This window comes from Mus caroli, unplaced genomic scaffold (genome assembly GCF_978045245.1).
Source record: "Mus caroli unplaced genomic scaffold, Mus_caroli_1 scaffold_15, whole genome shotgun sequence".
Taxonomy (NCBI): Eukaryota; Metazoa; Chordata; class Mammalia; order Rodentia; family Muridae; genus Mus; species Mus caroli.
This window is the reverse complement of record NW_028227270.1, coordinates 86,207,227-86,495,584: the sequence shown is the minus strand read 5'-3', so window position 1 is coordinate 86,495,584 and position 288,358 is coordinate 86,207,227. Positions and strand designations below refer to the sequence as shown.

At 42.1% G+C, this 288,358-nt stretch overlaps 7 protein-coding genes and 2 long non-coding RNA genes across 40 annotated transcripts; 4 read left to right on the top strand and 5 right to left on the bottom strand.

Moving 5' to 3' along the window:
• Positions 1-88,843: 88,843 nt before the first annotated feature.
• LOC110308491 (small ribosomal subunit protein eS4, X isoform-like) lies at positions 88,844-89,488 on the bottom strand. The gene has a single exon (XM_085830759.1). The coding sequence runs from the start codon at positions 89,418-89,420 to the stop codon at positions 88,899-88,901; it is 522 nt and encodes a 173-aa protein (XP_085686885.1). The 5' UTR covers positions 89,421-89,488; the 3' UTR covers positions 88,844-88,898.
• A 16,771-nt stretch (positions 89,489-106,259) lies between these two features.
• Prp4k (pre-mRNA processing factor kinase PRP4K) lies at positions 106,260-136,774 on the top strand. 17 transcript variants are annotated; one of them, XR_015045450.1, is made up of 19 exons: positions 106,262-106,484; positions 114,009-115,205; positions 117,080-117,253; positions 118,512-118,667; positions 120,116-120,197; positions 121,122-121,332; positions 122,749-122,822; positions 124,419-124,509; positions 125,083-125,230; positions 125,982-126,119; positions 126,671-126,824; positions 129,777-129,891; positions 130,499-130,650; positions 131,053-131,139; positions 132,092-132,830; positions 133,330-133,375; positions 133,884-133,970; positions 134,737-134,782; positions 136,593-136,774. XR_015045450.1 is itself a non-coding variant. In XM_029468277.2 (16 exons), the coding sequence occupies exons 3-16, from the start codon at positions 114,010-114,012 to the stop codon at positions 132,293-132,295; spliced, it is 2,982 nt and encodes a 993-aa protein (XP_029324137.1). In that variant the 5' UTR covers positions 106,262-106,484; positions 111,884-111,979; position 114,009; the 3' UTR covers positions 132,296-136,774. The 17 variants fall into 17 exon arrangements, 3 of the variants coding, with proteins under 3 accessions (XP_029324138.1, XP_029324137.1, XP_029324136.1); XR_015045448.1 differs by having other exon boundaries at positions 134,737-136,774; XR_015045449.1 differs by having other exon boundaries at positions 134,228-136,774.
• A 3,889-nt stretch (positions 136,775-140,663) lies between these two features.
• Positions 140,664-155,059, bottom strand: Fam217a (family with sequence similarity 217 member A). Of its 10 annotated transcripts, none has more exons than XM_085831177.1 (9): positions 154,802-155,059; positions 150,358-150,593; positions 147,379-147,525; positions 146,215-146,398; positions 145,224-145,308; positions 145,094-145,107; positions 144,068-144,142; positions 143,914-143,984; positions 140,664-142,171 (listed from the first exon to the last, which is right to left on the bottom strand). In XM_085831177.1, exons 1-9 carry the CDS (start codon positions 154,817-154,819, stop codon positions 140,941-140,943), a joined length of 2,061 nt encoding a protein of 686 aa, XP_085687303.1. In that variant the 5' UTR covers positions 154,820-155,059; the 3' UTR covers positions 140,664-140,940. The 10 variants fall into 10 exon arrangements, with proteins under 10 accessions (XP_085687303.1, XP_085687305.1, XP_085687304.1 ...); XM_085831179.1 differs by having other exon boundaries at positions 146,239-146,398; XM_085831178.1 differs by having other exon boundaries at positions 143,914-143,981; positions 154,802-155,058.
• Positions 155,060-155,216: 157 nt separating this feature from the next.
• LOC110307921 (testis expressed protein 56) lies at positions 155,217-185,178 on the top strand. Its single transcript, XM_021180199.2, has 5 exons — positions 155,217-155,489; positions 163,927-164,125; positions 175,580-175,802; positions 183,690-183,750; positions 185,115-185,178. The coding sequence occupies exons 1-5, from the start codon at positions 155,315-155,317 to the stop codon at positions 185,138-185,140; spliced, it is 684 nt and encodes a 227-aa protein (XP_021035858.1). The 5' UTR covers positions 155,217-155,314; the 3' UTR covers positions 185,141-185,178.
• LOC110307920 (enoyl-CoA delta isomerase 3, peroxisomal) lies at positions 173,816-194,758 on the bottom strand. The gene is made up of 9 exons (XM_021180198.3): positions 194,628-194,758; positions 191,608-191,709; positions 191,071-191,259; positions 188,974-189,043; positions 186,253-186,352; positions 185,157-185,277; positions 180,519-180,608; positions 179,190-179,333; positions 173,816-178,224 (listed from the first exon to the last, which is right to left on the bottom strand). The coding sequence occupies exons 2-9, from the start codon at positions 191,686-191,688 to the stop codon at positions 178,063-178,065; spliced, it is 957 nt and encodes a 318-aa protein (XP_021035857.1). The 5' UTR covers positions 191,689-191,709; positions 194,628-194,758; the 3' UTR covers positions 173,816-178,062.
• LOC147001024 (uncharacterized) lies at positions 194,727-235,769 on the top strand. The gene is made up of 4 exons (XR_015045446.1): positions 194,727-194,806; positions 195,615-195,701; positions 228,880-228,954; positions 235,503-235,769. It is a non-coding gene; the product is annotated as an uncharacterized LOC147001024 (long non-coding RNA).
• On the bottom strand, positions 223,543-239,859 carry LOC110308239 (enoyl-CoA delta isomerase 2). Of its 4 annotated transcripts, none has more exons than XM_021180664.2 (10): positions 239,556-239,859; positions 238,783-238,945; positions 236,251-236,349; positions 235,719-235,907; positions 233,834-233,903; positions 233,020-233,119; positions 231,612-231,732; positions 226,071-226,160; positions 224,465-224,608; positions 223,543-223,861 (listed from the first exon to the last, which is right to left on the bottom strand). In XM_021180664.2, exons 2-10 carry the CDS (start codon positions 238,888-238,890, stop codon positions 223,706-223,708), a joined length of 1,077 nt encoding a protein of 358 aa, XP_021036323.2. In that variant the 5' UTR covers positions 238,891-238,945; positions 239,556-239,859; the 3' UTR covers positions 223,543-223,705. The 4 variants fall into 4 exon arrangements, with proteins under 4 accessions (XP_021036323.2, XP_085687302.1, XP_021036321.2 ...); XM_085831176.1 differs by having other exon boundaries at positions 238,783-238,935; positions 239,556-239,850; XM_021180662.2 differs by having other exon boundaries at positions 239,740-239,848.
• A 3,439-nt stretch (positions 239,860-243,298) lies between these two features.
• LOC147001023 (uncharacterized) lies at positions 243,299-273,386 on the bottom strand. 4 transcript variants are annotated; one of them, XR_015045443.1, is made up of 5 exons: positions 273,182-273,386; positions 268,306-269,406; positions 256,661-256,806; positions 255,772-256,057; positions 250,608-255,415 (listed from the first exon to the last, which is right to left on the bottom strand). It is a non-coding gene; the product is annotated as an uncharacterized LOC147001023 (long non-coding RNA). The 4 variants fall into 4 exon arrangements; XR_015045442.1 differs by lacking the exon at positions 256,661-256,806; XR_015045445.1 differs by lacking the exons at positions 250,608-255,415; positions 255,772-256,057; positions 256,661-256,806 and adding an exon at positions 243,299-243,395.
• On the top strand, positions 266,431-266,768 carry LOC110308563 (translation machinery-associated protein 7). The gene has a single exon (XM_021180992.3). The coding sequence runs from the start codon at positions 266,484-266,486 to the stop codon at positions 266,676-266,678; it is 195 nt and encodes a 64-aa protein (XP_021036651.1). The 5' UTR covers positions 266,431-266,483; the 3' UTR covers positions 266,679-266,768.
• Positions 273,387-288,358: the final 14,972 nt, after the last annotated feature.

The following is a 288,358-nucleotide window of genomic DNA, read 5'->3' as shown; positions in this document are numbered from 1 at the left end:
GTATGGAGAAAGTGGACAGCCTTGTCTAGTCCCTGATTTTAGAGGGATTGCTTCAAGCTTCTCACCATTTACTTTGATGTTGGCTACTGGTTTGCTGTAGATTGCTTTTATCATGTTTAGGTATGGGCCTTGAATTCCAGATCTTTCCAAGACTTTTATCATGAATGGGTGTTGGATCTTGTCAAATGCTTTTTCCGCATCTAACGAGATGACCATGTGGTTTTTGTCTTTGAGTTTGTTTATATACTGGATTACGTTGATGGATTTCCGTATATTGAACCATCCCTGCATCCCTGGGATGAAACCTACTTGGTCAGGATGGATGATTGTTTTGATGTGTTCTTGGATTCGGTTAGCAAGAACTTTATTGAGGATTTTTGCATCAATATTCATAAGGGATATTGGTCTGAAGTTTTCTATCTTTGTTGGGTCTTTTTCTGGTTTAGGTATCAGAGTAATTGTGGCTTCATAGAATGAGTTGGGTAGAGTACCTTCTGTTTCTATTTTGTGGAATAGTTTGTGAAGAACTGGGATTAGATCTTTTGAAGGTCTGATAGAACTCTGCACTAAACCCATCTGGTCCTGGGCTTTTTTTGGTTGGGAGACTATTAATGACTGCTTCTATTTCTTTGGGGGATATAGGGCTGTTTAGATCATTAACCTGATCTTGGTTCAACTTTGGTACCTGGTATCTGTCTAGGAACTTCTCCATTTCATCCAGGTTCTCCAGTTTTGTTGAGTATAGCCTTTGGTAGAAGGATCTGATGGTGTTTTGGATGTCTTCAGGATCTGTTGTTATGTCTCCTTTTTCATTTCTGATTTTGTTAATTAGGATGCTTTCCCTGTGCCCTCTAGTGAGTCTGGCTAAGGGTTTATCTATCTTGTTGATTTTCTCAAAGAACCAGCTCCTTGATTGGTTGATTCTTTGAATAGTTCTTCTTGTTTCCACTTGATTGATTTCACCCCTGAGTTTGATTATTTCCTGCCGTCTACTCCTCTTGGGTGAATTTGCTTCCTTTTGTTCTAGTGCTTTTAGGTGTGTTGTCAAGCTGCTAATGTGTGCTCTTTCTAGTTTCTTTTTGGAGGCACTCAGATCTATGAGTTTTCCTCTTAGAAATGCTTTCATTGCGTCCCATAAGTTTGGGTATGTTGTGGCTTCATTTTCATTGAACTCTAAAAAGTCCTTAATTTCCTTCTTTATTCCTTCCTTGACCAAGGTATCATTGAGAAGAGTGTTGTTCAGTTTCCACGTGAATGTTGGCTTTCTATCATTTATTTTGTTATTGAAGATCAGCCTTAGTCCATGGTGATCTGATAGGATGCATGGGACAATTTCAATATTTTTGTATCTGTTGAGTCCTGTTTTGTGCCCAATTACGTGGTCAATTTAGGAGAAGGTACCATGAGGTGCTGAGAAGAAGGTATATCCTTTTGTTTTAGGGTAAAATGTTCTGTAGATATCTGCCAGATCCATTTGATCCATAACTTCTGTTAGTTTCACTGTGTCCCTGTTTAGTTTCTGTTTCCATGATCTGTCCATTGGTGAAAGTGGTGTGTTGAAGTCTCCCACTATTATTGTATGAGGTGCAATGTGTGCTTTGAGATTTACTAAAGTTTCTTTAATGAATGAGGCTGCCTTTGTATTTGGAGCATAGATATTCAGGATTGATAGTTCCTCTTGGAGGATTTTACCTTTGATGAGTATGAAGTGCCCCTCCCTGTCTTTTTTGATGACTTTGGGTTGGAAGTCAATCTTATCAGATATTAGAATGGCTACTCCAGCTTGTTTCTTCATACCATTTGCTTGGAAAATTGTTTTCCAGCCTTTCATTCTGAGGTAGTGTCTATGTTTTTCTCTGAGGTGAGTTTCCTGTAAGCAGCAAAATGTTGGGTCTTGTTTGTGTAGCCAGTTTGTTAGTCTATGTCTTTTTATCGGGGAGTTGAGTCCATTGATATTAAGAGATATTAAGGAAAAGTAATTGTTGTTTCCTGTTATTTTTGTTGTTAAAGTTGGCATTCTGTTCTTGTGGCTGTCTTCTTTTAGGTTTGTTGAGGGATTACCTTCTTGTTATTTCTAGGGCGTGGTTCCTGTCCTTGTATTGGTTTTTTTCTGTTATTATCCTTTGAAGGGCTGGATTCGTGGAGAGATAATGTGTGAATTTGGTTTTGTCGTGGAATACTTTGGTTTCTCCATCTATGTTAATTGAGAGTTTGACTGGGTATAGTAGCCTGGGCTGGAGTTTGTGTTCTTACTAAAAGAACACAAACTTAGTGTCTGTATAACATCCGTCCAGGATCTTCTGGCTTTCATAGTCTCTGGTGAGAAATCTGGTGTAATTCTGATAGGCTTGCCTTTATATGTTACTTGGCCTTTTTCTCTTACTGCTTTTAGTATTCTATCTTTATTTAGTGCATTTGTTGTTCTGATTATTATGTGTCGGGAGGTATTTCTTTTCTGGTCCAGCCTATTTGGAGTTCTGTAGGCTTCTTGTATGTTCATGGGCATCTCTTTCTTTAGATTTGGGAAGTTTTCTTCTATAATTTTGTTGAAGATGTTTGCTGGTCCTTTGAGTTGAAAATCTTCATTCTCATCCACTCCTATTATCCGTAGGTTTGGTCTTCTCATTGTGTCCTGTATTTCCTGGATGTTTTGAGTTAGGATCTTTTTGCATTTTACATTTTCCTTGATTGTTGTGCCGATGTTCTCTATGGAATCTTCTGCACCTGAGATTCTCTCTTCCATCTCTTGTATTCTGTTGCTGATGCTGGTATCTATGGTTCCAGATTTCTTTCCTAGGGTTTCTATCTCCAGTGTTGCCTCATTTTGGGTTTTCTTTATTGTGTCTACTTCCCTTTTTAGGTCTAGTATGGTTTTGTTCATTTCCATCATCTGATTGGATGTGTTTTCCTGTTTCTCTTTAAGGACTTCTACCAGTTTGGTTGTGTTTTCCTGTTTTTCTTTAAGGACTTGTAACTCTTTAGCCATGTTTTCCTGTAGTTCTTTAAAGTCCTTCTTGATGTCCTCTACCATCATCATGAGATATGCTTTTAAATCCAGGTCTAGCTTTTCAGGTGTGTTGGGGTGCCCTGGACTGGGCGAAGTGGGAGTGCTGGGTCCTGATGATGGTGAGTGGTCTTGGTTTCTGTTAGTAAGATTCTTACCTTTACCTCTCGCCATCTGGTAATCTCTGGAGTTGTTATAGTTGTCTCTGTTCAGAGGTTGTTCTTCTGGTGATTCTGAGTATCGTCTGTCAGCAGACCTGGGAGACAGGCTCTCTCCTCTGAGTTTCAGTGGTTAGAGCACTCCCTGCTGACAAGCTTTCCTCTTAAAGGGAAGGTGTACAGATATCTGGCGTTTGGACCTCCTCCTGGCCGAAGAAGAAGGCTGAAAACAGGACCTTTCCCAGATGCTGTGTTGCTTTGGCAGGTCACAGAATCTGTCAGCTTCTGTGGTGCACACTCTCAGCTGTGCAGACTAAGTTCCTAAGTTCAGTGGAGTCCTGGATCCAAGATGTGCTCCCTGCTCCTGAGGCAGAGGGCTCCTGTGCAGGGCAGACCACTGTCTTCCAGCTGGGAGGGTGCCGGATGTCTGCGGCCCCAAAAGGGTGCTGCCTCAGCGGCTCTGTGGCTCCCGCCTGTCCCAGAAGCTGTCTGCCTCTGTGGTCCTCACTCTCACCTGTGCAGACTAAATTCGGTGGAGTCCCGGAGCCAAGATGGTGCTCCCTGCAGGGCGGATCACTGTCCTCCGGCTGGGAGGGTGCCGGATGTCTGTGGCCCCAAAAGGGTGCTGCCTCAGCAGCTCTGTGGCTCCCGCCTGTCCCAGAAGCTGTCTGCCTCTAGGCCATAACTTAATATAACCCATTTATCCTGATATACATTCTGCCACGTGGCCCAGGTACCATGCATCCATCTCATCACATCTTCCCCAGGATAAAATCCCCCATGCCTTGTTCTATCCCAGAATTCTTTTTTGCTTCCTGGATGTCTGACCTTCTGTTCTACCCTTTCCTTAAAAGCCATAGTACTTTTAATTGACAAGTGATGCACCCATATAATATACAACATAATCTGTCTACCGCAGATGCCTCTGTTAGATGCTCTCTGAAGAGTCTGATTGCATCTTAAGTCTTCAGGGGTGAAGTTTCTCATTCCCCTACACTATTCTTAGCTAAGCAGTGAGGCAAACCCCATCTCATGGGGTGTTCTGAGTCAGTAGTAGATGTGACCACTAGTGGCACATCACATCTACAGATGTGACTCTGTATAAATGAATGCTGTCTCATTGTCCTTCCTCCTTTGCTGACCCTACTGTGGCTTGCAGTACACCTTGAAAATTACCTAGACTTTCACCTAGCGAGATTTCATCCATTAAAAAATGTTCCACCCGAAACAGCACCTTTATTCTGAGACAAGCACCAGTTGACTCAAGTTCCAGTGCTGAGCAATGTCACCACAGTGTCCCAGTGCTGAGAAATGTCATCACAGTATCATCCTGCGTCCCTCAAGTGTGTCTCAAGTGTCTCTCTATAATAAAAATGTCTTCCTGTTCCTTGGGCTTTTATCTACTTTGTGTAACTGACACATTTAACAAATACGCTAAAGGAACGATCAAATTCTGTCGTCCCATAATCAGCCTTGGGTTAGGAGAGATGGCTTAGCTCTTGCAGATGACCTGAGCTTGTTCATCTATATCAGCCAGTTCACAACTGCCTGTAACCCCATCTCCAGGGAAATCTAATGGCTCTAGCCTCCTTGGGTACCAGCATTCAGATGCATATAACCAAATACACACACACAATCACATAATTTAAAAAAATAATAATAAAAAGAAATATTTGAAGTTATTCAGTGCCCCATAGTTAGGCATGTATCAGCGGTTACCTTAACAATCAGTCCACACTGTGAGGTTCCTAAGAGATTAGTTTTATCTTTCTTGGAGGCAAGCTCAAGATGTTTTAAGAGAATAAATAAGCCGTTACATTTTTCTTATAGTGCCACTGTTACTCAGTTTTCCATCAGCGGAGTGAAGTGCCTTCGATAATTAACTTATGAGAGAGTGAGCTTATCTTGTGTTCACAGGCCTCCCTCCTCAGTTCACTGTTTCTTCATGGGCAAATTCAACAACCTTCAGACTGAAAAGACATTTTTTTAAAAAAGTGTCTGTCTTGAGCATGTATAGACTGGTTTTCTTGCCATTATCCCCCTCAACAATACAGTATAACAACTGCTTGTTTATTGTACTGTACCCTATCAAGTCTGATGATGACTTCAGATATGAGGGAGGTGTATATAGAGTCTGTGCAAATGCTACCCTAGACAGACTTGGTGGCACACACTTGTTCTCCAGCACAGAGGAGGCTGAGGCAGGAAGAATATTAGTTTGAATGCAATCTGAGCTATAGAGTGAACCTTGATTCAAAAACCAAACCAAACCAAAACGCCAAAATAATAAAGACTAAAAAAAAAAAATCCCAACCAAACATGTTTTTTGGGTTTTTGTTTTAATCATCTGCTTGAATAGACAGAAGTAGCAACAGGTTGCTGGGATTAAGTTTGGTTGTAATAGCAAGATAGAAGTATCTAGGCTGGCTTTAACGCTACAAGAATTAAAGTCTAAAATCAAACAACAGAAAGGTAATTCTGTAGTTTTTCTTGGAAATGTTCCTACCCACAATCCTGTTGTTACTTACCAGAGTAGTAAACATGGCTCTGACTCCAAGTGACGCAGTAGATTTAAAGACTCGCCTCTCACTGTCTGGGAGCCTTGGGCACAGCTGTGAACAAAACATAAGGGAATTTAGTTCTCTTTATTTGGGTTTGCCTGGGTGTTGTTTTGGGGCACTGAAGATTTCCACGGTTTTGTTCTCACTGAATAATTCTTTCCAGAAAAGATACTGGCTCAGATGACTGCCACGTTCCTCTTGTGGTTTTTGAGTTTTGAGAACAGCAAAACTCAGCGTTCCCTAGCCTTCTGTGCACCCTGGTAACGTGGCAAAGAGAAATTGTAACTGGCAAGAAGTCCCTTTAAAATCTATGACAACGTATTTCCAGAACAAAATACTTGCTCTGATTCCAAACCCACATGTGTGCAGACTGTAATTTTCTGTATGGACAGCAGCTCTCTTCTACAAAGAGAATTGGGGGGCAGGGTGGGGAGGATCACATTGAAGATGGTGGGAGTTCATGTTAAAACCAAAAGAATAGAGGGTCACACTGAAGGAAAATAAACAGAATAGGAGCAGAGGGGTCATGTTGAAGGTTTCTGTCTTTGGAATAGTCCATGTTAGAGTCAAGCCTGCCTTGATTGACCATTCAGTGGCCTGTCTATGTGCCAGGACCTGCAGCCGACTGTGCAGTACAGAGCATGCACCTTTGACAGTGATTAAATGAAAGACCACAGCAGTGTGTTTCTGTGTTTCCAACTTTGCAGGAGAGAGTTGGGGGGCTCCCAGATTCTTTGGGAGCCATAGATTCAGCCGCAGGCTAGAATAACCTGTGGAATTTTGAAGAACCTGATTATACCCCGGAGATTTGGTTCTAAACTGCAAAGAGAAATTCAAGAGACCTATTGCTTTAAAACTGAAAAGAAATGAAGCTTGCTTGTGTTTCCACATCAATATTTTGCAAGTACTCAGAGCAATAGAAAATGCCATGAAAATAGGAACTCAGAACTATAGACACCTAAAGGTTTGCTTGCAGCTCTTCAGTGTGAGATTCTTATTTCATGGTGTCACTGCTCAACCAGGTCTTTCTGATGACATGGCTATCCCATGGGCCTATGCTTTGTTTGTGCACTTTTCTTCTGTGTATACCCTAGAGCAAATAAGGATAACAAAGAGGTCATACTCAGTAAACTGTGCCTGACTGACCCAGTGAGTGAGTAAGCACACTCATGAACACACACACACGCTTGTGCACAGACACACATGCATACACGAGAGAGAGAGAAAGAGAGAGAGAGAGAGAGAGAGAGAGAGAGAGAGAGATCTCACACTAGCTGGCTACCCTTCCCTGTCTACATTTGAGCCTCCTGGTTACCTTCCTGGATGCACTGTTTGGGGAAAACATTCAAGCTTCCACAGTATTTAGTGCAGAATTACCTCAGCTCCTTACTTTGCCACTTTTGTTTGCCTTTGTGAGTTCTGGGGTTCCTTAGCTTGTCAAAGTGTCCAGGAGGTGTTGTTAGAGAAGCCCACTTTCCACTTCACTCTCGGCATCTCTTTGATCTTGGCTGCTGCAGATGGATTTATCTCCAGTCTGAGGTCTGAGCTTTGCTATTGCGTAGTGCTTCATCTCCTCAGAATGAAGGGTGCCATCATCTATCCACTTGGTCTGCCTCTGACTATTTCAGACGAGAGGTCTTCTTCCACAGGCCATTGTCTTCCATGCAAGCCAGATCTCATCCTTGGCCTGACTTCAAATCTGATCAGAGTCAGACAAACCTGGAATCCAATCTAACATCATTTCAGCAAATAAATTCCAGCTGCAACAGTTCTGTAGAATTTGAAAAGAATTTAGGATAGCATTAAGCCAGAAATAGCATTGTGAAATCTGGCCATGTGACATAATTCTGGCAAGCTTACAGACATGTCTAAGTGCACAGAAGTAGGTGACCCACAGCTAAACACAGGGAGGTCAAGATTGTGAGCCAGTTTTTTTTTGTTTTGGTTTTTTTTTTTTTGTTTTTTTTTTTTTTTTGGCAAGACAAGGACTTAGCAAGTGCAAACTCAAGGAAATACACCAGAATATCTCTGTCTCTAGCTCATGTGTCTTGGATAACATCCCTGTGACTAAGCCAACCTTAGACTCCCAGTTAATAGTCCTTGACCGCTTCACATTTGCTCACGATGGTATAATTGTTTCTCTAGTGGACAATTGACCTGTTGTGATGGTTGTTGCCTCTTGTCAACTTGACAGGATATAGAACCACCTTGGAAATAGCCCTTTGGCCACGATTATGGGGGGTTATCTTGATTGTGCTAACTTTGATAGGAAGACCTGTCCACTCTGTGTGGCTCTATTCCCTAGGCAGGGGATCCTTGACTGTAAAGTGGAAAAAAGTGAGCTCAACATAACTATGCATTCATGTTCTCTGCTTTCTGATTGTGGCCACTTTGTGACCTGACACATCAATCTCCACTTTGATTTCTCCACCATGATGGACTGCATCCTTATACTATGAGCTAAAATAAACCCTTTAACCCTAAGTTCATTTTGTCAAGGTATTTTATCACAGCACAAGAAAAGGAAACTGGTACCCAAAAGTGCGGATATTGCTAAAATAAATTCAACTATATGTTCATTGATATGATCAAGCTAACCATATCTTGGGCCTTTGGAACTGGGTTGTGGGAGAAATGTGGAAGAGTTTGTAACTTTGGTCAAGAAAAGCCCTCAAGAACTGTAAGCACACCTTAGTCAAGCCATTCTGATGGAAGCTTGGAAGGCAAGAATCTTAGGGAAGAACCATTCATGTGGTGCTTTTATCATTCTGCCCCTGTTCTGAGAATTTGAATGCAGTTGAATTTACATATAATGGACTACTTTGTTTGGTGGAGGAAAGGTATATGAGGAGCATGAGGTTTTAAACCGGAAGTGTAAAGACAACGACCTAGATACAATTGTGGAGGAGATTAGTGCCATTAAAGAGAAACACGGCATTTGGCATTGGAGTAGTAGGAAAGGGGCCTTGGAGGCAAAGGACCCACTTACAACTTGAGAAAATGAAAGCTTACACGAAATGAGAGAATCCAAACTGAGAGTGTACTGGGAGCCCGTTAGAGCACAGCCAGTTTCATCACTAGCAGAAACTGAGCTGTAGGGGTTGATTTTTGTCCTGCTGAGTTTTGCTCTTTCTTTGGTCTCATCATTCCTTGCTACACCTGGACTCTTCTCTTTTAGAATAAGCATACCTATGTTGTGCTTTTACACGTTTAAGATCTATTTATTTATTTTATTTCTATGAGTACACTGTAGCTGTCTTCAGACACACCAGAAGAGGGCATCGGATCCCATTACAGATGGTTGTGAGCCACCACATGGTTGCTGGGAATTGAACTCAAGACCTCTGGAAGAGTAGTCAGTGCTCCTAACCTCTGAGCCATCTCTCCAACCCCTTACACTCTGCTTGTGACTGAAATGATACCAGCCTCTTCAAGCTCCAACCTCCTTGACTTTCCCTTGAATTTCGAGCTTCAGTTGCTTTTGCCAAAGTACTTAATCACAGCAATGGGAAAAGAAACTAAGAAACTTGCAATCTCAAAAGATGCTGAACTAAGTGTTAAAAGAAAAGTAAATAAGGTATGTGAAGGGGTGTGTATGTGTGTGTGTGTGTGTGTGTGTGTATGTGTTTCTATCTGTGTCGATGTTTGTGCCAGGGTTAGACAGTAACTTATGGATATTTAATCTTTTTCTTGTGATTGCTATGTTTAAGTGGACTTGGTGGGGAAGGATACTGGAAAGGGATGCTAGCATGTCAGGTCAAACATGTAAATTTAAAAAGTACGAATGAATAGTTAAATATTTGGACATTTAGGACAGGGACCTAACATTGACATTTTAGGAAAATGTATCATACCCCTAGACTTTTAAATCACATTTCAGGAAGTCTTTGGGAAGATTTATTTGTTAATCAGACAGTTTAAAAAATCAAATGATTATATTTATAAAAGCTACTGTAAATGTTTATTATGGAATGATTTTATTTTGTTAATAAAACAAAAGAATAATCAAAGGCCTCCCTTAAAAAGTATTAAACATTATTAGATGGTTGTGTGGGTTAACACATTTAGTATGCGAGCGTAGCACAAGAGTCCAGGTTCTGATTTGATCTAGCACCTGCAGAGCAGGCTGTCATAAGCCACGTGCCTGTAGACTGGAGAGAGAGGTCAGCGCAGACAGCAGTATTTCCCAGGGGTATATCAGGCCTGACCCCTAGCAGGCCTTTGCATGGCTTTCTCCTCTGCTTCAAGCTCTTCCTCCATAAGTATGCATGACTCAATCCCCATGTTCATACCTCCATTCAAATGCAGCCCTAGCATCTGTTTAAAGCTATACCTCATCTCTAGAGCAACACTATGAGGAAGCGCAGCCCTGATGTGAAAGGGAATTAACCACTGGGACGTCGCAGAAGGATTCTCCTGGGTCGGTCAACTCTAAAGTACTCACCACACGCTCAAGCGCTGAAGATCCTTCTTCTGTATGTTGATATTATTAAGCACAGTAGACCAGACATGTTTCCATACTCAGGTTGGTGTGATGGGGGACCATGGCAGCTATAGTAATACATTTACCATTCTTCATCCATGCAGAAATGGCCCTAACTGCTCTTGAAACATCAGGCAGTTTTAAGTCCTGCACATGCTATTTTGTCTCCTGTTGTACACAGCTGCAATCAAGCTTAGTTTATAAGCCAGACAAAGATCCAGGGTTACCAATAACATCTAATGGCAGAACAATCTTAATAAATAGATTGTCACTAAAAAATTTCTATGGAATTTGTTCTCTCTGGGATTTTCCTTCACTGTTTTCTGTGTACTGTGGATTTTACATAACTTATACCAAGGCAGGTAAAACCTTAGGGAGGGGAGCAAGCATCACTGTATGAAATAATGACTTCCACCACATAAGCAGAAGCTGCAGCACCAGTCAGGCAAGCCTCTCGAGCCCCTGGTGCCCGCCTTCCTACTTTCTTTACCCTAAGATCTCACAACCTTTTGAAACACCATTTCACCCCACACGTGCCTGTTTCCATTTCCCACTGGACTGTAAGCATCATGAGGGTGAAGCTTTGGTAGATGCTGTTTGCTGCTGTGTTCCTAATATCCAGGGCAGGGCCTGGCACCCAGAACTAGCAAAGGACACAAGGGAGACTCTCACAGAGGCTTTAATACCAGCCTGAGACATACTGGCCTAGTGACTTTGTAATAAATCACTGCCTTCTCAAATCTTCATTTTTCTCTCCAGAACGGGCACAAGAGGGCTGTCAGCAGGACTAACTTGGGTGGAAGTACACACTTACTGTCCAGCGCTGCAGACACATAACAGATTCATGTCATTTAGTGGCAACATTTGAAAATATTTCAAACCACTTAAAACTGCTTACTTTGAACTTTGGGATCATCTCCTCTGTAGGCATTATAGGAAATGAAAGTGCTCCCTCAAGAAAACGAGCCGTGTCCAGCCTCTGAGGACCTAGTCTTGTGGTATGAAAGGAGGAAGTGGGGAGACTGCCCACTGCATGTTTTCTCAAAGCTGGTGAGAACTGAGGTGACCCAAAGATTCCAGAGATCTGTCAATGGTCCAAATTAACATCCTTGGGGTTTTCCTCATGTGCTATAATCGAGTGTGGAAGCACATTGGGAGATCGTACTGAAGGAAACTGATTTCTGATAACACCACCAGTCCAAGAGAAAGTGCACCAGCCTGTAAGCAATCAAAGGGAAGGGAAAAACCATAAAAGATTATTCAAGGATTCTCCTCATGGCTCACATGGGACACTTGTCTGGAGTTTTCTTGTTTGTTTTATTTTTTAACTTTTTTTTTTTTTTTTACAAATTTCATAGACCAAAAATCTTTCCTCTGTAAATTTCCTCTCTTCAGCACAAAACTCATGTTTACAGAGACCAGGTCAGGGTGTCAATGGACCACTGCAGGAACTGATCAGTCCTACTGCCAAGGCCAAAATATGCAACAGATCAAGCTACTCAAACCAGTCACCCTTGTCACTGTCCTAAGCACGTATGCCAGGACCGACTTAGGAAGATGTGTGTCACATCCCCTCTACAGGCTCACCAGACTCCAATGTCAAAGGTGTCTAGCCTCACCAGGTCCCTGTCCCCAGGGAAACAAAGTAGTCACATCTCTAAGACAGGCTCAGAACTTACAAATTGGGTTCAAGGAAGTCAACACCCTAGTTGTTCTGGAGTGATTTTGAAGTGACAGCTTTTTTTTTTTTTTTTTTTTTTTTTTTTTTTTTTTTAAATGGCAGGAACCAAGAGGTGAGTGCCACCTGGTGGAGAGGCTATTTCTCAGTGGCAGTAGGGCACCCCCCCCCCCAAACATCCCTTCTCAAACTTACTTGAATCCAAGCAACACATTGAGAAAGAATAATTCTCAACATTCTTTTGGTGCTTAAACAACAACAAAAATTTAAGAGCCCAATGTCACACCATTTATTTACAAAATAGCACATTCATTTTTGATTGTATGTTTCTCTCTACCTTGGCACTGGAGATGCTGAAATGAGCAGTCTTGCTTATGCTTTGAAGTCCTGAGTCGTAAGGAGTCAGAGACAGCTATGGAGCTGAGTAAGTATTGTGATTTCAAACACGCAGCAACAAGAACAAAAATGTTGGAGGTTTAGAGAGAAGGTCTGGGTTCTATAGAACAGCTATTGCCACCATGTATGAAAGTCCCTGGAGCCTCTGGGACCAAATGTCCAAACCCCTCAAAGCCTTCCCAGGCTCCTTATGAGTTCCAGCTAGAGCCACACTGTGGCTGCGTTGACAAAGCCAGTTCTGGAAGGGCCCTCTGCTCTCCTTGGCTGGGCTGGCTTGGGTGTGGACACATGGCTTTTCCTCTTACTTCATCTGAGACAGATTGGAATTTTCCAATAGGAATGTTTACAGGGCAACTCAGGGAACAACAAGAGCACAAAATGAAACACGAAATTATATAAGGACCTGCTTGATGAACAAAGGTGACAGAAACTCCAGCACAAATTTGCTAGACAGGAAGAGGCTGGTGCACACATCTAGGGGTACGAGGTCAGGTCACAGATGAGTCTACGTGGGGTTAATTAGAGAGCCCTGCAGACCATCCTTCAAACTCTTTCCTGGATTCTGTCCTGGGATGGGCTCATAAACTCCATGTTCCTCGCTTACATGGTTGGTCTTCCTGCCTGGCCCTGAAACCAGAATCTCGGATGGTTTCGTTGTTGTGTATAAGGATAACCGATGTTCTGTACTACATCTGAAAGTAAGGACTTTGGTAGAATCTGTCTTCTGACTTATTGTTTCAATGTTATCTTAAGAAGAGAAAGAATAAAATACCTCTCCTTTAAGGCAGTGTTATTTGGGTCTAAGATAGGTAGTCTGGCCAACGGAGACCATGAGGAGGCAGTGCTGAATTCCAGAAGTTAACTCTCAGGAATGTAGCCACCCAGTGAAGATGCCGAGCAGTGCTGTGGCAACTCTGCCTGCAGTGCTGGGTGCGAGTGTCAGCAAGCTATAAGCAGGTGTCCTCTGGGTACCTGGGTTTTGGGGAACTGGGTTTTTGAATCCCTGCTCTGCCTCATTAGCCGCACTTTCCTTGGGCAAGGTTCTGTCTAGGTGAGGATTTGAGCCAGGCATCTTGTGGCAGCTTCTAATACCAGAGACTTCGTTCTCTTGCTTCTGGAGAGTGGAGAAGAGCAGCAGAGATGACCAGCACTGCTGGCTTCTCACTGTATCTTTGCATATGAAAAAAAGGGCTGTAGAACCCTTTGGGGCCTCACCCTCAAGACCTGCGTACTCCTTAAGGCCTCATCTCCTAGCCACTACCTTAATGGCTTCAGTTAAATATTAAATGGAGGCATCCTTACCCATGAAATGACATAGACCACACAAATTTTAATATAAGATATAAGATGGGTTGATTACAGTACCTGGTAACATAAGTTCACAATAATTGGTGGTAAGTTTCGCTGCTGTTACTTCCCTGAACCTAATACACAGGCAGTGGACGTTTAAGGGAGACATTGTGCTTTATCCTGAAGCAGACCTGGGGAAGGGTAAATTATAGAGGCCAAGTACTACCACATTCAAAAGAAGTCTATGGATTGACAAAATCCTTTTAAACTACTTTTCTAGCAGTGAAATATAAAAACAAACAAACAAAAAACAAACAAACAGCCTCAAAATCGTAACTACTCAGCTCAGGAAGTCACCACAATGTACAAACAACTTGAAATTAGAGGTAAGGCTGTAGAACCACAGCCCTGCTGGAGCTCCTCCCAATCCTTAGTCTACAGGCATTTCTGGAAGGAAGTAGCCCTCTCTCTGTTTCCTCTTCCTGTCCCACCAAGGCCCTCTGTGCTGCCTGACGTCACTCATGGCTATAATTTTTAATATCTTTAGTTCATGTTTCTTAGGCTATTAGGATATTATGACAGAAATGACCTAGGTACCTTTACCAGGATCCCAAAGTCAAGGCCTCAGCTGCCTTGGAAGAGACCTCTTCCTGAACGTCCTCTCATAGCATGTAATTGACAGAGCTGTGACACACCATCATCAAAGGTATGGCTAGAAGCTATAACTTCTAGTCCCTCAGAATGAGACTGCTTTAGAGATAGGGGCTTTAAAGAGGTTGTTGGTTTGGGTCACTAAAAAGGTAGGTTGATTGAAGTCATTAAGGTGACTGGATCCTTATAAGATGAGAAGACCAGGACACAGACACACTAGGAGGGAAGTCATGTGACTGTATGGGGAGGTCGAGCCACATTAAAAGTAATCTCCAAAGGAGAAAGGTGGCATGGGGGAGGTGGATTGTGAGTGCACGGCCATGAGGGTCGGCCTGTTGGAGGAATGGGAGTGGCCCAGGTGGAACATGGCAAATGATATCTCAGGGTGACTGACAGGAAAGTAGACAAATTAGCAAAGAGGGTTGGTATCTGTCTTTTATTCAGAAGCCAAATGATCTAAGGTAGGGTAGAAACTCCCAAATAATATTTACTGCAACAAAGGTCTTTCCAAAATTCTCCAAGGAGACAAACCTTGGGACAAGTCGCCCTTTCTACACCTTGACCTTGAGTGGCCAGTCCCCAGGAGGACTGGGAAGTGAAGACCTAATGTTTGAGGTTCCCAGTCTGTGATGTTCCGTCCTGACCCCAGACACACTGATACTGAGGGGGAACAACAAAACAGCACACTTTCAGTTCGGATAGTTCTGCTAGTGTGTTGAAAAAATGAAGAAACTAGAATGATCAAGAACTGTATTCTGGGTATTTGTGTCCCTCTGAAACTCATGCTAAAAATCTCTGATGGGACAATATTGAGAGGTCAGGCATCCAGCAAGAAATTAGACTATGGGGACTGGGGGCTGTGGACAGGATTTATTAAAGGGCTAGAGGCAGGGAGTTCACCCCCTACCTTGTCTTATTCTTCTGTGCCTTCTCTCACAAGAGGACACAGGGTTTGCCCTTTGCAGAGCATGGGTAAGTATGTACAACCTTGGAAGCGCAGAATAACTTTCATCAGGCACCAAACCTATCAGTGCCCTGAACTTGGGCTTCCCAGCCTCCTGAACTCTGAGAAGAACTTTAATATCATTTGCAAATGACTCAATCTCTAGTGTTCTGGTACCCCAGCACTAATGGATTAAAGGTCCAAACTTAGAGCACAAGGTTGCTCTAGAGTGTGCTTTCTGCGTTGCCCAGGGTAAACCACTAGGGCTTCTGAGGGAGACAGGATCTCCAGGTCCCATTCCAGAATCACTGAGCCAGAATGACAGGAACCACCCCAACCTACACCCCACCTTGACACACAACTATGGAGAGCTGCATTTTGAAGGAGTAGTGGGTGGATTTTTATCTGCACCAAAGTTGAAGGATACAGGTTTCAGAGAGAAGGCAACAATTTTACAACTTGGGAGTTCTAAGCCCTGCATGGCTTGAAACTGTAACCCTAGGAAGTCACAAGCAGATCGCTTACCTAGTGAACTATTCTGAAGATAAAAATTCAGCTACCAGTAAAGCCTCAGATGTGGCCAACTGCTTATCAAAATATTCAGAAGAAGCTAGTCATATCTCAGAAGATTGCTGAACTGGTAAAGCGAGTGCCACGTAAGCCCAAGAATCCTCCATAACCACACAAAGAGACAGATGGAGTTGTTCGTGCCTGTGCTCTCAGTAGTGGGGAGGCAGGCAGAAGCATCTTTGCTGGCCAGTTAGCCTTGCTGAATCAGTGACCTTTGGATTCAGAGAGGCCTTGTATTAAAAAAAGAAATGGAGAGAGATCAAGGAAGATACTTGACATTGGCCTTTGACCTCCACATGCATATGTGTACAAATAGACGTTCTCTCTCTCTCTCTCTCTCTCTCTCTCTCTCTCTCTCTCTCTCTCTCTCTCTCTGTCTATCCCCGCCCCCAGCAAATTTGTCTGCTCCCATTAGTCCTTGAATTATGCTTTGTATCAGATATTATAAGGCACCTAGAACTCATTTAAAATGTATAGAATCGGCTGGGAAGATGGCTCAGTCTGTAAAGTGTTCGCTGCTCATGCATGAGGAGATAAATTCAGAGTCCCAGCTACCACTGAAATAGATGGGCATGGCATCCTGCTGGCATTCTGCCAGCGTTGAAGAGATCAACACAGGAGGATACCTGAGGCTTGCTGGCCAAAGCAGTGAACTAATGTGGAAAGACTGGTAAGATGCCTCAGTTAGCAGAAAGCCACCAAGCCTGACAACTTTAGTTCAATCCACTTGACCCACATGGAGGAAATGGAGAACCAACACCTCTGCCCTCTATGTATGTGCAATGTCACACACACACACACACACCCCAAGTGTAAAACAGTAATGACAGCAACATAGACAACAACTGAGGATTAACACTTATTCACACAAAGTAGGGACTTGGGACTCAACTCTCCCAGAGACACCAAGGGACAACCGTACTGTAAATTAATAGCTGGAAGAATTCCTTCAAAACACTGTGAATCTGCACATAGCCATGCATGCTAATTATGTAAATAGCTGTGAGATGGAAACATCCGGCTTGAGGAGACCATGCTGCCTGAGCAAGGAGGAGAAAGGCTGGAGAGAGTGAGTACTCTGCCCCTAACCACAGTGTCCCCCTCCCTGTGTGATCTCACACGACCCAATGTCAGGCTTGATGTCAATAAAACTTTCTCTAAAAGAATTTTGTCTTTTAAGTTCACATACGACGTTAGAAGTTTTACTGTGACTCTTCAGGCATACTTTGTGTGGCTGGCCCTTCCTCCCTTGTTCCTCTTACCTAACCCTTTGTCCCTAGAACCTTTGAATTTCTGTTGTCTCTTTCTGTTCCCACTTTGAGGTCATATGTACTGTACTTTCCCTTCTGCCTTTGTTAAAACACTCTTCCCCTCTTCAAGGTCCCTTTCCAGTTTGATGGCCTACATTCAAACTCACCCACTTAAGTACACATACATGAAAATTAAAAGCTAGGATTCATATGAGAGAAGCCTGTGGTTTCTGAGTTTGGTTTACCCCACTTAACGTAATAGTTTCCAGATCCACTCATTTTCCTACAAATACCATAATTTAATTTTCCTTCATGGTAAAATAAAATTCCATGAGTCCATGTACCACATTTTCATTATCTGCCCCTCTGTTGATAAATATAAAAGCCAATTCCATTTTCTTGCTATTGTTAGTAGAACAGCAATAAATATGGTTGTCAGATATCTCTGTGGCAGGATATAGAGTCCTTCTTTGGGTAAATGTACAGGAGTAAGCTAGATAATATAATAGCTTTTTTTACATTAAAGAAGATGACCAAGAAATAAGTTGGAGAGGAAAGGGTTAATTTGCCTTACACTTCTAATCATAATTCATCATTGGAGGAAGTCAGAGCAGGAACTCAGTCAGGGCTGGAACCTGGAGGCAGGAGCTGATGCAGAGGCCAAGGTGGGTTGCTGCTTACTGGCTTGCTCCCTGTGGCTTGCTCAGCCTGCCTTCTTATAGAACCCAGGACCACCAGCCCAGAAATGGCACCACCCACAAAAATGGGCTGGGCCCTCCCCTATTGATCTCTAATTGAGAAAATGTCCTACAGCTGGATCTCTTGGAGGCATTTCCTTCATCAAGGCCCCTTCCTCTGTGATGACTCAAGCTTGTGTCAAACAAAAACAGCCAGAACACTCTATAATGTACTTTGAAATAAGGTATTATAACATTTCAAGCAGTGTCTTTCTACTTAGGAGTTCTTTGGCAATTCATGATCTATTGTGGCTCTATATGGCTTTTGTTATTTTTTTTTTAATTCTGTGAGAAATGCTTTTGAAACTTTGAGAGGAGTGCATTAAATCTGTACATTACTTTTGGCAATATAGACATTTTCACAATATTAATTATGCAGTGCAGGGTCATAGAAGTTCTTTTCAACATGCAATGTCTTCTTTAATTTCTTTTCTCAGTGTCTTAAATTTTTCATTGCTGAAGTATTACACTCCTTGGTGAATCTTTCAAAATTAGTTAGTCCTTGGGATATGACTTTCAAGCATTAGCTGGGCTTCCAGGGCCCAGTTGCTACCACTGATGATGTTTTTCCTACAGGGAGGAACTGTACGAATGCCTCCTCTATCAACACTTCCTCCATCAAAAGTTAGGATGAACAAGAAAGGGCCCAGATAATGGTCTTTACCAAATTCCATAGCCTGCCCTCTTCTGAGGTTCAAGCCAGGGTCTGGTCTGAGATCTCAGAATCTGTCTGTATAAACTTCCCCATGTCAACGACTTTTTTTTAAAATAAAAAAAGAGAATGCATTATTATTATTGTTGTTGTTATTTTTATTATTATGGCAGGCTTCTTGATAGCCCATGAAGGCCAGGACTCTGTGTTTGGTTATTTTAATTCTGTCCCATATTAGAGACCTATCTGTGGCTGTAAAGCTGCCATGCTTACAAATTAGACATTTATAGTCTCTTCATGTTTCATCTGAAAGGAAAATAATGATATTCATTGCTTCCTAACCCCATGGAGCCCACTGAGCAGCTCTTCCAGAGCAGAGCGGCCCAGCTCTGGTTACAGCTCTAGGATCTTCCATTACCACCCTCAATCAATTTTGTGAATAGAAGCTAAGTTAACATGAGAAAGAGAGATTCATTCTTGTTTTCCTCTGAGTCCCCAGCTGGGAACAGAGAGTCATCACATTGTCTTAGTCAGCTGTGGCTCCCGCCTTCCTTTTTTGAAAAGAACTAAATCCTTGCCTGCTTAGTTAGGCTCATTGTTCGGGAAAATCATATCTATTTTCCCCAGCGGTTGCTGGTGTGAAATGTATGGGTGTTGCGTGCTGCCTGATGCGTTGAAAATCCAGCTACTGAGCCAAGCCTGAGCTTTGCTTAGGCTCTATTGTGCCTTACAGTCACTACAGAGCTTCTGATTGTGCACTCCTATTAATCGTTCTGATATGCTTTCATTCTGCAGCTACTTGTCATTCTGTGATGCCTTCCAACACAACCCAGTTAGGGACAATTTCCTTTAGGCTGACATTACAGACACCAGAGTTGCTTCTGCATCTTACAGCGTACACTTCAGTTCATCTGTCTACCTGCTATGCAATCTAGAGGTTGGATCCCTTCACTCACACTCTCTGGTTGTCACCCTTGTGCTAGGTGCTAGGCCCAAAGGCTTGCAGGAACTCCTCACCTGGTAAGGGGAGGAGGTCAAGGAGTGTATCCTCATGCATACCCCCTCCCAGTCCCAGAGCAGGGACATTCCCTCTTCAAATGAGATGTCAGGAGCAGAGGCTCTCCAGGGCTCACTGATCTCAAGGTTCATCAAGTTCAGAGGGCCATACAGGACTGGGCATTTTCTTCTCCCTGCTTCTCCACCCTCACAGTCTATCTCTGTCCTTGTTCTCATGAGGCAGCTGCAGCAAGGGACACATCCAGACATTACTTCCCAGCAGCAAGGGAGTGTATCTCACTAACAGTGAAAAAATATTTCTGAAGACATGACTCCTGTCTGTCCCCTGAGTCTTACTGGACAAAATGCATCATGTGTTCATATTTAAATCAATCCCTAGCTAAGACCACAGGGTTGCTGTGACTGCCTCTGAACCATCTGAGACTTAGGGTTGGAGGTAGCAATCTCCTTTAGATAAGTAACTTCAGGAATGGTAGATCAGCTAGACAAAGTTATGAGTCTATTAAGAAGCAGAAAAGAGCTGGGCACTGGCCCTGCCTCAAAAAGAAGAAGAAGGAGAAGAAGAAGAAGAAGAAGAAGAAGAAGAAGAAGAAGAAGAAGAAGAAGAAGAAGAAGAAGAAGAAGAGGAAGAGGAAGAGGAAGAGGAAGAGGAAGAGGAAGAGGAAGAGGAAGAGGAAGAGGAAGAGGAGGAAGAAGAAGAGGAAGAGGAGGAAGAGGAGGAAGAAGAGGAAGAAGAGGTAAAGGAGGAGGAGGAAGAGGAGGAGAAGAAGGAAAAAGAAGAAGAAGAAGAGAAGAAGAATAAGGAAGAAGAAGAAGAAGAAGAAGAAGAAGAAGAAGAAGAAGAAGAAGAAGAAGAAGAAGAAGAAGAAGAAGAAGAAGAAGAAGAAGAAGAAGAAGAAGAAGAAGAAGAAGAAAAGGAGGTGAGCTCTGTGGTCTGGTTGTTTATATCTCCCTAAAAGTCTTACATTTGAAACACAGGACCTACTACAATAGTCATAAGAAGTGAGGCCTTTTGAACATGTTTAGCAGGGTCTTTCATGAAGAAGAGGCTGCTTGCCTCTGTCACTGGTAGCTCTCATCAGACCCACATCTGCTGGAACTGAATTTTGTTTTCCTAGGCTTCGTGAGTCATGCATTTTTGCTGTGCCTTATTTTTCCAGCCCTAGGCGTTTTATTATAGTATCCAAACAGACCTCAATGGAGAGAACGGATGTCAAGGTAGAATCAATGGAATCCATTGTAATCACTTTCCATCAAAGTGAAATTTAATGTCTTCCAGACAAATGACAAAAAGAATTCACAAATCTGTGGATTTTTACATTTTTATTAAAATATTATATCTAGTTATTTTATTTCCATAAACTTAAAATCTATTCCTACTGTTTACAAATTAAGCATGAAATGACCAAACTAATGAGAGTAAAATTCTCAATAGTAAAAGTGACAAATGTCCTCATTTTGCCAAAGACCAATGGCTACTCTGGAAGCAGAGAGGTGCCACAAGAGTAGGTATTGCAGAAATCCAAATGGCTATCTACCCCTAATTCATATCCTGTCCTGTGCTGCTTTCTTCACCCTTAAATTGATATCAGGAACTAAAGCCACATCTGTCCCTTTCTGCCTCAGCCAGCAGTAGTGACACAGTATTATTTGACGCCTACTGACTGCATTTTAAGAAATAGTGATTTAGGTGGCTTTATGCCTCATATTTTACCTGCAGTCAGTATGGACATATTATCAAAGATAAATAAAAGATGAAGAGAGGAAGGGAAAATGGAAGCAGAGAGGTAGGAATAGAGCTGTGCATTATGATCAGATAATACACCAAAAAGGTGTTGTAGTTTTGCCCTACAGATGGTCCCATAGCTATGTACTCACTCAGTTTATTCCAGGTGCGATAGAAATGACCAATTTCCAGGGTTATAGACTGCAGAGGGTACAAAGAGAGAAGGGGCAATATCAGAACAGGAAGGATTCAATGGAATGGGGGGTGGGGGAGATAGAATGTGGAGAGATAACTAAAAATACAGACCTTTGTGAAGGACATTTGGAAAGTACTACTTGTAGAAACTTTGCAAAAATAGGCATTAACATATATAAATAGAGTTTAAACAGAGTTACCTAACAGAAGGAGGGAAATGACTCTTCATACTGAAGAGGTCAGCTCAGGAACCTTGGAAAATTCCACCAGACCCCTCCCCTCCTGGGAGAGAAAGATCATAGAGCACATAGGTACCCCTCCCCTCTGGAAGGGGGAGGCTGATTACATTCTCCAGACCACAGTGGGGACCAACCGTTAGCCACCTGAAGATAAGAGAACCCCTTGTTACCTCATTCCCTAAGGACCAGTCAGTTTAAAGTCACACTGTTCTGCCAGTGACATTGTTCCTGGTGGCTATTGCTCTATTCTACTCCTGAAAACTGTATAAAAACCAGCTGAACGAGCTACCTAGGGTTGCCACCTCTCTCCTTTAGGTGCAGGATGACCCCAAGGTGCTGGAACAATAAATTCCTCTTGCTTTTGCATCGATCCCTAGCTCCTAGTTGTTCACTCGGGGTGGGGGGTGGGGGGAGCAGTGGTTCCAGTAAGCAAAGACTCATTAGAGTCTTACAATATATCATATACTACAGAAAGCCCAGTGCTAAGTATGGCTCTTCTTCTCTTCTCTTCTCTTCTCTTCTCTTCTCTTCTCTTCTCTTCTCTTCTCTTCTCTTCTCTTCTCTTCTCTTCTCTTCCTTCCTGTCTTTCCTTCTCTCTTTCTTGACTTATAGAATAGTGGTCACATAGACCTTCCCAAATTTTGCAGGCTATTGCCACTGTTCTTGGTTGCCCTCTAGAACTTTATATGGCAAGATCTATTGCTAGGAATACTGTCTTAGGGTATCTATTACTCTAAAGAGATACCTAGACCAAGGCATGCATATGTGGAGGTCAAAGGTCAGGTCTGGGTATCTTCCTCATTCTCCACCTCATATGATGAGACAGGATCTCTCACTTAACCTAGAACTCACCAATTCCACTAGACTGCCTGGTCAGTGAGCCCAGTAGACCCTCCTGTCTCCACCTTCCCAGCACTGGAATTTACAAGCACATATCTCTGTGTCCAGCTTCTTACATGGGGTCTGGGGGATCATGGCTTTATGTTTACATGATAAGTATGCACTAACTGAGCCAACTCCTCAGCAGAACACTTGGAGTATCCCAGTTTTTAACTCTTGCTCTCTCAGGTGAATCACCAGATGATGCCAGACGTCTTTAGAGATCGAAGCACTGGATGAATCTCTGCAGAAAGGAGAACTGGGACTCGTGGAGAATAGAATGGTGCTGAGGCTGGTACTCAATAGTTATCATTCATGGTGAAACTGATCTCTTTTTTCTTTGTGGAGACAAACTCTCACTGTGTATAGTTCAGGTTAGCCTGGGACTTTGTAGACCGGGCTTGTCTCAAGCTCAGAGAGCTGACTTCCTTTGCCTCTGCTTGATCAGAATAAACCATTTAAAAAATTCATGAGCCGGGCGGTGGTGGCACACGCCTTTAATCCCAGCACTCGGGAGGCAGAGGCAGGCGGATTTCTGAGTTCGAGGCCAGCCTGGTCTACAAAGTGAGTTCCAGGACAGCCAGGGCTATAGAGAGAAACTCTGTCTCGAAAAACCAAAATAAATAAATAAATAAATAAATAAATAAATAAAATAAAAAATTCATGAGACTGCAAAATTTGAAAATAAACAACAAATGTTATTATTTGGTAATAAGTATAATTTTGGTATTGTGGTTTTTGAGTTTCGCTATTTTAGGACGTTACACGATAATACTAATAGGTGTAATGATATGACACCTAGAATTTGCTTCAAAATAGTACAAAAAAAAAACTGTAGATGAACAAAATTTGAGCACATATTGGCCCTGCTAGACAGAGATGTGGACTAACGAGGGCTACACTGAATTGCTTCAATTCTCAATATTTATGGAAATGTAATGAGTTTTCATAATGGATTTATTGCCAAAAGCTTTCTGTCTCTAGGCTCATTAGTTGATATATTCTACTCAGTAAACAATGATCCACCAGCTCCTGCTAGGGCTGACTTGGCCAATTTCCACAAAATAAGAAGAATTCAATCGCCACACTATCCATCCTGAACCATCCATAAAGAGTGGATTTTATGTTGTTCTTGGGTTTTATCTGTTTGTTTTTGTTTGTTTGTTTTACCACGAGTATCTCAGCATTCAGGTCTTGGGCAGTGGAAGGCAGTACAACCATTATACTGTTCCACGTAATGTCAAATGATTTCACATGAGACCAAATAGAGGCCATCTCTGTCATTTGAGGTGACACACCCAAGTTCTAAGTGCTCTTCTGAACAAATGGATCATCTTCCCTCTCAACCCCTGCCCCTTTCTAGCTAGTCAATTTTGGTAGCAAGCTTGTCTTTGGTTAAATAAATAAATAATTTATTAATTAAAAGTTATTCTGATTATTCTAGATTTCTGAGACATGAAAGGGTAGGAGAACTCATACAAAAAAAAATAAGACAGTGAAAATTGGATGGAGACAGATCATGAAATGAAGCAGGGGTCAAGATTCTACAGCAGACTCCCCCACACACTTACCCACGAGGGACTCATCCTGTGACCCCAGGGATGCTGAACTATAAGCAGCACTGAATCTAATGTATCCTATGTTCTTCCTGACTACACGTAAGTGTGATGAAGTTTAACTTATAAGCAGGCACACTAAGCAGCAACAAGAATAACAATGGTAAATAGAACATCTATAACCACAGGATGTACTGAAAAGTTGTTCAAAGCTTCTGAATTGATTGTTTCTAAATTTTCCATCTAATATTCTCAGACAGTAGCTGACCAAAAGTCACTTAAACCATGGAAAGTGATAGGGCAGACAGCAAGCAGGTCACTAAAGAGCTGCAGAGGTTATTCCAGGCACAAGCAGAACAAAGGGACATGCAACAGAGCCCTGAGTATAAGGGTTAAATTATGTCCATTGTTAGGGGTTTAAGGGTTCTGTGACATTGTCATCTCTTGCATCCCTATCCTCGAGGTGAGAGATATTTTCCGCAGTGGGGTGACTGGGAAATACTTCCAGGAGAAGCAGCTAGAGATGGTGGGGGACTCTTAAAAGAGCTCTATCCTTCCTGGAAATCCCCAAAGGATGCTGGTTTCCTGAAGCTTTTAGGACCTTTCTTTATATTTCAGAGCCTCCAATGTCCTCAGCAGGCAACAGACAATTGGATGCACCTTAGTGTAGGCCCAGGACCTAATGTAACAAAATCTGTGTTGAATTAGCATGGCCACTATAAAGATGCTGGCTTAAAGTAGGCAACGGTCAAATCTGAATAAAGAACCTAAATAAAACTTGGTCTGTTCCTTTCCAGCCTGGAGGCTAGCTGGCCAATACAAGCTTTTTTTCACTTGGGACAAATGATGCATTCAGACGATTCTATCAACTGGCTCCTGCGGAAATACTGGTGTCAGTGTAGGTAACAGTGTGCTCACTGTCTGACAGGAGACTGGCGTGGAGCCCGCTAGCACTCTGCCCTGAGGGTTTTATTAATCATACTTCACAAAGGCCTCCCTATTTGCCAAGAGGCCGATGCAAACACACAGGCCTCAGGAACTCTGTCATCGAGGGCATTGGTTTCTCTTTCTCGTATTATTACCTTTAAAAGAAATTTAAATCTGTACTTTTTTCCTTTATAAAAATGACATCGTCACGAAATGCAGAAAAGCGAGGAAGAGAAAAGCACTCACTCCTCCCTTGCTGGCAAAGCAACAAGAGATGTTTTGATACATCTCTTCACTGCTTTCAGTTGGGTGTTTGGTGGTTGTTGTTGTTGGATGTTTTGATACATCTCTTCACTGCTTTCAGTTGGGTGTTTGGTGGTTGTTGTTGTTGGATGTTTTGATACATCTCTTCACTGCTTTCAGTTGGGTGTTTGGTTGTTGTTGTTGTTGGATGTTTTGATACATCTCTTCACTGCTTTCAGTTGGGTGTTTGGTGGTTGTTGTTGTTGGATGTTTTGATACATCTCTTCACTGCTTTCAGTTGGGTGTTTGGTTGTTGTTGTTGTTGGATGTTTTGATACATCTCTTCACTGCTTTCAGTTGGGTGTTTGGTTGTTGTTGTTGTTGGATGTTTTGATACATCTCTTCACTGCTTTCAGTTGGGTGTTTGGTGGTTGTTGTTGTTGGATGTTTTGATACATCTCTTCACTGCTTTCCAGTTGGGTGTTTGGTTGTTGTTGTTGTTGGATGTTTTGATACATCTCTTCACTGCTTTCAGTTGGGTGTTTGGTTGTTGTTGTTGTTGGATGTTTTGATACATCTCTTCACTGCTTTCAGTTGGGTGTTTGGTGGTTGTTGTTGTTGGATGTTTTGATACATCTCTTCACTGCTTTCAGTTGGGTGTTTGGTGGTTGTTGTTGTTGTTGTTGTTTTGATACATCTCTTCACTGCTTTCAGTTGGGTGTTTGGTGGTTGTTGTTGTTGGATGTTTTGATACATCTCTTCACTGCTTTTCAGTTGGGTGTTTGGTTGTGGTTGTTGTTGTTGTTTTTGAGAAATTATACAAGTTCTCTTTGTGATCCATAAAATGTGTCAAATATACAAAAAGTAACATAACTGATGTCTATATACTACACTTAATTATATCTCCCCACTACAATAAAAGTATCACCATTTCACTGTACCACTGCAATGTTCACTCTTTTAAACGTGGGACCTGGGTGGAGCTGAATAGAAACTCTCACGCACAAGGCACTGGGTGCCATTTCCAGCCTCAGAATAATAAACAAAACCAGATACAGCAAAAGCACCCACCGGGGCTGCCCATCCCCAGCCAGCAAGCAAAGATGCCAATTGTGCCATTCAGCGTGTCTCAGTGTCAGGTCTCTTTTTACTGCACGGTGCATATATCCAGCCTCTACTACTACTTCAACCATGTCTGCGATGCACATAAATGATAACCCACTGTACTTTCTCCTCTCAATGTCATGTTACTCAGACATGGTTGAGAGTTTCCCAGCTTGAAAACCTTCAGTCTAACTGCTGCACTGAGTGTAAAAACCAGCTTATTCTCCCCAAGGAGGGTTAGGTTGCTGCTACTTTGTTGTTACATTTTGCACAAACCCTTTCTGTGGTGTCTTTTGTATGAACTCACTGCACCCTAATGTTTATTCTGCCTTCTGTGCCACATCCTCACTGCAACCAACTGCAGACAAAATATGCTGTCTGTATGGAGTTCGTCAAGTATTTTTTTTCCTTGCAATTATCCCCTAAACAAAGTAGTACAGTAACTATTCATGTAGTTGCTATTTTCAAACACTTACATTGAATTAAGAATTAAGGGTAATCTGGAGATGATTCAAGAATAGGGGAGGGTGTGATGTGTATCTTACACTGTTCTGCATAAGGCCTGTGAGCATCCCCAGATGTTCTTGTTCAGAGAGAGTCCAGGACCAACTTCTCCACAGATGCAGAGGAGCAACAGTATATGCATCTTTGCTCTTAACTGAAAGTGGCAGGCCGATTGCTCTTTAGAGCATTTGCATAATGTACACTCCAGTGTTTGAAAGTTCTGTTTTCCCTAAGGGAAGGTGTGCTGTATAACTTCATGTTACAACAAAACGCCTACACCGCGAGCAAATAAAATACATTTGCAGTGGTGTGAATATTGGAGTCCTTGTAATTCTTGTGCTGGGACGTAATTACAACATGGTAGAATTAAGATGTGGAGCATTTAGGAGGTAGTTAGGTAATGAGGGCACACAAATGGGATTAGTGCAAAGTGGAAATTTCTGGTTTCTTTGGACACTCAGGTCATAATGATGTTTTGTTGGAGCAGACAGGTGAAAGGATGTTTTGCTGTAGCAGATGCATGAAAGAATGTTTGCTGAAGTAGACACAGGTGAGAGGATGTCTTGCGGAAGCAGACCTGTGAAAGGATACACGATGTTTAGAAAGACTATAAATATAACCCCACAGATGCTGGGACAAGGCTAGCATTGGTTTGCTTTGCTCTGCCTCGCTTTGCTAGTCTTTGCTGACAATGCTCATGTACTGGTTGGCCTTGCATGATGTTCACTCTGCATTGCAAGATCTTCGCTTGATCTACTACACAGAGAGTGATTCACCAAAGAACTCCTGATATTCTGCTGGCTTCTTTATGTTTCCAAGGACGTGCATGGAGGTTTATTATGGATCAAGCGGCTGCTGCTGATTTTGTGTGTGGTGTCTGCCGAGTGGGCTGGATTGCAGGTGCTGATTTATGTTTGGTGGTTTGCTAGTAGACTGAACTGGCAACAAAGTAGATTCCCTCTAGTAGATATCCTGACAACAAAGATTGGAGTCTCCCCAAAGAGCTATTTCTAAAGAGGTCCATCTCCCCTATATCTTTTCTACTACTTCTGGTGGGTGATGGGCTAAAGGTGAAGTTAATGTATTTAAGAACCCTTATTAAAGTAGGTTTTGAAAAATAAAGGCCTACGTTAGTGCCTCCCCTATCCCCACTGCTGGGACTTGTCCCCAGGTATGACCCCCATAGACTCATGTGTTTGAATGCTTGGCCCATAGGGAGTGGCACTATTAGGAAGTGTGCCTGGTTGGACTAGGTGTGATCTTGTTGTAAAAAGTGTGTGTCATGGTGGGGGCAGGATTTGAGGTCTCTTATTCTCAAGCTATGCCCAGTGTGGACATTGTCTCCTTCTGCTGCCTTTGGATCAAGATGTAGAATTCTCAGCTACTCTAGCACCATGCCTGCCTGTTCTGTCATGTTTCCTGCCATGATGATAATGGACTAAACCTCCAAAACTGTAAGCCAGCTCCAATTAAGTGTGTTTCTTTATAAGAGTGGCTGTGATCATAGTGTCTCTTCACAGCAATGAAACTATAAATACAACACCAGGACATTGTATATGCTGGGGAAGCAGTCTACCACTGACCTATACCTGGGCACTGAAATTAGCACCCTCATAAAAGAGGCCATTACCAGTCATTACATTTGTAACTTCCTTGACCTTACACTCCCTTGTACTTCCGAACTGAGTGACAAATTTATGTTGTGTATAACTTACCCAGATGAAGGTATTTTGTCATAGTAGCACAAACAGACCATAACAAAAGCCAAGGTACCTGGTAGACTATCCATACAAAGGTAAGCCATTAAAGCTATTTCTGTGTAAGGGATGCAGGAAACAGCCCTACTATGATGAGGAAACAACTTTACTATGTTGAGAAATCAGCCTTACTGTGATGAAACATCATAAGGAAAAGCTGCCCGCCTCCATCGTGGCACATGGAGGAGAGAAGAAAACTCCTTCAAGAATCTGAATTACTGAGATGCCTGGATGGACACTGAATTAACACTGCTGAGCATAGTCTGGTTGGTGGTTGGTTGTACCAGGGACTTCTAGAAGACTCAAATGCTGATTCTCATTCATTCATTCACTCATTCATTGAGACAGGGTCTCTCTATGTAGCTATGGCTGTCCTGCAACTTGTAGACCAGGTTGATCTCTGCCTTCCAAGTGCTAGGATTAAAGGCATTTGCCACCACATGTGGCCCTCTGATGGTGGTTCTTTATGAAAATTTGTGGTAGACATTGAAAGGGAAAACAGGGCTAGTACAGAATGACTTCAGTTATAGCTGCTCCTGAGCCATGAGTTCCTCCATCCACGCTGTATTTGTGAGGTTTCCCCCAAGCCACTCCAGTTCCTGTTCTAGCATCCTTACTCTAATAACTGACCACCTTGAGCTGGGGTTTTGTAATACAAGCATTGTTCCCTAAGCATCTACACACCAATGGTTTGTTTCCCAGTGTGGCTGTCTGGGAGATGCTGTGGCTTTTTACAGGGTGGGGCCTGTTGGGAGGCCTTTGGGCTACTGGGAGTATACCCTCAAAGGGAACTGTGGACCCTTTCACTACTAGCTGCTGGCTCTGGCATACCCTTGCCATCTTGTACCCTCCACCAGAGACCAAGTAAGCCATCTAGTCCAATTTATACCTCCAAATTGTAAGCTAGATAACCCTTTCCCCTTTATAAGTTAATCACCTCAGACATTTAAACATGGTCTTCAGTTGGCGGCACTGTTTGGGAAGGTTTAGGAGATGTACCCTTGTTGGAAGAAGTATGTCACTGGAGGCTGGATGTTTGACAGTTTAACATCTCTGTGCCTTGTGCTTATGGTTCAACATGTAAGCTCTTCACTTCCTTGTCCAAACTCCAGGTCTACCAGTTGCCATTCTTCCCTGCTGTGCCAGTGCTGGTAATAGACCCTTAACCTCATTGAACCATAAGCCAAATATCGCTGCTGTTGTTTTTTTTTTTTTTTCAGCAACAGAAAATAACTAGCACAGAAGTATCTGTCTGCTTTTTTTTTTTTGTAGGAAACTTGAGCTATATTGTCACTATGAGTTAAGAAAAAACAATGTGAACCAAAAGTGCCCAGAACATGTAACTGAAGTATTAAATGTTCATCACACCCATGTTAGTCAACTTTACATTGCTGTAACAAAAACCTCTGAGCCTAGTCATTCTAAAAGAGAAAAGGTTATTTCAGCTCAATATTTTGGTCACAGTCAGTGGGTCCAATTGCTTCAGGTTTCTGGTGAAGCAGTCATGTCTAGCTGTGAAAAGAGAGTGAAAGAGGAAAATCCCATAGTCCCCTTCATAGTACTTTCTATGACTAAAGTTTTCTCACTAGACCCTACCTCTTAAAGGTTCCATGTCTCTTGCTAGTGCCAAGACAAGAAAGAAGCCTTTAACACATGGGCCTCTGGTAATACTCACCTAACCACAGCAATTCCCAGGGAAGAGAGGATCTATCAGGAAAAGAAGTGAATGAGAGACAGATTAGAGATGAGGTGATTTAAACCCAGGCTTGGAGATGCAGGCGACATGGACTCTTTCCTGCGGACAGCCTCACTGTGGCTTTCTTTGTTTCAGGCTCCTGTTAACCCTAGCTTGATAACAGAGCCCTTGAGACGCTGCTAAATGTTATACCAGCAAAGACATGCAGGAAATAATGCAAAAACTTAGTTCTTGCCTCTAGGGGAAGAGCAGTTTACTCTGAAGCCAAAAGTAAGTGACCAGCCCCAGGAACAGAGATCCAAATTTCCCCCAAATACCACCTTCCACCACGAAAGTGGCTACATGATGATGCTCTATGACTTACAGAATACACTGGTAGAGGCCACAGGTGTGCTACAGCAAAGCAAGTCAATGCCCACTACAGGTTTCAGATGCTATTTGGTCATAGTTTTAGCTTTTGGATTGGTAGAAACTAATGGTCAGCTAAGAATATATTCTAAGATTTTGGTATGCCACACCCACTCCAGTGAAGTCTGCCTGGTGAGTCCAAAAGCTTAGCCTCAGGCAGTCCTGAGGCAAAACGCTTCACAGAAACTTGTCTCCTGGAGAGTCTCTGGTATCCCATAACCAGATTTGTCCCTGCAATAGTGTGGAGGGTCTTGCATGTTTTCTGGCAGTATTTTACTGGATAGGAGCTAGAAATCTCAGGGCTAGTTCAAAATAGTAAACTTAGAATTCTCATTGCAGACATGAATGGCAGCCTACATTACATAATAGTAGAAAGAAGTGGGTTGTGGTTTAAGAAGGAACTGGAGTATTTTATTATTCATGAAAGGATTACTTCCATTAGTAGAATGGAACTTCTCTGGTGCATGTTTTTCACTAGTGTGGAGCTCCGCTATCTCGTAAACATCCTGTGCTGAGTCATTTCCTCAATAACAACTCGTAAACATCCTGTGCTGGAAATCCCCGCCCCGGGCAGCTCCGCCTCAGGGATGGGGCAATCAGTGTTGAGCCAATCATGGCTTGCCACGTCCGAGGCAGGGAGAATTTCTTATAAAAAGGAGGGGCTCGGATTGCCTGGGGTCTCCGGTTGTGAAGCTTATGCTCTCCCTCTCAAGACGCATAAAGCTTGCTGCAGAAGAACCCTATTGTGTGTGGTGTCCTTATTCGCGGGCGAATTAGAGAACACTCACATCTGGTGCCGAAAACCCGGGAAAACAAAGAACATCGTGAGCACCGTCGGAGATCCCTCGGTGACGGGGAGGGTCCAGAACTGCAGGAACTACGTCTCGGAAAGGTATGCCTGAATTTTACCTGACCCTTTCGCACTCCCTTCAACTAACTGGGCCGTGGGAGGGATTGCCCGAGGCTTTAATTATCGTCTTCGTGGCTTTGGTTGTATGGTTCCTAGCCCGAAAGAAAGGGCAAAAGGTTTTAGAAGCTATGCAGGTTTTAGAAGTATGTCAGAATCCGAGCGTAGTGAGAGGATGGGTGTGCGCACAAAAACCGTAAAAAAGGCAAAAAAGGGAAGTGAAAAAGGACCTCCCGGGAGAAATAGAAAGGGAGAGAAGGGGAGCAGCAGGCCCGGGTTATATCCGACCCGAGAACTGGCTGCCCTCCACCTAAGAGATACCTCGGATTCTTCTGAAACCGAGGATAGTAAACTGACCTCGGAGGAAGAGGGCGAGTTAGAAGAAGAAGCAGTTAGATATAAAGGAGAAAGGTATCACCCAGATGAAGGCGGGCGACCTGAGTCAAGTAAGCCCGCGTCCGGTGTCTTCTCTAAGGATAGGAGATTGTTGGCTGCCGCCATTCCCTCCGCTCCCCCACCTTATGAGGCCCGGTCATCCACAACTTCCTTTTTTCCCCAAAGGATCCTCCGCAAGCTACACTTAGCGTTTCCTGTTTATGAACAGGAAGGGGGGAGAATCTACGCTCCTGTAGACTATAGTCAGATAAAAGATCTTGCAGAATCAGTAAGAAAATATGGTCCCAATGCTAATTTTACTATTATGATTCTTGAAAGAATGGCACAAACTGCCATGACACCTAGTGATTGGCAAATGGTGGTTAAGGCCGCCTTGCCTACCATGGGACAATACATAGAATGGAAAGCCTTGTGGCATGAGGCAGCCCAGTCCCAGGCCAGGGCCAACGCAATAGCCCTTACGCAAGAGCAGCGGGATTGGACATTTGACCTTTTAACAGGCCAAGGCCCGTGGGCCGCAGATCAAATTAATTACCATTGGGGGGCGTACGCCCAGATTTCCAGCACAGCCATACGGGCCTGGAAGTCACTTAATCACAAGGGAGAAACCACCAATCAGCTTACAAAAATTGTTCAAGGGCCCCAGGAGCCCTTTGCCGACTTCGTCGCACGCATGGTGGAGGCGGCAGGAAAAATCTTTGGGGACCCAGAGGGGATAGGACCCTTTATTGAGCAACTGATTTTTGAACAAGCCACCCAGGAATGCAGGAATGCCATTGCTCCTAGAAAATCAAAAGGGTTGCAAGAATGGCTAAGAGTGTGTAGAGAGCTTGGAGGTCCACTTAGCAATACTGGCCTCGCGGCCGCCATCATGTTAGCACAAAAGCATCCTCCACAAAAGAAGACCGGTGAACGGACCTGTTTTAATTGTGGTAAGCCTGGACATTTCAAAAGAGATTGCAAAGCCCCAGACAAGAAAGGGGGGGTCTTGACCCTCTGCACGAGGTGTGGTAAAGGGTACCACAGAGCAGATCAATGTCGCTCAGTGCGAGATATACAGGGAAGGCTTTTGCCTCCATTAAATGTTCCTGCTCCCAATGTGTCAAAAAACGGGTCACTGGGCCCACGGTCCCAGGGCCCTCAAAGATATGGGAACCGGTTTGTCAGAACATCCGGGATGGCGGAAGAAGCGACCCAGGAAGACCCACAAGGGTGGACCTGCGCGCCGCCTCCGACCTCCTACTAATGCCCCAAATGAGTATCCAACCAGTACCTATAGAGCCAATGTCACCTTTGCCCCCTGGGACCATGGGCCTTATCCTCGGACGAGGATCACTCACCTTACGGGGCCTAGTGGTCCATCCTGGGGTTGTTGACCATCTACACTCCCCCGAAATACAGGTCTTATGTTCCAGCCCCAGGGGTGTGTTTTCCATCAGTGCAGGAGATAGGATAGCTCAATTGCTGCTCCTCCCCGACACCCTCTGGGAGGACTCCCCAGGCCCCAGTCCCAAAACGATGGGGTCGTCAGGAACTGATTCAGCCTACCTTGTTGTATCCCTGAATGAAAGGCCCAAACTCTGCCTCGAAGTAAATGGAAAAAGGTTTGAAGGTATTCTTGATACCGGGGCAGACAAAAGCATTATATCCACGCACTGGTGGCCAAAAGCTTGGCCCACTACAAAATCGTCCCACTCTCTACAAGGTCTGGGATATCATTCATGCCCTGCCATAAGCTCAATGAGTTTGACCTGGAAGGCTCCTGAGGGACAAAAGGGTAAATTCGAACCTTATGTGCTCCCGCTCCCAGTAAACCTTTGGGGGAGAGACATTATGCAACATTTGGGCCTAACCCTGTCCAATGAAAAAATCGTGTCGGAGGAAGGGTTGAACAAGGCAAAAAACATGATGCTATAATTTCACATATGCCGCTAATCTTTCTAAGAGTTTGTCCCAACAGCTGCTATATAATTGGACGTCTGATTTTGATCAAACCCTCCAGAAACTTAGATTGGCCATCGTCCAAATCAATTCCACCAGACTTGACCTCTCCTTGACCGAAGGCTTTTCGTCATGGATTTCTTCTGCTGTTTCTTATTTTAAGGAATGGGTGGGGGTGGGTTTGTTTGGAATTCTCCTTTGCTTCGGATCGGTATCTAGCTTATGGTTAATTTGCAAATTATATAAGAAAAATAATAGAGACAAAATCATGATATCCCAGGCGCTTGCTGCCTTGGAGCAGGGGCAATCTGCACAGGTATGGTTGGCGGCGCTTAAACAAAATTGATTTGCACCACTGGTCGCTGGCTGCCCGCGCTTTAGCGGGTGAGCTTCAGCAGCCCTAGAGGATTGTAGAGCAATGCATCGCACAGGTGGTCCCCCCGTCCCACCTGGGGAATATGCCGTCTAGTGGGGGTTTCCTGCCCTAGTCTTCCCCTCCTCGAAAAAATGGCAGAGGGACAGGTCGGAGCAACTTCGGGTCCCACTCAAGCCTAGTTGTTGCTTGCGGACATAGTTCTTACATCTCTGAGTAAGAGGATTCGGCCAATGTTCCCGTCCTCTCATACTGGGTGTCCAGTTGGTTTTATTAGACAAAAAAGGGGGAGATGTGGAGCGCCGCTATCTCGTAAACATCCTGTGCTGAGTCATTTCCTCAGTACTATCTCGTAAACATCCTGTGCTGAGTCATTTCCTCAATAACAACTCGTAAACATCCTGTGCTGGAAATCCCCGCCCCGGGCAGCTCCGCCTCAGGGATGGGGCAATCAGTGTTGAGCCAATCATGGCTTGCCACGTCCGAGGCAGGGAGAATTTCTTATAAAAAGGAGGGGCTCGGATTGCCTGGGGTCTCCGGTTGTGAAGCTTATGCTCTCCCTCTCAAGACGCATAAAGCTTGCTGCAGAAGAACCCTATTGTGTGTGGTGTCCTTATTCGCGGGCGAATTAGAGAACACTCACACACTAGGCCCAGAGGAATAGCATAATTAAGTATTTACTAAGAGACCCCTGGTGGTGGGTTTAACAATAGACCAGAATTGCACCTGGGCGTATTAGCCCTTTCACCTGGCTCCCGTGAATAGATGATTTTAGGTAGGGCTGATCTTATTTCAGTTGGAAACACTGCCTGGCTCCTGTTAGCTTTTATGTATGCATTTTCTCTGTTTTGTATAAAGAGCCATTTTGCATCCTGATGTACCTTGGCTGATGTATCGCCTAACTTCCTTGTTTTTCTTCTATGTTACAAGTCTGATGCTCCCTTTGAGAAATTACATTCAGATACAGCACTCTCTGTGTGTCAGTGTCTGTCATTTTTCTGCCATCTCCTTGCCCACCTGAGTACCGGGACCCTGAATTCCCCCACGGGTTGAGAAACCCACTGAGTCCAGTCTGCAGCATTGGTAGTCCTTAGGATGTTAGATCAGACAGAGGTGTGGGCAATGAATGGGTTTCAAAGGAAACTAAAGCTAGCCTGAGATAATTTGGCTTTAGTCAAAAACATTTTACATCTTTATAATCTTGAACTTTACTTATTTGGCCAAGTCAGCTCAGTCAGTCAACAGGTTCTCCAGCACAAGAGTGAGAATTAAAGAGAAAACAGACAATTAGACAACATTGTAGCCTGACCCCAGCCAGTTCTGAGGTTGAGGCAGGTTTATTTTTTCCTAATCTGCTTTTATAACATTTTAGTTAAATGCAAGTAATAAGGGCAAAGAAACACAAATAGTCAAGGAACAAGCAAGGCAATAAGCAAAGTCCCATGATCACTGTTTCAGAGGGCATATCAGGATGACCAAGATATCTGAGCCGCCTACTTCCCTGTCCTAGTCCAAAGTCATATTCATGCCTGAAGTCTACTTCTTTTGCTCCACCCTAAAATTAAGATTCCTGCCTAAACTTACTTCTTGTCCTTGGTCAATGTCAGATTCCTGCCAAGCAGCCCCCAAAGCTCTCCACATTTATTTGGCCTTACTAGGTGTTCTCTCTCTCTTTCTCCCTTCCACACCCCCACCTCTCTCTCTCTCTCTCTCTCTCTCTCTCTCTCTCTCTCTCTCTCTCTCTCTCTCTCTCTCTCACACACACACACACACACACACACACACACTATAGTGTGTGTTTCTTTCTTCTGGGAATTTCACAGAGGTAATGGGGAAAAAAAAAAAGCCTGATAATTTCCAAAGATAGCTGGTGACTTTTCTCCTGACTTCTGGGTTTTGCCTAGGTATAGGATGAGATAACAACCCAGATATCTGGTTTCCACTGACTGTGGAGATATCTGTGAGTCTCAGCTGAGCAGCCAAGAGGGGACCTGGGCAGCCATCTAGATGCAAGGAATCATTCTTGGATTCACTCAAAGATTTTATGGGCCAAGCTTTCTCATCAAAAGAGCAGCTGCCCGGTGGCACTATGGCAATGTTATCAGGATCTCCAGACATCAGGAGACACCTCAGACTGTCAGAGTAGCTAAGTTTCTAGAAGGAGCTGTCAGCAATTTCTGGCAAAAGTCCACATGGCTGGGCAAACTCACCAGCTTTCTAGATTAGCTTGCAGAGTGTTCAGGGCTGGGTGCAACCACACATCAAACTCCCTACCTGGTTCCCAGGGATGAAGGCAATGTCTTCTTTGGCACATTCCTCTTTCCATTTACAAAGAGCCCACGTACAGGGAGGGAATGAACGTGGAGATCTGTGGATTTGCACTGGGACCAGGGCAGGGGGAGGGGAGCCTAATCCCAGGACCAGCTGCCGCTGAAAGGCTGTTTGCAGTGCTGGGGAGCATGCAGACGTCTTTGTTGGCCAGGCAAGGCTGGGAAAATGATTTGATTGAGCCCCATTGCTGAAGGCTCCGGGAGAAAGATGGCATTCTTTTTCCTGTTTCCAGGGGAAGGGGGAACAAATCCATTAAGCAAATGATGCAAGGTTCAGCTCCCACACACTGACTAAACAGTCATAGGACAGTGGTTTAGAAGCGGCCTTAGGCTTGGCTCCCGAGCCACTTTAACTCCTCATTAATTGGCATTGCCCAAGTGTGGACAAACAGTTCCATAAATAACACACGGATAGCCAGTAGCTAACGGCTACCCTGTCTGTTGTATGTCTCTACTCCATCCCTCCCTCCCTCCAGCTTTCAGGAAATGACTTCTTGTCATTCTGACTGGTCTCTTTTCAAGCAGACTGAGGCCAAGATGTGAAGCCCATCATTTTCAGCATACATCCCACCGAGCAACAGTAGGAAGCTGTTGCTTTGGGGAATGAGGCAGAATACGTCCCACCAGAGCCCAATGAGCAGGCCTCTGGGCCCTGGCCATACTGTTTTTTCATTCAAAGCCAGAGGCTTCTGAGAGTCTTGACTCAGAAGATCAGGGAGCAACATGTGAGCTGGGTGTTTTCTCTTTGTGTGAGGGAGGCCTCGGAGGCTGCCGCTGACACTGTCTTGGAGATGTGGCCTCTTGAACAAGGCTGTGCAGGTGAACACAAAGCAGCTGCTCCTCAGGATAGTATCCTTTTTTTTTTTTTTTTTTTTTTTTTCTGGGAAGCATGAGGCATAGCCCTGCCCAACAGTCCTTGAATCTCCATGGATCCCTGTAAGACCCTCGGGCTGTGAAGATGTTGGGCCTAAGCACATACTTTACTTCCTGGAATAGGAAAACAACTTCTTTTATCTCTTTTTCCTCTACCACAGGTATTTGACAAGTTCAAAAGTCACTATCTTGGCCATTTGTGTGTGTGTGTGTGTGTGTGTGTGTGTGTAATTTGTATAATAACCACATCCAGGAGCCTTGGGTGCACAGCTCTCGCCACACTGTGCACAAGCTGAGTCCTCCGAGCCATTGTCTCCATATCTGTAATGTGAGAGACCTGAAACTCATAACTCAGAGAGAGCAACAGAAAAAAAAAAAAAAAAGTGTTTCTAAACAGCATGAAGTTGAGCATGGTGGGATGGAGCTGCTGACTTAGAGTCCTCTCTGTTTCTGTAAGTAACCCTTATAAACGCATTGCTTCCCCCAAGGGTGAGCTTGCTGGTATTGCTGTTTTAGGCTGGTGTAGACTTCCCAATTACTGTCATCACTGTGCTCTGGTCAGTATTTGGAGGTGCCTTCCGCTCTGCTCCCAGTCTCTCTTCTTCCTTCCTTCACAATGCCCTAAGTGTCTTCTACTCCTCTAATCGGCTGAGAGCATCCTGGATCCATAACCAGGCTGGTACTGACTATGGTCTTTACAGTCTATCCTCAGGGCAGAGCATCAGGGGTAGGAGTTAAGGAAGTTTTCCTGCTGTGCAGAAAGGTCTAGTAGTAAGCTTCTAGATACTGTGCCACCAGGTCCTATACCAAGGCTCTAATGGCTAGGGACAAAGGAGGGGAAGAGAAAGCCAACCTCACCTTACACTTTAAATATTTTTGTGTGACTATAGCATCAAATGCTGTCCCACCGGGGCACTTTGGCAGCAAAATCTCTTTTCTGCTGTTTGTAAATTCTAAGACAGAGATGCTACTGAATTCATTTCCCCTCCTTTAACAGCTCATGGCCAAGGAGAAATAGTAATTTTTTTTTTGGCATCTTAAAAATAGAGTAGGGGTCAAAGGAAGGTTAAATGACCTCTGCAGGGCCCCGCCAGGCTCAGGAAGTTCTGATGCTCAGAAGTGTTGGTCTCCAAAGACCTGGGAGCTCGACACAATGGGGCCCTTTCTAACATCTGCTGCTGCAGGCTGATGAGCTAAATCAATCCCTGTTCCTCAAAAATCAATGAAGGCAGTGACCAGCTGTCAGCAGAGACTATAAACTGGTTCATTTTATGCAGGAAGATGCCCTGTGATAGGCCGTCTGCTAAATAAATGCTTTCTTCGATGTGACTTGAAACAGCAAGTCGGGAGTGACAATATACAAATGGAAGGAGACGGAGCAATGATCAGGCCATCTCCTCAGTTGCATGAGACCATCACAGCAGTTACCAGGAGCTAAACTTTGAGGTAGATAGTCAAGAACAGCATCTTTACAGTGACACCGAACATCTACAGAGCAACTATACTCCAGGCTCCAGACAAAGGGTATAGCTTGCCTTTTTCTTTTCTTTTTTTTTTTTTTTCCCAGCTACCTTTCAAGTATGCCAAGCATGAATGCTTGCTATTGATACCTGTCAGGGCACAGCAAACTCCAGACCAAAAGAGCCAAGCTTGGAAGCATGGAAGCATGGGACACTACAAGACAAGTTTCAAAACACAAGTGCAACTCAAGAGTGGTCCAAACCACCTCGATTCAAAACTAGTGTTTTGGGGGAAAGCCTGCCCTTCCCCTCCATTGTGATGGGGCTTCTGACAATTATTATGGAGCCTCTGATATAGCCACAATGGACGTTACTACAGCCTGTTAAACTTTTTGTCAAGTTTTGTCAACTTTTTTAATGAGAAAGGTAAGACAGATTGGTGGGAGGTGAGTATTGATATCCCTTAACAGCAAATAAAGGCAGAGGCAACTTGGAGTTGCAATCACAGATGTAGTATTAATACTATAAATATTTAACCTTACTACTAGTGTTGTTACTTTGGTTTTTGAAATAGCATCACACTCTGTAGCCCAGGCTAGCCTGAAATTCACTGTGTATTCTAGACAGGCCTGGAACTTGCAGTAGTCTTCCTGACATAGCTTCCCACCTTAGATATTTGTTTATTTGGGGTTTTGGTCAAGTTTATTACCTTTGCCTTTTTCTTCTGATTTTGTTTGTAGAACTGTGCCTTAAAGAAAACTGCTGTCTGATTCTACCTGGAAGGTAAGGGTGTTCTCTGGATATCCTAAGAGTATAGAACTTCTACTCTTTGCAGGAGATCACTAAAACTTAATGAAGATGCAGAACAACACATTAAAGTCTCTATAATGAGTTATTAACTACAAAGAAGTGAGAAATAACATCCTTCAAATATAAGGAAGGGAGATGAGGACTTTTTTTCAAGTTAGCGTAAGTTATATAAGTTGACCAAAGGGATCTGAATAAAAATAAATTAAGATCTGGATAAGACTGACACTGACTCACGAGCACCAGCATTTGAAAGATTCCAGCTTGAGGCTAGAATCCCTCCCAATTAAAGCTGCTATGGGACACTCCTCATGGATAGGAAGCTTCTACTGTGACCTTGAAGAAGAGGCAGCACTGTGGACTCTGAGAGTGATGTATGTGCCTCCGTTTTTATTAAAGGTGTCTATAACTTGAAGGGGGATGAGGTGTCCTGGCAAGACCTTGTACTATGACCTTAACAGAGAGATTTCTCATGTAGGGAGTGCATGGAGCAAGAGATTCTCAGAGCCTCTCTGCCTGGGGTTAGGGATGGGGTAGAGTGATAGGAAATTCTTGGCCAATAGCCCAAATTTGTAATAAACATAAGGGAGAGCCACTTATTGAGCAACACCTCAAGTATCAACTGCTTGAGCTGTTCCATCCTTCATCAGTGCTGACTTTCTGCCAACCTTTGCAGATCTTGTCTGCAGGACCAGAGATCCGAGGACCCGATGGAATGGGGCAGACTGCAGTCTGGTGCTGTAGACAATCTTACTTCAATCTCGGTGTACATTTATGCATGAATGTAAGAAAGAAAGCAATGATCCAAGGGAGGCTGGTTGAGTTCAGAAAATCATGTAAATAACACCAGTAAGTACATACTAAATATTAACAGAGCAGTCATGAATTTTCCAGGACTTCCCCAGTACACCACAATTTAAACACAATTGCCTGGTGTGTATTGTAGATTTTATCTGGGTAAGCATGAAAGCAAGGTACAAGGCCGTATCCAAATTCAGAGTGCAATGAGCACACTGGGTTCGATAGCTACGTTCTGGCAACTAACAAAAATAAGCATGTCCTAAAAGCTGAACGGAAACGCTTGTCACAGGAGGCATTAAAAGCATGCCTGAGAACAATCCAGGGAACAAAATGCACCTCAGGTCAAAGGCCCTTCTTCCCCTGGTTCTCTCACAGCTCCTCAAGGCCCTGTTCACTATGCATCCCTTTTTTGACCCCGTGCTGACCATCAGGAGCATCCTGATCTGGGAATACCTCTTTTTTCTTTTTTTTCCCATGTTCCCAAAGAAGTTCTCTCATTTATCCACAAGGGAGTCCTTAGGTGGCTAGCAATCTTGGGAAAGGAACTTCTTCTGGCACTGTAGCATCTGGCAAAACAAACAAACAAACAAACAAACAAACAAAACAAAACCACCAAAAACCAAAAACAAACAAACAAACAAAAAACAAAAAAACCCTGAAGATAGGTGAGACCCCTCCTGAGGGTAGAATATGCAAGAGGGGCTAGTAGACTTCCATCCTGTCTTACAGAAGATGAACATTAGGGTTATCTCTATCCCTTAAAGTGCCATGGAGAGAGAGAGAGATGGATGGTCACAGGCTCAGGGTCTGGGAGAGTATTTTCAAGACAGTGTTATCTGTGGCCAGCTGCATCACTTAAGTAGTGTAGAACACAGGGCTGAGAGAAGTCATAGCTTGTATCAGAAGGCAGAGTAACTTGTGGCCATGGAGGATATGGTCTGGGAGGGACTTTGGGAGCCATAAGAAGAGAGTGCCGGGTCCTGCTCAGGGAGGCTAATCCCAATGCCTGCTCATTTTTAATTATTAAATTGTATTTGATTATTTTTGAGTTAGTTTGTGTAGCCTAAGCTGGGCTAGAGATCTACCTGAGGATGGCCTTGAACTTCGGATCCTTCTGATTCGTCCTTGAACTTCGGATCCTTCTGATTCGTCCCCACTGAGTGCTGGAACTAAAGGCAGGAAACACCAAACTCTCCAGGGTTTCCTGCACGGTAGGTGTGACAGTTAGGTTAGTTTTTGTTGACTTGACACAAACTAGAATCCTCTGGGAGGAAGGACCTTCAACTGAGAAGTAGTCTCCATCAGATTGGCATGTAGGCATGTCTGAGGGGCATTTTCTTGATTGATAATTGATGTGGGAGGGTCCAGCCCATTGTGGATATTGCTGCCCCTGAATTAGGTAGTCCTGGGCTAGCGAAGAAAACAGATGGAACAAACCATAAAAAGAAAGCCATTAAAAGCAGCATTCATTTCTCTGTAGTGTCTGCATCAATTCTTGCCTCCTGGTTCCTGCTCTTAGTTACTGCTTGGACTTCCCTTGATAATGCACTATAAGCTATAAGATGAAGTAAACCCTTTTCTCCTCCAACTGGTTTTGGCAAGCACTCTCCCAATTGAGCCATATCTGCGCCCCCACCTCTTTTAAAAATGTGGACAGATTTTAGAATCTTTTGTGGGAGATGCCCCCATTTAAGGCAACTGTTTTATGAGTAGCCACAAACACTTAGATTCATGGATAATTTGTGGATGGTGAATATGTTACCACTAAAATCTGGAGAAGACTCACTGGGGACTTGTTTTTCCTTAACGAGTTTGTTAAACCAGTCAGAAAACCTTGGCAGGATGTATTATTAATATAAAGCCACCCCTGTGCTCCTAGATGAAGCGGGGTGTGGCTAAGCTATTGCACAGTAGCAAAGCTAGTGAGATCCCCGTGGTATTCTGTGTGCCTCCAGAGAAGACAAACTGTGCCAGAGTGCCACTGCAGGAGGCTGTGTACAGAGCACACTGGCCAAGTCTATAAATAACCACGTGGGGCTGAGGGTGGGATAGGGTAAATAATTTTAATAGTTCTGGGTACTGAAGACCTCAGTAGAAGGAACCACAGTTTTAAGAATGCAAGGAGCCCTCAGGAGTTCCCATTTATCTTTTTCTAGGTTCAAGACCTAGCAGAATAAAAATTGGGGCTACTAAACAGATAAGCAGTGGGGTAAGTGTCTCTTTTTAATTAGATATTAGGGAATAAGCTTTAATTATTAAAGGTCATTTTAATTAACATTGGGCAGTATTAGCTATTTTAACTGAGAGTTTGAGGGCCTATTTATCAAATTAATTTGTAGTTGCCAATGGCTTAATTTAATTTTAATTAATCACTCATTGTCTTACAGTTTCTGAGCCCAATATAGGCTATTTTAGGTCTCTGGGTACTATAAAAGGCTATAAGAAAACTGTAATTAAAGTTGGCATACTTATTTCCCCCTTTTCATATTTACTTTTGAAGACTACAGGGGACTCGATGCCTACATTTGGTAGAATCCTCGGGTATAACTACTATGAGTCCTAATATTAAGTCTATGACATTTTGCCAATCAAGTCTCTCCTTTTTCCTTTTGTGTTAAGCCTTCTGCCATTGGGCTCTAAGCTCGGGATCCCTGTACCCACATTGATGCCATGGCAGGAGCCATTCTGAAGCTCATTCTCCCTCTCCCCACTGGGGCAGGTCAGCCACTCTAATCCACCACTGGTCAGTACTGCCTGGCTGATTTTGGTAGTTCACTCTTCTGTAGCTAGAGCAAAACACCAGACCCTGGGAAATTTATAAACTATACAAGTATATCTGGCAGGAAGTTGAAAAGCTTGCCTTTGGCATGCCTTAAAATAATTCACAGCAACAAAAAAGAGTAGTTGGTTGGCTTTGGGGCCAAATTAACAATAGCTTTGGCTAAAAACAGCCAACTAATGAAATATCATGGTCTTTGTTGGCTTACAGGCAATTCTGCTAGCCTCCTTCCAACACTTGCTGCCATTACTACCTGCACAGCTGCCAGGTGCGGATGGCCTGGCAGCATATAAACAGACTGCTCGCTACCCCAGTGGTCCCCTTCTCTCTCATTTTCTCTCTCATTTTCTCTCTCATTTTCTCTCTCATTTTCTCTCTCATTTTCTCTCTCATTTTCTCTCTCATTTTCTCTCTCTCTCTCTCTCTCTCTCTCTCTCTCTCTCTCTCTCTCTCTCTCTCTCCTCTCTCTTTCTCTTCCCACATGTTCCTGGCTGGCCTCTCTTTCTCTCTTTGTCCTTCTCTGTTACCCCTCTCTCTCCCCTTCTCCACCTCTACCCGTTCCCACATCTCTGCTCCCCTCCCTTCCCCTACAATAAACTTATGTCTTCCTTATATTGGATCTGTTGCATGGCATGATTTCTCAGGGGGACACCTTGCATGGGCCCTCTAGGTACCCCTTATTCCACGGCTGCCACACTGTATTTCATAACAGTGTTAATACTATGGCTCAAACTATAGGGCATTCTTTCCGGGTTATAACATGGCAGAGAACCTGTATTAGGTGATATAAATCTGGATGATTCTCATTCTCTCACTGTTCTTGAGGCTTCACAGCATGATGCTGGAGCATCAGCTGGGATCTGGTGAAGACCTTACAGTAAGTTGCATCATGGTGGCAGCTGGATTCAACGGGACAGATCAGATAGCGAGACAGGAATCCAGAGAGTCATTGGAATTCTGAGAGATTTATGTTCCAAGGACAGTTTTCCTAATGACCATCTGTTTGGCTCTTTTCCAAGGTTCCATCACCTCTTAATTTTGACCTGCTGAGGAGGAAGATCCCCACACATGTCATTTTGGAGGCTACACTTAGACCATATCCAATCACTGCAGCATCATGTTGTGAGTTAGAGAAACTTTGAAAGCCACTAAATCCCATCCTGGGGGTACCTTCCTGAAACTTCATCTAATCCTGATTCAGGCATTTCAGCTCCAAATACGTTAGCATGACAATTGAAGATCTGAGTTGCAGACTAAGTCTTGATACAGACAAACCCTGAAACCATAGTACTGACCCAGAATGTCCTACATATTTGGAGAGGAGTCATAATTTGCTAATCAATAATCATTGTTTAGGTCTTGCTTAGGTGGCCATATTGTTAGGATTTCCTAGAACAACATCCTGTTAACTATCCTAGAAGGCACTATCTGGAAGCAGGCAATCCTCTGGAATTTTACAATCTTTCTGGCCCTCTTATAGGACTTTCCCTGAGACTTAAGTGTAGGGTTTGTGTTGTTGATATAGAAATTGGGGCTGGGCACACTGCAATCACATATTCTCTATATTTTGATAAGTTGTGCATATCTGTAGTAGCCTCTAGCTACTGCTAGCTTTGTGTGGAACCAGAGAAAGCTCTTCAACAGGTCCAGGCTGCTGTGCAGACAGCTGTACCACTTCTTTGCATGCCCTTCAGTCCTGGGTCATCAACTGCAGTTAAGACTGCACCTTTACCAATGGCTTTCCCTGGCCTCTCACAGTGCCAAGCCTCAACTGCTTTCCATGACCCCTTCACACCTTCAAAACCAATATTACCTGGGTGATTCTTACACATTACCAAGTCCAACTAAGCATAAGGTACAACCTTGGCTATCTCTGGAACACAGTTCTTTGGGCTCTAAGAAAACACTCCCTGGAATTCACCTTAGTGATGCTGCTCTCTTCTTAATCACCACTAACTTCTTAGCTCCAGCTAACCAGCATCAACTGTCCCAGTAGTCCCTTCTAGTTTTGACTCTAAAGTCAGAGGCACATAGCCAAAGCTGCTGAGGTGCTTGCTGGCGCTGGAACATGAACCCCTTATACTATTACTAGCTTTCTGTTTTCTAACTCCCTCACTGCCTAAGCTTGGCTATCCTGGAACTTGCTCTGTTGGTTGACCTTGAACTCAGAGATCTGCATGACTCTGTCTCCTAAATGCTGGGATCAACAGAAGTGTACCACCACACCTGGACTTAAGTTTTTCTCTCTCTGTAACTTGCTCTATACCAGGCTGTCCTTGAGCTCAGAGATCTGTTTGCCTCTGTCTCCTGGGTCACCACCCTCTTAATCTGTTTATCTCCTTGAACACAGGATTTAGCTCCATTTCACTTGCTGGCACTCCTTTATAACATGAATCATACATTTTATATTTTTCCTCTCGCAGGTTGCTCCTTTTCATTAAGACAGTCTTCACAAGACTAAACCAGAGAACAAAGTCTCTGCTGGGCTTTTCCTTTGTCAATGATATTAATAGACATCTCTTGACCTTAGCCTCAGGTAGACTCCAGACAAGGAGCCACATTCTTCATCAAAATACCACACAAACAGTCTTTAGGGAACATACTGAAATTCTTCTCTAATAAAACCTCTTGGGCCAGTTCTGCACAATTCAAATCACTCTCAGTAACAAAGTCTTCCATATTCCTACTAGGATGGTCCATTAAGCCCCACTTAAGGCATTCCACTGCTTTCCAAATACAGAGTCTCAAAATTCACATTCCTCCAAATAAACACATGGTCAGGCCTATCACAGCAATACTCCAGTGAATAGACACTGGAGTATTTACTTCTGTGAATTTACTTCTGTGAATAGACACCATGATCAAGGCAACTCTTATAAGGACAACACTTAATTGGGGCTGGCTTACAGGTTCAGAGGTTCAATACATTATCATCAAGGTAGGAGAACCACAGCATCCAGGCAAGCATGGTGTAGGAATTCTAGGCCAGACACAACCACATAGCATGAGACCCTATAATCAAAAGCAAACAATGAAAAAAAATGTACAGATACACACACTACTATCTTGGTGACACTACTATCTTGGAGGCAACCAGCTATCTAATTGGACTTCAGTCCCACCCAATAAAAGGAATTCATTCAGTGGTATCTTGCGGTCACTGGTGGCACCAGTTAGCAAGCCAAGATCTACCTGATGGTGTAGTATGTCAGTTTGAAGTCAAAATATATCCTGCTCACTGTGTCAGTTGATCAACTTAGTCAGTCTTAAAATATAGGGGTTTTTCTCTTTCTAACTTTTTTTCTGAAAATGTGAGGTGTAATAAGGTCAGTAAGTCAGGAAGCAACAGGTAAGTTACCTAGAATCTGTAGCTTGTTTCAGTTCCTAGGAATGGGAAGTCATCAGAGAGGACACATTGAGATGCGAACAGCAACATGGGAGAAACTGGGCAAAGCCTTGTGTACTGTGCTTATGTGTATGTGCACACACATATAAGTCACTGCCAAGTGTCTTTCCCATTGTTGTACACCTTAGTTTTGGGGACACATCTCTAAATGAACCTGGCACTAATCATTTGGGTTAGACTGGATGACTAAAGAGGCCCCGAGACCTCTTTATTTCTGTCCCCACAATGCTGGGGTTACAAGCACATGCTGCCACACTTAGATTTTATGTGGGAGCTGAGGATGCAAACCCAGGTCCTCAGCTTTCACAGCAAACATTTTAAAGGCTGAGCCACATACTTAACTCTGTGGACAAGGATCTTTATTGGAGGCTCTATGGAAGATAAAATCCTGGCTCTTCTTTTTTAATTGTATAAAGTAAAAGTCACCTTTTTTGGATGTGGTACTCTGGGTGTTGGCAAAGTTTACAGAGTCATGTATCCACCATCAGTTTCTCCACCGCAAGTATCCTCTGGTGCAGCCTTTGTAGCATCCTTAACAATCACTGACCATTTTCCATCCTGTTTAATTTTGCCTTTTCTCAAATGTCATATGAATGAGCTGTGTAAGAAAAGTAGCCGAGCAAGCCAAGGGGAACAGCCCAGTAAGTGGTCATAGTACTCCAAGGACTCTGCTTCAGTTCCTGCTTTTAGGTTCCTGCCTTGACTCCATGCCCTGACTTCCCATCATAATGGACCCTTTTCTCCCCAAGTGGCTTTTGGGCATAATATTTATCATAGTAACAGAAAGCAAACTAGGGCAGATAAAGAACCAGCCTGCCTCCATCTTAGAAACCTAAACCTTTGTCTTATAAGAAAGACAAACTGGCTTCATTCCTGTTTATGATTAAACCTCTGTTTATCAAGCACTGGGCTATGCCCCACCTATAGCCTTAACTGTGAATGCTTCTGTACTGCCTGTTTCAGGAATGGCAATCATGTCTTTCAAATATTTGTTTATAACCATCTTGCAATGCTACCTTTGTTTCAAAAGGTTATATGACAACCTATGACTACCTTGTATGACTACCTGTTTGTTGTTATGACTACCTTGTTAGGCCCACCCTGCAACCAGGTCTTAACTTCAGGAGGTCATTAGGGGTAATTTGTTATGATGTTCTGCTCCTCTAACCCCACCTATTTTGTCTGCTAAATCCCCTATTTGGAAACCCTGTACCCATGAGCTATAAAAGTGTTGTCTTCCTCACATCAAATGCTGACCCCTCAAACCTCACCTTAGAGAGAGGCAGCCTGTGTACATGAATAGCAAAGCTTGCTTTAATTAATTTGGCTATGATGATTTGGGTTGATGGTTTTTTTCTTCCCATCTTTGGTATTAACATAGACTTTTCTGTTCTTATTCCAGGTGTCACAGTTAGGGTTGTTTTTGTTTTGTTTTGTTTCTTTGTTTTGCTGTGAAGAGACACCATGACCTCTTATAAGGACAACATTTCATTGGGGCTGGCTTACAGGTTCAGAGGTTCAGTCCGTTATCATCAAGCAGGGGCATGGCAACTTCAAGGAAGGCAATGGTGCAGGAGGAACTGAGAGTACTGCATTTTGATATGCCTGCAGTCAGGAGAAAACTGACTCTTCTGCACGGGGCAGAGCTTCAGAGCCCACCCCCACAGTGACACACTTCCTCCAACAAGGCCACACCTCCTAACTGTACCACTCCCTATGGGCCAAGCACATTCAAACCACCACACCAGGACAATGGTAAGCAAGAAGAAGAGAGGAAAGGAGAAAAGAGCATCTCAGAGCTGGGCGTATAGTTATACCTGCAGTCCCCAAGGGAAACCTTCACACCATCTGCAATGAACACTTCTCCACGTGTTCCCAGTAGCCACCAATCAGATAGCATTCTTATGAAATGATGGTGTAAATATACCATAAAATACATAAAAATACAGCCATACAATGAAAGATGGTAAGTAAATGACTTTCCACTACAGCCCTCATGGAAGTCAGAGGATACGTTTCATCCTTCCTCCACTGGTCCCAGGAATAGAACTCAGGTCCTTACACTTGCACAGCCCACTTTTCACCCACTAAGCTATCTTGCTGGCCCTCCTTTTCCCTTCTTTGGGACTGAAGGGTGGGGAATCACTATGCTGTTACAAGGGAACATGTTTTCCTGGAATTTGTTAATTGGGATACCACTGCAGCACAGCTGAGGGTGTAGCTCAATGGGTGGACTATTTACTTACCTGCCTATCATTCATGAGACCCTTAGTGAGAGACAGAGAGACAGACAGAGACAGAGAGCTCATTTTAGTGTAAGGCAACAGGGCTGAAAAACAGCTACTGCCAGCTGCATTTGTGAATGGCTGAAGCTGATTTGCGATTCCATGCTTATGGCTTGACAAATCTATTCAGAATTTCATGTGTGCAGAGCTCTCTGTGCTGGGTTGGGCTGCAACTGGTTAGCTGCACTAATTAGCTGAATTCATAGAAGAATATTTGAAGTTGATTAAGAGAGGTTGGTATGTAAATTAATGTAAAATCTATGTAAATAGATTTTCTAGTTCCCAGAGCTAACACCCATCCCCTACTCCCCACCCCCACCTCCTTTTTGAACTCATGGGCTCAAACAACTCTCTTGTCTCAGCTTCCAGACTCCCTAGACCCACTGGCACATTACCAGCAGGCCTTGCTCAGCTGATGCCCTTAGGCAGTCAGATGTATGCAACCCTGGAGGCCACAGACAGCCTCCCTCCTTCCCCATCAGCTTTAGACCCCACCTCCCACTTCACTGGTAACACTGGGACTATCACAAGTGTCCCTCCTTAGGATTTAGAATATCTTACAAGGAGGAGGGTAGGGTATCAGGACTTTGGTAAGCATTAGTGATGGAAAACTACTTTCTCCAGCTCAAAAAAAATGAGCTCCGAGTTCTATCTCTGACTCTGGGTGGAGACTTACTTTATAATGACCTGTTTAAAGGAATGGGAGGGGACTGGAGAGAAAGCTCTGTGGATAAAAGTGTTTTTTGCTGAAGAAGGAGAACCTGAGTTCAGATTCCCTGTGTCCATTACTGTGGTGGGAAGGGGAAGACTGGAAGATTCTGGGGCGTATCCAATCAGCCAGTCCAGCGGAATAGGTATCAATAAGGAACACTGTCTCATAAAAGAAGGTAGAGAGCAACTGAGAAAGACATCAATTGTCAACCAACAGCTTCCACACACATGTACCTACTTGCATATACCACATGCGCATGGGCACACACATCCGTGAGAGGGCAAACATATGCACAAAGGAGGAGGCTCTGTGAAAGAAAGAACATCTGAAAAGATAACAGTCTCTACTTGATGTTGAAGGTGGTGTGTGCTTTGTGGGAGAGCCTGATAAGACTGACTTGCTTACACACAAAGCCCTGCCCTTCTTATCTGACACCGTGGTCATCTCCTTCCCAGGTGCAAGCCATTTTATTTCTGACTAATAGAGTTTCCAACCTTGCTGCCTTAATCTTAGCATGCCTTTTAACCTTCAGGTCTGTTTTTACAGCAACTCGAAGAAACACGTTTCCTGGTGGTACTTGATAACAAACTCTTTGCTGCAAGGTGAATAGTATCACTGTCTCGGGACAGAGGGAGGTGACTCAGAGTGCATCTGGCCTGTTCCTAGTAGAAAACTGTTCCCCCTCAAGGCCACCTCATATACAGTCTTAGTGCTCAGCCTCCAAGAACAGTGTGCCTTGCTTTTTGGGGGGTGGGGGGTGGTCTTTAGTCAAACTGGGAAAGCCAAGGAATTCAGTCTGATGCACCAAACTGTGGGACTGAACAGCACACTCAACCCATGCTGGTAAATGAAAGCTATTTAACAAAGCAACTGCCTTTCCGCTGACATATTCAAAGCCCCTTCAAGAAGCAGACCAAAAGCTGAGAAAAGGAAGAAATGACCTGAGGCGTCTAGAAGACAACACACTGTGGTAGCCATCTCTAAAAGAAGCAGTGATTGTTGTAAGGGAGAAGGAGGGAATTGATTATAAATGACCCGGTAAGCAAGTTGTTGCACTAAGGGGAGGTGATGTTGGTAGCTGGGAGCACGGAGCCTTAGTGTAATCTCACAGCAGAGCAGCACTGGAAGCAGAGAGGGCTGTGCAGCCTAAGTTAACTCATACCTTCTCTTCTCCCTCCTGCTCTGTCTTCTTGGTCACTGATAAGTTATTTCCCTGATGAAATGAGCCAATTTAAGCCAGATTTATATCGCAGGTTTATTGGGAAACTGCTCTCGGGCCAGGTGAGTTCAGCCTAGACTGTGTTATCTCAAGACCCCTAGACTGTATCAGCAGCTGTTGCCCTGAATCTTTTTCAAGTTTCCTATTGGCCAAAAGAATGGATAGGTGACGGTTAGGTTTTAGACTCAGGACAAGGGACTGAGGTGCATATTTTATATACCAAAGCAGACCTGGTCTCTAGGTTCTCCTGGCATTACCTCAGTCACTCCCTGCCATAACCCAACCCTGAACTTTCCAAACCAGTGGCTGATCTGCCCTTCCCTGGGAGACTCTGTGCTATATAACAGACATTTTGGTTCCTCCCTCTCTCCTCCCCTCCCCCTCCCCTTCCTCCTCCCCCTTCCCCTCCTCCCTCCTCCTCCCCTTCCTCCTCCTCCTCCTCCTCCTCGTCCTCCTCCTCTCTTCGGTCTACATGTGCTCCTTCTCTTTCTATCTCCCCTCCCCTCTGTCTTCTTCCCCATGGCAACTTCCCTGGCTTCATTCCTTCAGACCAGTGAGCTTGCCTGTCCTAGAGCAGTTTGTCTGTGTAGCACATATGCATGTGTACATGCGTGCATTCAAGTACAGACACACACATACATATTCCATAATCTTAACTATGATTCCAGCTATTCTGCTATCTGACTCACAGTCAGGGGAATCCAATGAGGCCTAATGTAGGCTCGCACACACATAGCAGCTTCAGTTCAACAGAATTGCCTCCCTTTAAGTCCCAGGGAGTGTTTAACACAGGTAGATTATACATCATAAAGAAAGAGGCTTTCTTGGGAGGTAAAAATGTATATATTAAAAGAAAAGCTAGCATTTCCACATCTTACAACAAATAAATTGTGTGCTTTCTTCTATCCTTCTGGGTATATCATCATCCATAATAAATACTTTTCAAGTCTAAGCTTGTAATTTTCCAGTTGACTTAAAAAAAAAATTGAATCCAAATCTTAGAAGCCAATCAAGGTAGGAGAGGAAGTGGACATATTGTTGATTCAGGGTACTAGTGACTGGTCCATCTTCAGGACTGCTGAACCAAAATGAGTTAGCAGAAGTATTGGGGAGCTACAGAACATCAAAGAAAGGGAACAGGAGAAAACGGAAGGAATCATATCTGGTCTGGGGTGAAAGGGATGAAAGTCCCTTTTAGCCAGAGTTTCTCCACCCCGTCTAAAAGGTCCTTTTTGCAGATGTATGAGAGACAGATGGGGCTGTTGTAGGGTGAGATCCATTGGAAGAGTCTGTGTGGAACATTTTGTTAGGGTTACAGGATGAAGTTTACTAAGCAAACACATAAAAGACAGACTGAAAACAAAAATATGAAGATAAAAAAACGAGAAAAAAAGTGAGCAAGGGGCAGAGTCAGAGTGGGAGCAAACCGGAAGTAATTTTAGTCTGGTTCCTATGTTTTGAGGTTTCCATTTCAAACCAGTTGGAAACCTGTTGGCGTAGAAGCAGAATGATTCAAGGAAGGAACAGGTCCACCCTTAGCAGTAGTCAGTTCTAATTCTTTTAATCTTGCCATATTACAACTGTGAAGGAGTCAGGCTGGTCCTGAAGGGTTTTAAGATGATCTGATAAGACAGAAAGGCTAATTGATGCAAAGAAGGCTTCACTCCAGCTATTTTCATTCTGAGTCCCAAAACCAATGTCCAGAGTGGCAGGAAGGGGGATGTATTGGATGGCTAAAGGTCACCCCAACTGCCTTTAGGGATTTGGGGTATTATTCTCAGGATCACTGCCTCAAGGCTGATAAAAAGACAATGAGGGGAGCTGCAGTTAGAATGTCTCAAAGAGGGTCCACCCAAGGAGCCATGATAAAACTTAGCAGTTCACAAAGACCCAGAACATGTCAGCAGGTGATAACGGTGCAACTTTGTTGGGGAACATTAAGAGATGAAGTTACATAAGGAAAACTTTTACATCAGCATTAACAGGAGTTAAACTCAACTGTACAGTTGGCTGGACCAAGTACCAGAGCTCTGTAGCAGGGTAACTGTAATCATCTCGTTGTCTGCATCAAACTCCTGCGTGAGAAACAAGCACCTGGACGCTTTGCAAACCAAGTCATTAGAGTCAGCATTCAAAGATTTAATCTGAGCAGCAAGTGTCTAAGTGATGATATTCCTTGTGACCACACATGATAAACTTGGTATATTCATTTCAAATATTAATAGCACCAGCTGCTATTTAATGAACAAAATAGAGCATCTCAAGTAAAACACAATTTTTAAATAGAAACAATTTGGTAAGGTAAAATTTTAAAAGTTGGGACTATTACCTTAAGTGACCATATATAATGTTGAAAACATAACAATACATATTTTTATTAACATAAAATCCTTATACTTATATTTCAAGATATTAGTAATTATCAAGCTGCATGAAGAGGCAATTAATTCTAAGTTGATTCCCCCCAAAAGAAATTATTTTAAAGTTTCAAATTAAGAGGCATATACTCCCAGAGATCGCACCTATCCTGAGAAGAGTAAATGATTAGTTTTACAAAGTTTTCTAAAACTAACCCTGTTAACAGAATCTTTACAAAATCTCCATATTTTTATCCCACACATTCAACCAACAGATGAGAGATAAAAGCAGTTAGTCATGTCAAATGTGTAAGAAATAATTTACATGAAACGTAGACTGACTTGACGAAGAAGTCTAAAGCTGACTCTTTACTCTTTTTGACACAGGCAAATCTCTAGGTCAACATATTCTGATAGTGGGGAGCATAGATCTTAATAGCATTCTATTTAAAAATAGACTGGTAGTCTAGAGGCATGATTTGCAAATGAAGATAAGCAAATTAAGTGAGTTTTAACAAAGCCTGGCCTTTAGAATGTCATAGAAAACACCCACAAGCATTGCTGCCAAGGCCTGTGTACTCCTTGTAGGCTTCAAGGAGAGAACACAGACGCTGGCCCTTCAGCTCTCTGTCTGGGTAAAATCTAGATTATAGTCTCAAAGCACCACAGGTGAGAGAGTCTCCTTCATGTAAGTTCTTTCCTCCTGAAGGGTCTGAGGGTCTGGGATATCACTTAATACTCTGCAGATACAAAACCAACTGTCAAAGACACTACTTGGATATTCTGAACAACCTTCCAAAGCTGTGAGTTTGATGACAGAGTGTCTGCTGGCATGCTTCTTTAACGATGGAGCATGGGCAGTTAGGGTATGGACCCTGTCATTAGATTTGGCTAAGAGGAAGTCTTGAAGACCAGAGTAAGGAGCATGACCAATTGAACTACCATGCAGGTCCCATACTTGTCTGGTGATAGGCTTAGGTACAAGGTCATCTTTTGATTACTTTTACAAGATGTCAGTGTTTTATATGACTGAGTTTCAAAACATCCTGGAAGCCTGGCGGTTTCCTCCTTAGTCTAATAAAAGGGGCATAAAATGATAAGCAGAGGACTCAATGGGTCTGGCTGTCCTATGGGTATTGTCTCTCTCTCTCTTCTTAACCTTAGTTAAAGATGGTAGCTGAGTCACAGGGCTGCCAAGATGGAGGTAAGCTATATGGTTATTAGTTACTACAAGGTGGCCTAGTTCATCAGTCAAGGTGAGCCACGTGTCACTCCAAGGCGAGCCCATCCGCATATACCCTTTTCCTAAACAAGAGTTGAATTCAAGTTACACATGTAGTATGTTATAGCAAATTTAGGGTATTTACATTCTTTTTGTTTGTTTTGGGGTTGTTTTGTTTTTTTCGAGACAGGGTTTCTCTGTATAGTCCTGCTGGCTGTCCTGGAACTCACTTTGTAGACCAGGCTGGTCTCGAACTCAGAATTCCGCCTGCCTCTGCCTCCCAAGTGCTGGGATTAAAGGCGTGCGCCACCACCTCCTGGCCATTCTTTGTAAATCACACCCAAAGAACTTACAAATCCTAAACTACAGAAAGTTAAAGCTCCAACAAAAAAAGTTAAGATAGTAAATAAAACCAAGAAAAAAAAGGTGGGGAGAATTCAGAGTTAAACACCTCTCCCATTGTAATCTCAATTTTTTTATATCTTAATTGTTTATCTTCCTTTTTCTTTTCTTTTTGTTGTTTATTTTCTTAGTCGTTTATTAGTTTGTTCCTTTAGTTGTTTATTTCTTAGTTGTTCTCAAGTCCAAAGTGTCTTTTTCTAGGCTTTTCTGTTTTTCTCTTTTTCCCTATCAGAATCAGGACAGAGACTTTGGAGGAAACTTTTAAACAAACATCCTTGGGTCTAGGGCAAATGGACCAAAATCCAACTCCAGAGCCAGCCTTCTCAGAATAGAGCAGCATGAAATGGTTTTTCAGTGTTATCTGTACCCCAAAGACATTTGAATCTCTGTAAGACTGACAGTGATCTACATATTCATAATCAGCTTGTGTGTGTGTGTGTGTGTGTGTGTGCGTGAGCGCACGCCTGTAGATGGAGCAGACAACCTGAAATGTTTTTTTTTTTTTTTTTAATATTTTTATTACATAATTTCCTCAATTACATTTCCAATACTATCCCAAAAGTCCCCCATAGCGCCCCCCACTTCCCTACCCACCCATTCCCATTCTTTTGGCCCTGGCATTCCCCTATATTGGGGCATATAAAGTTTGCAAGTCCAATGGGCCTCTCTTTCCATTGATGGCCGACTAGGCCATCTTTCGATACATATGCAGCTAGAGACAAGAGCTCCAGGGTTCCGGTTAGTACATCATGTTGTTCCAACAATAGGGTTGCAGATCCCTTTAGCTCCTTGGGTACTTTCTCTAGCTTCTCCATTGGGAGCCCTGTGATACATCCAATAGCTGACTGTGAACATCCACTCCTGTGTTTGCTAGGCCCCGGCATCGTCTCACAAGAGACAGCTATATTTGGGTCCTTTCAGCAAGATCATGCTAGTGTATGCAATGGTGTCAGCGTTTAGAAGCTGATTATGGGACGGATCCCTGGATACAGCAGTCTCTAAATGGTCCATCCTTTCATCACAGCTACGAACTTTGTCTCTGTAGCTCCTTCCCTGGGTGTTTTGTTCCCAATTCTAAGAAGGTGCACAGTGTCCACACTTTGGTCTTCATTCTTCTTGAGTTTCATGCGTTTAGCAAATTGTATCTTATATCTTGGGTATCCTAAGTTTTGGGCTAATATCCACTTATCAATGAATACATATTGTGTGAGTTCTTTTGTGATTGTGTTACTTCACTCAAGATGATGCCCTCCAGGTCCATCCATTTGGCTAGGAATTTCATAAATTCATTCTTTTTAATAGCTGAGTAGTACTCCATTGTGTAAATGTACCATAATTTCTGTATCCATTCCTCTGTTGAGGGACATCTGGGTTCTTTCCAGCTTCTGGCTATTATAAATAGGGCTGCTATGAACATAGTGGAGCATGTGTCCTTTTTACCAGTTGGGACATCTTCTGGATATATGCCCAGGAGAGGTATTGCTGGATCCTCCGGTAGTACTATGTCCAATTTTCTGAGGAACCGCCAGACTGATTTCCAGAGTGGTTGTACAAGCTTGCAATCCCACCAACAATGGAGGAGTGTTCCTCTTTCTCCACATCCTCGCCAGCATCTGCTGTCACCTGAATTTTTGATCTTAGCCATTCTGACTGGTGTGAGGTGGAATCTCAGGGTTGTTTTGATTTGCATTTCCCTGATGATTAAGGATGTTGAACATTTTTTCAGGTGCTTCTCTGCCATTCGGTATTCCTCAGGTGAGAATTCTTTGTTCAGTTCTGAGCCCCATTTTTTAATGGGGTTATTTGACTTTCTGGAGTCCACCTTCTTGAGTTCTTTATATATATTGGATATTAGTCCTTTATCTGATTTAGGATAGGTGAAGATCCTTTCCCAATCTGTTGGTGGTTTTTTTGTCTTATTGATGGTGTCTTTAGCCTTGCAGAAGCTTTGTAGTTTCATGAGGTCCCACTTGTCAATTCTCGATCTTACAACACAAGCCATTACTGTTCTATTCAGGAATTTTTCCCCTGTGCCCATATCTTCAAGGCTTTTCCCCACTTTCTCCTCTATAAGTTTCAGTGTCTCTGGTTTTATGTGAAGTTCCTTGATCCACTTAGACTTGACCTTAGTACAAGGAGATAGGAATGGATCGATTCGCATTCTTCTACATGTTAACAACCAGTTGTGCCAGCACCATTTGTTGAAAATGCTGTCTTTCTTCCACTGGATGTTTTTAGCTCCCTTGTCGAAGATCAAGTGACCATAGGTGTGTGGGTTCATTTCTGGGTCTTCAATTCTGTTCCATTGGTCTATTTGTCTGTCACTATACCAGTACCATGCAGTTTTTATCACAATTGCTCTGTAGTAGAGCTTTAGGTCCGGCATGGTGATTCCACCAGAGGTTCTTTTATCCTTGAGAAGAGTTTTTGCTATCCTAGGTTTTTTGTTATTCCAGATGAATTTGCAGATTGCACTTTCTAATTCGTTGAAGAATTGAGTTGGAATTTTGATGGGGATTGCATTGAATCTGTAGATTGCTTTTGGCAAGATAGCCATTTTTACAATGTTGATCCTGCCAATCCATGAGCATGGGAGATCTTTCCATCTTCTGAGATCTTCTATAATTTCTTTCTTCAGAGACTTGAAGTTTTTATTATACAGATCTTTCACTTCCTTAGTTAGAGTCACGCCAAGATATTTAATATTATTTGTGACTATTGAGAAGGGTGTTGTTTCCCTAATTTCTTTCTCAGCCTGTTTATTCTTTGTGTAGAGAAAGGCCATTGATTTGTTTGAGTTAATTTTATATCCAGCTACTTCACCGAAGCTGTTTATCAGGCTTAGGAGTTCTCTGGTGGAATTTTTAGGGTCACTTATATATACTATCATATCATCTGCAAAAAGTGATATTTTGACTTCATCTTTTCCAATTTGTATCCCTTTGATCTCCTTTTGTTGTCGAATTGCTCTGGCTAGGACTTCAAGTACAATGTTGAATAGGTATGGAGAAAGTGGACAGCCTTGTCTAGTCCCTGATTTTAGAGGGATTGCTTCAAGCTTCTCACCATTTACTTTGATGTTGGCTACTGGTTTGCTGTAGATTGCTTTTATCATGTTTAGGTATGGGCCTTGAATTCCTGATCTTTCCAAGACTTTTATCATGAATGGGTGTTGGATCTTGTCAAATGCTTTTTCCGCATCTAAGGAGATGACCATGTGGTTTTTGTCTTTGAGTTTGTTTATATACTGGATTACGTTGATGGATTTCCGTATATTGAACCATCCCTGCATCCCTGGGATGAAACCTACTTGGTCAGGATGGATGATTGTTTTGATGTGTTCTTGGATTCGGTTAGCAAGAACTTTATTGAGGATTTTTGCATCAATATTCATAAGGGATATCGGTCTGAAGTTTTCTATCTTTGTTGGGTCTTTTTGTGGTTTAGGTATCAGAGTAATTGTGGCTTCATAGAATGAGTTGGGTAGAGTACCTTCTGTTTCTATTTTGTGGAATAGTTTGTGAAGAACTGGGATTAGATCTTCTTTGAAGGTCTGATAGAACTCTGCACTAAACCCATCTGGTCCTGGGCTTTTTTTAGTTGGGAGACTATTAATGACTGCTTCTATTTCTTTGGGGGATATAGGGCTGTTTAGATCATTAACCTGATCTTGATTCAACTTTGGTACCTGGTATCTGTCTAGGAACTTGTCCATTTCATCCAGGTTCTCCAGTTTTGTTGAGTATAGCCTTTGGTAGAAGGATCTGATGGTGTTTTGGATGTCTTCAGGATCTGTTGTTATGTCTCCTTTTTCATTTCTGATTTTGTTAATTAGGATGCTTTCCCTGTGCCCTCTAGTGAGTCTGGCTAAGGGTTTATCTATCTTGTTGATTTTCTCAAAGAACCAGCTCCTTGATTGGTTGATTCTTTGAATAGTTTTTCTTGTTTCCACTTGGTTGATTTCACCCCTGAGTTTGATTATTTCCTGCCGTCTACTCCTCTTGAGTGAATTTGCTTCCTTTTGTTCTAGTGCTTTTAGGTGTGTTGTCAAGCTGCTAATGTGTGCTCTCTCTAGTTTCCTTTTGGAGGCACTCAGAGCTATGAGTTTTCCTCTTAATAATGCTTTCATTGCGTCCCATAAGTTTGGGTATGTTGTGGCTTCATTTTCATTGAACTCTAAAAAGTCCTTAATTTCTTTCTTTATTCCTTCCTTGACCAAGGTATCATTGAGAAGAGTGTTGTTCAGTTTCCACGTGAAGGTTGGCTTTCTATTATTTATTTTGTTATTGAAGATCAGCCTTAGTCCATGGTGATCTGATAGGATGCATGGGACAATTTCAATATTTTTATATCTGTTGAGGCCTGTTTTGTGACCAATTATGTGGTCAATTTTGGAGAAGGTACCATGAGGTGCTGAGAAGAAGGTATATCCTTTTGTTTTAGGATAGAATGTTCTGTAGATATCTGCCAGATCCATTTGATTCATAATTTCTCTTAGTTTCACTGTGTCCCTGTTTAGTTTCTGTTTCCATGATCTGTCCATTGGTGAAAGTGGTGTGTTGAAGTCTCCCACTATTATTGTATGAGGTGCAATGTGTGTTTTGAGATTTACTAAAGTTTCTTTAATGAATGTGGCTGCCTTTGTATTTGGAGCATAGATATTCAGGATTGATAGTTCCTCTTGGAGGATTTTACCTTTGATGAGTATGAAGTGTCCCTCCCTGTCTTTTTTAATGACTTTGGGTTGGAAGTCAATCTTATCAGATATTAGAATGGCTACTCCAGCTTGTTTCTTCATGCCATTTGCTTGGAGAATTGTTTTCCAGCCTTTCATTCTGAGGTAGTGTCTATCCTTTTCTCTGAGATGAGTTTCCTGTAAGCAGCAAAATGTTGGGTCTTGTTTGTGTAGCCAGTTTGTTAGTCTATGTCTTTTTATCGGGGAGTTGAGTCCATTGATATTAAGAGATATTAAGGAAAAGAAATTGGTGTTTCCTGTTATTTTTGATGTTAAAGTTGGCATTTTGTTCTTGTGGCTGTCTTCTTTTAGGTTTGTTGAGGGATTACCTTCTTGTTGTTTCTAGGGCGTGGTTCCTGTCCTTGTATTGGTTTTTTTCTGTTATTATCCTTTGAAGGGCTGGATTCGTGGAGAGATAATGTGTGAATTTGGTTTTGTCATGGAATACTTTGGTTTCTCCATCTATGTTAATTGAGAGTTTGGCTGGGTATAGTAGCCTGGGCTGGAATTTGTGTTCTTTTAGTGTCTGTATAACATCTGTCCAGGATCTTCTGGCTTTCATAGTCTCTGCTGAAAAATCTGGTGTAATTCTGATAGGCTTGCCTTTATATGTTACTTGGCCTTTTTCTCTTACTGCTTTTAGTATTCTATCTTTATTTAGTGCATTTGTTGCTCTGATTATTATGTGTCGGGAGGTATTTCTTTTCTGATCCAGTCTATTTGGAGTTCTGTAGGCTTCTTGTATGTTCATGGGCATCTCTTTCTTTAGATTTGGGAAGTTTTCTTCTATAATTTTGTTGAAGATGTTTGCTGGTCCTTTGAGTTGAAAATCTTCATTCTCATCCACTCCTATTATCCGTAGGTTTGGTCTTCTCATTATGTCCTGTATTTCTTGGATGTTTTGAGTTAGGATCTTTTTGCATTTTCCATTTTCCTTGATTGTTGTGCCGATGTTCTCTATGGAATCTTCTGCACCTGAGATTCTCTCTTCCATCTCTTGTATTCTGTTGCTGATGCTCGTATCTATGGTTCCAGATTTCTTTCCTAGGGTTTCTATCTCCAGTGTTGCCTCATTTTGGGTTTTCTTTATTGTGTCTACTTCCCTTTTTAGGTCTAGTATGGTTTTGTTCATTTCCATCATCTGTTTGGATGTGTTTTCCTGTTTTTCTGTAAGGACTTCTACCTGTTTGATTATGTTATCATGTTTTTCTTTAAGGATTTGTAACTCTTTAGCAGTGTTCTCCTGCAATTCTTTAAGGGATTTTTGTGCTTCCTCTTTATTGTCTTCTTCCTTTTTAGCAGTGTTCTCCTGCATTTCTTTAAGTGTGTTATTAACGTCCTTCTTGAAGTCCTCTATCATCATCAGGAGATATGCTTTTAAATCCGTGTCTAGCTTTTCCGGTGTGTTGGGGTGCCCTGGACTGGGTGAAGTGGGGGTGCTGGGTTCTGATGATGGTGAGTGGTCTTGGTTTCTGTTAGTAAGATTATTACGTTTACCTTTCGCCATCTGGTAATCTCTGGGGTTAGTTGTTATCGTTGTCACTATTTAAAGATTGGAGCAGAAGCTGTGTTCCACTCACCAGCAGTCTCTAAATCCTGCGGCGGGGGTCGTGGGTAGCTGACGGTACCCCGGTGCTGGTCCAGCCGGAAGAGGCCTGTGGTCCTACTCAGGCCGTTTTTCTGCTTCCCTAACTAATGCAGTCTCGGGTCCCACGCAATTGGATTGGAGCAGAAGCTGTGCTCCACTCACCAGAAGTCTTAAGATCCTGTGGCGGGTGTTGTGGGCAGTTGGCGAGTGTCAGCAGACCCTGCGCCCCAGCTGCCCAGGTGCTTTTCTGACCGGAAGAGGGTTGTGGCCCTATGTAGGCCGGATTTCTCTCTCCCCAACCAGAGCAGTCTCAGGTCCCGCGTGATTGGACTGGAGCAGAAGCTGTGTTCCACTCACCAGCAGTCCCAAAATCCTGTGGCGGGGGTCGTGGGTAGCTGGCGGGTGTCAGGCAACCCTGCGCTCCCGCTACCCTGGCGCTGATCCGGCCGGGTGAGGCCTGTGGTCCTACTCAGGCCGGTTTTTGCTTCCCTAACTAATGCAGTCTCAGGTCCCGCGCAATTGGATTGGAGCAGAAGCTGTGTTCCACTCACCAGCAGTCCCAAAATCCTGCGGCGGGGGTCGTGGGTAGCTGGCGGGTGTCAGGCAACCCTGCGCTCCCGCTACCCCGGCGCTGATCCAGCTGGATGAGGCCTGTGGTCCTACTCAGGCCGTTTTTCTGCTTCCCTAACTAATGCAGTCTCGGGTCCTGCGCAATTGGATTGGAGCAGAAGCTGTGCTCCACTCACCAGAAGTCTTAAGATCCTGTGGCGGGTGTTGTGGGCAGTTGGCGAGTGTCAGCAGACCCTGCGCCCCAGCTGCTAAGGTGCTTTTCTGACCGGAAGAGGGTTGTGGCCCTATGTAGGCCGGATTTCTCTCTCCCCAACCAGAGCAGTCTCAGGTCCCGCGTGATTGGACTGGAGCAGAAGCTGTGTTCCACTCACCAGCAGTCCCAAAATCCTGCGGCGGGGGTCGTGGGTAGCTGGCGGGTGTCAGGCAACCCTGCGCTCCCGCTACCCTGGCGCTGATCCGGCCGGGTGAGGCCTGTGGCCCTACTCAGGCCGGTTTCTGCTTCCCTAACTAATGCAGTCTCAGGTCCCGCGTGATTGGACTGGAGCAGAAGCTGTGTTCCACTCACCAGCAGTCCCAAAATCCTGCGGCGGGGGTCGTGGGTAGCTGGCGGGTGTCAGGCAACCCTGCGCTCCCGCTACCCAGGCGCTGATCCAGCCGGATGAGGCCTGTGGTCCTACTCAGGCCGGTTTCTGCTTCCCTGACTAATGCAGTCTCAGGTCCCGCGCAATTGGATTGGAGCAGAAGCTGTGCTCCACTCACCAGAAGTCTTAAGATCCTGTGGCGGGTGTTGTGGGCAGTTGGCGAGTGTCAGCAGACCCTGCGCCCCAGCTGCTCAGGTGCTTTTCTGACCGGAAGAGCAACCTGAAATGTTTTAACCTCTTACCTGTTACAGATGCAAGCAGGATTTTCCATGTTTGGAGAGGCCGAAACACAAGCAGGCCAAAGCACAAAGCAGAAGATAGATAAGGCAAAAGAGTTCCAGAAAGATGCAACTTGAGAGGCCCAGCAGACATGACTGGCATTCCAGCTCTGGAGGTGGTTGCCAGCCAAAGCTTTAAGAAAGATTAAAACAAACTGGAGGTTTTATGAGGGAAAGGGGTCTGGAATCACACTGCCGTTCCATCCTACTGAGTTACATAAATCAGTTTGGCTACTAGAAACAGAAAGTTCACTATTTGGGCCAGCCGCAGCATTTGTCCAATATCTATGGAGGCCAGATCTGCAACGAAAGGCAAAGGAGAGTCACCAGCTTCATATCTCCTAGTTGGAGCTCCTTTGTAGCTAGCCCCCAAACAAGCCAAAGGATTGTATTTTGTACAGAAAATTTGGAGCTCTAGACTGGGCCAAGGATCAAAACTATAGACAAGGGTGTGTGTGTGTGTGTGTGTGTGTGTGTGTTGTGCATCAGACCCCTTAGAACTAGAGTTAACAGACTGCTGTAAACCACCACATGGGTGCCGAGAGCTGAAACTGAGTCCTTTGCTCTTAACAGGTTCTCTCAACAACTGAGCCATCTCTCTCTCCATTGTTTTTAAGCCCATTTACGTTGGTTTTTAAAGTTTAAAAAAAGGAGTAAGATATTAGTGGTCTTCAAGCCAAAAGCTTTCAAACAAAGCAAATCATTTTCTACAGGGAACATAGACGAATCACAGGTGTGTACCACCATCCCCAATTTGACCCTTTTGCTTTGTTTTGTTTTGTTTTTAAACAAATCATTTTGGTTTTTTTCAACTTATTTTTATGACATCTGAGCTGTGTGATTACTATATATATATATATATATATATATGACATTAGCCCCCTATCAGATACATGGTTTGCAAATATTTTCTTCCAGCCTGGGGGCTGTCTTTCATAGGGCTGACAGCTTCCTTTGCTGTATGAAAGCTTTTTTGTATGATATAGGAATGTTTGCCTATTTTTGCTTTTGTTTTCTGGGTATTTGTTGTCCTACTAAAACAGACCACAAAGATTTATATAAAAAAAAATTCTTCCTTTCAGGAGTTTTAGATTTGCAGATTTTACATGATTTTTGTATGTGCTATAGAAAAATGATCTGTTTCACTCCTTAACAAGTCGATACCCAATTTTCTTAGCATTTATTGGAGAGACTCTTCCTTCTGTATTATTTCCTCTTGGTATTCTTGTTAAATATTAGTTAACTTTGGATGGATGATCAATTAGTGTTTTGTGTCTGGTTTTATGCCAATAGCATATTGTTTTTACTCAGATGGCTTTGTAGTGGATTTGGGGACCAGGATGAGTTATGGTTTTTTTGTTTGTTTGTTTTGTTTTTCTTGTTCAATATTGCTTAGCCTTTTGTGGGTCAGGTGAATTTTAGGATTTTCTTTTCTGTTTCTGTGAGATATATGATTGACATTTTGACATTTGCATTATGTCTGTAGATCATCTAGGATTCTAAGACTTTTTTTTTTTTTTTTTTTTTTTTTGGTTTTCTGAGACAGTGTTTCTCTGTGAAGCCCTGGCTGTCCTGGAACTCACTTTGTAGACCAGGCTGACCTCGAACTCAGAAATCCGCCTGCCTCTGCCTCCCGAGTGCTGGGATTAAAGGTGTGCGCCACCACGCCTGGCGGATTCCAAGACATCTTAATGGTTGTTTTTCTAATCCATGCACATGGGATATCTTTTCATTAGAGTATCTATAAGTTTTTTTTTAAGATTTATTTATTATTTATTATATCTAAGTACACTGTAGCTGTCTTCAAATGCACCAGAAGAGGGCATCAGATCTCATTACGGATGGTTGTGAGCCACCATGTGGTTGCTGGGATTTGAACTCAGGACCCTCAGAAGAGCTGTCGGTGCTCTTAACCACTAAGCCATCTCTCCATCCCTAGAGTATTTATTATAATGTTTTATTTCTTTCATTCTTATAATTTTATTTATCCAAGGAATCTTCAGATAAATCACTCCTAAATATATTAAATTTTAATGTTATTTTAAGTGAGACCATTTTCCTAATTGCTTTTTGCATAGTTTATCGTTAGCATATGGGAACCTTATTTACTTATATATTTTAGAGATGGCTTTTATATTCTTCGACTTTACTTGATTTGTTTATCAGTTCTAGCAGATTTTTGGTGAAACCGGTACATTTGATCAAGGTGAAAATCCTTTCACTGAGCTGTTGAATTCAGTATGCTTGCATTTCACTGAGGAGTTTTGCATCTATATTTACCAGAAGTCTTGATCAGTGATGGTCCTTGTTTTGGGAAAGCCGTTGTGTATATTTGATACCAGAGTAGTGTTGCCTTCATTAAATGACTTTGGGAATATTCCCTCCTCTTCAATATTTTAGAAGTGTTTCAGAAGGGTTGATTCAGCTGTCAACTATACAAGCCTTACAGAGTATCGCATGCACAAAAAGAGATGAGTTCTCTTATTTCTTTGTAATGTGAGCATATTTTATTTGTTTTCTGACTAGGACCCCAATATAATATAGAACAGAATTGGCAAGTTGGGGGTATCATTGTATGCAAAGTTTCTTCTTTTTACTACTGGGTATAGCACTAGCTGTTAGCTAATTATATGTGGACTTACATGTAATTGTGTCAGAATATATTACTTTATACCACATACATTCAATTTTAATTTTTTAAGGTTTATTTTTATTTTATTTGTGTAAATGTGTGCTTCCATGTATGTGTTATGTCACATGTATGCTTAGAGTCTGAAGAGTCCAGAAGAGTACACTGGATCCCCTGGAACTGGAGTTACAGAAGTTGTAAGCTGCCATATGGATACTTGGAACCAAACTTGGGTCTATTGTAAGAGCAGCAACTGTTCTTAACCACAGAGTCATCTCTCCGGCCCACATTCAAAATGTATAATCCTAAACAGTTGTTAAGTTTTGCCAAGTGACTTTTCTACATCTATTAATACGATTGGGTGGGATTTTATCCTTCACTTGATTGATGTAGCACATCCATATTTATCAATTTGTGTACTTGAGTCATCCTTGCCCTGTGGGAATACAACACAACACTTGATCATGGTGATAACTCCTTTACTGTGCTGTTGAATTCAGTGTGCTGGCATTTCACTGAAGACTTTTACATCTGTATCCACCAGAAATATTGATCAGTAATGATCTTTTTTTTTTATTTTGATAGTCCTTGTGTATATTTGGTACCAGAGTAGTGCTGGCTATATTAGATGACCTTGGAGCTACCCCTTCCTCTTTGATATTTTAGAAAAGGATGGGCCCAGCTGTGAGGTCATCAGGTCTTTCTCCTCATATTTAGTTTGCTTAGATTTTGTATTTCTTTATATGTCAGTCTTGGTGATTGCATATTTCCAAAAATGTATCCATTTCTCCTGGATTATTCTGTTTGCTGGAGCATCGCTGTTCATAGTTTTCATGTTCCCCTGCTGGGCTTCACTTATTTATCTTCTTGTTTTTATTCTCGGGAGCAGAGCTTGTTAATGTTTTCATCTTTTAAAGCCATTCTAGCTTTTAAAAAACAAATCTGTTCTATTATTTTCTAGTCTCTATTTCATTTATTTCTAAGATGGTATTTTTCATTCCCTTCACATTTGGATTTTACCCATTCTTCCTTCTCTTTCTTGCTCTTTGGAGTTTTTGACTTGCTTCTTTGTCTTGATCTTGGCAATACTGGGGATCAGACCCACAGCTTCAAATGTTCCAGCACTGAGCTATACCCCTGGCCCTTTGGGGGTCTAACATCATTGTTTGCTATCTTTCTGCTAACTAACCTCAATTGTTTGTTAGGACAAACATCCTTCTTAGGACTGCTTCCCATCAGCCTGGTGTGTTCCGAGCCTGTCCTTTTTGTTTACCCCATGATACTGATTTCCCATTTGATTTTAGATCCACGTGACAGTCATCCTGTGTTGCTTGACTTTCATCGTGTGTGTGTGTGTGTGTGTGTGTGTGTGTGTGTGTGACTTTTCTAAGTTTCCTCCTAATGTTGAGTTGTGATTTCATGCCATCATGGTAAGAAAAACAAAAACAAGAACCAAAAACACTTGAGTTTTCTGATTGCCCCAGTCTCTAACCTGCAAAGGTTAGGGTGCTCTTTGAAGCCCAACCAACAGAGTTCTGTGGTTTTGTGAGCCTGGGGGAGTTCTGTCTCCTCTAACACAAGAGTCTTTTGTAGGAGGATTCCAGTGACCTACTACCTCCAGCTAACTCTCCCCTCACACACACACACACACTAAAATTTTCACTAGTTTCAAAATCTTGCCACTAGCTGGGGATCAAGTGTTCAACAAACGAACCTCACAATAAAGAACACAAACAAACAAACATAGCCCTGTGAGGGTCACCTCATACCCAAACAACCACAGTTTTGCTCGGATTCCTTTCTCTTGACCTCTTATATATCTCTAATATGTGTTTGCTTTGTGGTGACAGCAAGGCTATGTAGAACACATTATTTTACAGATTTTTAAAATGTAACAACTTTACATGCATGCCAAAACTCTGCCCTGTGAATCAGCTCCCTCCACGATAGGTTCTTGATGTCACAATTTAGTCATTATTGCATTTCCTTTAGTTAATTATTATGCCTACAGTTATTTTATGATAAAAATACTAGTAAAATGAAAAATAAAATATAATAAAAATTTAAACATGAAATGCATTATTAAGGGAAAGAAAGACAAAGGAAAAATAGGAAAAGGCAAAGGAAAAGTTTAAGGAAAAAAACAATGAAAATCAGAAAATGAGTAAATGGAAGAACAGAGGGGAGAAAAGCAAAATAGATGGGGAAGGGGTACTAACGTAAAATAGGTGAAAGGTCCCGAGCTGTTTGGGTCACCAAGGATCAATGTTTTAGGTTCAAGGAACCAAAACTATATATAGCCCAGCTAGGGACTTCCATAACTGGCTGGAGTTCCCTAACAATAGATCTGTAAGAGGCCAAAGCCAGAAAAGAGGTCTGAGCCTGGCAGATGGCTTAGGGAGTAAAGGTCCTAGCTGCTAAGTCTGGTGACCTTAGATCGAGTCACTACATGCGTAAGTTGTTCCCTGATTTCCACACACACACTGTAACATGTATACACACACACACACACACACACACACACGTCATATTTAAAAGGAAAAAAAAGAAAAGAGTCAGTGGTGGCTAGGGTTAATTCACAGTGGCTTTCTCACTTCCTAGTCTCGGGAATCCTCTACTTCATTACAGAGAAGGGGAAAAGGAAACCAAAGGGCATTTATCTACGAGAACTGTGGCATGTAGTGAATCACTCATTGTGTTGGAACTAGAGTTGACACAATGCCTCAGTTCTTTTGCATTTCTAGCTTGAATTTTTTCTTTTTCACCTTTAAGTAACTCAGCTTGCATACACCCCCAAAATAATTCACTTCCTTTTTCCATTCAGCAATTGCTCTCAAAATGGTGCCGGAATGTAACTGGCATGCTGGTATTACAGTGAGCTGCACATTCCTGCCCTGACATACTGTCTCACCACAGACCTAAGAGCAATGGGTCCGGTGAGCCACAAACTGGACCTCCGCAGCTGAGCCAAAGTTAAACTATTCTCTGTTGTTGGTGGTGGTTGTTGATGTTTGTTTGTTTGTTTGTTTGTTTGAGACAGAGTTTCTTGGTGTAGTCCTAGCTGTCCTGAAGCTCTTTCTGTAGACCAGGTTGGTCTTGAACTCGTAAAGATTCCCCTGTCTCTGCCTCCTAAGTGCTACAATTAAAGGCATGTGCCACTGCTGCCCAGCACTATCCTCCTTTTTGCAAATTCACCATCATAGGCATTTACTTTAGTAGTGGAAAGACAGCTAACACAATAAGGTTTCTCTTTCCTTGCTAACGCAATAAGGTTTCTGAAGAGAATTCTGGTGCATCATTCATCCTCAGCCCCTGTAGATAATATGTCTTATTTCCTCTGGCTCCTTGGGCTTTTCCCTTTCTCTCTGATTTTCTTCAGCTTCGTCAGGACAAGCCTAAATATATTTGCCTTTTGTCTTTTTCCGCTCTCTGTTTTCTAGGCTGTGTGGCCTGATGCTCATCCTTCACTTTAGGAAGCCTTCAGCTGTTAGGATTTCAAAGCATACTCATCTTCTCGCAGGTCATCACTTCTGTCACTCTCTCGGCCTTCGCTAGTCCTGTGATGTGTATGTTACACGTTCTTCTCATTGCCGTCTTGTTTGAAAATATTAGCTTTTTGCCCTCTATTCCTTTCCCACTTATTCTCCTATTTGAGATGTTGGCAATGCCACATCTTTGCATTTACCACCCTTTCCTCAGCCATTTTCAAGCTATTGATGAGCTCATTGTTACAGATAAATTTGAGATGAGTTAAATTTAACAAAATTTATTTGAGCAAGAAAGTTTCTGGGGCAGCATTCTGGAGCGTAACTTGTTCAGAATTCCTCCCATATGTAGTGATTATATTTATACCCTGAGAAACGGGAGTGACTTAGGGAAATAATCTGATTGGCTCCATTCAGACCTTCATGCCCTATATGGGCATGGTGTGATCAAGTGGGAGCCCGTGATTGGCTGAAGCTAGATTTTTGTCTAGAATGAATTATCTGTTACAAGAACACACTTCTAAGTTAGCTTACAGGGATTTTGTTTGTTTGTTTTAACACACCAAGGTTACAGTTTATTACATACAAAGGCAGATTTTGGCCACGTTTTAATCTAGATACAGACCCAAGCCAAACGTCACTTTAACACTGTCAGAAAATAAACAAATAAATAATTGAGAGAAAGAACTTAGATTAGGAAATACTTTTTTGGCTCACTATCTCAGAAGTCCAAGTCCATGTTCACTTGACTTTGTTGCTTCTTGGTCTGTGGTGAGGTAGAACATCATGGTGGTGAGAACATGAAGAGAAGGAGGGGAGTGAGGGGGAGGAGGCTGATCATCTCATAGAGTCAAGGAAGCAGAGAAAGAAAAGGGAAGCAGTGGAGGACAATTGTACACTCTTTCCAGGTCATGCTTCCAGTAACTCCCACCAGTCAGGCTCTGCTTTCTATAGTTCTACCAACTCTCACAGTCTGTTCACAATCTTCAATCCATTAATGATTATCCCACCGCTAAAGAGCTGTCAGGATCTAGTCAGTTCCTAAAAGTTCCACTATGGTAGGACAGTAGAGACTGGAGAAACCCACAAGATCAGCGTAAGAAAGAAGATAATTGGCAGAGAAAGACTAGAAGCCCTTCCCTACTTGAAACAGACAGAGCTGATTAAAAGCATCTCCCAGCATCATCCCCACCCCACCCCAATATACAAATGTGGGAGAGGCCCGAGTATAATGTATAATGTCCTATAAAGGATCATGTAGTTCAGAGCCCCATGCCTTTGAATGTGGGTTTTTTTCCTCAGTTTACTAGCCTACTCCATTCTCAGGAGTACTCTCCTTTCAAGTTGTTAATAAATAGCCTCTATTTCTATTCTAACCATGTGTCCCTGGTATAATTCTTTACCCAAGAACATAAGAGCTTGTAATATATTAGTGGGTGCTTCTGCACCTGTATCCTCTGAACACTTATATTACACTAGGGACCAGGACATGGAATTTCAGAGAGACACTTCACCTCTAAAAGTCAACACTGAAAACCATGTTTGTATTATTAGAGCATGTTGGATTGAGGCTGCTTTCTTTCAGATCTTCTGCAGTATTTTCATCTCTTTAACTTTCCTCCCTCTCCCCCCAACCCGATCCTGTGTTTGTGAACTTTCCCTCATAGCACCCTCAGCACACTATTCTTGGCTCTTTCTAAATCATAGATCTGATAATGCCAAACTTTCTGTCCTATGTGAATCCAGTTCTGACACTTGCTGTCTTTTCCAACTGTGTGTTTGCCTTGCCATATGCCCTGTGATTTACTTTGTTAAGGCTAAATGTGACGACCTGGGTAATAGAAACAGGTAAATACCTAAGTGACGTCGTCATGTTCATCTGTCGAGAAGTTTAAACTGTTTTACTCCTTGTACCACACGTCAGTGTCAGAGGCTGAAGTGTCTTCTGGTGTCATTGTTCTTCTCTCCTGCATGCTTTGGGGTTTCAGAGATTTTGTTAAGCAAGGTTTTTTTTGTTTGTTTGTTTTTGTTTTTTGGGTTTTTTTTTTTTTGTGGTTTTATTTTTCAGCTGTGCACTGGAGAGTCCCAACACAGAGGTAAGGTGAAGAGTGAAGAATAGTGTTCTACAGATCTGTGATCACATCTCAGTCTTTTGACAGGGGTTGTGCCCCTGCACCATGACTTTCAGAAGTTCGTGTTACCCCCACCCCCCACCCCATCCCACTACCACCTAAACACACAGATTCTGTTGAAACAGGGCTTCAGCTATCTGACTATTAAAGCAATGGGCCCTAAGAAACTGATATTCCCCAAGCATCTTATGCTGGGAGAAGGGAAAGACTAAAGTCTGATATCAGCTGGGGCAGGGGTGGGGTTGTGGGCGAGCAGGCACAACTTGTCTTCCAAAAAGAGGTTTCACATTTCTGACAACTTGTCAGGGCACCACACCAGGAAAGACCACATCTGAGACTATGACAATGATAGATGAGACCATATCTTGGTTGAGGTTGCTTAGCTATGTAATTAAACCTAAATTTCCTGCATCTGGGCCCAGAGAATGGTCTTGATAGGGAGGGGTGGTTCTAGACTACTTTGTCCCTCTGCACAGTGTGGCCACATGACAAAATCTCCTAGTTTTACTCTTCACTATTACTTGTCGAGGATTAAGATAGATGGCCAAGCCTGGCTTAATAGGAGCATCCAGGATTTTACTCTAACTAGCATCTATCACTACCTTGCTGTGTTCTTATCAGTAATCTACAGCAGTTTCTTTGTCATAGACTCATATATTCACAAACTAGGAGCTTATGGGACTGGGGCCTATTGTCTCTTCTTGTTGGAGGATACTTACTGTAAATCCTGTGGCTTTATATTAAGTGTATGTATCTATAACATAGGCTCAGCTCTTTGATTCAGCTCTTCATTGCTTAGAATTACTTGGCCCCTTGCATCTCACATCAAGGCCAGAAGTAGATTGTCAGTTTGATGATAGTAATAATAAGAACAAGTGCCCCATTTGTGAACCTGGACTTTCAGAATTTTAATGGGTCGCAAGGGACTCTGTGAGTAGTGAACCCCCCACAGCAATCTGTAAATCAGAGTTGGAAAGACTGTCTTTCTTGATAGCCTGAGGCTGGGTAAAGGGGAGAAACTGTGCCAGAGGCAACAATCAGGCTTTAGTGGTGGATCTGAGGTTCCTCATACAGTACTGGCTTATGAAAGCATAAATATACTCTGTAATTAACATGTCAGAAGCTAGTTATTTGTTGAGGGTCTTTTATTTCTTTTAAGGTAAGAGTCGGGAAAGAAGAAAACAACTCGAGTAGGCAACAGGACCACTAATAATTGAAAATGTCACTGGGGCTGCCATGCCAGAAACATAGTGAAGGGATTCATGTCTTTCCACCATGTCAGAATGTGCTGAATAATGGTAAGTCAGTTTCCTTGGTGGCAATTTGACAAATACTCCCAACTTCCCTAGACAGCTGAAGGCCATTGGCAAATGGAGCCTGTTTCATCCCTATCTTAATTACTATATGAACTCTCAGATCATACATTAGACACCACATAGTAATTATAGTTTTGTGTATATAGGCTATAGAATAGCTTCAAAGAGGCTAAAGATGCACGGTCGAGTTCAAGAAGCTCAAAAAGGCCCTACTGGAGGCAGAGGCAGTGAGCGGATATAGCTGTAGAGTGGTTAGATATTAAGGAGTACAGCTGGAGAGCTACTGGAAGCCCTCGAAGCTAATCTGGGAGTTATGTGTGGTTCCATGGTTGAGCTGGGTACCTTTGAGTTGAGCTGCAGGAGTGCAGGACCATGAAGACTGTAGAGGCAAAGCAGAGGGTTTCCACGAATCCAGCCCTTCAAAGGATAATAACAGAAAAAAACCAATAGAAGGACAGAAACCACGTCCTAGAAAAAACAAGAAAGTAGTCCTTCAACAAACCTAAAAGAAGACAGCCACAAGAACAGAATGCCAACATTAACAACAAAAATAATAGGAAGGAACTATTACTTTTCCTTAATATCTCTTAATATCAATGGACTCAACTCCCCAATAAAAAGACATAGACTAGCAGACTGGCTACAAAAACAGGACCCAACATTCTGCTGCTTACAGGAAACCCACCTCAGGGAAAATGACAGACACTACCTCAGAATGAAAGGTTGGAAAATAATTTTCCGAGTAAATGGTCTGAAGAAACAAGCTGGAGTAGCCATTCTAATATCGAATAAAATCGACTTCCAACTCAAAGTTATCAAAAAAGGCAAGGAGGGGCACTTTATACTCATCAAAGGTAAAATCACCTAATCCTATATTTTCTCTAGAAGGAATAGTTTTGTATTCACCAGTTAGCACTCAAGAAAGTGAGAACCTCTCTACTGTGACTAAAGAGAATGAGGGTACTTCAAACATCTCTCGTGTGGGCTTCACTGTCACAATTTCTCTATACCTGTCCTTGGATGCTTTTTCTGGGCTGTCTCTGCCCCCTTCTCTGTCTACTCACCTACATTTATCCCTTAAACCTCAGACAGTCATGCTCTGGCATCTCTTGGCCCCAGCCCTAAAGCAACGGATCTTAAATGGAAAATTCATGTTATAACCTACTGTAGTGAGCACCATGACTTAGCGATGCACAGCAGCAGAAGATGAAGGCCCGAAACAGGACCTGTCCCAGAAGCTGTTAGCTTCTGTAGTCCACACTCTCACCTGTGCAGAGTAGTCTCGGTGGAGTCCGGGATCCAAGATGTCTCCAGCAGATGCTCAGGCAAAGCCCTCCCGAGCCTGGCGGACACCTATCCTCTGTGCAGAGTAGTCTCGGTGGAGTCTGGGATCCAAGATGTCTCCTCGATCTTATTCCTATTAGTAGTCTGGCAGTTTGTCCTGGTATTGTGCATTGAGGATGACAGCCGTATTAGGCAAGATCCAGAACAGGCAGGGCCAGATTGCCTACCTGACAATGAGAGCTTCTCTGAGTTTAGAGAATCCTTCCTCTTTTTTCATACCAGTATGTTGGGTAAGTGGACTGTGCTACCAGACAGAACTGGTAAGACTAAAGCAGGTTCAAAAACCCTGGGAATCTCATCATTTAAATGGCAGGTGTGTAACCAGCTCCGGACCAGGTTCTACCTGTCCTGGAACATGTAACCATGACACCCCACAGAGAGGACCATAACAACCAGTCACCTAGCATAAGGACCTTGAGTTCTCCATGCTACTGAGTTATCTAGAGAGGCCCTGAGTATTCAGCCAATGAGCTTCCCTGCCTGGGCATCCCTTCCTGCAAAGTTATTTAATCCAGGCTCACCTTGAGTAACACATATGCATTCACATCTGCCATAAAAATAAAGCAGTTTGGACAAGCAAGAACTGTCTCTTTTGTCAAGGATCGATGGGAAGGGGGTTCATTGTCTTCTAAAGAGCCACACTTCTCCCAGAGAAGACCTTCTCTTTCTCCAGCCCTTCCATACTCTCTCCGCACTCAACTCAGAACCAAATCAGATTCTGCCTTGTCTCAGGCTCAGCTGTCCTCTTCCTGCCTGGTGCATAAGGGAAGGGTAGACCCGTGAATCACCTTTATCACTCCCCAGCATCATCTGATTACACAGGAGATTGAGGACCACAGCATCTGTCCCAGACCTCACTGTTTCTCATCAAAAAAACACATATTGGGGCCCCTATCATGGGCTGGGACCCCTATCATGGGCTGTGTTCTGTCAACCCTGAGCAGCTTGTTAGCAGTGCTCTGGCATCCCAGTGGTAAGGCAGATACACAACCTGACACCAGCATTTAAGCTATTCTTCTAAGGGCAAGCCTTATTTTAAGATCTGTAAAAGTGACATCTATATGGAGATGGCTTTGTCTCAAAAATCCCTGAGCCATGGCTGGAATTCTTTAGGACAGGAAGATTTATCACACTAAGTGACACACACTGTTGTCACACTGGCAGTTTTCATGTTTCCAATTGAGTTCTTGTTGTGCTGCTCTCCTTCCCAAGAATGATGTGGGCAGACAGTTCTTCCAGATAGTCCAGGTTTGATGTTCAACAACCATAAGATGGCTCACAACTATCTGTTACAGTTCTAGGAGATCCAACATTTTCTTCTGGTATTCTTAGAACATCAAACATATAAGTGGTACACAGACATACATGCAGACAAAACACCCATAGACCCTTAAGAAAAGGAAGAAGAAGAAGGAGAAGGAGAAGGAGAGGAGGAGGAGGAGGAGGAGGAGAAGAAGAAGAAGAAGAAGGAAGAGGAGGAAGCACTCTTGATAGAAAAATATTCTGAACAGGAAGAATACTCTTATTAAAAGGTGACTTGATGCTTAAGCTGGGAATTCAGCTCAGAACTAAAGTATCCGCTTCCCATGTAGCCAAGGATGGCCTTAAAATAAACTCCTGGTTTTCCTGCCTCCACCTCCCAAGTTCTATGATTGCCTCCACTTTGCCACTACAGCATATTCTGACATCACGTAGTTGTCAGGGATGCAAATGCCTTCTCTGGCCTTTTGAGAATACTAGAAGTTTATTTGGTCGTGATGGTAAAACAGAGTTCTGCATGTACATTGTTGATGTAGCATCCCTGAATGAAGATCAGAGAATAGCCAGGGCTACACAGAGAAACCTTGTCTCTAAAATAGGGAAGGGAGATAAATTGTAAGAGAAATAATGGTCTGGTATAGAAGTCAGCCTTATATGTAGTATTATGAGAAGAATGGATGGGAGGAAACCCTGGGCCCGACTGATGGGACAGTTCATTTCCATGTGTGAAGGCAAGAAGTTCACCTACTAGGAACAACTGGTCACCACTGCCCAGCACTATGTGCGTGTGAGGAGTAACAGCCTTATGAGGTAAAGAGGAGACTCTCAAGTGCACTAGAATAATTAGCTACCCAGGGAAAGGAGAAGGTTGAATGGATGAGAGTAATTAGGAGGTGGAATAACAATGAACCCATCTGTGAAGTGGGGAAGATGTGGATGGCAACATCCCTAAAAATGAGCAGGCCTGGAAATATTTGGGAGAGGAAATTTGAAAGCCAAACAGTTCTGTTTGGTCATGAAGGGAAGTAAGATATAAAGCTCTTCCAGTATAGGAGACAGCACAATTCTAGTGTTCCTAGAAGTGGAGATGCCAAGGAAGAGAGAGACTGAATTCTGGAAGTGAAGATAATAAGTTCAGTCTTAGACATTGTGAGTTAATTGAGGGGAAAACGAGGTCTAGTGGTGAACAAGGTGCTCTTCAAACAGCTGGTATGCAAAATTGACTCATGAAGTAGTCTCATAGGACAGCTGATTACCTCTAAGAGGACAGTCTTGAACTATTTCCTAATGGATAAAAATTAGCTCAGAGTAAATGGAAAGCACTACTACCAGCCCTATCAAAGAGATAAAAGAGAGACAATTAATGTATAAGGCACCAGACCTGGTATCACACATTTGTAATCCCTGTATGTGAGAAGCCAAAGCAGGAAGAGCAAGGTCAACTTGGACTAGACAGTAAGACCAGCCAACCGATCAGTCAGACAAACAGAAAGGACAAAACCAGATCTGGAGTCTTGTGGGCATAAGAAGGGGAGGCTAACCTGCAGACACCTTTTGAGCCTAGATTGTCCAATAAGAAGCTTTTGTGGCTGCAGGGTTCCAGAAGGTAGTGTGTGGCTATTCCAAAGTCAGGAAAGTAGTACAAGCTAGCATCCTGGGGTGTCAATCAATGAACCCAGAAAATGAGATTTTTCTGCATCAGTTTAGATGATCCTACTCAGGGATAAAAGGGACCAGAATTTTAGACATGGAACTTTAGATTTTAGTTTCAGTGTGGCCCTGCAGTTTTTAGAGGCGTCTTCTTATTTGAGTGCATTCCTCTGTACCACCCCCCCTCTCTCTTTCTCTCTGTCTCTCTGTCTCTGTCTCTGTCTCTGTCTCTGTCTCTGTCTCTGTCTCTGTCTCTCACACACACACACACACTCCAAATTCAAATATAGAAATATTTACCTTACAGGTAATGGTGTTAACAGGACAAGTACATGCTTTGGGGGACACTATTAGATCATGAAGGTTATATAAGTTATATTAGCTTCTTTTCTCATTTATACAACAAGAGATCTGACTTTAAAAAAAAGTAAGAGAAAAGGAGTTATTTTAGCTTATGGTTTCGGAGAGATCAGTTTAGCAGGGTGGGGAGGGTGTGGTAGAGCAGAGCAGGTTTATCATAGTAAAACAGAGAAAGGGTATAATAGAAGGTATGGGGTGATGAACAGTCTCTAGGGTATGGCTCAGTGACTTACTTCCTCTAGTGAGGCCCCACCTTCACATCGCCTCTCACAACATCTTCCTACTGTGAATCCATCAATAGATTGATCCACTGATTGTGTCAGAGCCCTCTGGAAATAACTCTCACAGAAACTTAGAAATGTGTCTTACTAATTTCTAGGTGTGCATTTACTCCAATCAAACTGGCAATCAAGATTAGCTGACAAAATGGCAAAGCCTTTGCTAATGGAATTGGCACTCAAGTGTACTTGTTCATGCTTCCACCACTTGGGGGACACAGCAAGGAGGTGTCATCTAAGAGCTGGAAAGAGACCTGACACCAAGTCTGCCAGTGCCTTCCTTTGAACCCTTAGCCTCCAGAACCACAAGGAACAGTCTCTTGTCATTCACATGCTATGTGAGCTCTTTTGTTCTTGCAGCCTGTGATACCAGGGCAATCTTAATCCTATTTTCATTTGGTTTTGTAACCTTGCAAGAACAGAGAAAGAAAGTGGCTCAATGCACAGACAAAGCTTTAACAGGTAGTAAAGTGCTTAGAGCTCAGGCTCTAAGTGAGCAGAGCAAAAGGGCTGTGGTAATGTATGCCACACACTGTTGGCAAATACATATGCTAATTACAAGAACATGCTGACTAAGCATGACTTAGAGTGGTCACCAGGAATTTAACGATTTTGCCTCGCAACATTTAAATCACAAAACAAATAAACCTGAACACAGCACAGCAAACAGGAGAATGGGCAGTTTTGGGATTATTCTGGGAACTGTTTCAAAATAAACACCTACAACTTATTGGTGCCATTTGAACAACAGGTGTGGGCAAGTAAGTTGTGTGCATCATACAGTTATCAATACAATAATCATGAATATTTGAGTGTAGTATGATGTTTAAATACATATGTATTATGCAGTGATCATATTGGGATAAATGGTCTATCAATTGACTGGTTTGGGACCTGGAAAGACAAGGGACTGGGGTGCATATTTTACATATCAAAGCAGACCTGGCCCTCCAGGTTTTCCCAGCATCCCTCAGTCCCTACCTGGCCTAGCCTGTGTCCATCCTTAAACTTTCCAGCCCCAGACGTTTGGGCTATCCTTCCCCCAGAATTCCCTATATAATCCAGGCATTTTGTGCTCTCTCTCTCTCTCTCTCTCTCTCTCTCTCTCTCTCTCTCTCTCTCTCTCTCTCTCTCTCGCTTTCGCTCTCTTTCCTCTTCTCTGCTCCTGTGCTCTCTCTCTCTCTTTGTCTTCCCCTCCTCCTCTTCTCCATGGCAACTTCCTTGGCCTCAATCCTATTCCCCATTAACTTGCCTTTAATAAAATCTAATCTGGCTTGAGTTGGCATATTTCACAGGTGGCGAAGAAATAACCTATCAATGACATTTCTGTTTTGTTGGACACATAAAAAAAATCATCTAACTTACTTTGCAATGCACAGGTAATTGCTACTCAGCATAATATCAGCGATTATTTCTCCTGTCCTATCTTACCAATAGTAAGGTAAGAATAAATTAAAATCTATGAATTAGAGAAAAAAATCCATCTGTTGAATGGGGATATTGTTATTCAACAAAGATGGTCATGGTGGTTCATGCCAGTAATCCTAGCACCTAGGAAGTAGAGGTCAGAGGAGGAAGAATACAAGGACTTTCTTGACTACAGAATTAATTTGAGGCTAGTCTAGATTACAACAATGTTAGAAATCATTATTTTTATTGTGGTCACACACTTTTAATTCTAGCATTTAGGAGTCAGAGGCAGGAGGATCTTTGTGAGTTTAAGGCCAACCTGGCCTACATACTGAGTTCCAGGCCAGCTGGAACTCCTTTCCTAGAGAGGCAAGATCAGGAATAATGCCAAATAATGCCACATATAACTCGACTCTGGGAGCAAGGGATACTGGTCCCTTGCCAATCAGCCTGGAATACACCCCACCTACAGGTAAGAAAACCCCACTCCAACGACAATCAGCCCATACAAGACTTAGGGAAGTGAACAAGAGAATAGAAGATATTCACCCTACAGTCCCCAACACTTATAACCCTGCTGAGTAGCTTGCCTCCTGAATGAAATGTCTACAGTGTACTGGATCTTAAGGATGCTTTCTTTAGTCTGCCAGAAGCACTAGCTAGCCAACCTTTGTTTGCTTTTGAATGAAGTGATCCAGAGTGTAGATTTAACGGACAACTCACAGGGACTAGGCTGCCAGAGGGATTCAAGATCTTGTCCACCATCTTCGACAAGGCACTGCATGAAGTCTTGGGTGAGTACACTAACACTAACCCTAGCCCTCACCCAAATATCTCTTTTACAGTATGTTGATGACTTCCTTATAGCAGCTCCAGATGAAGACACTTGCTGTTTGACAATTGAGGCCTTGCTCAGAGAACTAGACCAGATAGGATATTGGGTGTCTGTGAAGAAGGCATAGCTCTGCCAAAGGGAGGCAACATACCTTAGGTACATACTCAAGGGGGACCAACACCTGCTATCTCAGGCCAGAAAAGAGACAATCCTCAGTATCCCTGTCCCCAAGACCTGGCATCAAATTTGTGAGTTCTTGGGCTTAGCAGCATTTTGTAGACTCTGGATACCAGGATTCATGGAAATTGTGAAACCCTTCTATGAGGCCACCAGGGGGCAGGAGAATACTTTGAACTGGACTCCTGAGATGGACAAAGCTTTTCACAAACTTGCCCTGCCTGACATTCATAAGTCCTTCCACGTGTATGTAGAGAACAAAGGCATAGCCAAAGGGGGGTATTGACTCAGACTGTAGGCCCTTGGAAAAGATGGGGAAAAGGGAAGGCATGGAGGCAAGCATTCCCACAGCCGTGAGAGAGTGTGGGTACAATTCTCCACCTTTGTATGTCTTTGTAGACTAGGAAGTGGAGACCAGATAGAAAACAGGACCAAGCTGCAAACCTCCAGGGCCATCCCCAGTGGCCTACTTTCTCTAGTGAGGCTCCATTTCCTACATGTCCCAAACTTCCCAAAACATCCCCACCAGCTAGGGACCAAGTATTCAACTATAGGAAACTTTGGGGGACATTTTACACCCAGATTGTGAAGACTGTAACAATTTTAATGCTGTATCTTTAAGGTCTCCAGTGAAATCTAAAACTGTGTCTCTGTGACAGAATGATCTCTTGTCTTTGTATGTCAGATAAAGCTTGCCTATTATCACAGTAACCATAAGAAAAAAAAAATTCCATGTGGACTTTCTGCTCTGTATATGCTCTAGTATGAAAATGTGATATTGTGTCCTTGGACTAGTAGAAAGCACAGGTATTTAGAAGGAAAGTTATGTGTAGATATTTGGACTTCAAAAATATTTACCCTAGCGATTCACTGGCTGCATTTATGATTCTACAGTGTTGACAGCAGCAGCTTGCTAGTCATTTGTCATATTGATCCTTTCGGGAACATAAGATCCTTAATTAGGATCCTTTGAAAAGTATAATAGCATCAGTTTAATTAGGCATGAATTTCACTTCAACAAACTCAGTAAGAAAAAACATTTTTTTTTTTTAATGAAAAGACCAGTGAGAATTTTATGAGCTAATGAATAGGATCTTTCAGTTGCATAGATGCAGACAGCCCCAATCTTAAAACTCTTGATACATTGGGAAAAACTAGTTCTATGCAACATGACCTAATTCATTTTTTTTAGTTAACTAATTTATTTACTTTATACCACCATCACAGTTTGCCCTCCTGCCGCTCCTCCCAGTCCACTGGGGGAATGGACCATATTCCCTCAAAGCATAAGCCAAGGCTGGGCATAAAGATGCATGCCTTTAATCCCAACCCTCAGGAGTCTTAGGCAGGTTGCTCTGTGCATTCCAGGCAGCCAGGGCTACACAGATGCCATTTTTCTCCCACTTACTATTGATTTAAGGAATGGATAGATAGATAGATAGATAGATAGATAGATAGATAGATAGATAGATAGATAGATAGATATCTCTAAAGCTAATTTTAAAAAATTATTTCTTTGGTCACTCCTTTCCATGCAAATATTTGTTATCTCTTACTTGTAAATATACTTTGACATTAATTCTTGAGTTTTAGTGGTCCAAACAAGTAAAAGTGTGCACGCTTATTTTAACGGTCTAACATGAAAGTTTACATTTAAAATACTGAACACTATTTTTAAACACAATATAGTTCTTCTGAATATACAATTCTCCACACATTTGTGTTTGCTGCCTGGAGCTATAATTTATTTCTGTCCCCCAAACAATCTCTCCCTTCATATTCCATACCTCTAAATCCATCCTACATGAGTTCAGGCTATTTATATAACATAGACCATTCCCTGTTTAATTTGCCAATCTAAGCCTTGCTTCATTTCAAAGAAACATTGGAGGGAATAAACTCGTGGAAATAGAACTTGGCCTGAAATTTCATGTGTAGGCCGATAGAAAGACATCTGTGTAGTGGTGATCTGGGAACTGGGGCATTCCACTAGCTCTTGTTTTTTCAAGGGTGAACGAAGGGAAAAGTGTAACCATGGAAATGCTCCCTCCAAAAACACAGATCTTAAACAGATCTCCAAAGCCTAGAAAACACAGGAAACCAGGTCCTACCTTCTGCCAGAGAACACAGCGTCACCATGACAAAGAGTTGCTGGCAGGGCTTCCTTTCCGGAAAGAAACATCCCACTAAGACACAGCCTTTTTCTTTGGTGCAGGCAAGATTCTTTAATTCTATTAAATTAAATGTTTGTACTCAGAAATCCACCTGACTCTGCCTCCCAAGTGCTGGGATCAAAGGTGTGCGCCTGCCTCCACCACCACCACCACCACCACCACCACCCACCCCCCCACTCCCCACCCCCCACCTCCCACCCCCCACCACCACCCCCGGCAGGTGCATTTCTGAGTTCGAGGCCAGCCTGGTCTACAGAGTGAGTTCCAGGACAGCCAGGGCTACACAGAGAAACCCTGTCTTGAAAGGACACCCCCTTCCCCCCCCAAAAAAAAGTTTGTTAACAACCGTGGAAACAAATCAAATGCCTAAAGTTTTCTTTTAAAATCATTACTATTACCATTATTATTGGGGGTGGAGGAACATTCATGCCATGGCACATGTATAGAAGTCAGAGTTAACTTTCAGGAGTTGATTCTTCCCTTCCACTGTGGGATCTGGTGATAAAACTCGAGCCATCAGGCTTATGAGGCAAGCCCCTTTACCTGCTGAGGCATCTTGTTGGCCCTAAAATTTTCATAAGGAGAATTATTCTGTGTGTAGATTCAGTCTCTGTCTGTTGGATACATTTAAGTCCTAAATTAAGGGTTTAATGTAAATATATCTTATGGTTGAAACAGGGGTAGCACTACAGTGGACATAGATCTTTTTTGGTTTAAATGTAACTGAAAACAATTAATATTTGGATAAATCCACTTTAAAAAACTAAAGCTTCTTTTGTCAAAGAAGCTAAATTATGGGCTAACAATGCTGAAATTAATAAAACAAATATTTATTATATGTCTATCGTGCTGAATACTGTCAGATGTTAGGGAAACAGCTGCCAACAAAAATCCCTGATGTTTTACCACTCATATCTAATTTGGTGGCCAATGATTAAAATAAAATAGAATTTCACAGGTGTTAGAATTACTTCTAGGCACTGCCCCACAGTTACTTGACAACAGCCAGGTAGTCCTGGCTTATTATAAAAGGGGCTGTTTGCCCCCTCCTTGCCCTCTTATTCAATCTGACCTCTTCTCTCTCTCCCCCTAACCCCTGTCTCACTACATGTTCCTGGCCAGCCTCTCCTCTCCCCTATCTCAACTATCTTCCCATGCACTAAATAAACTCTATTCCATACTATATCATATAGCTGATACCTCAGAGGAAAGGCATGCCTCAGCATGGGCCTGCTGGGGCACTCCTCCCACCTCACCATACCTGACTCCCTGTGAAACACATCCTGGCCTCCTCTTTTTTCTTTTTTCTCTTTGTCTTTTCCTCTCTCTCTCTCTCTCTCTCTCTCTCTCTCTCTCTCTCTCTCTCTCTCTCTCTCTTCTATAAAACACAACAGTAGGGAAGGTGAGGTCATGATGGAAGGACAGAAGGATAATGATAGAAGTATGAAAATGGATTCATAAGACTCATTCTTTTGGGGCTGGTGAGGTGGCTCAGTGGATAAGAGCACCCGACTGCTCTTCTGAAGATCCAGAGTTCTAATCCCAGCAACCACATGGTGGCTCACAACCATCCGTAACGAGATCTGGTGCCCTCTTCTGGAGTGTCTGAAGACAGCTACAGTGTACTTACGTATAATAAATAAATAAATCTTTAAAAAAAAAAAAAAGACTCATTCTTTTGGATACTAACCTAAAAACTTAACTAAAAAGGAAGAAGTTATATACTGTAGAGGCTTAAGTAATGAACAGGGCAGGTACGGGGAAGTGGGTGGGTCTGCAGGCCCCGTGAAACCCACTTGTTTACTGTCTTGCAGCCTATCTGTGAATGACCTGAGCATGTGCCTGGAGCATGTGTGAATTCTGATTGGATGAGGTGGGGTGGAGCTAGAAGGAGGTGAGTCTGAGCAAGTAGTGAGTTGTTGTTTAGCCCTTGCCCTAGGTAGAAGCCAGAAGTAGACTAAGAGTAGTTTTAGCCCTTGCCGTGAGTGGGAGTAAGAGAAGCTGTTGTAATAGGAGTAGTTTAGCCCTTGCCCTAAGAAGAAACTGCTGGGGAAGAGAACTGTAAAAGAAAAAGCCCGAAGTAAAGTTGCTGAGTGAACCCAACTTGGCGTCTGTGTCGTTTGTCGCTGCAGGCCGGAGACTGCGGAGACCCGGGCAGACAGGGATGCTTGTAAAAATCAAGAGTCTGAGGAGACTTCAGACTGGATGATTCCTGAAAATGAGTTCTTGAGCTAAACCTGAGTGCCAGAGAGGTGAACCATGGTGCAAAAGAGGGCTCTGGGCTGAGGATCAGAAAACACAATGGATTCTGAAATAGGAATAAGCCTGGTGAATTTATGGGAAAGGTGATCTACAAAGCTGTCACAAATGAAGTAAATGGCTCTACAAGCTATAAGGAACACAATGGAAAAACAAAACAAAACATCATTTTCCTTAGCATTTTATGATTTCCCATCTAAGACAGAGATGGTTGAACCAACGAATATTCTTACACTATAATTTACACTCATGAAACATGTTTGAGAATAGAAAGAAATAGGGCTGTAGAGATTGCTCAGGGGTTTAAGCGCATTTACTGTTTATAGAGGACCTGATATAGAACAAGAGTACCAGACAATATAAACCCTAGAGAGACACTGTTGGGCCACCATTAAAGCTCCTCCTGCAACTTACTTCCTCGCCCTTTCTTTTGAAAGTGTTGATCTTAAAATCAATATTATTCACCAAACTCAGTCTCTGCTTTGGAAACCCTAATCTGTATCAGTGATTCATCTTATGGTGCTCAGTGAGAAACACTCATCCTAGCTGGTAGTGGTGGTGTATGTGCACCTCTCTTTAATCCCATAACTCAGGGGGCAGAACTGGGTGGGTCTCTATGAGTTTGATTGAGGCTGGTCTGGTTGACATAGTAAGTTCCAAGCCAGCCAGAGCTATATAATGAGATACAGTTCCACAAAAAGAAAAAGAAAAAAAATCTACACTAAATCTTGACTGTGGTTAGCATTTCAAGAGTGGAGTCATGAAAGGGCTTCTGTTTTCACTTTGTGCCTTCAGAGAAGATTGCCTAATATAGCATGTGAGATGAAGGCATAGCCAACCCAAGTCTTGAGTTTCAAGGTACACTTGCTAGCTAGCTCTATGAACTTACAGCACTAACCAACAGAACAATGACATAAAATGTTGATCTTTGTGTTAGTCAAACTGTTTACTGGAACAAAACTCCAACGGGAAGAATGTAAAAGAGACAGGATTTATTATGGTTCCCAGATTTCAGAGTATTTTGTCTGTGGCTATCTGGCTTCCTTGTAGAATATCATGGGAGTGCATCTCTGTGGGAGAAGCTGCTTATGTACTGGCAGCTGGAAACAGCAGACTCCCCTAACTTTGAACCTATTACTAGATTAAACATTGCTTAGATCAGAGCCCTCACGATTCTAGTGACCCATAGAGATACTCTCTTGGACCCACCCAGAAAGTGTGCTTCAGTACTCTCTTGGGTGTGTCTCAATCCAATCAAGTTGACAATCAAGATTAACCATTTTTATTGCTATTATTTTTTTTTTCTTTTGAGAGCATCTCACACTGTAGTCCACTTGGTCTGGAACTCACAGTGTAGTTCAAACTGGCTTTGAGTTCAGGGTAATCTTTCTGCTTAGGTTTCCAAAGTGCTAGGATTACAGGTTTGAGCTTCAACACTCAATTATAGCCATCATAAATGTTAAAATTACAAACTTTGTTGTAATATCCAATATCAAAATATATTTGTGTGATTTTTTACAAATAAAAACACATTTAGAATTCATATAACTGACAATCAATATCGATAGTCAAAGAATTCCAAATTAATAAAGAACAGACAAAAAAGAGCAATAAATAGGCAAAAAGTATGAATGGTCATTACAAGACGAGAATAAGCATATGGAGAAAATCTAATCCTTGCTAGTATCAAAAAAAGTCAGCAGAGACAAAATCAGATAATTTTTTGATCCTCTTTGAAATGAAAATATCTCTCCTGATCATTGCTAATTTGTGTTTGTTAAGCTTTCTTATTGATTCCTCTTTTTTTTTTTTTTTTTTTTTTTTTTTGGTTTTTCAAGACAGGGTTTCTCTGTAGCCCTGGCTGTCCTGGAACTCACTCTGAAGACCAGGCTGGCCTCGAACTTAGAAATCCGCCTGCCTCTGCCTCTGCCTCCCGAGTGCTGGGATTAAAGGCATGCGCCACCCGGCTCTTGTATTGATTCCTTTGCCTGGATAGCTTTATTGATCAGATTGGTCATATGGTACAGCGGTGCTGATCACAGAATCTCTTATCCTTTCCAGGAGAGTTTACATTGGTACCAACACTTCTGGAAAATATTTAGAACTATCTATGCATACTTATGGAACTTAACATAGAGATTATTTAAATGCTTATTAGAGGAAGAATGAAAAATAAATTCTGGCATATTCACAGAATAGCATGGTATCCAAAGATTCACACCGTCTTGAAAGATTATATATAGAATGATTCATCTTAAAAAGAACTAAAATAAAAAAGATTTAAAACAATAATATTTTTAGGAAACAGAGATGAAAAATACATTCTTTCAGTCAAAGGAATAATGGTAGAAAAGAAAAAAAAAAAGAAAAAGAAAGAAAGAAGGCATGAAGCATGTGTTAAGTTCCAAAGACTGAAGAGAGGTTGGTTAAATGCGATAGCAGTTTCAGGGATCCTCAACCAGCATCATTAAATATGTGAAAGGTAAGCACAGGCCTGCATGGGTTATTAATATAAGTGTGTCAACAAAGACCCACGTGGATTGTTGAGAAGAATTTGTCCCGACCCTAAGGTTATGGATCTCTACCTCTGTGTATAACTTGAAGTATGTCTTTAAAAAGCTCAAATCACAGCTAATAACAATCTCAGATTAAATTTTTCTTAAAATACAGGTTAGTTAAAAGGAAAAGATTTAAAAAAAGAAATCTGGCCATATTAAGCATCTTCTTTTCAAGTTGGAGGAGATGAGATACTGATTAATTACCACTATTTGTGTCAAAATACACAGCGAGTAAAAATACAGCCATAACAGATGCAAAAAGAGAATCTCGTCAATAGAGCTATACAGGCAGAGGTACCAGTAAGAAAACTTAACAAAGGCAAATTAGCAACCGTCAAGAGAGATGTCAATTACCACTACCAATTTGTGAGGATTAAAAGAAAGTGAAACAAATTCAGACAAAGTGGTGGATGCTTTTAATCCCAGCATTTGGGAGATAGAGGCAAGAGGCTAGCCAAAACTACATAGTGAGATTCTGTCTTGAAAAAAACAAAAACAACCAAACCAAAAAAAAAAAAAAAAAAGGTGAAAAAAACCTTCAATATTATTATTTTACTTATTCATTTAAAAAGTACCCAAATTAAGAGATGCCATTTGAGAAAGTAATATTAGTAATGTATTCACATGTATTTATTTAATTAGCTTTAGGATGAACAATAAAAAAATTAGTATATAAATGTACATGACTTAGTTAAAAAAAAAAAATACAAGTTGCCACAGAGTAATAGCCTATTCTTTTCTTCACCAGCTTCCAAGCAGAGACTTCTTAAAGTAAAAAGTCTCTATCCAAGAGTGACAGGCTCAGAAGACACAAGTCATCCTTCCACAGCCTTCCTCTGCCTTTAAAGCAAACTTCCAGAATTCAAACACTTACTGCTGATTCAAGAGCAAACATTTAACCAACAGGCTCTCAGATATTTCAATCCTCAGGGAGTAATAAAACCCACATTAGACCATGTAGGGCAACCTAGGAATGAAGGAAACTGGAACTGTGTACCATCTCTCCCCCTTCTTTTGAATATTTCCAATTTAACAAGATAGGCCAGTGGGTGCTGAGATTACGAGATAACATCACACTGGTCCTTTACTGCCCTCTGCTGGAAGATGTGTGTAGATACAACAAAGCTCCAGTAATTGCCAGTAATTGCAAGCTCAGTTGCCATAGACAATGTATTCTAGCTGTTCTTAGCTTTACATGTAGATGTTTTAGAACAATGCACTTAAGACATATGAGGGTTACAACGAGCGTTTGTAGAACTGAGCTGCAAACCTTACTGATATTTGATATTTACTTAAATGAGTAATCACTCTACAGAATAATCTTTGCAGGGGGCTGGTGAAGTGGGTTAGCAGTTAAGAGCATTTGCTGCTTTTGCAGAGGACCCAGGTTGGGTTCCTAGCACACCCATGGCAGTTCACAACCATCTATAGCTCCATTTCTGGGGTCTCCAACACCCTCTTCTGGTCTTCATCAGTATTCAATAAGTGTAGCACACAGGCATACCTGCAAGTAAACTCATATGCATAAGGTAGAAATTTAAAAAATCTTTGTAGCACATAGATTTAAACCTATCACATTATTATATATTATAGTAAATTACATTATCTAGCCAATTTATACACAGAAAGGTAGAAATTGATAATATTATCTAAAACTGCAGCTCAATCATTTGTTTTGCCTTTTTTGTTGTTGTTGTTTTGTTTTGAGACAGGGTTTCTCTGTATAGCCCTGGCTGTCCTGGAACTCACTTTGTAGACCAGGCTGGCCTCGAACTCAGAAATCTGCCTGCATCTGCCTCCCAAGTACTGGGATTAAAGGCGTAAGCCATCACCGCCAGGCTGTTTTGCCTTTTTAAAGTCGAAATGGAACAAATAGTTAAAGTGAATGTTCGAGGGATTTCCTAGTTAGTCTGTTGGCTGTGCCCATAATCTCTCTTAGGGAAGGCCAAGTAACCTGATGTTTGGAATGATCAGGTCTAATCAGTTCTCAACAAAATTTATGAAGAATAGCAGGTATGTACCACAAGTTAAAAAAAAAAAAAAAAACCAAAAACCTTGCTGAGATAAACACAAAAAAGATTTCTTGGATGCTGAGTCTGTTGCCTCAACTGATGTTAGTACGTCCATGCTCTCTCTCTCTCTCTCTCTCTCTCTCTCTCTCTCTCTCTTTAGTTTCATCATGCTGTTTGATCTAGCATGTTGCCTCGAAAGGCTTGTATAAACACTTTTCCAGCATGTCTCCTAGAGATCATTTTACTCACTGCTCTGTTTGGCTGCTAGCCTCTTGCCTCTCTCTTCAGCAATGGTGAGGTGGATTCCTTTTCCTCAGGGAAGGGAGATCCATGGTTTGTTACCCTTGCCAATGACAAAAATGTTGGACAGCCGAGTGGCAAAGCTGTTGCCATTGGCATCTTTCACATGAACCACATCAAAAGAGCCGGGATGTCTCTCTCTGTTGGTGATTACACCAATTCTTCCCAAGTTAGCACCTCCAGTCGCCATACACAGGTTCCCAGTGTTGAACTTGAAGTCAGTTATTTTGCCTGTCTCCAAATCAATCTGAATGGTGTCATTCACCTTGATGAGGAGATCAGGGTACCGAGTAGTTCGAGCATCATGGGTCACCAGATGTGGGATTCCTTTTGTGCCCACAAAGATCTTTCTCACTTTGCACAACTTGTACTTGGCCTCCTCGGGTGTAATATGATGAACAGCAAAGCGACCCTTGGTGTCATAGATCAGACGGAAGTTCTCTCCGGTCTTGTCAATGCTGATGACATCCATAAACCCAGCAGGGTAGGTTATATTGGTCCTGACTTTCCCATCAATCTTAATGAATCGCTGCATGCAAATCTTTTTTTACTTCATTTCCAGTCAGGGCATACGTAAGTCTGTTCCTTAGGAAAATGATCAGAGGCAGGCATTCCCTCAGCCTGTGAGGACCAGTGGATGGATGAGAAGCAAACACGTCAGCCAACTTATCCAATGCTTTGGAGCAGCTACACACTTCAGGTGTTTTTTGGGACCATGAGCCATGGATGTGCTGGGAACAGAAAGAGCCTTCCTTCTCTTTAAATTGATTGTTTTTAATTCTTTTGGGGTTTTGTATGTGTGGTAAGGTGAACTTTCGTCCTCCATGTTTTCAATGACATCACAATAATCAAGGATCTTAACTTCTTCCATGATTTCCCCCAACATATTTTATGATTACCTAGTGCTGTGTTCGGTATTGCCAAAACCTAGGCACAAAATGATAGAAGAAACATAGTCTAATCACAAAATCATTTGTAGTGTAGTAAAACAGAAACAAGCATACAAATAAATATACTGGCTGCTAAAATGTCTCCCCAAAACCATGTGCAAAAGGTGTTGTTGCTACCTGGGAATCTGGGGGTACTAACCGGATCCTGAGGGCTCTCACTTCATCAAATGATTAATCTACTGATGGGTTCACAGTTAGATGGGCTCATTGGAGGCAAGAGAAACTTAATGAGCCCGGCCTAGGTAATGGAAGCTGATCCCTGAGGATGACATCTTGTTCTTGCCTACTCCTTGTCTGTCTCTTCCGACCCCCTTTCCTCCCTACTTCTTTTTTTTTTTCCTTTTTTTTTTTTATCTTGCAAGTAGTTTTATTAAATAAAGCACCATTGATATGAACATTGGAGAAATACTGGCTGTTTTAAGATCTGCTTTTTCTTTTTTTTTTTTGAATTATTTTTTTTTATTAGGTATTTTCCTCATTTACATTTCCAATGCTATCCAAAAAGGCCCCAATACACTCCCCCCCCCACACTCCACTACCCACCCACTCCCACATTTTGGCCTTGGCATTCCCCTGTAGTGGGGCACACAAAGTTTGCAAGTCCCATGGGCCTCTCTTTCCAGTGATGACATACTAGGCCATCTTTTGATACCTATGCAGCTAGAGTCAAGAGCTCTGGGGTACTGGTTAGTTCATATTGTTGTTCCACCTATAGGGTTGCAGATCCCTTTAGCTCCTTGGGTACTTTCTCTAGCTCCTCCATTGGGGGCCCTGTGATCCATCCAATGGCTGACTGTGAGCATCCACTTCTGTGTTTGCTAGGCCCCGGCATTGTCTCACAAGAGACAGCTATATCTGGGTCCTTTCAGCAAAATCTTGCTAGTGTATGCAATGGTGTCAGTGTTTGGAAGCTGATTATGGGATGGATCCCTGGATATGGCAGTCTTTAGATGGTCCATCCTTTCGTCACAGCTCCAAACTTTATTTCTGTAACTCTTTCCATGGGTGTTTTGTTCCCAATTCTAAGAAGGGGCACAGTGTCTATACTTTGGTCGTCGTTCTTCTTGAGTTTCATGTGTTTAACAAATTGTATCTTATATCTTGGGTATCCTAAGTTTTGGGGCTAATATCCACTTATCAGTGAGTACATATTGTGTGAGTTCCTTTGTGATTGTGTTACCTCACTCAGGATGATGCCCTCCAGGTCGATCCATTTGCCTAAGAATTTCATAAATTCATTCCTTTTAATAGCTGAGTAGTACTCCATTGTGTAAATGTACCACATTTTCTGTATCCATTCCTCTGTTGAGGGACATCTGGGTTCTTTCCAGCTTCTGGCTATTATAAAAAAGGCTGCTATGAACATAGTGGAGCATGTGTCCTTCTTACCGATTGGAACATCTTCTGGATATATGCCCAGGAGAGGTATTGCTGGATCCTCTGGTAGTATTATGTCCAAATTTCTGAGGACCCGCCAAACTGATTTCCAGAGTGGTTGTACAAGCTTGCAATCCCACCAACAATGAAGGAGTGTTCCTCTTTCTCCACATCCTCGCCAACATCTGCTGTCACCTGAATTTTTGATCTTAGCCATTCTGACTGGTGTGAGGTGGTATCTCAGGGTTGTTTTGATTTGCATTTCCCTGATGATTAAGGCTGTTGAACATTTTTTCAGGTGCTTCTCTGCCATTCGGTATTCCTTAGGTGAGAATTCTTTGTTCAGTTCTGAGCCGCATTTTTTAGTGGGGTTATTTGATTTTCTGAAGTCCACCTTCTTGAGTTCTTTATATATATTGGATATTAGTCCCCTATCTGATTTAGGATAGGTAAAGATCCTTTCCCAATCTGTTGGTGGTCTTTTTGTCTTATTGACGGTGTCTTTTGCCTTGCAGAAGCTTTGCAACTTTATGAGGTCCCATTTATCGATTCTTGATCTTACAGCACAAGCCTTTGCTGTTCTATTCAGGAATTTTTCCCCTGTACCCATATCTTCGAGGCTTTTCCCTACTTTCTCCTCTATAAGTTTCAGTGTCTCTGGTTTTATGTGGAGTTCCTTAATCCACTTAGATTTGACCTTAGTACAAGGAGATAGGAATGGATCAATTTGCATTCTTCTACATGATAACCGCCAGTTGTGCCAGCACCATTTGTTGAAAATGCTGTCTTTTTTCCACTGGATGGTTTTAGCTCCTTTGTCGAAGATCAAGTGACCACAGGTGTGTGGGTTCATCTCAGGGTCCTCAATTCTGTTCCATTAGTCTACTTGTCTGTTGTTATACCAGTACCATGCAGTTTTTATCACAATTGCTCTGTAGTAAAGCTTTAGGTCAGTCATGGTGATTCCACCAGAGGATCTTTTATCCTTGAGAAGAGTTTTTGCTATCCTAGGTTTTTTGTTGTTCCAGATGAATTTGTAGGTTGCCCTTTCTAATTCCTTGAAGAATTAAGTTGGAATTTTGATGTCTTCCCTACTTCTGATATAGTGAGATAAATTGTTTAACTCTAGTCCACTTTCTGCCTTAACATTCTGCCTCACCACACACCCAGAATCAAGGAGCCAAGATAGTGTTCAAAATCTATGAGACTGTCCCAAATAAATCTTTCCTACTATGGTGGTTTGAATATGATCCACACAGACTCATAAGTTTAAATAGGTGCTTGGCCACAGGGAGTGGCACTATTGGAGATGTAGCCTTGTTGGAGTAGGTGGTGGCCTTGTTTCAGGAAGTGTGTCACTGTGATGGTGGTCTTTGAGGTTTTATATATATATATATAAAGCATATATATATATATATGCTCAAGATATGCTTCCATAGGATCAAGATGTAGAAGCCTTGGCTCCTCCAGCACCATGTCTACCTACATACTCTCGTGCTTCCTACCATGATGACAAAGGACTAAGCTTCTGAAACAGTAAGCCAACCCCAATCAAATGTCTTCCTTTATAAGAGCTGGTGTGGTCATGGTGTCTCTTCACAGCAGTCAAACCCATACTAAAACACCTACTGAATCAATTTTTTTTCTTATTTTTGTGACAAAATATCTAACAACAGCGACTTCAGTAAGGAAGGGAATGGTGGAACGGCAAGGCAGTGGGTAGGGGGGTCTAGGCAGCCAGTCACATTGCATTATGCAGGCAGGGGCCAGAGAGAGATAAACATTTGTGCTCAGCTTATTTTCTCCTTTTTATCTAGCCCAGGACCCCAGCTTATAGAATGGTAATACCCACATTTAGGCACGATTTCCCTCAACAATTAACCTAATATATACAATTTCTTATAGACAAATCTTTTTTTTGATTTTTAATATTTTTATTACATATTTTCCTCAATTACATTTCCAATGCTATCCCAAAAGTCCCCCATAGCGCTCCCCACTTCCCTACCCACCCATTCCCATTCTTTTGGCCCTGGCATTCCCCTATATTGGGGCATATAAAGTTTGCAAGTCCAATGGGCCTCTCTTTCCATTGATGGCCAACTAGGCGATCTTTCGATACATATGCAGCTAGAGACAAGAGCTCCGGGGTTCTGGTTAGTACATCATGTTGTTCCAACAATAGGGTTGCAGATCCCTTTAGCTCCTTGGGTACTTTCCCTAGCTTCTCCATTGGGAGCCCTGTGATATATCCAAGAGCTGACTGTGAACATCCACTCCTGTGTTTGCTAGGCCCCAGCATCGTCTCACAAGAGACAGCTATATTTGGGTCCTTTCAGCAAAATCTTGCTAGTGTATGCAATGGTGTCAGCATTTAGAAGCTGCTTATGGGATGGATCCCTGGATACGGCAGTCTCTAAATGGTCCATCCTTTCATCACAGCTACGAACTTTGTCTCTGTAACTCCTTCCCTGGGTGTTTTGTTCCCAATTCTAAGAAGGTGCACAGTGTCCACACTTTGGTCTTCATTCTTCTTGAGTTTCATGCGTTTAGCAAATTGTATCTTATATCTTGGGTATCCTAAGTTTTGGGCTAATATCCACTTATCAGTGAATACATATTGTGTGAGTTCTTTTGTGATTGTGTTACTTCACTCAAGATGATGCCCTCCAGGTCCATCCATTTGGCTAGGAATTTCATAAATTCATTCCTTTTAATAGCTGAGTAGTACTCCATTGTGTAAATGTACCATAATTTCTGTATCCATTCCTCTGTTGAGGGACATCTGGGTTCTTTCCAGCTTCTGGCTATTATAAATAGGGCTGCTATGAACATAGTGGAGCATGTGTCCTTTTTACCGGTTGGGACATCTTCTGGATATATGCCCAGGAGAGGTATTGCTGGATCCTCCGGTAGTACTATGTCCAATTTTCTGAGGAACCGCCAGACTGATTTCCAGAGTGGTTGAACAAGCTTGCAATCCCACCAACAATGGAGGAGTGTTCCTCTTTCTCCACATCCTCAACAACATCTGCTGTCACCTGAATTTTTGATCTTAGCCATTCTGACTGGTGTGAGGTGGAATCTCAGGGTTGTTTTGATTTGCATTTCCCTGATGATTAAGGATGTTGAACATTTTTTCAGGTGTTTCTCTGCCATTCGGTATTCCTTAGGTGAGAATTCTTTGTTCAGTTCTGAGCCCCATTTTTTAATGGGGTTATTTGACTTTCTGGAGTCCACCTTCTTGAGTTCTTTATATATATTGGATATTAGTCCCTTATCTGATTTAGGATAGGTTAAGATCCTTTACCAATCTGTTGGTGGTGTTTTTGTCTTATTGATGGTGTCTTTAGCCTTGCAGAAGCTTTGTAGTTTCATGGGGTCCCACTTGTCAATTCTCGATCTTACAGCACAAGCCATTACTGTTCTATTCAGGAATTTTTCCCCTGTGCCCATATCTTCAAGGCTTTTCCCCAATTTCTCCTCTATAAGTTTCAGTGTCTCTGGTTTTATGTGAAGTTCCTTTATCCACTTAGACTTGACCTTAGTGCAAGGAGATAGGAATGGATCGATTCGCATTCTTCTACATGTTAACAACCAGTTGTGCCAGCACCATTTGTTGAAAATGCTGTCTTTCTTCCACTGGATGTTTTTAGCTCCCTTGTCGAAGATCAAGTGACCGTAGGTGTGTGGGTTCATTTCTGGGTCTTCAATTCTATTCCATTGGTCTATTTGTCTGTCACTATACCAGTACCATGCAGTTTTTATCACAATTGCTCTGTAGTAGAGCTTTAGGTCCGGCATGGTGATTCCACCAGAGGTTCTTTTATCCTTGAGAAGAGTTTTTGCTATCCTAGGTTTTTTGTTATTCCAGATGAATTTGCAGATTGCACTTTCTAATTCGTTGAAGAATTGAGTTGGAATTTTGATGGGGATTGCATTGAATCTGTAGATTGCTTTTGGCAAGATAGCCATTTTTACAATGTTGATCCTGCCAATCCATGAGCATGGGAGATCTTTCCATCTTCTGAGATCTTCTATAATTTCTTTCTTCAGAGACTTGAAGTTTTTATTATACAGATCTTTCACTTCCTTAGTTAGAGTCACGCCAAGATATTTTATATTATTTGTGACTATTGAGAAGGGTGTTGTTTCCCTAATTTCTTTCTCAGCCTGTTTATTCTTTGTGTAGAGAAAGGCCATTGATTTGTTTGAGTTAATTTTATATCCAGCTACTTCACCGAAGCTGTTTATCAGGCTTAGGAGTTCTCTGGTGGAATTTTTAGGGTCACTTATATATACTATCATATCATCTGCAAAAAGTGATATTTTGACTTCATCTTTTCCAATTTGTATCCCTTTGATCTCCTTTTGTTGTCGAATTGCTCTGGCTAGGACTTCAAGTACAATGTTGAATAGGTATGGAGAAAGTGGACAGCCTTGTCTAGTCCCTGATTTTAGAGGGATTGCTTCAAGCTTCTCACCATTTACTTTGATGTTGGCTACTGGTTTGCTGTAGATTGCTTTTATCATGTTTAGGTATGGGCCTTGAATTCCTGATCTTTCCAAGACTTTTATCATGAATGGGTGTTGGATCTTGTCAAATGCTTTTTCCGCATCTAACGACATGACCATGTGGTTTTTGTCTTTGAGTTTGTTTATATACTGGATTACGTTGATGGATTTCCGTATATTGAACCATCCCTGCATCCCTGGGATGAAACCTACTTGGTCAGGATGGATGATTGTTTTGATGTGTTCTTGGATTCGGTTAGCAAGAACTTTATTGAGGATTTTTGCATCAATATTCATAAGGGATATTGGTCTGAAGTTTTCTATCTTTGTTGGGTCTTTTTGTGGTTTAGGTATCAGAGTAATTGTGGCTTCATAGAATGAGTTGGGTAGAGTACCTTCTGTTTCTATTTTGTGGAATAGTTTGTGAAGAACTGGGATTAGATCTTCTTTGAAGGTCTGATAGAACTCTGCACTAAACCCATCTGGTCCTGGGCTTTTTTTAGTTGGGAGACTATTAATGACTGCTTCTATTTCTTTGGGGGATATAGGGCTGTTTAGATCATTAACCTGATCTTGATTCAACTTTGGTACCTGGTATCTGTCTAGGAACTTCTCCATTTCATCCAGGTTCTCCAGTTTTGTTGAGTATAGCCTTTGGTAGAAGGATCTGATGGTGTTTTGGATGTCTTCAGGATCTGTTGTTATGTCTCCTTTTTCATTTCTGATTTTGTTAATTAGGATGCTTTCCCTGTGCCCTCTAGTGAGTCTGGCTAAGGGTTTATCTATCTTGTTGATTTTCTCAAAGAACCAGCTCCTTGATTGGTTGATTCTTTGAATAGTTTTTCTTGTTTCCACTTGGTTGATTTCACCCCTGAGTTTGATTATTTCCTGCCATCTACTCCTCTTGGGTGAATTTGCTTCCTTTTGTTCTAGTGCTTTTAGGTGTGTTGTCAAGCTGCTAATGTGTGCTCTCTCTAGTTTCCTTTTGGAGGCACTCAGAGCTATGAGTTTTCCTCTTAGAAATGCTTTCATTGCTTCCCATAAGTTGGGGTATGTTATGGCTTCATTTTCATTGAACTCTAAAAAGTCCTTAATTTCTTTCTTTATTCCTTCCTTGACCAAGGTATCATTGAGAAGAGTGTTGTTCAGTTTCCACGTGAAGGTTGGCTTTCTATTATTTATTTTGTTATTGAAGATCAGCTTTAGTCCATGGTGATCTGATAGGATGCATGGGACAATTTCAATATTTTTGTATCTGTTGAGGCCTGTTTTGTGGTCAATTTTGGAGAAGGTGCCATGAGGTGCTGAGAAGAAGGTATATCCTTTTGTTTTAGGATAGAATGTTCTGTAGATATCTGCCAGATCCATTTGATTCATAATTTCTCTTAGTTTCTCTGTGTTCCTGTTTAGTTTCTGTTTCCATGATCTGTCCATTGGTGAAAGTGGTGTGTTGAAGTCTCCCACTATTATTGTATGAGGTGCAATGTGTGCTTTGAGATTTACTAAAGTTTCTTTAATGAATGTGGCTGCCTTTGTATTTGGAGCATAGATATTCAGGATTGATAGTTCCTTTTGGAGGATTTTACCTTTGATGAGTATGAAGTGTCCCTCCCTGTCTTTTTTAATGACTTTGGGTTGGAAGTCAATCTTATCAGATATTAGAATGGCTACTCCAGCTTGTTTCTTCATACCATTTGCTTGGAAAATTCTTTTCCAGCCTTTCATTCTGAGGTAGTGTCTATCTTTTTCTCTGAGATGAGTTTCCTATAAGCAGCAAAATGTTGGGTCTTGTTTGTGTAGCCAGTTTGTTAGTCTATGTCTTTTTATCGGGGAGTTGAGTCCATTGATATTAAGAGATATTAAGGAAAAAGTAATTGTTGTTTCCTGTTATTTTTGTTGTTAAAGTTGGCATTCTGTTCTTGTGGCTGTCTTCTTTTAGGTTTGCTGAGGGATTACCTTCTTGTTGTTTCTAGGGCGTGGTTCCTGTCCTTGTATTGTTTTTTTTTCTGTTATTATCCTTTGAAGGGCTGGATTCATGGAGAGATAATGTGTGAATTTGGTTTTGTCGTGGAATACTTTGGTTTCTCCATCTATGTTAATTGAGAGTTTGGCTGGGTATAGTAGCCTGGGCTGGAATTTGTTTTCTTTTAGTGTCTGTATATCATCCGTCCAGGATCTTCTGGCTTTCATAGTCTCTCTTGAAAAATCTGGTGTAATTCTGATAGGCTTCCCTTTATATGTTACTTGGCCTTTTTCTCTTACTGCTTTTAGTATTCTATCTTTATTTAGAGCATTTGTTGTTCTGATTATTATGTGTCGGGAGGTATTTCTTTTCTGGTCCAGTCTATTTGGAGTTCGGTAGGCTTCTTGTATGTTCATGGGCATCTCTTTCTTTAGATTTGGGAAGTTTTCTTCTATAATTTTGTTGAAGATGTTTGCTGGTCCTTTGAGTTGAAAATCTTCATTCTCATCCACTCTTATTATCCGTAGGTTTGGTCTTCTCATTGTGTCCTGTATTTCTTGGATGTTTTGAGTTAGGATCTTTTTGCATTTTACATTTTTCTTGATTGTTGTGCCGATGTTCTCTATGGAATCTTCTGCACCTGAGATTCTCTCTTCCATCTCTTGTATTCTGTTGCTGATGCTCGTATCTATGGTTCCAGATTTCTTTCCTAGGGTTTCTATCTCCAGTGTTGCCTCATTTTGGGTTTTCTTTATTGTGTCTACTTCCCTTTTTAGGTCTAGTATGGTTTTGTTCAATTCCATCATCTGTTTGGATGTGTTTTCCTGTTTTTCATTAAGGACTTCTACCTGTTTGATTTGGTTATCCTGTTTTTCTTTAAGGATTTGTAACTCTTTAGCAGTGTTCTCCTGCAATTCTTTAAGGGATTTTTGTGCTTCCTCTTTAATGTCTTCTACCTGTTTACCAGTGTTCCTTTGTATTTCTTTAAGTGTGTTATTAAAGTCCTTCTTGAAGTCCTCTACCATCATCAGGAGATATGCTTTTAGATCCGTGTCTAGCTTTTCCGGTGTGTTGGGGTGCCCTGGACTGGGCGAAGTGGGAATGCTGGGTTCTGATGATGGTGAGTGGTCTTGGTTTCTGTTAGTAAGATTATTACGTTTACCTTTCGCCATCTGGTAATCTCTGGGGTTAGTTGTTGTTGTTGTCACTGTTTAAAGATTGGAGCAGAAGCTGTGTTCCACTCACCAGCAGTCTCAAAATCCTGTGGCGGGGGTGGTGGGTAGCTGGCGGTACCCCAGTGCTGGTCCAGCCGGAAGAGGCCTGTGGTCCTACTCAGGCCAGTTTTCTGCTTTCCTAACTAATGCAGTCTCTGGTCCCTCGCGCAATTGGATTGGAGCAGAAGCTGTGTTCCACTCTCCAGAAGTCTTAAGATCCTGTGGCGGGTGTTGTGGGTAGCTGGCGAGTGTCACCCGACCCTGCGCCCTAGCTGCCCCGGTGCTTTTCTGACCGGAAGAGGCTTGTGGCCCTACGTAGGCCGGATTTCTGCCTCCCCAACCAAAGCAGTCTCAGGTCCCGCGTGATTGGACTGGAGCAGAAGCTGTGTTCCACTCACCAGCAGTCTCAAAATCCTGTGGCGGGGGTCGTGGGTAGCTGGCGGGTGTCAGGCAACCCTGCGCTCTAGCTACCCCTGTGCTGATCCGGCCGGATGAGGCCTGTGGCCCTACTCAGGCCGGTTTCTGCTTCCCTAACTAATGCAGTCTCAGGTCCCGCGCGCAATTGAATTGGAGCAGAAGCTGTGTTCCACTCTCCAGAAGTCTTAAGATCCTGTGGCGGGTGTCGTGGGTAGCTGGCGAGTGTCAGCCGACCCTGCGCCCTAGCTGCCCCGGTGCTTTTCTGACCGGAAGAGGCTTGTGGCCCTATGTAGGCCGGATTTCTCTCTCCCCAACCAGAGCAGTCTCAGGTCCCGCGTGATTGGACTGGGGCAGAAGCTGTGTTCCACTCACCAGCAGTCCCAAAATCCTGTGGCGGGGGTCGTGGGTAGCTGGCGGGTGTCAGGCAACCCTGCGCTCTAGCTACCCCGGCGCTGATCCGGCCGGATGAGCTAGACACATCTTAAGACATGTTTCCATAGTGATTCTGAATATTGTCCAGTTGCCAATCAAAGTTAACTATCACTCACACACACACACACACACACACACACACACACACACACACTTCCTTTAACTGACTACCCCAGCTGCAGATCAGTGTTTTATTAGGAAAACCACAGATTACTTTAAGGAAAATACAGGAAAGATAGGCCCATGTGTATATCGGGACCAGAAGGAAAGCTACTATCTGGATAAGAGCTCTCATGGAACTGATGTTTAAGACAGTGCCTGAAGAGTCAGGATGAAGAGATATTTGTGTAAGAGAAATAAGAAAAACTGTAGGCCTTCAGGGAAGAAAACATACAGCTTATTTTAGAATTACCACAAGAAAGCACTTGCTTTTGCTTCACTAAATTCTATGGCTGAAAGTTGAGACTGGAACATCAGCCAGGCTTAAACCATCAAGGCCCTGACAAGGCATGATAAAACGTTTGACTTTATTGAAGTGTTGCTGCTGTGGGCACATGGTTTGAAGCTGGAGGATGTGCTGTGAAAGCGTACTCCACTTTCTGGGTGGAGAATAGGAGCAAAGCAAAAGGCATTAGAAGAGTCAGAGAAGAGAGAGGAACACGTTTATATACTGTATTAGTCCAGGTTTTCTGAGGAACAGGACAGATAATAGGACATATATTTAATATAATATATATACACACATATATATATTTTTGAATATATTTGATTTAGTAGAGTGGCTGACATTGATCCAGCTAGTGCTACAATGGCTATTTATCAAAAAGAAAGGCCATCCAGAGAGTACCCCACATTGGGACCCACCTCACCCCATATCTGCAGACACTAATCCCAACAATATTGCTGATGTCAAGAAATGCTCCCAGACAGGAGCCTAGTATGGCTGTCCTCTGAGAGGCTCCACCAGCATCTGACTAAGATGGATGGCGATACTCACAGCCAACCATTGGACTGAGCCTGGAGACCCCAGAGTTAGAAGGACTGAAGGTGCTGAAGGGTATTCCAACCCCACAGGAAGAACAACAATATCAACGAACTGGACCTCCTTGAGCTCTCAGGGACTAAACTACCATCCAAAGAGTACACACGGAGGAATCCATGGCTCCCGCTACATATGTAGCAGAGGATTGTCTTACCTGGCATCAGCGGGAGGAAAGGCCCTGGGTTCTGTGGAGGCTTGTTGCGCTAGCGCAGGGGGATGTTAGAGGGTGAGGCCAGAGTGGGCAGGTGGGTGGAGAGTATCCTCTTAGAGGCAAAGGGGAGGGGGATGGGATGGAAGATTTGCAGAGGGGAGACCAGGAAGGGGGACAACATTTGAAACATAAATTAATAAAGTAACCAATATATAAAAAGGAAGGAAGGAAGGAAGGAAGGAAGGAAGGAAGGAAGGAAGGAACAAAGAAAGAAAGAAAGAAAGAAAGAAAGAAAGAAAGAAAGAAAGAAAGAAAGAAAGAAAGTCAGTCAGTCCAAGGATCCAGTAGTTGTTCAGTCCATGAGGCTGGATATCACAGCTTGGTTTTTTGTTTTTGGTTTTTTTTTTTTTTTTTTTTTTTTTTTTTTTTTTTTTTTTTTCAAGATAGGGTTTCTCTGTGTAGCCTTACTCACTCTGTAGACCAGACTGGCCTCAAACTCAGAAATTCGCCTGCCTCTGCCTCCCAAGTGCTGGGATTAAAGGGTGTGCACCACCACGTCCTGGCTCTCAGCCAGTCTTTAGTATAATGCCAGAATACTGAAGTAGGCTCTAAGGCTAGTGAAGGAATGGCTTGGCCAGCAAGAGCTAGCAGGCAAAGAGCTAGTGCTTCCTTCCTTCTTCCACATCTATTATATAGGCTGTCATCAGAAGGGGTAGCCCAGACTTAAGTGGGATCTTCCTATCTCAAGTGATCTGGGATCTAGGATGGGTCTTCCTACTTCAAATCATTTAATTAAGAAAAATCCCTCACAGGTGTACTCAGCCACTAGGGTTTTAGTTAATTCCAACTGTGGTCAAGCTGAAAGCCAATAATAGCATAACAAACACTGTCCTCCAGGTATAGCATAACTAGTCATATCTTAGCAAAGCTGTGACTACCTGTGGGAAGTTCTCAACAGACTTGGGCCTGTTGACCTTCCCTGGGGTTGGGAGGGGGGGTGGAGGGGAGGATCATTGAACCCTCAATTGAATCCCAGTCCTTCCCTAATTTCCCTCAGTCCTGCACAAAATTCTCCTCCAGAATTCCATGTCCTTAAAGATGCTAGAGGAAACAGACAGTAAAAGGTGAATAAAAAGAAAAAGATTCCAAACTATACAGCTTTCAGGAGGTTTCACCCATGCCAGGTGGAATTTTTCAGTGGGGCAGCATTTTTGTGGTCATTCACATACCTCTTTACACATGCTCCAACAACTAAACCCAATAAACACATTGGCTTCACCAGCTAGCCTTTGGTGGAATCGTTTCTTTGGTTGGCTGTTGGTGCCCTGTGTGAGGTAAACAGACATTCACATCTTGAGAAAAAAAAAAAAATAACACAACAAAGAGTTACAAGAGCAAGGCTTAGACTGAGACTGTGGTACGGGAATTTGGGGAGATGGATGAACTCATTATGTCTTAGTGGTGAGATTAATGGTGCTTACCGATGCGCTGGATGGTGATGTATTTAAACAGCTTCCTCATTTAAACAAGGAGGTAGACAGCAGACAGTTCAGTGGGGACATGAATGCAGCTTCAGCCAAGTTCAGTGCAACCTTCCTTCCTCCTCCCTTCATTTTTGTTAAGGTCCTGTTGGCTCCAAATTTTTCCTTCCTTTTCCCAGTTAAACATGAGGTTAGAGTTTGATTTATTTAGTGTTCCCTATTGCGTGTTTCTCTAGTCATGTCCCAAGCTAAAGGCCAACTTGGTTTTGTTTGCTTGTTTTGATTTGTTCTTCCTTTATAACCTTATGATTTACACATCATGCCCTGTTTCCATTGTTTCAGGGTATGTTCCAGGAACTGCACTTTTCTCATGATCATTAAAAACAACTGTAAAAATTCTGCTCTTTTGTAATTACCTGCTTACTTGCTACAAAGAGGCTCCCATGTTTTTAGTCTTCTGATTCTCTCTCCTACTTCATGGGGACTGCAAGTTTGACCTGGCTGTAAACTGAATTTTTACCTTGTAACACTTTGGTCTTAGCGCCTGGTTTTTGACACTATAACAATCTATTTGGTTTTTGAGATGTGGTTACATGTAGCCCATCTTGGCCCCTAATTTACTTTGTAACCAGGGGTTATCTTGAACTTCTGATTTCCCTGCTTCCTTCTACCAAGTGCTGGGAATGGTGCTATGCACCGCCATGCCAAGTTTCAGTACACGATCTCGATAAGGTAGTCAATAAGTATATCAAGACAAAGTCACGGGGAGGGGTGAAACTGTTTTTGTTGTTGTTTTTAATGTGCAGAATGAGAAGCTTGTGACTTAAGTGGGGCATACTTAAGAGGAAGAGTTATTGAGACCCAGGTCAGAGGAAAGCCAAGAGCACATTAGGGTAGGTGCATTTCCCTTCCCTTTTGTAATCATCCCTTAACCATTCAAGTTATCTCTGGGCAGTGATTTCAGCATCAATTTCATATTGCACACAACACGGCAACTTATATACCTCTCTCAGAGACTGCAATGCATTTTTTAAAATTTTATTATTATTATTTTGGTTTTTCTTTTTTTTTTTTTTTTTTTTTTTTTTTGGTTTTTCGAGACAGGGTTTCTCTGTGTAGCCTTGGCTGTCCTGGCACTCACTTTGTAGACCAGGCTGGCCTCGAACTCAGAAATCCGCCTGCCTCTGCCTCCCAAGTGCTGGGATTAAAGGCGTGCGCCACCACGCCCGGCTATTTTGGTTTTTCGAGACAGAGTTTCTCTGTAGAACTCACTCTAGACCTCTGCATCCCAAGTGCTGGGATTAAAGGTGTTCGCCACCACTTCCCAGCTACTGCAATGCATTCTTCTATCCTTTATTCATTTCCATATTCATATAATTGACCCTATCCATCAAGCAGGTGTATCATTTAATGCAATTAACGGAGTCTCTACACTTTAGCCTCAGACCAGGCAAAAGGTAGTCCCATTCTTCCAAACAAAAGCATGGTCAGGCCTATCACAGCAATACCCCACCCCCTGGTACCAATTTCTGTCTTAGTTAGGGTTTTCTTTTCTTTTTCTTTCTTTTTTCTGACAGGGTTTCTCTGTGTAGCCCTGGCTGTCCTGGAACTCACTCTGTAGACCAGGCTGGCCTTGAACTCAGAAATCTGCCTGCCTCTGCCTCCCAAGTGCTGGGATTAAAGGTGTGTACCACACCACCGCCCAGCCCTCAGGTCTCTTGACAGGCATCTTTTCCCACTTGAGCCACCTCCCAGCCAGCCCTTACTTTGTTTTAGAACATTGTTCTAGGTGTTTCTCTTTATGGTTAATACTGCTGCAAAGCGGATACAATCTAGATACCTAGTAACAAGGACAACAATGTAGTTAAAAGATGCTTGGCAAACCAGAATGAAGCAAAAATTGAGAACTGCTGTGGGAAAAAAAGCAAGCGATGACACTGTGTACACGAGTGTGAAAATTTAATATTTCACATAGGAAAGGGCTAAAAATAATCCAACATGTTCGGGCTGGTTCAACGTGGAATTATCCACTTGGGGGATGATTTTCCTTTGAGTTTGTCCAAATTCACAAATGCACAGAACTATTTTAAAACAACAAAAAATTACACTAAGACAGGCACGATGCCTCAAGCGTGTTAACACCAGTTTGGCGTCTTCCCATTAAAGGTCCAAATCCCAATTTTAAACCTAAGTGCTGCCCAAATGGCTTCTACACTCTTCAAAGACACCTGGAAACTCCAAGAGTCAAAGGGTTTTACGATGCTCGTAATTTGTTTGTAGTCTGTTACAATTAGCCTATTGAGAGCTCACTGGGTTCCATGGTAACCGTGTACGAGATTAATAGCTCTCCACAGAAATACACATATTTCAAATATATTTTTCAATTATTTAAAGAATGCCCAGCTCGTTTGGAATAATACTTGAAGCAACCACAGATGGTAGGAAAAGATGAAACTTTCACAAAGACACGCTTGCCTCCAAAGCCTCAACTTTTTGCATTGTCTGCCGGCGCCGTGCCAAGCGCTGTGGTCTCCACGGTGTCACCGAACAAGGCGGACCTCTCTCTACTTGAGGGATCTTGGGGTACGCACAGACGCAATCTTGGCAAGCCGCTGTGCTGACGTTGCCGCAGTGGAGAGGTCGGGGCTGAGATCGGGAGGCGGAGACAGGCTGAGCAGGAGCAGGGAACTGGGAGGGCCTCCCCATAGCTGCCGGCCGCGGTACTAACGCCACAACCGCCGCGGGTAGCTTTGAACACGCCCACGCTTTCTTCTGGCCACCAGCACGCATGCGTCTCTCCGGCTGGCCAAAAGACTTCCGGGAAGCTGGTTCCGCGGTGCAGCGCTCACTTCCGTCCTGATCCGCGGAAACTGCGGCCATGGGTCCGGCCGTTCCTTTACCAGGGCCCCAAGCGGGGGAAAAAAACAAAACAACAACAACAAAAAAACAAAACAACAACAACAAAAAAACAAGGAATTGTAATTGTCTGGCCTGTCACTTTGTAAATGTTTCCTGCACGATTAAGCTAATGTTTCAATATCTGCTAACAGTAACAGCTTGGGATGCCTTTAGGCATCGATTTCACTCTCCAATTCGTAATAGCGTGGAAATGAACTTGGTGAAAAAGAAAATCTTCCATGGAAAAGTTTTCCAGCACCAGCTCCACTTCTAAAAAGTGCTTTATTTTGTTTATTTATTTATTTGTTGATTGATTGGGTTTTCGAGACAGGGTTTCTCTGTGTAGCCCTGGCTGTCCTGGAACTCACTCTGTAGACCAGGCTGGCCTTGAGCTCAGAAATCCGCTTGCCTCTGCCTCCTGAGTGCTGGGATTAAAGGCGTGCGCCACCACGCCCGGCAAGAGCAATTTTATTACATCTATTTTGTGTGTCCGGGCCTAGAAGTGCTTTATTTTACTCTGTGAAGAATGGTGTCTGTAAATCGGAAATCGGTCTTATTTCAGTATCAGACGACGTCCATTATCTCCAACTTATTCCTCCCAGAAACAGAAAACTTAATTCCCATATAAAGCATACCATAAAGAACAGAAGGTCAAAAGGGGACCTGGCAGATATTCTGGCTGTTTAAATTAGGCCAGGTCTAAGAGCTCTCCGCTAACCAATCAGCAACAAGGAGAGACACAGCAGGTTTCACCCACTACTGGATCACAAGGAGAATCAGCTCTCAGCAATGCACCCGACCCCTTTCTTTGCTCCTGTCTCCAGCAGGTCCCTACACTTACACACTCACACTTGCACACACAACCAGCGCTCTAAGTGAATCAGGCCTTCTTCTTCCCAAGGCCCGCCCCCTAGCCCCGGAAGTTACGTCACGCCCCCGCGCCCCGCCCCCGGACGCCGAGTTTTTCTATCCGGATTCTTAGCGCGGACTCCCGAGTGCCGCTTTTCTCTACGTGCTCCGCACATGCGCGGCTGCTTGTCCCTTCTTCCTCCGCTTCCACTGGCGTCCACGGTTCGCCGAGCCGCCGCCAGCATCGCGGAGGAGTCGGGGAGTTCAAGATGGCCGCCACGGAGCCCCCGTCGCTGCGGGAGCAAGCTGAGTAAGTGCACCGCGCGGGTGGGTCGGAGCTGGGCCTCCAGGCCGGCAGTGCGGGGGACCGCGGCGGCGGCGGCGACCTGCGCGACGGGCGGGAAAGTTCAGGCCTAACGGCGACAGCCAAACTTTGCCTTGCCGCGCGCCGGGGGTGGTGCGGCAGGAGGCGTGGGAGCGGCCCGGGCTTTGCTGCCGGTGGGGCCGTGGCTGTTGGGGTGCCGACAGCGCGGCCTGCTGCGCGTCGTTGCCCCGGGAGGCGGCGGCACGAGCGGCCTCTACAGGTCCAGTTTGCGTGGTGGCTGCTGCTGCCCTGAGGTCGCGCCTTCCTGCTCCTCCCTGGGGGACCGTGGAGCTCTCCGATCTCAACCCTCGGCGATCTCCTTCCCTAAAGGGACCCGAGGGACAGTGGCGGCCGGCAGGCTAAGCCCCGCTTTCCTAACGCATATGCTATCCTTGCGATCCTGCTGATGGTAAAAGCAGAGACGAGGGTGCTAGGGTCACACTTTTGACTGTCCCGGAAATTGTGCTAGCGAAGTCCTTTGCCCTTTACTCTTCCTTCCAACCACAACCCGGTATTTCTCTGTCCATTGGTAGCTTATTTCTAACTTTCAAACTTGAGGCAAAGTAAGGTAGACTACCTGGGTTTTGAGGCCTGGCAGTTTTTTGCCCTTGTTTGTTTTTGCCTTTAGGAAGGGACATGGGAGAAGTATTAGGAATCGTTGCTACTTCTAAACCATTCTAATCGGTGTTTTTAATTAAGCGACTATAGAAGTTTTTGAAGCCAAGAGAACACATCCTTGAATAAGCAAAAGGACTAGCTGTTGCTTAAATAAGAGCAATGTTTTGTTTCCCACGTTTATTCGAGGAAAGCTTAACTTTAAAGAGAATACCACTGAAGACTGGGTGGCAACAGCAACCCCCCCCCCCCCTTACATCTGTATTATCTATGTTTTCAGCCTGTTTAGGAAAGTGTTTGATACCGTTTCCAGCAACTTGTGACAGATAGCTTGGTTTCTTTGCTGAGAGTCTAGTTTGGGGTTCCCCTGCCATTTACTTTACTCAGCTTGACAGAAAATTTGTTTTTTATTAAGTATGTTTGAAAGTTGCATTGTGGCTGTGACAGTTGGGCTTAGCAGAGAACAGATAGGATTTTAAGATAGCTTATTGTCCAAGTTCATGGTGTGGCAGTTACAGGATGTTAGTTTAGCTTGATGGGTGTCTTCGACTGTACAGCTAAGTAGTGTTCTGGCAATCTGAAAAGTTCTTGGTATTATGTCCATTCACTTAATTTGAGGGGAGAGTTCACTCACATTTATTTTGAGTCAGAGTCAGCGCTATTATTTGCGTATTTAATCCTATCTTTATAAGCGTGGGTTTGTTTAGGCTCTGGCAACTACATAACACTGACGGTAGTTTTTAATTTATCCTCCCTTCCCCCACAGAAATTGTGTAAATGGAATTCTTCTCAATGTGTCCTATTTTTGCTAATTTGAAATAATTAATGGAGTAAATAACAATTTGATATGAAAGCAGGCACTATGTGTGTTGCTGACCTAAATGGCTTGGAGTTACTCTGAATAGCTTGTAGTTACAGGGAAGCTATTCAAAATAGAAAAATTAAGGGCACACATATTACGTAGTTTACATTTTCCTCAAAGGGTCAAATGGCTTTTGTTTTAATGGCCTGTACATTTGTCAGCCTCTTTACTTCAGCTTAAAAAAAAAAAATGTATTCGAAGTCACTAGGGACCAGGTACTATTCAAATCATTCAAATAGTAGCTCATTAATTCTTGTAACAATCCTGTGGCGCTAGATCCTGTTGTTGCTGGTATTTTGTGGATGATGAAACTAACACAGAGAAATGGAAGTAGTTTGCTCAAGGTCGCACTGTGATAGCCACATTTAACTTTGTAAACATGGTTCTAAAGGCCAGCTTCCGACTGCTGTACTGTGACTCCTTCAAGTGCCTTTAAGATTTAAAATAATGTTGTTTGCTAGTGTCCCAGAAAGATGGTTGTAGGGAGTGAGGGGGAATTAAGGATCAAACCAAGAACCCTTTTGCACATGTTAATAAGCAAGTACTTTACCCCTGAGCCACATTGTCAGCCTGAGATCATTGAGCAGGGCTGACACTAGGAGTAAACCCAGAGCCTATCACGCACTACCCTGAGTTCTACCGAGGAGATGTACCTTACTCCCCTGAGCTGGCTGTGTCTTTCAGGCAGGTCTCCCAAAGGTTGCATTTACAAGCATGCCCTGCCCTGCCCAGCCAAAGATGTGTTTTTGATGTGGTGTTTATAATACATTAAAATTTAATTCCTGAAACATGATTTGGAAAAGGAAAAGCAGAAACTAGGTTTAAGACCAGTTGGTCTCTGGGATCCATTCTAACTCCTGACTCCATCAATTCTGCTGTAAAAGCATTTCAGTTTGGAAGAGAAAAGTCATTTAGTTACTTCCTTTACATTGCACTTTGCTCAATATTGACATATTTTTAAAGAATTGTCTTTTTCTTTTTAATTGTCTAGCTTGCTTGCCTATAAGGCATAAATGGAATGCTTCCCAAATAAATTTATAAAGACTATCCTAGCTGGACAGTGGTGGTGCAAACCTTCCCAGCATTCGAGAGGCCCAGGTAGAGGTGGGCTAGTTTGAGGACAGCCAGGGCTACACAGAATTCCTGTCTTGAAAAGCAAGGGTGGGTGTCTTAGTGAGGGTTTCTATTCCTGCACAAACATCATGACCAAGAAGTAAGTTGGGAGGAAAGGGTTTATTCAGCTTATACTTCCATACTGCTGTTCATCACCAAGGGAAGTCAGGACTGGAACTCAAGCAGGTCAGAAAGCAGGAGCTGATGCAGAGACCATGGAGGGATGTTCTTTACTGGCTTGCTTCCCCTGGCTTGCTCAGCCTGCTCTTATAACCAAGACTACCAGCCCAGGAATGGCCCCACCCACAAGGGGACCTCCCCTCTTGATCACTAATTGAGAAAATGCCTTACAGCTGGATCTGGAAATGGAGGCATTTCCCTAACTGAAGCTCCTTTCTCTGTGATAACTCCAGCCTGTGTCAAGTTGACACAAAACTCGCCAGTACAGTTGACCCCTTGTCAACTTGACACACAAACACATCACTAGTAAGCCTCAACCCTTAGTTTCTTATTCATCCCCAATATCTAAACAATTTTAAAATCCAAAGTACTTTAAAATTCAAAGTCTCTTAACTGTGGACTTCACTAAAAAACTTCCTTCAAGAGGGGAAAATATCAGGGCACAGTCACAATCAAAAGCAAAAATTAAACTCTAACTGCCCAATATCTGGGATCCAACTCACAGTCTTCTGGGCTCCTCCAAGGGCTTGGGTCACTTCTCCAGCCCTGCCCTTTGTAGCACACGGCTTGTCTTCTAGGCTCCAGCTGCCTGTGCTCCACTGCTGCTGCTGTTCTTGGTGGTCATCTCATGGTATTGGCATCTCCAAACACTGCTGTCTTCTGCTGTGACTAGGCTTCACCAATAGCCTCTCACAGGCTCTCCTCATGGTGCTAAGCCTCAACTCCTTTGCATGACCCCTTCAGTCCTGGGACATCAATTGCAACTGAGGCTGCACCTTCACTAATGGCCTTCCATGGCCTCTCACAGTGCCCAGTCTCAGCTGCTCTGTGTGACCCCTTCATGCCGTCAAAACCAGTACCACGTGGGTGACTCTTACACATTACCAAGTCCAGCCACAGAAAAGAATCTTGGCTATTTCCCCAACTTGCTTCTTGGTCATGATGTTTTGTCCAGAAATAGAAACCACGACTAAGACAGTGGGATTATCTGCTGATAACCAGGCTTGATGTTGTACACCATACACCTTTAATTCCAGCTCTTGGGAGGCAGATTTCTCAGAGTTTCACGACAGCTAGAGCTGTATGGTGAGGCTAAACAAGTCTTTGAGCTGCTTATGATGGTGCATGCTTGTGATCCCAGCACTTGGAAGCTGGTGAAGGAGGAGTGAAAGTCCTAAGCCACATAGGGTCACATCATCTTACCCTGCCCCTCACTATTCTATAGCTGACATTTGTGGAAAAGAAAGTTAAAATGATACCAGTACATGGTAATTGATGACTTTATTTTGATAATACTATTTTGAAAGTGTTCCGTGTCCTGTATTTTGCCAGATCCTCCCAAGATCTCCGTAGGTTACAGCGTAAAACTTAACAAATGAGCAAACTGTTGAAGCCTGAAGCCTTCTGTGTTATATGCACTTTAGATCCATCATTAGTCCTGGATGTAAATGAATGTTAACCAATGTAGGCAAGTAGGTTGTTGATACTTATTTTGTGACATATTTATTGTAGACAGGCAAGTATACACATCCATTTGTTACATTGTAAAATGCAAATATAAAGAATAGATTTATATGTATAGGATTTATACAGTTTGTTGTCCATGTAAACTATCCAAAAAGCCATCATTTGTCTTAACCAGCAGCTTTTTATTAAGCTTTAAGAGAATGATGTTGATAATGAGCTCTTTCTCTGTCACTTAATTTATATACCCATTTCTTGTGGTATTGGTAGCAAAACCAAGGCTTGACACGTGCCAAGTATCTAAGCACTAAGCCCCTGAGGTGCCCTTGGAACCATAAGACATAATTCTTGTTTCCTGAAGTTTATTTTAAAAGGTCAACTGAAAAAGATAGAAGTTTGCTGCAGGAGTATATAGGATTATTTTGGAAGTCCTATACTGGGTCGTCCTAAGGTAAAATTTTTCATCAAAAAATTATTTGTAAAATTGTAGATTTAAAAAAAACCTAGAATATATCACAGTTCTTAATGAAACTTATTTCATGCCTAAAATTAAGTCCTTTTCTAAGCTATACTTTAACATTCTATTCCCACCATTTTTAAAACAACAGTTTTTTGTTTGTTTGTTTGTTTTTTTGGTGGGTGGAGCAGATTTCAATTACTTAAGGTATTGCATATTAAGTACCAAGGAGTACAGTGTGTACACATAGAAATCTGGGAAGCACTAGGTGCTAAGGAAGCAAAAATCATGGTTCTTATGTAATTACCGTGACCACATTTTATGTGCATTTAGTCTAATTGTCATACAAACCTATGATTTGTCTGTGTTACTGATTATCCAGTTCTTATGGCTGAAGAAAATGGCATCAGAGGAGCACTTTGCCCAAGGTGCTGTGTTATGTGGGGCAGCATTTTGAGTCAAGTAGTTTGATTCATAATCATCTGCTGCTTTTGATAGCATTCCTTACAATAACTTAGTAACTACCCTGCATCTCCAAAGGTATGTTTGAACAGGTGTAGTTGTCTAATGTGTATACGATAACATTTTACTTGGCGGGCAGTTAGTTCATGCTAAACGCTGTTACAAAGAAGCATTTAATATCTTTTTATGTAGGTACAGTTGTTTTTCCCATCTTACAGAAGAGATACCTGAGATTACAGACACCTCATACTCTACTAGCAAGAAAACTCCAGCATAGCCAAAATCGAAGTGGGTAAATTTGAGGGTTCCATTTGTTTGATGCCGTGTAGTGGCTATGTGTTTCACTCCTTCATTGATGTCCTGATAACGTCTCACTCAGAAATATTCTGTATCCTTCTCCTCTACCAAGTTATTGAAAACTGAGACCTAGAGGAAAAGACTGTAGACCCCACCTCCTGCTATAGTCCCAGAAATGGCAGTGCTCCTGTAGATAATCCAGCCCCCACTCTAACCCTGCAGTTCCTGTGCCCTTGGGTTCCCAGTGGACTTTCAGTTCTGTCTCACTCACTCATGTAACCACATATATTTTGTGCTTTGGCATTGTTTCACTTGAGAGATAAACCTCCTTAGATCAGAGTCTTTACAGGTTTCATGCCCTGACCATCATGATTGGAGTGTGGTTTTCTCTACGTGCCATGACTTTTGCTATCTCTATTTGAAGTGCTGTTTCTCTCCAATTTTTTTGCCCACTCTTGGATACTGTTAATCCACCTATTCTTTTTAGCACACATTCCTTCTCAGTTAACATCTTTTCTTCAATGTACCCAGTTAACAAATGGGTTGTACCCACCCCCCCACACACCTCTAACACCCCCCTGCCCTGGGATCTACAAAACACCCTTATTGACTCTTTTCAAATATGGGTTTAGATGGCCCTTCTGTGTTCCAGTACCCCCTCATTTGGGTCTTTTGTCATTGGTACTTCTCCATGTTACACGGTGGTTCTGTGTGGTGTTCCTTCCCACCTTACTGTACTTTCCCTTAGGGAAGTGACTATGCCCTTGAACATTTTTATTTTCCAGTCACCTTGCTGAATACCTGAATGTAGTAGTAGGTCATTTAAAAATGTTCGGTGATTGGTGAATAGACTCATGATTCCTTCTTTTGCAAGAAAATAACCAACTTACACAAAAGTACCAGGAATATATCCATATATCCTTTGAAGTCAGAAAGTCTAAGCTGACTATCCCCCCCCCCCCCCCAAGGCAGGGTTTCTCTGTAGCCCTGGCTGTCCTGGAACTCACTCTGTAGACCAGGCTGGCTTCAAATTCAGAAATCCGCCTGCCTCTGCCTCCCAGGTGCTGTGATAAGACTAGCGTAACCACGCCCGGCACCCAAGGCAATTCTTATAAAGGCAAACATTTAATTGGGACTGGCTTACAGTTTCAGAGGTTCAGTCAGTTTTATGGCTGGCAGCATGCAGGCAGATATGGTGCTGTAGAAGGAACGGAGAATTCTACATCGCAACCCAAAGGCAAGCAGGAGACTCTCGTCTGCCCTAGGCAGAGCTTGAGCACTAGGAGACCTCAAAGTCCTCCTGCACAGCAACGTACTTCCTCCAACAAGGCCACACCTAACGGTGGGCCTCTTACTATGGGCCAGGCATATTCAAACCACCACAGTTCTCATTCCACCTAGTTTAGTCTTAGATCATGGGAATTTTGTGTTTGTGTTGTTACTACTGTGCTCCTCTGAAGCTTCTGGGGACACACTACCACTTTGGATTTACCCAATATCAGCTATTGAGTTTTTTTCAAGAAGAGGTGTTTAGGTGAGATTTGTTCACAGTAAGTAAACAGGTAGATTATTGTTGACAACCAAGTTTTCTGAGCATCAAGTGGAAAGATTAACTTCTCAGTATGTTAGTATCTATGCCTTATGAAAAGAGAATGTGAGCCTTTTGTATTTGTGAGAAATGCTAGTTTAAAATCAAATTACTGGAGTTTCTGTATAACTAAAATTAAATTGGATTTTGTTGCTGGTTTGATTTCTTTCAGTTAAATAATGTTTTTCAAAGCCATACTCCATAATATATTTCATGTAATACTTTTAGATTTTAATTCAGGTATTAAGACAGGTTGTTATGTCTCCACCACCTCAGCTCCAGTCATTTGCTTCCTTTAAATAAAATACCTGAAACTTACAACATTTTAGTGACTCGGTTGTGTTACACTGAGATTCATTTTATCATTACTGTTGTTATAACTGAATGCTGGGTAAATACTATGATTATAAAATGTGCTTTGTACATTTATAGGATGGATGATGCTGATAATTCTGAAAAGAGTGTAAATGAAGAAAATGGAGAAGTATCAGAAGACCAATCTCAAAATAAACACAGTCGTCACAAAAAAAAGAAGCATAAACACAGAAGTAAACATAAGAAACATAAACATTCCTCAGAAGACGATAGGGATAAAAAACACAAACATAAGCATAAGCATAAGAAACACAAACGGAAAGAAGTTATCGATGCTTCCGACAAAGAAGGCCTGTCCCCTGCAAAAAGAACTAAGCTTGATGATTTAGCTTTGCTGGAAGACTTGGAAAAGCAGAGAGCCTTGATTAAAGCTGAGCTCGATAATGAGTTAATGGAGGGGAAGGTCCAGTCTGGAATGGGGCTCATTTTGCAAGGCTATGAGTCTGGTTCTGAAGAAGAAGGAGAGATTCATGAAAAGGCAAGAAATGGGAACAGGTCCAGTACCAGGTCTTCCAGTACTCGGGGAAAACTTGAAATTACGGACAACAAAAATAGCGCAAAAAAGCGAAGTAAGAGCAGATCCAAAGAACGGACCAGGCATAGGTCGGACAAGAGGAAAAGCAAGGGCGCTGTGGAAATGGTGAGAGAGAAAGCAAACAGGAGCAAGTCCAAGGAGAGGAGAAAATCCAAAAGCCCGTCCAAAAGAAGCAAGTCTCAAGACCAAGCTAGAAAGTCAAAGTCCCCTCCACTCAGACGGCGGTCCCAAGAGAAAGTGGGGAAGGCCAGATCTCCTGCTGAGGAGAAGGTGAAGAGTGAAGAGAAAGGCAAAATAAAGGATAGGAAAAAATCACCAATTGTAAATGAAAGGAGTCGAGATAGATCTAAAAAATCCAAGTCCCCAGTTGACTTAAGAGATAAATCCAAAGACAGAAGGTCAAGGTCCAAAGAGCGGAAATCAAAACGATCTGAAATTGACAAAGAAAAGAAGCCAATTAAATCACCTTCAAAGGATGCTTCTTCTGGGAAGGAAAATAGGTCACCCAGTAGAAGACCTGGCCGTAGTCCTAAAAGAAGAAGTTTGTCTCCAAAACTTCGAGACAAGTCGAGAAGAAGTAGGTCTCCGCTTCTCAATGACAGAAGATCTAAGCAGAGCAAATCGCCTTCTCGAACTCTGTCTCCAGGCAGAAGGGCCAAGAGCCGATCCTTAGAAAGAAAACGGAGAGAACCAGAGAGGAGACGACTTTCTTCTCCGAGGTAACCTGTTCACGAAACAGTCATGCTTTTTACTAACAATTTATATTATATTATATATATATATATATTTTTTTTTTCACTCTGTAGACCAGGCTGGCCTTGAACTCAGAAATCAACCTGCCTCTGCCTCCCAAGAGCTGGGATTAAAGGCGAGCACTACCACTGCCTGGCAGCAATTTATATTTTAAAGGAAAAAAGTGAATATAAAGATAATTTTTAAGTGAGATAGTGATGGGTTTCATAACTCAATATAATGTAGTGCATTAATTTTATTAACACTAAAGTTTTTTAATCATAATTTATGCTTTAAGAATAGTTTAATGACTATTTTTTTTCAAGTTCCTGACTTAATTTAGCCTCTAACTTACTCAATCAACCATGTAAATCTAAGCAGTTTTCTAGAATCTAAATGGGATTATTTTAGTGAGAGGGAGCCCTTCATAAACTTTTTTTTTTCCTTTTTGGTGGGGAGGGTTTTGAGACATGGTCTAATGAAAGAGCTGTGACTGGCCTCAAATTTAATACTCTCTCTTCAGCCTCCTAACTGCTGGGATTGAAGATGTGTCTCACCATGCTGGCCCTAAGTTTTGTATAGTGTACAATCAAACGATTGGCTGGGATCATAGAACTAAATTTGAGGGAAATAGGAGAGGCATTTTAGAAACTTGTTTATTATGTATAGGAATTGTGCATTTTGAAATTAATCAAATTAGTCAAGTTTTACAAAAGATGTTGGCTTGCAAAGATGGTATGAATTCTGTTTACTCATTCCTGTTAATGTGTTCAGTGTAACTCTAAGTTGATCTTGCAGTCTCCATCCTCACATTCTGAGACCTTTGAAGAGAGTTGTCAAAGTGCCATCTCAGGAGGCTGTTTACCCCTCCCTCACTTAAGGAATAGTGTTACATAAATCTGTCACTTGCCTTTAGTTTCTGCTTTGAGGCTGTTAGGTTTGCTGATCGTTTTTATCTCAAGTGTTTCTTAGTCAGCCTTGGTATTCCAGTTTGAAAGTTTTATTAAAGGCCAACCTTAAGAATTTATTCAAAATGCCCCTGACTTTTTTTTTAATTGTAGAAGTTCAGATTAAAGAAAAAGCCAAATAATGTAGAAATCTATAAGTTCTTGGACTCCCCAGCCCACTTAATGTGCACATTTTCTTATAAATGGAGTCTTCTAATTTATCTCAAAATATAGATGGTATACTTTTTTTCCTTTTTGGAAAACATGCTTTGGTAACAGTATAAGATATATGTGTGTGTGTAAACATATACACACATACATAAATATATGTATCTGTTACAGTGTAGAAGTTCCATATTTGCTGATAAACATATTACATGGGTTTATTTTTCACAATTGCATACAGATATCTGTTGGTTATGTTTGAGGCTTCTTCGTAGAATAAATCATAGAAGTGGATTTGTTCAGTCTCCTTATATGTACAGTAGTATCTTAGAAAGTTCAAGTTAACTCTGACTTCCACATGTGTGCTGACACTCACCTGTCCACATATATAAGCAAACAAAATAAGAATCTTAAGCATAGAAATGTCAATATGTAGACAATTCAGAATGAGGAAGTAGGCTATTATGACCCATTTAGGAACATTTCTTTTGAGTTGTACATAAAATTAAAGTTTCTTTTTAACATATAAATAGTTTTTAAATTCTTAAATTTTGAAGTTATGGGAAATAAACTTATTGTATGCCTCCTCTAACACCATGATGCTAATGGGGTCATCTGACTTTAAATAGTGATTCAAAGTAATTTAGTCAGTTACTCGCATTACGTTTGTGAATCTTACTCCTTTTAAATGTCAAACAGATATTTTTAGTTTGGTGTGTTTTCTCTGAACTTGCGTTTGTTCCCTTAAGAACACGACCTCGAGATGATATCCTTGGTAGATGTGAACGGTCAAAAGATGCCAGCCCCATCAATAGGTGGTCTCCAACCCGAAGAAGAAGTAGGTCTCCCATTAGAAGGAGATCCCGTTCCCCATTGAGACGCAGCAGGTCTCCTAGAAGAAGAAGCAGGTCTCCTCGGAGAAGGTAAATATAAAGGACCAATGCTGTCTTCTCCATTCCTTAACCTTTGGCTCATTTGGAAACTTAAGTTAGCTGCATTGTAAGGTTTTCCCACAGACCATTTTTCTCTGAAACATTTTAATTGTGATCCCATAGCTTCCTCTGCCAGCCTGGGATACTGCACACAGTTTTCATCTTCTTAATTTTTACTCTTACGTGCATTGGTGTTTTGCTTGCATGTATATTTGCATAGGGTGTCAGGTCCCCTGGAACCGGAGTTACAGATATGTGGGTACTGGGAATTGAACCCAGGTCCTCTGGAAGAGCAGCCAGTGCTCTTAACTGCTGAGCCATTTCTCCAGCCCAACACAGTTTTCTTTAGCATAGTTTCCTTTGAAATTTATACAAACTATTGGTCTTTAAGAATTCAGTTAAAGGTCTAGGGAGATGGCTCAGCTGCTCTTTCAGAAGACCCAAATTTGGGTCCCAACATTTATGTCATGTGACCACAACCACATGTAACTCCAGCTCCAGGAGATACACAGCTCTGCGGATACCAGTTGTACACATACATACATTCATTTAGGCCCTCACAAACAAAACCTTTAAAAACAAATTATTAAAGAATTTGAGTCTTGCTATTCCCAGTCCTCATATCCTCCTTCCGAGTGCTGGGATTATATGTTGTATCACCATGTCTGGAAACCTTTCTTTAATAGAGTAGATTTTGAAGGCGTCTTGGTTTAAGTTTCTTTTACTACAATAAAACACAGTGACCCAAAAAGAAAATTGGGGCGGAAAGGATTTATGCAGCTTATACTTCTGAATCTATAGTCTGTCATTGAAGGATGTCAGGACAAAAACCCTAAGCAGGGCAGGCATCTGGATGCAGGAGCTGATGCAGAGGCCATGGAGGGATGTTGCTTATTGGCTGGCTTCCCATGGCTTGCTCAGGCTGCCTTCTTAGAGAACCTAGGACCACCAGCCAAGGGATGGTACCAGCCTCAGTGGGCTGGGCCCTCCCCCATCGATCACTAATTGAGAAAATGCCTTATAGCTGGATCTCATCGAAGCATTTCCTAAAATGGAGAGCCTTTCTCTGATGACTTTAGCTTGACAGTAGATACACAACCAGACAATACAGAAGACATAAGGTTCACAGAAAAATTGAGCATTGAGTTCAAAGTCACCTTTTATTCTTCCCCACACATGCTGGTGTTTGCTCACTTTATTTGAAACTTTAACAAATATTCATATGTCCCTTTTTTTTTCTTTCAAATAGAGATAGGAGCCGAAGGAGCAGGTCACGCTTGAGGAGAAGGTCTCGATCACGGGGTGGTCATAGGAGAAGGAGCAGAAGCAAAGTAAAGGAAGATAAATTTAAAGGAAGTCTCTCAGAAGGAATGAAAGTTGAGCAAGAGTCTTCATCTGATGATAAGTAAGAACGGACTGTTACCATTTCATGATTCTAGTTTAGGAAGATTGGTGTACTGGAGGGCATCAGTTTCTGCCTAACTGTCATAAGTGAATACCCAATTTCATCCTGAATTTAAAAGCTAACGTTCTGTGCTTATTAGGTATGTTTTTCAGAACTTAAGGGCTCTGCTTTTTCTAGATTTGAGTTGACTATTGGGCCATCATTTTACTGTCTTCCTTTTGTTTTTATTAGAAAGAGCGGACCAGTTTAGGGGAAGAAGTTTCTATACAAAATTTAGACTTTTCAGTTTATGTCAGATGTTGCATGCTTTTCCATTGGACTAGTTGGTGGGCAGTATATCTGTTACAATGAGATAGAGAAACAGTTCAAATGACTTAAGTTTTCTGAAGCATTAGAAAATGTTTTAAAATGCAAGCTTCTAAAAGCACTATCTCAGAAGCAAAGCTAAGAGTGTTTCTCAGTAGCACTTCTTGCCTCCCTGGAGACATTTTATTCATATCTGAAGACATGTTGTCACCTGGTGGCAGAAGACCAATGCACAGCCAATTCCCTCACAAAACAGTCCACCCCTAAAATCAGCAGTGCTTGAACTAAGGAGCCACTGTTGGTTCTGTGATTGAGGAAGCTGGGCAGGAGAAGGGTTCTGTGTAGAGCTTGGTATAGTCACAGTGTACAATGTGTTAAACTCCTCAGTGTGCACACATGGTACTCAGAGACTACTCAGTGTGCACATACTGTACTCATAAACTACTCAGTGTACACATAGTACTCATAAACTACTCAGTGTGCACATATAGTACTCAGAAACTACTCAGTGTACACATAGTACTCAGAGACTACTCAGTGTACACATAGTACTCATAAACTACTCAGTGTACACATATAGTACTCAGAGACTACTCAGTGTGCACATATAGTACTCAGAGACTACTCAGTGGTGATTCATAAAGATTGGGGAGGTCCTTGAAGAACATGTGGGCGGGCAATCCAGGTAGAATTGGACATTGAGCCATGTCCATCTGAAAAGAGTCAAGTTTTTGTATCCTTTTTATATCCTTTTTTGTTTATCATGTTGGTTTTTGCTGGGTTTGTAGGAGGCACCACAACCTGCTTGCATTTTTGATAGGAAATAGACCAGAAGCTTCCATGAGCTTTCTGTGACCCAGGGGAAAAAAAAAGTCAGCTTATCTGTTCCGCCTTTGCCTTAGAGATGAGAAAATGTAGATCAGAGCAGTCACAAAAGAGTCATTGGTGGGTATTTTGAATGTAGAGATCTTTCTTGTTTCCCGTTTTGGTACAGTGAACAAGGTGAGGGTAAAATTTGCTAGGATCCCATTAGACAGCTTTGAGCTTTGGATCAGTGATGGCTTAGACCATAGCTCAAACTTTAAAAATGTACAAGTTAACAGTTTAGGAATCTGCAAAAATGTTTGAAAACTTTTTTTAAGCCTTGAAGATTTTGATGTGGAGGAGGAAGATGAAGAGGCTCTGATAGAACAGAGAAGAATACAGAGGCAAGCAATTGTGCAGGTATGTGATGGTCCTTCTAGTGCTGGGTACTCAGGGCAAGAAAAGCTTAAGCTGAGCAAAGAAAGTAGTAGTGACAGTGACCAGGTCACTAGAGAGTTTACACACATTCACGAGACTTACTTAGTTATTAAAACTGACTTGTTCCTCTTTGTTTTGTTTTATATCCAACTGTATTAATATAAACTTCTTGTATAAAACATGAGAATTTGAAATTTTTTTTTTTTAACAAACATGAAAGTTCTTACAGTGTAGGGTAAATTGGAAGTTCTTTTAGCAAAATCATTATTTGGTACTGTACAATAAACTATTTTCTCTAAAAGGATAACGGCAAATTTTACAATTTCAATTTTGCTTCAGACTTCTGCATGCGTGCATGCATGCATGCATGCATGCATGCATGTATATCAACCTGAGCATGAAAATGAGGATCATTTGGTAGGAGTTGGTTTTTTTCCCCCACTGTGTGTGGGTTCTGGAGATTGAACTTGGATTGCCAAATTAATGGCAGTCACATTTACCCACTAAGCTGTATTGCTAGCCCACAATTGGGGTTTAAATGAAAGCTGAATGAGAAAGATTGTTATACACATCTCAACAGTCATGAAGCAATAAGATTTGCTGCTTTGAAAGACAAACCACATCTCCTTGGCTGTCCTGAGACAAAAGTCATGCCAGAGGATAGAATTTTATATGGCCAGGTCAGGTAATTTCACCTGATGAATGTACAGCAAACACAACTACTTGTCAGAGTTTGCACAATAGGGGATTTTGTAGGTATTGTGCACCTGATGTAAGCCAGGAGTGGATGCCTTTGCTGTTTTATGTTTCCAGTGCTCCCAGTGTCCTAATGCAGCACCTGTTTGCAAGTAATGTATTTAGATATTATCTGGTTTTATGAAGCTGATGTATCTGTTGTCATTATAGAAATATAAATATCTTGCTGAAGATAGCAATATATCTGTACCATCTGAGCCAAGCAGCCCCCAGAGCAGCACAAGATCACGATCTCCTTCACCAGACGACATCTTGGAGCGAGTTGCTGCTGATGTAAAAGAATATGAGCGGGAGAATGTTGATACGTTTGAGGCCTCAGTAAAAGCCAAGCATAATCTAATGACAGTGGAACAGAATAACGGTGAGTTAGAGTGTCTAATGGAGCTTTTCTCTGCAGGCTTAGCTGTATAACCTTATAACAGAGTTAGGAAAGTTAAAAAGTAGGAATATTATGCTCAAGTAATGTCCTGTATTAATGTGATTTTTAACTTATTTTGTGTATATATGTGTCTGTATGGTAGGAGTGCAAGTGCAGGCCAAGAGAAAACCTCAGATTTTATTTCTCAGTTCCCACCTGTCTTTTTCTTGAGACAGGGTCCCTCACTGGTTTGCAACTTGCTGAATAGGCTCCGCTGGTTGGTTAGGGAGCCACTGTCTTTGTCTCCCCAGTGCTGGGATCACAAGTGTCTATTGCTCTGATGCCCTACTTGTTTAATATGGGTTTTGATAAGATAAGGTCTCTACTGATTCTCATTTCTTATTGTCAAGGATATTTGTTCAGGCATCTGACTGGATTGTGGCTACCCACTGCATTCTAATTTAATAAGAATGCACATCAGGTCATTTTCAGTACTGAGCGACAGTTTTGGGAGTTGCCTAGAAAGCCAATGTACAAGAAGGAAAAGAAGTTTAATTAACACTAATGACTTTTTTCTTGACTTTGGTTTTAGTTTCTGTTTTCATTTCTCCAGTATTAATGTAAGAAATGGGCTTCCTAGATAAGTATCAGACTATTTGTGTGTGCTCTTGCTATAAATTGTCAAACTCACCACACCTGTACTTATTTACCCAAAAAGTCTTATTCATATAGTATTGTTGTCTTAGAAGTTTAGTCGCTGTCCTCGATAAGTACTTGTAACCTAATGGTAGCTTGAATCTGTATTTCTCTTACTGTGATTTGGGCGGTCACTTGTTGGAAACCATCGTATTTCTTTTTCCTTGTCCAGTTTTCTATGAGTATTAGGTATTTTAGGGGAAAATATTAAACTGGAGGCTGATCTATATCTGAGTAAAGGGGAAATTTACCCTTTGAGGTATTTAATATGAGACTTTTTGTTTGTTGTTTGTTTGTTTGTTTTTCAAGTCAGGCTTTCTCTGTGTGGCCCTGGCTGTCCTGGAAATTTTTCTGTAGACCAGACTGGCCTCAAACTCAGAGAGATCTGCCGGCCTCTGCCTTCTGAGTGCTGGGTTAAATGAGTATACTGCCACACTGGCTTAAATTAAGAAGGTTTTAGGGATACCTTTTCATTTCAATCCAAGATTCTCATAGAGCTAGTTATCAAATTAGCCATAGCAAAAGTTGACGTTAGTTTCCTGCTTTGTATTTGCAGTGGATATTACATATCAAGTGTAAAACATGCTTCTCGATTGAATCATTAGTTAAAAGCCAATGTGTAAGGAGGAGAAGTCTGATTAATACTTCTGATTATTCTGTTGACTTGGGTTTTAATCTCTGCTTTTATGTCTCAAGTTCTACTGCATATTTATTTCATTTAAGGCTCATCTCAGAAGAAGCTTTTGGCACCTGATATGTTTACAGAATCTGATGATATGTTTGCTGCTTATTTTGATGTGAGTAATTTTAAATCAGTGACATAGGAAAAAGGTCTGTGTATCTAATGCTTATGGGTAGTTACAGAGCAATGAGGTTTGCATTAACAATGTTGGAAGTGCTGACATCTGGATAGGCTGTGTAAGCAGCATCTCAGAACTGAAGTGTACCAGCTTTGTTCCTCTCTGAGGCCAAAACTATATCAGAGGTTTTAAAATATAAACAAGAGAAAAATTGGAGAACTTTACCAAAATTGCACATCCCCCCAAAAGCCTAAATGTGTAGTATTTGCACATGTATGTACAAATGGTACCTCAGCACATGAACAGGAATATAAGTGTAGTAGTTAGAAACCATGATGTGGTTGGTTAGGTGGTCTTTGTCAGTAGTGATTTTCTGTTTTTATTTTTATTTTGTTCTTTTTGCTGTAATGTTTTATCAGTGCCTTTTTATTGAAAGTCTTTACTACAGATAAACCTAAAAGTCTGAAGCCTTTTCAGTTTATATTTAAAGAGTCATAAATAGAAGGTCTTAGAAGAAAGAGAGAGAGTGGTAGATGTTACAGGAACAATCAAAATGAGGTAGAATAATCACTGTGTGAGACATTCTGTTTGGCCTGAGAAGTCTATAATGCATCCCATGGCGCACAGCAGGGACACTGGAAGAGAAGGGGTTAAGAGAAGATGAAGTAATGAATACTGCCCCCATTGACGCATCAGCACTCACCATTTGCCTAGGTGATGCTTGGTTCCCTTTCTCTTACTCTAATGAAATACCCGGACAATTAATTTATAAAGAAAAAAGATTTGTTTGGGTTCTAGTCCATAATCAGTTGGCCTTGCTGGTTTGGGTTCATGAGTTCATCATGGCAGGAGCAGGTGGCAGTGAACTTGCTCATTAATAGGCAAGAAGGGGGAGAAAAAGAGGATTTGGGGTCTTATAAACTCCTTCGATCTTATAGTTGTCAGCTCTTTAAAAGATTCCACTGCCTCCCAGCAGTGCCAGCCTAGGAACCAAAGCCTTTATCTCACAAAGACTTGGGAGTGTGGGTTGGGGGGCATTTAATAAACAACAGCATTATTGCAGGACCTTCTGGGTATCATGGAGAATAATATGGAATAGGGTTATTCACAAATACTAGATAGATGTTGTTATTTTTAATTTTCCACACAGGCTCAACCTAGTACAGCCAGTGAATGTTACTACATTTCATGCCTGTGTGGTAAGGGTACAAATGTCTCCATGGACAGGGAGGCAGAGAAGGAAATGATGCAAATCGGTAGGTAATGTCGGACACTGTCGTTGGTAAATGAGTTCCGGTCTGTAGGAGTTTCTCCAGTCTGGCTCGTCAGCTAAAGGAAACTGGATCTGATTTTGAACTTCTATTTTAATTTTTAGTGCCTAATCAAGCCCAAAAGCTTTTGGAAATCTTTTTAAAATATTTTTCCTGTTATTTAAGATGTAAGACATTTTGGTAATTTTACCTTGGCTACCTTGAATTTGTATATAAGCAATAGTAACAGTCAAATAATATACTAAAATGCTAGTATTACCATTTTTTGTTATTACGGAGTTACTTTAAGTGTGCAATCATCTGGTCTCCTCCCTAATTTCAGAGTGCTCGTCTCCGAGCTGCTGGCATTGGGAAAGATTTCAAAGAAAATCCCAACCTCAGAGATAATTGGACAGATGCAGAAGGCTATTACCGTAAGTTTGCATTTCTCATCAACTTTAAAATTCATTGTGCAGTTCCATAAAAGTACACTGCTCAGATAATCACACATTGTTGAACTCTTTATAGAAAGGTATGGTAGAGCTAGTCACAGCATGTGAATTTTTGTTATATTCCAGTCAGCATCCCAGAAGCACTACATATTAATTAAAGGAAGCCTAAATTTGTATGTAGATGTTTTCAGGCATGAGTAAATTCTCTAGAGAAGAGGGTCTACCACTTGAACATCTTTTTATTATAAGTTGCGTACAAAGGAACTCAGGTGCTGGTCATGGAAGTCTTTGTCATGTAGTACTACAGCGGAAGACAGCTCAGTGAAATGTTTATAAAGCTGTCAACAATGGATAGGACCAAGGACCACTGAGAGTGTCTGAACTAGGAATGCAGCTCTGTCACATTCTGAGATGACCAGTGGAGGCGGTGCCTGGATTTCCATCGTGTATTAGAAACAGTGGAGATTTGATCCAATTTTAAATAACTCCAATGTGTAAATGACTTCTAGATTTTATTTTCATAATCATATCTTTAATTTTTAAATTTGGTTTTAGGTGTGAACATCGGGGAAGTCCTAGATAAACGTTATAATGTGTATGGCTACACTGGGCAGGGTGTGTTCAGCAATGTTGTACGTGCCAGGGATAATGCAAGAGCCAACCAGGAAGTGGCTGTAAAGATCATCAGGAACAATGAACTCATGTAAGTTCAGAACTGAACCACAATCAACAACAACAAAACACCCAACAAGAATCTTAGTTTACTAACATTTTTAGAAAAGAATTTTGACTCGAGGATTTTAAATTTAGAGCCATGTGTTACATGGGAAGTTCTATTATGTCAAAGTCATTTCAGTACCTATCCTGTACCAGTATGTCCTTAGACCCCCTATCCCCTCCTTCTGTGTCACCTAATGCCATCTTCTGCTCTGACAGCCTTAATCTAGAAAGGAGAAATGAAAGGATATGAATTGTTACTGAGCACATAGCAACCAGCAAATCAGATGATTCATTAGCTGCTGACAGGAATTACTTGTGTCTGTCATTATTGGCTTTTTTCTTTCGTAAGCATAAATAATTGCCATTCCCATATATTTAAAGCTTTTCACTGGCCTTCAAATGTTAGAAGTATTACAGATTTTTCTTCAAGTGTTTGACTGTCCTAGGTTTAGAAAGATATGTTTGGCTGGAAAGTCTAACCTTCTGTACTGTAAACACTCACTTTTTAGATGCAGTGTATGACAGCTTATAATCAGATTTTCAATAGTAAAGTTATATTTAGGGAGACATCCCCAATAATTACATTCTTAGAAGAGCCAGAATAATGATTATATCAAGATATTATGAGATTTTAAAAATTTAAATTAAATAACACTTAGGTAGTTAGTGTATCAGGCCATGTCTAACAGATGTTACTCCTAAATTCTTGTGTCCTAATCTTTTTTTCATTGAAGGCAAAAGACTGGTTTAAAAGAGCTAGAATTCTTGAAAAAACTTAATGATGCTGATCCTGATGACAAGTTCCATTGCCTACGCCTCTTTAGACACTTTTACCACAAACAGCATCTCTGTCTCGTGTTTGAGCCTCTCAGGTAAAGACCAGAACAGTCAATTGCTCCTGTAGTTTGTCTAGCAACCTCATGCTGGGTAAATGCTAGGAACTGCTTAATTTTCCTGTTGGTTCTTATTCATTGCATTATCTTGAAAATCATCAGCATGTAGAACATAGAGTTCTGTACTGGGTGGCAGACAGTAAGAAACCTCAGGTACCCTGCAGGTCAGCCAGAGTGGTGGGGACAGATACCAGTTTGACCTTGAGCAATATGGCTTCTGAGTTGTATTTTCAGGTGAAGACCTTCTCGAGTAATATAGTTCTTCCTTTGTTTATTTTGAAAGTTGAACTTTATTGGGAAGCTGTATTATGGGCACAGTGTTATTCTCCCATCTCAGTGTCAAAAAATTTATCAGGCATAGTGTTATTCTCCCATCTCAGTGTCAAAAAATTTATCAGACATTCTGAATAAGGGTCCCAAAAAATTATATAAGTTGTATTTTGCACTTGATTTTACTTTGTGCTTGAAAGTATTTTTGCCTTTTGTGTTTGTTTTTTGACCCCATTTTCTTGTCTTTTCTCTCCTTAAAGTATGAATTTGCGAGAGGTATTAAAAAAATATGGTAAGGATGTCGGTCTCCATATTAAGGCTGTACGATCGTACAGTCAGCAGTTGTTCCTGGCATTGAAACTCCTTAAAAGATGTAATATCCTACATGCAGATATCAAACCAGATAATATTCTGGTAAGTCAAGCAACCACGCCGCCTTGTGTGTATATCCATCTCTCTTCCTATAACTAATAGTAGGATTATTGTTATACTATAAAATAACATTTAATATAATTTTGTGTTTAATGACTCATTATACTTGCCAAATTTTATCTTTGTTTGAAATTGAGCAGTGAATTTCATAGAAAACTATGAGGAAAGAGGAAATGAATTGTTGTCTCTTTTTAAAATTTTGATGGAGGGATTTATAGTGTGCAGTGACCCAAGAATGATGGCAATGATCTCCTTGAGTAGCAGGAGAAGGATGTTCGGTGCTGTGTCTTGTGGACACAGGAACTGCTTTCTGTCGAGCAGCTATCTGGAGTTTAAAAGGTGCTTTTTTGGTTCACTTGGTATTTTGAAATCCAGTCTGTTTTTTAGTGGCCTCAAACTCACTGTTTTCTTGCCCCAGTTGCCCAAATCTCATGCTGAGATTACATATACTTTTGTTTTATTTTGTTTTGTTTTGCTGTTTTGTTTTTGTTTTTGTTTTTTCCATTTGAAGCTGGCTTCTGGGGACCCAAGCAGTAAGGTTCAGCTCCTGCTAGGTGTTGTTAAAAGGCCTTCCTTTGAAGTTGTGACATCTCTTGTTAGTGATTTCTCATGTAGTGCAATCAGATTTCACACTGATGTTTTTGACATTCAGAGATAGGTCATCCTGGTGATAGCGTGAATGCAAAAGCGTGCATACCTCCACCACCTTTGGCCCCTCACCTTTCTGTGGTATTCGCATTCTGAAGCGTAGTCACAACTTAGTCAATTGCTTGATCGTCTGCTAGCTATGTGTTCTACAACATGTGTTTTCTTTCCACTGTTTTTTTCCTTTTTTCCTCTTTATTTTGACTTCAAGTGTATGGGTGTCTTGCCTGTTTGTATGTACGTGCGCGCACACACACACACACACACACACACACACACACACACACACACGGGAAGTAGAATGTCCACAGATTGCAGAACACTAGATTCCTTGGGACTGGAATTGTAGACAGTTGTGAGCTGCCATGTGAGTTTTAGGAACCAAACACCACCCCCATACCGCTGTTTCCTCTGGGATCAGAAGCCTTTTAACAACTGAAATATTTTTCTAGCCGTCACACCTCTGGGTTTGTTTATTTGTTTTTGTTTGTTTAATGCATGCTTTATTTTAAATCAATTCTAGAATTCTTGAAAAAAATTGTGAAAAACAATACACATATACAATAAACACCTACCTGCAGGTTAGACAGTTACACAGCACACACTTGTGAAGTGCTGTGCGCTTTGATGTTTGACAGCACCCTAGAAGCTCTTGTTCTTTTCTTTGTTTGTTTTGTTTTTCTGAGACAGGGTTTCTCTGTGTAGCCCTGGCTGTCCTGGAACTCACTCTGTAGACCAGGCTGGCCTCTGCCTCGAGTGCTGGGATTAAAGGCGTGCGCCACCATGCCCGGAGAAGCTCTTGTTCTTAACACCTTCTTTCTTCTTTTAATCAGTGTTAGTTTAGGTTTGCACATGAAGTTTGGAAACTAAATATTCCTTCTTTGGGGAAAAAACAAAATTCAGGACACCTGGAACTGATTTCACTTCTGACAGTCCAATGCTTTTAGCCTGGACTTAGCCGCATGATGTGCAGCATTTTTCTTGGGGAATAGAAGCTTCATTGCAAATAAAAGTGTGTGTGCCCGTGCATGCGCATATATGCAGTGTGGGGCAGGGTGGGGTGGATGTTGGTTGGGTGTGGCACAGCAGGTATTACAACTTCATGGATTGTTTGCTTGTTAGTTTTCTTTTTATTAAAAAAATTATTTACCATTTTAAGACGACTTTCTACTGGTCTCCAAAGTAAGAAAATTGGTCTTGATGTTGTGTTGTAGTTTAAAATAATTTGTGTTTGGCTGGCCGTAGTGGCTCTTGCCTTTAATCTCAGTACTTGGAGGCAGAGACAGGTGGACTTTGTGAGTTCAAGGCCAGCTTGGTTTACATATATGAGTTCTAGGCCTGCCAAAGTTAGCTACATAGAGAGACTCTGTCTTGGGCTGGGGCTAGGAACTTAGTTCTGTGGGTCCCACTGATAGTCTAGTCTGTTTACACTGATTATACTTTGTGAGGATAATGCTCCCTCCCCCAGAGAGTACTAGAGCTGGTTAAACTATTCATTGTCATGGGGATGGGTACAGTAGGCCAAGTTCAAGTCCCAACTGAGAATTTGTATGTGTCTCTTTTGAAGGGGGGAAGGGACTCTGGAATATGAATTCTCTTCACTTGTTAATCCTGAACATGCTTCTGGTCATGAGTGGCAGCAGTCATGGGAGCAGCTCCAGCCTTTCTCAGCAGATGTCACTGTTACTGTGTATGTGGAAGTATTTACCAAGGAAAGGAGAACAAATGACTAGTACAGAGCTCATGTTTATCAGTTTGGTTAGATACAGTTAATATTTTCTTGCTAAAACTTTCTACTGAAGGGATTTAGTATTTTTCAGACTTAAAGTGGTGACAGTTTCAGATGATATGATCCAGGTAACTGACGAGGAATCACGGGCCGCCCTCCTTTGATTGCCATTGTAATCTCCTGGCAACTGGAATTCGATTTAGTCAGAGGTTTTTCTATTAAAAAATGTTCTCGTGCTCTTGTAGAAAGTAACTTGACTTTAAGCATTAAAGGGAAGTTTAGAAATGCTTTGCCTCATAAAATGAGATTTTAAATATAGTTAAGTAAAATTTATTGTACCTGGCATTCCCTGTGTTTCCTCATAGGGAAAAAAGTCTTACGGTAGTTGCAATAAAGTATTGAACAAACACTTTTTTATAATTAGAAACTTGTATAATAGAAAAGAAATTTTGAAGTGATTTTTGTTCTTAGCATAGGGATTAGTTTAAATTTGTAAAGACAATTTTAATTTGTCTGTTTATTCCTGACATGAATTGAATTTTCTTAAAAATGTTTTGCAGGTTAATGAATCCAAAACAATTTTAAAACTTTGTGATTTTGGATCGGCCTCACATGTTGCAGATAATGACATAACGCCTTATCTTGTCAGTAGATTTTATCGTGCTCCGGAGATCAGTAAGTGTCTTAGAGTGTTGTCGTACGTGGGCCATCCTCTGGTGGAAGCAGCGTGTGCCATGTCTAAGCACTGTTTTCCATCACACTTCAGCAGCTGCACGAGTTAGCAAGCTCATCCTCCTCCTCAGGTGGCATGAAGGTAGTTGTGACAGGAGGCTTGGTCATGTCGAGCAAGAGTAGCAAACAGTTGTGGAAACCCTCGACTTTAGAAGACTGCTCTTGGTTGTTCAAGGTCTGATTATCACCTTTATGGATTGTGTGGGACCTCTGGTTTTTCTCTTCCTGGTGCCTGGGTTGAGATTGACTAGCACCTCCAGCAAAGGTCACAGGAGAAAGAGAAGCATCTGTTCTTGTCCCTCCAGTTCCTCTCCTTTCCCTGTTTTTAAACCTGTTGGCAGTTCTTTGTTGTTTTGCTTTTTTTTGTTTTTGTTTTTTTATTTTTTAAAGTATCTCTTTAGAATTAGTGGGGAAAAAAACATGAAACTAAGCTAGGATATTATGGATTTGACTATAGTTCAAGCTAAGGTAGTGTCCCATTACTGGAAATAAAATCTAAGGAGTCGTTCATTCTTATCCTCATGTATTAAAACCTCCATTTTGTTTTTAGTTATAGGTAAAAGCTATGACTACGGTATCGATATGTGGTCTGTAGGTTGTACCTTATATGAACTCTATACTGGAAAAATCTTATTCCCTGGCAAAACTAATAACCATATGTTGAAGCTCGCCATGGACCTTAAAGGAAAAATGCCAAATAAGGTAGGCTAACTTCCTTCCTTTAGATTGAGAGAGTAACACTTTGTCACCTAGACTGTAGCGATGAAGAAGTAAAGCTCTCAGAGGTGTGCATGGCGGCGGTGCTGACACTGTAGCTCCTTTCTTGTTGCGGGTGTTTCAGTTCTCACCAGTCAAGTATCCCTTTGTAGTGAGAAAGAATGCAGCTGTGTAGAGACAGGATGGACAGAGCTGCACATTAGAGTTAGCATGTCACTGAGTGCGCTAGAGAAGGTGGCTAAGCACTGTAGACTTGCTAAGAGCTCTTGCTTCTCAGTACAGCAAGAAAGTCTTAAATCATGCATGTGTGAATTATTATTACATAGAGTTGGTAGTGTGCCAGGCAAGATTTGTAGTAGTTTATAAGCCATTTGTTTCTGTTTTTAGATGATCCGGAAAGGGGTATTCAAAGATCAACATTTTGACCAAAACCTGAACTTCATGTACATAGAGGTTGATAAAGTAACAGAGAGGGTAAGTCTGGCTTATGTGTGTAATTACTTGTCTTTTCAGTGTGGGGACTGAGATGGGGATTCACACTTATTAGTTAGCTCAGTGCTCTACCTCTGCGCTCTATGCTTTATTACAGCAGAGTGAGTTCTGTGTGGTTTGTGGAGCTGTGACTGCTTCTAAAGTGACCACAGAATAGGCAGGTCCCTTTGCTACCAATTTGTGAATAAAACCCATCAGGCTATGAGAACAATGAAGGGATTTAAGACATTTCTCTAAGGTGATAGTCAGTTCATATTTAGGTCCTTGCCACCCTTTCCTTAGATTGCCTTGGTCTGACTTCCCAAGTATCTTCTAGACTGCCGTTGGAGAAAGTTTTCTATATTTTGAGATTTGCAGTTATAAGTCAAGCTCTCCGTCATATGAACTCTGCCTTCTTCAGCATTTTTGTTTTCCCTGTGAGTCCACTCTTGGTAAGAGGCACCCTGGTTCAAGCAGGCCTCGATGCCTTTGCTCACAGACTCTCATGAGCTGAGAGACTGCCTCTCTTAAACACTTTTATCCAGCATTGCTGACATACACACTATCATACATGTACTAGTCTTTCTAAAACCTACAAGATGAAGCAAAAATTGCTAATTTTTCATCTGTAATCCTGAGCCTTTGTTTTATCAAAGAACAGAGTAACATGTCTTGGGATTGACCTGGTTCACTTGCCACTAAAGAACAAAGCCAGAGAAAGCACAGTTAAGGCAGCAGATGCTCACTGCGTGTTCATGGTTACTTTGCAGATCTTTTCCGTTTACGTTCTTGAATCTCTTTGAAAAGGTGTGGAGGTTAAAACCACAGAACAGTTTCAAAACTGATTTGATTATCATAAGTATTCTTGTTTATGTATTAATATTTTGGTAGAAAAAAGTCTGATTTACATACATGTAACTTATTTAGAGCTATGCATTGTAAAAATTATTTTTAGGAGAAAGTTACTGTCATGAGCACCATTAATCCAACTAAGGACCTGTTGGCTGACTTGATTGGGTGCCAGCGACTTCCTGAAGATCAACGTAAAAAAGTACACCAGCTAAAGGACTTGTTGGACCAGATCCTAATGTTGGACCCAGCTAAGCGAATTAGCATCAACCAGGCCCTGCAGCATGCATTCATCCAGGAAAAAATTTAAATGAGATGAAGAAACTCCAAGGGTTTGAGTAATTAAATACAAAGACTGAAGAAATTTCACAGCAGTTTATTATTAATGTATATAAACTTATAAATATTTCTGCAGCAAATTTGAGGAAGCATGATATATTTGAATTAACACCGAGGGTGATATTTCTTTTAGAAATGTTAGTTAATCTGTTTTGTGTCTTATGTGAAATTTCACTGTAGAAATGTTTTAATTGCCAAGACTGCACAGAATTACAGTGCTAATGTATATGGTTGCAGTTCACATAAAAGACAAAAGCGTCTGTTATGAGTGGCAGTGCTGGGTGGTTGATTTGTTTTTAGCAGACTTGGCTTCAGTTTGCTCTTCAGATACAATGGCCAGCATAAATGCTGTTTATATTCACGTTTTCCTAGGTGTGTGTGTGCAGGCCACAGCAGCATGCCCTTGGTGTAGTCAGTGCCGAAGGGAGTCTGTTCCTTCTTGAGCCTGCCTGCAGGGATGTCTCCTCTTTTAAAGCAGGTTGTGTACAACATTCAGTACACTGAAGGTAAGCTAAACCATCAACATCACCAGTGTTTTAAGATGTTATTTTATTGGAATAATTGAAAATGAGGGATAGCTTTGTGGCAGAATTCCCTGCATGTGTGATAACTGATCTTGTTTTACTTTTTCGCATCGCAACTGTGGCATAGTTACAGTTTCTGTTCTGTTCATCACATTTACAATTGAAGCGTATGCGCTTGATGGATAGAGCGCCTTCAGTGTACTGTTTCTTATTAACTTCACTTTTTATTAAATCAACTTGCTATAGACTTTATACATTTTGTTAAATACAGTTCTTAGTGACATAGAGACTGCATAGTTTTCATTTACTAATTAAAATGTTGAGGCCTACTTCTGAAAGTCCTCATATTTAAAAGATAGACAACATAATGAGATTTTTAACTATTTGTATGTCATTTTGAAAGTGTACTGCTTTATGGTAAAAGTGTTTTTCATTTGTTCATTGTTTGCATTATTTGTGATCATGTTGTCTTTCAATACAGGCATAAACCTTCCACTCTTGAACAAAGCAGCTGCTTTTTAAAAGCGGTAATTGCTTCTTTACCTTTTATTTCTTTTGTAAATGAAGCTTTTCTTTTAAAATGTGACTTTAAAGTGTTGTCTATTGCATAAACAGTTGACACTCACTTACTGTAATGAGAAGATTGTTCTGCATGGGAAGTGGACCGTGCAGATTTCTGTATGTTCTCAGTATGCATCACTAGATAATAAAGTCTTTTGTGAACAAGGCATTTGTAGCCATTTTTAAAAGATTTTGTCTTCAGTGCTGGTAAGTCAGGTAAACTGTAAATAGTTAAAGCAGTCTGTTTTTCTCCTGAAAGGATTACCTGCTAAAGATGTAACTCAGTATAGCCTTATTTCTAAATTGTTTTAATAATTAAGGTCTTAATTATTTCATCCAGAAAAAGTTCTTCAAATGTTGTCAGCTTTCAGTGTAGTGAGGTTATTCCTCAGTGTAGTAGGTTATGGGGTATAACTCAGGATTTAACTAATGTTTCTGCTATTTTCTCACTTTTCCTTTTGATGGTGCGGAAAGAGAAAAAGGAAAACGGGGCACAGGCCATTCGACGCCTTCTCCAAGGGGTCTGATTTGCTGAGACACCAGCTTCACCTTCTTAACAAGGTTATTTCTGACAGCATGTGTAGATAAACATTTAGCAGCAATTTAAAACAAAATCATGTAAATCAGCTTGGTTTTGCGACACAAAGGATTGTGTATGTTTAAGATGGTAGAGAGGATTTTTAAAATCCTTTGTAATCTTTTCTGTTTGGGAGTGGGTAAACTCACTGTTTGTCTCCCTGAGGATTAGGGAGAACAGTAACATTTGGGGGTTTAAATAGTATTTTTACATTGTAAATGGGATTTTTTTATTCACCCAGGCACCTAATTACAACAAGCATGCACATTTTGGTGCATTCAAGAATGGAATAGCAGAATAGCAGCATTCTCCTGGTGGGCTATGCTCCATTTAAAGACATGAAATGAACTGCACAGCCAGGAAGGTGATAGATGAGATAATAAACCACCTATGAACTACACCCGTCTCCTCATGGTTAGACTAAAATAAACACACGGCAATTTCCAGCTACAGGTAGAGTGAGGCCTTTTAAATAAGGCATCACGGGCGCAGCGTCCACCTTAATGATATGGGTAGGGATTTTCCCACCATGCTTACTTTACTTTGGTGCTATTATGCTGCATATTCAGGTCTTTTATAGTTGTTTTCACTCAAAATAGTAACTGCTTTCTTCTGATGATTTTCATGGCTTCATTTTGTAGTTATTTAATAAGTTGATTTCCACTAGAAACAGTTCATCTTATGCCTTCAAAGCTTTTGCCTGCTCTTTAAAAACACAAAGTTGCTTGTTACTTGTTCTTTGTGTTTTAGGTGCAGCTCACTGGAAGATGACGGCAGCCAGAAGACATGAGCCAAGGTTTCTGTCCCATAAAAGATCTTTTCAGTTCTCATTTAGTGTGTGTCTGACTTGTAGTTTCAGCGTTACAGTTTGGGTTTCATTGCTGTGGTATTAGAACAGTGCTGTTGTGCCCATCTGTAAAGTGCTCCTTGTATATCATAGTTCCTGCAGCTACAGCCTTCCTCGAAAGTAAAAAGCAAGTTTAGTCATAAAAAGCCCACATTTCATAGCTGTCAGAATTAGGTCCTAAAGATCACTAAGAAAAAAAATAGCTGTCAGGTTAGTGTACATTTGAAAATAACCTGCAAGTTGCATGTGGTAGCCACACCTGTAACCTCAGCACGCCTGGAGTGGAGGCAGAAGGATGTGGGGTTCAAGGTCTGCCTGGCCTATCAGAGCTTTTTTTTTTAATGCTTTGGCTTTAAGCAGGTGCCTAAATCATAAGAGTAGCCTAGGATTTTAACAAGCTAGTCAACTCCTTTAATAGCTGTGCTTTGTTTTAGTTCTTTGTGAGCAACTTTTTAGTGTCAGAGACATAAAATAGTAATGGCGGGTGTTGGGGAGGTGAGAAAGGTGGTTCTATACCATCACCTTCCTGACCTTTAAGGAACCGGGGAACTGCACTAGATAAACGTCCTTGTGTTTGATGTGGTAACCTCACTGAGGTAGACGTTTGGAGTTATGTAAGGCCTCTCTTAGGTTTAGGTCAGTTGTGAATGATCTATTGGACAGACCTGCATTCATGGTTCTGAGTAGCTGGAAAGCCTTCAGGTGAAGCTGACAGGAAGTTCAAGCTTTCATACTTGATAGCAGAAATGACAAGGCATCACCTAACCTGAGGGCCATAAAACTTTTTTTGTGTTTAGAAAATTTTTAAAGCCAATTTATGTTTTTTTGTGGGAAATAAAGAATACCAAGATATGTGGATATTCATGTAATCATTATTTACATGGGCAATTAGTCCAAAGACCTTGTAACATTTTTCTGGGCAGTCCATGCACACACCTTGAAGAGGGTTCAGAAAACTCTTAAGCAGTTTTTCTGAGGTCAAAGGAGGAACAGCCAGCCAGGAAGCATTCATCAGAAACGTTAGGTCTCTTGACAGACTTTGTTCTCAAGGACCTTCAGATATGAGGGAGTTGGGCAATTCTGAAGAGGATCAGCATTCTGTTATAACCAAGGACCTTCCGGTGTTTGTATTTACGCTCAAGTCCTAATTAACAACGGTCTGTTTCTTCATTCCCAGTGGCTACTTCCTCAGCTATTTTATTTTTAAAAAACAATGTGATTTTTACCATTGCAATTACCATCTTTTTTTTTCCCCCCGTAACAAGATTAAATTTCTCAGGACACTTTTGGGATACAAAATACATATTTTATGGTATGTAGCAGAGTTAGTGAAATGTAATGTTCTCATTTTGGCCCCAGATTTGCATTTCTTCTAGTCTACTCTAGCATCTTAGGGAGAAATAGACTCGGAAATGAAACAAAGGAATTACATGTGTGAAAATTTAAATTATTTAAGGAATGAGTGTGTAATTTTTGGATAAGATTGTATAGTGAGATATGACAATATAGTAGGTGATCTTCCTCCTTATGGTAGCATTTGGGCCCTATAGGTAATGTTTTATGGCTCTTATACGTTCAACATGAATTTATTCTACATGCAATGTCCTAATATAAATGTTCACTGCAAATCATTTGTAATTTTTCCATGTCAGTGTTGAATACAGTTGACTAAGGTTCGGGATTTTTTGTTTTTTGTTTGTTTTGGGGCTTCCTTGCCATACCACTGTAGCATCCTTACTTTTTCTTCTTCTGTGTATAGGGTAAGGGACTGTTCTTCTGAAGAGCCATTCCATTTAGTGATCAAGATACGGAAGCTGATCTAAGAAAATGTTGTGTATTCTAACTGTTCTTGACACCATTTGAGTTGTAACTTACATTGTAGCAGCCAATGATCCCAAACGACTTAATAGGAAGCTTAATAAAGTGTGCCTCTTGCTACCATACCGTATACTGGCATTTTCTTTATACCTGGTATTATTTCTGAGCTCTTGTTTTACAAATGGCAGATGTGCTTTTTAAAGAACTTTGCTTAAATGTAACTCAGGACGTGTGCATTAAAGCTAAATCGGAATCTTTACCTAACAGATTCTCAGAAGAGGGGCCTAGGGAAATGGCTCAGTCGGTAAAGTGCACCCACATAAAAGCTGGACACTGGCTTGTGTCCTATAACCCAGCGCTGCTGGGAGGGCAGACACAGGATACTCTGGACTTGCTGCCATGTAGAATTAGACCGTGTCTCAGATATCCAAGTGGAGTGATATGGAAAGACACATCAGCCGCCTTTGGCCTTCACATGTTTGCCCACACATAAACCATACATACACACAAAGATCTTAGGAGACTTAAATGTGTACTTTGAGTCATGATGATGGAAAACTGGAAGGCTTAAAACCTGTTCTCAGAGCATTGGGTACCAGAACAACAGTGCTGTGTTCTTATTCCTTCTCTCTTTTCCTTATAGTGAGTTTAATCTCTTCTTGGCTCATTGCTGTGTCAAGGCTACTTACCATTAAATTCTGCTCACTCCATTTTCTTTTAAGAACATGTTTACAGCTTTTAAAAATAAGTAACAAATAACTAAAGAGTCTGCAGCACATGCAAAACAGGATTGGGAGGTGTCAAACGGTTAGTTAGCTAACTGGCAGATAGAGTTGAAGCTAGCCTGGTTGGTCTCACTAAGGAACAGGTCCAGTGGCAGAGGTTCTGAGTGGTTTTATAAAGATCCCTGTTGCAGTTTTCTGCTTGGGCTGGCAGGGGATTGAAGGTGCATAGTCACTTCAGGTAGCCATGAAGGTGTTTAACATCAGATCTGAAAAGAGCAGTGTAGCTTGTTGGAGTGGGTGTCCCAGGAGCCCAAAGACCTTTAACATGCATCTGATGACTCACAACCTCAGAAGAGCTGATGAAGTCTAAAGAGTGGACCTGAGAGAAAGCCACTTGACTCTTAAACTTGCTTGAATGTGTTACTTTGTATTGAGTTGTGTTTTAAACCCATCAGAAAGAATGGCACAAGTTGCCTCTGGCAAACCTAAAGGTATCCAATGTATTTGTTTTGCCAGTTTCCTCCAGCAGCAAACTTTAGGTTGGTATATATAGTGCTTTTCTGAATAAGTCATATCCTGTCATTACCCCCTGTCCCCTCTCCCAGTTGGTCTCCTACACCACTGTCCTCAATCTGGTTTCATCTTGAGGACTCAAGCACAGGAAGTTTCTCCATAAATCTCACCAAGTAACCCCTCTGCTCTAATTGAAAATGGCAGTTTTGATACTTTTCTTTTTTTTTTTTTTAATTTTAAGCATTTTAAACAGGGATTACATGGAATCATCTGGTGGTTTTGTGGTCAAAGTTTTCTGGTTAAGTTGGGTTGCCTGTTTTGTTCAGACAGGGTTTCATGTATCCCAACCTGGGCTTGAACTTGACATACATTGGAGGATGACCTTGAACTTCGGATCCTCTTGCCTCCACTTCCCAAGTGCTAGGATTATAAATGTAGACCCAATTTATATAGTGCTGGGGTCAAACCCAGGGCTTTCTGCACGTGAAATACACTGTACCAAGCCAAATTCCTGTCCTGCAGTAGCATATTACATATCCTATAAGAAATTGGCCATAGGGCTATTGTTTCCAACTGTTTATATTTCCATATAATGATCTAGCAGCTAAATTCATCTCCAATCCTATGTCCAAAGGGATTGAAGTGGGCCTAGTGTGTAAGAGCTTTGGGCTGGTGCCAGTCTTAATTCCTACAGAGCTCTGAGGTGTTCTTCCTGTCTGCCGCCTAGTCATTCCCTGTGTTCTCCCACTCCCACCTCTGCAAGAAGTATTGGTTCCTTGAGAATTGTCCTCCTCCACAGCCAGATAATGCTCTGAGCTGGTCTGCCCTCTTGTGCCATTCTGGACCTGTTTTCATGGGACCTTTACTCCCTGGTCATCTGATCCCCAGCAGGTATATAGACCATCTCCTTTACTGGCAGTCCACGTGAAACAGACAAACTGTCTATTAGAGCTGGAACTCCATAGAATTAGAACTTAAATTCTCAAAAGGAGCTTGGTGCCAGCATGCACAGTTACCCCAAGGTTGGAGAAAAGCCCATTTGTCAATTAGACAATACCAAAACGAGGGAGTGAATAAACCAGGCTTGGTGTTTCCTACAGATCTCAGACAGGTTACATTATGAACCTAAACGTGAGGGGATGAAGGCCAGCTAACTAAAGGTAACACTGGATAGAAGCGCTAGTCATTAAAGGTTTTGGACTTAGAAAACTGCAAGCCAAGACGATGGATGAGAACCGTAGGAAATGCATGTCCATTGTTGCACTCTTTGGAGGACTGTCACAAAGCATCTTTGAATAATGGAGGTGACTGTGTGATTGATACACAGGTAAATTCCATTTATCATTGTCTTTTGTGTTTGTATTGTTTCAGGAAATTGTCATTAACCTAAACGCTAGGCATGCTCTCTGTGACTTGTGGGCTGTGTTTTAGGAAAACCACTTGAACCTTACTCCCTGACTAATGCAAATAAGAGGACATGACAGTTCACTTTCTTCAGCATTAGTTTGAATGTCTCAGTTCATCTCACTCATCCCAGTTCCTGTACCCGCCCCCCACCACACACACACATACTTTTTAATGTTTAAGAAAAAGCTAATTGGAGTTCATCATCTATATCTAACAAGACCAAAGCACACTGATGTCCCTCCTCATAGACATCCTGACCCTGATGCCGAATCATTACATCAAATGTTTACATTTCTTAAGTTGCTTGAATGGTTGAACATCTCTGTGGATCCCACTCCCAAAAATTCTTCAAGAAGTTTACAGCTGAAGCCAGGACTCTACTTGTTTTCCTGATTCTTAGACATAATAAATACTTTCAGTCTCAGGAGCTGCCTCTTGCCAGCTCCTGAGTTAAGTTTTAGCTGTTAACCAGAGCTAATATAAACATCTAGAGCCTCTCAAGAGACAATTCTAGCAATGTCATATTTGGCTACTCTGGGGACTGTTAATACATTCATGTCTATGCTGGAGGGGAAATGGAAAGTTTGCAGCAAGCAAGTTCAATATATGAACTACAGGCTGCCCTGCAAACTAAGTATAGTTGTCAAATGTCAAAATCCTACCATGCCTGTGAGGATCTGGCACATTGACTAATCAAAGTGACTTCTATCATTATTATCCGTGTGTTCACGTTGAAATGCATAATGGAGTCAAGGGACTTGCAAGTTATCTCTTTCAAATGTGGGTTCCAGGGATCAAACGCAAGTCATCAGGACATCTCAGCCCCAAATAATAGCTCTGCAAAGCCAAGAAAATGACCAAAGGCTAGAAAGATAGGTTTGTGGAGTTGAGGAAGGAAAGGGGAAAGGTTCTAAGGTGGAAAATATAAGTTCTTCCAGATGTGTGAGCGACCAGGTCCTAAGGACCTCCAATCACCAGACTCCACCCCTCAAAATGCTCGAATCTAATAGGCTGGATCCAGCTTCTGAGGTTGCTCCAAGATCAGGCCCAAAATCCCACCAATCCCAGGCCACCCTGGAAAGATCCCCTCCCCCAAAGAAACCCCGTGTAGAACCTGCCTCCCACTCAGTTCTTTGCTGCTTCTCTCTGCAGCAGAGTCAGCCACTCTCTTGTTTTATTCCCCAATAAATCTCTTGTGAGGTCTGTTGTGTGACTTTGTGGTATTCCTTGGCTCCCAACTGCCAGGACACCTTTCACTTCAGAGCTGTAACATGGGAAGAATTTAAGAAAAATCACTAAAAGGAGCTGGAACTCTTACCTGATTGTATATTAGAATAAGACAGGAACTACAACAGAATAAGTCAGTTATACTATTTATTGATGATGGAATCATTGGGAGACAATCACAAAAAAAAAAAAAAAAACAGTCTTCTGAATAGTTTGCTTTACTAAGTGAGACATAACATACAAAAGATTGTCAGAGTCAGTGAGGAAGGCCTTGACTGTATAGAGTCAGCAGTGACATTCATGAGTTCTACCCATGTCATATCAAGGTTTTTGTTTCTAATACCTGTGTCTCAATGATGAACCATATTTTAGCTGGGTTTTGTGGAATAGATTCACTCACATTGAGATGTCTGAAAGCTATTTTTGGTCAGTGGGTGAGCACTTGCCCCTGGCTATCAGTGAAGGTGATAAGCAGTTTTGCTTCTGAATATAGAAAGCTCTATTCAGCAGTATGCTTTTTCGGTGACATTTCTTTTTGGTCCTTGGCACTTTACCTTCTTCCCTTGGATTTTCGGGGAAGGACAGGGGTATAGGGGAAACTGGCATTGGGGACCTCGGTGGGAGGCATCTTGTTGAGACCACTCTAGCCATTGGTTGAGTTGCTTGGGTAGTAGTAGTAGACTTGAGTGGGGGTTCCTGGCAAGGGTTTAAACTGGAGTTCTTGGAATTCTTTAGGTCATCATGAGCCACAGCACAGTGCTTTGCAGTGGATGAATATTTTAGCAGTGCTCTAGAGTTCGACTTACTTTTGCCAGCACTGCTCAAACTCCATTTGGAAACATTTTGTTCTGGCTTACCAGAGCCAGAGTTGTTTTTTCTCTTGTCTCGATTTTTATCTACGCCAGAGGTCTGGAGAGTCGACGTTTCAGGAATCTTTGGCGCCTTGGCTTTCAGTATGATAGCTTTAGAGGAAGAGGGTCGTTCTGCCATTGAAAGCATGGAGCTATAGAAAGTGCTTTGCAGCCTTGGCCTCTCTCTCTGTATGGTCATATGCTGTAATCTTTCCAGTTCCAACAAACGAAGTATCAAACGCTCAATGGAACTTTCTGGAGGCTCCACTGCCGCCTTCCAGCTTTCACATTTGGAGAAGGCAAATCTGTGTAGGTCCAGAGTGTTGAAAGGGGCAGGGAGAAAGTCGGCATATACAGGCACTTGGCCTGCTTCCTCTGGGAAAGCTCTCTCCACGTGTTCTATCGTTTCCGGCTTTAAGTTCAGGTCCATCTTTTTAAAGTAGCTCAGCAGAGAGTCATTCATTTTCTCGTTTTCGGACAAGTCACTCTCGTCTGTAACATTTTCTTCCACACTGCTGTTTCTGTATTTGAAATTCCAATTTGAAGCAGATAAAGAGTCACCATTGTTGTTTTCCATAGTTGAACACGAGTTAATATGAAACTCATTTCTATCCTTAAGAAAGTCTCCATCGGCATAAGGCCAGCAAAGACCTGCTGGCATTGACTGACCAGGATAAAGAATGACTTGCTTGCTATCTGTCAAACCCGGAATACTTGCTAATAAGTGGTTTACACTGAAGAGCCTGGGACTGTTGGCTGCATTGAAGCCAGTTTCCACTGAAGAGTTTTTGAATTCTCTTTAAAAAAGAAAGATTTAATTAACTAATGGCTTGTGGCTCGTTACAAGAATTAATATGCTATTATGAGGCTGGAAAGATGACTCAGCAGTTAAGAGCACTTGCTCTTGTAAAAGACCTGAGTTCTCAGTTTCCAGCACCCACAAGCTCACAAGCATCCATGATTCTAGTCTCTGTAGATACAGTGTCCTTGACTTATCTTCATGGGCACCAGGTACTCATATGGCACACATATATACATACATGCAGGCAAAACACTCATAGAAGTTAAAAAAAAAAAACTCTAAAAGTAGTATTAGTAACCTTTTTATCAAAGAAAGGCTGATGTTTAGTTCCCAGTAGCATTTTTGTATGTGGTAGCTATCGCTAAAAGAGATGTTGGTTTCCAAGTATGCTTGAATTAGATGCAGCAACACAAATGTCTTAAAAATATATATTAAAAAACTGATGGGCAACTCTTTGTGCAAGCACAATTGAGCCCATGATAACACCTTAAAATGACTAACTGCTCTTATGAGTTTGCACTGAAAATGGGTGAGTATCTATGAATAGGGTAGTGGAGAATGGCACCCTTTAGTTTTGAGTAGCACTGAAATTAGAGTGAAACACTAATTATTGACTTTGAAGTAGACTAAACTTTTGAAGACCGTATAGGTTACTTATAACAAAGATTTCTATGTTAAACACCGTGGTTTTTTTTTTAATTATTTTTATCAAACAATGAACTCATCAGTATCTGTCAAACAAGATTCATTCCTGATATAGTCCCTGATAATTTTTTTTTTAGAAGCCCACTTACGAGTATTAGCTCTAGACATTAAATTGAAGTCATACTTCAATACTTTTCTATACTTTTCAATAGAAAAGTAATATAGAAAATGGGGTTAAGGGAACCACAATATAGAACACTAGGTTTCTAGTTCATTTTTTCCCCATTGCTTGTATGTTTGTTTATTTTAAAGACAGTGAGAGCAGGTAGCAATGGCACCCACCTGTGGAGCTCAGGAAATTAAGGTTCCCAGTGGTCAGTCCGGCTGTTAACACACAATATAATAAACCAGGAAGTAAGAATTCAAACCCCTGTGAGGTCTGATAGGATATATTAAGATGACTGAGCTTGCAGTATGCTCTGGCCATTACTGTTCTACCACCAGTAATGTGTGACTGGCAGATTTCTTAACTCTCATTGTACCCCTAATGTCCTTGCCTGCAAAAGAGGAATGCTGGCCACAGTCTATTGTGTTAGACTGACGGGAGAGTTAAATGAGTTTAAATGGATGGAATTGAGTAGTTCCTAGCATAGAAGACTGTACTTTTGTTCCACATTTCCTTTCTTTCCAATATAAGAAGCCCAGTGCAATATATCTAAGCCTCATTGGGCTTTCGGTACACATACATGGGTTGTCTTGTGCTGTCTGCAGTCACTTGCTATTTTAGAATGACTTTCTGTAATTTCCTATTATTTGCATAGGATATCTTTTTTTTCTGGTTGTATTTGATCCTCATATCTCAAGTACTTAACAGGTATATTTAAATCTATTTCAGTGGAATATTAAAAATCTATTCCCTACTTGGTTTGGTGGCACATATACTTAATCTCAGCACTTTGGAATAGATGTCCAAGTTTCAGGCCAGCAAGGCCTACACTGTAAGACCCTATCTAAATATATATTTATGTGTGTGTATACATATATATGTGTGTGTGTGTATGTATGTATGTATATGTATATATTTTTTCTTACCTTTTATCTACAGTACTTCCTTTATTAACAGGAGAACTCCATAGCTTAAATACCCCTTGATTACTGTTCTGCTAATACAAAAAGCACACACAGTGTTTAAAAGCTGTGAGAATTTTAACAGCAGTTACTAAAGAGTGTGAGGAAGAAATCATACCTGTGATCTACTGTGAGCATGTTCTGATACGGTCAGCTGCAATATCAGCTGTTCTGCCGGATTTTCCAGATGGCTCTACAAGGCAGCAGGAGACTTGAATACAACACAGCCCTGTTTGCTATTCATGTTCTAAATAAAATCCAATGTACGCCCAACTCTGTTGTTTTTAACACTTTTAATTGAGACTTGGATACCACTAATATTACATTTACAGTTAAATATTTCACATCTTTGTTATAAAAGATACATGGGAAGCTTAGAATCGCTCCCAAGGAGGATATTGACTATTTCAAATCTTCAGGACATTTTAAGGGCACACACTACTTTCCTTTTGACAAGGACTAGAAAGCTTCATTTACTCCCGAGGACGTTATGTTTACAACATTGTCCTGAAACAGTTCATGTCAAAATCTTGCGCCGGGCGGTGGTGGCGCATGCCTTTAATCCCAGCACTCGGGAGGCAGAGGCAGGCAGATTTCTGAGCTCGAGGCCAGCCTGGTCTACAGAGTGAGTTCCAGGACAGCCAGGGCTACACAGAGAAACCCTGTTTCGAAAAACAAAACAAAACAAAACCAACCAAACAAACAAACAAAAACAAAACAAAAAAATCTTGCTTTTCTTTCTTTTGAGATACTGAGGATTGAAACTAGGACCTTGTACACACGAAGTAATGCTTTCCCACTAATCTGTATCTCCAGCCACATTTTTTTTTTTTTACGTTGAGATAGGATTTCACTAAGTTGCCCAAGAAGATACTGAACTCACTCTATATCACAAATATCCCTCTGCCCCAGCCTCTCAAATACCTGGGATTACAGACCTGGATTACCAGGCCCATCCAAAATAGTAACTAAATGACCAGTTTATAACTCTGTAAAATGGCAAAGATTTTGACTTGTATAAAGAACTCTTCGGAAATAAGCTATCAAGTTTAAGCCTTGAGAAAAAGAAAAATTTTAAAGAAGCTTATGCAAAACATTTTCAAGCAGTATGTTTTATGAATTACTTTAAGCCAAACATCCTTACCTTGTTAGTTTTGCCTGAAAGAATGTATATGAAAAAATGTCAATTAATAGTTATACAAAATAGGTTAAGATATTAATCCTTTAATCCATGCAATTCTTGTGGTATCATACACACATCCTGGGCTTCTTACCACCTGCTGCCCCATCATTTTCAGAGGAGAAGGTTTCTTTTTCATCAAAGAGTTCTTCTGCATCCATGTTCCACTGAGAGTGATTCTAAAAAGAGAAAGGAAGAAGTTAGTATCAAGGTTTAAAAGCTCGAGGATACACTTTAACATGTTTGCTGGCTCAAGCCTGATAGAGGGCACCCTCTGCCTCCTCTGAGAGGCAACTAGCACAACTTCCTCTTACCAAACCACCATGAGCTTGTTAGGCAGAAGTCGGAAAGGCTTCTATGGTCTGTGGTTTTGTTGAAAGAGTGGTACGTGGGTTTTCAATGCTGATTTTAAAAGTGTAATGAAACATTCTCTTCAGTGTGTCAGTGGTGCGTGATAGCATTCACGCATGTGTCCCGCCCAAGTGCCAGTCTGATGGACCACAGCATCGTCCATCAAATGCAGGAAATCTCCAAGCCTTACGTTATAGTCAGTGCTAAGCAGCACTTGAGTATCATGCTTAAGGTTTGTATTTAGCCTTAAGCAGAAAACAAGCAAACAAACAAACCCCACAAATTCTAATTCAGCAAGATGGGGGTGGAGGATTGGAGAGGTGGCTCAGCGTGAAAAGTACTGACTCCTCTTCCTGAGAATGTGGGTTTTGATTCCTAGCTCCCAACTACCTGCCACCCCAGTTCTGGTGATCTGACACCCTTTTCTGGCTTCCCATGGGCACTGCATGTATGTGCACAGACAGACAGGCAGGCAAAATACACATCCCATAAAAATAAGGAACACAATCACCCTTTTTTAAAGAGATGAAAGAACCAACTATTGGCATTTTGGAAAGAGCCCACTGAATGCTCGCGCTCCCTTGGCCTCTGTATTCTTAGGATAGTGTCTGAAATGTCACACGTGAGGAAAACATATCCTTATACTGAAATGGGAAGGAGACATTGAGACAACTGAGCTGGTTTATACACTGGGCAAAGGTGCCAAATGGGAAAACTCAGCAGAAACTGCTCACAAAGCCAAAGCAGGGGGTTATCACCGCAGTAAGACTCTGGGGCTCTGTCCCTGCTTCCAAAGTCTGGACTGCCAAAGCTCTGTGTACCTCCCGAGAGATGCTTGACACATGCAGGCTGCTGCTGCAGCTCTCATTGCTTTTTCTTCCCATTTTCTTGGAGCTGTTCTTCTGTTCTCTTAAGGTCCTATACAGGTGGGGGAATAGGCACACTTAGGGGAAGGTTGACATTAACATACAAAGAAGCTGGAGTTTTGTTAAGGAAAATTCTTGGAAGGGCTAGAAGTGTAGCTCAATGTCAAAGACCCTGGGTTTTAAATTCTAGCACCACAACAAAAAAAGCTTAGAAAGCAGAGTGGTGAAGCATACAGCATTAGAAACTAGCCGCAGGCCATACCAATACCAGACAGAGATAAAAATAAATCGCAAGATCTACTTGATCAAATATTAGGAAATGAACCCCAGAGACTAGATGGCAGACAAGACATAAGACAAACTGGAAAAAAACAAACAAACAAACAAAAAACCAAAAATACAATGAGTTATCCCTAATTTAAATAAACTCCAAGCCTATTTTAGTTATTCAAAACAAAATGTGCTCCACCCGAAAGCAAAACTAACCTTTCACATAAACTGAGCAAGAATCTCATGCCTGGTTTACTAAAAGGCTCGGAGGGCCAGACATTTTCTAATATCAAACTATTTGGTGTCTAAAATCCCTAGTAGTGTTTAAGATACACATATTCGGTAGAGAGCTATATGAGAATGCAATCACTGGATAAAGTTCAGGATAATTAGAAAAGTTACAAACCACTGTAGTGGCCTGTAGATCTGTCAATAGCTTACAAAGTATTGACTCCAAGAAATATTTATAGTTCAGGTAGTCTGTAAACCAACAGGCAGTGATCCATTGCAATATACATGTAGGCTTCTGGGGCTAAAAGAATGCAGAAGGCAATAGACTGCTAAGCAGGGGGTGCTGCTGGAGACCACTCAAGTTGTGTGCCCCACATGAAAGGTAGGTCACTGGGAGGAAGGGCTGGAATCAAGGAGCCGGTTGACTGCCAGTCAAGGGTCTGCATCAGGCAGGTCCTCCTTCTCTCCGGGCTGGGGCTGGCCTCCTGGCCCAGGACGTCAGGGGGTCTCGAGGGTAGCCAGGACTCTTACTCGTCCGCCTCGAAGGCCCACGTGTCGTCGTCGTCCTCGTCGTTGTTGTTGTCGTCTTTGTCGTCTTCCTGGTCTCCAGCCCAGGGCACGGGCTCCTCCTCTTGCTGGGCGAACAGCTCGGTGGGCTCTGGCTGGACTCCAGCCTTCCTGCGGTGGGAGGACAGGGAGGGAGAACAGCGGCTGCCGGCCGCCGGCGCCCCCGGCGGGGTCGCATCCCGGACCAGACCGAGCCGGGCTGCAGGAGGAAGCGTTGCCTAGCAACTAGGGCAGAGTGCTGCCACCGCCACCGCTCCATGTTCCACCTGGGCGGAACCTCTTAGGGTCTCTGGGCCAGCGAGCCAAACTAGTCCTTCTTAGACCCCCGAGAATCTTCTAGACTCTGAAAAACTCAGGCCTTTCTCCATTGCTTTTCTTCCCAAGGCTCTCGAGCTTCCTAGTGACCTGTGGGCCTTCTCTGCTCTGGTGAGGCTCCACAGATCCTCGTGGGATGGGCTTGAGGACTCATGAAGTGGCCAGTAGCCATGTCCTGGCCCAAAGATAAAGCTATGAGGTTTGCCTGACACATCCTAAACCAAACAGATGTCAGGCATTCCACCAACGCTTATACTACACAAAACCACCAAGCATTAAATACTTAAAGGGAAGAATAATACTCCTGCTGATATTATATCCCTAGCTTTAACTTTTCTTTTATGTCTAGGATACATTTATATTGTAAGAAGCCAATTTTGTAACCCAAATGAGTATTTCTTGACACCTCTACAAATTAAGAGAGAAATACACACACACACACACACACACACACACACACACACACACACATATATATATATATATATATATATACACACACACACACAGACACACACACACACACTATAATTGAATTTGTATACATACAAGTACCTTTCCCTAGAAGTTTGGTAAAGGGAAAAAATTTTAAGAGAAATTCTATATATATGACTATCAAAATGTCAGTAATGACATTTGAGGGGGGTTTGTTTATTTTGTTTTTGAGGCAGGGTTTCTCTTTATAGTCCTGACTAGTCTGGAACCCAATGTGTCAATCAGGCTGGCCTTGAACTCAAGATCTCTGTCTCCTGAGCTGCTGAGTGCTAGGATTAAAGAGGTATGTCACTATGTCCAGCATTGAGAAGAGATTTTTTTAAAAAATCTGTCCGTTGATAATATTTTTGTCAGATTGAACACCGGGCTATGGCCGGCCCCAAGTTCTTAGAAGTAGTCTCAAGATGGACTGACTCTAAATCTGCATCTTTTTAGCTCATGCAGAGGGAGACCATTTCTTTCCTTTTCAAGATTGAACTAGCATAAGTTTGAATGTTCTCTGACTGGGAGTATTTACCAATCGTTTCTTCAGACTGCAGGAGGGAAGGTTTATTATCAATTTACTTATGTGTCTGAGGAGTTCGAAGGGGTGTCAGATTCCCTGCAGTTAAAATTGCTGGTTGTTGTGAACTTCTTGATTTGAGTTGCTGGGAATTGAACTTAGGTCGTCTTCAAGAACAATGCATACCGCTGAGCCATCCCTCTAACCCTCAACAGAGAAGGTCTGAATCACAGGAAAAGAGAACAAGCCTTGTGCCAGGCACTTGAGTGTCCAATAGGCACACTTTAGCTTCTCCTCTTATAGCAGAGATGACAAAGACAGTGATGACAGGAAGATGCTCTTGTGGAAAGCACCTCAACTTCCATGGCTCTCTGTCACCCTGGGTTACTGGAAGGAATGACAAGCACACTATTTCTTAGTTGTCCTTCAGGGAAAAGATGTCCATTTCTGCTGGCCTCTCGGTACCTTTCATATTCCATTTGCTACTCACCGTGCAGGCAAGCATGACTTCAGAATCCCTGTCAGTAAACATTTTCTCAAAGCTGATCACTACTTTCTACTGAATAGTGTGCATTTTTCGTGGTGCTCAGATACTCAGTCAGGGGCTAGAGAAAAGGCTCAGCAGTCCAGAGCACTGGCTGCTTTCCTAGAGGGTTCAGTTTTGATTCTCAGCACCCATGTGACAACTCACACACTGTAACTCCAGTTCCGAGGGATTTGACGCCCTCTGTGGTGTGCAGACATGCTTGTAGACAAAACACCTATCCATAAATAAATAATACATTTGACCAGTGGGGAACATTTCAAATCAGTGGTGAACACATGATATCTGGCATATGCTTTAGATCAATAATTTGATTTTATTCAACCCTCCCTCCCCCATCTGCTGTACCTTTTGGTTGATTCTCTCCATCCCAACTTAGGCTTTTGTTTTTGTGATCACTAATCATAAGCATGCTAGTTGTTGTTGTTGTTGTTGTTGTGTGTGTGTTTGTATAATTCCTTTTAAAGAAACATGAGTAAAATATTTTTACTTTGAAGGATTTCTGTTCTCTTTTTCTACTTTAAAGTTTTATTTTAAAACTCAGTGTTTGCCAGGAGTAGAACCACATGCCTTTAATTCCAGTATTTGAGAGGCAGAGGTAAGCAGATCTCTACGACTTCAAGGGCAGCCTGGTCTACAGAATGAGTTCTAGGACAGCCGGAGCTATATTGTGAGACCCTGTCTGGGGAAACAAAACACAAAACAAAACAAACACAACAAAATTAACCTTCAATGTTTGCCTCCTTAACAATGCTATCTCATTTGGGTAGCTACCATTTTATTCCAAAAACACGGGAAATTTTGTTTTGAATGTACTTATTCCTACAGTAGATGATAGTGATATACCTGAGAACATTTCCCCAGACAAGAGACACACATTGGTGAAACCCACCTCCTATGAAGGTATTATACTTTGAGCACATTCTCAGTTACATGTTTCCTATTTTATTTTGCTCTTACCACTGGACCTGGGTGTGAAGTTCCTCTTAAGCCTTCTAGTTCTCTGGATGCCGGTATAGAGCTGTTTTCCTGCCCCTCTGGGAAGAGCATACCTTGAGTTTGGGCCTACTTTTCAATATGGACTTACATCGTGGTGCTAGGACCGGTGGAGCTGGAGTCCTCTCTCTGGGAGTTGAGGCCCTCCCACCTCAGCTGCTGCGAGCCAAACACTCTTTTCAGAACGCTTCTTTTGAGAAACTTAGAGATGATCTTCTCTCTCTGGACGTTGCTGAACACTCTGCCTTCTGGGAGCCAGCTGGCCTTGTCGAATGCACAGCTGTGGCCTGCTGACAGTGGAAGGTGCTCTGGAGACACAGGAGCTCTCTTTGAAACAAGAACAACAAAAAAAAAGAAGACAGAAGGGGGGAGGAGGGGGAGGAGGAAGAGGAGGAGGAAGAAAGAAAGAAAGGAGAAAGAGAGAAGGAGAGGGAGGGAAGGAGGGAAGGAAGGAAGGAAGGAAGGAAGAGAGGGAGGGAGGGAGTTATCTGTTACCTAAGAGCCGTAAGCAAGGAAAAACAACCCAGGTGCTGCCCTGCGCTGCTGTGGGATCAATTTAGTTAATGAGGAGGCTTCAGGCAAGGCCTAGGCAGCCACTGGCCCACATAGCAACTCACCCTCTGCTGCAGGCTAACAGCAGTATATGGCCAGGCTTCCTGCCTTTCTTAGCCCTCATGCCAACGTGTTTTCCACCACATGTGCTTAAAAAAAAAACAAAAAAACAAAAAAACCCAAAAACCAAAAAAACAAACAAAGGACACTGACTCCCATACATCTTACATACAGAAAAACAAAACACAACTAAACTAAACCACACCAAAAAGAAAAATCCATCTGATGATTTATTTCATGATAAAGTGGATGGAACAGTATTCTCATGTGTATATGGACAGTTCTTTTTCTTTTTTGGCACAGGGTCTCTCTGTATAGACCAGATTGGCCTTGAATGTATAGAGATCTGCCTGACTCTGACTCTTCTCCCTGAGTGTTGGGATTAAAGATGTATGCCACCAGCCTGTGGCATTTCTTTATCCATTTATCTGTTGTTAGACAGCTAGCTAGGTTTATTCCTCATACGCTGGCTATTGTTAACAGTGCTTTGAAGGACACAGGCGTGCAGGTGTCTCTTCAACATAAGAATCTTATTTCCTTTGGATTATTCAGTAGTGGGATGGTTGGGTCTATCCTAGTTCTGTTAGTTTTTTCGATGAATCTTGGTATTGCTTTTCTCAATGACTAATGTGTTAATTTCCGTTTTCACTAACGATGAAAGGGGGGTTTAAAGTTCCCTTCTCTCTGCCCCACCTTGTCAGCATTTTATATTGCCTTCTGTTTTATTTTGGAAAGTTTTACTATTGTATATGTATGAGTGTTTGGCCTGAATGTATGCACTACTTACTCTCAGCATGTGTGAGGCTGGAGCCTATAGAAGCTAGAAGAAGGAGTTGGCACTCCTGGAACTGGAACTGCAAATGGCTGCGAGCTGCCACAAGTGTGCTGAGAACCAAATGGTTGTGAGCTGCCACGGGTGCTGAGAACCAAACCGGAGCCCACTGCAAGAGCAGCCAACAAAGTGCTCTTAACTATGGAGTCATCTTTTCAGCCCCTGTTTTCTTGATAATGGCCAATTTTTTTGTTTTGTTTTGTTTTGTTTTGTTTTGTTTTGTCAAGGATGACTTTTAATGATCACAATCCACTTCTGGTTTCGGCCACTGTCCATAGCTTCAGTTAACTATGAACATTCCGTCAAGTGGTATTTAGAGTAACAATTCAGAGCGTAGTGTCTGCCAGGCAATAGTTGTTGCACATCCTTAATCCTAGCACTCACGAGGAAGAAGCAAGTAGATTTCTGTAAGTTTGAGGCCATCCTTTCTGGTTTACATATGGAGTTCCAGGCCAGTCAGGGCAACATGCTATCCCCTCCTCCCCTCCCACATACATACATACATACATGCATACATACATATTGTTAGATGGTGAAGGCAGGCAACCTTTAGGAACAAATTCCTGTATTAATATAACTTCAACATGTCCTTTCCTTTCCTTTCAGCCCAGGCTTCAGGAAGCAAGGTGAGCATGCCCGGACGCATGGCTGTTCACTATTTTAACCTTTCAAGCATGCGCTCTACAACCTTGAGCTGAGCAAATGTGCACGCCATCTTTTCTTTCTCGATGATAACTCTAACAGAGCATGCTCAAGAATGTGCCCATTCTTAAAGTGCTTTCCTAGACGAATCCGTATTAGCTTTCCTAATGAAATTCCTGTGGGTTTTGTTGTTTGGGGTTTTTGTTTGTTGTTTGTTTGTTTCTTTTTGTTTGTTTTCTCTGGAGGGAGGCTGTTTTGGAAATAACCGCTGTCCTCTCCTCCCCTACTGAGAGTAGTAAGCCTTTCCTTACTCGCTCTCCTTTGGGCCTGGTGCTGCCCTGGATACAGACTCATTGTATTTTGTTACAGTTAGGTCAATTGACATGGCATATCAAGAATATATTTAAAACATGGTTTTTTTCCTTTTCTATTTATAAAAATAAAGGCTTAGAGTAACGCATAGAAGAAGAAGCCAAAGTTTGTGTGTTCCAGTCGCCAGCATATTCTGTCTTTTCAAAGACAATTCCTTTCTCTAGACAAAAATACTTAAAGTAATTTTGAGAGGCACATGTACTCAAGGGTTCCTCTTTAGTTCTATAAACTATTTTAAATGGGTTTAAATGTGGGGTTTTTTGGGGGGGAGGTGGTTTTTTAAAAGCCTTCAAGTTTTTAGTTTGCAACTTGAGGATAAAAAAGTAGAACTGCTCATTTTCTGCTCTGGACACAAATGTTCCATAGGGTACAGCCATGTTATTTTAAAATCTTGGCGAGGGCTTTGCAGCATGGTTAAAATCCTGGCCAAGATGAGCAGAAAATACCAAGCAAGCATGCATGTGGTCCTCCTAATCTCTCACCATTTGCATTATAACTTGCAAGCCATAAAGACAGCTTTTCCACTAGGAAAGGCTATGGCAAGCAAATGAGTTTCCTGGAGATGGCCCACCAATTTGCATGGCTACGATGGGTGTGCTCTGGAGAGGCACAGTCCCAGAGACTTCATCCCAGGATTGCTTCTCGCTGCTGATATGCCTTTCCTGCTACTATTACATAGCCTTATGATTCCTGGGCATCTGCCCACTGTATTGGGCAAACATACATATCGGCATAAAGATGAGCTTTCATGAATTCATACTGTTTAGATGAATTAGTGACTTTATAGAATTCCTGGTTTGATTCAAATAAGTTTAGGAGGAAAAATTTAAGGAGGCAGTTTTAGTTGTTTTGCCAGAAAGATGTAATAAAATTTGAATCAAAAATAGAATGTGCCTCTCCCTCATAGAGTAGCAAGTAAAGGCTGCATACTAAGAAAGACAATGAGCTTTCATAGATTGTACTAAGAAGAAAAATAGGCTTAGGACAGACCTGTGATCAAGGAAAAACATTCAAGGAAGATCATTCTAGGTCAGGGCCAAGGATGAGGCCACAGGTGTGCACTATGATAAAGCAAGGCTGTTGCTTTGAACCCCTAATGAAACACTGTTTCGAACTTACTATCTACATCCTTCTATAACTCCCCCTTTTTGTAACATTTTATCTATGCTGTAATTTTATAAAGAACTTTTGTCTAAGAATGTATAAATTGCTAAAGAGAGAAAATAAAGTGTGGCTGTTCTGCTTCATCCACCAAATGTATATGCATATGTATATGGGTATATGCATATGTGTCTGCCTATATGCATGTGCAAAATGTCTATGTGTCTCTCTGTCTATATGTATGTGCATACATATGTATGTAGGTATATGTGTATGTGTATAAGTATGCATGTGCACTTGTGAAATTGGTGAAATGGGTGGTGGGGCCCAGCCACAGTGTGTGTGTGTGTGTGTGTGTCCCCGTCCCCCCGCCCCCCCCCCCCGTGTGTGTCTGTGTGTCTGACTTTTTTCTTCCTTTTCTTTTCTCTCTGGCTCATGAAGAGTTAAGGAACTCCAAGCCTCTCACCTGGCCAGCAAGGGACCCTTGAGCCAGAGAGAAAAGAGTCCAAGTGACTAAGCCTTTATTCTTTATCCCCTGCTGCTATCAGCAGAAGTTAAATTTCCAGAAGCCAGTGGCTTTGGGCCACAGCATAGCAGAGAGTTAAAGAAAGAGTTAAACTGCTGAAAGTAAGAAGCGTTTGACCACTCAATTGCTGACTCTATGTCCCCCTTTGGTGCTGTCTTCTTGGGGAACTTGATTCTGGGATACCCCAGCCCTGCCCCCCTTCCGCCCGAAACACACTGTTATTTGCATTTTCCCCTCAAACTGGAGAGAGAGTGGGTTCTCAGTCACTTCTCAATGCTCCAGCTGAGCTATGAAGTTTGAGGCATCGTTGTTATTTAGTACTTGTGTTATCCTCTGCTCCTTGGTCTACAGTGAAGGAAAACTAACACTAAGGGGGTTTTTATGTGTTCGTTTGCTTTGTTTCCTTTTTAAATCTGGAAAAAAAGAATAAATAGCAGATGGCCCTCTTACCTGTGTTACTCTGGACATTTCCTTAGTTTTGTACCATAAAGCTCTTCCTTGGATCTACAGGGGACAGCACTGATGTAATCACTCTTTTTTGGGGGGCCTCCTAGGTCTGTGAAGTCTTAATTATGCACACACCAGGTTTGAGACCTCTAGGAAGGGAACACAGCACAGGCTATGTGCACACCAATCTCCTTCCTTTCAGGAAAACTCTCCCTTTTGCCTCAGAATTCATCCACATCCAGTCAAGAAACTGGAGTTTCTGTGGAAAATCTCTGAATTATTTGGCAGGATACCTTCCATGGGCAGCTTTTCTGTGCTTTGAAGGTGCAGAACAAGTTCTCAGGGTTCCAGGCCAATACCTGGGCCATTGTGACACTCAGAATGCAAAGGAGACCAGAAAGCAGGTTCCACCATCTCCTCGTGGAGATGGTAGCGAGCTGAGCCGGAGAAGAAGACTTGCATGGCAAGTCGCTAGGTTTCACGTTATCTGCTGCCTTTGTAACTTAGAAGACCATCATGGACGTGGACATAGACCCTGAACAACTCTTTACTGAAAAAATGCCAAAAAATTATGCCCAGCCTGACGTCTTGAATCACACATTTGACCTTCTCTCGAACCTTCACAAGTTGCTCCCAAATCACTTGGTGGAAGTGCTTCATTCCTACAGAAGCGAAGAGGACAAAAACAAATGTATGTAGGGAAAGGGCGGACGAGAGTGCTTATATGTATATTTGCATGGTGATGTGAACCCTCTTCTTCTAGATGTGGGTACTAACTTCTTGACATTACAGGTGCCCTCAGTTCATGAGACCCTTGCCACATTACGGCTTGAGAAGCCTATGTTCTCAAAGTGGCCTGTGGGCTTTGCCCATGAGTTGAGATCATTTTTTCTCTCTTTACATCATCTTTCATGAGCCAAGATAAGATGCCATTCATCTCTAGGCAAAGCACACCCGTAGAAAGATGGAAATCCATACAGCCACGTACAGATGTACTCAAGTTACAAATTAAGATGAGGGTTTGATTTTGAGATTGGTGGAGAGAGGTTTCAAGGTGTGGCTCATATTACACAACGACTTTAAACTGTTGGGGCAAAATTGGTCGCTTGTATTCAAGTGAATCTCTACTTCCTAATCCAGGGTGTTGTGGATGAATCCATATATCCAGTTTACATTACATATTATATAAAGAGCACACAGATTTATTTTAAAGCAGTTTGAATAAAATAGCTGCGTGGACAGGCAATCCACAGGATGAGCTGCAGGTATCCAGAAAATGGATAAATAAATCAAGGAGTATTAGGCCACCACATAGGCTCAATTAGAAGCTACCAGACATGATAGGAAATGAGTGCTCACTGAGCAGCATGCTGGCTCAGGCACCTTAGAGTCGACCTGAGGGCTTTATTAAATTTCAAGTGTATGTTAGCTTAAGTAAACTGAACTTGGCAGAGAGAAGCAGAAGGTCATTTTCTTCTTTCTAGAAGCTCTCCCTTTCTCCCCACTTTTTTTTATTAGTTCTTTGAGAATTCCATACAGTGTATTATTTTGATCATATTAACACCCCCCAGCTCCTTCCAGACCCATTCTGCCCCTGCCTCAGCTTTTTCTTTTGATCCATTCGATTTTGTTGCTTACTTTAGGTGAAATTACAGGTAAATTTCTTAGCTTGGGGGAGGGTCAGACTGGTAATGAAATACCAATTCTGATACAAGCACTCTAAATTCATTCACAGCACGTTAAAGTTACTTCTGCTTCCCTCTGCTCTGGTGTACTGAGACTTCGAAGCCAAGGGAAGGCGTGGTGGTATGCTGAGCTTTTCTTTTTCTGTGTCACCTTTGCCTTCAGTGGCTTCTGTACTATTGACAAGAGTGTGGGAGCAGGGAAAGGAAGGGGAGAGACTGAAAAGCCTCTTTCCTGGCAGTAAAACACCAGGTCATGACCCCAACACCCCTATTCTCTGGCAGAGGAACTTAGCAAGCCTTTCTCTCCAGCACCACATGGGATCCTTGCTGGAGGCCTCTCCTCTTCTCACTCTCTGCCCAATATTTCCCTTTCCCTACCCATCTAGGTAGGCCAGGTTTTGTACCTACATTCCACTCTCAGGGATAGTTCATAAACAACAGAAACTTGTTTCTTCCATTCTGGAGTTCTGGAAGGAATAAGGTCAAAGCAGACCCAGTGTCTTTTGAGGGCTTTCTGACTCACGGACAACAATCCCTTTCATTTCTTTCTTGCCCCATGAGGAGAGAGGCAAAGGCTCTCAGGTCTGTTTATGAGGGCACTGATCCTGAGTGGTCTTCCCTCATGACCACCTCATCTTCGAAACGCTCTACCTCCAACTCCCACCTTCTTGGATGGAGGTAGTAAATATTTTAAAATGAGTTCTTTTTTTTTAAAGATTTATTTATTTTTACTTTCTGTGTATGAGCGTTTTGCCTTTGTGTATGTAAGTACATGGTGTGTGTGTGTGCGTGATACCTGCAGAGATTGGAAGAGGGCAGTCAGTCCCTAGGTACTTGTTTTAGTCAGGGTTTCTATTCCTGCACAAACATCATGACCAAGAAGCAAGTTGGGGAGGAAAGGGTTTATTTGGTTTACACTTCCATGCTGCTGTTCATCACCAAAGGAAGTCAGGACTGGAACTCAGACAGGTCAGGGAGCAGGAGCTGATACAGAGGCCATGGAGGGATGTTCTTTACTGGCTTGCCTCCCCTGGCTTGCTCAGCCTGCTTTCTTATAGAACCCAAGACTACCAGCCCAGGGATGGTCCCACCCACAAGGGGCCTTTCCCCCTTGATCACTAATTGAGAAAATGCCTTACAGTTGGATCTCATGGAGGCATTTCCTCAACTGAAGCTCCTTTCTTTGTGATAACTCAGCTGTGTCAAGTTGACACAAAAATAGCCAGTACAGTACTGGAGTTGTGAACTGCCTTGTGGGGGATGGGAATTCAACCAGGGTCCTCCCTAAGAGCAGCAAATGTTCTTAACCACTGAACCATCATTCTGACACCAAGATAGGAATTTGGAAAGAAATGCATATACAAATGATAGCATCACCATTCTCCAGCTTTTGTACAGAACTCTTCCATCCTATTTCAAGTGAGATTTCCTTAACCTGTACCAAATACCTCTTGAGATTCTACTCAGTGTGGCTCAAAACCGTTAGTTTCCAAGGCATTAATTAACATTGTGGAAAATCCCAACTCTTGCTCCCTATACCTCCAGATGTATGTGTGTGTGTGTACATTATATAAATTTGTGTTATATACAATATAAAAGTATGTATACATATATGTGTATACTTAATACAAGTGGCTTCCAACATTGCCCTATTTGTTTTATGGCTAGAGGGCAGCTGTGGTACCAGCCAGTGACCACTGCATGCTTCCCAGTGTTAAGAGGTGAATTGTGTCCCTCTCAAAACATACACTGTAGTCTTAACTCTAGCAACCCATATGGTAGCCACATTTGGGAATACTATCTCCAAGGGAATGAGTATAATTTATTATGTTCAGGCGAGCATCTTGTGAGAAGATACAGAAGGAAGGGTGGCTATGGGACAAGAGAGGCAGGGATGGAAAGTGATGCCAGGGAGTCCCAAGGATTTCTGTGACCATCTGGAAAAATGTCAGGAACTAGGATAAGGCAAAGAAAGATGCCCCCGACAGGGGCTCCAGGGGGAGCATGGGCCTATTGATCCCCTCCAGCCATGAGATAAATTTGTTGTTTTAGTCCATCCATCTGCGATCTATTTGAGGTACTATTACAACAGTGTTAGAAAATTAATAAAGCAGGTGTTAAAAAAAGACACATGGCCTAACTCAGCTGGTTAGTGTCTTTGTTTGTTTTTATCTGTTTGTTTGTTTGCTTGCTTGCTTGTTTTACAAGATCTCTTAAAGTCCGGGTTCTGGAAAGAAAAATAACATAGTGTGTGGAACCACAATGAATCTGTACCTAAGAAAACCCTCAGTGCCTCAGGGAATGTTTTAGTTAAACATATAAACCATGTACATATAGGCATTTTATGTGCAGAGGGAACCCTGGTGTCCACTAGACCAAAACATAAAATGTCACAAATCAGCCATCTCTCACTTTGACAATATACCTGGCAGACACAACTAAAAGAAAGACGCGCTTGGTTTAGAGGGTCACTGAGTATTATGACTGTGGAGACAAGTGACACAGCTCACCAGGGAAGCAGAAAGCACAACAGAAAGTTGACAGGAATAATGTGTCCCGCAAAGACCTGCCCATGATGACCTACTTCCTCCAGCCTGAGTCCACTCCCCAGTGTACTCAAAATAGTACCACCATCTGAAGTCAAGCATTCAGACCATCCACCTATGGAGTACTTTATATCTTCAGACTATGCCACAGATGCCACAGAAAAATCCAGAACTTCTTACATATGCTTGTCCTTCACATTAGCAATTCCCCCTTCCATTTATCTACACACACACACACACACACACACACACACACACACACACACCCCTACCTTGTACAGAGTGTGGCAAAGGATTGTTTATAGTGGTGAGGAACTCAACAGCCAAAAGTCATTCAGTGGCATAAAGAGTAAATGATTAGATCAGCCTGGTGGACTCCTGTTATAAAGATGGTTGGTCAGCTGGCTTTTTATCGGAGATACCTAACAAATACCTGAGATAAAGCAACTTCAAGGTTCACAGCTTCAAGAGATTTCACTTCATAGTTGGCTCCATTGTGTTTGGACCTGTATTGAGGAAGAACTTCATGGTGAGAAGCTTTCCTTTTTTAACTATTTATTTATTTTAATATATTTGTGCTCTGTCTGTATGTACACTTGCATGCCAGAAGAGGGTATTAGATCCCTTTATAGATGGTCCTGAGCCACCATGTAGTTGCTGGGAATTGAACTCAGGACCTCTGGAAGAGCAGCCAGTCTTCTTAATTACTTGAGCCGTCTCATCAGTACTGAGAATCTTAAATAGAGCAAAACTGGTGACTGGGAAACAAAGATAGAAGTAAGAAGGGTCCAGAATCCTACTATCCACTTCAAGAGCACGCCCTCACTGACCTAACTCACTTTCCCTGTGCCCATCCCATGAGCTTCACTTCCAAACAGCACCACAGGCTGGGAAACCAAGTCTTTAGTATATGGATTTTTGGAGAACATTTAAGATTCGATTCATAAAATGGCTTGACATTCAAATACCTAGAAGACACAGTGTATTAATGGACATGTTGCAAAAGGAGGCATATAGTATGATTCATTCTATGTTTGTGTTTATATGCAAAGACAACTATGCATTTGAATATACAAATATATGTGTGACTGCCTAAAAAAATACAGGCAAAAGGCATCACCCAACAGAGGACAGGATGAGGGACTGTAGACGTTTCAGAATGGTTTAACTTGATTCCAATGGGACTCTTCTCATGTATTATTTCCGCTATGCAAACACAACATTAAAACTGAAGATGCAGTACGTGATTGAGGTCGGAGAAGCAGGTTTGAATTTTGGAGAGATTCTGCTTACACGGTGCTTCCTCTTCTCACCACAGATGGGGATTAACGATAACACTAGTACCATAGTGCTCCTGGGTAGCAGTTAGATGCCTTGTTTTAGAAGTGTCCGACTGGAGTAACTGTCCTATAGTGGAAATCCCATTTAATGAGACGCATGAAGGTCAGGGAGTGTCGGTAAAGGGTTTGCTGCCCAAGCAGAAGGCCCTGAGTTTGGATCCTCATCACTCAGACTGAAAACAAAAACAAAACAAAACTGAGCGTAGTGGTGTCAGTGCCCAATCCATGAAGCTCCCAGGCAATCCATTCTAGCAGAATCAATGCAGTGACTCCTGCATTGGCTCAGGTCTGATGAGGATGGTTTGGCGCACCACAGAGACTGTGTGCATAGGAACAAGTGAGTGAGTACATCTCAAACCACAGCAGAGAATGAGAGGAGAAGACCAGGGCTCTACTGTCTTCTTCAAGGACATGTTTCAATGACCCAAGTATCTCCCCTAGACCCTATTCCTTAAAGAATAGGTCCTCCCAAGAGCATCTCCATAGAGACCAACTCTCTATACACTGGCACTTAGGGCATACTCATTCAAACCGTTGTAGTATGCAAGAAAAAGAATTTTATAAACAATTCACTTGAGGCAAAAGACTACCACCATCCCCACCAACAAAACAGGTGCAAGTCAGTACCTGAGCTCAATGAACTCAACTGAGTATAAAGCTCAATTTTGACATCAGTGTCCTTTTCAGTTAATATCTAGGACATCTGACTTCCTGATTCTGCCCCCTACTTTTCCTGAGAAGACAGGGAAGCACTTCTATGGCAGGAACCAGTTAGACCATGCTAGTCCAAATTAGCCAATTCTGAGGGAGAAAAGAAAATCACTCCACTCCCAAATGTATAAATCCTGCCCCTCTGAGCAGATTCTGGTATCCCTTCTCCTTAGAGAGGAATATAGCTCTTTGTTCTCTCTCTCTCTCTCTCTCTCTCTCTCTCTCTCTCTCTCTCTCTCTCTCATTCTTCCCTTTCCCTCTCTCCCTCCTCTCTATCACTCTATCACCACCTCCCTCAGTGTGTGTTGTGTGTAGGGGTGGAGTCAGGTCACGGGAGGGCTGCTCCTGGTTAGTGAGATAAGTAAATGACCACCAAGGGCAGTAGTTAGAGACAGTTTCATCATGGTTCACAGTTCAGTTATTGAGCCAATTTTGGGATAGGTGTGAGACCCTTGGGGTGGACCTATTCATTGTCATATGCCATTTAGTTAAATTAGCAAGCAATGGTCCTTTTGAGAAGATTCTTGGTGTTTTAGGGTCTCCCTTCATTTCCATGCTATAGGAAGAACCATCAGTTGTTTATTCTGAAATGATGGGCATCTGAGCTAATTTAGAACTATTGAATCTACACTGAACCTCTGTGTGGCCATTCCAGCATTAAGTGGATGACCTATGTCCTACCTTTTCATACACCCAGATGGGTTGTAGAGCTACTTGCTTTTTGTAAATGGGTTGTGGAGCTGCTTGCTTTTTGTTCTTAAATTGTTATCAATTGATGAAGAGTTAAGAAATCTGTATGATCATATACTTCAGGTAACCTATGTCACAAATAAATACTGTGTAGTTCAACTTGCTGGCTTTTCCTTCCTTTTGCTCCCTTTTCTTTCCTTCTTCCCTCCCCCTCAGCTTTGTTTGCAATTCTCAGTCACTTCTTCTTCTTTTTTTTTTAATATTTTTTATTACGTATTTTCCTCAATTACATTTATAATGCTATCCCAAAAGTCCCCCATACCCTCCCCCCAACTCCCCTACCCACCCATTCCCACTTTTTGACCCTGGCGTTCCCCTGTACTGGGGCATATAAAGCTTGCATGTCCAATAGGCCTCTCTTTCCAGTGATGGCCAACTAGGCCATCTTTTGATACATATGCAGCTAGAGTCAAGAGCTCTGGGGTACTGGTTAGTTCATATTGTTGTTGCACCTACAGGGTTGCAGATCTCTTTAGCTCCTTGGATACTTTCTCTAGCTCCTCCATTGGGGGCCCTGTGATCCATCCAATAGCTGATTGTGAGCATCCACCTCAGTCACTTCTTGAGGCAAGAATGTCTCATTGTAGAAAAGGTATTGTTCCATTCAGGTACTAATTTCATGACTTGCAGCAGAAAAGAAATTTTGTTAGGGGCCAGTTGGCTCAATGAGACACAGTCAATGAGTGTGACATGAATGTAGAATGCAATGAACAGGTCTGAATTAAGATTAAAAGCAAGATTAAGCTGGCCTTGGTAAGAGTGAGTTTGGGAATGCAGAGTCCTGCCTTTGCCGGGTGTCATCTGCCAAATGTCTTTCTTTCTTCTGTCTGTATTTCAGTGTATCAATCCCACAGCCCAGAGAATGGGCTACTAGCCCCTCCTTGGTGTTTGGAGTATCTTCTCAAATCTTGAAGTGACGTTATAGATCCCCCTCTTACATCGAGTAAGAGCCTACAAGGCAGCCTCCCAGTGAGCCTGGACATTGCTCATGCTTTACTTGTCTGAGTCCAGTCTGACAGGGCAACCCCTGCCCTGCAAGAGCCAAACAAAGCGGGTTTACTACTCACAAACAGGCAGGAAGGGACAACAGAAGCCATGATACCTTGGTAGCTGGTTCCCCAGGCCAGAGAAACTTCTCAGGGTCACTGAGGTATTGACTGTGTGTGTCCTTTTGGCTCCATGGCTGAGTGACTCCGGAAAGAAGCCTATCCTGGTTTTCACACCCTGGGGTCATCTGAGTCATGGAGCTAGGACATTGAACAACATCATGCTTCCAACTAACTGAAAGATTGGCAGAGAACCTGAGTTGTCTAGCTAGCTCTCCTTTATCTTGACACCTTTTGAGCACTCCATTGTTTCCTTGAGAACAAGTGAGAAGAGGAGAGAATCTGAGCTGGTCCAAGATCACCTGGAGAAATAACCAGCAGCAGGTACCTCTCACAGAGCTGTTGGCTGGCTGGCCGGAGAGGGTCGCCATTCTGTTTCTGATGGCAGGGTGTAAACTGCTGGAATCACCTCATCCTCTCAAGGCGGTCCCACCCTCCGTTCTGGCATTCTGACTGCTACTCACCACTCAGAGAATTCCAGCAGTAGGAGACACAGGTTGTAATCCCAAGTCTCAATTATTGGGTCTCCAAATGCCGAATACTTCTTAGGCAAAATAGGAAGATGGTGTTCCAAATTAGGAGCAAGATGCATAATAATAATAATAATAATAATAATAATAATAATAATAATAATAATAAACAGCTGTATTATAACTTACTATTAGTTTACAAACTATACATAAGGAACCAACAACATTTACATGCTAGTGGTCTTAGCATACTTAATTCAGGCACTTATAGTCAACGCATCTCTTAGACTAAGATATAAGTAATATTGCTGGGATAAAGGGATGGCAGAGCTAAGAAGGAATTACTAAATTGCAAAAATACAGATGGAGGGTGTGTCCAACACACAGGAAGCCCTGAGTTCGTTCCATCCTCAGCAAGATGTGTGTGTGTTCCATGTACACACACAAACACATTTCAGAACCGTGTTATGCAGGGGTGGGAATAAACACTGAATTCTGTTAATACTTATTCTGCCACCAGGTGAGAAGCCTGAGTTCTCTGGTCTAGAAAAGATCTTAGCAAGACATCAGTTACCAAAAGAGATCAGTCTCTCCCCAAAGCCAAGCCTTATGCCCTCATGGAGAAGAAGGATAATCAACAATATCAGTGGAAACTGGAAGAAATGTCACCTGTGGCAGAAAAGCACCTACGAGCCGCCCATGGGCACCATCGTTGCCAGGTAGGCTTTTGAATATTTGTTCTATGCTCATGTTTACAGAACACAGAATGGTCACAAGCAGAAACTCCTCATCTCCTTCACAAAAAGATTTAATGTGGTCTTTGCAAAACATGGAGGACATGGAACAGGCTTTCCCTTACAAAAGAGCACACTACCTCTTCTTTCACACCTGCCAAGTTACTGAAGAAACTCAGTGCAAGGGAACTCCTGGAAGTAGGTAGTGTGTTACCCTACCTACTGTCTTTTGCTCCAGTGAGCAGAGATCTGCAGGACTGGAGGACAATTGTTGGAGAGGGAGCCATTCTTATCGATGTTACCATTACCATGACCATAGAGTCTTGGCTTTATCCACAGTCTGCCAGATTTTAACACTGGGAAAGGAAGAGCCACTGCAATGGTGGAACAAGATAGATTTAAGTGTTCTCAGGCCTGCATGGAAGCAGGTGGAAGCTAGAGACTTGCTGAGAGCTCTTGTAGTAAACACAAGTGAGGAATAGCTGGCCTCAGGCTAGGAAAGAAAGGAGATGGTGTACTTCAAGTCTTAAGCATTGGTTACTCAGCAAAAATGTACCTTATTTGGTACATTTCTCTGCTCAAGCCAAACAGATGCCGTGTTTCTGCTTGCTGCTTTTATATCACTGACTATACTATCCAAGATGATACCTGTGCTTTGCACACCGTGGACATTCAAAAGACTGTTAGCGGGTTGCCAGAAGAAAAGCAGACTCCTCTCTGATCTTAAGATGAGAGCATACAGGCTAGCTCATGAATTTGCCTATTCTAGAAGCGTCCTCTAGTTAACAAATGTACTTGTCTACTTGTCCCCTCATGTCTCTGACTGGATTTAAAAATCTATAGATAGTGAGATTGTGTCTCCTAGTAACATCAAAAGCTATATCCATAAAGTCTCACCAATGTGACTGCCCAAATGTGAGCTGAACACGGGTGATACGAATGGTCATGCCAAAGTAGACAGAGAAAAGCATACAAGCCGTCACCCCTATACAAAGAAGCAAACCCCACAAATGATCAAAACAGTCTTCACTTTTACAGAGAGTAGATGCATGCTGGTCGAAGGAAATATGTGAAGATGGGTGTCCATGCTTGGATGTTGATATTTAAGCTATATTTTCATAGGCCATAGTACGTTATTAAGTAAACATGTCATGCCATGTGAAAACATCATAGCCTAAAGCAACCTTTTATGATGCTGATATTTGATTTAAAAGAGATCCCTCTGAACATGGTTACATAATCTTAATTTGAATATATTAAAATAATTTTTACCCTTGAAAGTCTCAGAATCACTTCACTGTCCTGACAATGCCATGGTTCTAATGACCACTTTGTTTTCTTTAGCAATGGATTTTTGACATGATTATTTGATTAATTACATCATTTATCTCTTGTTTTTACTCCCTCCAAACCCTTCTACATACCCCCTCTACACTCTCCTTTAAGTTTCCAGCCTCTTTTTTTCACTAATGGTTAATGCATAAATATATGTTCCTAAATGTAACCTAGTCCGTCGGTACAGTGTTATTTATATGTATGCTTTCAGGACTGGCAATTTTACTTTGGACAAACAATTCTCCCACCCCCAGCTTTCCTCACTTGTCTATGTTTGTTGTTGCAGAGTACTTGAGACTAAATAACTTGAAAAGAAAATATCTCCATTTAGGCTCATGGTTCTAGGTGATAGAAAGTCCAAGACAGCCAGCATAATGTAGAGTCTAGATGATAGAAAGTCCTTCCCTCTGGTGAGGGCATGGCACTGCTTTAAAACATGGCATTAGTTGGGAGGGCAAGTAGACACATGTGGAAGAGAAAGAGAAAGAAAATAGGATATGCTTTCTTTGTAACAACCTCCTATTTGTGTGTGTGTGTGTGTGTGTCTGTGTGTGAGTGTATGACCATGTGTGTGTGTGTGTGTGTGTGTGTGTGTGTGTGCGTAGACCAGAGGCCAATGTCAGATGTCTTCCTCAATCACTCTCCAGCTTATTTTTGAGATAGAATTCACTAAGTTAGCTAGACTGACTGGCAAGTGAGCCCAGGAACCAACCTGTCTCCATCTCTCCGCACTGTGATTATAGATGTTGCCATAGACAGCTTTTATGTGGGTGCTGGGGATTGAATTTGGGTCTCTCCATTCTTGCTCAGCAAATACTTTATTCATGGAGACATCTTCACAACCTGTAATAAACTAATTTTGTACTATTAGGATGAGAGTTAACATACTCCTGTCAGATGGGCATTAATCCCACTTACGAATGGTCTCACCCATATGGCATGGAGAATCAAAGTTCTATCTTACGACTGTAGGTAACACAGTTAAGTCATAACACACAGTGACGGTAGTCATAGGATCAAACCCTACATCTAACAAGAATTCTTCCACTTTGCTATGTAAATAAAACAGCGGTTCCCAAAGCCATACCATGCTGAAAAACAGATTTTCCCAGCATCTAGAGTCACAGATGGTGGTATATTACCTCTGTTGGAGAACTTGGCAGGATGCCAGACCCCACTTTTTATAATATTGTAAATCCTTTCTGGAAACTGCAGGTAAATTATAATTACTTGGAAACTGCATTTATTGGCTCAATATGTTATATTCATGGGCTCTGGGGTTCAGTTTTCTTTTTCTTTTTAAAGGGCAACAAAGGAGTCTCAAATAGACAATGGCTGAATGATCCACATGGGAACTTTAGAATTTTAGATTCTAAAATATTTTTCATTAAAACAACACAGTAGTAACTGAGATTGGGGCCTGGTAGTAGGTAGTAGGATTGATTCTACTCCCCTTCTGTTGTCGACAGTTTGAGTCAAGCTTTTCATGGCACCAGCCCCAGAGAAGCAACGGGTGCTCCATCCATCTGAAGTAAAAACTTCCGGTTTCTTAGGAAAGTCAGTTATGTCAAAGGATGTTTTGCTGGGGAACACAGGTGAAAGAATGTTTTGCTAAGCAAACATGCTGCATGATGTTAAAAGGAATATAAATATGACCCCACAGACAGTAGGAGTTCAAGCATTGATTCATTTTGTTCTGCCTTGCTATTGGTCGATGATGGTATGAGCATGTATTTGTTTGCCTTATACTACATTGTTAAGCTTTGCTTGTGGTGATGTTATAAAGAGAAAACTCACCAAAGAACTCTTCCAGAGATTCCTGTGGCTTCTTGCTGCTTCGGAGGACTCAGGGCAGTTGGTGAGCTTTGCAGTTTCTTCTGGATTGAACTGCCCTTGTTGGTTCATGTGTGGTGTCTTCTGAGTGGACTGGTCTGTAGCTGCTGATTCATGAGTGGTAATTGCTGAATAAACTGGAATGCTGCTGCTGATTTATATTGGTGTTTTGCTAGAGGACTGGTGTGATGGTTTGTATATGCTTGGCCCAGGGAGTAGGACTATTAGATGGTATGGCCTTGTTGGAGTAGGTGTGGCCTTGTTGGAGTAGGTGTGTCACTGTGGGTGTGGGCTTTAAGACCCTCATCCTAGCTGCCTGGAAGTCAGCATTCTGCTAGTAGCCTTCAGATGAAGATGTAGAACTCTCAGCTCCTCCTGCACCATGTCTGCTTGGATGCTGCCATGTTCCTGCTTTGATGATAGTGGACTGAACCTCTGAATGTGTAAGCTAGCTCCAATTAAATGTTGGCCTTATAAGAGTATCCTTGGTCATGGTGTCTGTTCACAACAGTAAAACCCTAACTAATCAACTGGATGATTGATATCCTGATAACGACGATTGGAGTTGCCCCCAAAGAACTATTTCTAAACAGGTCCACTTTGGCCTTGTCCTAAACTTTTCCTTTCAACTACCTTTGGTGAGTGATGAGCTAGAGGAGAGGTTTAATGCTTATAAAAGTAGGTTGAGAAAAATGCCTACATCCATCTCTACCATACACATATACGTTTACCATGCTGTACTGTAAGAACGTGCTTGTTTGCTACTCCAGCCTAAGCTCCCACCTGGTTGGTGAGTAGGCATTCAAGACAATGTTTATGTTGCTTACTGCAGATGGATTTAAGACAAACCAAAAAAAAAAAAAAATCTAAGTGATGACCTGCAGCCCGGTTACATGACCATTAAGTATACAGGTCAGCTTGGCACAGTATATAGTACCAATGGTTTGTTTTAACGTGTGTCTGTCTAGGTGTTGTTATAAAAGTATTACGCAGATGAGATTTGCATTCAAATAAGTGGTCACTGAGTAGAGGTTTTCCATAGTGTGGTAGGTTTATCATTCAGTCCGTTTAAAATAATAATAGAAAAGACTAAGATCCCATAAAGGGGTGAAATTCTAGCCTCAGGGTAGCCTTTGGTTTCCAGACTGCAAGGTGAACTCCCATTGGATTTTCCAGCTTGCTTGACAAATGTGCAACTTGTCAGCCCCAATAATCTCCTAAACTAGTCCCATATATGTATATGAATGAGTATTCTGTTCTCACTTATGGTCATTTGCTGTTAAACTCTAGAGATACATTCTGAAAAATGCACTGGGTCACAAGCAATCAATCTCGTTATTGTGCAAACACTGCAGTTAAACAAGCCTAGAATGTTTGCCAATCTCTGGATGTGGCCTCTTGATGCAATCAAAGAAGTAGTGACAAATGAATTGAAGTCAGCATACAAGTGCCTCCTACACACTCATGTTTATCACAGAATGGTTCATAGTGGCCAGCTGTCCATCAGCGGATGGATGTGTGAAAAGTGTGTTGAATGTATAAAGTGGATTTCTACTCAATCATAAAGATTGAAATTATGTTGTTTGAGGGAAAGTGGATGGAACTGGAGATCATCATGTTAAGCAAAACAAGCCAGGTACAAAGACACATGATTTTCATATTGTTCTATTTCTGTGATAAAATATTCCAGCCATAAACAACTTGGGGAGGGAAGGCTTTATTTGGCTTATACTTCCAGGATATTATCAATCATCAAGGAAGGGCAGGGCAGGAATTCAAGGCAGAAATCTGGAGACCAAGTTATAGAGAAATGCTGCTTGCTGTCTTGCTCTCCTGTTTGCTCCCTCTCAGGCTCCTGTTTAGCTACCATTCTTATACAGAACAGGACTGTCTGCCTCAGGAATGATGCTTCTCACAGTAACCTGTACCCTCCTACATCAATTAATAAGGCAACAACCCACAGACATGCCAATCTAAACAAGGCGATTGAGGTTCTCTCTTCCAGGAGACTCTAGATTGTGTCAAGTTGACAATAAAACTAGCCAGCATGCATGTTTTCTTTTATATGGGAAATTGTCCAGGAGGAGACACACAAGTGAAAGGGGGACTATAATGGATATAAAAGACTCTAGGATGGGGAAGAAGAAGGGGAAATAAAAGAGGTGAACATTGTCAGGAGTGGTGTTGCACATCTTTAGTCACAGTACTTGGGAGACAGAGACATGTGAGTCTCTGTGAGTTTAAGGTCAGCTTGGTCTACATAGCAAGTTCCAGGGAAGTCAGCGTTACATAGTTAGCGACTGTCATTAAAAAAAAAAAAAAAAAAAAAAAAAAAAAAAAAAAAAAAAAAAAAAAAACAGACAAAAAAAGGTGAACATGATGAAGGTGATCATATGCTCATATGAAAATACTACAAGTAGATCATATGTAAGCACCTGTCCTAGTTAGGTTTCTACTACTTTGAAGAGACACTGTCTTAGTCAGGATTTCTATTACTTCAAAAAACATCATGACCAAGAAGCAAGTTGGGGAGGAAAGGGATTATTCAGCTTACACTTCCACATTGATGTTCATCACCAAAGGAAGTCAGGACTGGAACTCACATAGGGCAGGAAGCAGGGGCTGATGCAGAGGCCATGGAGGGATGTTACTTACTGACTTGCTCCCCTGGATTGCTCAGCTTGCTTTCTTATAAAACCCTGGACTACCAGCTCAGAGAAGGCACCACCCACAATTGGCTGAATCCCCTCCCCCCCCCCAATCACTAGCTGAGAACATGCCTTATAGCTGAGTCTCATGGAGGCATTTCCTCAACTGAGGCTCCTTTCTCTGTGATAACTCCAGCCAGTGTCAAGTTGACACACAAAACCGGCCATTACAGACACTATGACAAGGCAACTCATTTAAAGGCAAATATTTCATTGGGGCTACCTTACAGATTTAGAGCTTTAAGCCATTATCTTCATAGCAGGAATCCTGGCAGCTTTAGGGCAGATGTGGTGCTGGAGGAGACAAGAGTTCTACAGCTTGATCCAAAGGCAGCCAGGAACAGACTGGCTCTTCTGTCCTGGGTGGAGCTTTAAACATAAGACCTCAAGGGCCACTTCCACAGTGACACATCTCCTTCAACAAGGCCACACCTATTCTAATGAGGACACACTTGATTATACATAGGCATTGGATAGTAAATAGATTCTCTCTATAAATTCACTTGAAGATATAGTTTTGCCTTGCTACATGCGCAACTAAAACTAATTCAGGCTAGACCAGCCTGTCCATTCTATGTAACTAAATACATTGGAAGTACATTTGAAAAGAAACTAAGTTAGATTGATGTTAAGGGAGGAGAAACCTATTCCATTGTTTAGAGAGAAGTGAATATGTAGCCTAAAGCAGGTAGAGGTCCACGGTTGCTGGATGCATTTTTCAGAGAGGGTGTGCGTGTGCAGTGTTTGTGAAAAAGGAGTGGGTCTTCCAGGTGCATCATTAGAAGAAGGGGGTTGGGTTGGAGAGATGACTCAGTGGCTAAGAGCTGGAAATGCTCTTGCTGAGGACTCCGCTTTAGTTCCCAGCACACACATGTTACAATCATCTATAATTTCAGTTCCAGGGAATCCAATACCCTCTTTAAACATCTCAATCATACACATGGGAAAACCACTCATACATATAAAATAAAATAAGTATATCTTTAAAAAGAAGAAGAGGAGGAGGAAGAGGAGCTGCCGTCTATAACCAGTTTAGGCAGAGTCCCAGACTATTAAACTATCCCTTTTGCTTGCCTGTGCACAGTCACACTAACCCTGCTGGAACCTCAAAAGACTACTCGAGTTGTCACCTCAGGAGTGGGGCCCAGATCCTGCTGCTTTTAGAATGTTCTCTTGGTGAAGCCAGGAATGATAGCCATTGAACCCCTTCTAAGTTAGGAAGTAAGACACCAAAGCCATCTTGTTGTGATGTGTAGGGTTTGCCATTCTCAACATTTCAAGAACAATCACATAGTATTAGGCAGTTGCCAGCTGTTGGACTGCTGAGAAAGCAGGTCCTGGAAAAAAATTGCTTGTCTGCTCTCAAAGTCTCTGATGATAGTAAAAGGATCCTGCAAGAGGGAGAAATAATCCAGGAAAGAAACTTAGACATGGAGCTCCGACCCTAAGAAAATAAACTTGGAGCCAAAACCGGGGAAGGAAAACCCATGAAAGAAAGTCTCTGCTTCTGCTCTTCCCTGTTCCAGAGACAACCATCTTCTTGTGTAGTAATACCAGCTGTAGGCAAGATGGTGAAGGTTGGTGTGAACAGATATGGCCATAGTGGATGCTTGGTTACCAGGCTGCATCTGGCAAAGTGGAGATTGTTGCCATCAATGATCGCTTTATTGACCTCAACTACATGGTCTACATGTTCCAGTCTGACTCCACCCATAGCAAATTTACCTGCATAGTCAAGGCTGAGAAGGGGAAGCTTGTCATCAATGCCCATCACCATCTTCCAGGAGCGAGATCCTGCTAAAGTCAAATGGGTCGATGCTGGTGCTGAGTATGTCATGGAATCTTCTGGCATCTTCACCACCATGTAAAAAGCCAGGGCCCACTTGAAGGGTAGGGCCAAAAGGGTCATCATCTCAGCCTCTTCTGCTGATGCCCCATGTTTGTGATGGGTATGAACCACGAGAAATATGATAACTCACTCAAGATTGTCAACAATGCATCCTGCACAACCAACCACTTAGCCCTTCTGGCCAAGGTCATCCATGACAACTTTGGCATCATGGAAGGGCTCAAGACCACAGTCCATCCCATCACTGCCATTCAAGACTGTGGATGGCCCCTCTGAAAAGCTGTGGCATGATGGCCGTGGGGCTGCCCAGAACATCATCCCTGTATCTATTGGTGCTACCAAGGCTGTGGGCAAGGTCATCCTAGAACTGAACAGGAAGCTCACTGGCATGGCCTCCTGTGTTCCTACTCACAATGTAGCCATTGTGAATCTGACATGCTACCTGGAGAAACATCCCAAGTATGATGGCATCAAGAAAATGGTGAAGCAGGCATCCGAGGGCCCACTAAAGGGCATCCTGGGCTACACTGAGGATTAGGTTGTCTCCTGTGACTTCAACAGCAACTCCTACTCCTCCAACTTTGATGCTGTGGCTGGCATTGATCTCAATGACAACTTTGTAAGCTCATTTCCTGGTATGACAGTGAATACAGCTACAGCAACAGGGATGTGGACCTCATGGCCTACATGGCCTCCAAGAAGTAGAAAACCCTAGACCACCCATCCCAGCAAGGACACTGAGAGCAAGAGAGAGGCCCTCAGTTGCTGAGGAGTCCCTGTCCCAACACTGAGCATCTCCCTCACAATTTGTTCTTCCCAAGGACCCAGGTTCAAATCCCAGTAGCCATGTGGCAGTTCATGTAATATCAAATCCAGGGCATCCAACAGGAAGCTCACTGGCATGGCCTTCTGTGTTCCTACACACAATGTAGCCATTGTGGATCTGACATGCTACATGGAGAAACCTGCCAAGTATGATGGCATCAAGAAAATGGTGAAGTCAATATGTATTCACTGATAAGTGGATATTAGCCCAAAACTTAGGATACCCAAGATATAAGATACAATTTACTAAACGCATGAAACTCAAGAAGAATGAAGACCAAAGTGTGGACACTGTGCCCCTTCTTAGAATTGGGAACAAAACACCCTGGGAAGGAGTTACAGAGACAAAGTTCATAGCTGTGATGAAAGGATGGACCATTTAGAGACTGCCGTATCCAGGGATCCTTCCCATAAGCAGCTTCTAAATGCTGACACCATTGCATACACTAGCAAGATTTTGCTGAAAGGACCCAAATATAGCTGTCTCTTGTGAGACGATGCCGGGGCCTAGCAAACACAGGAGTGGATGTTCACAGTCAGCTATTGGATGTATCACAGGGCTCCCAATGGAGAAGCTAGAGAAAGTACCCAAGGAGCTAAAGGGATCTGCAACCCTATTGTCGGAACAACATGATGTACTAACCAGAACCCCGGAGCTCTTGTCTCTAGCTGCATATGTATCGAAAGATGGCCTAGTCGGCCATCATTGGAAAGAGAGGCCCATTGGACTTGCAAACTTTATATGCCCCAATATAGGGGAATGCCAGGGCCAAAAGAATGGGAATGGGTGGGTAGGGAAGTGGGGGGGGGCGCTATGGGGGACTTTTGGGATAGCATTGGAAATGTAACTGAGGAAAATATGTAATAAAAATATTAAAAATTAAAAAAAAAAGAAAATGGTGAAGCAGGCATCCAAGGGCCCACTAAAGGGCATCCTGGGCTACACTGAGGACTCTGGGCCACTGATCTCCCTCACAATTTCCATCCCAGACCCCCCATAATAACAGGAGGGCTTAGGGAGCCCTCTCTACTTTCTTGAATACCATCAATAAAAGTTCACTGTACCCACCCAAAAAAAAAATCTCCAAGGACCAAATCTCAAGGAAATGCACCTGAAACCACGGAGTAGAAGCCATAAAAAAATCCATGTCAGAAGACAGGAAAATATCTTATTTTTTTGTGAACAGTGTTATAATACACACAGGATTAGAACTATAAAATCTATATATAGAGAGATAACGGATTTCTTTTGGATAAATGCCCACAAGTGAGATTGCTGGATCGTATAATTCCCTGCAAATTATGCAGGGTCATTTTTATGTTTTAATTTTCTATTTTTATTCCTTTTACCCCTTACTTTATTACAAAAGCTAAGGTCTCCAGTACAATGCGGCAGAAGTATGCATCCTTGCTATTTTTTCTCATTCTGAGGTGGAAAATCAATAAAAGGTTCACTATAAGTCTCTGTAAATTCCCCTTAGTAGTTTAGTAAGTTCTCTCCTGTTGCTGTCTTTGTAATTGTTATCATGACGCAGTGCTGAATTTTGTCCAATGCTTTCCCTCTGTCTATTGAATGAGTCATGTCTCCCAATTTTCTTGTTACTGATTTTGTAAAGATATTTTAATTACAGTAAAATCTATAAAGCTTTAAATTTGTCGTTGAAGCATGACTTTGTGTACAGATCAGTAGCCCTGAGTCCATTTGCACCAATATTCTGTCACCAACATTGATCATCCCTTGAGTCACCAACTGAAGTTCTATACTCATAAGATAACAATACCCGAGTTCCATATCTTTATGGCACTTGGCAACCATTATTTTTTCCCAGTCTATAAACGTGCCCATTCAATGTGTTTCAGGTAAGTGGAATTATACTTGTTCTTTTAGGTTTGGCTATTTCACTTGGCACAGTGAATTCACCTTGTAATGTGTGTCAGACTTTCCTCCCATTTTAATGTTAATAACATTCCACTCTATGAAAAGATCACACTTTAGCCACCATTCTTCTTGTGGTCTATACACTGGTACATCTCCACTGTTGAGGGTTACAGGCACAGGTTATAGCTGGTCCTGCCCAGCTTTTATGTGGATACAGAATAGGCTTGCACATCAAGTGCTCTTACCCACTGAGAAATCTCTCCAACCCTTCACAGCCATTTTCAATGTGACTTTTTGATTGATTTGACTTGGATGCCCTGGACTTGACATTACATGAGCTACCACATGGCTGCTGGGACTTTAACCTGGGTCTTTGGGAAGAACAGCCAGTGCTGTTAATCACAGAACCATCTCTTCAACCCTTCCTGATCTACTTCCAATATAAAGATTCTCACATAGTGTCTTTCCATGTTTTCTACAGAGATTTTGCCTGTAGTAAACAGGATGTTTGGACAGTAGTTGTCTTCTAGGGTATGGTGGTACTGGACTCTGCCTGGCTTTTTAAGTGAATTTTTTGGCACTTTTCAGAGGCATTTCACTCTAGAAAAGCTCCACTCTATCAGTGTTACAACCTCAGCCTGTGAAAACAGTGGCATTAATCTCATCGTTAATCTCTGGCATCATTTTTCAAGGGATAACATATGATGGGCATCAGGCATTTGTCATTTGTCAATACACATTAATGGTTTCTTCTGTTCACATCCATAAAATTGAACACTGCATATATAAATTTGAAAAAGAGTAGAGGGTTAGAGGGTGGGTTTTAAAGGAAGAAAGAGAAGGGGAAATGATGTAATTATATTATCTCAAAAAGATGTAATAAATAATTACCATTAACTTTTCCATTCACTAGTTAGTTTCTCATAGCTAGCATATTACAACCTGTATGTTGAGGGAAGGGTGGCAGTGGGTATTCTCATTTGTTTTCCTCCCATTTTCTCCCTTGTCAGGTGGACCAAAAAGAACTTGCAACCCACAGAGGACCTCAAATCAGTTATCCAAAGACTGTCAGCACTTGGCCCAATTATCTCAGTCACTCCTTGTGGACGACAAAGTGCTATTGTGGTGTTCAGAGATGTCACCTCTGCTTGTAAGGCTGTGAGTGCTTTCCAGTCCATGTCAGGAGACTCAATGTTCCAGTGCTCATGGCAGCATCGATTCATGGCAAAAAACGTAAGACTTCCTAGTGCCAAAAGCCTATTTTTTTGAAATTATAATTATATAATTTCCCCCCCTTTCCTCTCTCTAATCCTCCCTTACATTGCTTCCCATCCCTCTCAAATTCATGACCTCTTTTTATTTAATTGTTTTTGCACACACATTATATATAATATATACACTTACATCATATATACATATTATATGTAATATAATATGTGTATACATGATGTATGTGTATATGTTATATAATATATGTATATACATATACATATATAATGTGTGTGTCTGTGTGTGTGTAAATGCATAAATACAACCTGCTCAGTCTGTATAATGTTACCCATATACCTATGATATCAGGGCTGACCACTCGATATTGGATAACCAATTGGAAAGGGAAGACCTTTCATCCCACTCTCAACAATTCCCAGTTGTCTTTAGTTCTGTCTAAGACTGAGGCTCATAAACCTTTCCCTTTCCATCTTAGCACGTCCATTGGTGTTCAGGGCTTGTTTGGGCAGTCATGTTGACGAAACGTCATGGATGTAGCCTCTTTGACACTTCTAGGAGACACACTCTCACAGCTAACTTCTTTTTCCTCTGCCTTTTACAATCTTTCCACCCCCTCTTCTGCAATTATCCATGAGCTTTTGATATGGGAATTGTTTTGTGGATGTATCACTTCAGCAATAGGGACTTAGTATTGGTATCTGAAAACTTGAAGCTAGGAACCACATATTAGAGAGACCATGTGATGTTTGTCTCTCTAGGTCTGGGTTTTGCCTGCAAAGTTCATGATTTCATTTTTCTTTGTGGTTGAACAGCATTCTATAGTATGTACGTGCCATATTTTAATTATCTGCTGCTAATTGAAGGACATTTAGATTGTTTTGTGGTTTAAATGGGAATGACCCCTCAAGGGCTCATATATTTGAATGTTTGGTCCACATTTGGTGGAACTATTTTGGAAGGATTAAGAGGTGAGGCCTTGTTGGAAGATTTGAGAAGTCCATCACAGGTTCAGTACCAGCCCCACCTCTCTAACTTGCAGACCAGGATATAAGCTCTTAGCTACTGCTACAGTGTAATGCCTGTCTATCTGCTGCCATGCTCCCTATCATGGTAACCGTGGACTCATCCTCTGAAACCCTAAGCAAGCTCCCTATTACATGCTTTCTTTTATACACTGCCTTGGTCATGGGGTCTCTTCACAGCAATAGAAAAAGTAACTAGGACAGGTTGTTCTACTTCCTAGCCACTGTGAATAGGGCAGCAATGAACATGGCTGGGTATCTGTGGAATAGGATACTGAGACCTCTGGGCACTTGCTGAGGAGGGGTAAAGCTGAGACATATGGTAGTTTTATTCTTAGCCTTTTGAAGGTTCTCCACACTGAGTTCCAGATGGCTTGAAATAGTTTTATGAGGTCCCTTTTGTCAATTATTGGCTGTAGTTCCTGGGCAAGTGGGATCTTATTCAGAAAGTCCTTCCCTACACCTATATCATCTCTAGCACTGCCTGTGTCTCAGGGGTTGAGGATCCACACTTAGGTCTTTGGTCCATTTGGTGTTTTCATTCAAGGTGATAGGTACAGATCTAACTTTATTCTCTAAGTGGTCATCCAGGTTTTCCAGCTTCTTTTGTTGAAGATGCTGTCTTTTCTCCAGTATATGTTTTTGGCACATTTGTTAAATGTTGGCAGATTATAATTACATGTACTCATGTTTGATTCTTTTCTATTGGTCAACATGTACTTTCTTTGCACTAGAGCCATATTGCTTTTACTACTTTAGCTCTATGGTATATTCTATGGCATTGCTTTTTTGGTACAAGCTCATTTTGGTTATACTGGGTTTTTTTGTGGACCCATATGAATTTTAGAAAATAGTTTTTACTTATTTCTCTGATGAACTAAATGGAGATTTTAAGTGGGACAGCATTAAACCTATAGATGGGTTTTGGTAGAATAGTCATTTTTACAGTATTAATTTTACCAATTCATGACCTATAGGTTGTCTTTCCATTTTCTAGTGTTTTTTCTGTATATCTCTTTGTTCAGAGATGTAAAGGTTTCATTGTAGAGGTCTATCACCCTCTGGGTCAGGTCAATTCTAGCTATCCTGCATAAATTCATAAGGCTTGTTTTATGGGAGTTTTTATTGGTCATAACTGAGGCACTCTCCTCGTAACTGCTATGCTAGGAATAACAAGGGCACAGAGGAGTCTTGAAGCTCCTGAGACTGGGACGCTCAGTGCATGCCCGCTCTGGTAGTCTTCATAGCTTAGCCTTTGTCTTTCTGAACAGGAAGTTCCTGAGTGCCTTTGCGTACTCCTCTCTCGGCATCCTTTCCAGGGCTGCAGCGCACTCTTCGGCATTCACGGTGTATAGCTTTTGTTTCTCATGTTTTCTGATTAACTCTTTGGAAATTCTCATCGCCTGATGAGACAGGACCAACAATAATGTTAAAAGTTATTCAGACAGGAATGATATTACACTCTACCTTTTTGTTTTGGGGGCATGATCTCACTATGTGACCTTGGCCAGTCTGAAACAAACTGTGTAGACCAGGCTGGCTCCAAACTCATAGGGATCCACCTTCCTCTCCGTGTTAAGTGTTGGGCTTAAAGGTGTACATGTCTATTCCTGGTGAATTCTACTTTTTAAAAAAAATGTTTATTTGCGTGTATGGGTGTTTTGTCTGCTTATGTGTCTGTGCCTCGTGCGCATGCTGTGCCTACAGTGGTCAGAAGAGTAATGGATCTGGAGTTACAGATGTTCATGCTAGAAATTAAATAGGGTTCTCTGGAATAGCAGCTGGTGCTCTTGGTTGCTGCGCCATCTTTCCAGTCCTCAAGATATATGTTACTGACTTCCTCTGCTTTAATGAACTGATCCCATTAAATCTTTGTGAGATGTAGGTAAATAGGACACCAACCAGTAGAGATCACTCCAGTGAGTGTGAGGCAGGCCTGTTATTGTACATTTCTAAACAGCCTCATATGGACACAACAGCTTCTGGCTCCAGGATCACACACTCAACAGCAAGAATGTAAGAACAATAGCCACTAGCTGCTACTTACACACACAGAACTGCTATAGAGAGAGGATCTCCTAAATACAGTCAACCTCTCCACCTCCCACCTGAATTCCAAAGTAAAAGAGCTGGGTATCAACTGGCATCCTCCTGGGGCCACTCCCCTTTGCCTTAGTGGCACAGAAATGAAATGTCTATCTGGTAAGTTCTTTAAAAAAAATCAAATTCCCAACATAATTCCAAGTCCAGATGTGCTTTAAGCCAACTAGAGATATGTCAAGTCTTTTTAGGATGTGCCCTCCTGAGGCACATTTTCCCCTTTGGAAATGGTTTCCATGGTCCCTGAAGGTAAAACCCAAATACTAACGTTTGGAGGGAGCTTCGCATATGTTTTCAGCCTGGTCCAGACTTCTGTCTCAAAAGTGCTCTCAGGGAAAACTTCAGTGACAAGGCCTTGAGCCCAGGCCTCTCTTGCTGTCAGCTTCTTCCCAAAGAGAAGCATCTCAGCTGCCTGCAATGCAAAGCAAGATGCAGCCTTAGCATGATAAAGGCTTCTGTTGACTCCAGAACAGCCCAGTTTCTGGAGACACAGATGTACTCATGGCTTCTGGGGTGGCTTGTCTTTCACAGGAATGGAGAAGCTGATGGCCTCACTGGGCGAGAGTCTGCAAGCAGCTGAGACCAAAACTGTTTTTGTTTCTTGAGGGACCAGAAGGGGAGTGGCAAGAATGGGAAGCGCAGGGCAGAAATGACCTGAACCCCTAGTAGCTATGGTTTTCTGTTTGTAATGTGAATGATAACAAGGTGGAGTGGGATGGGGGTGTGAAAAATTATGGCCATAGGATTAATTTAGGAAAATTAAAAGTCCCTTGTCTGTTCCCAATGATGGCCGACTAGGCCATCTTCTGCTACATATGCAGCTAGAGACACGAGCTCCGGGGGTACTGGTTAGTTCATATTGTTGTTCCACCTATAGGGTTGCAGACCCCTTTAGCTCCTTGGGTAGTTTCTCTAGCTCCTTCATTGGGGGCCCTGTGTTCCATCCAATAGCTGAGGTCTTGCAAACTTTATATGCCTCAGAACAGGGGAACGCCAGGACCAAGAAGTGGAAGTGGGTGGGTAGGGGAGTGGGTGGGGAGGGTATGGGGGACTTTTGGGATAGCATTTGAAATGTAAATGAAGAAAATACCTAATTTAAAAATAGTATATTAAAAATTAAAATGTTAACATTTAATATATATATATATATATATATATATATATATATATATATATATACATATTTCCAAGTATAAAAAAAAGTCCCTTGCCTGACTGATTGTGCTAGTGTTGAGCTCTAAGGATGTGAATGAAGAGATATAGGCTTCTATTACAGTTTTATAGAAATATAAAAACTGAGGTTGATGGGAAAGTGTTCTCTTTACAGCTGCAATTTGTCTTTTAGAAACGCAAACACATTCCAAGGTCCTGTGCTGCCACCAGTGCTCCAGCTCTAAGTCACCCACTGCAGACACTGTTCCTACATAAGGAAGTATAGACAGTGGCCTGACCCTTCCCTTATCTCAGATTGCCCCTTAGCCTGATTCTTCCATGTCACAGAACAAGGCATCATACTTAAAGCTGTGCCCAAGGGAAAGAAGACAGAGTACAGGTTTGCCTTGGCAGCATACTACATTTTAAGTTTTTTCTACGTTACCTTTGCTGGGCCCATTAGCTTTGGAAACGTGTATGTGGAACATGCTTCCGGGATCTGGCTGAGTTGGCTGAATGGAGTATGAAACGTTGCCTATTTGGGATGGGAGAAGAAAAAGAAATAACTTTTGATGATTATTTTAACTTCACAATTCTTGTGTGTGATGTGCACAAGTAGCCTAGACTCTTACCATTCCTACCATAGCCTCTCAAGTGCTCGAATGAATAGGAATGGATTACTATGCCCATCTCACTGTCCCTTTCTTTATCCTTTATCCTTTTATTTTTATGTTATGTGCATGGCCATTTTGCCTGCATGTACTTCAGGGTACCACATATATGCAGTGACCATGGAGGCCATAAGAAAGCATCAGATCCCTGCAGTTACAGATAGACGGTTGTGAGGCACACTGTGAATGCTCAGAATTGAACTCAGAGCCTCTAGAGGAGCAGCCAATGCTCTTATTTGTGATAGTTCACTAGTGTGAGTGGGTGAAGATATTTAAACTAATATTATGTTTTATTCTGTATATACACAATTCATTTGTGTTTTGTCAATGTATTTTTTATAAAGAGAAAACTATATAGCTATCACCAACTCCATTATCTCAGAACTGGAAAGTCCACTTATGGGACTTTCTATCTATGTATCTATGTATCTATGTATCTATGTATCTATGTATCTATGTATCTATGTATCTATGTATCTATGTATCTATGTATCTATGTATCTATGTATCTATGTATCTATGTATCTATCTATGTATCTATGTATCTATGTATCTATGTATCTATCTGTTCTATCTTTCTATCCTTTCTTTCTTTCTTTCTTTCTTTCTTTCTTTCTTTCTTTCTTTCTTTCTTTCTTTCTTTCTTTCTTTCTATCTTCCACATGCATCACTACCTTCTCTCTATCCCTGCTATTTTGCTCTGTTCTAGAACATTACGTTCATGAAATCCTACATCCAACAGACCTTTGCACTTGCTCCCGTCACTTAGGTTTGGGAGTCACCCATGCACTGCTGGGTGCTAGTAGCCTCTTTGTTGTTGCTGTCACTGTTGCTGTGTCATCATTTTTTGATCTACATGCACTGTTTCCACTTTTATGGCTATTGTCAGCCAAGAGCCATAGACTTGCTTGATATAATACATGCAATTACCACTTGTCAATAATACCCCAATGAAGCGCCAAACATCTTTTTCCGACTGAGTCAAAAAAGTAGTTGTGAATATTTCCATCCAGGTGTCCTGTTGGATGTACAGTTTTAATTCTCATGGGATTCTCCTTGGAAGAATTCTCCTTTCTCACTGGTTGTGAGAAAAGTGTGTGCTTTTCTCAAGGAAGTTGCTGACCTCTTCCCCAGAGTGACTGCTGTGGACATCCCACAATGAGGAAGAAGAGCCCTACTGGGTCCATGCCTTTGCTCAACTTAGTAGTCTAATCACATCACTATGTGCATGATGGTGCCTCATATTTTCAGTTTCCATGACCTTTATGATAATTGATATGATATCATTATGACTAATGATATTGAGAATATTTTTTATACTTAATAACCATGGAAATAGCATCTTTAGTGAAACATACTAATATGTTTCCCACTATTTTTAAAATTAAATTATTTGCATCCTTTTTCTTGGATTCCTTACAGACACAGGTTACAAGTAAGTATCATGGAAAGATTTTTTTTAATATACTGTCTGTGGCTTATATTTCCCTTAAAAAAAAAAATAATGTTTGGATAAAGGGCCTTGCTGTCTAGCCCAGGCTGGCCTCAGTCTTAGAACAGTTCTTTTGCCTCAGTGTCCCAGAAGAGTACTGGAATTACAGGCAAAATCTGTCATACCTCACTGGCTTTTTTTTTTTTTTCTTCCTGAGCAGGGGTAGAGGTGAAGAACGGTGTAGAAGATTGTCTCATGTAGAGTGGACTTGAACTTTCTATGTGGTCAAAGATAACCAACTCCTGACCCTCTGTCCTCTCTACTTCCTAAGTACTAGGATTGCTCCCATATACCATTATAGACAGCATCAGCATCTACATCCAGTTCAAATGCATTACATCTACTTACCTATTATCTACGTAACTATGCTCTCTCTGTATCTCTGACTCTGTCTCTGTCTCTGTCTCTGTCTCTCTCTCTCTCTCTCTCTCTCTCGTGTGTGTGTGTGTGTGTGTGTGTGTGTGTGTGTGCACGCGAGTGTGTGTGCATGAAGGTCAGAAGACAGAGTTGGTTCTCTCCTTCCACCATGTGGGTCCCAGACTTTAAACCTGGGCCATCACACGAGGTAACACATTTGCTCCATGAGCTGTCTTGCCTGCTCCTTGGAGAAGCAGGCTATTTTGGATGCTCTCTCATGGTTTAAAGAGCCACGCTATCTCATTCCTTGTGTGCTATTTCTCCTCGCTGCCCATTTTTACACTGGATTCTTTTTTTTTTTTTTAAAGATTTATTTATTGATTATATGTAAGTACACTGTAGCTGTCTTCAGACACTCCAGAAGAGGGAGTCAGATCTCGTTACGGATGGTTGTGAGCCACCATGTGGTTGCTGGGATTTGAACTCCGGACCTTTGGAAGAGCAGTCGGGTGCTCTTACCCACTGAGCCATCTCACCAGCCCCCTACACTGGATTCTTAATCTATCGCTTTATACTTTAATAATATTTTGAAATGACCAGCTTTTGTTGGTGAATTGAACAATTGTTTTCTCAATCTTCCATTTGTCTCAGTTTTGCCCTAGAGGTCTCCTGCCTTCTTCAAATGCCACAATCAGTTTCAATATTGTGATTGAGATGATAAGCATGCTCAATTTTTCTATACTTAAGGAAACATTTTTTTTTTTTTGAGACAGGATCTTACTCTAGAGCCAGAAAGGGCTGGCCTCAAACTCATGACAAACTTCCTGCCTCATCTTTCAAAGTGCTGGGATTACAGGTATAAGCCTATACACGCTTCCTTTTTCTATATTTTTTTGATGAATAAGGAATATTTTTGAAAGGAAATCACTGATATAAGTAGACAAATGCTTAGACTAAATTTCCAATAGTAAGACATAGTATTTACTTTAATGTATATTTGTGAGAAAATATAATATAATATAATATTATATATATGTAGCATGTAAATAAAAACATAAGACACTCTCACTAATGTCACTTTTTTTTTCCACCCCAGAAAACTTGGTCAAGAAAATGTACTTCAAAACTACACTTAGAAAAAAGAGAATCAACAGTAGGTAAGGCGCCATAAACAGGTACATACAAACTTGACAACCAGCAGTTATTGCAATGCTTATTTGCAGAGATAGAATGGTGGGTGCAGTTAAGGGCTGAGGCTCTTGCAACAGACTGGTTAAAGTGGTTAAAGGCTTTGAGATAGATAGTTCCTTATCCTCCCTGTCACAGGTTCCTCTATCTGTAAACCTAGTAGGATCTCATAAGGTGCTGTGTGTATATTGTATAAAATGTGTATACGTATAATGTGTATTAACAGAGTACTTTCACACTGTGAGCATGCAAACATTTATTTGAACAAATTTAAAACTCACATAGAAAAGCTGCATTTGGTGGTAGAAAAGCTACTAGCATATTTAGCTCCTCGTTGTATTTAAGACCAGTATCCATCACCGATAGAAGGCATGGTGAAGGGTACCTTAATAGGGTTAAACGTGAGCCCCTTGTTCACTACAGTGTTTGTTTATGAGGTCAGTAAAAAGCCAGGGAGTCTCTTCAGTGGTTAACCAGGAACCTTTAGCACTTCTTAAGGAGAAGGTGCCAGAAGAACCTGAGGGCTACTGGTCTATAATGCAAGGGTCAGTGTTCTGGGTTCAAGTGCTAAGACAACTGCTATCACATCCCTGTCTATAATAACACAACTCAGAAAGGGCGTCGGGTTTCAGCAGTCGGGGGCCAATGAGATTTAAGTGATGGAGACCAAATGCTAGCACTGGTTTACAGCTGAGTGTTTTTTTCCCCCAAATAATAAATTTCACAGTATGTATCTAAGGTTAAACAATATGCTACTATGAGATACATATAAGCAAACGGCCACTTTAGTGGAACCAGATAACTCACATTGCCATACCCCAGCTATGGGTAGCCATAATATATCTATTAATTTGGCAAACTTCCTGGATATACTCCACTAATATTGACTATAATCCTCACCCTGTACATTAGATCCTTTGGCCCTAGGCATCTGCTATATGCCTCCTCAGTCACATCACTATCACCTAACAAAATGGCTCTTCTTTCCGTGCTCCCTCCCTCCCTCCCTCCCCCCCTCCCTCCCTCCCTCCCTCCCATGTTGCTGAGGAACCAACTCAGAGCCTTACTCACTTTAGTTGAATGCTCCACTACTGATCAAAACCCTACTCTCAAGTTTTTTAACTTAAATCTTTTTTCTTTGTATTTTGCCTACGTTCAAAATATTTTACTTTTGGCCATCACAGAGAAACACTCTAGTTAAGAACGAAAACGAAAACATTAATTAATATATAACTTAATCTTTCTAGGTGACTCTAGTTTGTGTTAAGTTGACAAAAACTAACCAGCATAACCATTAACTCCCATAATCTGTTTATTTCTCGCCACTATAAAGGAGACCCACAGGAGCTCCATAATTAGCTGGGAGTGGACTCACCCTGTCCGAAGCATAGACAGCATCAAATAGTGCCAAGACGGTGACAGCGATTCCCACAGCTGGGCCATTTACTACCGCAACCAGAGGCTTCGGAAAGTCTATAAAACAGTTTACAAATTCCCTACAGAAATGGAAAGAGGAAAGCATTAAAGATTTCAAAGTAGCCCTACCTAACTATAGAAAAGATTGTATAAATTAAAGTTGACACCATGCCAAAGAATCACTTCCCCAGACTAAACCAAGATCCTTGTACATGGGGGCTAGTGAAAGGTCACACTATGACTCCTACAAGCTGAGCCTAACTCACACTCTTTTCTGGGCAGTGAGTTCAGGACTGTGGTCCAGCTGTGACCCCAGAGATCATGGTGGGTGACTGAGTGCATGACCCTGTATTCCAGCACAGGGAGACCGAGAGACGCAGCAGGACTGGGAAGCTGAAGTCTCAGCCCTCCTTCTATAGCTCCGAGACTACTGCCAGGGTCTGGCCACCACTCACAGGCACTGTCTGTTCACACCACGCATGAGAACTCGCCACACTCCCTCTGTTCTTTCTCACCTTACCCTTCCTAGTCAATCCCATGGAGAGGGCAGGATGAAGAGAGGGAATCTGATGGAGAACCGCAATGAAGTGCATCAGCACAGACAAGTGGGCATTTTACTGATGTGTTAAGAGTGAGCCCCTTGCGGGGTGGGGGACTGAGGAGATGACTCATCATTTAAAACACCTGCCAATCAAGTAGGAGGACTGGAGTGAAGTCTGGATAAATTCTGGGTGGGTGTGGAGGCCTGCTTCTCCTTCTGGCCTCAGAAGGTGGAGATGGGAACCTAGAGCAAGCCAGCTAGCAAGACTAGCTGTATGGGTGAGTTTGATACTTGAGTGAACAGGTCTCAATAATAAAGTGGAAAAGCAATAAAAGATGATTGTTTACCTAAGACCTGACAAACATATACATATACATATACATATTCATATTCATATACATACCTGGGTTTACACAGATATAAAATGTGTACATACAGGTACACCATAAACACATATGGGAAAATGGAAAAAATAAGAATGAATTCTTTGGAATCAGATTAATGTCACTCTTACCTCAGTAGCCTAGTAGACATGGCTACTACGTCCTGTATTTCACCAGCGTCATTAATTAAGTTTTTTAGGTCATTCCCACTGCTGTAGTAGTCACCAGTTCCTGGGAATGGTACAATCAACACTTTAATGAACACACACCTTCAGTGGAAGGAACAATTCCTTCACCTAGCTACTCATTCTGAAGCCATTGTGTACCTGCTGTGGGCAGGGCTCTGGGGCACACACTAGAAGCACACATACCAGGGACTAGCAAGACGTGGGTGTTAAAGAACACAAGTGAATGGAGATTGTATGACTACATACAACATGGCAGATGGAACAGGGCTGGCCTATTGGGGGGTTTAGGGCTGAGCTCACTCAGGAAGGGACAACAGAGTCAGCTGGAGTGAGATCTGAAGGACAAGCAAGGTTGGCAGAGAGGAAACAGTACAAACAAGGTTCTGTGTCTGAGGTCTCCGGGATTTACATAACAGACTGAAAGAAGAGGCCCCAGGGCTGAAGCAGAGAAAGAAGTGGGTACAGAGAGAGATGCTGTACTTAACATGAGTACATAGACTGTGTGGGACTGTCCACAGTAAGAACTGTTGTCTCTGTTAAGAGCCACAGAAGGTGTGTGTTTATTAAAGTATAGATTGCCTACCATGAAATGGATACTTCATTTTTTTATTAGATATTTTCTTTATTTACATTTCAAATGTTATCCCTTTCCTAGTTTCCCCTCCGAAAATCCCCTATCCCCTCCCGCTTCCTCCTGCTCCCCAACTCACCCACTCCCATTCCTGGTCCTGGCATTCCCCTATACTGGGGCATAGAGCCTTTACAGGACCAAGGGTCTCTCATCCCATTGATGACCGACTAGGCCATCCTCTGCTACATATATTCTAGAGCTGCAAGTTCCATATGTGTTTTCTTTGATTGGTGGTATAGTTTCAAGGAGATCTGGGGGTACTGGTTAGTTCATATTGATGTTCCTCCTATGGGGCTTCAGACCCCTTCAGCTCCCTGGGTCCTTTCTCTGGCTCCTTCATTGGGGACCTTGTGCTCTGTCCAATGGATGACTGTGAGCATCCACTTCTGTATTTGCCAGGCACTGGCAGAGCCTCGCAGGAGACAGCTATATCAGGCTCCTGTCAACAGGTTTTTGTTGGCATCTGCCTAGTGTCTGGGTTTGGTGGTTGTTTATGGGATGGATCCTCAAGTGGGGGCAGTCTCTGGATGGTTGTTCCTTCAGGCTCTGCTCCAAACTTTGTCTCTGAAACTCCTTCTATGGGTATTTTATTCCCCAAATGGATACTTCTTAATAAGTTTTATTTTGAGAAGGGGTCTCAAGAAGCCCAGGTTGGCTTCAAATTCTCAATGTCATTGAGGGTGACTATTAGCTTCTGATTTGTTGTCCCCACTTGGTATTTTAAGTCCTGTGCCACCATGCCCAAGCTGGTGATCAAATCTAGGGCTTCTTACATGATAGGCAAGCACTCTAGCTCAGGCTATTAAATACTTTTGATAATTGTAAAGCCTGGAGTGATCCCAGGCCAAAACAAGACATAGTGGACCCCCCTTATCTCTGGGGAAATATTTCAAGATGGTCCATAAATCCCCGAGACATGGGATGGTACTGGGCTTTAAAGTATGCACTGTGCTTTTTCCTTTCTAATTGATTCTCTCCGTTTTCAGGTTTTACATCTATGGAGTCAAGCAACAGAAAACATTTGAAGACAAACAAACAAATACATCTGTACTGAATATTCACAGACTTTTTTTTCCTTATGACTGTTCACTTCTAAGCAATGTGATGGATTCTGACATAGCATTCACGCATAGCATACTGTTTTAAGCACTGTAAGACACCCAGAGTGAACTTAACGTAGACAGAGTGTGTGAGCCTTCATGTAAATGCCACATGATTTTACACAGGGAGCATGTGTGTATAAAGTCCTCTGTTGATGAGAGTCACGGAGTTACATCCCAGAAGATGCTGAGGGAGACTGTACACACATATCTGTGACAAAGTTCAGTATGTAGGCTGAGTAAGGTATTTACAACAGACTTTCAAAGTAACAATATACCATGTAAGATTTGTTGAAAACATACTGCCAAATTGTCTAGAAACTTCTACTTATTTCTAGACCAAGGGTGATGACACATAACTGAAATTATGCAATACAAAACTACAGAGAGAAACATTCAGTCGAGGAGCTACTGTACTGACACCTCAGAATGTTCCAGACATTTTGTTTTTCTAGCCCTGCCAGCTGCCCAAGAGAAGTTAACTTTCAGACTCTGTCAACAGAGTATAACTTCGGTTCAATACCATAGAACTCACATGAGTTGAACCAAACAACATCTACTCTTATTTTGACAATTTTGCTGAACCTTGTTTTAAAACCTCCTCTGTATGATTGTGTATATCAAGCTGTGATTTCTCTTCATTGTTTAGGAGAATCTATGGATAAACAAAAGCTGTGCATTCATTTGTGGAGAGTTGAGTTGTTTTCTGTCTTGACCCTTGTGACAGTTACAAAAAGCTTCACTGTGCCAGTCAAGTTGAGGAATATGACTTATCATAATGATCTAACAGTACTTGTCTTACACCCGTGATATTAGGGTACATTATAAATTAGACCACTGCATACTAGAAAAGACTTTCAAGCAATATTGGTCCGTTCCTTGCATAGTAAGAGACTCCCGAAAGTAGAAATTAAGTCTGATTAAGTGTCTTACCTGTGAAAACAGTTATGACCGAGTTATCTGTGCTGGCATTTTTAAGTGCGTGCATAATATCCAGATACATCTACATGAATGAAAAGGCAGAAGAAAGAACAAGGAAAATGAGATCCATCATCCAGTGGGTGGAGCAACTGTATCAGTTTGAAAGCCTTCTCTCGACACAGCGATGAACAGTCTTAGAGATTGTATTGACACCACAACAAAGGCTTCATGAGAGGATTTCCGTTACCCTGACAACTCCAGGGTGCACCTGATGCACAGGTGCTATGGCAGATGTACTAATAACCACTGTGATGGTTTGTGTATGCTCAGCCCAGGGAGTGGCACCATTAAAAAGTGTGGCCTTTGTTTGAGTAGGTGTAGCCTTTTTTGGAGTCGGCATGGCATTCTGGGTGTTGACTTTAAGACCCTCATCCTAGCTGCCTGCAAGCCAGTATTCTGCTAGCAGCCTTCAGATGAGGATGTAGAACTCCCAGCTCCTCTCACATCATGCCTGCCTGGATGCTGCTGTATTCCCGCCTTGGTGATACTGGATTGAATCTCTGAACCTATAAGCCAGCCCCACTTAAAAGCTGTCCTTATAAGAGTTGTCTTGGTCATGGTGTCTGTTCACAGCAGTTAAAACCCTAACCAAGACAACCACTTTGTTCGAAAAGTGAACGAGAGAGAGGGTGGTGGGGTTGGGGGAGGGCGCTTTGGCTTTGTGGCTGGACAGTTACTATGCTCAACAGGAATGGATGGGTAAGGCCAGGGCATGGCCAGTACACAGCTTGCTAGAACTCTTGAGGTTGCCTCCAGCAGCAAGTGAGAAGGAAGGTGGCTGAGAAAACTGTCCCTGGAACAGCATCTTAGCTGTGGCTTCAAGAAAGGGTAAGTGTCCTGGCAGTCTGGGAAGTGACAATTAAAGCCAGAGGCAGGATTCCTGAGACACACTGTGCTGGGTACAAGGGCATTGTCCTCTGAACATTTCTGAAAGTTTTGCTATACTTTTCGTATGTTCTCAAAATTGGTATAGGTTTTACTTTAATAAAATTCAATATAAGAGTGATGGTGAGGGTGGGAATTTATAAAGATACTGGAAAAGTAAAAGTATGTAAAATGATGTGACTGTTTCCTGAAAGGCAGAAGATGAGAAATAATTCCTGAGAACCACAGTAAAGGAGACACAGCAGCCAAGGTGACTGACTAGAACCAGGGAAGCAATGGGTCCCTGTTGATTCTCCTGCTTACCAGCTGTAAGAACTTACCTAGTTACTTCCTAACCTGCTGAACTAATTTGCTCAATAATGATGACAGGGTCCTCTCTGCAGGAAGTGCAGAACTCTACAGTTGCATGAGTGAAAGTAGTAATTACACAGAAGTGACTTAGGGCAAACACACAAACTTCTCAAGATTAAATGCTGGTGTATCGGTTGGAAGGTGCATGCACAACTTTACAAGAGTCTTAACATTTCAAATTAGCACAGGGTCCCACACTGAACATGGCAACCTTTATTCTCCAGTTCAGCTCCAAGCATCTGATAAGTGCCCATTATCAAGGAGGAGGGCTCAAGTGATTAACTATCAATGCAGTTCAAGGGGGGATTTAAAATTGCCCAGTGAAATGGCACATTCAAACAGGGCTATTAATGCTATGCTGAAGATGAATTCCCTCTCCTCTCATGTCCTCCCCTGCCCCTCCTCTCTTTTCCTTTTCCCTTCCTTATCTTCTTCTCTTCCCCTGTCTCTTCTTTTACAATTTTTTACTCCTCCCCCAGCTTCTTGTACAGAGCTAGGGTCTACAAGCCCAGGAAAGCACAGAAGACAGTGACATGAAGACACTCTGGGGAGGATTCTGCTCCTTTAGGCCTGCCTCAGTGCGTCTTCACTGAGACTGACTTAACTGACTCATGCTTCCATTCACAGCAAAGCTTCATTGCCTCTCAGACATGTAGAACCTACTGGAAACTCGAAGGTTGTAAAATGACAACCAAATGAAGCCAAATGCTCTAATATTCTTCCACAAAAATAGAAATAATGCTGAAATTCTACAGTTGCACAAGTGAAAGAAATAGAAGAAAAATGTATCCAGTCCCTGGGCAGGAGCATCACCTGGAAGGATATGGCATTCTTTTTGGTGGGCCGATTGAACGTGATCTTCGTGATGCCATCTTCAGAAGTTACCAAGATGTCTTTGGACTCCTGGGCTTTCTCATCAGCTCCACGCTTTCCCTGGCTCAGGGCTTCAGATGAGGAACTCAAACTGGATACGAGATCCACATAGTTCTGTCTGGCAGTTTCCTGAGGAGTAGATGGCCAAGTCCTTCAGCCTTCATAATAAGCAATTTGAGAAGCATTCTGTGCAATAAAAACCACTATGTAACAAAGAGCAGGGGCTCTGATTCAATAAAGGAACATCATGAGTCCAGTAGTAATGGGTGAAGTGACCCATATGTGTAATTCCAGCCACTGGGAGGCAGAGGCAGGAGGATTGTTGAGTTCAAGGCTAATTTAGGCTACAATAGTGAGGGGGAAAAAAACCAAAAAATTTCAAGCTCATTGATAAGAGATTTCTAGGAAACAATAAAAAGCTTCTAGTGACTTTAAGTTAATAATTAATGGTCTAGTTATGACGGTAAACAAACTTACCTTGGGCAGGCTGCCCAGGGCATTTCTTGCATCCCATGTGGCTTTGTTGACAAAGTTAAACACACCACCAGGCTTAGGCATATTACAGGGTCCTTCTGTGGCCTGTAGAGAGCACAGGGGTGATCAATATGCAATATGCAAGAGAAAGCCTTTGAGAGAGTGACTCTAAAAACACTAAGGTTCAACAATTTTGAATTTGTGATCACAGCTTTCATAGGAAGTAAAAATACTGAGCCAGTTTTCAAAAGTCAAGGGACATTTGGAAGTCTGCACTGTGTCTTGAACTCTATGGGGACAGAACTAGAAATTTAGTGGTAAAATGTTAACTGCTCAACAGGGCTGTAGCTGCAGCAGGTAGGGGTGAGGTCTTACAGTTCCTGGTCCCCAGGAAGTTCATCTGAGGATCATGTCAGGGAATAAAAAGAAAACTAATTTTATTGGAGGGGTAGGTGGGGGGAATAAAATACCTCACTCAGCTACTTTTCAGAAATAATTTTAAAACAATTTAAATTAAAAAAAAAATGTTTGGAGTCAGGGTTTCTCTGTGTAGTCCTGGCTGTCCTAAAATTGGTTGAAACTGGTTACAGACCTGAACTCACAGAGTTCTACCTGCTTCAGGCTCTGGATATCTGGGATTAAAAGTGTAAGCCACCAAGGCCTGGCTTCGATTTTGTAATAGAGTTAGTTAACGGAGGACAAAGGAGGCCTTGGAAACCACAGGAGCTGGAGGCTCAGTTCACACCAAGTTGCGCTAGAATGGAGGACCTGGGATTTCCCAGTAAACCAAGGTCATGGTCTTGTCAGTTTTGTCTTTCCCTTTCAACTGCCTTCCCTTCTGATGTGAATTACAAGGCTGGAGAATGCAGGGGTGGGGAGGGTGTCCTCATGATCACCTCAGTCCAACAATCTACCAGAAGGGTCATCGTAGCCCAGCAAGCTGTGGTCTTCACAGCTACAGGTAAACTAAACAAACCCAGGTCAAAAGCTCACAGGACAGAGTTCCGAGGACAAGCCAGTGTGTCTTCTACTGTCCTCTTTCTAGGAACTCCTAGATTGATCAATACGTGACAGTAAAGCACAGACACTTGCCAACAAAGAAGCTCTTTCTGGGTTCAGTGTCCAGTTTCTGCCAGGACTATAACATACAGACAACTTTGCCTAATGCCACCCTGGCCTGAAAATCCACAGCTACACTCTCCTTGCATGCAAAGGACAGCAAGCAGGACAGGTCACGGGTCAGAGAATACCTCCCAGCTGCTGAGGGCAAAGACTTTTTGAGCAAGCAAAATTCTTGCTCAAGTAGAAAATCTAGTAGAAAATTAAACAATGATAAAGGAGGTCAGGGTAACAGATACACCAGGGACATCTCTGACATTACACCTTTTTCAATATTATAACAGTTTCCAAACATTCACAAAAAATGAGTTACAACAGGCAATTAACCCAATTGAAACTTATTCAAATTGATAACATGTACTTATCTTCTTCCGTGCTTATGGCATGAAATCTAAAACATCCCCCACACCACTGTACTTCAGCTTTGAATACTTACTATGCATTTTTTAAAAGTACAAACACTTTATGATGTTGCCAATGGCACCATTAATAATGACCTCCATATTGCTCTTATTTATGATGTTGCCAATGGCACCATTAATAATACTGACCTCCATATTGCTCTTATTTAGCAACTGAATGATAGTTGCTAAAACTCAGTCCATATTCAACTTTCTCTAGTTGTCCCAAAATATCTTCTCTGTGGATTTATTCTAATCAGAGGGGAATCGAGCAACGGACCAAACATCTGACTGCTAAATCTTTTACATTTTTTTCAGGAGAGATACTTGGGGCTACCCTGTGCTTTAATACCCTGTTAGTATTTCAAGGCCTAACTCTAATAGAGAGAGCAAAACAAACCAAAGCCTGCATATGTGCACCTCGTGTATGTATGCATGTATGTATGTATGCATGTATGTATACCAGGGGCATGCCTTGTGACCACAGAGGTCTGAAACTAGAGTTAGAGACAGCTGTGAGTAGGGCTGTGGGTGCTGAGAACCAACCCTGGATCCTCTTAGAGGAGCAGTAAGCGCTCTTACTGCTGAGCTGTCTCTCCAGCCCACACATTCTTTTTTTTTTTTTTTTAAACAATGTCAGATCTCAGGCTTACATTGCTTATATAGTGCATAGAGTCTTAGCTGTACTTCGTTGCCTGGGTCCTCCATCTCAAGTCTCACTTGGTTCATTGCATTTTCAAAGTCCTGCTGACTGACTCTCTGCTTTGGTCTGCCCAGGTTCACCTGAGCCACTGGTAACCTGAAGACCTGCAGAGACTACAAACACTGGTTTCTATTTGTTCCTTGCCCTTCATTTCTGCAGCAGGATTGCAGATTTGTCCCAAACCCTACAGAGCAAAATGCCATAGTTATATTTTCTCTCTGCTGTCCCAATAATCTAGCTTCAAATGATCACTGAATAAAATCTGTCTACAGATTACAGATATTTTTCCTCTACATTTTATTTGAATTTGACAAGGGTTATTCCAAGGAGAAAAAAAAAAAAGACGTTGTAAAATGTACAGGCTCATTTAAAGTAAATTTATTCAAATGGAGTTTAGGTTTAGATTTTTGAGTTACCTCTCTCAACTAGGCCAACTGATTGCTTGAAACCTACGCTGGTGATAAGGGATTACGCATCTGCGGCGCTTCACTAACTAGCAATTGGTGCTTGGACAAAGTGTCACCTTGGCCAAGGCACTGTCTCCCCTAGGAAGTCGCCTGCAAGCCTGAGTGCTTTGGTGACATGAGGTCGCTGCTAGCCCAGGCTTTCTGTGTGGCCTGAGCACGTCCATTCTTACAAGACACGCGAGGTCGCTCTTTAGAGCTCTCTCGCTGGGAAACCGTCAAAGGAATATCCTTCTGTCCTGCTAGCCAGACCAGATGACAGAGCGGGCGGCTCCGCGGGCCCGCGACAAACCCCGCTGGAGACTTTGGGCCGGACAGTAGAGGCTGCAAGCTTACCTAGGACACCAGCACCGCGCACTCTTCTGCTCAAGGAAGTTAAAGCCAGCCTTGAGGACAGACTGAGCCGGGACGCTTAAGAATGGGTGGAATAGGTGGGAGGAACTGGGCAGGGGGCGGATCCAGAAGTGAATACTGAGTGAACCGAGACTCCAGGAACAAAGGAAGGCAGAGGAAAAGTGAGACTGGGGGCGTGGTCTGAGTTAGGCCCGAGAGGGTTTCAGGGACTGGCACTTGGTTGAGAAAGCAGAAGCATGGGGCATGGCTCTGGGCACAGAGAGCAAGGAGCTTTGGGCAGAGAAGGGCCTATGGGTGCAGAGTTCAGTGGGTTGGCTCTGGGAATTGGGTTCAAAGAACAAGGTGCAGGGGATTGGATGCAGAGGGTAGGGTGCGGGGCTTTGGGGTTGGAGGCAGAGAACCGGGTGCTGGGCAGAGAGGGGAGGGTGCTGAACGTAGCGGATGATGGACTCCCCCGCAGAGTGCTGGGTGCAGGGGCACACCATGGTGTTCAGCTTTTTATTTTAAAACATTTGTTTCGAGGCAAAAATCTCGCGATAAATTGCCTCACTTAAACTTTGCTGATCCTTCTGTCTCTCTGCCTGTTAAGTGCTTGGATTACCGTGGACATCCCAACCTATTTTCGTTTAGAATTGGGGCGCCCAGCCTCTCTGGGTTTCTGCAGCCCATGGCTTCTCAGTCCAGACAGTGTTTTACGTGGGGAATCTCTGACCGTTGGTTCCATTCTCCCGTTGTGATCCTGCTCTCCAGAGCAGGTCTCTTAGGACTATTTCTGACTAGCAATTTGCTCAGCCCTTGCCTGCTGTTTATTAAACACCATTTTCCATCTCCGGACAGTCTGCTTGACAGGAGTGAACCGTTGAAAGTTCTGTCTCCCGTGTGTTTCCACTTGTGATAACGACTTTGGGGTCAGTTGCCACCTTTTTCTGTAAGCTGTCAGAAGTGTTAACTCTGGCTCTATGCTTCCAGGTATTTCTTTTACAGTAAGCCACAGCTCAAGCAAAGGAATTGAACTTCCTTGAATTGAATTGAAGCACCAGGGAAAGTGGTACCAAGGTAACTGTCATATCCCGCTGTGTAATTGCGGCGGGGGGGGGGGGGGGAGGGACCTATTATGACCACCGTAAGGCACAAAGGACTCTTTGTACTCTTCATTCTCCCTCATGTATCCTGCTTCGGTTTCATGGTGCTGCTCAATATGAATTAAATCTGTGTAACTGGAAGAGAATGCCCCCCCCCCCACTCCTTTCCTTCCCTCTCCTCTCCTCCCCTCCTTCCCTCTCCTTCCATGTCCTCTCCTTTCCCCCTCTCCCATCCCCTCTCCTTCCATCTCCTCTCCTCTTGTCTCCCGTCTTCAACCATTTTTTTCCTCGCCTGTAAGTTCCAGGACAGGCAGAGCTACACAGAGAAACCCTGTCTCAAAAAACCAAAAAACAAAACAAAAAACCAAAAACTTCTAAGCCCACCTGTAACCTCAGATTTTCTTCCTGCACCCTAGTTCCCCCCAAAACACTTCGGAGGCTTATCTATTTATGAGTAAATGCCTAAGCCATAAACCAGCTTGTTCCCCAACAAGCTCATATTTTATATTAATCAGTTCAAAATATTCTATGTCTTCCACATGGCAATGACCACTTCTCAATTTCACATGTCTGACCTCCTCAGAGTGCCAGGCGAATCCCTGACTATCTCCCAGAGTTCCAATCTCTTTACCAGAACTATAGGCTTAGAATTTTTTGTTTTTTTTGTTTTGTTTTGTTTTTTGTTTTTTTGAGACAGGGTTTCTCTGTGTAGCTCTGCCCGTCCTGGAACTCACTCTGTAGACCAGGCTAGCCTCGAACTCAGAAATCCACCTGCCTCTGCCTCCCAAATGCTGGGATTAAAGGCATGTGCCACCATTGCCCGGCTTTTGTTTTTTTGTTTTTTTTTTTTTTTTTGTTTTGTTTTGTTTTTTGTAGAATTTTTAAGACTTACTTTTTTTTTTTTTAGATTTATTTATTTATTATATGTAAGTACACTGTAGCTGTCTTCAGACACACCAGAAGAGGGAGTCATATCTCGTTATGGATGGTTGTGAGCCACCATGTGGTTGCTGGGATTTGAACTCAGGACCTTCCGAAGAGCAGTCAGTGTTCTTAACCACTGAGCCATCTCACCAGCCCCAAGACTTACTTTTAATAAGGGTTTTCAAATGCTTCAACACCCCCAACTCCTCCCTCCCCCAAGGCCACCATCCAAAGGTAGGGGAGAAAAGATGGTAAATAGGACAAGGGGCTGTAGACCTGTTTAGAAGTAGTTCTTTGAGACGAGTTGGGCCTGAGAGAGTTTCAGGGATGGGCACTTGGTTGAGGAAGCAGAAGCATGGCACATGGCTCTGGCTGCAGAGGACAAATAGCTTTGGGCAGAGAAGGGCCTATGGGTGCAGAGTTCAGTGGGTGGGTGAAGGAGGGGGAAGGACCCAATTCCCGCCAAATAATCTTGGGGTCCAGTAGCAGGGTGACCACGTGTATGGCTCTGAACAGCAAAGCGGCAGGTTCCAGCAGTGGGCGTGGCAGAACGATTGAGCGGGAAGCTCCACCCCTGAGAAGCAGGTTTCAGGCTGGGGGAGGGGCGACTACATCTCCTCCCTGTTGTTAATAAAAAAAATAAAAAAGAAAAGGCTGGCCTGAGGCAAAAAAATTATCTATGCTCAATAGCTCTGCCTGAATTCTTAGGGCTAAAGAAAAAAACCTGTCTCCCTAACTTTTCTTATGGTAAACTGTGTCAGGATAAGACTGTCCTTTCTGTCCTAGTAAACAACTAACAGAATAGCCCTGCTGCAGGCTCTGTCTTTATAATGCTAATTAGTACTGAATAGGTAACTTCCTAGTTGAATTTTAAGTAGGGCGTTGGATCCCTGGCAAAGTTTGACTGTACAAATTTGAAATGTACTTTATTAAGAATAACACTGAGTTAATATTCCTCCGAATTTTTGGATGACCAGTGGGGAACAGGGAGGAGGGGGTAACGACTGGCTCCGTAGTACAAGGCCAATTGGCTTTTTTAGGGTGGGAGGCTGTGAAGGGCTTGCCCTTCCAACAGTATGGTTTCCAACCTCTCTACCCCCTATAAATTAAGTTTAAAAGGGCCACACTTAACTGAGGTGATCAAATGATATTCTCATCCGTAGATGAGTGGGCTTTTAACCTTGGCTTGGGTGGACATTGACCTGATTCCTCCCGTGGGTGCTGTCACGACCCACACCTGTGGCTCTTGGTATATTTTGGGGAGGGGAGGCAGAACCTTAGATATTTTTGGTTTTTAGCTGGGAATAGATACCAACCTTCATTCAAACCGGGTATATCGCACAGGGAACTCGGAACTGGTCAAGCTGGACCTCCGCCTGCAGTAGTTCTCTGCACCAAGTGGTACCCTTACTGTATTTGTATGATCAGAAACTAGTATGCACAATTCTGAGTATTGTGCAGCTCCTAAAGGAGAATTGTCAACCTCAGATTTGGCAAGGCCTAGATAAGAATTATGTCATTAGTAACACCACAATTTGTGGCTGAAATAGGAGCTGGAAGTCATCCGCTTCATCTCTGTTATTCCCACAGCCTGAGGGAATGGGACCTTGCAGTAACAGCAAGGGTGAAAAGCCAGAGGCCAGCTAAGGGACTAAGCCCGTCTATCAAAATAAAAACCAATCTCTTTTAATATTTGAAATATCAGCTTTTCTAGCCCTCTTGGTAAACCTAAATTTCAACTCAGACCGAAAGCCACGTACTGGAATGTCCTTGGAATGAAGATAGCAGTTGCCACCTGTATGTTCTTGGGGGTGGGGGATGCACACCCACTGCAGTCTGGCTGAAGGTGTTGATTGACCTGCTTGAAAGACAAAAATCTTAGAGAGTGAAGAGTAACATCACAAAGCTTCTTTTGGGGAAGTTCAGGTACTTTATTCAGTTGCAAATTGTAAAGCTAAGGCTAGTCTCCGGCCTCCGGTCGGTCGGTCGGGGAGCTGGTTCAGAGAGTAGCAGGAAAACAGCTTTTCTGGGAGCCTGGGTTCCCAGCTGAATTTTAAGCAAAAGAGGAATTTTAGTCCTCAGAATGATACTTATGAGAAGATTCAGAATCTGTGTTCATCTGACAAATTAATCTCTCGGGCAGCCACCGCACTCTATCTATGAAAAAACACAAACCGAGCCCCTTCCCCAGATTAGAACGGGATCTGGACCCTTCTATTCGTTAGTCAGCAGGTCCTTCCATTTTACCAATGCATAAGAATTAGAAGTAACTGGATGCCAGTGGCAATCCGCTGCAGACTGACCCTTAATATCAGTTTGCAAAAAATTTTGAACAAATAAAGTAAAGGCAAGATGAGCCTTTGGTGACCTAGGGGGATATAGCTGCCCCTGTTTTGTCTTAAAAAGCCAATTCTTTAAGGTGCGATGAGCACGTTCAACTATTCTTTGTCCCATGGGGTTATAAGGAATTCCAGTTTTATGTTTGATACCGAATTCCTTACAGAATGAAATAAAATTTTTATTAGAATAGTTTGGCCCATTATCTGTCTTAATAAGTTTAGGCAATCCCCTGACATTAAAGGCTTGCAGGCAATGATCAATTACGTTTTTAGAAGCCTCTCCTGTATGCAGAGAAGGGATCTTGACGGTGTATTGAAGTTAAATGTACCACAGGTCTCAAATAAGGGTACTGATTGTACAACATATAAACTGTCAGTAAAGATATTAAAAGCCTCATGTACAGACTGAAAGACCTTTAGTACTGTTGTTAATTCGGCTAACTGAGCCGAAAGGCCAGGAGTCTCTATGATAACTTGTTGATTATTAATAAGATATCTAGCTCGCCCTTTAGAGGAGCTATCAGTAAAAATCAATAGAGCATTATACAAAGGCTGTAAGGAAGTCATTTTGGGAAATATCACATCATGTACATTTAAAATTTTTATCAACTTATCTTGGGGGTAGTGGCTGTCTATAGTTCCGTTAAACCCTATTTGTGCAAGCAACCAATCTGTACTATGCTGTTTCAGCCAAGTGTCCTGACTTACGCTGTAAGGCTGAACAATGATATCTGGCTCTTTTCCGAAATACATTAATGCCTGCCTTCTTCCAATGATAATCATCTGTGCCACTGCTTCGTGATATAGCAAGATATTACATTTAGGAGAAATCTTTGAATGTATCCACATTATAGGAAATTTTTGCCCTAGCTGTCCCGTAGGCAGATGAGTCATATTAAAAATTAACAGATGCAGGGGTAAGGAGTAATCTAATAAGTGACAAATTGCTCTTCAATAGTTTTTCCACTAGCTGTAAGGCCAGCAATCCTTCTGAGGTTAGGGATCTAGGGGAAGTGGGGGATGTGCTCTGAATTAACTTTGCTAGGTAATTTAGAATATAGGGATCTCTAACATTGGACTGAATATTAGACCAGTCTAAGATTGAAATAGAATGACTGGTCACACTGAAGAAAAGAGAAAAATCATTATGACTCTATTAAATGACTAATTTTACTAAGTCAGTATATACAGTCTCTGATGAACTATTGCCATAAAGTTAAAAGGCTAGAAGCTAGTTTAAACTGGAAAAATGGCAAGCAAGGATGGACCTAAAACATGAATTTAATTTAGTTTTTTAGTCATTTCAATCAGGACACTGAGTCAACTTACTAGCCCGCTCGTCACACGAATTAACTAATATGCTTCTGCAGCATTCTGTGGAGAGAACCTGTTTTTCCCTTTCCTAATAAGGTAGCTGTTTTAGGATCAATCTATAAGCCAACAAGTAGATCCTTTTAAGATACTATAAAGCATTTATTAAATTCTTGACATTTAAATCTCAAATTTTGAAAATAAAGTTATGATTTAAATAGTGTGCATGGGAATGCACTAAATAGTATGTACAGGGATACAATTTCTCTCTTTTTTGTCTTTTAAGAAGTTAAAGTTTTAAAATTTCACAATATCTAACCTTTTGAATTAATAACTTGTTGACAAAACATTTTAAATACTTGGCTGTAAAGGGGCAGTGACTAATTGCACTTTCAATCATTTTTCTTAAGGAGCGGTTGTAACTAGAAAGCTTGAAAAGTTATTAAGAGTCACATGTGCATAATTTATTTATTTATTAACTAGAAATATGCATAAGCAATTGCAAATTTGAGAATTAATAGTATCTGAGGGACGAACAATTTTAAGCAATTGTGAGCTCAGAGATATGGCATTGACTATTAATATACAAATTAAGGTTTGATTGTTCAGCATTTTAAAACACCATCTACAGCACACAACTAGATTATTTGTGCTGAAACAGGGGAAACTGTGTGTCTTAAGACTCTGCCCCACAGCAGCTAGTTGGGCCCACGTGGGCCAACGATCGGCTGGGAGGATGAGAAAAATGTTACAATAATGTTGTTTCTGGCCAAAGAATTGTCTTGGGCACAGCTAATATTTAATTACCAATGAATATAATTAATAACAATTATAAAAGCTTTCTTTATTTTTTGTAAAGCCTTTTGTAGTAAACTAAAACCCTAAGTAATAAAAGTCTCTGAATCTTTTGGGTGACAGCAAGGATTTAAGGTAAGCTTCCCTTGAGAAGCATTAGTTAATGAAATACTTTCCACTTAGGAGACAATATACACTGAAAGATTAAAACTCTTGGCTTCTTGTATAGAAGCAGAAACAACAAAAATTTTTCTTACATAATGTAAAGTTACATTAGCCATACCTAGAGGCAAAACTTTCTAGTGATTACCAGTGAACTAGAAACAAAACTCTTTGAATTTAAGCATTATTTTAAACATCTGAATAGATCTGCAATACTGTTAAAAAGAAATTTTTTTGAACACAGGGAAAAACTTTCTCAGGCACTGTTTGCAAAACACAAGAAGGCCACAAGCTGCTCTGGGGCTGCCCAGAGCCCTGCATTGACTCAAACGTAAAATATTTTTTAATCTGAGCATCTTGGCCCTCCTGTAATAAGGACCGATTCTAGAGGAACAATTTAACTGTCTACGCCTCTAATTTTTGATACTCTTTTTTAAGATGACTTACAGTTAAAATGTTCTTCACAACTTTAGTGTTGTGAAAAAATTGCCCATACTGCAGTTTCCTGCCAGGCAGCAACTATAGCCAAACTGATTGTTTGAGGGTCTAATCAATGCACAAAGACAAACATAACTAGATAACTCTGTCCCAGTTTTGTATGAAGTGAGCTGTATTAGCACTGTCATAAGATGATTACTCTTATAATTATCTTAATTACAATATACAGGTGAATTAAAGATCTTAAATTTGAAATCAAACTGCAAACTGCAGTCAATGGAACACTGGCAATTTTAACCATAATTTTTAAGTTTCTGTTGCAATATTAGAATATATCTATAACTTTTGGGAAGCAAGACCCATTTTTAAACAATTTATTCTCCTTAAAATCAATACTAGAAACATCACTATCACATTACGAAGTTTGGCTGCCAATTAATACCTATGAATACCTATAAATACCTATTAAAGCAAGCTTTAATGCATTAATAAAGAGGCATTGCTTTAAATCTTATCTTAAATTTTACTATTTAGGATAGGAACCACATTAATTATTATCTAACTAGAAATATCTTTAGAGACCCAGCCTCTTGGCCTGCCTTATGCCACGTGTCGGAAGGACTCTAAAGTTGAGTTATCAAATTTAACACTAACCATCTGTAGCAATGTAACAATTATTAATCTTAACCAACAACTTATGAGCTGAATGTGAAAACGTGCAGAGCACATTATCAATAAAAAGGAACCAAATGAAGCAGTTACACTTAGACCAATCAGAGAATATTAATTTTTGTAGCTACAATCATAGAATAAAAGGCACTTTACCATTTGTCAAACACATTAGTCACAAACCATTTATCAGCTTTTTTACCCTGAAACTAAGAGACTGTGCACTCGCCCTTTTTTCCTAAAACGAACAGTTTTTCCAGCAGGGACCCTCCTGCCTTGTGTTTGTTTCCTGGATGAAGCACGTGGCAGCTCTCAGCTTTGCAGATAAAGTTTTTTATACCATCTTTATTATCCAACATAAAACATAGAACATTCATTCATACAGACTGGACATGAACATACATGAATTGAACACGAGAACAGATTGGTGCACCAGACATTAGACAAGACACAAAAGGGGACAGAGTACTTCTGCTATAGGGCCCAGAGAGAACAAAGCATGGCACTCCTGAAATTTCTCTCTGCTTTTTGGGACATTTTCCTCCCTCATGATGCCGTTTTTTTTTTTTTTTTTTTTTTTTTGTGTGTGTGTGTGTGTGTGTGTGTGTTTAACTGCGGCAATCCGCCTGATTATTAATTTCTTTTTAATAAACCCTTTCTTTTCTCACGCCTAAAAATGTGGCTTCTGAGAGCCACGGCCTACAGCCTGTTACAGTTCCCAGCTCCTCTTAAGCTTCATTGCTGAACCTAAGTGAACCAGCGCTCGGGTTTAACGCTGTTTCAGCTTAGCCCATACCTACCTTCTCGGGTATGAATTTCCTTTATCTTTTAATTATTTTCTTCTTCTATGGAGCTCCAAACCAGCAGTGTCTCTTCCAAAAATCCTTTGCCGTTTCTCAGTCCCGCGTTGGTTCGCCACATGTTGTGTCCAGCCAGCAGATCACAGCCTGGGTTCTAGCCTGGAAAGGCATTTTGGAAACCTGGAAGAGAAGAAGGGCTAGGCGATGAGAGAAAATGATGCAGCTAAGACAGGCATTCTGATCAAAGCTCAATTTTTTATTTCTGACACTCAGTTATGAAGGAGGGGGAGAGACCCGATTCCCGCCAAATAATCTTGGGGTCCAGTAGCAAGGTGACCACGTGTATGGCTCCAAACAGCAAAGCGGCAGGTTCCAGCAGTGGGCATGGCAGAATGATTGAGCAGGAAGCTCCACCCCTGAGCAAGCAGGTTTCAGGCTGGGGGAGGGGAGACTACAGGTGGGCTCTGGGAATTGGGTTCAAAGAACAAGGTGCAGGGGATTGGATGCAGAGGGTAGGGTGCGGGGGTTTTGGGGTTGGAGGCAGAGAACCGGGTGCTGGGCAGAGAGGGGAGGGTGCTGAACGTAGCCGATGATGGACTTCCCCGCAGAGTGCTGGGTGCAGTTTGTCAGGATACCAGCAGTCCAACTCAGTAGTGTCAGGATACCAAACAAGAATCAGCAGTGGTGGCACGATCCAGCAGAAACAGCCAGGAATCTATCAAATCAGTGGGGGCAACGAGAACCAACTAGGGATGCCAGGAAAAGTTCTGGGGGTTTTGTTTTGTTTTGTTTTTTTTTATAATCTATTCAGTTTTTTTTATTGCATTTACCCAAAGTTTAATCTACAATCTTTCCCAGAGTATAATTAAAATGAGAGTCATCATTACTGAAAGCCATGAGGACAGTCATATATATTAAGCACAGTATTTTATCACTCTCATCAAGGGCTAAGGAGGATATTATGAAAGGCACCATGGGTGGTAGGAACAAGTGAGATCTCTGTTTGTAAGCAGGGATGACCTAGCCCTTGACCCTTCTTCTAAATTAGAAAGAACACAATTAGAAATTCACCTGTAGCCAAGTATGGGGTGCATGATGGCCATTTCAGCAGTCAGGAGCCCGATGCAGGAGAATTTCAAGTTTAAGGCTAGATATATTACATAGTAAGTTCCAGGTTAGCCCGAGCTACATAATAAGATCCTCAGCCTCAAATTTTTATTTATTGATCACTAGATGAAGTTTTAAGATTATGAAAATTTCCCTCTTTCTCATTCTCTCTCTCTCTCTCTAATCTGCTTAAGGCATGGTAATATCTCACTACTCATCAGCTCTGCATTCATGAAGTTTTATATTTTGTAACATTTGTTCTAACATGTAATCCCAAACATTTATAGTAAGAAGGCATTAGTGGCCATTTTTAAATGTCCAAGAAAATTTGAATTGTATGTTTACCTACAAGTCCATCAAAGTAAATGTAAGCAAAGACTCAAAGGCATTGCCGTGTTTTTCCCCAAGAAAGAATGTTTCAGTATAGGAGTAACTCAGGGGATTGGCTCCAGGACCCTTTGAGAAAACAGAAATCCATAGATACTCAAGCCCTTTATATAGAGTGGTGAAGTATTTCCCAAAATGTAGATATATCTTCCAGTATATGTTAAAGCTGTGCAGCAATTGTAATTACTAATACAATATAAATGCTTTATTAGTAGTTCTCATAGGATTGATTTTTATTTGTATATGTTCATTGTCATGTGGTAATTTTTTTAGTATTTATTTATTTATTGCTTTTTTTCTGCTTGTGTGTCTGTTTTTAAAACAAGGTTTCACTTTGTAGCTCTGACTATCTTGGAGCTCACTCTGTAGAGCAGGTTGGTCTTGAGCTCACAGAGATCTACCTGACTCTGCATTCCTAGTGCTAGAACTAAAGGTGTGTGCCATTATGCCCAGCTATTGTTTTTTTGTTTGTTTATTTCTGATGTTGTATTTTCATTACTACATTTCTCTCTTTCCTTTAGTCCCTCCAAACTCTCACTTATACCCTTTCCTGGTCTCCTTCACATTCATTGTCTCTGCTTTCATCAACTATTATTGTATGTATATATGAATTTGTATACACATGTATATTTCTAAATACAACCTGTTGTGTCTGTATAATATTACTTGTTATGAAAAAGCTGTCGTATAACTTGGGGTTACATAATGGACTAGCAAAAGTGTTCTGTGTGCTTAGGATCGCTTCGGCTATTCTTGGTTCTGTGTGTTTCCATATGAATTCTTGTTTTTGTTTTTCTAGTTCTTTGAAGACTGATATAGAAATTTTGATGGTAACTTTGTTGGCTTTGTTAATTACTTTTGCTAGTTAACTATTTTCACAATATTAACTCAGCTGATCCAGGAGCATGGAAAGCTACTCCATCATCTAGTAGCTTCTTTGGTTTCTTCTCTCAATGCCTTAAAGATTTTGTTGTAGAAGTCTCTTTTTCCCTTGCTTAGGTTTATTCTTAGAGACTTTTCTGATTTGTTTTGTTAACCTGATAGAATCCAAAGTCACCTGGGAAGAAGGAACCTCAACTGAAGAACTGCCTTGATCAGAATGGCCTGAGTCTATATAGTCTTTGACAGACCGTCTTGATTGATGGTTGATGTGGGAGGGCTTAGCCCACAGTGGTTAACACTATCCTTAGCCAGGTAGACTTTGCATATGAAAGCTAGCTCTGAGTGTGAGCCAAAAAGTGAGCTAGTCATCTGGATTCCTCCATGGTTTCTTCTTAAGTTTCTTCCTGAGTTCCCTCAGTGATGAACTATGATTGGGAAATATAAGCTGAAATAAACCCTTCCCACCTCTACATCACTTTTGGCTAAGGAGTCCATCACAGCACCAGAAAAGGAAACTAGAACGGTACTTTTTTTTTTGGGGGGGGGCTATTACAAATAAATGCTTTCCTTAATTTTATCATCATTGGTACATGTGAAAGGTCATCATTTTTTATATGTTGACTTTGTATCCTGCAACTTGACTAAAAGTGTTTATTAGATTAAAGATCCATTTATTCCTGGTTTCCCAGGTTTTGGACTATAAGTTTTCAGCACATTTCCCAAAGATAATCTGAATTTTACTGCAGTTTCTTGTAACAATGACCTTTCATTTTTAATTTTGTTCATCTGGATCTTTCTTTATAAAATTAGTGTGACTAAGGATTTGCCAATCTTGTTCATTGTTCTGAGTTTCTGAGAACATTTTCTATCAGCCTCAATTTTCTTAACAGGCTCTCTTTCTGCTCTTCCAGTGGATTTGTTACTGTCTGCAAGGCCTGGGAGATCCCAGGAAGAGGTAATAGAAAATAGAAGATTTCTATTATCGGAGAAAGAATTCAGAGAGGAGTCAGTGCAAGGGATTTGGAGAGAGCTTTTATTACACAGCTAAAATACTTAAGAGACTAGAGTGATGTTCGCAGAGTGAGTCACATGACCAGCTTTAGGCAGCTCATCTATGAGAAAATGTTAATGAATATTGATGAATTAAGTTGGGCTGGGGGGACAGATATCTGGATATTGGGGAGAGTGTGTTCCATACTGTTGGGATAGGGCTTTATCCCTGTTTTTGTCCAAATGTAGGATGTGTTATAATATCATATGCATGATAGGAACAGACAACACTATTAACACATTATTATAACAAAGCAAAGGACAGCTGGCTGTTATGTCAGAGGCCATGTGAATCTCATTTGGTTTTAGTGAAGGATCATCATCCTGGCCTGGGACCTGCTGAAATTGCTCAGCCATCTTGTCTACCTATGGTTGGTTAGCCTACCTCAGGCACACTGACAATGCTTTCTTTGTTTCCCATCTTCTGAGCACTCCATACCACAGATAAAACAGGAGGTATTCCCCTATGTGCTGAATTTGGAGTTCTCTTTCCTTTCTTTCAGCCCTTAAAGAATTTCTTTGTGTAATTGTTATGAGTTTGTGTGACTCCTCTGTGTCCTCTACTGTCTAGTATTGGAGCTGTTCCTCCATATATACATGCATCATCTTGCTGTAGTCTTTTCTAAGTTTTCTGCTTTTTCTAAGGTAGTTCTATTCCAGCCAGAATCTACGTTGCCCATGCTGGTTGATATCTTGCAATCCTCCTGACTCAGCCTCCCAAGTGTGGTGGTTATAGTTGAGCCCTTACAAAACTTGAGTGTGTTTTCTTAGTCTCTGTCTTTCATAGGTTGGTTTTGATGTGTGTAAGCATTATTTCTTTAATTTTATCTTGCTTGGAGTTTTCTGAATTTCTTACATTTGTGAATTTACGTGTCTTTCATCAGTTTTGAGAAGTGTTTAGTAATGCTATCTTTAAATATTTTGTTTGTTCCAGTGTTCTTCTCCTTCTGTCTATGAATACAACCATGATGAGATGCCCCCTGCCAATTCCCTATGCCTGTTCACCTAATTTTAAAAGCATCATATCAGTTTAACAGATTAACTAATTTCTACTGATCTATTTTCAAGTTTTTTTTGACATCTTCTTTTGTTCCTCCATTTGCTGTGGTGCCTGCATTTGTGCCAAAAGTAAATTTGAAATATTCTCATTTTAATTCTCAATTTTCCTTTCTTGCTTTTAAGAAAACAGTCTCTTGGTTAATGTCATCTCTATGTTTTTCCAGCTCAATGTGCTCAGTTTACATGGGATACAGGAACATGACAGTGCCTGCTTCTTCTTATTGATTCCTATCATGGTTTTCATTTTGATTTTTCTTTTCAGTGCCTCATAGGTTTGGCCTTTTGTACTTTGTTTTCCTATCTGCATTGGGAGTCCCTTTTCTGTACTCCCCAAGCCTGCACAAGGCAGTTCTGAACTCGACAGTGTCAGACCAGAGGCCCGACTTTGGGCCCCAGCTGAATTCTGAACCTCCCCCACCAGTGTCTTCTGTGGTTGTGATGAATGACCTGAATCATGTTCAAATAGTGGATTCACAAATTGAAAGTTCACAGTTCCATCCAGGTACTGCTATACTTTGACACTGATTGTTCTCTTAAGTAATACCTTTATTTTTAATCCTAAGCATCTGTAGTGTTTTATGTGGGAGAAATTTAGCACACATTTCTTACCTTTCAAGATTTTAAGCCTGAAAAAAAGAAAGAAAGAAAGGAAAAAAGAAAGAAAGAAAGAAAGAGAGAAAGAAAGAAAGAAAGAAAGAAAGAAAGAAAGAAAGAAAGAAAGAGCGAGCCAGGCAGTGGTGGCACATGCCTTTTATCCCAGCAATTGGGAGGCAGAAGCAGGTGGATTTCAAGGTCAGCCGGGTCTACAGAGTGAGTTCCAGTACAGCCATAGCTATACAGAGAAACCCTGACTCGAAAAACTAACTAACTAAAAAAATAAATATTTTTTAAAGCCTGATTATTACTGAAGATAGCCTTCCTAATTCTAATGACATGCCTTACCAAGACTTCTTATTTACACAGGCCAGGTGGACAATGTATTAAAGTGTATTTTTTTTAATTAATCGTAGGTCAATAGAGCAAATAATTTATTAGTACAATTCCCCATTTCATAGAGGTGTTGGCAGCACTTGCAAGGTTGATGTATTGACAACATTCATTCATGCCTCAATCATGCCTCCAAAAAGTGTTTATTGATCATTTCTCATGTGCCAAGACACTGGAGTAAAGTCGAGGCTGTGATGAGTTGGGTGTGGACTTCAGGTCTCTGCTCCTTTTACTATACAGAGTAGAGACAGTAAGTTTCCAACAGTATCAGTTCCAGGAAGTCACACAACAAGGCCCTCATATTGTGGGTTCATATCTCTGTTCTGCAACAACATTAGCAAGAGTTCTATGACAGTGAAGGTCAGTAAGCTAAGCTCAGCATCATTAACGAGCCACAGTTGCCCACAAGGATTGTCTGTGGTTGCTCTGACGGTACAGAACCTTGTTTTTGTTATTTTACTGACATGAAATTGAAACATGGAGTCTGAATAACTTTATTGGGATCTCAGAGTTAGGACTCAAACTCATGACCACAGTGATTTATCTGTTGATTATTATCATGAGTGAACAGAATCAACAACGAGCATTACTATGAAAACATGAGGTGTTTTGGGAAGGCAATACTTGTTTTCTGAAATGTTAAAAAATAAATATTGTGTGAAGACTCAAGTCACCTATCATTTTAACCCTAACAATCTAATCTACATAAAATTGAATATTGGTAAATGAATGCTGAGGGCACACAGTTAGAAGACACTGTACTCTAGAGTGACTAGCCCTAGGTTCAAAGAAGGTGAATAATAGACAGTTGAAGAAGACAGCCTTAAGACAGGTCAGTCTCTGAATTCATCTAACTCTGCATGTGTTTGAGAGCTCTTTGGGTTGTGTTTCAGTTTCTTATCTCAACTACTATGAATTTCCATCTCATTTCAATTAAGTGAATCAAAATTTCGTCAGCATTCTTGTTTGTTAAGGCAAGGAAGTTGTCAGTGCTAGATCTTAAGATGCCCCATAGGAGCTCAAGTAGAACTACTGAAGATGTTTGACAGTTATCTAAAAGCTAACATTCCTTAGGAACTTGTGAATGCATTTTCTGGCCTTTAAAGGAATCATTTTTCTTGGCTCTCTGTTGACTTGTACCTGTAGCAGCTATCAGCATATCAAAGTCCATGCTGGCCTCCAAGCTCCCTCAGTATCACAAGCACCTGCTGTATATTTCAAAGTTCACCCTGGCCCTTCAGCCCTTCTGCTGCCCTCAGCTACTCATCTTCCTAATAATCCACACAATTTGCCCATCCTCCACCCTATCTATCCCTTGCTGTCTTCTTGCTCGCTTACTAGACTCTATTCTCTATTGTCTTGTTGTTTCCATTATTCTCTACTACTCTCTCCCTTCCCTAGCCAGGCTATGCCCCATCTGTTTCTCTTTCTTTCTAATCCAAGCAATTTGGAGGCAGAGGCAGGTAGATCTCTGTGAGCTCAAGGCCAGCCTGATCTACAATGTGAATCCAGTCAGGGCTATGTAGAGAGACTTCAAGAAACAATAACCAAACCAAACCAAGCTTCTCCCCAATAACGGAGTGGCCAGCAGTCAGGCACCCCCACACCTGAATTGCTGCAATGGGAAAACAGAGAGAGTAAAAGAAAGAAGCAGACTGCTCCTTTCTCTGGCTACAGCTCAGCATGGTCCCTTCTGCTTGACAGAGGCCACTGGACTTGCCCTTTGCCCATACTGCTGTCTCTCAGCTTGTGTATCCAGTTCAAACCAAGACTGTGCTTCTGCAGATTGGCTCACATTGCAAAACAGCTCAGTGTGCTCCCTGCCACCCTTCCTATGAGCTCACCAGTATCTTATATCTTATGGAAGTGCCAGTATCTTATGGAAGCCTCGGGGCTTCCATGCATCTGCCCTTTTGTTCTACTTCTTCAGAGCCTTTTAAAACTCCAATGCTTTTGTAATTGTTTATGGCCATTCTGTAGCCTTTACAGATCCATATTGCGATATAGGCATGTCAGGAGATCAGAGGGTTAATATTTAAATTCATAAAAAAAGGACCAATGTTTTCCAAAGGGAAACCAAATCTACCAAGGGAAAGTGAGGCAATTAAGCAAACTGCAGACAACAACACCCAAATACAGCTTATGGTTATAATGTTATTCAAAAAATTGTGACATTTTCAAAAGAAAGAGATGAGACTATTTCCAGCATGACAGACTCCTGACAAGGTCTCAGAAAAATCATTCATTGTTGTGTGTCATGTAGTCATTTGTCAGTGCTTGGGAATTCTAAAGGGGTGAGGAGTTAACTGACTCATGATGAAGCCCCACTTGGTTGTTACTGGTGTGAGAAGTAATTCCACTGGGCCATGGTCAACATATGCCTGAGAGATTCTCAGCCATTCTATTCCAACATTAGACATCTGAGCTACAGCCTCTATTGCCTCACTTCACCTGGGATGGGCTAGTTGCTCTTGGGACAAATGTCACAGCCATAACCACAGATTTTTGAGGAGAGAAGGTGTACCTGAGTAAACCTTTGTTTATGGAGAAAAATTAAGGCTTTACTTTAAGAAGTGAAGAAAGAGCCCATTGATGATCACAGCAAGTCCCACCCTAAGTCTGGAAGTTCCTTTCGCTGCACACTAGCTGATCTTTGAGATAAATCTCTCCTGCTGTAACCAGGGGTACCACAAAGATACACATAGTCCTGTGAAACGACATCATTTGAAGAATTTTGGAAGTTGAATAACATGTGGGAGCCTTCCAATCATTCTGGTAAAAAGCAAGGGGACTGCATGGATGTACCTCTGTCCTGAATGGAGGTGGCAGCCTGAGACCTGGAGTCACACCAGAATGAGCAAGTTCATTGAAAGGTCTTGGAGTGTCAATTTTCCTGGAAGGAGAATTTCTCAAAAGACTGATCACTGGCCACTTAGGTGAGCTGCAGAAAGCCAGGACTAGCTCAATAAAGTGTGAAATAGTCTTGGAAACACCAGGCCTTCAAAAAACTTCCAGTCTTGAAAAAGCAATGGACCCAAAGTAGACGTTCATGTAGTAACTGAGCTCTGACTATGGGTGAGGTCCTAGGGAAGAGATGTTGCCTAGTCACACTGGATCTCAGGGAAGACTAGGAGGCAGACCTTGATGTACTAAGTTCTCTATTAATGTGAAGTCACTGTGGGGCAAAGGCCTGAGGGAAGCACAGAGCAGTGAGGAGAACAGAGAAAGGATCAGGTGAGGCAGCTTCTCTAGCCCAAGGCAGCCTTGTGTGATCTGAGGCTCAGGTGGGACTGGCCCCAGGGAGACTCATTGTGAGTGGTGGGACCAGGCTACTGCAACTACTGTGTTTATAAAAATGGCATTCGAGGTCTAGAAGGAACTTTGGTTGTCTTCTAGTCTATTGTTCATCCTGCCCTGTCCTGGGCACTGGTGAATCATTTCCAAATACAGTAAATAAACACCAGCTGGGCTATTTTCATCTCATGGGTCTGTACCTATGGACCCAATCAATCATAGATCAAAAACATTTGTGAAATCACGATCAAATCAGTACTAAACATGTACATAATCCTTTCTGTTCATGAGTCCTCTAACCAATACAGTCTATAGAATATTTGTATGGTATGTATGTGTATCTATATATCTATATATATGTGTATGTGTGTATACATGTACATGTGTATATATGTATGTGTATATATGGTATTATAGCCAATGCATGGACTATTTAAGATACATAGAATGATATAGATAGGTTCTGTGTAAACACTGCTCCATTTTCTATAAGGGATTTGACTTGGCACATTTTGGTATCTATGGGGGCTTTGGTATCACTTTCCCGTGGATTTCTAGGGACAGCTCTATCTTTTTCATATGACTTCTTGATGCATAAGTTAAGAGTTGGGGACAAGGAGCTTGGTATATCCAGCAGTCTGAATAGAAAGAAGTGAATCCTAATTAATTCCTGAGGAGCAGAGACACTGGAGCTCTGAGAATTCACAGGAGCCCACCAGCCTTCAAACTATCCAGAACACTGAGGAGAGGCAGCCGGGAGACAACTACACCTGTGTCTGATAATCTCTCCTGCTCCTCTGTTCAGTAATCTGTCTCCCTTTCCTCAATGCTTCTAAACATAGTCAGAAGTCGCCTAGTCCCTCTACTGCCACCTAGTGACAACAACCCATAACTTTACATTTTTTAGGGGGAAAAATTTACTACCTTCCAAAAGAAAGCTTGCAATTCTCCTCTAATGCTCTATTTCTACTAAAATTAAAATAAAAAAAATGTATTGTAAATTTTAAAGAAATTTCCCTGTAATAAACTTGTCTTCACTTTCAAAACCCTAAAATCGTATGATAGGAGAAAGAGGACACTTGCTGGGAAGGCTTAGATGGGGATGGTTAGAATGGGAGGGTAGGGCAGAGGAGGGATAAACAGCACTAAAGATGTTTAAGAAAGGCATGTGGCAGAGCATTGTATTAGCTGGCGTTCTCTAGAGGAACAAAACTGATAGAATAAAAGAAAATATGTGTGGATTTATTAGAGTGGCTTACAGGCTAGAGTCCAGCTATTTCAACAATGGCTGTCGCCTAACAGAAAGTCCAAGAATACAGTAGCTGTTGGGTCCAGACTGGACACCTCAGGCGTTCTTCAGTGGAATCCTGAAAAAGAAGGGTCTAATTCCAGTGAACGGAAGAGCTTGCCAGCAGGGGAGGACAAGCAGGCAAAGAGCAAGAGCTTCCTTCTTCTGTCCTTTATATAGGCTGCCTCTAGGAGGTGTGGCCCAGATTTAGGGTGGGCCTTGAACAATCCAATCAAGAAAAACCACTCTGCAGTTATACCCACAGCTTGGGTTTTAGTTAACTCCTGATATAGTCACGTAGACAAACAATTAGGCACCACATTACTATATTACATCTGTCTGTCTGCTGGCCTGCCTGTCTCTCTGTCTGTCTGTCTGTCTCTGTCTGTTTCCATCTCTGTCTCTCTGTTTCTGTCTGTCTCTGTCTCTCTCTCTATCTCCCTCTGTCTCTCTCTGTCTCTCTGTCTCTCTCTGTCTCTCTGTGTGTGTGTGTGTGTGTGTGTGTGTGTGTTTAGTTGGAGTTACACTCCACAAAATTTTCCATTTAAAAACTTCTATTCGGCTTCATTTTTTTTTTTTTAAAGATTTATTTATTTATTATATGTAAGTACACTGTATCTGTCTTCAGATACTCCAGAAGAGGGCGCCAGATCTCGTTACAGATGGTTGTGAGCCACCATGTGGTTGCTGGGATTTGAACTCTGGACCTTCGGAAGAGCAGTTGGGTGCTCTTACCCACTGAGCCATCTCACCAGCCCCTCGGCTTCATTTTTAATCAGCTGAAATTTCACATGTAGTTAAGTGTGTTTTTTCCTGACATTCTGCTTTGGTCTGTGTAACAATCCCAACCCCCTGGTAATGTCAGGATTGACATACCTTGCCCTTTTCATTGAGAATAGTCAACTTTTCACAAGCTCAATGCGTCTGGACTGTGTCTTGTACACTGTGGCTATAACATTGCACGACCTCTGGGCCTTGTTACACTCATTTGGAGGATTGCTTTAGCGAGTATCCAACCTGGATTGATTCAGACAGCTAGCTCATTCTTGATTTCCTTGAGTGGCAGTGCCAACCCCACTTTGATTTTCCAAGCCTTTGCTACATTTGTCTGCACCTGTCTTGTTCATGAACCTGAGGCTTGATGGTTCAAGCACAGAATTAGGGAGAATTCTTCAGAAAAAGTAGATTCATTGTTTCTTATGTGTATGGAGGTTTAGCCTACATGGATGTTTGTGGATCACCAGTGTGACTGCTTGGAGGCCTTGGAACTGAAGTTACAGATAGGTGTGAGCTGCCACATAGCTGCTGGGAATTGAACCTGTGTCCTCTGGAAGAGCAGCCAGGGCTCTTCCATGGAGACACCGGTCAGTCTGGAATGTCCTTTTGAGAGGTCAAATCTTTTAAGTTCAGACTCCATTTTAAAGAACTTGACCTAAGTTTGAACTCAGGTAAACTAACAGACTGGTACCTAGTGTTAGTTTCCAAGTTGCCCCCAACAAAACCCAAGCCTAGCTCCATTCTCTAGGCTAATGCCCCAAAAGACCAGCATCTCCAGGTCGTTACCCCAAGAGACCTGCACCCCCAGGTTACAAGCCTCCCCCCTGCCTAATGACCACCAATGTAGATGGGAGCAGAAGTTAAGTTTATGATATGACTCCTAGCACCAGCTAATTATGTTAAAGGCCACAGGAGCTTTCCAATTAGATGCTTGCACACTTACACCCACCCCCTACTTGCTTGCTATAAAGCCTTACCCTGATGGATATTCGGGGCTCCCCCACCTCTATAACCATCCTGCATGATCGTGGTGCATTGGAGGGGCCCGAGCTAGCTCGAATAGAATAAAGATTCTGCTGTGAGTTGCATCAGATTGGCTTCTGTCTGTCTGTTTTGGGGGAGAAATCACTAACATTTTCCTGTCACTACACTCTCTCTCCTCTCTCTCTCTCTCTCTCTCTCTCTCTCTCTCTCTCTTGGTTTTTCAAGACAGGGTTTCTCTGTGTAGCCTTGGCTGTCCTGGAACTCACTCTGTAGACCAGGCTGGCCTCGAACTCAGAGATTTGCCTGCTTTTGCCTTCCAAATGCTGGGATTAAAGACGTGTGCCACCACGACCAACACAGCACTCTCTTTCTCACTCACACTTTAGTCATGAGGGAATCCTTTACCTGGACAGAGAGACCATTTACTGTTGTTGTTTGCCTTTTCTGACTTGTGTTTAGCTGGCCACACTCTAGCCACCACAGTGCCCACCAGAATAGAGTTCTGCCTTTGAGGCCAGTATCTCCTACTTAAGACGTGACAACAGTAATGTCTTTCCCAGCCAGCGAGAACAGCTTCTCTGCATTAGGTTCCTTTACAGGATCCTCTTTTTAAGAATTAATTTATTTTTATTTTAAACATGTGGGTGTGTCACTGCTGTGTGAAAAGAGGCAAAAAGTACATTTGATCTCCTGGAACTATAATTTCAAAGGTTGTGAGCCATTTTGAGGGCTAGGAACTGAACCTGGGTCCTCTGGAAGAGCAGCCAGTATTCCTAATCACTGAGCTATCTCTCCAGCCCCTTATGAGCCACTCCTAATGTAAGGATTCTCCTATAGTTTCTTCCCATATTTTGTACAGAGATTTTGACTATAGTTAATGTTAGAAATCAGGTGCTCTCCCAGCCTGCTTTCAAGGACTCAGCGCCAGAAGCTACATAATCATTAGTTGTTGCCAACCCTTTAAAGGGCCCTTGCCTTCCCAGATTGCTTTCTTCTTTCTGTCTCCTGGTTTCTCTGCCTGTCTTTCTCTCTCTTATGTCCGCACTCTGAGTAAATTTTTTGCATGAGATCTGTTGAGTGACATGTTCCTTGCGGCTTACCTTAGTTTGGGCCTGTCAAGATATTTTGATATTAAAACCTAACAGCAAATAGGAGGTTTGGACAATAGTTGGCTTCTGGGGTGTGCTAGTAATTCACTCTGTCTGGCTTTTTAATTACATTTTTGACACACCACAGGAATTTAAGTCCAGAAAAGCTCCACTCTCTCTGTCTTTGGATCTTAGCATGTGAAAAAACAGTATCAATCTCCTTGTCAATCTCTAGCATCTTCTTGAAGGGATAACATATGATGGGCATCAGGCACTAGTAATTTGCCCATAAACATCAATGGTTACTTATGTTCACATTCATAAAACTGAACACCGTGGAGTAACATTATTGCAATTAAAAAGTTAAGACTTCAAGCCTCTTCCGGTCTGACCAGCACCAGGTAGCTAGGGCGCAGGGTCGGCTGACACCCGCCAGCTACCCACAACACCCGCCACAGGATTTTGAGACTTCTGGTGAGTGGAACACAGCTTCTGCTACAGTCCAATTGCACGACCTGAGACTGCTTTGGTTGGGGAGGCAGAAAACTGGCCTGAGTAGGGCCACAAGCCTCTTCCGGTCTGACCAGCACCGGGGTAGCTAGGGCACAGGTTCAGCTGACACACCCGCAACTACCCACGACACCCGCAACAAGATCTTAAGACTTCTGGTGAGTGGAACACAGCGTCTGCTCCAATCTTTAAACAGTGACAACGATAACAACTAACCCCAGAGATTACCAGATGGCGAAAGGTAAACGTAATAATCTTACTAACAGAAACCAAGACCACTCACCATCATCAGAACCCAGCACTCCCACTTCGCCCAGTCCAGGGCACCCCAACACACCGGAGAAGCTAGACCCAGATCTAAAATCATATCTCATGATGATGGTAGAGGACATCAAGAAGGACTTTAATAACACACTTAAAGAAATACAGGAGAACACTGCTAAACAGGTAGAAGACATTAAAGAGAAAGCACAAAAATCCCTTAAAGAATTGCAGGAGAACACTGCTAAACAGATAGAAGACATTAAAGAGGAGGCACAAAAATTCCTTAAAGAATTGCAGGAGAACATTGCTAAACAGGTAGAAGACATTAAAGAGGAAGCACAAAAATCCCTTAAAGAATTGCAGGAAAACCAGACGAAACAGGTGATGGAATTGAATAAAACCATCCAAGACCTAAAAAGGGAAGTAGAGACAATGAAGAAAACCCAAATTGAGGCAACACTGGAGATAGAAACCCTAGGAAAGAAATCTGGAACCATAGATGCGAACATCAGCAACAGAATACAAGAGATGGAAGAGAGAATCTCAGGTGCAGAAGACTCCATAGAGAACATCAGCACGGCAATCAAAGAAAATACAAAATCCAAAAAGATCCTAACTCAAAACATCCAGGAAATCCAGGAAAAATGAGAAGACCAAACCTACGGATAATAGGAGTAGATGAGAATGAAGATTTTCAACTCAAAGGACCAGCAAGTATCTTCAACAAAATTATAGAAGAAAACTTCCCAAACCTAAAGAAAGAGATGCCCATTAGCATACAAGAAGCTTACAGAACTCCAAATAGACTGGACCAGAAAAGAAATTCCTTCCGACACATAATAATCAGAACAACAAATGCACTAAATAAAGATAGAATGCTAAAAGCAGTAAGGGAAAAAGGTCAAGTAACATATAAAGGCAAGCCTATCAGAATTACACCGGATTTTTCACCAGAGACTATGAAAGCCAGAAGGGCCTGGACAGATGTTATACAGAAACTAAGAGAACACAATTTCCAGCCCAGGCTACTATACCCAGCCAAACTCTCAATTACCATAGATGGAGAAACCAAAGTATTCCACGACAAAACCAAATTCACACATTATCTATCCACGAATCCAGCCCTTCAAAGGATAATAACAGAAAAAACCAATACAAAGACGGAAACCATGTCCTAGAAAAAGCAAGAAGGTAATCCCTCAACAAACCTAAAAGAAGACAGCCACAAGAACAGAACACCAACTCTAACAACAAAAATAAAAGGAAGCAACAATTACTTCTCCCTAATATCTCTTAATATCAATGGACTCAACTCCCCAATAAAAAGACATAGACTAACAGACTGGCTACAGAATCAGGACCCAACATTTTGCTGCTTACAGGAAACTCATCTCAGAGAAAAAGATAGACACTACCTCAGAATGAAAGGCTGGAAAACAATTTTCCAAGCAAATGGTAGGATGAAACAAGCTGGAGTAGCCATTATAATATCTGATAAGATTGACTTCCAACCCAAAGTCATCAAAAAAGACAAGGAAGGGCACTTCATTCTCATCAAAGGTAAAATCCTCCAAGAGGAACTATCAATTATGAATATCTATGCTCCAAATACAAGGGCAGCCTCGTTCATTAAAGATACTTTAGTAAAGCTCAAAGCACACATTGCACCTCACACAATAATAGTGGGAGACTTCAACACACCACTTTCACCAATGGACAGATCATGGAAACAGAAACTAAACAGGGACACAGTGAAACTAACAGAGGTTATGAAACAAATGGATCTGACAGATATCTACAGAACATTTTATCCTAAAACAAAAGGATATACCTTCTTCTCAGCACCTCACGGTACCTTCTCCAAAATTGACCACATAATTGGTCACAAAACAAGCCTCAACATATACAAAAATATTGAAATTGTCCCATGCATCCTATCAGATCACCATGGACTAAGACTGATCTTCAATAACAAAATAAATAATAGAAAGCCAACACACACGTGGAAACTAAACAACACTCTTCTCAATGACACCTTGGTCAAGGAAGGAATAAAGAAAGAAATTAAGGACTTTCTGGAGTTTAATGAAAATGAAGCCACAACATACCCAAACTTATGGGACTCATTGAAAGCATTTCTAAGAGGAAAACTCATAGCTCTGAGTGCCTCCAAAAAGAAACTAGAGAGAGCACACATTAGCAGCTTGACAACACACCTAAAAGCTCTAGAACAAAAGGAAGCAAATTCACCCAAGAGGAGTAGACGGCAAGAAATAATCAAACTCAGGGGTGAAATCAACCAAGTGGAAACAAGAAGAACAATTCAAAGAATCAACCAATCGAGGAGCTGGTTCTTTGAGAAAATCAACAAGATAGATAAACCCTTAGCCAGACTCACTAGAGACTAGAGGGCATAGGGAAAGTATTCTAATTAACAAAATCAGAAATGAAAAGGGAGACATAACAAGAGATCCTGAAGAAATCCAAAACACCATCAGATCCTTCTACAAAAGGCTATACTCAACAAAACTGGAGAACCTGGATGAAATGGACAAGTTTCTAGACAGATACCAGGTACCAAAGTTAAATCAAGATCAGGTTAATGGTCTAAACAGTCCCATATCCTCTAAAGAAATAGAAGCAGTCATTAATAGTCTCCCAACCAAGAAAAGCCCAGAACCAGATGGGTTTAGTGCAGAGTTCTATCAAACCTTCAAAGAAGATCTAATCCCATTTCTTCACAAACTATTCCACAAAATAGAATCAGAAGGTACTCTACCCAACTCATTCTATGAAGCCACAATTACTCTGATACCTAAACCACATAAAGACCCAACAAAAATAGAGAACTTCAGACCAATTTCCCTTATGAATATTGATGCAAAAATCCTCAATAAAGTTCTCGCTAACCGAATCCAAGAACACATCAAAACAATCATCCATCCTGACCAAGTAGGTTTCATCCCAGGGATGCAGGGATGGTTCAATATACGGAAATCCATCAACATAATCCAGTATATAAACAAACTCAAAGACAAAAACCACATGATCATCTCATTCGATGCTGAAAAAGCATTTGACAAAATCCAACACCCCTTCATGATAAAAGTCTTGGAAAGATCAGGAATTCAAGGCCCATACCTAAACATGATAAAAGCAATATACAGCAAACCAATAGCCAACATCAAAGTAAATGGTAAGAAGCTGGAAGCAATCCCACTAAAATAAGGGACTAGACAAGGCTGCCCATTCTCTCCCTACCTATTCAACATTGTACTTGAAGTCCTAGCCAGAGCAATTAGACAACAAAAGGAGATCAAGGGGATACAAATCGAGAAGAAGTCAAAATATCGCTTTTTGCAGATGATATGATAGTATACATAAGTGACCCTAAAAATTCCACCAGAGAACTCCTAAGCCTGATAAACAGCTTCAGTGAAATAGCTGGATATAAAATTAACTCAAGCAAGTCAATGGCCTTTCTGTACACAAAGGATAAACAGGCAGAGAAGGAAATTAGGGAAACAACACCCTTCTCAATAGTCACAAACAATATAAAATACCTTGGCGTGACTCTAACTAAGGAAGTGAAAGATCTGTATGACAAGAACTTCAAGTCCCTGAAGAAAGAAATTAAAGAAGATCTCAGAAGATGGAAAGACCTCCCATGCTCATGGATTGGCAGGATCAACATTGTAAAAATGGCTATCTTACCAAAAGCAATCTACAGATTCAATGCAATCCCCATCAAAATTCCAACTCAATTCTTCAACGAATTAGAAAGGGCAATCTGCAAATTCGTCTGGAACAACAAAAAACCTAGGATAGCAAAAACTCTTCTCAAGGATAAAAGAACCTCTGGTGGAATCACCATGCCTGACCTAAAGCTGTACTACAGAGCAATTGTGATAAAAACTGCTTGTTACTGGTATAACGACAGACAAGTAGACCAATGGAACAGAATTGAAGACCCTGAGATCAACCCACATACCTATGGTCACTTGATCTTTGACAAGGGAGCAAAAACCATCCAGTGGAAAAAAGACAGCATTTTCAACAAATGGTGCTGGCACAACTGGCGGTTATCATGTAGAAGAATGCGAATTGATCCATTCCTATCTCCTTGTACCAAGGTCAAATCTAAGTGGATTAAGGAACTCCACATAAAACCAGAGACACTGAAACTTATAGAGGAGAAAGTAGGGAAAAGCCTTGAAGATATGGGTACAGGGGAAAACTTCCTGAATAGAATAGCAAAGGCTTGTGCTGTAAGATCAAGAATCGATAAATGGGATCTCATAAAGTTGCAAAGCTTCTGCAAGGCAAAAGACATCGTCAATAAGACAAAAAGACTACCAACAGATTGAGAAAGGATCTTTACCTATCCTAAATCAGATAGGGGACTAATATCCAATATATATAAAGAACTCAAGAAGGTGGACTCCAGAAAATCAAATAACCCCGTTAAAAAATGGGGCTCAGAACTGAACAAAGAATTCTCACCTGACGAATACCGAATGGCAGAGAAGCACCTGAAAAATGTTCAACATCCTTGATCATCAGGGAAATGCAACTCAAAACAACCCTGAGATTCCACCTCACACCAGTCAGATTGGCTAAGATCAAAAATTCAGGTGACAGCAGATGCTGGCGAGGATGTGGAGAAAGAGGAACACTCCTTCATTGTTGGTGGGATTGCAAGCTGGTACAACCACTCTGGAAATCAGTTTGGCGGTTCCTCAGAAAATTGGACATAATACTACCAGAGGATCCAGCAATACCTCTCCTGGGCATATATCTAGAAGATGTTCCAACCGGTAAGAAGGACACATGCTCCACTATGTTCATAGCAGCCTTATTTATAATAGCCAGAAGCTGGAAAGAACCCAGATGCCCCTCAACAGAGGAATGGATACAGAAAATGTGGTACATTACACAATGGAGTACTACTCAGCTATTAAAAGGAATGAATTTATGAAATTCCTAGGCAAATGGATGGATCTGGAGGGCATCATCCTGAGTGAGGTAACATATTCACAAAGGAACTCACAAATATGTATTTACTGATAAGTGGATATTAGCCCAAAAACTTAGGATACCCAAGATATAAGATACAATTTGTTAAACACATGAAACTCAAGAAGAACGAAGACCAAAGTGTGGACACTGTGCCCCTTCTTGGAATTGGGAACAAAACACCCATGGAAACAGTTACAGAGATAAAGTTTGGAGCTATGAAGAAAGGATGGACCATCTAAAGACTGCCATATCCAGGGATCCACCCCATAATCAGCTTCCAAACGCTGACACCATTGCATACACTAGCAAGATTTTGCTGAAAGGACCCAGATATAGCTGTCTCTTGTGAGACAATGCCGGGGCCTAGCAAACACAAAAGTGGATGCTCACAGTCAGCTATTGAATGGATCACAGGGCCCCCAATGGAGGAGCTAGAGAAAGTACCCAAGGAGCTAAAGGGAACTGCAACCCCATAGGTGGAACATTATTATGAACTAACCAGTACCCTAGAGCTCTTGACTCTAGCTGCATTTGTATCAAAAGATGGCCTAGTCGGCCATCACTGGAAAGAGAGGCCCATTGGACTTGCCAACTTTATATGCCCCAGTACAGGGGAATGCCAGGGCCAAGGGGTGGGTGGGGGACTGGGGGGGGGAGTGTATTGGGTACTTTTTGGATAGCATTGGAAATGTAATTGAGGAAAATAACTAATAAAAAAAAAAGTTAAGACTTAAAATACTTGCAGGTTTTAGCATGTTAGTTACCAGAAAACTAACTGTTGAAGGAAAAATGAAATGTAGCGGTATTTTAATGAGCAAAATACTCTATTCAGATCTTTTGGCTTCAAGTAGATCATCAAAGGCCTTGCCAAATGACATGGATGGCGTTAATCAAAAGGGAAAGTTAGAAAAGTCAGGGCAGCTTGCAGGTGCCTCACAGAACACCACACTAACGAATGAGGGACATTATTCCTCACGAAATAATTCCCTGTCCCTTTTCTGCCTCGAGTCAATTTGCTTGGTGTATGTGTTGGGTGAGGGAGTGGTATGGTGATTTGAATAAGAATAGCCCCCATAAGGGTTCATAGATTTTAATGCCAGGTCACCAGGGAGTAGCATTATTAACAAGTGTGGCCTTCTTGAAGTAGGTGTGGTCTTGTTAGAGGAAATGTATCATTGAGGATTCCCCTCAGTCTCTGTGTGTGTGTCCTTTCTCTCCTGCCTACTGATCCATATGTAGAACGCTCAGTGACCTCACTAACACCATGTCTGCTTACACACTGTCATGCTTCCCACCATGATGATAATGGACTAAACTACTAAACTGTAAAACAGCCGAGTCAATGCTTTCCTTTATAGGATTTGCTGTGGTCATGGTGTTACTTCACAACAATAGAAACCCTAACGAAGACAAGTGGAAATGGAGATTATTTGCTTTGCTCCTTTGCCAGATAGTTGGAAAAGGAAATGCAACTCAGAGTACCTTTGGTGATCCAAAGACTGGTGATGTTTGGCCTAATCTGCTTAGGCACCACCTGTGGATGATAAACAGCTACCATGGTGTCAGGGGATACGATGTCAGCATGTTTCAAGGACTCTGCCCAAGGGTTCAAGGCAGCATCCATTTATGTCACGAGATGTAAGACTTTCTATTGCCAAAACCCAACATGAATTCTTAAGGCTTGATTTATGAAAAGTTTTATTTATCAGTACTGTGAAGAATTCTCATCATAATTGCTATGTTAATCAAGGAAAAGGCACAGGGAAGCATGTGTCATTCGAGTCCTCGAAACTGGACCTCCCAGCCCGTGCTCCCTGGGAGGAGTCTAGCTGCTGTGGTGGTCTTCACAGCTTTGGTTTTCTGGTGACGAAGCTCATGATTGCGTTTATGCACTCCTCTGACAGCCACCTCGCTTGCAGGGTAGTGCACTCTTCGGCATTGACTGCGTAGAGCTTTTCTTTCTCATTTTTTCTGATTAACTCTTTGGAAATTCTCATGGCCTGATGGAACAAAGCCAACAGTACATTATTCCAACAGGAACAGGGTTAGTCTATTCTTGCCCTCCACTGTAATAAACCGATCCTGTTGGATTTTACTAAGACATGTGGAACAGAACAGACCTTTAATGTACACAGAGATAACCATAGTAGGTGTGGGAGACAGGTCTGCTACTGTGCCTTCTAAACAGCCCCATGTGGATACTCAAGAATGAGTACCCCATATGGGTAGCAAGAATGTGAGAGCAGTCAGCCGCTAGCTGTCATATACACAAATGGAAGTGCGATAGAGAGAGGATCTACAGTCAGCCTCCTCTCTGCCCACCTGAAATCCAAAGTAAAAGAGCTGGGTGTCTACTGGCATCCTCCTGGGGCCACTCCCACGAAGGATCTCCCCTTTGCCTTTATAGCATAGAATGAAATGTCTATCTGGTAACTTCTTTAAAAAATATTCCCAACATAATAGTAATTTTAAACTCCAAATCCAGATGTGCTTTAAGCCAACTAGAGATATGTCAAGTCTTTTTAGGATGTGTCCTCCTGAGGCACATTTTCCCCTTTGGAAATGGTTTCCATGGTCCCTGAAGGTAAAACCCAAATACTAACGTTTGGAGGGAGCTTCGCATATGTTTTCAGCCTGGTCCAGACTTCTGTCTCAAAAGTGCTCTCAGGGAAAACTTCAGTGACAAGGCCTTGAGCCCAGGCCTCTCTTGCTGTCAGCTTCTTCCCAAAGAGAAGCATCTCAGCTGCCTGCAATGCAAAGCAAGATGCAGCTTTAGCATGATAAAGGCTTCTGTTGACTCCAGAACAGCCCAGTTTCTGGAGACACAGATGTACTCATGGCTTCTGGGGTGGCTTGTCTTTCACAGGAATGGGGAAGCTGATGGCCTCACTGGGCGAGAGTCTGCAAGCAGCTGAGACCATAACTGTTTTTGCCTCTTGAAGGATAGAAGGGCAGCTGCTTCTGTTAGGGTCTGCATTGAAGCAGCAGGAATGGGAAGCCCAGAGTAGAAATGACCTGAACCCCAGTAGCTATTAAACATTGAAAATGAAGACAAAGGGAGTTGGGCAGAAAAGCTGCATTCATAGGGCCAACCTTTTGAGGCATTCAAAATTTGGTTCCCTTACTGGAAGTTCTAATGGTTGTGTTTTGAACATCTTTACCTGCATTACTCAAATTACTTCAATGTGAATGAAAGGACTCAGGGATGGCTGGGGATGGCTGGGGGGTAGCTGGGGATGGCTGAAGGGTGGCTTATATTGCAGTTCTAGAAAAACCAAGGACCATGAGCAAATGTTCTTTCTATAGTTGCATTTTCTCTCTCCAAAACATGAACAAACTCCAAATGCTCTAAGTTTGAAGGCTGGTTCTGCTCAACTTTTCCAAGCTTAGCTGCTTATTAACTCAGTCTCTGTAATGACAGCATAGGAGGTTGATGGTAGCACAATGAGGTTAAAGAAGTGAATGTGTGTGCATGTGTGTGTGTGTATACATATACATATACACAACACACACATACATATCCACATTTATATTAAATACATGGGGGGAATTCACAACAAAAATCTAAAGTCACCAAGCAGGATCCCCTAACATACTGAGATAATAACCAATGCCTGCTAAGCCCTTCCCTCTGTCCTTCCTCCTCTCTAGTCCTGTCTCAGTGTCCTTGGAGTCACTCCATCCACAGAGATCAGACAATTAGGTTTGCACAAATGCAGAGCTAGATCAGAGCAGCCAGTGGGCCACCTTGGGGGTCTCAACAGACAACAGACCAGCTGTAACTGGGAGTTACAGTGTCTATGACTTCATGCGGCTGGTAACTTCTGATCCTTCACAGGACCTCTAAAGAGCAGATGTCACCATGTCATCTCAGTGGATGTTGCTCATCAGTCCTGAAGTGGTCACACATGGGAATGCTTCCTAGTCCCAAGCCTTCAACTAATGGCACACAGCTGTGGAGGCCAAGGCCCTGTGCTGCCACCAGTGCTCCAGCTCTAGGTCACCCAATGTCAGACACTGTCCCTGCAATAGGAATTGCAGAGAATGTCCTGACCCTTCCCCTATCTCAGATCACCCCTTAGCCTGGTTCCTCCATGTCACAGAACAAGGAGTCATCCCTAAAGCTTTGCGCCAGGGAAAGAAGACAGAGCACATGATTGCCTTGGCAACAAAGACGATGCACTACATTTTAAGTTTTTTCTACGTTACCTTTGCTGAGCCCATAATCTTCGGAAACGTGTAAGAGGAGCATGCTTCCGGGCTCTGGCCAAGTTGGCTGAATGGAGTATGAAACGTTGCCTAGTTAGGATGGGGGAAGAAAGGACAAGCATTTAAAAATTACTATTTGGTTTTAATTTCACAATTGGCGTGTTTGTGTTTGAGAGTAGGTAGCCCACTGTGGCCTAGCACTTAACCCTTGTCATGCCTTAGCCTCTTGAGTGGAGACATTACAGTGTACTACCATGTCCAGTCCAGAATTCCTAATCATTGAGGACATCTTAATTAAAATGGCATGGTATACTATGCATACCACATACATGATTCACTTGTAGTGTGTTATCAACTGAGTGTTACAAATATGTAAATTAGGTAACCACCAAGGATTTCAGTAGAGAAGATATTTGTACCTTTCTGACCTCTGTGGGCCATCTTTTCCTTGTACCATCCCCATGAATTGCCTACCACGATCTGCTCACTCTCCCTGCTCTTTTGCTGGTTTCTGGAATGTTATATGCATGGGCTCTTGTATGCAAAAGACCCTGTTTCTTGCTCCTGTCTCTTGGGAGTCACTTAGACACTACTGCATACAGGCATCCTCTTTCTTATTATTGCCATTCTCACTGTGTATACGTGTCATCATTTGTTGATCTATATGCCAGCTAGTGCCTTTACTAATATTTCCAGTGCTGCGGTCATTTATCCGTAGGATCAGTCAAAACCATGGGGTTGCTTCATATGATATGTACAGTTCTCATTTGTCAATAATACCTCGGTGAGGCAGAAGAAAATCCCTTTCACCCTATTCTATCAAAAAAGAAACAGTTGTGAATAGAGTAGCTATGCCATCACCGTTTTCCATTGCGGGAGGAGAGCCCCACCTGGTCCATGCCCTTACATGGCCTCACCAGGAGAAGTACTCTTAGCCTAATCATGTCACTACGTGCATAGTGTTTTAAGTTTATATGACCTTTATGATTAATGATGCTGAGAAAGTCTCTGAATACTAAACATCCACAGGTATAGCATCTTTGGTGAAGTAACTGCTAACATGTTTCCTACTATTTTTAAAGTTAAATTATTTGCCTTCTTATTTTTGTATTGTAAAAAATTCTTTATAAACACAGGTTACAATTAAGTAAGTACCATGGAAAGGATTTTTACTGGCCTGTGGCTTATCTTTCCTTTTAAATAAAAATACTTTTGGGCCAGGTGGTGGTGGCATACTCTAATCCCAGAACTAGGGAGGTGGAGGCAAGCCAAGTTCTGTGAGTTAGAGGCCACCTTGGTCTACAGAGTGAGTTCCAGGACAAACAAGATTACACAGAGAAACCCTGTCTTGAAAAAGAAACAAAAGAATCAACAAAACTGTTTGGATAAAGAGTCTTGCTGTATAGCCCAGGCTGGCCTCAGTTTGCCTCAGCCTCCCAGAAGAGTGCTGGGGTTATAGGCATGAGCTGCCATACCCAGCTGGCCTTTTGGAGGCAGGAGTAAGGAAGGGTGTGGGAGAGGATCTCATGTAGTCAGTCCAGGCTGGCCTTCAAGCTGCTATGTGGCCAAACATGACCTTGAATGTTTGATGGCCTAGTCCCTCTTCTTTCTAAATATAGGATTATACCTATATACCATTACAACCAGCTTTTCTTTGCATTACACAAACTTTTAAGTCTCATTTATTTATTTATATGTGTATGTGTGCATGGAAGCACATGCATGTACATGCATATAGGAAGGTCAATTTGTTTGAGTCATTTTTCTCTTTCCACCATGTGTGTCCCAGGGATTGAATGCTGGCTAGTTTTACATCAACTTGATTCAATTTAGAGCTACCCGAGGAGATAGAACTGCATTTGAGAAATGCTCTCATAAGATTAGCGTGTAGGCAAGTCCATAGGATGATGTTTTGATTAGTGATTGATGTGGGAAAGCTCATCTCCCGGGGGAGTGCTGCCATCTCTTGGCTGATGACACGGTTCCATAAGAAAGCAGGCTGAGCCAGTCATGAGGAGCAAGCCAGTAAGTGGCACTCCTCCATGGCTTCTGCATCAGCTCCCACTTCCAGGTTTGAGCCCTGTTTGACTTCCTGTCCTGACTTCCTCCAGTGATGGACGATAATGTGGAAGTGTAAGCTGAATAAACCCATTTCCTCCTCACTTTGCTTTGGGCATGGTGTTTCACGACAACAACAGAAACCTTAAGCAGCTATCACATGGGTAGCAAGTACTTTTTATGTAGTAAGTACATAAGCTATATTGCCTGGCCCCTAGAGAAGCAGGCTATTTTTAATGCTCTCTTTCAGAGATTAAAGAGCCACGCTGTTTGATTCCTTGTGTGCTATTTCGACTCACTGCCCATTTTTACACTGGATTCTTGATCTATCACTTTATGGATATACTTTAAAAATATTTTGGAATGACCAGCTTTTGTTGGTGAATTGAACAATTGTTTTTTCAACCTTCCATTTGTCCCGATTTTGCCCTAGAGGTCTCCTGCCTTCTTCAGATGCCTCAGTCAGTTTCAACATTGGTGACTGGGACGACAAGCACATTCTGTTAGACTCATGGCAATCTTCTTCCCCAAGTGTGGGGATTACAGGTGTAAGCCAACACACCATTCTGTTTTTATGGGTTTTGATATTTATAAAAGAGAATCACTGATATAAATAGACAATTACTTAGATTTAATAATAGTAAGACATGGTCTTTATTTTAATGAACATTTGTGAGACTATATAAAGTATGTAGCATATAAATAAAAACATAAAATATTCTCATTAATATCACTTTTGTTTTCACCCCAGAACCCCTGGTCAAGAAAATGTACTTTGCCAGGAATGGTGGCACATGCCTTTAATCCCAGCATTCAGAAGGGAGAGGTAGGTGAATTTCCAGTTCAGCTTGGTCTACAAAACTAGTTCCAAGACAGCCAGGGCCATTTTGCAGAGTAACTCGGTCTTGAAAAACCAATATATATATATATATATATATATATATATATATATACATGTATGTATGTATTTATGTGTGTGTGTACATATATGTGTGTGTGCGCGCGCGCGTGTGCGTATATATAGAATCAGACAACATAGCTGAAAGAATAGCCATAGCTAACAGGTACATACAAACTTGACAATGAGCAGTTATTGCAATGCTTATTTGCAGAGATAGAATGGTGGGCGCAGTTAAAGGCTGAGGCTCTTGCAACAGACTGGTTAAAGTGGTTAAAGGCTTTGAGATAGATAGTTCCTTATCCTCCCTGTCACAGGTTCCTCTATCTGTAAACCTAGTAGGATCTCATAGGGTGCTGTGTGTATATTGTATAAACTGTGTATACGTATAATGTGTATTAACAGAGTACTTTCACACTGTGAGCATGCAAACATTTATTTGAACAAATTTAAAACTCACATCATAGAAAAGCTGCAATTGGTGGTGGAAAAGCTACTAGCATTTTTAGCCCCTCGTTGTATTTAAGACCAGTATCCATTACCGATAGACGGCATGGTGAAGGGTACCTTAATAGGGTTAAACGTGAGCCCCTTGTTCACTACAGTGTTTGTTTATGAGGTCAATAAAAACCCAGGGAGTCTCTTCAGTGGTTAACCAGGAACCTTTAGCACCTCTTAAGGAGAAGGTGCCAGAAGAACCTGAGGGCTACTGGTCTATAATGCCAGGGTCAGTGTTCTGGGTTCAAGTGCTAAGACAACTGTGGTCACATCCGCGTCTATAATAACACAACTCAGAAAGGGCGTCGGGTTTCAGCAGTCGGGGGCCAATGAGATTTAAGTGATGGAGACCAATGCTAGCACTGGTTTACTGAATGATGAAATAAGTAATTTTTCTCCAATTAATTAATTTTATGATGCATATTTGAGGTATGGAATACATTAGCATGAAATGAATGTACATATACGTACAAACAGTAAGACTGATGCTTTAGTGAAACCAATAGTCATAGAGTCCCATCCAGGTATAGCTATAATCTGGTCATTTGCCAAGGATCTTAGATACATTTCATATTATTGACTACAGTCCTTGCACTGTACATTAGATGCTATGACAGTACGTATCTGCTACTGTGTATCCTTTGAACAATATCTCCCTGATCCTCTCACCCGCATCCATCATCCTAAGACTGATTTTTTTCAATGCAGAGCCTTCACTACTAAAAAATGCCCCCATTACCCTACCCCCCTCTTTTTAAACCTAAATCTTTTCTTTGTATTTTCTATATTTTTAGAAATTTCATTTTGGGCCACCACAGAGAAACACTATGATAAGAATCAAAACACAACTACAAATACAAGTGGTGAATGGTGGCCAACACCTTCAATGCAGCAATTAGGAGACAGAAGCAAGGGTATCTCTGTGAGTTCAAGGCCAGCCTTGTCTACCTACACAGTGAGTTCTTGGCCAGCTGGTTTGACACACTGAGAGACACACGCTCACCCGACTCCCATCCCCCTGCCACCACCACACACTCAGTACAGTCGTGAACACAATACTGAGCTGTGCTGTCTCAGGGTTACTTGGGGATTTAGTTTCCTCGTTTGCAATGGAAGAAGAGTAGTGAATGACCACAGTCCCTTCTCACTCTAGAGGCGCAAGTACTAGGCTTTGGGAACTAGGAGAAGAGACCGAGCAACCTACACAGAGGTTACTGCCTCTGCTGACAGAGGTTACTGCCTCTGCCGAATGCTTTCAATCATCTCCTGAACATCTGGGGGTGATAATAAAAATGAAAACTGAATAAATATTAAACTCTGAATAACATACAGAGCCATCAGAGTTGGGGCAATGCTCGCCGGTATTTAGAAAAATTAACAATCACGGAAAAACACTTTGTCCAGTTAGACTACATTACCGCATTCCACCACTTTCTTGTTTGGCTTTCTGTTGCTGTGATAAAGCACAGCCCAAAAGCAACTTGCAGGGAGGGGGGGAAAAGGTTCATTTGAGTTACAGGTTACAGTCCATCACTGAGGGAGGGGACAGGAAGGAACAGGAAGCATGGGGGAGCAATGCCTGCTGGCTTGCTCAGCTTGCTTTCTTTTCTTTTCTTTTCCTTTTTTTTTTTTTTTGAGACAGGGTTTCTCTGTGTAGCCCTGGCTGTCCTGGAACTCACTCTGTAGACCACGCTGGCCTCGAACTCAGAAATCTGCCTGCCTCTGCCTTCCAAGTGCTGGGATTAAAGGCGTCCGCCACCACGCCCAGCTTCAGCTTGCTTTCTTATACAGCCCGTACCCTTTGCCCAGTGGTGGCATGGCCCAGAGCAAGATGGGCCCTCCCACATCAAGCATTTATCAACGAAATGCCCCCACAAACATGCCCACGGACCAATCTGAAGAGAAAAATTCCTCAGTTGAGGTTCCCTCTTAACAAGTAACTCTAGCTTGTGTCAAGTTCACAAAAAACAAAAAACCAAAAAAACAAAAACAAACCTAACCAGATCAACCATTAACCCCTTGTAATATACTCAGTGATAGCCACAGTCAGGACACTGATTGACCTATGTCTGTGGAAGGAGACTTACCCTGTCTGATGCAAAGACAGCATCAAATAGTCCCAGAAGAGTGACAGAGATTCCCACAGCTGGGCCATTTACTACCGCAACCAGAGGCTTGGGAAAGTCTATAAAACTGTTTACAAAGTCCCTAAAGAAATGGAAAGAGGAAAGCATTAATCATCACAAACTTGTACCACCAACTATAGAAAGGAATGTATGGATGTGATATCACATTATAGAGCTGCCTCTACAGAGTGGTCGAGGATCCCTGAAAATTGCACCTAAGGCCACGACTCCTACTGGCTAAGATCAGTTCACACTCTGGGCAGTGAGTTCAGGATTGTGGTCCAGCTGTGACCCCAGAGATCATGGTGGGTGACTGAGTGCATGACCCTGTATACTAGCACAGGGAGACCGAGAGACGCAGCAGGACTGGGAAGCTGAAGTCTCAGCCCTCCTTCTACAGCTCCGAGACTACTGCCGGGGTCTGGTCACCACTTACAGGCACTGTCTGTTCACACCACGCATGAGAACTCGCCACACTCCCTCTGTTCTTTCTCACCTTACCCTTCCCAGCCAATCCCATGGAGAGGGCAGGATGAAGAGAGGGAATCTGATGGGGAACCACAATGAAGTGCATCAGCACAGACGAGTGGGCATTTTACCGATGTGTTAAAAGTGAGCCCTTTGCAGGGTGGGGGACTGAGGAGATGACTCATCATTTAAAACACCTGCCAATCAAGTAGGAGGACTGGAGTGAAGTCTGGATAAATTCTGGGTGGGTGTGGAGGCCTGCTTGTCCTTCTGGCCTCAGAAGATGGAGATGGGAACCTAGAGCAAGCCAGCTAGCAAGACTAGCTGTATGGGCGAGCTGTGGGTTTGAGAGACCTTGTTTCAGTGGGTAAAGTGAAGGTGCGCTGTCCAGTCTTACATCAGCTTGACACAAGCTAGAGTCATTTGGCAAGAAAGACTCTCAGTAGAGAAAATGCTTCCAATACTATTGAGCTATAGGCAAGTCTGCAGAGCGTTTTCTTAATTAATGATTGATGTAAGAGGTCCAGCCCATTGTGGGTGGTCCCACCCCTGGGCTGGTGGTCCCAGATGCTATAAGGAAAAAGGCTAAGCAAGCCAAGACAGGGCAAGCCAGTAAGTAAGCAGCATTCCTCCATTGCCTCTGGATTGGTTCCAGCCTTCAGGTTCCCGAGCTTGTTTCCTCTGATGATGAACTGTGATATGGAACTGTAAGAGGAATAAACCCTGCCCTTTCCCAAATGGTTTTTGGTCCTGACTATAACAGAAAACAATAAAGAAGGTTTCTGACATTAATCTCAGACTCCACATGTACACACATGCACATGCCTGCACACCACACACAGACACAGGAAAGCAAGGGAAAAGGATTAACTCTCTAGGATCAAACAAGTGCCAGTCTTACCTCAGTAACACAGCACCGTTGCTAGCTGCCTCCTCTATCCCCCCAGTGGCACTAGTGAAGTTAGTCAGGTCATTCCCACTGCAGTAGTAGTCACCAGTTCCTGGGAATGGTACAATCAACACTTTAATGAGCACACACCTTCAGTGGAAGGAACAATCCCTTCACCTAGCTACTCATTCTGAAGCTGTTGTGTATCTGCTGTGGGCAGGGCTCTGGACCACATACTAGAAGCACACTGGTGAGTCTCATGAACATACCAGGGACTAGCAAGACGTGGGTGTTAAAGAACACAAGTAAATGGAGATGGTGTGACTACATACAATATGTCAGATGGAACAGGGCTGGTCTATCGGGGGTTTAGAGCAGTTCATAGTCCAAATGCTCTTCCTAGCCTGTTATCCCAGCTGCCCCCAAGGAAGTTACCTTCAGACTCCATCAATAGAGTAGACCAATACTCTAGGACTTATGTAATTGAACTGAACAATGTGCACCCTGCATTTCCTTGATTTCACTAAGCTGTACTTTAAGAGCCATGGATCTAGGATTTGTTTCTTTTCATCTCGGCAGACCTACAGGCAGTTAAAGGTCAATCTGTTTGAGACAGATGAGTCGCTTTCTGTTGTGGTTCTTGGGAATCTCACCATGAGCTTTCCTTTCTCAGTTAGGTTTAGGCTTATATCCATGTTAACATGGTGCATTTATAAGTCAAACCCCTGAAGTGCTGGAAAAAGACCTTCAAGAAATCTCAGTCAGGTCTCTACCTAGTACTAGATACCCTAAAATAGCAAGTGAGTAAGTCTGGCAGTGGTCTTACCTGTGAAAACAGCCATGACAGTGTTATCAGTGCTGGCATTTTTAAGTGCGAGTATAATATCCCGATACATCTATGTGAACGTCAAGATGGGAAAAAGAACAATAAAAATGAGATCCATTATCCAGTGTGCTGAGCCACCGCATCAGTCTGCAATCCTTCCCTCCACACAGTGACTAAGTGGTTTTCTACTTTATCGAGCCACCTCTCTGGATTGGTCCAGGATCCCTGTAAATGGCACCTAATGGAATATCAGGCCATTTGCCTCATGTTTGCTTGTGTGCACTGTTATGCCTGGTGCTTTTAGAGATCAGAAGTGGTGGCAGATTCCCTGAAACTGAAGGTACAGATGACTATAAGCCATGCTGTTGGTGCTGGGATACAAACCCAAGTCCTGTCTAAGAGCAGTGAGTGCTCTTAAGGACTGACCCATCTCTCAAGACCCAGAGATTCTATTTTGATGACCAAAACAGAGGCTGCCTGAGAGGATTTCCGTTTCCCTGACAACTCCTGGGTGCACATGATGCACAGGTGCTGTGGTAGATATATTAATAACCATTTTGTTCCAAAAGTGAACAAGAGAAAGACCCAGTCCTTTAGCTTTGTGGCTGGACAGTTACTGTGGGTGGGTAAGGCCCAGGCATGAACTCTTGAGGTTGCCTCCAGCAGCAAGTGAGAGGGAAGGTGACTGAGAAAACTGTCCCTGGAACAGCATCTTAGCTGTGGCTTCAAAAAAGGGTAAGTGTCCTGGGCAGTCTGAGAAGTGACAAGTGAGGCTAGAGGCAGGATTCCTGAGACACTGTGCTGGGTACAAGGGAATTGTCCTCTGAATATGTCTGAAAGTCTTGCCATAGTTTTAGTATGTTTTCAAACTTGGTATAGATTTTAATTAATAAAATTCAGGGTGGGAAAGAGTGATAAGGAGGCTGGGTATTTATAAAGATGCTGGACAAGTAAAAGTATATAAAATGATGTGACTGTTTCCTGCAAGGCAGGGGATGGGAAATAATTCCTGAGAACCACAGTAAGGGAGACACAGCAGCCAAGGTGACTGGCTAGAACCTGGGCCAGAAAAGAGACGGATCCATTTAGATTCTCCTGCTTACCAGCTCAAAGAACTTACCAAGTTATTTCTTAACCTGCTGAGCTATTTTGCTAAATAATAGTATCAGGGTTCTCTGTTCAGGATGTGCTGACTCTTGTTGCTACAGTTTGTAGCTGTACCTTCCTTACCCAGAAATGACTCTGGGAAAACACGCAATGGTCTCAGAATTAAATGCTGCATCAATTGGAAGGCACAGGAGCAACTTTAAAAGATTCTTTAGTTTCCATTTAGCATGTTGTCCTACATTGCGGATGGCAGCCTTGACCCCAGGTCACCTCCAAGCACATGATAAACTCCCTGTAATATCAAGAAGGAGGGCTCAAGTGATTCACTTATTAGCATTGTTCAAGGGGAAATTTAAAATCGCCCTTCAAAGCAGCTCATTCAAACAGGGCAATTACTGCTCTGCTGATAATAAAGCCTCTCTCATCTTCCCTCCCCTTCTACTAAGGATCCACAAGCATGGCACAGACCCAGGATTTATGCTCCCTTAGGGGCCCTCTGTGCATCTCCTATTAATGCTTCTCCACTGAGACTGACTTAACTGACTCATGCTTCCATTCACAGCAAAGCTTCATTGCCTTCTGGATATGTGGAACCTACCAGGAACATACAAGTTCTAAATAATGCCCAACTCTGCTGGATGAAGCATGAAGTCAGCCACTCTCATCTTCTTCCACAAAACAAAACAAAAACAAACCCCAAAACAAATAATGCTGAAATTCTAAATGAAAGAAATAGAAGTAAAGAAAAATGTGTCCAGTCCCTGGACAGGAGCATCACCTGGAAGGATATGGCATTCTTTTTGGTGGGCCGATTGAACGTGATCTTCGTGATGCCATCTTCAGAAGTTACCAAGATGTCTTTGGACTCCTGGGCTTTCTCATCAGCTCCACGCTTTCCCTGGCTCGGGGCTTCAGATGAGGAACTCAAACTGGATACAAGATCCACATAGTTCTGTCTGGCAGTTTCCTGAGGAGTAGATGGCCAAGTCCTTCAGCCTTCATAATAAGCAATTTGAGAAGCATTCTGTGCAATAAAAACCACTATGTAACAAAGAGCAGGGGCTCTGATTCAATAAAGGAACATCATGAGTCCAGTAGTAATGGGTGAAGTGACCCATATGTGTAATTCCAGCCACTGGGAGGCAGAGGCAGGAGGATTGTTGAGTTCAAGGCTAATTTAGGCTACAATAGTGAGGGGGAAAAAAACCAAAAAATTTCAAGCTCATTGATAAGAGATTTCTCGGAAACAATAAAAAGCTTCTAGTGACTTTAATAATGAATGGTCTAGTTATGACGGTAAACAAACTTACCTTGGGCAGGCTGCCCAGGGCATTCCATGCATCCCACTTGGCTTTGTTGACAAAGTCAAACACACCAGGCTTAGGCATATTACAGGGTCCTTCTGTGGCCTATAGAGAGCACAGGGGTGATCAATATGCAATATGCAAGAGAAAGCCTTTGAGAGAGTGACTCTAAAAACCCAAGAGCTTGTCAGTTTGGTATTCCTGATCTCAGTTTTCACAGGAAGTGAAAATACTGAGCCAATTTTCAAAAGTTACAGAACACTGGGAAGTCTGCACTGTGTTCTGAAACCCCATCTGTAGGGACAGAACCAGAAATTTAGTGGTAAACTCCTGCTAACTGCTCAAGAGAGCTGTAGCTGCTGCAGGTAGGGATGAGCTCTGACAGTTCCTGGTCCTCAAGAAGTTCCTCTGAGGGTCACATCAGGAAATAAAAAGAAAACTTTTATTTTATTTTATTTTTTTTAGAGAGAAGATGGAATTGGTATCCTGAGATGAATAGAATACCCAACTTGGCTACCTTTTAGAAGCGATTTAAAAGAATTTTAAAATGTCTCACTTTCGTAATAGAGTCAGTTACCAGAGGACAGAGGAAGCTTTGAAACTCACAGGCCATGGAGGCTCTGACCTCATACAGATAAAGTCACTGTATGGAGCCCAGCCATCTGGGAAGTTACAGGAACCAAGTTCACAGAGGGTTGCTCTTCTCTCTGCCACTGGGAGCCTAAGGTCCTGCTAGAAGCTTCATTTAGTGGCTTCCACTTGTCTCTTGTCCTGGCCTTTCTCCACCCTAACTCTTGATGGCTCCTAGCTCCTGACGAACTGTTTCTAAGATCATCTCAGTTCAAATCCATTAGAAAGACTGGAGAGACCTTGCAAGCTGTGGTTTTCACAGCAGTAGTTCCTCCCAGGGAAAGGATAAAGACTTAAATACAGGATAGAGTTCAGAGGAGAAGCCAGTGTGACACTACTACTGTCCTCTCCCCAAAAGTCAAGGAGGGGAAATACCCAATACTGAGGGACATATGACAATTCATGGAGTACTGCCAAATGAAGAAACTCTTCAGCAACTTCTGTCTCTGGTCTCTGCCAGAGCCCTAACCCAAAGGTGAACCTGCCTATCCCAAGACCACACTGTACCCTAAACTCTGCTAGACTCTCCAGGCCAAGAAAGATACTTGTATCAGGCGTGAAAGATAGTTCATGGGGCTAGAGAATACCTAGTAGTAGCTGAGGGCAAAGTCTTTTTGGATAAGTAAAATTCTCGAATGTTCGCATCCATTTTCTTAGGGTGTGTATTGCTGGGATAAACTACCATGACCAGAAGCAACTTAGGGAGTATGGGGTTTATTTTAGCTGATAGCACTCAGGCTGCACTCTGTCAGTCATAAAAGTCAGGGCAGATAATGAAGACAGGAACCTGGAGACAGGAACTGAGGCAGAAGCTGGGGGTGGCAGGGGGTGTGGTGGGGGTGTGCTTATGGGCTTACTCAGCCAGCTCTCTTACACATTCCGCATTAATTGTTTTTTTTTTTTTTTTTTTTGGTTTTTCGAGACAGGGTTTCTCTGTGTAGCCCTGGCTGTCCTGGAACTCACTCTGTAGACCAGGCTGGCCTCGAACTCAGAAATCCTCCTGCCTCTGCCTCCCGAGTGCTGGGATTAAAGGCGTGCGCCACCACGCCCGGCCCGCATTAATTGTTAATCAAGACAGTGTTCAACAGACTTGCAGACACAACAGTCTTATTGAGGCACTTTCTTAATGGAAGAGTCCCTCTTCTCAAATGATTCTACCTTATGCCAAGTTAACAAAACAAAGCAAACCAACCAGGACACCCACGATAAAGAGACACTTACACGTATCGCTTAGTAGAAATGATAAGAACAATAAATGATAACAAAGGAGTCCAGACTGGCAGACATCTGAGTGAAGTCTTTTCTATTATAACCTTTAGTTCCTCAAAGGTTAGAAAATTTTTCCAACATTCACAAATATATGAGTTACAGTATCCAATTAATCAGTTGAACAGTTATTAAATTTTACCTTATGTCTTCACTGATTTTGTCTTTTTTTAAATTTTAATTATTTCAAACATCCCCCTAAACCCATACTATTTCATCCTTAAATACTATCTATTTCCCCGAAACACCAACATTTTATTATATAATTAATCATGGCACTGTTAACGATAACCAGGACACTGGTAAATAATAGTAAAACTCGGTCCGTATTCAAGTTTCTCCAACTGCCCCAGTGAATTATTCTCATTAGGAAGGACTCAAGCAGGCTCCAAACATGTGAGTTTAAATGGTGTATCTTCCAAATCTCTTTATTCTGGAGAGAAGCAGAGGAGGCTACTCTGTGCTTTAATAGCATATAAAGGCCTAATATGAAAAACAAAACAAAATAAAGCCTGCATACATACACCCCAAAGGGGAGCCAGCCATGCAACCAGAATGTTAGAAACCGTGTTAAAAACGTATCAAATTCAGGAATCATTTGCTCAAAATGCATTTAAGTTACAACAGAGCTCAGGCTATTACCTGCTTGTACAGTGCGTAGAGTCTTAGCTTCACTTCGTTTCCCGGGTCCTTCTTCAAGAGTTTCACCTGGTTCAATGCATTTTCAAAGTCCTGCTGACTGGCTCTCATTGTTGGTCTGCCCAAGTACAGTTTAGCCACTTGTAATCTGACGACCTGCAGGACACTACAAATAGTGGTTTCTATTTGTTCCTTGCCCTTTTATTTCTGCAGCAACAGGATTACTGATTGGCTCCAACTCATGTTGATCAGAACAGCATGCATCCACAACAGAGGCAGGAGGATTTCTGAGTTCAAGGCCAGCCTGGTCTACAAAGTGAGTTCCAGGACAGCCAGGGCTATACAGAGAAATCCTGTCTTGAAAAACCAAAAGCAAAACCAAAACAAAAACCAAAACAAACAAACAAAAAAACCCACAAAACAAAACAGTTTCCCTAAATAAGCAACTTCCCACAGACTGTAGTGCACGCTTATTCAAATGGAGCGGAAGTTTTGCCTTTTGAGAAAGTCGCTCAGCGGTTCCTAACTTTGCTCCATAGTTCTTTGGGTTGTTACATATGGAGCACTCTCTCCAGCCACTTCTCTGAACAAAGTGAGTTTACTGCTTGAAACCCCCACTGGTTCAGCAGCGCTCAGAGCTAATTAGCAATATTGGACAAAGTGTCATCTTAGCCAAGGCACTGCGTGCCCTAGGAAGTCCCGGGCTGGGCCTGGAGGCCTGGGTGCCCCGGGGACCCAAGCACCGACGGAGGCGACCGGAGCGCGTCCATCCTTACCCTTTGGGACTCAGCAGAGGAAGAACCTTCGAGGTCACTCTTTCGAGCTCTCTCGCTGGGAAATCGTCAAAGGCATATCCTGCTGTCTCGCTAGCCAGGCCAGATGACAAAGCGGGCGGCTCCGTGGGCGGGCGAAAAATCCCGCTGGCGACTTTGGGCCGGACAGTCGAGGCTGCAAGCTTACCTCGGACACCAGCATCGAGCCCGACTCCAGGTCACTGCCGCCATACTGGGGTCAAACTGAGCCCGGAGGCTTAGGCCCAGCAGAAACTGCAGGGCAAGACCGGGAGGGGGCGGAGCCAGAGGTGCGCTCCGGGCGTGGGTGGGGCCAGGGCTCAGGGGCGGGGCCAGGATGGGAGCTCGGCCTGTGAAAGGACCCGGCGACAAAAAGACGGGCGGAGATAATCTTGGATGTGAGCCCGGGGCAGGGGTGCGACTAGCAACTCCTTCAGAGTTGAGAATGGGCGGGTTTCGAGGAGGAGCCTAGAATGCCTGGCCCAAGTCCAGCTCGGTACAAAGGCGATTGGCACAAGACCTGGCAAAGAGGGACAGGGTACGGAGGCGGTTCACTGTGCTCTTCGGAATATTAATCAGAGAGCCTAAGCATATTTATTTACAAACCGGACAGCTCCCAGAATGTTTAGTTAGGAGCACGTTCCTGAGCACGTTCAGTCTAAGGTCATGGAACTTTATGTTTAAAAGATTATATGGACAAGAGTGCTCCTGGACATGCTTATCTTGCACAATTAAGTTTAAGCTGAACATGAAACGGTATAAGCTTCATTAATGTAGGCCTTTGCCCCTAAGGTGATTCTCGTGCTTAGCAGAGGCCACCTCCAGTAAACACCACGTCTGGCTGAAGATTGGGGTGGGGGTGGGGCAGTTCGCAAGGAAAGGGAACTACACTGAGCAGAGTATTAGTTGAGCTTGAGGATCACTGCGCCCACGTTAAGGAGCTCTTGTAATGTGTGAGACCTGGAATTAGCATTGTAAAGTACCTTCATAGTGAGTCCTAGACCTCCCTGCCGACTCAAATGAGCCTCTTTGCACAGTAGATAAAATTCTTGATATGAACACACACACACACACACACACACACACACACACACACACACATTCTGTGCTAAAAGTACTAGAGAGCCACGGAAGAGCTAATTGGTGGAGCTAGAGAATTGACTAGTCTATTTGAGAACAGTCGTGGCTCTTGCAGAAAGCCCGGGTTTGGTTTCTCTGAATCTACAGGGTGGGTCATAACCATTCATAACTCCAGTTCCAAGGGGACAGACACATTTTATGACCTAAACAGCCCTCAGACACACAGATGGTATGCATAGTACAAGTATGCAAAACCAGTTACATAACGACAGTTAAATAAATAGACAAAGTAAAACAAAAAAGTTACAACAAATACATTTTTTAAAAAGAGCCATTGGGTATGCATTTGATCTACTTTACAGTGCAGTCAATATGCCCGGCATGTCTCTGAGAGTTTTGTTTCTGTACTAGAGTGAGAATGGCAGAATCCTCCTCAAGATCTCACCAGAGTTCGAATCTCCACTCCTGGTTCTTATAAAGACCTTGGAGAAGGAGGTGTGTGGGTCAATTAGGTCCTACCTTAAAGGCTTGACTGCACGTGAGCAGTGCTGTCTAAGAAGGGATTTGATACAGACGCCCAGGCCTGGTGGTCACAAGAGTCTAGGAAATGTTTCCAGTGAAACTGCATCTTGTGGGTTCTACTTCACAGGGTCTGCTCAGTATGCTGGGAGATATTTCTTGAGACAGTGCCATGGAACCTATGATGGATGGAGATGCCAGCCAGAGTGCTTGTTTTTATTTATACTATTAAAACCATCAGCTCATGTTATCATTATGGCATATAAAAATTCTATCAATATTAATCAACAGTGAAGTCTAGAAATCTTAAAGAAGCCTGAATTTCCTCTGTCTCACTACTGGCTCCTCTGTATGTATCTGTGATCTGTGGTCTTTTAGTATTTGTTTGTTTGTTTGTTTTCTGTTTTGATTTATAAGCCCTCATCACCTGTTTCTGTCTAGTTTTTCTTTGGGCCTCATTGTTTCTATATTACTCTTACTTGACTAGTACTGACTCTGTTTGTTCTTACTCAATTAGTTCTGCCTGGATTTGCTCTGTTTCCTACCCCCGCAGTCCATTTTCTTCCTGCTCTCTGAAAAATCTCTCTACATTGTAAACTTGATTGTTATGGTTTGAACTGTCACCCGGAGTTCATGTTTGGAAAACTTCATCTCCCAGTTCCTGTGTTGATGGCATTTGGAAGGAAGGCCTTTGAGCAATGATTAAGATTAGACATTAACATGCAACATGAAGGCCCTGGCCAGGTGCCAGAACTTTGACAATTAGACTTCTCAGAGTGCTGAACTGGCTTCTGTTGTCTGTAGTTTATCCAGTTGGTGGCTTTTGATTGGAGAAACATAAAATGGACCAGGAGACTGACATGAGACTCAAAACCTTCTCTTGATCTTTCTTCAGTCACTAGAATGCTGTGTGTGTCCCTTTGCTTATTAAGTGAACCCAAACTTCTTAGTTTAACACATAAAGCCTTTAAGATATGGCCCATAATATCATCTATTACACTTGCTCTTTCCACTTCATTCATTCACTCATTCATTTATTCACTATGTTAGGGGTTTGTTTTGTTGCTGTTGGTTGGTTGGTTGGTTTGTTGCTTTTGAGACAATTTAACTATGGACCCAAGGCTGGTTTCAAACAAGTGGTGATCCTCCTGCTCTGTCTCTTGACTTGTAGGATTTTAGGTTTGCACCATGGTGCCGAGCTCTTTATTATTATTATTATTAATTTTTAAAAACATTTAAAATCTCATGATAAAGGTATCACTTGAACTTGTGATGATCCTCCTGCCTCTACCTGTTAAGTGCTTGGATTACAATGGACATCCCAACCTATTCTTTCCATTTAGAAATGGGTGCCCAGCCTATCTGGGTTTCTGCAGCCCATGATTTCTCAGTTCAGATACTGTTTTACGTGGGAAATCTCTGACCCCCACATTGGTTCCGTTCTCCCACTGTGATCCTGCTTTCCAGAGCTGGTCTATCTCTGAGGACAAATGCCAATAACTCTATTTCTGATTAGCAGTTTGTTCAGTCTTCAACTGCCCTGCATGAAACATGACTTCCTATCTCTGGACACCCTGCTTGACAGGAAATGTCATAGAAATTTGTTGTGTGTATGTGTGTTGGGGGGGGGGTAGGCCAACCAAAGACTTTCTCAGAGGCTCTGTTGAAAAGATAAGAGGAACTTTAGTTCTGTGTCCTTGTTCAGGGGTGAATCTGGCAAGTCCAGTCTGAGGCTGGAGCCAATACCTTGAAAGAGTCAAAGCTGCAATTTCTGGTGACATGGTTTTTTAGTCCTTGTTTTGATGATCACGTCTAACACAGCTATGTCTAAGGCATTGTGTGTTCTTTTCAACAGCATTATCTGGCTCTCTGCTGAGCTTGGCGTTTTTCCCCCTGCTAACAGTATAAAAGATGTGAACTTCTTAACAAACTTTCTTAGTGTAAGTCACCAGCTGATACAAGACCTCTTGGTTCCAGTTACTTCTCTTGTCTTCTTCATTTCTCATCCCGATTCCTCCCATTTGATACTTTTCTGTTTGGGACTCCTATTCGTGAAGGTTCAGGTCAGTATGTTGAGTGTCAGTGAACTATTGTACGTATCTGTCGAGCCTGTGTGTTTCCACATGTGATGTAAGCTGTCAGAAGGTCTTAACTCCGGCTCTATGCTTCCAGGTATTTTACAGTGATCCACCGCTCAAGGAAAGGGTTCGGATGTTTGCCAGTTTCCTATAATGAAAGCACCAGGGATATTGCTACTAAGGTAACTGTGATATTCACCTGTATAACTGCAGGGGAAGGACCTACTCTGACTCCATTAGTCACAAAGCACTCTGCACTCTTCGTTTGCCCCTGTGTTTCCTGCTTCAGTTTCATGCTGCTGCTTGGGGTGAATTAAACCTGTAACTGGAACAGAACTGGCCAAACTTATGCTTCTGTCTTTCCGGTCCTCCCTTATTTTTTCCATAATCTTTTGTTGTTTTTAGACTGAGTCTTGAAATTATTTGCCTGTTGTAATTGTCGTCTTGACGGATTACTGCTGAGTAAGCTTACTCTTTCTAGTTCTTTCTGTTTTTGTTTTTATTTTTGGTTTTGGTTTTTCGAGACAGGTTTTCTCTGTGTAGTCCTGGCTGTCCTGGAACTCACTCTGTAAACCAGGCTGGCCTCGAACTCAGAAATTCGCCTGCCTCTGCCTCCCAAGTGCTGGGATTAAAGGCGTGCACCACCACGCCCGGCTCTAGTTCTTTCTGAATTCTGGCTGGCTGGTTCAACGCAGTTATTCTGATTCAAATCTCCTTTTCAAGCTGGCTTCTCTCAGCTTCTGACTGAATTGTTCTGCCTGGCTTCATACTCACTTTGACAATCTCTTCTAATCTTCTGGCTCCTCTTCATCCTCTGGCTCATTCTGTTATCACCTATGTCTAGCTTGTTCTCTCTGTAACCTGTTTCTGAAAAACTGTCCAGGTAAAACTCTCTCTCTCTCTCATACACACACACACACACACACACACACACACACACACACACACCATAAACCTCCCCACTCTCTCTGCCATACTTTCTCAGGTTACCTCTCTTTCCTGACTATTCTTGTGAAAGTTGGGCATGTATCCTATCTCTGACTTATTCTATCAAATCTTTCTCTGATTCACCACTTTGTCTGCCCCTCAAATAGATGTCACTTCAAACATAGTATATACTAAGGTCTTTCAGCCACAGGGATTAAAGGTATGTCATTCCAGCTGGTTCATATAGACACAGAAAGTCTTTGGATGTGATCTCTTGCCAGAGCAACCATGTTACTGACTTAAAATTCCTCTATATTGTCTTATGTATTTTAGGCTTATTTCAGATTCTCCTTAGCTGAGGATGACATTGAACTTCTGATCCTCCTGCCTCTACTTTCCAAAAGCTGGGATTATTTGCAGCATTGAGAACTGAATCCAGATAAGAGCATAACCAACTGAACCACAGCCCCAGACACACCATCACAACTCTTTTGTTTTGTTGTGTTTATTATTGATTGATTGATTGATATTTTCTTCATTTACATTTCAAATGCTATTCCCAAAGCCCCCTATACTCTCCTCCCACCCTGCTCTCCAAGCCACCCACTTCCGCTTCCTGGCCCTGGCATTCCCCTGTACTGGGAAATATGATCTTCAAAAGACCAAGGGCCTCTCCTCCCATTGATGGCCCACTAGGCCATCCTCTGCCATATATGCAACTAGAGACACAGCTCTGGGGCATACTGGTTAGTTCATATTGTTGTTCCTACTATAGGGTTGCCAACCCCTTTAGCTCCTTGGGTACTTTCTCTAGCTCCTTCATTAGAGGCCCCGTGTTCCATCCAATAGATGACTGTGAACATTCACTTTTGTATTTGTCAGGCACTGGCATAGCCTCACAAGAGAGAGCTAGATCAGGGTCCTCTCAGCAAAATCTTTCTGGCATATGCAGTGGTGACTGAGTTTGGTGGTTGTATATGGGATGGATCCCCGGGTGGGGCAGTCTCTGGATGGTCCTTCCTTCCATCTCAGCTCCAAACTTTGTCTCTGTAACTCCTTCCATGTGTATTTTGTTCCCCATTCTAAGAAGGAGTGAAGTATCCACACTTTGGTCTTCCTTCTTGAGTTTCATGTGTTTTGCAAATTGTATCTTGTATCTTGGGTATTCTAAGTTTCTGGGCTAATATCCACTTATCAGAGAGTGCATATATAGTGACTTCTTTTGTGATTGGGTTACCTCACTAAGGATGATATCCTCCAGATCCATCCATTTGCCTAAGAATTTCATGAATTCATTGTTTTTAATTGCTGAGTAGTACTCCATTGTGTAAATGTACCACATTTTCTGTATCCATTCCTCTGTTGTGGGTCATCTGGGTTCTTTCCAGCTTCTGGCTATTATAAATAAGGCTGCTATGAACAGTGGAACATGTATCCTTATTACAAGTTGGAACATCTTTTGGGTATATGCCCAGGAGAGGAATTGCTGAATCTTCCAGTAGTACTATGTCCAATTTTCCGAGGAACTGCCAGACTGATTTCCACAGTGGTTGTACAAGCTTGCAATCCCAACAATGGAGGAGTGTTCGTTTCTCTTTCTCCACATCCTTGCCAGCATCTGCTGTCACCTGAATTTTTGATCTTAGCCATTCTGACTGGTGTGAGGTAGAATATCAGGGTTGTTTTGATTTGCATTTCCCTGATGATTAAGGATGCTGAACATTTTTTCAGGTGCTTCTCAGCCATTCGATATTCCTCAGTTGAGAATTCTTTGTTTAGCTCTGTACCCCATTTTTAATAGGGTTATTTGATTTTCTGTAGTCCATCTTCTTGAGTTCTTTATATATAATGGGTATTAGTCCCCTATCTGATTTAGGATTGGTAAAGATCCTTTCCCAATCTGTTGGTGGCCTTTTTGTCTTATTGACAATGTCTTTTGCCTTACAGAAGCTTTGCAATTTTATAGGTCCCATTTGTCAATTCTCGATCTTACAGCACAAGCCATTGCTGTTCAGTTCAGGAATTTTTCCCCTGTGTCCATTATCTTCTAGTCTTCTCCCCACTTTCTCCTCTATAAGTTTCAGTGTCTCTGGTTTTATGTGGACTTCCTTGATTCACTTAGACTTGAGCTTTGTACAAGGAGATAAGAATGGATCAATTCACATTCTTCTACATGATAACCTCCAGTTGTGCCAACACCATTTGTTGAAAATGCTGTCTTTTTTCCACTGGATGGTTTTAGCTCCCTTGTAAAAGATCAAGTGACCATAGGTGTGTGGGTTCATTTCTGGGTCTTCAATTCTATTCCATTGGTCTACTTGTCTGTCGCTGTACCAGTACCATGCAGTTTTTATCACAATTGCTCTGTGGTACAAGTTGAGGTCAGGCATGGTGATTCCTCCAGGGGTTCTTTTATTGTTGAGAATAGTTTTTGCTATCCTAGGTTTTTTTGTTATTCTAGATGAATTTGCAAATTGCCCTTTCTATCAGTGAAGAACTGAGTTGGAATTTTGATGGAGATTGCATTGAATCTGTAGATTGCTTTTGGCAAGATAGCCATTTTGATTATATTGATCCTGCCAATCCATGAGCATGGAGATCTTTCCATCTTCTGAGATTTTCTTTAATTTCTTTCTTCAAAGACTTGAACACCTTATCATACAGATCTTTCACTTCCTTAGTTAGAGTCACACCAAGGTATTTTATATTATTTGTGACTATTGTGAAGGGTGTTGTTTTCCTAATTTCTTTCTCAGTCTGTTTATCCTTTGTGTAGAGAAAGACCACTGATTTGTTTGAGTAATTTTATATCCAGCTACTGCACTGTAGCTGTTTATCAGGTTTAGGAGTTCTCTGGTGGAATTTTTGGGATTATATATATATATATATATATATAATCATATCATCTGCAAATAGTGATATTTTGGTTTTGTTGTATTTTTAGGCAGACTCTTACTATGTAGCCTGGCCTGGCCTCAAAGCTTTCTTGTGCCTCAGTCTCACCAGTGTTAGAGTTTCAGGTGTGCACCAGGTCCAACCTCCTCTTTTTCTTGTCCTCCCTATTTCCTTTTCCCTCTTCTTCCTCCTTCCTGCTTCTTGTCAGGTTAGGGTCTTGCCATGTAGTCAGATTGGACTCTGAGTCAGAATTGTTCAGTCTCCCTGGGATTACAGGTTCACGCAGTATGCTTTTCCTCTGCTTCATCTTTTAACAATCCTACTCCATCTACAGGGTGTTCTAAGTTTAAAGACATCACTCAGGGGCCTCTACTCAGGAGACAGAAGAGTCTTCTCAGACTCATTTGCAGGATGACTGAGAGTGAAGCAGCCAGTGAGTTTACTGATGAAGCAGAAAGACAAGAGGCACTCGAATGGAGTCAGGTACCTGCATCAGGAGAGGAATGCCCATATAGCCCTCAGCAGTAGTGTGTGTGACCTGGGGGGGTATGAGGATAATACACTGTACTAAGTTTAGGTGCCAAGGAAAGTGTGTACTGCTGTGATCCCTGTCTTATCTACAGAACTTGAAGAGGAGACAGTTTGAAGGTGTTCTGTGCATGCTTGGTCCTGGAGCAGGGCATCCTAGTAGAGAGAAATTGTTCATCACTGGATCCTTACTAACAACTCCATCACAAGGAGGGTAGACTGAGGCTTATGTCATCAGCCATGTTAGACAGATGTGTTCAGGTTGCCCTCAGCTCCTTTTTTTCAGGCTATAGAGCTCATTACACAGAAGTTCCAGGGTGTGAGCCAGTGAGATGGAAATTAGAAGCAGAGGAATGAGAAGGAGGCTTCCCTTTCCCATGCATCCCTTTCCTAACTAGCTGTCCTGCCTTAGGCCACCAGGAATAACTGTATTTCCTTCTGATACTGTATGTCTCCCTGGTGTTCAGGACAGCAGCCAGCAGCCCAGAACTTGAAACTCCAGTGACTCAATTACTAAGCATTTTTTAGAGAATCAGTTTGCTTTCTTTTTGTTTTACTTTTGATCTGCTCGGGCTGTATATCCTAGTCTCACATCAAAGCACATGTATTGCATGAATATTAGCACAACTTATGGCCAACTATTACCCATAACTAGTTTTCTGTAGCAAATAAATATCCAGGTATCATTCTCTAGAAACATTGCAACTGCTAGTCCTTACTGTGTAAGAAATGAAATAGATGCCCCCTCCAAGCTATCCCATTTGTTCTGGCCTATACAAAGTTTGATATTCACTCTGTTCAAATATATAAAGTTAAACGAGAATGATGCTACAGTTTTGTGATGATTTGATGAGAATGGCCTCCAAATACTCCTATATTTGAATATTTGAACCCTAGTTAGTATAACTGTTTGGGAAGGATTAAGAGGTGTGGCCTCATTTGAGGAAGTAGGAGGTACACCACTGGTGGTGGGTTTAGGGTTACAAGAGATTGGTACCATTCCCAAAGTGCATTCCATCTCATGCTTGCTGTTGGAGCTGTGAGCTTAAGTTTCTGCTTGAATATTGGCTCTGACTTCCCTCCTTGACAGACTGTGATCAGGAAATGTAATCTGAAAGATTCCCTTTGGAGCTCTTCATTGCCTTTGGTCATGGTGCTCATCACAGTAAGAGAACAGCAACCTAGAAGAGTAATATGATTTTTTTCCAGCTATTTCAGATAGAATGCTCTCACTATGGAGTTTTCTCTGAGTTCATTATTGTTACGTGTGAAGGGAACTGATTGTTGTATGTTGATTTTGTATCTTGCAAATTTATTTCAATTGATTGTAAGTCTGAACTGTTTGTGGTAGAGAATCAAGGATCTGTTAATTATATACCATGTCATTCACAAATAGGAATAACTTGACTTCTTCCTTTCCTATTTTCTATCCTTTGTAGTTGAACACTACATCGACTAAGAGAGGTGATAGTGGACATCCTTGTCTCATTCTTGAAGTTATAGAAAGTGATTTCAGTTTTCCCCATGTAGGATACTTTTGGCTATAGACTTATTGCACATGGTGTTTATTACTTTGAAGAATGGTCCATCCATTCTTCATTTATCCAGACCTTTGTTCATGAATGCATGTTGAGCTTTATCAAATGATTTTTCTGCATCTGTCCAGAAGACCATGCAATTTTTTCCTTGAGTTTATGATCTACACATGTTGAATTATCCTTGCATCTCTAGGATAAGGTCTAAATGATATAACCTTCATAATGTGTTCCTGAATTGGGTTTGCTAGTATTTATCTAATAAGAGAAAGAGTGTTCCTTACAACTTCAATCTCATTGTTGGTGTCTTAGCTTGGTTTTATTGCTGAGAAGGGATACCGTGACCAAGACAATTATTATAAAGGCAAACATTTAATTAGGACTAGTTTATAGTTTCAGAGGTTTAGTTCATTATCATCATGGTAGGAAGCATGGCACTGTGCAGGCTGACTTGGTGCTGGAAGAGTCAAGAGTTCTACATCTTGAACCGAAGGCAGCCAGAAGGAAACTGGCTTCTGCAGACAGTCAGGAGGAGACTCAGTTCCAGATTGGGCATAACTTGAAAAGCAAAGGACCTCAAAGGGCACCAGTACAGTGTTGAACTCCCTCCAACAAGACCACACCTATTCCAACAAGACCACACCTACTCCAATAAGACCATACCTCCTAATAATAGCACTTCCGTATTTAAACCACCATAGCTGGTAATGGCTCTATTGAAGTTATTTATATTCTGGCTTCAGTTTTGGAAGTTGTATGCATTTAGAAATTCATGCATTTCTTTGAAAGAACCTAGTGGGGAAACCCCCACTCAACTCCTTATTTGGCATGCACCCAAGAATCACGAACAGACCATCCTGATGTAAATACACAAGGTAGTTTAATGGTGGAGCTCCTGGTCGAAACTTATCTCATGCAGGAGATAGTGGATTCGACCACGAGGCTTGGAAGATAGGGGTTTTTATAGAAATGGGTCTGGGGTTGGGGGGGAGGAATTGGCGTGGTTTCACATGATTGGTCCATTTAAACATCAGCAGACTGTACATGCAGATAACATTTAACTTAGGTCAGAAGGGCGGGAGATAGGGAGGCGCTGGGCCAGTTCGGACATGTCATTCTCTTTATCTTTATGGCCAAGCAGCCTCAGGAATGTCTTAACGACAGGTCTGCCCGGGCATGTCCTGGTCTGTTCTGCTATGTTCTCATCCCCAGGTTTCAAAGCTCACAAACAACTCTTTGGGCTATTTGACATAAATTACATGAATCACAGGTCTCAAGTTTTATTTTCTTTCATTTTCTTGGCATTCCAGGTTTTGGAATAAAACTGTTCAGAGATTATCCTAATGATGATATAGATTTTACTGAACTTTTTCTTTTACTTCTCTCCCCTCCTCTGCCTCTCTTTGTGTGTTTGTTTGTTTGTTTGTTTGTTTTTGAAACAGCATACTTTTCATTTCTAACTTTGTTAATGTGGGTCTTCTCTCTCTTTTTGTTAGTTTGTCTAAGGGATTGTCATTCTTCTGAATTATTCTGTGAATTTCTCTCTGAGAACATTTTCTTTCAGTCTCATTTTTTAAACATTTCTTTTACAGTGGATATATTGCTGACTGTGAAGGCCTGAGGAGATCTCAGGGAGATATGCAGACCTCTTTCCAGTATATCTAGGCAATTGCCACCAGTGGCTAAAGAATTCAGAGAGGAGACAGTGTAAGGAATTTGAAGAGAGCTTTTATTACACGGCTAAAACACTCAAGGAACAAGTATGTGTATTCTCACAGTGAGTCAAATGTACCAGCTTTTGGCAGCTCATCTATGAGCTTAATGGAATATTGATGAGTTAAGTTGGACTGCAGGGACAGATATTCTGAAATTAAGGAGAGTGTGTTCCATACTGTTGGACTAGGGTTTACTCCCTTTTTCTGTCCCTATGTAGGGTTTTCAGATGCACTAAGACATCAGATGCATGATGGGAACAGACAACACTATTGACAAGTTATTATAACAAAGCAAAGGACAGCTGGCTGTTATGTCAAAGGCCATGTGAATCTCACTTGGTTCTAGTGAAGGATCATCATCCTGGCCTGGGACCTGCTGAAATCGCTCAGCCATCTTGTCTGCCTTTGGTTGGCTAGCCTGCCTCAGGCACACTGACAGTGCTTTCTTTGTTTCCCGTCTTCTGGGCACTCCACACCACAGATAAAACAGGAGAGATTTCCCCTATGTGCAGAATTTGGAGTTCCTCTTTCCTTTCTTTCAGCACTTAAAGACTTTTTGCATTCCGGCACGACTTTGGGTGACTCCTTCATGTCCTCTCCTGTCTAATATTGGAGCTGTTCCTCCGTGTACACATGCATTTTCTTCCTGCTGTCTTTCCCACCTTTTTCTTCTTCTTCTAAGATCTTTCTATTCTACCAAGAATCTATGGCACTCAGATTGGCTGCCGTTATACAATCCCCCTGCCTCAACTTCCCAGGTGCTGAGATTAAAGTTCATATATCCTGCTTATGATTTTTGAATTGTCTTTGTCCTTCAGCTGTTTGGTTTTGATGTATGTAATCATTTTACTTTGTTTTGGTGCTTGTTGAGATTCCTAGATATGTCAATTTATCTCTCCCACCACATTAGAGAAGTTTTTAGTCAGGAGCTCTGTAAATATCTTGTCTGTCTCAGCCCAGCGTCCTTACATTTTCTCTGTTGCATGCAGTGTTGATGAGATGCCTATCCCCACTTCATGTAGCTCTTTTACATTTTGTACATCATTTTGGTATCTTTTTTTCCAGATTAACTAAACTCTACTGCTCTACTTTCAAATTTATTGATACAATCTTTTATTTTCTCAATTTGCTGTGGTGCCTGCCTTGTGCCTTTTAAATTTTGAGATATTTTCCTTTTTAAATTCTTATTTATTTATTTATTTATTTATTTATTTATTTATTTATTTATTTTAGCTTTTAAGTTTAACATGCCCACTTATGTGGTATGCATGAAGATGGTGATGGCTGCTTCTTCTTGCCTAATCTTATTGGTTGATTTTGTGCCTTACAGGTTTGGTCTCTTGTACTTGACTTCTCAAATTTTTCTGCCTGCATTGGGACTCTATTTCCTGCACTGCCCTGGGCACAGGGCAGTTCTGCACTCAACAGTGTCAGACGAGAGACATGACTTGGGTCTCCAGCTGAGTTACGAATTCTCTTTCCCAACAGTGTCCTCTTCATTTGTGATGAATGACCTGAATTGTGTTAAAATAGTGGATTCACTGATGGAAAACGCACAGGTCCTATCCAGCCACTGTCACACTCTAAGCATCTTTAGAGTTTTATGGTGGAGAAAGTTAGCACTCACTTTATTTCCTTCAAGATCTTAAGCCCAATTATTATTGAAAATAGTCTTCATAAATCTAATGACATGCTGTACTGAGATGTCATAGGATGCCAGATGGAATTAATGTATTAAAGCATTGCTATCAATCATAGGCCAATAGGACAAATAACTCGTTTATGTGATTCATGTACAATGACTCCTTTGCTATTCATCTGCCACAGGCATCTGTTTCATGGAGGTGTTGGCAACACTGACAATGTTGACATATTGGCAACATTTATTCATCAATCATGTCCCCATAAAGTATTTATTGATCATTTTGTGGGCGCCAGGCATTAGCAAAGGACACTGGAGTAAAGTTGAGACTGTGGTGGTGCACTGTGTAGCTCTGGAGTAATGAGTTGGCTGTGGATTTCACGCTTCTGCTCCTCTTGCTATACAGGGTAAGGACAAATATTTCCACTAGTATCAGTTCCAGGAAGCCACACAATGATCATTTTGTATTGTGGGTTCACATGTTTGCTATGCAACATTAGCAAGGGTTCAATGATGATGAAGTTCAATAAGTTATGCTCAGCACATCAACGAGCCACCATTGTTTACAAGTATTGGCTACAGAGTACACTGTTTTTCTTACTTTACTGACATGACGTTGAAGCCCAGAGTCCATGTAGATTTCACAAGGCCTTAGAGTTAGTGACTCAGTCATCTGGGGGCTCAAATTTATGACCACAGCAGTTCCCCTGTTAGTTATTCTTATGAGTGAACAGTGTTAATACGAATTTTAATGAACATTAAAATTGAACATGAGGTGTTTCTTGGAGGCAATCTTCTTTTTTTTAAAGTTAGGAAATGTAAATCATTTATCAAAACTCTAATCTTAAGTCCCATGTAGTGACTGTTTGTTGCTTTAAGGGTCACTCACCCAGATATTGATCTTGTTACTTTCTAACCGATGTTCCCCACATATCTGTTAAGTCCTTAGAAGATGAGTTACATGTTTAGTAAGTAGGGAGAACCAATTTTTTTTTCTGCTAGTTTTCTGGAATGTGCTTCTCTTGGTTTCTAAGTGAAAGGGGTTAGCACTTCATTTCGTATCTATAGAAAGTATCAGCCAGTTTTTTGAGTCAAGCAAAAAGTTATAGTCAGAATAAAGACCCTCTCATTTGGAGGCTGTGCCACCCCACTGAACACACTCAACTAGAAGATACTGTATTCTTTGGCAACTAACACCCTGTATAGCAATACAACCATAAGATAGCTTCTATGAGATTTTCATTTTTTAATGAAATGGATAAACATTTGATCTGAGTTTTTGCTTATTAAGGCAAGGAAAGTTGCCAAGTTTCACACATATCTTTAATATCAACACTTGAGAGATGGAGGGAGAAGGATAGAGTTCAAAGCCAGCCTTGGTTATATAGCAAAATTGAATCCAGCCTGGGCTGCATAAAACTCTCTCTTTAGAAAGTTAAAATCAGACAGCCCCATTGGGTTGAGCCTCTGCAGGGGTGATGTCTCAGGGCAGGTGGAGTGTGTTGAATGAGTGCCCACATCTAATGTCAGGGAGCAAAAAAAGGTGGGGTGGGGTAGGTGGAATGAGAGAGGGGAGAAGTAAAGAGAGGAAGAGGAACTTCATCTCACAGTCCCTGTAAGGGCACACCCATAACCACACCCAAGAACCTCTAATTGGCCCAACTCTTAGAAGACCATCATCCCTTACTGTGATGCTCTGATGACAAGACTTAACCACACCAACCTCAGTGGTGTAATCTTGTCATTTCGCTGGGATGTCTAAAAGTCCTATTTGATTTCTGTGAATTACTTCCTTAGACATAGAACACTCCATCAGGCAGAGCAGTGCGGTCAGGACCTTATAATCCATGTGTCCAATCATCAGACAGATGGGAGTACTCAAAAGTTTATTGTTCCTTTTGCTCTGGAGTTCAGGCTTTTCTTCAGGTTGTTAGCCTCTGGCCTTAAGGACCTGGGTAGCTTTTCTCTGAAGTAGATCCACTGGACACAGATTCTTAGTTTTCCTTCATGTAAGTGTGCCTTTGTTTTGCAGAATTTGAGTTCACAATTTATGTTGTCCTTTAGGACTTTAAAATTTGGTTCCATTTCTTCACGGTCCCCAGGCTTTCTGATGAGAACTCTGTAGTTATTCAACTTCAGATACCCTGCCTGAAACATATACTGTTTTTCTGCTTTCAAGACAGAAGGGGAGGAATCTCCTCACCCTGGGATCTGCTTGTCTTTCCCACTGACTGAGAGTCAAGGAAAATCAACACAACTGGGTAAGCTAAGGCTTCCCAGAACACGTGCTTTCCTAACGATGCCTCAAGCAAGGATGGCAAAACTAACAAATGAAATATGCTTACTCGGGCCAGAACAACGGTGGCCAGAGTTTTATCACATCAGCTCTCTTCTCTGATCCATTAATCTATACAATGCTCTTCACATGGCCACCTTAATGTCATTTGCAAAAGGGAATTTTCATGGTAAAGAGTTAAGTAAACCAGCTCACATAATTTAAACTGATCTTTAGAGCTTTACTTCAGTGTAAAGTTTTCTTTCATTTTGAAGTTTTGCTGGTAACTCAGGAACACACAGGGTCATATGCAGCCTTGGGAAGACACATAAGCATGGCTCCTTCAAGGAGCCCACTCTCCTGCTTTGGGATCATGCACTGTCCTTTCCCTATGTAACTTCCTGTCTAAATATTTAATCCACTAACTTTGACTCACTCTGGCTCATCTTGAACCTCTTTTCTATGGCACAGTCAAGGATCTGGGTACCTTGAAGGATGCTTCTAAGAGGATAGGGAACTCTCAAGTGACAGGTGGCCATGTCTTCTTAATGTCACTATCTTTCCTTCACATCTCGCTAGTACTTCTGATTGGTGGGAAGAATTGGATTCTGGTTGTTCAGTCAGTAGCCAGGCAACCCCACACCTGAATTGCTGCAATGGGAAAACAGAGAGAATAAAAGAAAGAAGCAGATTGCTCCTTTCTCTGGCTACAGCTCAGCATGGTCCCTACTGCTTGACAGAGGCCACTGGACTTGCCCTTTGCCCATACTGCCATCTCTTACTTAGCCTTTTTACCCAGTTCAAACCAGTCCTATGCTTCTTCAGGTTGGCTCACATTGCAACACAGCTCAGTGTGCTCCCTGCCACCCTTCCTATGAGCTCAGCTATCTTATCTAGCAGCCTCAGGGCCTCCATGCATTTGTTCCAACCCTTTGTTCTTTTTTTTTTTTTTTTTGGTTTTTCGAGACAGGGTTTCTCTGTATAGCCCGGGCTGTCCTGGAACTCACTTTGTAGACCAGGCTGGCCTCGAACTCAGAAATCCGCCTGCCTCTGCCTCCCGAGTGCTGGGATTAAAGGCGTGCGCCACCACGCCCGGCTCCAACCCTTTGTTCTACTTCTTCAGAGCCTTTTTAAACTCTGAGACTTCTTAAATTCTTTGTAGACTGTAATCATTCTGTAGCCTATATGGATACACATTACTGTGTGATGTGTGATCTGAGGGTTAAAGTTGTCTTAGGTATTGTGACCACGGCAGGCAGGGGCTGGAGAAGTAGCTGAGAGCTATATCCTGATCTGTAGGGAGAGAGAGAGAGAGAGAAAGAGAGAGAGAGAGAGAGAGACTCAAAATTTACTCATGTGACACACTTTTTTCAACAAGGTCATAACTCCTAATCCTTTTGAAGCATTCAAATAGTTCCACTCTCTGGTGACTAAGCTTGTACATATATATGAGCCTATTGTGGCCATTCTTATTCAAACCTCCACATTAGTACCTCAATTAATAATAATAAAACGTTTGCCAGAGGCCATCTATCAAGGGAAAGTGGGATAATTAGGCAAATGCCAGTCAACAACACTCAAATATAGCTTGTAAATTTACTGTTATTAAAAAATATAATATTGTGGGAAAACATAAATGAGACTTTCTGGCATGGCAGACTCCTGACAAGGTCTCAGAAAAGCCATATCATTCATTGTTGTGTGTCATGTAGTCATTTGTCAGTGCTTGGCAATACTAAAGGGGTGAGGAGTTAACTGACTCATGATGAAGCCCCACTTGGTTGTTACTGTTGGGAGAAGTAATTCCACTGGGGCTGTCTTAGTCAGGGTTTCTATTCCTGCACAAACATCATGACCAAGAAGCAAGCTGGGGAGGAAAGGGTTTATTCAGCTTACACTTCCACATTGCTGTTCATCACCAAGGAACTCAGGACTGGAACTCAAGCAGGTCAGGAAGTAGGAGCTGTTGCAGAGGCCACGGAGGGATGTTCTACTGGCTTGCTTCCCCCGGCTTGCTTCCCCCGGCTTGCTCAGCCTGCTTTCTTATAGAACAAGACTTATCAGCCCAGAGATGGTTCCACCCACAAGGGGCCTTTTCCCCTTGATCACTAATTGAGAAAATGCCTTACAGTTGGATCTCATGGAGGGATTTCCTCAACTGAAGCTCCTTTCTCTGTGATAACTCCAGCTGTGACAAGTTGACACAAAACTAGCTAGTACAGGGGCCATGGTCAACCTATGCCCATGAGACACCCAGCCATTGTATTCCAACATTAGACACCTGGGAAACAGCCTCTATTGCCTCACTTCACTGGGATGGGCTAGTTGCTCTTGGGACAAATGTCACAGCCATAAAAACGGATTTTTTTCAGACCAAACATCTGAAAAAAACATTTGTCTGACCAAATGTTTCATTACAGAAAACAAAAGTAGAGTTCATTTTAGGAAGTGAAAAAGTGCCATTGAAAGTCAGAGTGGGTCACATACTAACTCTGTAGGCTCCTTCCTCAGCATATTAGTGATCTTTGAGGGATGAAATGCCTCCTGCTGTATTCTCAGGGGGCCAAAGAGATACATATAGTCCCTTGAGACATCATTTGAAGAACTTTGAAAACTGAAAAGATTGACTGGCTGTCCTCAGATGAATGGTGGTAAAAGCTAGTGAGAATATGCATTTGTTATAGTTGTAATTCTCTCCAGAATGGAAGTGGTGATGTTTCTCCAGAAACTTGAAGTAGTAAAATTTATGATATAAAGAATTTACCGGCGGGAGGTTCTGGGGGACTTTTGGGATAGCATTTGAAATGTAAATGAAGAAAATATCTAATTAAAAAATAAATAAAAAAGAATTTACCAATAATTTTGCGTAGGAAATACCAAGGTACACAAAGTAGAATTTAGCTAAAGTAGTGTTACCTCCAATGTGACTAGAAGTAAGTGGTGTACAAGCCAGGCTGCACGTGTAGATCTGTGATCCTGACCCCAAGTTATTTCCAATTGGTAAGTAAAGATGCCAAGAGCCAATAGCTGGCCAGAAGAGACATAGGTGGGATTTAGGTTTTCTGGGCTTGAGATCAGAGGAGAACCACAAGGAAGAAGATGAATGGAAGAGAGAGAAGTCACTATGGGTTAGGTGAGTTCAAGAGAATATGGCCCTGAAGGCTGTCCAATTGGAGTTAAGAGCAGCCTGGATGAAACATAGTAAGTAATAACTTGGGATTATTGATAGGAAAGTAGACTGCAATAGCACAGAGGGTAGATATCTGCTCAGCTCTTCTGCTGTTTAAGGCTTATTTTAAATATAATGGCTTTTATCTGGGAACTAAATAGTCAAAGGAGGGGTAAAAACCCCAGGTCAGGATTAAGATGTTCTATAAGACCCCATAGCCACAACTAACATATTTTCTAAAGATAATTACCACAAAATTCTTCAAAAGCAGATTAAAATCATTACACAAAATAAAATGACAACAGGATTATTGACTATGTATTCATCTTTTGAAATTCATACCTAATCAGACATTTCCCATCTATCTTTCTCTCCACAAGTTCATCATAACTCCAAAGTGATAATCCCTTTGTCATTGATTAACAATGTTAAAGCAAACCAGTCTAGAGAAGCAAGGGCTTTTCCTATGCTTAGCTGACAACTTCTATTTGGTTTTTTTTTTTTTTTTTTTTTTTTTTGCTTAAATTGGTTTTTATTGTTAAATGTGCTTCCTTTTCTGTCAACTGTGGCTGAAATTTTTCTGGATATAGTAGTCTGGCTGGCATCTGTAGGATTTCAGAACTTGTAGAACTGTACAGGCCCTGCTGGTTTTCAGAGTCTCCACAGAAAAGTCAGGTCTCAATCTGATGGTCCTGCCTCTATATGTGGGTTAGTCTTTCTCATGCAGCTTTTTTTTTTAATTTTTAATATTTTTATTACATATTTTCCTCAGTTACATTTCCAATGCTATCCCAAAAGTCCCCCATAGCGCCCCCCACTTCCCTACCCACCCATTCCCATTCTTTTGGCCCTGGCATTCCCCTATATTGGGGCATATAAAGTTTGCAAGTCCAATGGGCCTCTCTTTCCAATGATGGCCGACTAGGCCATCTTTCGATACATATGCAGCTAGAGACAAGAGCTCCGGGGTTCTGGTTAGTACATCATGTTGTTCCGACAATAGGGTTGCAGATCCCTGTAGCTCCTTGGGTACTTTCTCTAGCTTCTCCATTGGGAGCCCTGTGATACATCCAATAGCTGACTGTGAACATCCACTCCTGTGTTTGCTAGGCCCCGGCATCGTCTCACAAGAGACAGCTATATTTGGGTCCTTTCAGCAAAATCTTGCTAGTGTATGCAATGGTGTCAGCATTTAGAAGCTGCTTATGGGAAGGATCCCTGGATACGGCAGTCTCTAAATGGTCCATCCTTTCATCACAGCTACGAACTTTGTCTCTGTAACTCCTTCCCTGGGTGTTTTGTTCCCAATTCTAAGAAGGGGCACAGTGTCCACACTTTGGTCTTCATTCTTCTTGAGTTTCATGCGTTTAGCAAATTGTATCTTATATCTTGGGTATCCTAAGTTTTGGGCTAATATCCACTTATCAGTGAATACATATTGTGTGAGTTCTTTTGTGATTGTGTTACTTCACTCAAGATGATGCCCTCCAGGTCCATCCATTTTGCTAGGAATTTCATAAATTCATTCTTTTTAATAGCTGAGTAGTACTCCATTGTGTAAATGTACCATAATTTCTGTATCCATTCCTCTGTTGATGGACATCTGGGTTCTTTCCAGCTTCTGGCTATTATAAATAGGGCTGCTATGAACATAGTGGAGCATGTGTCCTTTTTACCGGTTGGGACATCTTCTGGATATATGCCCAGGAGAGGTATTGCTGGATCCTCCGGTAGTACTATGTCCAATTTTCTGAGGAACCACCACACTGATTTCCAGAGTGGTTGTACAAGCTTGCAATCCCACCAACAATGGAGGAGTGTTCCTCTTTCTCCACATCCTCGCCAGCATCTGCTGTCACCTGAATTTTTGATCTTAGCCATTCTGACTGGTGTGAGGTGGAATCTCAGGGTTGTTTTGATTTGCATTTCCCTGATGATTAAGGATGTTGAACATTTTTTCAGGTGTTTCTCTGCCATTCGGTATTCCTCATGTGAGAATTCTTTGTTCAGTTCTGAGCCCATTTTTTAATGGGGTTATTTGACTTTCTGGAGTCCACCTTCTTGAGTTCTTTATATATATTGGATATTAGTCCCTTATCTGATTTAGGATAGGTGAAGATCCTTTCCCAAGCTGTTGGTGGTTTTTTTGTCTTATTGATGGTGTCTTTAGCCTTGCAGAAGCTTTGCAGTTTCATGAGGTCCCACTTGTCAATTCTCGATCTTACAGCACAAGCCATTACTGTTCTATTCAAGAATTTTTCCCCTGTGCCCATATCTTCAAGGCTTTTCCCCACTTTCTCCTCTATAAGTTTCAGTGTCTCTGGTTTTATGTGAAGTTCCTTGATCCACTTAGACTTGACCTTAGTACAAGGAGATAGGAATGGATCGATTCGCATTCTTCTACATGTTAACAACCAGTTGTGCCAGCACCATTTGTTGAAAATGCTGTCTTTCTTCCACTGGATGGTTTTAGCTCCCTTGTCGAAGATCAAGTGACTGTAGGTGTGTGGGTTCATTTCTGGGTCTTCAATTCTATTCCATTGGTCTATTTGTCTGTCACTATACCAGTACCATGCAGTTTTTATCACAATTGCTCTGTAGTAAAGCTTTAGGTCCGGCATGGTGATTCCACCAGAGGTTCTTTTATCCTTGAGAAGAGTTTTTGCTATCCTAGGTTTTTTGTTATTCCAGATGAATTTGCAGATTGCACTTTCTAATTCGTTGAAGAATTGAGTTGGAATTTTGATGGGGATTGCATTGAATCTGTAGATTGCTTTTGGCAAGATAGCCATTTTTACAATGTTGATCCTGCCAATCCATGAGCATGGGAGATCTTTCTGTCTTCTGAGATCTCCTATAATTTCTTTCTTCAGAGACTTGAAGTTTTTATTATACAGATCTTTCACTTCCTTAGTTAGAGTCACGCCAAGATATTTTATATTATTTGTGACTATTGAGAAGGGTGTTGTTTCCCTAATTTCTTTCTCAGCCTGTTTATTCTTTGTGTAGAGAAAGGCCATTGATTTGTTTGAGTTAATTTTATATCCAGCTACTTCACCGAAGCTGTTTATCAGGCTTAGGAGTTCTCTGGTGGAATTTTTAGGGTCACTTATATATACTATCATATCATCTGCAAAAAGTGATATTTTGACTTCATCTTTTCCAATTTGTATCCCTTTGATCTCCTTTTGTTGTCGAATTGCTCTGGTTAGGACTTCAAGTACAATGTTGAATAGGTATGGAGAAAGTGGACAGCCTTGTCTAGTCCCTGATTTTAGAGGGATTGCTTCAAGCTTCTGACCATTTACTTTGATGTTGGCTACTGGTTTGCTGTAGATTGCTTTTATCATGTTTAGGTATGGGCCTTGAATTCCTGATCTTTCCAAGACTTTTATCATGAATGGGTGTTGGATCTTGTCAAATGCTTTTTCCGCATCTAACGAGATGACCATGTGGTTTTTGTCTTTGAGTTTGTTTATATACTGGATTACGTTGATGGATTTCCATATATTGAACCATCCCTGCATCCCTGGGATGAAACCTACTTGGTCAGGATGGATGATTGTTTTGATGTGTTCTTGGATTCGGTTAGCAAGAACTTTATTGAGGATTTTTGCATCAATATTCATAAGGGATATTGGTCTGAAGTTTTCTATCTTTGTTGGGTCTTTTTGTGGTTTAGGTATCAGAGTAATTGTGGCTTCATAGAATGAGTTGGGTAGAGTACCTTCTGTTTCTATTTTGTGGAATAGTTTGTGAAGAACTGGGATTAGATCTTCTTTGAAGGTCTGATAGAACTCTGCACTAAACCCGTCTGGTCCTGGGCTTTTTTTAGTTGGGAGACTATCAATGACTGCTTCTATTTCTTTGGGGGATATAGGGCTGTTTAGATCATTAACCTGATCTTGATTCAACTTTGGTACCTGGTATCTGTCTAGGAACTTCTCCATTTCATCCAGGTTCTCCAGTTTTGTTGAGTATAGCCTTTGGTAGAAGGATCTGATGGTGTTTTGGATGTCTTCAGGATCTGTTGTTATGTCTCCTTTATCATTTCTGATTTTGTTAATTAGGATGCTTTCCCTGTGCCCTCTAGTGAGTCTGGCTAAGGGTTTATCTATCTTGTTGATTTTCTCAAAGAACCAGCTCCTTGATTGGTTGATTCTTTGAATAGTTCTTCTTGTTTCCACTTGGTTGATTTTGCCCCTGAGTTTGATTATTTCCTGCCGTCTACTCCTCTTGGGTGAATTTGCTTCCTTTTGTTCTAGTGCTTTTAGATATGTTGTCAAGCTGCTACTGTGTGCTCTCTCTAGTTTCCTTTTGGAGGCACTCAGAGCTATGAGTTTTCCTCTTAGAGATGCTTTCATTGCGTCCCATACGTTTGGGTATGTTGTGGCTTCATTTTCATTGAACTCTAAAAAGTCCTTAATTTCTTTCTTCATTCCTTCCTTGACCAAGGTATCATTGAGAAGAGTGTTGTTCAGTTTCCACGTGAAGGTTGGATTTCTATTATTTATTTTGTTATTGAAGATCAGCCTTAGTCCATGGTGATCTGATAGGATGCATGGGACAATTTCAATATTTTTGTATCTGTCGAGGCCTGTTTTGTGACCAATTATGTGGTCAATTTTGGAGAAGGTACCATGAGGTGCTGAAAAGAAGGTATATCCTTTTGTTTTAGGATAGAATGTTCTGTAGATATCTGCCAGATCCATTTGATTCATAATTTCTGTTAGTTTCACTGTGTCCCTGTTTAGTTTCTGTTTCCATGATCTGTCCATTGGCGAAAGTGGTGTGTTGAAGTCTCCCACTATTATTGTATGAGGTGCAATGTGTGCTTTGAGATTTACTAAAGTTTCTTTAATGAATGTGGCTGCCTTTGTATGTGGAGCATAGATATTCAGGATTGATAGTTCCTCTTGGAGGATTTTACCTTTGATGAGTATGAAGTGTCCCTCCCTGTCTTTTTTAATGACTTTGGGTTGGAAGTCAATCTTATCAGATATTAGAATGGCTACTCCAGCTTGTTTCTTCATACCATTTGCTTGGAAAATTGTTTTCCAGCCTTTCATTCTGAGGTAGTATCTATCTTTTTCTCTGAGATGAGTTTCCTGTAAGCAGCAAAATGTTGGGTCTTGTTTGTGTAGCCAGTTTGTTAGTCTATGTCTTTTTATCGGGGAGTTGAGTCCATTGATATTAAGAGATATTAAGGAAAAGTAATTGTTGTTTCCTGTTATTTTTGTTGTTAAAGTTGGCATTCTGTTCTTGTGGCTGTCTTCTTTTAGGTTTGTTGAGGGATTACCTTCTTGTTGTTTCTAGGGCGTGGTTCCTGTCCTTGTATTGGTTTTTTTCTGTTATTATCCTTTGAAGGGCTGGATTCGTGGAGAGATAATGTGTGAATTTGGTTTTGTTGTGGAATACTTTGGTTTCTCCATCTATGTTAATTGAGAGTTTGGCTGGGTATAGTAGCCTGGGCTGGAGTTTGTGTTCTTTTAGTGTCTGTATAACATCCGTCCAGGATCTTCTGGCTTTCATAGTCTCTGGTGAGAAATCTGGTGTAATTCTGATAGGCTTGCCTTTATATGTTACTTGGCCTTTTTCTCTTACTGCTTTTAGTATTCTGTCTTTATTTAGAGCATTTGTTGTTTTGATTATTATGTGTCGGGAGGTATTTCTTTTCTGGTCCAGTCTATTTGGAGTTCGGTAGGCTTCTTGTATGTTCGTGGGCATCTCTTTCTTTAGATTTGGGAAGTTTTCTTCTATAATTTTGTTGAAGATGTTTGCTGGTCCTTTGAGTTGAAAATCTTCATTCTCATCCACTCCTATTATCCATAGGTTTGGTCTTCTCATTGTGTCCTGTGTTTCTTGGATGTTTTGAGTTAGGATCTTTTTGCATTTTACATTTTCCTTGATTGTTGTGCCGATGTTCTCTATGGAATCTTCTGCACCTGAGATTCTCTCTTCCATCTCTTGTATTCTGTTGCTGATGCTCGTATCTATGGTTCCAGATTTCTTTCCTAGGGTTTCTATCTCCAGTGTTGCCTCATTTTGGGTTTTCTTTATTGTGTCTACTTCCCCTTTTAGGTCTAGTATGGTTTTGTTCAATTCCATCATCTGTTTGGATGTGTTTTCCTGTTTTTCTGTAAGGACTTCTACCCGTTTGATTATGTTATCCTGTTTTTCTTTAAGGATTTGTAACTCTTTAGCAGTGTTCTCCTGCAATTCTTTAAGGGATTTTTGTGCTTCCTCTTTACTGTCTTCTACCTGTTTACCAGTGTTCCTTTGTATTTCTTTAAGTGTGTTATTAAAGTCCTTCTTGAAGTCCTCTACCATCATCAGGAGATATGCTTTTAGATCCGTTTCTAGCTTTTCCGGTGTGTTGGGGTGCCCTGGACTGGGCGAAGTGGGAGTGCTGGGTTCTGATGATGGTGAGTGGTCTTGGTTTCTGTTAGTAAGATTATTACGTTTACCTTTCGCCATCTGGTAATCTCTGGGGTTAGTTGTCGTTGTCACTGTTTAAAGATTGGAGCAGAAGCTGTGTTCCACTCACCAGCAGTCTCAAAATCCTGTGGCGGGGGTCGTGGGTAGCTGGCGGGTGTCAGCCGACCCTGCGCTCTAGCTACCCTGGTGCTGGTCCTGCCGAAAGTCGACAACTTCTCTTTACCGAGAAACAGACCAGCATCTATCTTATTATGTCTTATTTTTGAAGGCTTGGTCAGCTAAATTGGCTAATCATCCACTCTCTACTCTTATAAAAGAATTATTTACTCTTTATTCATAGCCCTGTCTTATCACAGTGCACACTAAAACCGATGGCCATATACCTAGGTCCCAAGATCCAGGAACTCAGATCCAACCTAGAATAAATGTTTTCTTTGATCATTATCTTGTCCCAAGCCTATTTTTTTTTCTTTCAAGTATAATATGTGCTTGTAATTCATGAAGGCCCACTGTCCTCCTTTTGTAACGTATGCAGCCCTCACTACAAGGGAGGGGCCACATTCTATTCTCAATTCTAACTTTATCATAACTTAAGCCATCTTCTTAAATGTTTTACCAATTACCCTAGCTTCCTAAAAGTATTTAAGTCAAATCAGAAATTCTGTAAAAATAATTACTTCATCTTAACAATATTAGTCTATAAAAGTTCATCTTCCTATTGATCTGCAGGAAAATTGCCCAATACAGTGGCCTGTCACCCAAGAAGCTCATTTCCCCACTACAGTGCCTCCTGAATGGCATCTGCCATCCTGTGCTCTTATTAAAAACATAATGCTGCCAGGTGAGCAAGATGACTCTAGGTAACAGCTGTGGGGGAAAAAAACCTCAACAACAACAACAACAACAACAACAGCAAAAAACCCAATGCTGGTGAACTTAATAAGTATTCTAATTACAGCTGTCTTTGCTTTGTAAATGACCTGCCCAAGTCACTAGACTTAGAGTATCTTTACCTTTGCTTAAATTGTGCAAAGTATAATCTGGGGCACTAGCCTAAAAGAGATTTAAGGATGGCAGTGCATGTGCATATAAATTAGTAAAAGTCTGATGTTTGAGCCTGAATCTTCTTCAGGCACAAGCCACAGCTGGCTATATGCTTTTTTTTTTTCTTTTTAGTAGAAATATTTCTGTTTTAATTTCTAGGTGTGTAGAGTGATATCTCACTGGATAGACATATTATTTCTGTACCAGTGGTAGCCGGAGACACTGGCATTACGGCAAAATGAACAAGTTCAAGAGAAGTTTTGAAAGGTCTTGGAGTGTCAATTTTTCTGGAAGGAGGATTTCTAAAAGGACTGATCACTGGCCACTTAGGTGAGCTGCAGAAAGCCAGGACTAGCTCAATGAAATGTGAAATGGACATGGAAACACCAGGCCTTCAGAAAACTTCCAGTCTTGAAAAGCAATGGACCCAAAGTAGACGTTCATGTAGTAACTGAGCTCTGACTATGGGTGAGGTCCTAGGGAAGAGATGTTGCCTAGTCACACTGGATCTCAGGGAAGACTAGGAGGCAGACCTTGATGTACTAAGTTCTCTATTAATGTGAAGTCACTGTGGGGCAAAGGCCTGAGGGAAGCACAGAGCAGTGAGGAGAACAGAGAAAGGATCAGGTGAGGCAGCTTCTCTAGCCCAAGGCTGCCTGGTGTGATCTGAGGCTCAGGTAGGACTGGCCCCAGGGAAGCATTGTGAGTGGTGGGGCCAGGCTACTACAACTGCTGTGTTTATAAAAATGGCATCCAAGGTCTAGAAGGAACTTTGGTTGTCTTCTAGTCTATTGTTCATCCTTCCCCGCCCTGGAAACACCCCTAACTGGCCACTGGTGAATCATTTCCAAATACAGTAAGTAAACACCAACTGGGCTATTTCCATCTCGTGGGTCTGTACCTGTGGACCCAACCAACCACAGATCAAAAACACTTGTGAAATAGAAATCAAGCCTGTACTAAACATGTATATACTCTTTTCTGTTCATTAGTTCCCAACCAATACAATCTATAGAATATTTGTATGGGGGCATTGGATCAGGGTCTGGTGAAGGGGCTGGAGGTGCCATGTCGGGCCGGGAAGGTGGCAAAAAGAAGCCCCTGAAACAGCCCAAGAAGCAGGCCAAGGAGATGGACGAGGAAGATAAGGCTTTCAAGCAGAAACAAAAGGAGGAACAGAAGAAACTCGAGGAGCTAAAAGCCAAGGCCGCCGGGAAGGGCCCCCTGGCCACAGGTGGAATTAAGAAATCTGGCAAAAAGTAAGCTGTTCCTCACATCTGGGGTGATGGTGACCCTCCTCTTCCATTCCTATTTAAACATCTGGATTCCCTGCCATAGCATCTTTGCCACCTACAGGTAGAATGAAGTGTTATCCTGTAACCTGTCAAACATCTGGATTCCCTGTCATAACATCTTTGCCATGTAATAGCTAGAATGAAATGTTATCCTGAAGCCTGTTGTACATTGTAATAAACTTTTGTAAAAAAAAAAATGAATAAAGTAAATAATGCAATGGCAAAAAAAAAAAAAGAATATTTGTATGGTATATCTCTCTTATACCATATATACCATATATACATTTAATATCACGCGCGCGCACACACACACACACACACACACACACACACACAGTGTTATAAGTAATGCATGGACTATTTAAAGTATATAGGATGCTATGGGTAGGTTCCACTAAAATCCCTGACATTTTCTTCATTGATACTGAACTAAGAAATAAAAAAGAGTCTTCCTCTTGGAGCAGTTTTGAGCAAGAGTCAGGCCAAATTTGAATTATCCACCTTTTTGCCTATGCTTTTCTTCTGTATGTCACCTGTGGTCTATAGGCTATTGTCTGCCTGGGGTGTGTGTGTGTGTGTGTGTGTGTGTGTGTGTGTGTAGGTGTGTAGTGTCTGTCTGTTCCTATTGCCTGTGACAAAGGGCTTTGCTCTGTACTTACTGTATAGAACATGAAACATGGTATGGAAAAGGAATGAGGATTTTTTTTTCTCAAAATCTTTAACAGATTTTACAAGGTAAGAATTACTTTACTAACTTACTAATTTTACTTACTAACCCCAGATGACCCACAATAGTACTTAAAACCTCTTCCTCTAGTATGTCTCCAATATTAATAGGATATTTGTATTTTTCTTTTTGTTTTTTAAGGTTGCTTAAAACTTGTTGGCTGCTTTCAACAAATAATTACCCCAACGCACGTGCGTGCTTACACACACACACACACACACACACACACACACACACACACACACACAGAAGCACGTGCGCATGGTAGCTTAGTTACTTCTGGGTCAGAGTCATTAATTTAAAATTAAAGCTATGCACATGGGAAGTCCAAAGGTGTTGTAAGGGTGGGTATATTGTTTTCTTAAAGGCAGGTTAAACTTAAGCAGGCAGATTACACGGTATCGAGTGTATAGTTTAAAATGATCCAAGGCATATTATTGACTTGGTTTCAAGGTCTGGCAAAAAGTCCTGTTATTGAAAGCAAGAGGCATTTTTTTTTTTTTTAAGCTACTTCATAAGTCCCTTTAGAGGATTTGGTAAACATGTCTTGATACCTACGGGGGCTTCTGAATCTGACATCCTGGGGAATCTCGAGGGACAGTCTTTTACTAAGAGTTCTTGAGGCACAGGTAAGAGTTGGGGACAAGGAACTTTGGTGTATCCAAAGTTTGAGTGGAGCCCTGAGAACACACAGGAGCCTTCAAACTATCCTTCAGGAACACCAAGGAAAGGCAGCCTGGAGGGTTGGCGCTGGGCAACTGCGCATGGATCTGACAAGTACTTCTTTGTCTGTCCTTACACCCATTCCTGCCCACATACTTAGTTGTCAATGGGCTCTAAAATCAGTTCCATGATTGGGTGTACTTACTTTTGACCTGTTGTGCTGCTTCGACGGATTTGAAGCCAAGACGAAAATCCCCACACTCTTCACCAGAAAAGCACAAAAGGGGAGTCGTCTCCCCTCCCCCAGCCCTCACCAAACCAATGGTCAGAAGTCACGGAGTCCTTCTGCTGCCACCTGGTGACATCACATAGCAACTACATGGTGTAGGGGAAAGTTTTAACATCAGGAAACAAAGTCTGCAATTCTCTTCTAAGGCTCTAGTTTTACTAAAATTAAAGATCATTAACATCATAAAAAACTTAAAAGATCTGCCTTTTAATGACTTTGTCTTTTCTTTCAAACCTCTAAAAACTATATAACAGGAGATAAGGCAAAAAGAGGGAAAAGGTCTAAATGGGGGTTGGATGGGTGGGAAGGGCAGATAAATAATACTAAAGATCTTTGAAAAAGCCATGTGGAAGTCTAGTATTTGGTAAGCATCCTAAATACTGATCTGCATATGTCCCTATACTTAAAAGTTTAATTGGTGTTGCCTTACATAGAGGATAATGCTTCTCTTGAGGGCCACAGATTTCCAAACCAGGTGTGGGACAGTACCTATGGATCTGACCAAGAAGGAGGTGTCCTGGGCACCTCCAGAACATAGCAGGTTTCTGCCGGAGACTGCACTTGATTTATCTCTGAGTCCACTGAGTATCAATACCAGGCTGCAACAATAGGTGCTTAGTAAATTCCTAGGAATGTGTTCCTAGACCATACAGGGCTGACACACTGTATGGTCTCTTTTAGGGGTGCCACAGATGGTTTGGGTTTTGATTGAACTTTTTTGGTGAGATCTCTCCCTGCCATTCTTCCAAAACTGTAGCATTGTTTGAAGCCCGTGTCTTGCAGACTGGGGTTGGTACAGGAAGTAGGGAAGGCTATGAGAGAACCACACACTGTCAGGCTGTTGCTGTCTGCTTTTCTCCGTCTTTCCTTCTGTACCACAGATGGCAGGTTCCAGAAACTGCTGGAATTAATTAACTGATGGAAATAGGTGCAGCTCTTAAGGACAAGTGTCTGAACAAAATTGATGAAAAAGAACATGAACATGTTGGTCAGGGATCTCGAGAAAAATAGAACCAACTGAAGAGAGATGGGAGAGAGAGATTAAACATTACTTATTTTCTCATACAATATATTTTGATTATATTCTTTTCCTTTCCCTGACTGCTCCCATATCCTTCCCACCTTGCTACCCATACAGCTTCATAGTCTTTTCTTTTTTGTAAAGAAAAAAAAAGAAAAATCCAACAAAAATGAAGATAAAAACAGACAAACCAACAACACCCCCCAAATAGTAAGACCAAAATAAAAACACACACACACAAACAAACCCCAGCAAGTCTATTTTGTGTTAGCCAGCTACTTTTGGGCTTGGGACCTGCCCTGGTATGTGATTGATATGCCCAGTGATGCTCCACTGAAAAAAACTGATTTTGCCTTATTCAGCAGTTACAATTGCAAATAGCTTCTTGGTTAGGGGTGGGGTTTTGTGTTGCCACTTCCCCTTCTCAGTGCTGACATTTTATCTGGTTCAAATCTGTGCAGGTTTTGGCATGTTGCCCCAATTTCTGTTCCTTCCTGTGTACATCAATGCTGTTGCATCTGAAAGATGCAGTTTTTGGAGTCATCTGTCACCTCTGACTCTTACAATCTTTCTGTCTCCTCTTCACTTAGATCAGTGGTTTTAACCTATGGGTCCCGACCCCTTCAGGAGTTGCCTATCAGATATCCTGCTTATCAGATATTTACGTTACGATCTATAACAGTAGCAAAATTAACTATGAAGTAGGGACAAAATAATTGTAAGCGTGGGGGGGGGTCACCACAACATGAGAAACTATATTAAAAGTTTGCAGCATTATGACAGTTGAGAACCACTGTATTAGACCCTTGAACCTTGAGGGGAAGAGTTTAATAAAGACATCCCATTTGGGACTGGGTGCTCCAAAGTACCTTATTATCAGCCCATTGTGCATTGGTGGGTCTCTATTAATTACCATTTTTTTGATACGTGTTGAATGATGCTCTGATCTCTGAGATTTTGTTTGGCATCCTGAGTTTTTCATTTGGAATTTTATGTCAGTTTGGACTTTTTTTTAGTGACTTTATGTCTTTATTTAATGCTACTTTCAGGTCTTGAATCGTTTCCACTGTCTTACTCAACTGTTTGTGGTTTAATGGTTTCCACCAAGACATCTCTTCATATCATCTTGAAGGTCTTTTGAACATACTCCTAATTATTATTTTTGAACACTCTTGGGGTCTAATGCAATAGGTTGTCTGGTTTCTGGAGGAGGCATATTGTCTTGGTTGTTCATGTTTGTGTGTTTCTGGAGTTATGATGTTATAAGCATTTCTTGGTGTAGATACTTGGTCTTATCTTTGCTGGGTGAGTGTTCTGATCTTTGTGGCTGCTGCCCACTCTGTCCTGGCCAAGTGTGGCAGCTGTGGAGTCCCTGTTGCTGTTCTGCAGATTGTTCACAAAGGAAAGGGCTAGAAGGAATAGCTGAGAGGCGTAGGTAGCAGGGAATAACTAAGGGGACCCTGGGTCCACACCAAGAGGCTGAGTCTTACCTGAGTCCCAGCCTCAGTATGGCAGCTAAGCTAGGAGTCTCTGGTAGAGAGAGTTCTCCAGCTCCACAGAATCACAAAGAACTATAAGCAAAGGCTGAAAGGGGCCACCAGGAAAAACTAGGGGAAATTTCTGAGATAGATTTTGTTTTATTAAGCAATTAGCTACCTGTTAGAGGATTTTCAAGTGTAAAGTTCAAACGAGCCCTGGAGGCTGAAGACCTCAGGAATTTCAGTTTGAATTTAAGGTGGGCTTATGGCAGAGTTTTTTCTGACCCAGGGGACCTGCCTCTGTCTTGGCTTTAATAGTTCTTTCAACTGATTAACTGAGGTTCACTCCCATTATTTACTTTCCTGGGAGTCGATGAATCTAAATTAGTGTTCACCTCATTAAAAACAACTCCACAGGGACATCCAGCATCGTGTTTGACCTAATGTTTGGATACCGTAGGCCAGTCAAGTTGACACATAAAATTAACCATCCCAGCAAGGTATGTAGGAGGGAAGCACCTAGGAGGTCTGTTTTTATAGCTGTCATGGAAATGTGGGCTTCTTGTTAGACAGGAGCAGATCATCCGTACTCAGAGCCTGAGCTCTCTTCCTGCAGCCCAGCAACTGGGAGGGCTTTGTTTCATAGCTGACATCTTTGTTTTATTGTCACTAGTTGCAAACTATTCTCCATTAGTTTATGCTCAGCAATGTAACATACATATATATATATATATATACATATTTATATGTATATATATACATATACACACACATATATACACACACACATATATATATATACACGCACATACACACACATTTACACAGATATGTTTATGTTTAAATATAAATATACTTATTTGATAAGAATAAATTAAATAAAATTGTAGAGGATTTTTTTTTAAATCTCATATGTGGTGGTTTAAATGTGCTTGGCCTAGAGAGTGGCACCATTAGGAGGTGCGGCCTTGTTGGAACATTTCTATAAGAGTTGAAATGTTCAGTTTGGGAATTCCAAGAAAATGACCTCAGGATTATAATAATAATTAAAATCCAACTTTACTTTCTGTCCAGTGCTAACTTCAGGTCAGATATTAAAAGGGGAAGTTTACATAAGTAAGCACACACCTACATTTGTGCAGCAGCATTTTTATCTCCCTATACTGTATATCTTTGTTCATTTGCTTATACTAGACAGTGACTTTTTAACAAGGGGAATTGCCATGAAGTGTTTATAATGAATAAGAAAGACCTGGTGCTGCCAGACTCAACAGGTCCCAAACTGAGCTCACTTTTTACCCCAGCTCATCTTTGCTCCAACCCCGCATATGCTTTGTCATCAAGGTATACATCTTTTGATGGCCTTAGGAAGCCCCTTTTCTCCTATTTCCCATAGCAAGCCATAGTTCTTCGAAGAAACCACATTTATACCAAAGGTTCTGCAGGTTAACTGGCCAGGAAATCAGAATTATGAGCAGATGGAAAATTGCATATGGGCCAGATATCTTCATCTCTCTTTAGCCCTCTTAATGGTCGTTTGCTACCACCAACCTATGAATCAGACCTAACATCTTTGTGATGTCAAGTAAAACTTTTGGGCTGTATTGTAAATTTAGCAGACCATTAGCTTCCACCAAACCCAAGTTAAGAACGCCACAAGATGGCACCTGAAACCTACAGAAGAAATCCCTGATATTCTGTTATAACCACACCTACCTGATGTGCCCGCCACGGCATCTATTATGTACATTGACTAACAACTTTCCTTTGTTCCAGGTCTACAAATGTTCAAGTTTTCTCCCTTAGTGGAGCATACCATCCAGGGCAACCTGAATCAGGGTGCCCACGCTATAGCCATTTTGGCTCAGGATAAACCATTTCTTATTCCTGTTAGAGGACAAGCTATGTTTTCCACTGATACCGTGTTTAGCCATCAAATCCTAGGGTTCCTCCTTCAGTAGTTTTTGCCACTTACCCAAGCTCCTTATCACTCATGCCCAGGGTCCACAGTAACTCTGAACGAGGTCTGTCTACCTCCTAGCCAACGCTGATTCTGCCAGGCTATCCTTGAGAAATGTACATTTCATCAAGTTTCTTCCTGTCACCAACCTCTCAGTGGTCCCTCAGGCTGTTTGGATAAAGCACACACTTCAGTGTGGCCCAGAAAGTGCCTTGCAGCTGGTTCTTGTCTATTCCCCTTAATCTTGTCCCCATTCACATTGGCCCTTTGCTGTTGTCATACAATCAACCTGCTTTCTATAAAGCCACAGAGCTCTCACCTCCCCTCACTTACCTGGTTTCTGTGTTGCCAGATGTTCCTTAGTCTGCAGTCACCAGCTGCTGCTCCTTATTCTTCAGAGCCCGTGTTCTTTCCAACCTCTGGGTGCTGAGGCTGTGATTATGTCAGCTGTAGGCTCTGCTCTCCACTGCCCCAGGAGGACGGGCATGGCTCTGCATAGGTTCCTGGGTTCTTCAGAGGTGGGCCCTTCAGAGGTGCTCATTGTGGAGGGGATTTGGCCTTATGAATGAATTAATGTCGTTTTTCTCAAGGCAATGGCTATCTTGGGAGTTTTACTCCTTCTTCCTGCTTCTACCTACTACCTAGCTGCCGTTGTCCTGACATATGAAGCCTTCCATTATATTCCTTATGTTTTACATCTCCAGGGCCTCACCAAAAGCTGAGCATCTTCTGTCACCACCAACATGAATTTCTAGATCCGTGACCCCGAGCGAACCTCTTTTCATTATAGATCACCCATTTACCATTTCTCCGGCATGGTAACAGAAACTGGAGTAAAACAGTCAGATTCCTCTATTTAGAATATAAAAATCCCAATTAACCCACCTTCCCCCCTCTGTAGCAAAGCTTCTTGAAGGCTCTCAACAACCTATCTTGAGAGATAGCTCTTCACCTTCATTCCCGAGGGCAGAGAGCATGAACTGCTTTCCTCCACTTGGGTCTCGGGCTTCTCTGCAGTCCAAGTATGTCAATAGCCTGAGGCTGGATGCCTGGCAGTGTCTTTGTCTTATGACTGTCATGTGATAGACACCTGCTACCTCTGTTCCCTGAAAATAAACTGAGGGCTTGGGAAGGACTGTATAGAAATCAGAAAAATATATATTTTTAGGACACAAATAAAAAATTTCAATGAATACCTTAAAATCTATAAAAATTCTCGACCTCAAACAACATAAATAGAATACATTTTCCCCCTTTTGAAGGCTCTTAATATTGCTGGATGTTCTGAGCAGACAGGGAATGTCACCCTTGAACATCATCAAGAGGCCCCTGGAGCTAGCTGCCTTATGGTTGCTGGAGTGTGGTCTTTTCCCTTTTGCTGCAGTACCAACATTTCATGTATATGTTTCCTCAGTGCATTGTTAAAGAAATACCTGCTGAGGGCTTGCCACTTGGCAGCCCCTGGGCCGAGCACTAGCAAGTACACCACAGTTACATTCTAAAGGACACCCATCTGGGAAGTGGAGGTGTACCAATGAGAAATGATTTGAGGAGAGATGTGTGTGCTGGAGGCTCAGATCACCTGCAGGGTTCCTGATCTACACAGGAGCAGAGAACTTTTGTTTATTTATGTATACCCTTGATAGAAAAATGGACACTTTCCAGATGAAGAGGAAGGATGTATGTGAGGTCTGTGTGTCTATGTGTGTGTGTGTGTGTGTAGTATATATGTACTGTGTGTAGTGTGTATATGTTTCAAGTATGTGAGTGTGTAAGTATGCATAGTATGTGTGTGTAGTGTATGTGCATGAGTCTGTTGGGTATACTGTTCCATCATTCTTGGCCTTGTTCCCTTGAGATTGGGTTTTTCAACCTAGAGTCCAGTATTTTGACTAATTATCTAGAACAAATGATCCTCTTGTCTCTGTCCCCCACCCCTACTACTCTCTTACAATTTTGTTTGTGTGGCCAAACCCAGACCTTTAAAAAGCAAAACCAAAACCAACTCTGTGGGGCAGGAGAGCCATGGGACAGGGAATAGGGTGAGGGTGAGGGGTGGAGGGGTCAGGAGGTGGGGGATGGAGGAGGTGGGGGTTGGGAGAGATGGAGGGCATGGGAGAGCAGACTAGAGCAAGAGTGGGGTTGATGCATGTCTTGAAATACATCAGCAGGCCCTGCTGCCCCAGGCCTGCATGCTCTGGTACACAGCCCTGTGCCCCCACCTCTGTATACTCTGGAGGAGGTTATAAACACCCTCTATCCTGTAGCCAGGTTAAACTTCCTCTCATAAGATCACATCAGGATAGCACCCAGAGTTCCTCCTTATGCAAAAGATGCATCCCCAGTGCCCTTACTCTGAAAGCTCCTATCCATTCCCAAAAGGTATAAGTAGCCTTCAGTCACATGACTAAATGAGCTATCTCACTGAAGCCTCTCCTAAGAGTCTGACATTACACTCATGGCCACCTGAGACCTCTGTCGCTCCTTGCAGTTCCTGCCTTGCTTTTCCTCTCAGGATTTGCTGGTCTCAATTTTAGGTGATTGCACCAGGATGGGCAGGGAAGCAGAGCCAGAATGACATACACCCCCTCTCCCCACCCCCGACACACACACACACACACACACACACACACACACACACACACACACGATACAAACTCAGTTCCTTGTGCGTACACAGTAAGATCTCTTACTCACTGAGCCCCAAGAAAGAATTTTCTGAGCCTGCTTGGGTATTTGTGTAGTGGGATAGACACCTGTACCTTTCGTCCTCCCTACCATGGCAGCTCCTCTGTTCTCATTCAGGAGAGTTCTTCCTTGCACATTATAAGTGACTAGCCTTGTGGGTAGCTGGTATGGCCACAGGTGACTCCTGTTCAAGAGGACATACTAGCACACTGAGTCTATAAAAGCAGTCTCCAGAGTGCTCTGAATTACCAGTGAATGGACCTTTGTGGAGGTCAGAACAGAAGGATGCAAGATTCAAGGTATGGACTCCATGTCTCTTGCCTTGTGGCAGAAGTTCCATCACAGGGAAGGAGAGGGTAGAGCCTTCAGCAGGGAGGGGGGAGGGGAGGGGGAGAGAGAATCCTGGGGAAACATGCATTCTTATTCCTTGTGTCACTAACTCTCAAGAACATCCCTGTTTGTCTAGACTAGCCTTTCATGTATCAGTCTGTTCTCTGCTTTATAATGAAATACCACAGGCTGCATGACTTATAAAGGGAGAGCTTCATTTAACTTAGGGTTTTGGAGGTAGTGGCAGTGATTGTGGAGAGGGCTTTCCTGGCTCTGTCACAGCACGGTGAATGACATCATGGCAGGCAGCACATGGGAAGAAGAGATCATGGAGTGATACAGGGGACCAGAGCTGACTCCCAAGAGGACTATGGTAATCCCAAGAGCAAAATGCCAATGACCCAATATCCTCCCATCAAACCCCAGCTCTCAGATCTCCACCCTGAGTACTGGGAGTCCAACAAATAAGCCATCAGGGGAACAAACCACACCCCAAACATAACAGATGGCATGGTTAATGACTGTACTTTCTAATACTTTCCAAATTATTTTATGAGTAATTGAGGATGAATACTGTCTTCCTAGGAAAGAGCCCAAGCTGTTCTCTGTGGGGCTTTTGTCATATGTATAACTAAATATATGTGATGGTAACCACAGTACCCTAAACTCTGGCCAGATCATGGAACCAAGAGTTCACAAACACTGGAAGGTACATATTGCTTGCATTTTGTCTAGGCCCACAGTTACTTGGCAACAGCCAGGGGCTGCTTGCCCCCTCTGCTCTCTCTTGCTTTCTTGCTCTCCAGCTCTGTGCTCTTGTCCTGCTCCTCCTCTCTCTCCATTCCCCTCCCCCTCTCTTTCCACATGATCATGGCTAGCCTCTACTCCTCTACTCTCTCTGCCTTTCTCTGTCTCTACTGCTCTCTCAACTCCCCTCCCCATGCCTTGAATAAGTTCTATACTACATGCCAATTGTCATCATGTGTGGCTGGTCCCTCAGGGGGAAGGGATGCCTCAGCATGAGCCAGCTGAGACATCCCCTTCCCCTACACCTTACCACACCTCCACCAAACATATCCCTTCTCTCTTTATTTTTATAAAACACAACACACATTCTTGCTCATAAACTGTTCTGCATGGAGGAGGCTGGCATTAAGGGCTAGTTGGCTATAATACGTTAGATGTCCAGATAGATTCACAAATTTGAAATGTCAGAGTGTATTGAAAATATGAAGATTAGCAGTGGCAGCAGTAAGTATGGATGCCAGATTTCTTGCAGCCATCAGAGGCTGGCAGTCACCATGCATAGACACCTGTGCCTCTTATACCATGTACTGACTGCCACCAGGCTGCCTCCCTCCACCTTCCCTTATTTCTTCTTGAGCTCTGTCACCTCTAATATCAGATTACCCCTTGCCTGGGCTCATCACATCTCCCTCAACCAGATGAGCGCTGTTTACTTCAGCATCTCTTTTGCAGCCCATCTCTGCTGGTGTTTTCCTGGTACATGGTCACTCCCTGGAGGCTGTTCTGCCCTGTTATGTCCACGCTAGAAACCTGACTGTGGCTCTGAGCTGCAAGGAGAGGCAAGCTAAGTGACTACATATGTGCTAGCCAGATTCACACTGATTTTTAAGTGAATTCTTTCCGACTTTTAGAATAGTAGAGACCCAGTGTGATCTGGCACATGGGATGTTAATGGAATCCATAAAACTCAAAAAGCAAAAAATAGCTCAAAGAAAGAAACATCTAAGGCTGTCATCTCTGTGGGGACCATGTGACCATGCAGGATGAAGGGCTCTGGGGCTGCTGGGGACAAGTCCTAATGTAATAGTCATAAGATCCTGTGGTCTGGGAAAACTTAGACTAATACCAGTCTTTGTTCTGATAACCCCCTGGCATCTCTGTGAACATCTGCCCCAGCACCAGAGCTCAGCTGTGTCCCAGCACGGATAAAGGAATCGCCCTCACTTTTCAGTGACAGGAATCAAGGTCAACACCCATGTTGACTCTATTTGTTCTTCAACTTTGCTCTCCCACTCCAAACCACACAAGGCCACTAAAAGGGCCAGGGAAACAGCTGGCCCCTTTTGACACCTGCATTTCAAAGTGCCGAATTCAACATGCTTTCTGTGGTTAGATTTACACATATGGATAGTTACCATGGATGCTTTTGTTTCTTGTTTAGCTCTTATGAGAAACACAAACTGGTTTCTTACTGCTTAGAAGGGTTCTCAGGGAACGAGCCTTAAATTGACAAATAAGGTATGGCGGCTCGGCTGGGCCAGCGGCATTCTTTCTCATTTCCTGATTCAAAGTACATATTCGTTCCTCTCTGACTGTAGGTCTTTCATTAGTCCACATTTGTCTTACAAAAAAAAAAAGAGAAAAGTTGAAGGAGAGATCAGAGACAAGTATTTTTGATGACAGCCTTTAAACAAAGCCAGTTCTCTTTTGGGAGAGAAAGGAGCCCTGGGAAGAGATGGTGCTGGAATGTGGAGGGGAGGGAACAGCTGGAGGGAACCGGAAGGAGATGCTGGAGGGCACCGGAAGGACATGAAATGAACAGATGCTTGGTTCTGGGATTGGAAAGTCTGTATCACGTGCCAGAAACGAAGTCAACAAAACTTATTCCTCGGGTCTCTGCAGAAGCCGAGGAGGGCGGTACTTTGTACAGGACATGAACCACATCTTCACCCGGGGTCTGCAGCCCGAATCAGGAGATGAATTGGTCTCCATGTGGGTCAGGCCACAGCAATTCAGTTCATTTTGTAGTAGTCAAATTAGAATCAATGGCTGAGTGACAAAGTCCCTTCTGTCTTCTTGGGAAAGTGGCAATGTTCCAAGCAAGCCTTGATAGACCTGATCCTTGACAGGGAAGACAAGGGGTGTATTTCAAAATAAATCATTAATACACTGGTGATCTTTTGTCATGATAAGATTGTAATTTAGAAGAGATAGAGGGTAGACCAACCAGAGGTGAGATATTTCACTATTGGGAGCTAAAAAAAAAAAAAAAAATCCAAGGATTCTGGGAAGTTGCCCTCTTTCTAGACCATAATCTAATAACTCCCTGGGTTTATGTGTCAAGAGCATCAGGTTACTAGATGGACCCCTCAGGCACCAAGAAAATGGAAAAGTTGTGGGTTCACTGCCCCTGCCCCAACCTTGGCGACCAGAAGTCTTAACCTATAACCCTAATGGGTTGTATAAACAACTAATGGATGTGTCTAAACAACACCGGAGTAGAGAAGGACATTACAGAAGGCATTGGTGGACACCTGGGATCCCCAAATCCTTGGACCAATCGCTAACACAATTCACTGAATCTACATGGAGGGTGCTGTGATCCCCAGGGTAAAAAATTCTATGTTTATTATCCCAATATTTACCTCCACCTCAACCCTATGAGGAGTCCCTGCTCTTTGCTTATTGGCCCCAGTCAATTATTTCAAAGCCTCAATCCATAAATATGTTAGCAAATTAGTTTTGGGTATATGTTCTTTGGCAAATTTAGTTATTTGGCCATTAGTTCTTAAAAAAATCAAATTCTGGAGGAATGAAAGTCCTTCAGGGCTGGAAACCTGCCCTCGGCGCTGGGTCTTTTCTGGAAGATAGCCCATCATCCATTGTGAGGTGTGAGGGTGTGTGGGGAGTGGGGGAGACAAAAGTTGATTTTGTTAGTGTAAAGGTTGCTCAGTATGAATAGTACTTAGGGTTTTTGTTGTTGTTTGTTTGGCTTTTTTTGTTTTTGTTTGTTTTGTTTTGTTTTTTAAGGCAGGATTTCTCTGTGTAGCCCTGGCTGTCCTGGAACTCCCTTTGTAGACCAGTCTGTCCTCAAACTCAGAGATCTGCCTCCTAAGAGCTGTGGCTTCAGACAAATTATCACCTTTGGTTTAACATCAGGGGTGGGGTGGGTGGGGTGGGGTGGGGTGGGGTAGGGGGTGATTAGGTAAAGGATTTATTGCTATTGCTCCTTTCTCTGCTTCATAGCCAGAAGCTTCTCTGGCTAGGCTGGTTAACTCTTTGTGAACCAGAAAGGATGGAAAGGAAAAGAATTAAAATCTTTTTCACAGGCAAATATGCACAGACACATAAACATTCATACACACAATTATGTTTTTGTTTACATTCTCATATACATATTAACACATTCTCATTTTTGCTGGGCCCAACCACCTGTCTCATACAACTCCACAAGTATTCACACATGTTTGCAAACATATACATATACCTACCTACCTACATACATATAAATAGACATGTACATTTGGATGGATGGATGGATGGATGGATGGATGGATGGATGGATGGATGGAGATAGATCAATGGGGCAGAGCTCCCCAAGCCACCACAGCACAGCACACCACAGCACATCACAGAACTGCACAGCACAGCACAGCACAGCACAGCACAGCACAGCACAGCACAGCACAGCATACCACAGCTCACCACAGCACAGCACACCACACCACACCACACCACAGCATACCACAGAACTGCACAGCACAGCATAGCACAGCACAGCACAGCACAGCACAGCACAGCACAGCACAGCACACAATAGAACTGCACAGCACAGCACAGCTCACCACAGCACAGCACAACACAGCACAGCACACAATAGAACTGCACAGCACAGCACAGCACAGTACAGCACAGCACAGCACAGCACACCACCTTTCTTTTTTCTGACCTTTGTATAGACAATAATTTTTAGAAAATTACTTCATAGATAAAATGTCACACAAAATGGGAGTTATAAAAGGATGTTGATATTAAGTTCAAAGCACTGTTTCATTCTATATGCTCATTATAAGTTCAAGGCAACAGTTGCTCATGGCCTTGCCTTATCATAGTGCATACCTGTGGCTTCATTCTTGGGCATGAATTCTTTTCCTTGAACACAAATTTGTCCCAAGCCTATTTCTCTGTTTAGTGTAATTATGAAATCTCATTGTATTTATTATGCAGCTTTTACTCACTATTGTAAAGAGTGGGCACATTCTATTCTTGATTCTAACTTTATTTCATCTTTCTAGCAAAACAACTAAAAACATCTCTTAAAACTTTGATTTAAATCAAACCAGGAATTCTATAAAATCACCAATTTATCGAAACAGCATTAATTCATGAAAGTTCATCTTTATGTTGATCTGTAGGAAATCTGCTCAAAGATATTAGCTAATACCTAGGGATTATTATATTAATTTAATAATGATAGGAAATGCATATCAGCTGCAAGAAGCAGTACTGAGATGAAGTCTCTTTGGGACCTTGCCTCATAGAGCTCACCCATTGTAGACCATGTCAAACAAAACAAAACAAAACAAACAAAAAACAGTGGGTTCCCTCCAGGAAGGTTACCTGCTAGCCTTAGCCTATCCTAGATGGCTCCTGACACTTCAAAGCCTGCTTTGCAGTGTGGGAATTTAAAAAGGCAGACAAGGCCCTCTGAGCTTCTGGGTGACTTGGGGCTTGGTGTGCTATACTGAAGTTAGGCAGAACCTTCCTATGGTTTCTATGTCCTTCCATTCTCTGCAGTTGTCAGGCAAGGCTAGATGGGAACAGAAGTCGGTGTCACAGCCAACATATGTTGGGAAGAGGCGGTTTGGGGATGCTGCATGGAGCACGGGTATCAAAGGCAAGAAGAGAGAGAACTGCTTTGAACGGCCAATAGGACATCAGACTGAGAGCTGTCTTGATGTCTGTGACTGAGTCACCTGTGTCTTTGTTCATAACCAAATATTTCTGCCCCTTTGTTTGGTGAGACCATCACTATGAGAACCTGTTTGGTGCCCAAATCTCACTCACCCAAGAGAAAAGTTTCCTCTGATCAGATAGGCACTACCAGGCTTGTCCTGGGCTCTCAGGTGGCTCTTGGCATCCATCAGTTCCCTGCAGTGGGCCTTGGATTTTTTTTAAAGTGATTTCTGTTCATGTGGCCACAGCTGCTGTCTCCTTTTGCACGTCGGTTCCATTCTTTCTGCTTGTGTTTTCGTTATGATCATTTTCTTTGTAGGCATGTGCTTTCTGACCAAGGATAGGCTTCTTCTCTAGCATCTCAATGGGGCTTGAAAGATGCGAAGTGTAAAGGTTCTTCAGGGTGGTTGGTGATCTGGGGATGGGAACCAGCAGATGGTTTACCCGGCCCCCAGCTGGGAGAAGAAGCTGGTTCTCACCTTTCTTTCCTTTTTCCTTTTCCTTTTCCTTTTCCTTTTCCTTTTCCTTTTCCTTTTCCTTTTCCTTTTCCTTTTCCTTTTTCTTTTCCTTTTCCTTTTCCTTTTCCTGTTCCTGTTCCTTTTCCCTTTCCCTTTCCTTTTCCCTTTCCTATATCCCCTTTCCCCTTTCCCCTTTCCCCTTTCCTTTCCTTTCCTTTCCTTTCCTTTCCTTTCCTTTCCTTTCCTTTCCTTTCCTTTCCTTTCCTTTCCTTTCCTTTCCTTTCCTTTCCTTTCCTTTCCTTTCCTTTCCTTTCCTTCTTTTCCTCTCTCTCCCTCCCTTCCCCTCCCTCTCTCTCCCTCCCTCTTCCTTCCTTTCTTCCTTTCTTCCTTTCTTTCTTCCTTCCTTCCTTCCTTCCTTCCTTCCTTCCTTCCTTCCTTCCTTCCTTCCTTCCATTTTTTGAAAGTGCACTGGGGGTTGGAGGGCATATAACACAATATTTGCCTATCTTATGTGAGGCTATGGGTTTCCATTCCCAGCACTGCAAAAGCAACAACAGGGTAAATTCAAGCCATATTTATAATTCTTTTACACTTACAAAACAACAATAACAACAACAGCACCACAATGTTATGGAGTCACAATTGTCGGTGTTAACTCTCTTTTTTGTTTTCACTTCTTTTCTTTTTTCTTTTTTCAATGCTAGGGATTGAGCTCGGGGCTTCACATATGACAGGCAAATGCTCTGCCCCTGAACTGCACTTGCAGCCCATGACTTGCTATTTCAACTCCATGACTTTGGGGGACATGTGAGGAAAGCAAAGCTGTTATAGCTTGGCTGCACTCATGCCTCCCTGAGGAGACGCAGCAGGCTTCAATGGAAGAGCCCCTCAGGGAAGCACAACTTCATCCAGAGATCAGGGCACCAGACTGTGGACAGGCACTCTGGCTCTGGATACTGCAGGAAGGAACAGGCAAGGCAAGGCTGGTGGGCTCCAGACAGTCCAGTTCAAACAGCTTAGACTTTAATGACTTAAGGCCTATCCTTGGTTGACCGGTACCTGACTCTGAGTTGATTAGAGCAGGAGAATTGTGGTTTTCTATAGTATGACATCCAGATAAGGGAGGTGGTTGGCGGTGTGGCCTCTTTAGCTATTCAGATAAGGCCAAGCTACTTGTTAGGGCCTCAAAACTGCACAATGACAGTATCTGAAAGATTGCATTCTGCTGATGTCCAATAAACTGCACATATTTGCAGTTTGATGATGTTGGTACATGCAGATATCTGTCAACAGTGAAGATGGTGAGAATACCCATCACCATGCAAGCTTTCCTCATGCCCCTTAGTGATCTTTCCTGATCATAGAGCCTTGAATCTGCATTCTGTCACTATAGCTGAGTTTGCATTGTCTAGCATTCTATAAATGGGGTAACACAGGGTATTCCCTCTTTTGTCTGACATTCACTCAGCACTGTGATCTGAGAATTGCCCAGGATGTTGCATGTGCCAGTGGCTTTTGGTTGCTGGCTAACAGTTACCATGTGGATGTGGAGTCACTGTTTATTCGTCCATCTGTTGAACACACTTGGGTTATCCACTGTCTAGGCTATTCCCATAGAGTTGCTGTTAGCCTCATGAACAGTTGTGTACTTGATTTTCCATGTGTGTGTAGATACCTTGTTTTCTTTTGGGTACCCGCACCTAGAAGTTCAATGGCTGAGTTCTATAGTATAGCTATTCCCACGTATTCATTGCAGATCAGTTTAAGAACCCTCCTTGGATATGAAAAATCCATGGTTGCTCAATCCCCACATATAAAGGGAGGTGATATTTATATACACTGTATGCATAGACTCTTGTGGACTTTAAATTGTCTCTTGATAACTCATGATACTAAAGATAACATGAGTGCTAAATAGTAAAACTGCTTTGCTAAGGGAACATTGACAAGGAAGAAGTCTATACAAGTTCAATACAGATGCTGTATTAGTCAGGGTTTCTATTCCTGCACAAACATCATGACCAAGAAGCAAGTTGTGGAGGAAAGGGTTTATTCAGATTACACTTCCACATTGCTGTTCACCACCAAAGCACGTCAGGACTGGATCTCCCACATGGTAGGAATTTGGAGGCAGGAGCAGATGCAGAAGCCATGGGGGGGGTGCTGCTTATGGGCTTGCTTCCCCTGACTTGCTCAGATTGCTTTCTTATAGAACCCAGGACTACCAGCCCAGGGATGGCACTACCTACAACAGGCTATCCCACCCTTGATCACTGATTGAGAAAATGCCTTACAGCTGGCTCTCATGGAGGCATTTCCTCAAGAGAGGCTCCTTTCTCTATGGCAACTCCAGCTTGTGTCAACTTGACACACAAAACCAGACAGTACAGATGCCATGTTCCCCCCTTTTTTCCCCTGTGTGTGTGTGCCTCTCTCTCTCTCTCTCTCTCTCTCTCTCTCTCTCTCTCTCTGTGTGTGCAAATATGTGTGAGCATTGCTGTTTGCATCTGAGAATGTGGAATACTTGCATAAAGGTGTGTTACCTTCTAGGAAATAGCTGTTATAATTCTTGATGGGGTGGTTTTCATCTTCACTAACAGTATCCTGGGCTCTAATGGCATAGTTTTTGCCAGCAGGGCTATGAGTTTAGTATGTGCTTGTTGAATAGCTTTGGAAGGTGAGCCCCTTTCCCTGTGCTAATTCACTACCAATAACAACAATGCATTTAGGTTGTTCCCATTTCTTAGCTAGCTATTGTGTATACAGCAGCAATGAACATGGCTGAGTATTTGTGGAGTAAGATGTTGAGCCTTTGGGTATATGCTGAAGAGTGGATAGCTGGTCATATGATAGATTTATTATTAGCTTTCTGAGGTTTCTCCACATGGATTTCCAGACTGGTTGCACTAGTTTGTCATCTCACCGACAGTGAATAGAGTTCCCTTTTCCCCATATCCTCTCCAGCAGTTGTTGCCTATTGCTTTGTTGATTTTTGCCATTCTGATTGGGTAAGATGCAGTCTCAAAGTTGTTTTGTACAGTTGTCTAGTGGCCTTGGACAAACTGGGTTTACCTGAAAGTGGGTCTGGAAATAAAAAAAGAGATGGCGGGGGGGGTGACAAGAGAAGTATGAAGTCAAGACAAGGTTCTTATCAAGGCTCCAAGTTTAATATTCAGCACTGTGTTTATATAGGGAAAGTCCACAGACCCCATTCTGTTTCAGCTGGATTATGTCACAAAGCAAGGGCAGAGGGGCCGTCTATTCTTCTAGGTTCCTATAGGAAGTTGCACGCACAACCAAGGCAGGTGACTCCACCTAGGTTATTAAGGTCCTTTGTGGTGAGCACTTAAGTCGAGCACTCAAGGTCTGTACAGTCTGCTCAAGGCTGGGAAGGGCATAGTTTTGGTTTACATTACAAAGTAATTGCTAGGAATGATGAACATTTTTGAAAGTTATTTCTCAGCGATTTTAATTTCATCTTTTGAAAACTGTTTACATCTCAAGCCAATTTTTGGATCGGTCATTTTTTTTATTCTTTGCTTTTTGAGTTCTTTATATATTGTGGGTATTAATCTTCTCTCAGATGTGTATCTGGAAAAGATTGTCTTCTATCTGCGGGCTTCCTTATCATTAAATTGTTTCTTTAGCTGTTGGATTATGAGAGGGAACTACTGCTTTGATCTTTCATATTGTTTGTCTTTTTGCTATGAAACCTAAACACATGGACTTTTGTTAGAGCTGATATGAACAGGGAAGATTGGAGCAGAATATGGATATACAGGCTAGGACATATTGGACCTAAGAGTTCGACATGGCTTAGGTGTAATGAAGCCAGGTGGACACAGAGACTAGGCAGGTCTATAGCATGTGCACCCTGATCCCAGCCTGTAGTTTGGGGGTCATGTGGACTCATTAGATGTACTGAGCACGTAAAACAGCACTCTGTGGAAGGTTACATCAGTTTTTGGCTATGATTTTTTGATGATGATGATTCTAGTTCTGTTGCTGATGTCCTTTGTGCCACACTCTTGTATGACATTTGAAATTAAATGGGGTGACACAAATATTTCCATACAAAGCCCAAGGTCAACATGTATAATTTGAGTATCTGGATTGAGCCCTCATCCGCAGTTAGGCACACAAGTGGTTCTAATCCAACGATTCCAAGGAAAATTGTGTCACCTTGGAATTCTTTATATTAAAGTCTGAGTGCTCATGACTTTAGAATGTGAGTTTATTTAGAAACAGGGTCAATGTAAATGTAATCAGTTCAGTTCAAATGGGACCGCATTGGAGTGGGGTAAGTTCTAGTGTGGTTTGACTGATGTCCCTATTAGGGGAGAAATGTGGACAAAGCAGACACACACACAGGGAGAGGGAGCACTCTTTGAAGGTTTGGGATACATTCTCAAAGCCAAGGAGCTACTGGCTACCAGGATGTTCATTTGCAGCCTGCAGGAGGGAGCATGGCCCTCTCCACACCAGGCACTTGGACTTCTAGCCTCCAGAATTATAAGACAATAAGTTTCTTTGATTTGATCATCAATTTTTATAACTAAAAAAATTACATTTGTAACATATTATCTCTCTCTTATTTACTGTTCATTTTTGATAGTTTCCATCAGTTGCCTACAGCTAACTAGAGTCTGAAAACATTAAATAGTAGCCTCTGGAAATAACTCACAAGTTTTAATCTGAACCCTTGGGAAGGTCAGCTCAGGAACCTTGGGAAGGTCATGGAACACTAGCCCCTCTGAAATGGAGAGGCTGATTAACATTCCTTAGACCACAGGACAGGAACTGACCCGTGGGTGGGGATACATTTCGCAGGACAGACTTTGCCCACGTTCAGACAAGGGAAGTCCTTGCCACCTCAAAGACCGATCAGTTTAAAAAGTCACATTGTTCTGCCAATCACATTGTGCCTAATGGCTGCTGCCCTGAAAGCTCTATAAAAAGCTCACTGACTGAGCTGTGTGGGGTCACTGCCTCTCCTTCGGGCCTGAGACGACCCCAGTGCCCTGGAATAATAAATTCCTCTTGCTTTTTGCACCGATTCTGTCTCCACGTGGCTCATTCAAGGAGTCCTGGGTAAGCTAAGGCTCCCTGGAGTCTTACACCCTCTGGGGCATATTCTCTCTCTCTGATCCACCCACCCATCACTTGACAGCTGTCACTCTCATTAGGTCAGTTGTGTACTGCAGTGTTTGAATTCAAGTGGTGCATAGTTTTTACTTTATAATGTCCTCAAAATATGAGATTAGTGGTGCTGGCAATGTGGATCTGCAAAAGAGCAGCCACAAAACCCTTCCTGCAAGAGAAAATTCGAACCTTTCCCACTTTGAAAAGCAAAGAAGAAATTGCTAAGGTTGCCGAGAGTTCTACAGTAAGGTGTAATTTGTAAGTTAACTGTTTGCCATAAGGGTAGATGTGTAGGAAAACAGTCATTCATCCACACATTTGGAATGGATAAAGGATGAGGGTGGGTTAATGTATGTTGTTATGGTAGCCTTAGGAAGCTAACCATCTGTACCTTACCTTAGTCTTCTGGGCCTGGTTTTCAGAGGTTCAGTATTAATGCCGAGCAAGTGCTTCTTACCGTGATCCTTCTCACTTGCCAGGAAGCCCGTGGTTGAGAGCTTTGTGAAGCTCCCTCAGCACCCTGCAGGGGCCTTTTCTGAACTCCTGAAGCGCAGAATGTCACTTGCTCGGTCCTCTGGTTTCCCTTCTAATTGAAGCCTCTCTTGCCCTCAAATCAGGCTCCATAGAGTATTTTCTGTCTGGAAGGCCAGGCCTTTTGGACAGCTGGATCTCCAGAAATAGTGCAGAATGCCAGGGATGTCTGTGTGCTCCATCTCTGCCTTCCCTTCTCACGGGGCCATCTACCCTTGGGCTCATGTCACTTCTGGAGATGAACCTGAACCTAGTGTGCCCTGTTGGGCTCTGCTTAGACTAGCTTGGTTGCTGGTTGGTCTAGCAGTGCTGTGTCTGCCAGGCCCTTGCTCAGAGCTTCCTGACCACAGCACCTTCACCAGTTCCATGGTTCCTCCTCCTTTCTTAGTCCTTCATAGCTGTTCAGTGAAGTTTTCCTCTGTGAGATCCACGTCGAGGGATTCTTCAACTCCACACTTCCCATATTCAATCTGCTGTTTGCCCACCTCCTCACCCCCGCCCCGCCCACTCCATTCTCACCCTCACCCCTGCTCCCCCTGCCCGAACATCCTGTGCAGCTGTAATCCTGGGAGTTTTCTTTTCTGGGGTTCTTAGAATATCTATGCCACAGCACCTTCACCAGTTCCCAGTGCTAAGACATATCTAGCCAGTCAAATAG

What these genes read in the sequence shown, in the direction of transcription:
- LOC110308563 (XM_021180992.3), top strand. Translation starts at nt 266,484, where the DNA reads ATGTCGGGCCGGGAAGGTGGCAAAAAGAAGCCCCTGAAACAGCCCAAG.
- LOC110307921 (XM_021180199.2), top strand. Translation starts at nt 155,315, where the DNA reads ATGGACGTGGACATAGACCCTGAACAACTCTTTACTGAAAAAATGCCA. An exon ending in CGAAGAGGACAAAAACAAAT is followed by an intron (nt 155,490 to 163,926) that starts GTATGTAGGGAA and finishes TTCTGCCACCAG; the next exon opens with GTGAGAAGCCTGAGTTCTCT. An exon ending in ATCGATTCATGGCAAAAAAC is followed by an intron (nt 175,803 to 183,689) that starts GTAAGACTTCCT and finishes TTTCCACCCCAG; the next exon opens with AAAACTTGGTCAAGAAAATG.
- Prp4k (XM_029468276.2), top strand. Translation starts at nt 106,444, where the DNA reads ATGGCCGCCACGGAGCCCCCGTCGCTGCGGGAGCAAGCTGA. An exon ending in AGACGACTTTCTTCTCCGAG is followed by an intron (nt 115,206 to 117,079) that starts GTAACCTGTTCA and finishes TGTTCCCTTAAG; the next exon opens with AACACGACCTCGAGATGATA. An exon ending in TTATCGTGCTCCGGAGATCA is followed by an intron (nt 129,892 to 130,498) that starts GTAAGTGTCTTA and finishes TTTTGTTTTTAG; the next exon opens with TTATAGGTAAAAGCTATGAC.
- LOC110307920 (XM_021180198.3), bottom strand. Translation starts at nt 191,688, where the DNA reads ATGCCTAAGCCTGGTGGTGTGTTTAACTTTGTCAACAAAGCCACATGG. An exon ending in ATGTCTACTAGGCTACTGAG is followed by an intron (nt 185,278 to 186,252) that starts GTAAGAGTGACA and finishes CCATTTCTGTAG; the next exon opens with GGAATTTGTAAACTGTTTTA. An exon ending in CTGTCTATGCTTCGGACAGG is followed by an intron (nt 180,609 to 185,156) that starts GTGAGTCCACTC and finishes CATCCCAAATAG; the next exon opens with GCAACGTTTCATACTCCATT.
- LOC110308239 (XM_021180662.2), bottom strand. Translation starts at nt 239,783, where the DNA reads ATGGCGGCAGTGACCTGGAGTCGGGCTCGATGCTGGTGTCCGAG. An exon ending in AGAATGCCATATCCTTCCAG is followed by an intron (nt 233,904 to 235,718) that starts GTGATGCTCCTG and finishes ACGTTCACATAG; the next exon opens with ATGTATCGGGATATTATACT. An exon ending in AACGGTGCTGTGTTACTGAG is followed by an intron (nt 231,733 to 233,019) that starts GTAAGACTGGCA and finishes CCATTTCTTTAG; the next exon opens with GGACTTTGTAAACAGTTTTA.
- Fam217a (XM_085831177.1), bottom strand. An exon ending in ATGCTCACAGTAGATCACAG is followed by an intron (nt 143,985 to 144,067) that starts GTATGATTTCTT and finishes TTTTTGTATTAG; the next exon opens with CAGAACAGTAATCAAGGGGT. An exon ending in GGAAGTACTGTAGATAAAAG is followed by an intron (nt 142,172 to 143,913) that starts GTAAGAAAAAAT and finishes TCTTTTTTAAAG; the next exon opens with AGAATTCAAAAACTCTTCAG.
- LOC110308491 (XM_085830759.1), bottom strand. Translation starts at nt 89,420, where the DNA reads ATGCAGCGATTCATTAAGATTGATGGGAAAGTCAGGACCAATATAACC.